Source organism: Melopsittacus undulatus, chromosome 1 (genome assembly GCF_012275295.1).
Source record: "Melopsittacus undulatus isolate bMelUnd1 chromosome 1, bMelUnd1.mat.Z, whole genome shotgun sequence".
Taxonomy (NCBI): Eukaryota; Metazoa; Chordata; class Aves; order Psittaciformes; family Psittaculidae; genus Melopsittacus; species Melopsittacus undulatus.
In genome coordinates this window covers 61,424,753-61,681,762 of record NC_047527.1, presented here as the reverse complement: position 1 = coordinate 61,681,762, position 257,010 = coordinate 61,424,753, and the positions used below count along the sequence as shown (strand labels likewise).

The 257,010-nt window shown below is 41.3% G+C and overlaps 2 protein-coding genes across 5 annotated transcripts; both read right to left on the bottom strand.

The window, feature by feature from the left end:
• Positions 1-31,371: 31,371 nt before the first annotated feature.
• Positions 31,372-54,393, bottom strand: SCGN (secretagogin, EF-hand calcium binding protein). The gene is made up of 11 exons (XM_034064896.1): positions 54,321-54,393; positions 53,864-53,934; positions 45,325-45,417; positions 44,644-44,733; positions 43,667-43,723; positions 42,696-42,773; positions 35,451-35,506; positions 33,965-34,010; positions 33,788-33,847; positions 32,856-32,924; positions 31,372-31,880 (listed from the first exon to the last, which is right to left on the bottom strand). Exons 1-11 carry the CDS (start codon positions 54,391-54,393, stop codon positions 31,752-31,754), a joined length of 822 nt encoding a protein of 273 aa, XP_033920787.1. The 3' UTR covers positions 31,372-31,751.
• An 8,101-nt stretch (positions 54,394-62,494) lies between these two features.
• CARMIL1 (capping protein regulator and myosin 1 linker 1) lies at positions 62,495-255,397 on the bottom strand. 4 transcript variants are annotated; one of them, XM_034074622.1, is made up of 38 exons: positions 255,006-255,397; positions 250,931-251,028; positions 178,063-178,113; positions 173,259-173,318; positions 170,949-171,070; positions 168,885-168,982; positions 168,466-168,536; positions 168,255-168,328; positions 163,095-163,170; positions 160,423-160,511; positions 155,955-156,049; positions 149,872-149,958; positions 146,780-146,883; positions 144,781-144,858; positions 144,589-144,665; positions 143,446-143,550; positions 139,014-139,083; positions 134,576-134,657; positions 133,139-133,238; positions 132,999-133,053; positions 127,322-127,494; positions 124,941-125,009; positions 118,708-118,801; positions 116,377-116,475; positions 113,816-113,944; positions 113,424-113,555; positions 108,558-108,733; positions 106,498-106,585; positions 103,795-103,944; positions 85,240-85,306; positions 84,737-84,933; positions 79,722-79,828; positions 77,700-78,132; positions 73,887-73,965; positions 70,999-71,232; positions 68,137-68,271; positions 65,905-66,051; positions 62,495-63,538 (listed from the first exon to the last, which is right to left on the bottom strand). In XM_034074622.1, the coding sequence occupies exons 1-38, from the start codon at positions 255,043-255,045 to the stop codon at positions 63,414-63,416; spliced, it is 4,266 nt and encodes a 1,421-aa protein (XP_033930513.1). In that variant the 5' UTR covers positions 255,046-255,397; the 3' UTR covers positions 62,495-63,413. The 4 variants fall into 4 exon arrangements, with proteins under 4 accessions (XP_033930513.1, XP_033930514.1, XP_033930519.1 ...); XM_034074623.1 differs by lacking the exon at positions 65,905-66,051 and having other exon boundaries at positions 255,006-255,395; XM_034074628.1 differs by lacking the exons at positions 250,931-251,028; positions 255,006-255,397 and adding an exon at positions 196,812-196,895.
• Positions 255,398-257,010: the final 1,613 nt, after the last annotated feature.

The window sequence follows — 257,010 nt, the reverse complement described above, 5'->3', positions numbered from 1 at the left end:
CTCAGTCAGACATGAAATCAGACTCAGCAGGCATTTCAGTGCCAGGTCCTCTTTTCTATTGACTCCAGTGGATTTAAGGAGATTTTTTTGACCAACATTGCTGTTAATTTAGAGTAGACATGTGGCCTATCTGGTAAATAACAGTTAAAAAAAAATTTAGCAGTGTCATTCCACTCCCTCTTCATTAAGATTTGTTTTCTGAGGTTAGAATCATAGAATCATAGAATAGTTAGGGTGAAAAGGACCTCAAGATCATCTAGTTCCACCCCCCTGCCATGAGCAGGGACATCTCACACTAAACCATATCACCCAAGGCTCTGTCCAGTCTGGCCTTGAATACCGCCAGGGATGGAGCATTCACAACTTCCCTGGGCAACCCATTCCAGTACCTCACCACCCTAACAGTAAAGAATTTCTTCCTTATATCCAATCTAAACTTCCCCTGTTTAAGCGTTAATGCCTTACCTCTTGTCCTATCACTACAGTCCCTAATGAAGAGTCCCTCCCCAGCATCCCCATAGCCCCCCTTCAGATACTGGAAGGCTGCTATGAGTTCTCCATGCAACCTTCTCTTCTCCAGGCTAATATTTGCCTTTGATTTTTCCAGGCTGATATTCCCCTTTCTTGCTTACTTCAGTACTTTCTATCCACATTCTCACAAGTCCTTAAGTCACGTCCATGAAGCAGTTGCTGCTCTTTTTTCAAGACTTTGGTAAAGGCTGGTGTTCTGCTCCATAAAGTATGGAAGCACCTAAACCATTTTTAGGATATCATCTCTCCTTGACTTTGTTGGGACTAACAGTCTCTGCTGAGGAGACCACTACTGCACACCTGAAGCACAAGCCCTAATGCTTTCCTTGCAGCTGGGCTCTAACTGATGTGTTTAAACATGGTACAAGTTTTCAAACCACGTTTTCTGGGGCAACTGCAAACCTGGTACCATGGTGTGGGAAGGAAGAATGGGCAGCACTGATCACCTTGCAAAGTGGAAAGCTGCTTACTCAGCAGGGGGTACTCTCACTGCAGACACTGCTTGTTCTCATGGGTAAGCATAAATCAGTTTTAGAGTTTCTGGCCCTGGTAAAACTTACTGAGTAGGCAGAGAGGCCAGCACAGAGGTGCAGGGAGGCACTGGGTATCCCTGGGTCCACTAAGCCCCAATGGAAGGTGTCCAAGGTGCCCGAAGCAACAAAACTTCTCTTCCATAAAGACCAGATGAAGACATAGTTCTTTTAAAATCACAAGATGTGTAATTCTTCCACATACACCAGCTGTTTCTTCTGTTGTACTCTTCTAGAAATAACAAAAGGAGATGTCAGAGTTTGTCTGGATTTAGGTGACAACCACCATGTGGTGGAGGCCCACATTTCTTAGTTGTAAAACGAGACAGACATTGTGCCAGCGAGACCACAAAATAAAGGAAAATAAGTAATCCTTTGTGGTAGCACCCTAAAGCCCCCACAATTTCACATCTCCCCTTTATTTATGTTATTGGTGGGTTGGTAGCGCTGCATGAATCTGAAGCAGCCAAAGGAAGCAGAACTAAACCCCAAAGTGCTTGTTTCTGAACCAGGGTAGGCCATGGCACCAGAGCAGTGCCTGCCCCGTGCTCAAGTTGGTGGGTACAGACCTGAGCAGCAGCAGGGATGCCTGGAGCCAAGACCTGGAGGGGAGAGCCATGGGCTCCGCTGTCAGCATCACCCTGGCCCTGTTGGGATCATGGGAAGCCTCCACATCCCCACTGCCTTATTCCTTTTATCACCCTCATGAAGGTGTTACTTGCCTCACACTTCCAAGGGCTGCTCTTTTAATCAGCTGTGGTTTCATCCAGTCAGTGGGCTGGAATGCTGGGTTTCACTGGTGTTTGTGTCGATACAGTGGGAGAATAGAGCCACCATAAATCAAGCAGCAAAACATGTAAGCAGTGAATGGTCTGGGGTATAGCCATCTCCTGCCAAGTGAAACATTGGCATTCTGCTCTCCATCCAACGTCCTCAATTGTTAGGGGAAGAGTAAAATATGAACTTAAAGCATTTGCACAACAGCCATCAGGCCATAATGAGATTTCTATCCTGTGGTCTTCTGGATATTTTAGACTGTCAGGCCCAGCCATTCACACCATATGGTTTAGATTTATGTTTTACGCATGTCAGACTTAGGACATGCATCTGGAAGAATGCATTTATAGTGGATAAAGGTGGGCTGCTGTGCAAAAAGCTTCAGTGCCTCAAACATGAGCTTCTATTCTGTTCAGTTCTATTCTATTCTTTTCCATTCTCTTCTTTTTCACCTTTGTATGTGCCACCTAAAAGCACACCTGTGTTATTATCATACCTCATTCCTGTCCCTGGAAAAGTTACAGTAGTTACTAAATTATGAGCCTTCTCTCCTTTGTGTTCCTAAACTAACCCAAAGGAAAAACACTGGAATTAATCATAAGAAAGACAGCCTAAATGCTGGGATTGCTACTTCAAACATATGTGTCAGAAAAATGTTTATTTGTGGATAAAAAGCCAACTACTCCTATTTTCCCCTCTGCACCTAGAATAATAATGTAACCATCACTTCCAGCAACTACACAGACTTGAAAAGCTGAGCTCTGTGATGAACTGTCTGACCATCTAACAAACTGTGAATAACAAAGGGAAAGCTGGAGTTGATGCATGGGGAATCCTTTTCCTGATTTAACTTAGGGCTTCTGCAGGAGCACAGGCCGGTGCTTCGCTGGAGCACAAATGTTGCAGTGCCATGACAGCACAACACTCACAGCTGTGCCGGTGGTAGTGTGTCGATATTGCTTCAAACCAAATGCACAGCTCTTCAAGACACATGTGAGATACACCAAATGGTCACTAGCAACTGCGGTGATAGATCCTGACATCCTCTTTGCACTTGCTTTCCTCCTTTTATGAGGTGCACTCACTTGGGAGAGATAAAAGCGAAAGAAGACATGCAGCTTGTGCTGCACAGAGGAGTCTCCCTGTGGTTATCCCTGGAGCTCCTTGTGAAGCTATGCTATGAGGAGGAGCACTGGCATTCATTTTAGTACAGCTAATAACTATAATTTTATTCTTTTAGGTTTTTAATTTAGAAGCAGCGGACACCCATAGTCCTCTCAGTGGCTCTGCCCATCACTAAAGGTCTTCAAGAGTCCTATCTGCATCCAGAAAAGGAGACTAGATCCTTAATTCAGTTATGAAAAGTCTTTGAAAATGCATGTGTTTGATGCTGTAGAGAAGTGGGAGCCATGGTAGGGATGCGAAGAAAGTAATATGAACTCGAAAGAAAGCTTTCAGCTGTCCAGGTGATTAGAGAAAGCTGAATATTTGGATAAGTGTAGGAGCTGAGTAAGAAGCTGTGCAGAAAGATAGCATGATTCAGACACTGAGTGTCTGAGGATGTGAAGGGAGAGTGTATCAGGTCAAAGATGATGGATAAGGTGTAGGTGTATGAAAGGAGCCTAATGGCAGTGGTGCCTGTGGCAAGCAATGGAGAAGGTACCAAGGGTGATTTTGGGAGAATCAATACCACACTTTGCTGAGGAACGTGTTTATTCAGAAACAATTAATTGAGAGTGCAGAGCAGCTGCCCCCTGTAGATTAGCTCACTATTTATAGACCTTTAAAACTGTCTCCTTCCAGCCTTGTCCTTGTCTTTAATGAGTATAATTGGCTTGGTCAGTATTTCTCAAGGCCACTAACCTCAAGATAGCATCACTGGGAGGGATAACTGTGAACCATGTGGAGGATGGCTGAGAAGGACCTCTGGGCTTTGTGTCCTCCTCTGCTGTGAGGGAGCATCCTGCAAACCACACCAGCACATGAGTGAAAGTGAGCCTTAGTCAAGTGGCAGTGGATGTATTTTAGAGGTTTTCAAAATGAGCGTCTCTGGCCCAGGGCTTCTTCCTTTGCTTATTCTTGATGTCCTGAAGTGTCAGCTAGTAGCTATCTCCTGACTAGATCGCTTTGTCTACTGCATGCCTTTGTAATATATTTTAGGAAATAGATTCTGAGCATTATTGTTGAGCATGAGGATCTGGAGACATTTATGCTTGTTTTTTCTGGGAACAACCTTTACTGGTACTGGTGAACCAGGCTTAAGGCAAACCCTAATGCAAAGCAACAAGCTCATTCCAGGAAACACTTTGCTTGACACGCTGTTAATAAACAACCTCTGAGGAGACAGCAACAGCTGTCCTCTTCGACTTGAATGCCTGGAATATTTAAAAACCTAAGTAAGTTGTTTTCTCTTGAGAGGTGCTGGACAGACAATGACCTGTGATTTGTCAAAAGGTGCTAAATATAGATCTCAGACCCTGCACTGAGCACTCCAAATCTGAAAGCACTAGTTAATTTCTTTCTGTCTTACGGAGTCACTTCCTAATGCCCACGACACAAACTGGGACATGAACCCTTTCTGCTGATCTCAATCCATGATGTGTCTGGTTTTGTAGGCACATGTAACTGAGAGCAGAACTTGGACCACTGGGTTGTGTGGGGAAGTGCAGGCCTAGAGATGTTGAGAGCTGATATTGGCTCTACTGATCCTTGGGCAACTGCAGTGTGAATGACAGTGAATCCATCCTTATGAATAAGACTAGTCTGTCCCCTTCTAAATACCTGTCACTGCCACTAAGGTTTGGTTACACACAGTTACTGAGATATCTCAGTATTTGTCATGCTGTACACTTTCAGGTAAAGCTTTATTGGAGCAGACTCCTGCTAGCTGTATCTGAGGTCTTTGTCTTTTATCAGACAAAATGCTCTTTTGCTTTAAAAGGTGCTGCCAGGCAAATGAGCCTTATTTATCCCTGAACATGACTTCCAAAGGAGTAACAGAAAGTCCAGCTCTTGTCTTAGGCAAGCTTGGGCTGGCTCCACAGCCAAGACTTTGGTAGGAGCTGTGTGAAGTCAGTTGTTAATCCATATGAATAGCACATTAATACTTCAGTAAAAAAAACCCCAAACCCCAGCATCAGGGAAGTTTAGCTTCTTCTGTTCTTCCTTTCTATCCCCACTGTAAAGTGGTATTGAATAGGGCACAATCAATATCTGCTTCTTAAAAGGAGGCACTTGCGTGGCCAGGCAGATTTATATTTAGAATGGGAGTGGTTTAAGACGGGGTCTGGGAATTGCCTCCAAACGTTGCCATTACTTCTTTAATGGAATATAAAGCTTGCCTTCCTCAAGCAGATCAGCCCTGTATAACCAACTACTAAAACTTGCAAACCTTCCTCAGGCCCATAGATGGCATATTCCAACTATTTGTGTTCTGTGAAACCAGTAGTGGGATGGAGAGCAGAACAACCTAAAAGACAAGATTAAAACTGAAGTGTTTCTTCACCGGCACAAGGGAAAGGGAGGGGTTTTTCCCTGAGATCCTAAGGCAGAGAAGTGAGGAGCTCAGGGAAGACTCGGTGAATGCTCACAATCGATTCTCCCCAGTTATCCCTTGTCTAACAATAGACAAGGAAAGCAATGTGATGGTACAAAGTATTTATGTTTTCTTGAGAACAAAAGCAGATTGGAAAATGAGGCACAAAATACAACACAGATGGGAATTACGAAGAAAGCACACCACTGATGAATGCTGGAAGAACCACAGATACTTTTCCATGATAGCTTTACAGTGGCCTCAGTGCTACAACAGATCCTTGTTACATTGGCTAAGCTGTTGAAGGCTGATCAAGTATTTCACTGGTGAGTGGCCTTCCCAGACAAGAAAGACAACATAAAGAAAAGAAAAAGGACCAAGTCTCAAGTGTGTTCCTTGAGAGAGCTAGCTGTTAAAAAGCCTGAAGATGATAAAAGATGGGCAAGATGAGGCAGGACCCAGCTGACCCTTCTGGCCCTTGTTTCTTGTGCTTCCAATGCCAAAGTCTAATCCAAGAGCTTGTGTAAAAACAAAATTTGTGTCTTCCTCTCCTGTCTCCTGTGTATAATTCATGCAAATTATACATGCACAATATGTATAAAGGGTAAAGGAGATGCAGACAAATAGTGAAGTTATTTGGGAATTAGTTATGGATGAGCAAGCTGGTTTATGTGAAGAAAAAAGGTCTTATGTTCTCAGAGCATTTTACAAGCAGACTTAATTTTTGGCCTGCTGTGACCATCAGTGCTGCATTCTGGTACCGAGAGGCTCATTCAGAAACACGGGGAACAAATCAACCCAGCACACTGTAGCCTTCAGCAGAGGTATCCTGTTAGGGAGGATATTCAGAGCTTTTCTGGTTACTTATGTGTTCACCACAGAAGCCAAATTCACTCCTAGCTCAGCAAAATTTGTGCTCAGGGCTGTGCATATAGGAAGGAATTCATTCACTGTGTATATGAAGGAATAATGCTGCCTGTTTTCAATTTCTGCAGACACATCTCTGCAGGAGCAAGAGCATCTATGGCAGGACACGATCCCCAGTGCCCAGGCCAAATGGCAGAGAGAAGGACTTATCAGTGCCACTCATGTTAGCCACCCCTAGTGCAGCATTGTGACACCTACCGTGAAACGTACATGTCCTGGCTCTATTGTGCCTGATGTGGCACCCCTAAAATATCTTTATTTTCAATTTCAGCTCATCTGAAATAGATATGTTACAGCCAGAGGGGGTATAATAGCAGGACGCTGAAGTTAATGCATTGCATATTCTAACATGTTACATGAGAAGCAGGATGAGAGTACAAAATGCTGTGGCAGTGAGTGGGACTGAAACCTAGTTCAGTTCCAGTGTTGTTCTTTAGAACATGGAACCTCTAGTCTGTTAGAAGCATAGCTCCAGATATTGTCCTAGGGGAAACTGGAAAGCTTGTTCTGAAGGGGACTCTTGGAGCTCAGGTTTCCCAGTGCAGTGCAGATGTTTGTAAGACTACAACTCTGCACAGAACAGGGAACAAATTTATATGGCATTTAAATGTACTCCATTTGGAGAAAGTACTCCGAAGATGTGCCGTATACTTCTATGAGGAACATACTATGCTAGCAGACAGCTCATCAGCACATCATTTTAGTAGACTACGCTGATGAGTCAACCTCTGTTGGGGTTTGTCACACTTTTTTGTGGATTTTGGCGCTTTCTGCACTGCAAGCAAAAGAGAAACTTTCATTTTACAGAGCAAAATTTGCTGTTGCAGGGTTAAAGGTACCTTGGTAATCTAAACTGCCATCCATCTGGAGATGTGCAGCAAAGCTCACCGAACCCTAATAAAATAAACATTGGATGGAGAATGTTTATATTGGAGATTAAATCAATAACAGCATTAACAAAGCAGGCCACATGCAAGGGTGCTGAGAATTCATCAGAAATTGTTCTGATGATCTTTAAATAACATATTCTTCTTTGTTTTTGTAACACATGGGATGGTGTATTTCCAGTGTCCTTGAAGCCTGCCAAGAACAGGGAAAAGTAAAGAGGAATTAAGGAAAGAGAGGGGAATGCATTGCAAATACAGGATAACAGAGGGCAGAGAAATGTGGAATGAGCTTTGATGTGGAGCAGATGTACCCCTGCATTCCACAGGCAAAACCAATGCTGCTCTGAAAATGAGAAGGAAAACATCTCCTGTCTCCCTTTAACACAGAACTATTTCAGAAAGTAGTATGGGTAGCAGGAATGTTTCTAATAAAACCTCCAAACATTTCCCACAGATGAAGGGGAGCAAAAAGCAGCCATTGGGAGAATTACACTCTCTGGTACACAACAGCCGTTCTCCAAATTACTTCTGGAATCAGGCACTTTGCAAAATGCCCTGTGTTACCCTCAATCTGGGAATATTTGCTCTGCCTCTTAGAGATAAAGCAGACTGTCATATTTAATGTGTTGTAGAAAAGTGTTCAATTGAAATAATATGCAAATAAAGGAATATATCTATTTTTTATGTAGTGCAGTAGCAGAAAATACAAGACAAAGGCATAAGCAATGGCAAGTTACATTATTATTTCAAATATTTTCTCTTTTTTCTAATAACATTAGAGATGATCCTTTCAAACTCCTCATAATACTCAGGAGGGGATGGGGTGCCCACAGATTGTCTGTTATCAGCTCTTAATCCAAACCCATGTGGAAAGCCTGTGATGTGATGTTAACATTTCTGTTAATGTGGTCTAGGCAGAGGCCGGGGTGCAGTTCTGGACTTGCAAGAAATTAATGGCAGAAGCTACACTGACTCCAACAGAATTGGTGTTTAAACCCTTGCATGGTTCTGCTTTATTAGAAACATCTGCCAAAGACACGAAGAGCTGACAAGGAGCTGAGAGAATTCTCCTTGTGGTTTTGCATCTTAGAAGTATATTGAGATGTATACAGTAATATGTGTGTTATAACATATGCACTTACTGGGTATACGAGTATGTGTGCATATGCATGTATGTGTGAAGATACAAAGCTTTACACATGCCTTTTTCCATAAATCAGACTGAGTACATTTTAAAGCTTTTGAAATATTTTAATAAGAGAAAAAAGCCCTATTGAATTAGATGAATAGAAGAACTAAATAAGAATCCCAAAGTATGCAGCATCCTATATCTTTTCAAACAGAAGTGACTTTTCAGAGGATGAGCTGTGTATCATTCATTATTCCTTTTCTGCCATTTGCATGGTTGAAAGTTAGAAGTGTTTGCAAACTCTTAAATGAAAATGCTCCTCTGTTTCTTTATCCCAGTCTGCTCAATAGGAAGAAATTACGTGCTTCAGCAATACAGCAATTTTATGTAAATTTCCTGCATAATTTAATAATTTCTGTTGGATGTCTTAAGTAACAGTTGAAATAAAAATCAAAGCATGAGAGAACGGTAAGAATGGCGGTAGCTACTGAGGACACACACAGGTATTAAAAATACTCCCTACAGCATCTGGGGCTCCAGCATAACATGCTGTCACCTTTCCATGCCAGCTGCTGGTGCTGGAGGAGTTACACAGGACCAGAGGTTTTGCAAACAGGATATGTAGGCTAGCACATTTGATGAATCAAGCAGCCAAGGACAAAGAGCCATGTGAGAAGGGCTTCAAGTGCCCTGTATCAGGATACAGCCCAAAGGGCTCAGCACCTTCAGGAACTTCCTCTCATAGGGTGCAGTGGCATGTCCTCCACTTTCATCTGAAACTCCTGATGGTGACTACAACCAGGAAAAGAAGCATGGGACCTTGCACTGGCTACACAGTTGTAGTACTCAGGAGCCCCGGACAAGTGGCTTGGAGTAACTGGTTCTGCAAGTGTAAAGGCAGTGGTGTTACATTTTCCCTTAGCTGTTATTAATACCAGCTCCCAGAAACCAAGAGAGAAGCTATGGGTAAATCTTGGAAATTGGAACTAAATGAACTTAAGGACCTTTCCAATCCTAACCCTTCTATGATTCTACACAGATGCAGCTGAAAAGACCCGCTTATTGTTTCAATGGGATATGTCACACTGAGACAGGGGGCTGTAATGGAGTTGCCTCCAGGGAAAAGGTCCCTGCAGAAGCTCCACAGCCCCCTTCTCAGCAGGAAGTCTGAAGAAAATGATGAATTAATACAACTATTGTTTGATAAGGACCCACGCATCTTGTAGGACAAGTGCATGGAGGCCCACCAGGATTTCACAGCCTGCCCTGGCCAATACTCCCCATACCGGAGCCCAGGGAGGAGGCAGGATTAGGCCTGAGAATATCTGTTAAGGTTTAAACTGAAATAAAACCTGCCCTACGGCAGCAAGCAAAGTCTGATGTTTTATTTCACACATTCTGGGGTATGCGCAGAAAGGGATTCCTCAGAGTCCCCAGTGCCGGAATGACATTGGTGGAAGTGCAGAAAGAGTCAGCTATAAAAACCCCTCAAAGCAAGATAATTGCTTCCAGATGTTTTAAAATTGCCTTCAGAAATGAATAATCAAATCCTACATGAGAAAGACACAATAGCAGGGGTGAGAAGAGTCAGGAATATTTATGAAGAATGCTGGGGAGGGCACCTCTTCTTTCATGAGGGGCATAAAAGACTTAACTGCCAACAGCATCTAAAAATCTGTTTTAGATGGTGGCTTGCTATACACTTTCAGACTGGCAGCTGGTTAAGCAGAAAGGATTGACATGCTAATTACAAATGAACACAGCCTTGACAAGTGTTGTTGGCAACAAGTGTTTCAGGCCTTAATTAAACGTGATAAGACACACAAAGCCTTGGTTTATTGACCTGACAGCACGGGGCTGCTGTCTGTCACTCATCTTCACATGTGGTCTTATGATAAACAGAAAGGTAAACTTACAGCCTTATTTCCCCTTTGTCTGCTTTAGCACATGGAATATTTGGGCTGATTTCACTCTATTTCAAAATTAGGATTTTTTTATTAGGTCTTTTTAACTCTAAAAGGAAAAAAAGAGTGCACTGCATTTTAAACTGTTCCAGACAGCAGAGACCTGAGTCTGATGCTTGCAAGCCCTTCTCCACGTCTCACCCTTCAGAGCAGATTCCAGGCTCAGGTACCACAGCGCTCCACTGTCTTGCACCACACAGTCAATGTAAAGAATTGAATTGCCACACAACATTTGTAAACTGCCCTGGAAGGAATCTCTCTAAATACTGTTTTTGAGGGACAATGCCTGTGCTCACAAGCCGATTACTGCAGAGTACTGCCCAAAAGCAATTTAACAGGACTGTTTTTCAAGCAAGCTGCACCCACTATGAATGAGCAGTTAAAACATAATCTGTATCAGCAGGTACGATATTGATTGATAGACTTACATGCAGTATGTAAATAATTGAATGGAGTATTGAAGGGAATAAGAGGAAAAAAGTTATGGCCACAGGAAAAACACCAAATATAGATTTTCAATAACATTTGCACAATCAGTTGTGTTGTTTTTAATGAACATCTGTATCTATGTATTCTTCAACTTAAAATGCAAGCAGAAAATGGAATGCATTACAGCTGAATGCGGTTTCTATACAGGGATCAATGTGGTTGGAGCACAGCTAGTTCTTCCAAGCCAAAGTGAGCCTGGAGAGGTAATCTGTCTCTCTCTGGGGTAGATGTTTGTAATTAAAACACCATTCCTCCTCAGCCCCTAGCAAGAATAAAAGGTGCTTTGTTCTCTGTGGTTCCAACAGGCATCTGAGGAAAGGATTAAAGAGATTAAAATGAGCTGAACTGCTGGACTAATTGTTACTGAGGATGGACCATGCACTTGCCACCTTGGAGCTCAGCAGCAGATCCCTCCTGGCAGCGAGGAGCTCCTGGAACACACGTGCACTAGTGAGGGGAAGGGGAGCATGGGCAACATGCAATGTCTCCAAGTCCATGCTATTCTTCTTCACCGACTCTTCCCCTTTAATGTAATTCCAAAATTGGTGAGTGGAGTTTCCTGGTATGTGGTTCAGACCACCTCTGGATGATGTGGATGTAGAGGGCTGTGCCAAAGACTTCTTCCTTACACTCACCAGTTCAGCTCTCCAACGTTTTGTCCACTTTAGGATCATTTCCACCAGTGCAGGTTAATACAAGATATTCCAGGTCTGGATCTGTAGCATGTTGCTCCTCCTATGACAGAAATGATCAGCTATTGCAAATGATCAAGTTAAAAACGTAGAGCTTAGCTCTTTGAAGCAATATTGCCCAAAAGCTCATGAAATAACTTGTTCCACCTGCCAATTCAGTCTATGCTCAGATAGCCCTGGCCCAGCCTGGAGAGCAGTCCAACACCCCCTTTTTGGCTGTTGGATGACACTGGCATTACATTCCCCTAGTGAGCAAGGGAACCAAAGCCAGACAACAATATTCCCTCCCCAGCTTTTAGCATTTCACCTCTTCCTGTCACCAGACACCTCTCTGCACCTTCCCCTGACCCTCACCAGGAGTTCACAGGTTTCTGGCTTGCAGCCCACACACTCTGGCTGCCAAACAAAGACAGGCTGCTCTCAGCTCCTCACTCAGCCCTTTAAGCCCACTCCCCATCCTGGCACATGCACTGCAAGAGCAAAGCACTGCGTGCACTCTCTTGACCTGGGCATTTGTGGTCACTTCACTTATGATGGAGAGAAAGGCAGCAATTCAACCCTCTGTCTCAAGAAAGAAGACTTCTGCTCCAGGGAGACTTAGGCTGGATGAGTAAGTAAAACCTCCAAGTGAGAGAAGGCCACTGTGCAACACTGACATAAAACAAAACAACAAGGGGTGCCCGAAGATTAACCAGCCTCTCCAGAGGGATTAAGGTTGACTGTAGGTTTATCCTTAGACTTCACCCTCCATCACTCTGTCAATATGCCTGAGACTAACCAAAGTAAAGTCAGCTCCATCGTGATCTGCTTTCAGACATGCACAGGCATATCCCGATGATCTACAGCCTCTGTGTCTATTTCCCCCAAGTTGTATGAACACAGAACTGACACTGTCGTATGTTTTCCTAGAACTAAGTTTCTATTATATCAAATAAATTGTGCCAGAAACAACCACCTCAGTGGCCTTCACCTCTCTGTTATGCTGCAGGCTGTGTGCCAGGGAGCCTTCCCTCTGGGAGCCAAAGGCTTTGACCTTCTTCCACCAGCAGCTGGCATGAAAGTGTTTGTGTCTCTGCAGCAGTTGTGTACCAGGAGGAAAGGAGGAATTGAAAAACTCCTGTAACTGAGCTTGCTCCTGCCTCTTTGATGAGTGATTTAATCTTTCTGACACAAATCCTCCTTCTTGCAAAGAAAACTTTTGCTTTTTTTAACAGCTCTGGCTACACCATTAAAAGCAGCATTTGAAAGCAGAGGCCATGGACGCACAGCTGGACTTTCCCTTAATTGTCCAGAGCTTATTCATGGCTCATCTATGCTTGGAAAGTCTCCTGCCTACACAGGCACTCTGGAGAGCCAGGACTAATAGCAAAAGCAAGGGTGAAAGTTCATATTGCTGCAGAGCCCATAAACACTTCATTTTCCCTGTCTGAACAACTCTCCTGACGTCAATGGGATGAGAAACCAGGAAAAAGTTAAATACAAGCTTACATGTTTGCAGGACTTAGGCCTTAAGCATGCCATAGGTTGTTCTGTCTGTAAGGAATTATTTGTGTAAGTCTTCCTGGGAAGGCAGGCAGAACTGAGAAATGGTTCGATACAAGATAAAGTTTTTGTGTAGTGAGACACAAGCCATTATCAGCACAGAATTAACTGGGAAAGTGATAAAGATCATAGTGATTTTCTAGGCTCAGAATTGACTGCATTTCTGCTCATCCTACACAGCAAGCCTTTTGACAGGTTACTGTGAAGACGTCTGCACAAACAAGAGAATATTGATAAAATAAAGACATTCTCCATCCAAGAAGTGGAAATCATTCTTTCTCTTTCAGATAATTTTCCTGTCTCTCAGATACAGAGGCCCTTGTACATGGCTCCTATTAGTCCTTGTATTGTAATCTAGGTTTATTTTTCTCTCCAGATTCTCCTCCTCTCTCCTAGTCTCTGCAAGGGGTACAGTATATAAGGGCAGAAAGAATTCCCACCAGAACTGGTTGATCAGAATGTTTTTCCAATATAAACAGCCTAAAACAAGGACCATGGGGAAACTCATATAAACAACCAACCAACAAACAAAAAAGAATCAAATAGGTTGAGTTCCCATAAGGATAGTCCTGCTGTCTGGATTTTGAAGAATAGCACAGGCTTTGGTGCCAACAAACTCCGCGTAAGCTGCCACAACCATTTGCAAACTGAATTTTTCAAGGAATTCTTCCACTCAGCTGTTGGCCTAATACTTCCATAACGTATCTTACTACACAGTGTAAAGGAAGTACAAAAGATGATAAAAGCAATATACTGTGTGATATAAACCTCCTTTCTTTCAAATACCTACTATTTACTGTGTTAGATGTCTCCACTTAGTTTTCTGGAAAAGGGATGAGTTAGCAAAGGAGATATATAGCCACAGATAGGGAAAAGGTCTGGGAAAAAACTATTTTCCTCAGCCCTGCAATGAACACATATAACTCTAAGGAGATGATACCAGATAGTAAAGAGTAACTGCAAAGAAACCAAAACAAACCAGAGACAGACAAGATGACTTCCAGCTACCAGTGCCTTCACCAAACCTTCAGAGAGTTATAAAGTCAGCAAAGTCTTTTTTACAAGGCAGTGGAAGAGGCTCACTTTTGCTTTAACCTAGGAAAATTGTTGCTCACCTGACAACAGTAAATCAGGGGTAGAAAAGAATAATCAGAAGGGGCATTCCTGCAGGCTTTGCCCACTCATCAAACCTTCAAGCAAAGACAGTTGATATCGCTGCCCAAATATTTCATGTGATATATCTGAGGATACCTGATGGCCTCCTGCTGCCTTGAGGTAATCAGCCTTTAATCACCAGCATCTAGACCTGTTCTGATGGCTGTCTCCAAACTCCTTGAGAGGCCCATGTTTTCCAGTGAACACATTTTGAACTTCGTCCATTGTAGACCAGTATAAGCCTTGTTTTTGTAGAAAAACTCTTATCTATAACCGTTCTCTCCTTCCATGAATCTTTCTCCTGTCACTCAAATGCAACTGTCCTGGCATGAATGCAAGTAGTCAGTCAAGCAAACCTAGATTGTTACTGTCCTACTACTCATATCTGGTTTACAACCTTTGTCTTTAAAAAGGATACTGGAAGTTTCTTCACCCAGCTATCACCTGTTAATCACACTTGAGTTAGTTAAACATTCACATCAGCATCATGTTAACAACGTTAGCATCTGCTTATATATCTATATGCCTCATTAAAAGTAAGCAAATAACTATTTCCAAGAGTGCACTGCAGTCATTTACACACAAGTTGTGTTAAGGTTACTAGAGAGATCTCATATAGAACAGAGACAGGAGGTGTCTAGAAACCACACTGAGCCTGAGTATCTAGGTTACACAGCAACCCTAGGCTTTGTCGGAGCAATCTCAGGCACAGCTACAGGTTGGGCAGAGAAGAGATTCAGAGCAGCCCTGTGGAGAAGAACTTGGGGGTGTTGGTCAATGAGAAAATGAACATGAGCTGGCTTCAGTGTGCACTTGCAGCCCAGAAAGAGAATTTTATGTTGGGCTGCATCAAAAGGAGCATGACCAGCAGGTCGAAGGAGGTGATCCTGCCCCTCTACTCTGCTCTCGTGAGACCTCACTTGGAGTACTGTGTGCAGTTCTGGTGTCCTCAACATAAAAAGGACATGGGACTGTTGAAACAAGTCCAGAGGAGGGCCACGAGGATGATCAGGGGACTGGAGCACCTCCCATATGAAGACAGGCTGAGAAAGTTGGGGCTGTTCAGCCTGAAGAAGAGAAGGCTGCATGGAGACCTCATAGCAGCCTTCCAGTATCTGAAGGGGGCCTATAGGGATGCTGGGGAGGATTCTTCATTAGGGACTGTAGTGATAGGACAAGGGGTAACAGGTTGAAAGTTAAACAGCAGAGGTTTAGACTGGATCTAAGGAAGAAATTCTTTACTGTGAGGGTGATGAGGCACTGGAATGGGTTGCCCAGGGAGGTAATGAATGCTCCATCCCTGGCAGTGTTCAAGGCCAGGTTGGACAGAGCCTTGGGTGACATGGTTTAGTGTGAGATGTCCCTGCCCATGGCAGGGGGGTTGGAACTAAATGATCTTAAGGTCCTTTCCAACCCTAACTATTCTATGATTCTATGATTCTAGCCTTATGAGCAGGGATGCATTTGCTTCTGCTCAGGTGGACAGGGCAAATGGCCCCAGACAAGTAAAGGCCCTACATACCTCAGTTGCTAAGCGAACCAGGAAAGTTCATTGCAACAAGTTCTGCCACATGGATGCTGCTTTTGATGGCTACCTGGCAGAGAAACATCTAAATAGTTCTGAAGGCAAACTGTATCCTTTAAATGCCACTCTCTTTGCTCTGCCTTGAGAGGACTCAGATAACTGAACTTTAAGTCTGTGATACTACACCCATGCAATCTGTGCCCTGAATAGCTGGAGTTCAGAGTCAGAAAAGCACTGCTTTGTTAGCCTTTCTTGTGAATTCATAGCTAAGTGAATGTACAGCACCTTGGTACAGGGAATTGGTACTCTGCCCTGCAGAAGTTCACATACAACTATGCACTCTAGGAATGAAGCTACAGACAAGTATGGAGACCTTTTGTTACGGATTTTCATCTTATCAGGATACCAACCTTTTGCTATGGGCACCACAGGTAGCGTTAGCCTAGTGGTTTGCGAGCAGGTGATCTGAAGAGCTTATCCCTACCTTGGCTTTAGTTGCCAGAGTTGGGACACTGAGGTGAGGCACTTCTTGCAGGAGGCCTGGATACAGCCCTCTGTGTGAAAGGCAATGGCCAAGGATTTTGAAGGAGCCTGACTTTCCCCATATGCTTTCATCCCTCCTTTTGTACACCTACATATCTTACTGATGGCAGGGAAGTTTTACAGTGTAGATTAACTCAGTGATGTGAGTAACTGAAGCCTGAGATGACCCTGTCTTCGCAGACACCACACAGCAGCAAGAGCACATCAGCTCGTCTAAGACAGTAGAAAGAGATGCATCCATGAATCCCCAATTAAATAAAAGTAATAGAATGGAAATAGTAGAAAATTATTTCACAGCACTACCACAACCTGGGATTTCAGATAGGGTACTATATCATCATGTATTATGAAAGACCACCTCACACTGTCTAAAAGTCTAGCTTAGGGCTAGTGAGGACTGTTAACTGGAGAAATGGTAACTGCCGTTAACATCTAACATACATTCCTCCTCCAGGCTTTCTGCTCGGTGCAGCTTCTTTTAAGAGATGAAACAAATTTTGTCAACTAAACTTCAGCCCTTCAGGGCTTCTTACTCCACTGCCACAGAGTTCCTTGGCCAGCAGAAATTATGCCTGCCTATGTTCTTGGTCCCTTCGCTTACCAATTCAGAAATAACAACCTTCCATAACAGTGTGAACAATGCACTAATGTGTTTGCTAGTGTGAAGGAGAGCATCATAAGAAAAGAAGAAAAAAAAGGCATTTGCTCAGAAGAGAAAAGGGCTTTGTGGTCAGTGGGACACAGGATACTTCCACTGGCCAAGTGTGTTTCCCCTGTCTAGTTGATGAAAAGCAGTTGCATCGTAACAGATTGAATTTCACGTGCTGTGGCTGATGCTGTCACAGCTTAAGCGCTTCACTTTGGGACTGTCTTCTCACCCCAGCAGACAGCTTTCTGTGGTGGTTTAGTTGCACCCTTGAAATACATTTACTTGACCTTCCTGGCTGTAGCTCTGGTTTGGCTGAGGTTGAATGTTTAAAGCAACGTGCAATGAGCCATACGTGGCTGCAAGGGAGTTCCTACCTCCTCACAGCTGTGTGCTATTTTCACCCCCCTGTGGTTATCCAGATGCTGGCAGTACCTACCACAGTCATCATCAGTCTTCAACAAGCATCTGAAGGTCTGGTAGGAAGAACTTAAGAGAAAAAAAGATCCTGAAATCCTCCCAGACAGGCAGCTTTCTCTGTGCACATACAGTGCCCAGCATGGCAGTGACCCTGATCTAATTCAGATCCCTGGGGCAATAACTTTTAAATGCCATTACTTCTACACTAATGATGTTGATGTTTAATGGAAAAATTATCCAGGCAAAACAGCATAGTAGATTTCACAAGCTAAGGCAGAGCTTTCAGGGAATAAGCTGGACAAGAGTGTTTCTTCAGAGCAGCAGGTAAATAGATTTTCTGACCTAGCAGACCTTCAAAACAACCTCAGAGCAACATCTTTCCAGGATCCATACTGAGACCCCATGTGTTTAGTTTGTTTCTGCTCAGGTGGGCTTCCACAACTGTCCAACAAACACAGACCTTAGGAGGATTTGCCTTTTTATGATCTTTGTTTGAAAAGCAGGACTCGGAAGAGAAGGAGATCCTGACCCCAAAAGGAAAGGGCCACCCGCTCTGCCAAGGGTCAGCAGTGCAGGAGCCTAAGTAGAGTGGGAACCACTCCAGGCCCTCCCAGAATGAATCCTAACTAGGGTTTACCCCTTCAGGGTGACTTTCTTACCTTACATGCACCATGCAAGGCGCTTTAGCTCCTATTAGCTTATCAATAGTCTTTAACGATAGCCCAAGAAAAAGCTGCTCTCTAGCCCGGTGGTGGTGGGATACTTTTCTTTATTGAAAAATTTTAGTGTTGATTTCTGTGATGAGAAAGTATACCCAGACAGAAACAGGCTGAAATCCTTATCTTGTTTTACGCAGTACACTGCAATGCTCACATGAAGATAACTTTGAACAAGTACTCCCCTAGGACCATGATGCTAAGTGACCCTGTCCTTAATCCACCCTGCGACTGCACAGAAACAACTCCAATCCAGCCAAATACAGAGAAAGGATGCTTTGAATCCTTTTAAAAGTGACTCTACCACTTCCATGGGAAGCTTACTGCAATGCTTGTAAATCCTTTTGGTCAAGAGATTTTTTCCTAATATTCAGCCTAAACCTCCCCTGGTGCATCATGAAACAGTTTCCTCTTGTCAAGTAGCTTGTTACTTGGGAGAAGAGAACAACACCCACCTCACTACGGTCTCACTGCAGTAGATGTAGAGAGCGATAAGGTCCCCCCTGAGCTTTCTCTTCTCCAGACTAAACAGCCCTAATTCCCTCAGTTGTTCCCCATCAGCCTTGCTCTCCAGGCCCTTCACCAGCTTTGTTGCCCTTCTTTGGACCTGCTCCAGCACCTCAATGTCTTTTTTGTAGTGAGGGGCCCAGAGCTGAGGATAGTATTTGATGTGCAGCTTTGCCAGTGTCAAGCACAGGGGAGCAATGTATTGTCAAGCATTGAAACAGGCTTACAAGGGGAGCGATGGAGTCACCAAGCCTGGAGGTATTTTAAAGACACGTAGATGTGGTGTTTGAGGACATGGTTTGGTGGTGGACTTGGCAGTGTTAAGTTAATGGTTGGACTTGATGATCTTACAGGTCTTTTCCAACCTAGGTGGTTCTACGATTCTATGCTGCAAGGTAGGATTCTCTCCCTAATTTTTTTGCAAGGCTTTTTGCAAACCACCACATTCCACCACCTCACCTTTGTGAGTCCCAGCACCCAACAGCTGAGAGGACATGGTATTTGCAAGTGTTGAGTTCGAATTTCCTCTGAACTACAAAGCTTGGTGCATGTTTCATGTTCTTTTCTGGCCGCACCTTGGGAGCTGTCACCAAACAAGGCTGTAAGAACTCAGGGCAGGGACATCTCTCCTCAGGTGTATTGATTCAGAAGCTGGCACAACAAGGTTTTCAAGCTTAATTTAATAATTACTTGCTACTAATAACTACCACTTGTGCACTAATTATTATGTAGGATAGCTTTAACAATTGTTTGGTCCAAAAGGCACTGTTAATGCCAGGCATCCTGTTTGTTCAGAGACTACCCAGCAGCGCTGCAGAGCTCCCTGGCCATGGGGCTCGTGGATGTCTGCTGCCTAATTCTGCAGCTGGGGAGAAAGGATATCAGAGCCTCCATCCCCTGCCAATAGCATAGATCAGCTGCTGGAGCGGGCTGGACCAGACTCAGTGGCAGCCAGCTATTCCCAGCTCTGCAATGGCTCCGTGGTTCCAAACCATGGAAATTAATTGTTGGTCTGACCAAGCTGCTTACACCAGAAATGCTAAATTACAGTGTAAAGCAAACCCCCAGAAGACTTGAATTGCTTAGAGGGTAATTTTGTTATGTTTCTGGCATCCTGTGCATGCTTCCATCATGGTTCTTCCAATAAGACATCCCTGTTGGGTTTTGTTTGATTGAAGGGTACATGCAACCTCAGACTAAAATAAATATGCACATGCTTGGATACCATACAGAAATTTGGGCATTTAATCTGTGCATGTGTGTTAGTATATTTGCATACACACAGCCACTGTATGTAGCAGTGTGTGACTGATGTAAGTTGCCCCCAGAAATTTGGGGTTTCTAATTCAACTGAATTTCGGCTTTCTGCTCATGAAGCCCTGCGACACATCCCAGTGTTACCAGCAGTAATGCCTCCTTGGTACACAGGACTGTGAAAGTCAGAGCAGGCACTCTCGGTCCAGACTGCACCCACTGGAAAGTGTTCCTGAGCCAGGAAAGTCTGGCAAACCTGCAGGTTGTGGCTCTGTCTTCATACAGATGTAAGCAGAAGTATTAATCTGCTTTAGCAAAACAGGCTAAATAAGAGAGATAGAAAACAGGAAAAATCCTGGGATGCATGATTCATTTTGACATCAGAATAAGAGTAAAGCCTATCTCTCATTACTGCTAACCATCAGCCTTTACGAACCTCTGTCCTGATTTTTCCACATATGATCCGAGACAAATTAGGAGCTTGCTTACAGTGATGCTCAAGTATCTTCTGTACAGTATTTACTCCCAGTTTGATCAGTTTTGAACAACCAGAAGGTATTAACATGCATTTGTAGCATTAACCAAACAGATACAAGACCAGAGCCCCAGACCAGAAAAGAGCTTACAGGCTGTGCCATGGAGATGCAACTTCTGGCAGTAAAGTAAAAAGGGTTTTTTTACTTCTGTTGTTCCAAACAGCAGCCAAGCAGCCTCCACACTGGGAATGCAGCACTAACACTGCTGCTGTGCCCAGCTGCTTCCCTGCCACCCACAACCCCTGCAAGCCCCTGTGGATATCCTTTCCCTGCTAGGCAAGGGTCATTTGGGAGCACTCTGCAGAAGAGCTTTGTGAAGAGAGGGGAAAGCAGGTAAAAGTAGTAAACCTTGCTAATTCTTCACAAGCTCTTCTATTGTTTTAACATCATCTCCCAGTGTTCATACAAGGTGGGATGAGAGCAGTGAAAGCCTCCTGATTAAGAGCCAGTTCTTCACCACCTGCAGTTACCTGAAGTAGCCTCCTGGCTTTCACTACTTGCTCATCTTCAGTTATGAAAAAACCAGCCTCTCTTTATATGACCTTCAGAGTGCCTCTGCTCAGTATAGGTGCCACAAATGCAGCTTTATTACCTGTCAGCATCATTTACAAATAGGAAAAAAGAGACCAAATTGCTCATTCTTAAAGGAGAAGAAGCACAGAATAAAAAGGAGAAGGATGTGAAGGGACCAGTTGAGTCCTGGGAAATTAAGATGAAGACAGTGTGGGGGAACTTCCACACCAGTGGAAGACTGGTATGTTAGACTGACATGACAGAAGAGCACAGTTTGATGCAGACTAGGACCAGTGAGATGCCACCTTGCACTACTGTTTGGTCTGGCTGCAAGACGCTCAGCCATATGCCAAGGGGTAGAGGTGCAATTGGCAGCTTGTGCTGTATTCAGACATCACCCCTTGCTCTGCCATGTTGGATAGAAATCCTCCTAGGTTCCTATTACTAAAAAAGTGCATACCTTGTGAAATAAGGGCCAAGATAGGCTTAAGCTGATACTTTAAAATCAGCCATATCCCCCTTGGAAAAAGCTGCACTCAATGAATATAGCTTTGGCTGACCCAATGCAGCATACTAATGTTGCTTTTCTGCATTCAAAGAGAAACCCAGAAAAAGTCCTTACGAAGCTGAGAAGAGCACTATGAGCCACACAGGCCAGTGAAGAGGCCTGAATAAAGCACATGGTGATTTAACTATATCGTGTTTAACTGCAATTGCAGATCATTAAGGAATGCTGTGCAGCCCACTGCAGCCACAGCAATATATTCTGGTCCAAGAGTCCACCCCCACCATACCAGGGTGCTGCAGGTGTATGTTCTGCAAGTGCAATTTCAGCACATCTCCTTCCATGTTGTTCCATGTGTTCACCTTTGCAAAACCTCTCATCTGTGCATGAAACAGCCATTTTCCTGAGTGCCGTGAGGCAATCACATCTAATGGTCTAATTTGCAGTTGCAAATGCTTGTTTGCATGAAGAGCCACATCTGTGGGCAAGGGAGCTCGACAGTGCAAGCAGAGACTGCCACATATCTGGACTGCAGGATTTAGAAAGCACCAGCAAAATAATAAACCTCATGACAAGGCTTCGAAAAGTAGCGTGACATTTAAGTGTCAACATAAATGGCAACACAATCAATGGCAAACATAAAGGGAAGGAAAAAGGGAGTAATTTGAGTTGATTTTCAAATATAATGTAGTTCATTTAATGTTAACTTCGTTTAATGTTAACCTTAATTAGCTCACATCTGTTGCAGAGATCCACAGGACCAATTTAACCTTTGAACTTTGGCTGCTTTTCCTGGTAGTCCTTCCTGCCCCACCATGCTGTAATGCTACACATCTAATTGCTCCCTTGGGGAAGCTGCTGGGAGAGGATGAGCTATGCAGGACAGACACCGGTTGCATTGCTTAATGTACAGCTATAAGACCTATAGATTCTGTGCTGACAAGAAGGAAACAGCTCTGACATGCACAAGACAGAGCCTACCCAAAGCTATGATTTCTCTTAGTATTGGCCTGTGCACAATTTTCTGTAGAAATGAAAATGTGAAAATACTTCCACGAGTATTGGCTGGAATTTTAAAGAGCTCTGGCCACTGGTCTCAGCTCTTTCTTTTCTTGTATGCTTATAACTGGCTGAAGTCTGCTTTTCACACTTGCTGGAGGTAAGTGAATATTAAGGCTGTGAAATAGTCCACACTGGAAAATTGCACTGGGGACTCAAATAAGCCAGATGAAGATGACTTTTCCAAGCCAGATTAGATTTTTCAAAGCTGATGTTCTGCATTGTGATGAATTTATATGGATGTAGTATTGAAGGATTGTAGGATTAGTAGAATTGAAATTTGAATGGTCTGACTACGCTTATGTCCTGGGTTCAGCAGTAGCAGTCAGTTTTTCTCCTTCTTAGTAGCTGGGGCAGTGCTGTGTTTTTGACTTTCAGCATGGGAACAGTGCTGATAACACCGATGGTTTTAGTTGTTGCTCAGTAATGTTTACTCTGACCGAGGACCTTCTGAGTCTCATGCTCTGCCAGGGAGGAGGGGAAGCTGGGAGGAAGCAGGGACAGGACACCTGACTCAAACTAGCCAAAGAGGTATTCCGTATCACAGCACATCAAGCCCACTATATAAACTGGGGCAGTTACCCAGAAGGGTTAGATCACTGCTCAGGTCAGGCTGGGTATCGGTGGGTGGGGAGCTGTTGTATTCTCTTCCCTTGTTTCCCTTATCACTATTATTATTGGTGGTAGCTGTAGTGGTTTGTGTTATACCTTAGTTACTGGGCTGTTCTTATCTCAACCTATGGGAGTTACATTCTTTCCATTCTCCTCCCCATCCCTCTGGGAGCTGGGGGGAGGAAGCTGGGGGAGTGAGAGAGAGACTGCATGGCTGGCTGAGTTTAAACCACGACACCTTAACACAGCTCTCAGACGAAATGTGCAGCAATTTAAGCTAACCACTCACCAATTTCCCTCTCTTTCAAAGAACTCAATTTTCTGTAATAAGACTTCATGAGAGTACATATACACATGCCTGCTTATTTAGCAGCTGGGCCTAAAAGTTTCAAATGGGACCATTAAACTAGACAAGAACAAATATATCCTGGAATAATAGAACCAACTAGGTTGGAAAAGACCTTTAAGATCATCAAGTCCAACCTTTGCCTCAGGCCTGCCAAGTCCACCACTAAACCATGTCACTGAGGGCCTCATCTACATGTCTTTTGAACACATCCAGGGATGATGACTCTACCATTTCCCTGGGCAGCCTGTTCCAATGCCTGAAAACTGTTGGTGAAGAAATTTTTCCTTATATTCAATGTAAACACCCCCTGGTGCAGCTTGAGGCTGTTACCACTTGTCCTAAAATATGCAGGATATATAATAGATATAGATAGATGGTGCAGTAGCACCCATGATGGGCTTTGTTATCTCTGTACCGGAGCACTATATTTTATAGTGCACTCATTTTAGGGAAAGCTTAGACATTAAAAAAAAAAAATCCATTTCTTCCTAGACTGAAATCTAAGCCTGACAGAGTCATGAGCTAAATTAATTCCTTAAGCCCTTTGCCCTGTGATAAAACTTATCTGAAGCAGAAAATGGAAATGTACAGTGTGCTTTATAAAGCTGATCAAAGATCCCCCAGAAAGTGCTGAAGCAATAAAAATGAAGGATCTGCTTGCATGGATGGGAAAAGTGGATATTTTAATTACACCAATTATTCATCACCAATTATTTGTGAGAAGTCTTTTATGTCTGGGAGATTGAGAAGCCTATCTATGTATGTTGAAATTAGCTGAGTTTCCTATTATTTTTCTGTGGACACCAAGTTAGCTGTGGTGATGTTTCAAATACAGAGATGGAGGAGCCTGATGAAGTCTATAGCTGACAGCTACTGTGTGGCCCCTTCCCTACTAAAACTCTAAAGAAATTAACAATGTGGTAGGAAACTGCTCCTTACTGAGCTGACCTTAAAAAAAAAAAAAGTGGAAAACAGACAATATATCCCAAAGATGACAAACACATACTATATTTTAATGTACTGATATATTGTTATCCAGCAGAAGATAACACACAGAGGATGCTAACACGAGCCATTTCTTTCTGTTATTCTTCCAGCAGGGTATAAAACATCTTTGTCACTGACTAATCCATCACTCTTTTCGTATCCATCTGTAAGCGTACATAGTGTGGTTTGAGGACTTCTCTCCAGATGTCTCTCCAAGCAGCATTAGAGTTTCTGTGCTTAAGGAAGAGGCATTTTGCAGCTTTCTTTCCAAATTCCCTCCAGCTGAGAGGCAATGTCCTCACAACTCTTGGGGCACTTTCCCTGGGTTGCTTTGAAATGCCAGAAGTACAAGACATTTCCTCAGCTCCTCTGCTGCAGCCCCATACACACAGCTTTTGGGGGTCTCACATGGTCTGGAGCAGTCTCAATAATGTGTTTTCCCCTGCTCAAGCCCAAGCAGTGTCTGCCCCTACCTCCAAAAACCCATCAGGACCACAAAGACTCTTGAAAACTAGGAGTGTGGTCAACAAAATCTGTATTTAAAGTTGCAGCAGAGGACACCCCCAGCACCAGGAACCTCAGAGGCAGTGAAAAGAAGGCATTGAGGGGGAAGTCTCAGGCATCCTTCAGGCCATGGTTGGTGCCATCCCTCACACCCCTCTCTGTGTGGACTGAAAAGCTGTACACCTCCCTGCTTCGTTTCACTTGAGCTCTGATGGGAGCCTGGTGAGACTTTCACCAGTAACCCAGCAGCTCTAAGTACTGACATTTCCCAAGCACAGGGGAAGGAAAGCTGAGCTGCCAGCGTTGACAGAGGAGCCTGAACACATGAATTTAGAGTGTTTGGTTATGGCATGGCATATATCGCTGTCTTGGACTGGCATGCTGTTACTCTTCCTTTCTTCTTTCCACCTATCAGTCTGTCTGTTCCAGAGCAGGGAGTCAAGAGCAAAGCTTGCAAGTGTGGAAGCCAAGAGGTTTCAGTCCCAGAAAGCATGGTAGAAAGAATCCCACAGGTTCCTTTAACACGGAGAAACCGGGCAAAAATTAAGGGAGGCAAGGAAAGAAGGAAAATTACAGAGATTACATGGGTTTTTAAACTGTCTGCTTGATCCTGTGTGGCCTGATTCATAACTGCTGCATGCCAGGTGCTGGCAGCAGCACTTCTGGATCCCACCAGCAGGAGACTGGAAGCGGTGGCCAGGGAAAGCATATGTTAAATTTCATGGTCAGCAAGCAGGGAGGAGGAAGAACATGTACCATAATTTACTGGAACCTAAAAATAACACCTACATGATACTTTTAAAATTAGGCAACTGCTAGCTCTTAAAAATCGAAACAAAGCTATTTAAATGTCATTGACCTTAATCCCTTAGGATCTTCCTTTCTTTAAATGTAAAAGGAAATCCTTGCTAAAAAAAACGCCATCTGTGTATTATAAGTAGATGGTTAAAGAAGTTCTAGAACAAGTTTCTAAATGACATCCTGTCATTGTATCAATCACTTAAGGTCCTTATAATAAAAATGGAGGGTTTGTTAATGACCTTCTCTATAGCCAAACCCAAGAAGATCACTCTCAGCTTAATGACCAGGAAACATCCCAGACTCATGCCCATGCTCCTGTGCACATTCAGGCATCAGGAAGGAAGAAACAGTTGCCTTTGATGTACTCATTAATGAGGTCTCAGGCAAACAATCAACTTATTGTGGTGCCTTGGCAAGCACCTTGTGTCGCCTGAGCATGTGCATGCTCTCTGCTTGCAGGAAGACCTGAACAAATGGATTGTCCTGAACTTCATGTGCATTCATGGGTTTCCCAATGATCCAGCTGGTATGCCTGGAGAAGTCTCTGCTCTTCCCCTGAGCCTCAGCATCTTGCTGCCCTCACTCCAGTTGCCAGCTCAATCAAGGCTCACCTAAACCGTAGGTGCTACATTGCTCCAGGCTCTACCACCTGGCTGCTGCCTGCATCCTCATCTTAACCCAAGATTTCTCCTGTGCTGGCACAGTAAACCTCAGCAGTCTGCTAGTTCCTGGGTTTTATGCACCGGAGAAATTAACCTATTTCCTAAGGATTAACAATTGTAGATAAAAACTGTATTTGGCCGCACCGTCAAAGTTAGAAACATGTTAGCCAAAGTGACAGATGACAGCAATCTGTTCAGCCAGCCGTGCAAATGGGATTTCTGAGTGCGTCTGTCTCCTCCATCCTTCTTTCCATGAGGCATTGGGAGTGATATCTTACATGAGATTTTGCAAAGGAATCAAAAACTACTAATATGTTCTCCTTAGCTCTACAAGCTGCAAGAAACCCCTTCACAATTGTGTTACAGCCCCTTAGTCACATAAAGCAGACACAGTCCTAACAAAAGCTTCCCTCAGAGTTAGAGGTATTTGGCTGTGGTATCAGTTTGGGCAAGCCTTGATGCTGACACTTTCTAGTAGTGGTACTACTTAATTTAGAAAAATCAGGTTTCAAAGCTTTAAAACATGTCTAGTAATGGAGCCATGGCCACATCTCCTGCCATTCTGAGCTGTCCTGGCTCCATGGGAGCCAAGGGGTCTCTGCTGGCTGGCAGCAGCTTGAGGGTAGAGGACTGAGCCTTGTGGCTGCCTCGTGCAGCTTCTGCCTGTATAGCCACTTCCAAAGCCAAGAGGAAAGGCATTGCCTGAAGCCAGTATAAAAGCTGAGCACATGGCAGGTGGTCAGCAGGGTGTGTTGCTGTGGTATGAACTTGTGAAAATCAGTAGTTACCAGCTAAGCAAGAGAGGGCAGGGAAGTGGTTTTACCTCTGGAACTCACTGAGAATTCCCTGTAGATGTGTCTTGGCATTAGGCAGATGGTTCCCTCATTTTCTCTCATGATGCTTGTAACTGGCACTCTTATCTGCCCTTTTCCCACGTGCAAATGTTCCCTAAAATGAGACATGATTCTCTGTAGAATTACTGAAAATACAGGTGCCAGAAAATGAGAGCTTTTTGTTAGCATTCAGTGTAGCCCTCAAACAAAAATTACTTTCCTAGTTATTTTACTCCATGTTAATTACATAGCAAAGCCCCATTTAACATCTCACTACATAACAGCAACTTTTTATTTCAAAACAGATTAATGTAAGAGTTACCCAGCCCTTTTAAGAGACAATAATTGTAATTAAGGTATTTCGTGTGATGGGTTCCTATTATGATGTGGCAGATGATTCTCTGATAGTTCTGTTGGCTGCATTAGTCACAATTGTTTTCATTAACATTGACACTATTCTCTTGCCACACAAGCAGAAAAGGAGATTAGTCAAAATACTGTGCTGGTCTCCTATGCTCCGAGCCTTCTTTTGGACTGATGCTCAATTCTTCGCTTTCAGTAGGAATAAAGAGCAGGTTTTGTAAGATGCACAGACAACTTCACCCATGTTATTTAAAGCAGGAGAAATATGTTTCATTTATATATAATGTAAATATATTATATATAAATTTCAGTTATATGAAAATAAAGCACTAATGAAATTTAATGTTATGGTTTCTAAACATCTCATCCCATTCCAGATTGGGTGTCAGTGATGTGAGATTACTTGAGTGTGTCCAGACTAAGGAATGAGGTGAACATATATATTTGGGTTCATTATTCCGAGGGAAAAATTGCATGTGCCAAGGGAAAACTGGCATGTGAGCAATTTGGGATTGTGAGGCTGGCTCAGGAAATTGGGGGTCTCCAGTCACAGATCTCCATGGTGATGGCTTGGGATGGCCAAGCAGCTTCTTGAGTTTCAAAATGATGGGACAAGCAAGTGTGTTTCTATACCATTATTTCCAGTGAAACCAATGATGTTAAAGTGGATTTGAGTTAAAAACCTCTGTAAATGTTTATTTTCAGTGGGTATCAGTTCTACACCACCAGCTGCAGCTGTCAGAGGCAGCTTCTCCTGAACAAAGTTGTCATGGCAAGTCATCCAAAAAAAATCTCTGTCAAGTGCCAAAAATGAGAAGGGCTGAGGCAAGCAGGGAGCATGATCTCATATAACTCACAGCAAAAAGGGGGGCAAAGGAACAGCTTTGCTCTGAGGAAATTCACACACTGATTTCCAGATCCAGCAGTTTGCCAATGAAACAAGCAAGGGAAGAAAACCAATCATAAAATGATACATCTGAGAGCACTGCACATGCTGACCACTATGCCTGTGGTAGCTAAATGTCTGTTGGAAATGTACCTGTTAAATAAGATAAGTCAGTTAAAATTTACTTCTGTAGATTTGCAAACTATGAAGAAATAGGAAACTGAATCCTTCAATCCCAGTTTTCTAGAGGAAAACCGAAAATACCAAGGGAAAATAATCTTAGCAAACATTTTCATTCACTTTCTGCATTCAAATTCTCGTTACTAAGATGCAGGCTCCTAAATAATGTGATATTCATAGAATTTTGTTGGCAGAAGATGCGCTGATCTAACGGCTCAAAACCTTCCTTGCATATCATCCGAATATTTACAGCACAGAAGGCATCACGGTGTGTAAATGTTTTTGGTTTTGTAGGCAAGATGTTTTCGTATAATTAAGACATATTTTTGTGTAACCATTCAAATGTGAAATAGTATCTTGTGTTTTGGTACATAAAGGAATACGTACTGCACATTAGAGTACTCTTAGAGTCTGTAAAATGGCAAATAGCTGCATTCTATCCAAATGTATTGCTAAGTTGTATATCTATAGCAGCTTAAAGGGATGAAATCACCAGAGCCTGAGACCAAAGGGCCTTATAAATCATTTGTTACTGCAGTGAAAATAATAATTAACTAAAATAATCTCGAAGTAAGAAACATGCCTTCCCCATGGCAGGTCCTCCTACCATTACATTGACTTGTAGAGGCTAGAGGGTCGTAAGACCATGGCTCACTATTGATTGCCTTGCTAACCTTTGTAACATGGGTTCAAATCTTGCTGCCCTTCCTGATATTTTGTTTCCAGGGGACCTGCAGGTCACTGAGACTTTAGGTTCCTATTGTACCTGCAAACAAGACGGTGTGCATGACTGTTTTCCTGCTATCTAGTCTTTGCTCTGGACACAAAGAATATCCTCATGGGAACGCAAAACTCAATAGATTTACATTACAAAAACAAACCAAAACTCTTCTAAATTCTGTATATAACTTTGTAATCCACAATCCCCAAATTACTTTTTGATAATGTTTTGTAAAATGCTCCCTTAAACTCCATTACTGGAGGCTATGCACTTGCATATGTAAGAATAATGAAACCGGTTGCATGAATTGCAGAGACGAAGACTTCAGCAAAATCAGTATTAAAAAAAACAAACCCAGATTTATACAAAAGCAGCAAAATAGATTGTAACAGTGATGTTCCAAATTCATTACTGCTCAGTGTCTGTTGAACAGAACTGTTGGCTGTAGAAGATGTGAAAAGCATAAGGTTTCAATAAAGAGGAAGCGTATAATTCTTAAAATGAGAGCTGTGGTTGTACGCAGTCTTTAGAAAATAATTGTCATTTTAGGTTAAAAGTTGCTGTATTTTTGGTGATTCAGGGCAGGATCTTCTTGAATTTCTACTTTAATGTATGAGAAAGTTCTACTGCTACCAACAGGATTAAACAGAGATAAATCAGAATGGACTTTCCATCGCTGAAAAACACAAATAATGTAAAGATCATACATCTCTGTGGAAATATATTGTAGGGGATGGTAGAGAAATTGTTCCTATGCCCAAAGTAATAGAAACAACAATAATGATATAAAGACTTAAGAGAAAGAAAGAGAAGAATACACCTACAGGCTAGTAAGTCACATTCTATTTGAGGTATGACGAAACAGTGGTTGGTGATGTGCCTCACTGAATTTGTTACACATTGCTCAGGACAGTGGTAAAGCATGTCTGATCAACAGCAGTGTGTGGGATTTGTCTGCTGGCTTCCTGTCTGTTGTTCTCACAGGGACATGAGCATCCCTGAGTAAAGCTGCATCCCTGATGCTGCTAAGGTCTGATTCTTTATTGTTTTTCTGAACCACTGCAAAGCTCTGTAATTGTGGTTGTGATTTATGTTGCTTTCAGGGTAATAAAAAGCAATTTGGGAGTTTAAAGCCCTGGTTCTGCGCTAGGGTTAAACACACACTTAGCACTTGTTCGGTCTGTGAGCTTATCATCAATGAAAATAGAAAATCAGCATATCCCTAAAGTTGTGTGTGTTCTTAAGCACTGAATCATCATCTCCATCTCTGTTCGTGTTGACTGAAGGTAATTTCTGACTAATTTTCATAAACCCAAATGTAAAGGGAGTGTTTCATTGTATTGCCTTGTGCAAAGAACATCACCAGAAAGATGCTTGTAGTGTCAAATCGGGGTCTGTCATCAGTAGGGGACAGAAATGCTGAAATGCGCAGGCTTTTTGCCAACAGCCCTTCCTCCCAGTTTTCTCTTTGGAAATGAAGAAAGGATTATTTGGGCACAACAGAGTAGGTGTGGCACTTTCTGAATACTCAGTCAAAGCCTTTGGAATATGGCAAAACATGGCATAAATGATGCTGCTGCCACTAGGGTCCAGGACTGCACTCACGGCCTGGAAGTGGTGGGAAGCTTTAAGTTCATTAAAGGTTACAAGTATTTATTAACTCTTACATATCTAAAACTAAGCTTTGCTCTCATCCAGCTTCTGTCCTTCCAGTTTTCCAGTTTATGGAAATCTTGTGCATTATTTTGAGTCAGAAGAAACATTTCCTCCAGAAGTGGTGTTACTCTGTGGCTTCATCCTGGAGGTGACATTATTTCCTGGGGTGTGTGGTTTCCCCACGGGAAGGATCTACCATGTTTCATTGCCTGACAGATAAAAACCTCACACCCAATAGGCATCACAAAACCTATATGTGGCCATATGATGTATTTTACATAAAGTGGCTACTGCATATGGTCTGCCAGCCTGTGGCAGATGGCTTTCTGTACGTGACACATGAACTCCAATCTTACAGAACTTCTACAGCTGCCATTTTTTATTTCTGCACAAATACGCTGACATCCACCCAATATTTAAGTGAACAAAGCACAGCATTCACCAAAGTAATGACTTCACACATATAAGGCAACCATCAGAAACACCTAGTACCCACACTCTGAGAGCACTGATGGGATGTTATTAAGGAGATACTTGTCCCTCATCTAGGGAATGGTAGGGCAGTGTTTCATAGGGACAGGAAAAGAACAGCACTCGCTTTTCTGAGCAGCTGCTGTGCTTATGGGCACAGACACTGCTAACAGGACCCACAGGAAGCGGCATCGAGTGAACACCACAAAGGGACTGGTGGAGCATGAAGGTCCTCCATGCAGATCCCACTCTCCAGCTCCTCTCACACAGCAGCACGGACACACTTCTAAGAGGAGCAGCAGGCAAATCTCACAAGGGAAACACAACCACGAGCACAGCCCTGGCTACGGGTTCATTTTCAGCCCGAGACACAAAGCCAGTTCGGATTTCTGAATTTTGCCATCCTTGTTCATGTCGCAGTGGTTGAGCAGGATCTGGCGGAACTTGTCCAGGTCCACGCCACTAATGCTGGGCTGCAGGCAAAAGATAAAGACAGTGCTGAGAGAGAAAACGGCTCTGCATTTCCCCAGCCCTGTAAAGCAGCAAGCTGTGCAGCAGCTGGAAAATCCACCCGAGGAAGGGTGACCAAATGGCCTGACCCCACTTCAGCTCATACACAGTGGGGAAACAAACAGAGAATGAGGAAAGGGCACCCTGCAAAAACAGAAGGGGCATGGGACTGTGAGTAACTGTATGGAGGTGCAACATGATTTTTGTGCCTATTAGTCGAGGCCATCAGTATCCGATCTATATCAAACAAAAGTCTGCAGAAAGGTGTGCAATACAAATCACTGTGCTTTTCTACCTGTGCTTTCATTTGGCTTCCTCTCTCAAACCTGCTACATGAGGAGTGATGTGGCATTTCCGTCAGCAGGCTACTGTTTTACAGGCTAGTCAGCAGCTTAAAAATACGTTTAGTGGATCATATGAATGCTAAAGACACATGTTATAGACTACACTGTCTCTGTATGTTGCTAATGCTGTACTGCTTTCTCTGCTTCTACACACTGGGTATGGTATTCTTGATTAGAGATAGACCTCAAGTAACTTCCAGGTGTAGTCCTATGATGAACTAATGAACCATGAGGTCATTCTGCTGAGGGCTACGTCCACAGTGAAGAAAGAACTTCTGATGACTGGTCCATGTCAACACAATTTGTGATGCTAACACATACCATCTCGCCTAATTCAGAATATGAGCTAGAATGGATCTTCCATAAATGGAGTTGCAGAGTGAAGTTGTATTAATTTGTCAGGCAGAATTTCTGTGATATGATTAAATGCTCTGTGGTGTATATGCTGAGATTGACATCCATTTCTGCTGATTACTAAAGTAAAATTTGACTCTATGGTCTTACTAGCCCCTCTATTTACATAACTTTTCCCAAACAAGCACCCTTCTCTCAGAAACATAGGATATTAACAAATAGAAAGAGCCATGAAGCTACCTGGACCAGTTCCATCATGTCTTTGACAAACCCATCCACTTCTGGGCCTTCTAGTGCTCCTGTTTTACTCTGAAAGATGAAATAAACTCAAAACGTTCCAATGAGTCAAAACCACTACAATGTTTACTGTTCAGTAGGTTCACATGGTCACTGAAAATTATAGCATAAAGATCATGGAATCGCAGAAAGGTTTGGGTTGGAAGGCACCTTAGAGATTATCTAGTTCCACAGGCAGCGACAACTTCCACTAGACCAGTTTGCTCAAAGCCCCATCCAACCTGGCCTTGAGCACTGCCAGGGCAGCCACAGCTTCTCTGGGCAACCTGTGCCAGTGTCTCACCACCTTCACAACAAAAAAATCTTCCTAATATTCGATATTCTTTCCTTTTTCCCAGACCATCTTCTCCCCTCAAATGGGAGCAACATCTCCCACCATTTTTTGTGGCTTGCTGTTCACCACATTGAGGGAGTTGTTAACTGTCAGAGTGGCACTGAATTACTGATTTCTGACAGGCAGTTTTCTGGTTATGTCTGTCCTTGGCCAGACTCCCTAAATAGCCCATGGGTCAATACTGGAAGGGGTTTTAATTTCAAGGTGTTGGTGATGCAGGTCCCAAACTGCCTGAGACTGCAAATGTTAAAGTTGTCACCTCCTCTATGTCTCTTGAGTCTTTTGAAGTGAAATGAAGTTAATGCAGCAACACTGGCTGTGGTGATGGAGAAAGTCAGAACGGGTCCTTTGTCACCAGATGTGGTGGCATCGCTTCCCTCTATCCCCACCTTAAATCCAGCGCTGGACCCCTCTGCCCCATAGCCTCAGGCACAACTGCACTTCCCGAACGATTCCCACAGCACCCAGCAGGAGGAGTAAGTCTGAGCGTGCTAAATCTGCGTGATTTAAAAACAGCAATGGAATTGCCCCTGGGACTCACAACATCGTAGTGTGCGAAGATCTTCTCAAAATCTCTCCTCCTCTCTTCCGTGCTGCAAGCCTGCATGAGAAGGGGACAAGCAGATGAAACGTACATTTTAAAGAGAATCAAGTTTGGGCCCAGGTTATCTCAGCTGAGAGAAATGGGGTTGATGCATCACTGGATAGCACTACTTACATCCATTTTAAATTGAAGAAGGAAATTTTCCTGGAGAGCCAGAATCCTGAATGGAGAGATTTAAATTATGATCTTTCCACTTTATCATCTGCACACAAACCTCTGGGTCATAAAGCAAAGGGGGTTTAGATTATGGGCTTTTAAAAAAGAAAATTGCCTGCAGGGTTATTTACAGAGGGCTGTTAGGGGAACACATGCCCCCCTCCCTGCCTGATGGGGAATGGTGGGTGCCCTTTGCCTCACTACAAATGAGTTTCTTAGCACCACTGCTTCTCCCAGAGCATTTCTGGTGGTCCTGCACAATGGAGGGTGACAGCTTTGGAAGCAAAAGCTACCAGACAATCATTCCTTGTAACCAGCCTGCTGTGTTGCATTAAAGGAGAGTAATTTATCACTCTCTTTCAGAGGGAGAATGGGTGGCTGTAACAAAGTACTACTGGCCTGCACACTGAGACTGGCCAAATTCCTCTCCTTTCCCATCCCAAAGACCCTCAGAGCACTGATAAAACCTTTTCTCTCTGGCTGCTTTGCTAATCCTGAGGTTTTTAGAGCCTATGACACGGGGCATGCTGAGCCGTGCCTGCACATGGGAGGATTGGGGCTGGGGTGTAAGAAATGTGCTCAGACCAGAGGGGAGCCTCAGCTGGCCTGGAGTAAGGCACCAGCAGGGAGCTGCAATGAAGAGGAAAATGCAACAGCAACCTCCTTTAGATATGCTCCATTCTGCTTCTCTCTCTTAATGTATTCGGTGGCCAAAGGGAACTGCTATATGCACTGCAGTTATTTGTGCTGGTAGGCATTGTGATCCCAAGCAGAAAGTAGCAGTGGCAAACCAGTACCTCTCATCCCCCAGCCTGGTGTTCTAAGACTGTACTTGCATGCTTGAAGTTTCCTGCAATCACTGCACATAAATTTACAGACAGAGGCATACTCTCTATCTGCATGCAGTGAAAATCATATAAAAACCTCTAAGGACAGAACAGAGACTGTGGTCAAAGACTGAGTCCCCACTCTCATTATCAAATGTCTTCACCTTGTCTTCTGAATCCTTTCTTATTGCCATTGGCAAAATACTTTGTGGTGGCACTTTTATTCCTCAAACAGGAAACAAAAGTCCTTTCAATCTCTGCTGTGCACAGTTCTGTGTAATATACACACATCTATGACCCTGCTGAAGGGACTGCCATCCTTTTTCGGAGAAGCAGTGACACTGGTTGCCTTGTCACCTCCTGAGGAAGCATTGGAGAGGTAGCACAGATCATGCCAGAGCATGTCGATAATGCACAAACAGGTCCTGGCACTGCTCACTGCCACAGGCTCTGGGTTCTCAGACTACTGTGATGGGGACTATATGCTAGAGATCAGAGTCCCTGGTTTAATTGGAAAGGAGGTAGGACTCTAATGCATGTGCCCAGAGGGAGGTCATCACCTTGCCTGGATCTGCCACTGGAAGCTGAAAAACCCTATCAATATTACTCAAGCACACCTTGCCAGGTCATTCAGATCCAGTCGTCCATCTTTGTTTTTGTCAAAGATTTTCATCTAAAAATCAAGAAAACAGAGATGAAATAGGGAGGCCATGAGGAGAACACACATAAAAAACCACCAGTACATATTTTACTCTGTCCTGTGCCCTCTCTCTGCTTGCTTGGGGTTCTTGCCCAAGCCCCAGGCAGGATGTCCTCTGCTAACATCAAGTGCAAGGGTGGCACAATTTTCTGAGCTGGTGGTTTTCAAATCTGCCCATTTCTGAACCCCTCACAGTATTCCAGCAGTGGCACAGACCCCATTAAAGCACACTCAGCTGCAGAGACAATACTTTCCTGATTGGAACCTTAATGAAAAGTAACATCCCCAAGAAACAAAATTTATTTCATTTGCACCCTATCTTTTACCTTAACATTAACATCAACACAGCAGCTGACCATGTCTATTTACAGCTAACCAGCTCCCCTCTGACCTCCTTCACTCAACTCTGCTGCTGCAATACCAAGACAGAATCTTTGTGATTTCAAATTGTTTGGCCTTTTTTCTGCAACAAGTAACCTGAATAACTTTTTCACACACATACCATATTTTGATTGTCCATGCCAGTCAACAGAGATAAAATAAATGTCTGTCTGCAAGAGGTAAACCAAGCTAGTTCTTGTCCCGTGACTTACACATGAAAGATGGAAAACATGTAGGGAAGATGGAATAGTGTTTACTGAATTAGTTCAGGTACCACAGCTAATAAGATAGATCTAATCCTATTATCTGGAAAACCCGAGCTCATGCATACCCACTGAAAGGCAATCTTGGGCTGCGTTACTTGGGAAAAGCCTTGGAAAATTTATTGGGAAATCTTGGGAAGTTTATTAATTAAACTTCCAATTTTCAAGCATGCGTTTGATCTGATCTGCCAATTGTGTACATACTACACAAAGAACAACAGAGGATACCCACCCAATGTCATGAAGCATATATCATGGGAGAAGCAGATATTTGAAATCATCATAAGATTGTTTATAGTTTACGTTTTTTACCTTTACACACCATCTTGATATGTTAAACTGGGTGGATTTTCAGTTTACACTCCTGAAAGGTGTATGTATGATGCCAGACTGATACGAAACATCTCAATGTGGTTAAGGATAAGGTCTGGCATGTTTAAACAGCACTCCATTTCAGTAAAAGCTTTGTTGCATCTAGTAGTATGCTTTATAAAATGATGCATTTGTTTTACTGTCAAGCTGCCCCATGTTTTAAAGCGTTTGCACAAGTTAATTCACTGACATTTTAATAGCAGTGCACCAGGGAAGTCTTAGCTCTATTTGCTTGAAGGTAGTCCATGCATTCAGAGGCAGAGCATAAGAGCTGGGTTTGCAAAACAAGAGTTGTTACACAATTGAAACTGCCATTGGCTTTGAATACAGCAAATGAAATATCTCTGCTTTCCCAGTCCAGTGTTATCAAGAAGGCCACTGAAACACCACAACATGACAGACACATGTGCTTTAAAGAGCAATATAAGATTATAAATGTGAAATATCTTCCATGACAGAGATAAGGAAAGAAGTAAACAACCAAAACAAATAGTTCTGTGATCAGTGGACTCACTAAAGCCTGCTTTTAAACCTTCTCTGGTTCTGGTTGTCTGTGTGCAATAAAGTGCTTTATCCCCCAGGTGGAACACAGGAAGAACTGGCTCTTGCCTGACCTCCTGTTCTCACAAATACATACACTGAGGGCATCTATACCCAAGAGCTGTAACTAAAACTGGCCAGTGAGTTCCAAAGTTATTGAAGGTGCATAAAGGCAGGAATGTATTCGAGCTGTAGGACTGTCTGTGTCTTCTTTCCTTAGGGAAGGAAGGGGAGGGGGAAACAAAGGCTTTTGCAGAGAGACAGGAGGGCCCTGTTGCCCTCAGATCAAAAAGCTCCGTTCTCTTCCTGACCAGATTGCCTGTGTAATCCAGAGAAGTCATTTAGTGCAGGATTTCTGAGTGTTTTGGTTCCTAAAGGACCCAGGCGTTATCTGCTGTGGTTTTCAAAAGCCTGCAGGCTCCTGAGTTCTGTTGGTTTTCATCTTCAGAAATGAAGTTTAAGCTTAAATGGGATTTTCTGCTTCCCCTGGCTTATGCCACAGCAAGTGTGGTGCAAAACTAGAGGTGACAGCACCACCATGATTAAGCATAGAAGGGAAAAGGGAGGCAGATTTCCCTCCATTGTGTTCATCAGCTGTGTGGGTCCTCTCTTTATCCCACATAGCAAAGCAACAAGAGGAAACACACCCATCCAGAGCCAGGAGGAAGCTCTTCGGAAATGGGGTGGTTCCTATAATAGTGGCTGGGGTTAGGAGATGTGATGGTTGCAGTGCAGTGCATCACTGCAGATGCAGTCTTTTGGAAGTCACAGCATCCTTACAGAGCCACCTGGGAGGGAGGCCAGCATGAACCATTGCCAGGAGAAGGGATGTACAAAGACTTCTCCTCCAGACAACCAGTCTTCTAGGCTATACTCCACTCCTACTATATTTCTAGAGCTTTGGGAGGTTTGCTCAGTGTGTTAATAAGCATAATAAACTCTTTAGGCTTTTGTCAGTACAATAAATATTTGCCTTTCCATTATTGCACTATTACTTTGGTAATAAGAGACTCCATTAACACAGATAAGCTGGCTTGGCCAATAAAGTGTTAAGGGGCTAAATGACCTGTGATTTCTGTGCTGTGACTTGTGTTCTACATAAATACACTGGCATTGGCACTGAGCACAGACAGACAGACAGGTTTTCACAGCTAAAGAAATGACCACACTGAGCCTCTACCATTGTCCTCACAGTGAGGACAGACAGCAGCCACAGAAGCACTAGAAATCCCTGCACTGCACAGTAAAGATAACTCACCATGCATACTCATGGGCACAGATCAGCTTCAGGGAGAAGTCAACCTGTTCCCCTCTGCACTGAGAAGATGAGGAGCCCTCAGCTGGTCAGCTGCAGGCTGGCATGCTTGGGATACATAGCTCAGTCTCCAGGAGAAACTTTGCAGAGGAGCACAGCAAAACCCTGGCGTCATTGCAGCTCGGAGGATTTCTATATTGCCTTCTCTGGGGCTCATATTTCATCCTCTGCCATCTCCTTCTGCAAGCTCTCAAATACTGCAGTTCATGACCCTTGCTTTTTGAGTTATTATCACTGCACTTACAGTATTGCCTCTCTAGAATTTATCTTGTGATGAGCAGAGATGGTGTGCTGGCCTGGGAGGAGGGTTTATCCTTTACGTTTTGCTCAAATATAAAAATGCTCAGACTAAAGGACTTTTTCATGCTCAGTCTGACATTATCAACATAAGGCAATGCAAAAAGTGAATGTCAGTGTTGCATGTGCGACTGCTTCAGCAGTATATATAACTTAACTTGATGAAGTTTGCCTCAGTAATGAGCTTGCCCTGAATGTGGCTTGTAGACACTAGGATTACTAACTAGAAGTAGCGTGCTGCTATCTGTGAAGCTATGGACTATCAGTGTTTCTATGAAAAAGATAGTAACATATGCCAAGATGCAAAAGCTGAGTGAGAATTTTGTTCTTAGAGAGGAAAAAGGAGTGAGAATTTTGTTCTTAGAGAGGAAAAAGGATGAATATTTCATTTCATCAGAAACTGTGTCTTAAAACAGCAGAAATTATGTCTTAAATCTTGTTTGTATTCCAGCCTTTACAATATCTGGTACATTTACAATATACAAGTACATAGCCGTATGCATGCACATGCATGGAAGCTGTCACTCATAACAAAATGTCAAATGCATGTGTGAGCTGGGTATTCATGGGCTGAAACTTCACCAGGACCCAGAAGCCTAATCACACCTTGATTCTGGGGGCTGAAGGGAGGTGGGAAGGGACTGGGAAAGGCTGGTAGTACTGCTGTTATCCTCCACAGCCTCCTCATCATGAAGCAATAAGGGGGTGCATTTTAATTTCTCCAGCTTGTTATTTCAGAAAGGCAGAATACTCTCTTAAACCCCTCCATTCTCAGCTATGCTCCTCTTGTCTCCTGGAACAGGACCCCCGGGGTCTCTTCTCATGGCCTGCAGAGTATTAGAGCAATAGGACGCTTTGCTTCAGCCTCAACGTACCTGCTCTGTGCTGACAACTATTGGTTTTTGCCCATGGGAAAGCAACAGACCTGCTATTTTCAAGGATGCAGAGCTATACATGACTATGTATCTTCTCATGCAAGTGGGTGCCGATAAATAAACATCAATACACACTTAATGGCTGTTAATACAAACATACATATACACAGGTATGATAACTAACAAGAACTATGCTTGCAAAGGGGCTTCCTCAGCACGGAGCTGCTACTTTAATTCCCCCATGGAGAGCCCGAGAATTGAAATGTTTTTCTTTTGTGGCTTTCCCCAGCGGCTTTAGTGCTCTTTAAGATTTGATTTAGCAGACTCCTGGGGCTTGTGCAATGCCAACACATTCACTACCTGTTTTCTTTCCAGGGGTTCATTACTTGTTCATCAGATCCCTGATTTCTATCAGTGCTTTCTGAAGAGAGGATTTCAAGGTCACAAGGAAAAAGAATAGCATTTTAAGAAATGGCTTCGAAGCAACCTGATAAAGTGATGTTTCTTTCTGGAGGGAACAAATATCTTCCAAAATAAATACTTTCTCCCTCTTTTCAGCTTTTTTTTTAATGTGGTTTAAGGTCATTCATAGAAACATAAGTGACAAGTATTTTAGCATAGCCTGGTTGATACGCTATCTGCTTACACCTCTCACAAGCTACAGCGGCAAATACTCAGCACAGAATCACAAACTGCCTTTTTTCTTTCTTTATCTTTTTTTGCCTTCATGCCTGGGTGAGCTTCCTTAAAATCACAGTTTCTGTCTTTTCCCCTTTATCCCAGTCTCCAGAAGGCTGTACGGTCCACTCAGTGTATCAGTAGCTTCTTAGGACGTGTGCAGCTGGCTGTGAATGTACAGAAAAGAGGGCAGAGATCTACAAATTTCCGTGGAGACAGATGGGCTTACAGCTCCTTGGAGCACAGCTTGTTTCAAGTAATGTTATTACAGTGGCACTTGAAAGCCCTCAGTTGGAGAGATAGGCCACCCTGAGAGAACCTGTAGCTGTGTACAGCAGAAACAGGTCCTTGTCCCAAAGACCTTTTGCTCTAAACAGATAAAAGTGTGAGAGCAAAGTGATAGGCGAGAGAAGTATTTCCATTCTGCAGTAAATTAATTGGTGCAGCTGGTTGCTAAAGATACATCAGGAAGTCTGTGAAAGCCTCAAGAGTGAAATGTAAAGGCCACTGTCCCCCTGTTTTCCCAGACAGCACTGATGGTGGCAGAGTTCCATCATGGTTCTGCAATTGGGCAGCTCCCAACTCCACATGGAAAGCAGAGAGAGAAAGCAAAGAGCTTTCATTGCCCTGGGCCTTGACATCATACCTTTGCTCTCGGCTCCTTGAGTCACTTCTGCCTTTTTAATCCAGCACTGCAAATGTAAGACTGAATCTTTCCTTCCTTCTTTGTAATTTTGCCCTCCTACTTCAGGTAAGTTCCCATGCAATCACTTTGTGCAGTGTATCTGCTACTACGCAGATTTTGTCCATGTGGATACTTTGCAGTGATGTACAGAATTCATATCCTCTCTTTTACTACAGGATATCACAGGGTAAGATTGCTCATGTTGTAATGTCATACCCTGTCTTAGCTCTTGGGATCAGGTGTGTTGGTAAATATCCTTGATCTTCAGTTTATAGAAAGGAATTGCAAGGGGAAAAAACATCTGCCATATCCTCATTTTCTAATAACTATTAACATCCCTGATTCTTTTGGCATTGAAGCTTTGTAAAGTTTTGTCCTCATGAGCCAGATTTGCATTTGGACCACAGATTTCCCTAGATATACAATGCATCCCTTTTCCCAGGTCAAAATTTATCCTGTAACACAGGGACCAAACTGACTCTCCAAAGATACGAAGCTAATGTATAAAACCCAGTGTGAATAGAAAGCAGGCCTCCTGGCCATCAGCCCAAGGCTGCACTGACATCTAGCTGCATTTAGGAGCAGAAATGGCAGATCTTTCTTGGGAAATTATGGAAAAGGGAAAAGAGCTGGAGGAAATGAACCTCCCAATGTCTACAGGCTTGAGTCTGACTATTCCCCATCACCTGATCACAAATAAGCCACTGGGGATGGAAACCTGACTGGAGCAGCATAAAAGCTATTTGCTACCTGCAAACAGTACCAGAAAGGTTTTTGTTCTAGCTGTAGTTTCTGGCATCTACTGTTTCCAAGCCCTGCCAGTTGGGAAGGAATTTCTGTAGCTTGAATTCCTCTCCATTATATTGCAAATATGAAAAAACCTCACAATCTTCAATAATGTTATGGACCCTTTGCTCTAAAGGTTCACAATTCAGACACAGATGCATCATGCACTCATAACTCAGTATCGCAAAATATGCTGGCAGCTCCTTTTTTGCTTGCATATCAAGCTGGTTTTCAGGCACAAGCACAGTTTCTGTGGCAGGAATCATGACAGTCCCATCTGAAACTCATTTAGAAAATTGCAATGGTAAATGTCTGCTAGTCGAACTCAAATGATGCCTTTGCGAGTGACATAAGAAATGAGATTTTTGCTTTCCTTTCCTTTTCCTGTTTTTAGATGGTTAGATGTGATAAGTTGCTCTGAAATCCAGGTGACTGATGCTGAACTTACACCAAATATTATGCTGCTGATTGCAGTATAAAAGCTATATTGTGATAAGGCAGGGGAAGACCTGAAGCTTTCAACGTCTCAGTATTTCAGGGAAGCAGCAGGGAGCCAGCAAGGCTTGTTGGGCTTCACAGAGCAGAAGAGACAGATACCTGCGTGTCTTGGGAGCAAAATGATTTGCTAGGAGGAAGGGAGGAAGGGAAGGAGCTCCAGATCTGGCTGAAGCTGAACACACCATGAAGAAGGATGCACCTCACCTCTCTTTTTGAAGGGGCATAGAGCCTGGTTTGCTTTAGTGTCAGAGCAAACAGTTCAACTCACAGCAAAAATACTTGAAATGCTGTTCACAGCTGACGTCTGGTGCAATGCAAAGAAACAGCAGTAGCACGTGCAAAGTTGCCAGAGAGATCTCTTGGAGGAGGTACACCTTTTAAGAGGGCACTTACAGCCCTGCACATAATGACCCTGAAGGAGATTTCTAGGCAGCACTGTAATCTAAGCAATATTAACACCATCTTCTCTTACCATGGTATCAGTATATTCTTCCAGCTTCACTTCAGTTACCACCTTGTCATGCTGCAAAAAGAGATCTCGCAGGAAATCCTGTAGGAAGGAAAGAATAAATTTGAATATAGAAAGAATAAATTGGAGTAACTTCAAGAAAACACAGTAAGAAATTAAATCCAAATTCAGCAGGGTTACATGAACCTGTTTCACATTCCTGACTAGCTCTGGTATCTTCAGTTTCACATAAAGTTCCATTTTTTTTAATTGAAACCTAAATAAATAGATTAGAAAATAACCAGATTTCCCCAGAGCAGGCACACTGGAATGAGTCATAATTATCTCACAAAAGAAAGAGAAGATAACGTAAGCCCTGCAATATTTGCTAACTGATCTCAAATCAAAATATCTGTCATTCAGCACAAACTTAAGCATCCTTTTATGTCCTTGTTAGGGCACAAGCTGGAACCACACTCTGAGATGTCAGCACAGGGTCTGCAGCCCAAGGATGGACCCCCATGCCCAGCTGGCTCAAAGCGTTTAACAGGCTTCAGCCTCGATAGTATGAGCTTTAAAACGAAATCAGTGCTCAGGAAATCTGCAGGCTCAGGAAGAGATTGAAGAAATCCCATTAACAAAACACAACAGCTTTGGCTCTGTTTAGCTGGGAGAGGCACATGTGCAAAGACAAGGTGAGTGCTGCCTCACCTTGAGTGCTTGGGGCTCTGTGAGATGAATGGGGTTATGTGATGAGGCAAGGAGAAAGCAGGACAGCAAGGGAAACAGCAGAGCCTACTCCATCCCAGCAGGGTCCCTGCAGCTGCACTAGAAGCCTGGATGGTCCCCAGTCCTTAAACTCGCCATGGACAACCTTGAAAAGCCATTTGTCAACTACACAAAAAGGCAGCAAATTGGTAAAGCCAGTGAAAAGGCTCCCACTGACATCAGTGAGCTGCAGATCAACCCCAAAGAGACTTATTAGAATAACTTACTTTAAGCTCGCCAGCTGAAATAAATCCACTGCTGTCAGCATCGTAACTGCGCCAAATCTGAATGGGGATAGATTGATATGACCACATAAATATTGCAGTTAATCATCTGCTTGGGTGATAGATTGTAAAGATTCAGATCAGGGCTTCCCTAACGAGCAAGCTGTGCATCATCCAATACTTGATTAATTGTAGATGACATAAAATAAACTTTTCACACAATAGCTTTTATTCTCACTTGGATGCTGCACATGTGACATGCTGTTATCACATACTTCATGCAGACACACTGTCTATAAAAGGAAAAAAAAACCTAAGAAACTCCCCTGCATTTCTTACCTAATTTGTACATGCTGCTTCTTTTATTGCTCTGAGTAAAAGTCAAGGCCACACAGAACTGGACATTGATCTGTGGAAGCCCCTGTTTTGATGTGAAATAAAAGTAACTGCAAGTCTTGGGAAAAATTTTGGTGCTGGGATACTTAAAGATATTGGGTAAGGTTAAAGAAAACTTAGGATTTTGCTCCTCAGTTGATCCACGTTATGGAGATTTCCACTCTACCACCCTACCAGGCTAATGCTTCAGGATAAAATGGCACTTAAGACATGCCTGGTCTGCCCTCTTGGTCTGTGCTGTGCTGCAGGAGAGGCAGCTTTGGCTGTAGCTCCCAGTAGGGCTGAAATCACCACTGGGTACGCACTACCATAAAGTTTTGTCTCTGGCAGCATTACAGATAGGTGGCTGAGACTGCCTGTAAAGTTTAATGAACTCTGGGTACCCTCTGTCCACCCTGAGCTCACACATCTCTATTTTGCTGGTATAAATAATTTACAACCTTCTCTACATGAACCGGTCAGAACACATTTTGCTTCCACAATACCCGTGTATTTCCCATGTTATGTACCACAGAGATTGTCAGCATACACATTGAGGAAGCTGTTGGTGTTGCAAGGGGAAGAGGCAATGTGGAGGTACAGACCCGCATGAATTCCACACTGTTGTCCAAGGGAGTTTCCCGTCGGAAAAGCAGCAGAAAGTTCTCATCATCCGGCAAGATTATCTTTGCAAGCTTGGAAAAAAAAAACACCAAAACAAAACCAAAACGTAACCAACAACAAAACATATAACCCCCCTAAACCAAACCCAAATCATGAAAGTAAAGAGAAAAATTGGGTTGCTGCTGACCCAGTATGAGAAATATATACTGGGCACATTGTTGCCTTGGAAATAAAACCCCATATCAAGAGATCTGGCTAATGTAGTATTTCACAACTCACGTCCTCCCCACTCAGGCTCTATCTTCCATATCTACTATAGGCCTATTTCATAGATTCATAGAATGGTCTGGGTCAGAAGGGACCTTTAAAGTTCATATATTCCAATCCCCCTTCAATAGTCAGGGACCTCTTCAACTAGATCAGGCTGCTCAAAGCCCCATCCAACCAGACCTTGAATGCATCTACCACATCTCTACCACCTCTCCAGGCAACATGCTTCAGTGCTTCACCACCCCCCTTGTAAAACATTTCTTCCTTTCATCTAGTCTGAATCTACTCTAATTTAAAATGACTGCTCCATGTCCTATCCTGACAGGCCCTTTCTGCCCTAACTCTCCAACCTTCTATAAAGGAAATCCTGGACTGGGGCTGAGGAGACATACCTCTTGGATTTGCAAGTGTCCATCTGCGGTGCCATCATAGGCAGACATAAATTGCTCCTTCATCCTTTGAACTTTTTCTTCTGTGATGGTGTTCTGCCGTGAGGAAACAATATGCACATGAGAATTGCTGGGGGCACGAGAAGAGTGTCTTGGAGGAAATTTCCCCTCACTGGTAACCATCAGGATCATCGCATCCTTACATCCTTTTAAAAGCCCACAAACACACCACCACAGATGAACTTTTGGAAACAAGACATGCATATCTGTGTACCAACTAAGCTTTCAGTTGGAAGACCAGTGTTTGGAGACCCCAAAATATTTCAGTGACACCTGCTTCCTTATCCAACTGTTCCCACTGTATCACTGGGGTTTGGTTTTGTTGGAGTGTGTGTTACAGTAGTTTCTATGCAACTCATTTTCAGCTCATGCTTTTCAGGAAGTTGTCCTTATCCTTGAGCTACATCCCTGTAGTTCATTAGATCATCAGCCCTGAAAGGTGTCAGTGGGGCTTATTATTGCCTGTCAACTAGTTCAAGACCTGGCATGAAACATTGTCAGTGTTTCTGGGTTAATAGCATGAAATTTCAAGCAATTCACATTCCCTTTGCATCAACCCCATAATCAGTTTATACATAGTGAGGAGTTTTCAGGACTTGTCAGGCTGTACGTTTTGACAGGCATCACTGTGACAGGTGAAATACAATGCTTCAGTTTATCAGGCATGATGTCTTTCTCTTAGCAGTAACCATTAGGGTATCTGGCCTGACTAAGCTACACAAAGCACAGTTTCCCTACTCTGGGGAAAGGTTTCTGGTCAGACAAGCTTTGTGGCTGGACTGGGCATCTCACCTACTCAATCTTGTCCAAGCAGCTAATGAAGTCCAACATTACCTTCCTCACCTGTATTGAGCAGGTCCTGGCACCTCTCTGGGACAGTAGAGATACACTAGGATGTCACAGATGGGGTAAGCAAAAAGCAAATGAGATATCTTAGGCTTAGGTTCATTTAAGCTGAGGTGTACATTTGCACCCACTTTGTCACTACCTTTCCACATGTGTTTAGATGTGACTGGTATTTCCCAAAAGCTGTAATTTGCTGTTAGTAATACCAGAAAAGAAAGATAGCTATAAGTAGAGGGGTAGGCATACAGCATGAGTGATCATCTATGATATAATTTAATTTGCCTTCACCTTGTCTCAGAGCAGACTCAGAGCACATGACCACTTATTTGCACAAAGTCACTACAGGTTTATACAAAACCTTTACTGTCAGTGGACAGGATCATACACTGAAATCAGGGGAGAAAGAGTTAATTGGCTTTGATTTGTCAATGTCAAGTCAAAACAACCAGAGGGAGTTCTGCATAGAATAAGTGAAGCTCTTCAATCTCTCCACTTCTGCGGTACCACAGGACTAGGATGTGTCAGATGATGGAAAGTTGGGGAATCTGGGAATGGGAATAGGAGGATAGAGATACATACATGGGTCTTTGTAGGGCAGTGGGATGCAGCTCCTGGAGTACATCCTTGGGGTACAATGCTAAGGCCTGACAGCCCCTAGTTACGGGATGAAACACCCAGCAGTGATCCCACAAGGATGTGCCCGAGATGGCAATCCCCTTCCTGAAGCCTGCCATTGGTCATGAGCAGGTCCCAGGGCACAGCTGCAGGATACTCCATCCCCTTGGTGGTGTCCAGCAAGCCCTGCAGGCCCTATGGCTGGGAGCCACTGCAGACACAGCACACCACTGAACATGCAAATACAGTTTTCTTTCCCCTTAGCATTATAACTGGCCATCAGGCTATTTAAATTGCCATCTGATGGCACCTTGATGCTTCGAGACAGCTCGCAGGAGTTAGGCAAGCCTATCAGTTGCTGACTTCAATAGGCTTGCAAAGTACTCTGAAATTATCCTCCTCCGTGCCCAGTAGGATAAGTTATTCCTGAAACCATAATCATAGTTAGTATTTGAAAAGTGTGCTGTGGAGCTCAGACTAGTCACTTGTTAAGAAAGCTTATTGCTCAGCTTCGTGTCAGCTGTTAACCACCACCTCATTGAGCACTCTGTGGCAGGAACATTGTTATCTACACAGAAATGGGACTGCCTCCTTTTTTATTGTTTATTTTTAACTCATTTAAACTATATGTTACATCAATTAAATACCGGAAATAGTGACAATATTTACATAGCTCAAGCAGCTTTCAGTCCAAGGGGTCACACTACAGTGGATTTTTCAAGTTGGACAATCTGTCTCTGTCCATAAGTATAAAAACTTATAAAACACAAACAGTAATAGATCTACTAAAATTCACCCTTTACTCTCAATGGATAAAAGATGTTTCACAAACTGGTTTTCTCAAGATGCTTGCTCAAGGTAAAAATATGTGTAGAGTACGAAGTTTTACACTGATAACGATACACCTTGGTTTATGACTATTAGGTTTCAAAGATGACCTTTATGTTTACCAGAAATCTCAATCCTAGAGGATAAATGAATAAATAAATGAATCAAGTAAGCCATGCCACTTCCACTGAGGGCTACAGGGGTGCCCTCACTGCCTTGGACACCTTGGGCTGAGGTTCATGTGGGGAGGCCAAGGTAGTAGCTTGGCAGCTTATTGGTCAAGAGGCCTGATTTTTTATTCTCTGTCTTTGGGCATCTACAAGTATTTCCTTGCCTTTCAGATCAGGGCAAGTCCTGTGATAAAGGGAGAAAGATCAGGGTGATGAGATCAAGAAGGGGAGACCTTGAGGCAGGCAAACGCGGGACATAATGGTATTTACACGGTCACACAGGTGCTGCACTGAGTGCTGTGGCCACCGGCTTCCCCAGGAAGTTTGTTTTTCCTTCCTTCTCTGTAATTATTAACTCACCATTCAACTACAGATTGCAATGAGCAGTAAAGCCTAGACACCAAACATGTTCTGCTTTCAAACATCTCATTTAATTCCTGCTGATCAGGACAGGTTTGCCATAAATTGATTTTTTTTTTCCTTCTTGACATGATTTTTGGAAGCAAGCCACTATATTGATAAGGGTATAAAAAGCAAGAAGAAATTAAATGTAAGTGACTATCATGGCCATTTCTTTAACTGAAAATGCTGGCTTGAGTACATGCTTCTCCTAAGGTTTCAGCCAAATTTGATAGAAGAGCAAAGCGCCCCAGAGATATCAAGTTCCTACAAGATCTATGAAAATAAATTACATCTGCCAAGAAACCTAGTTGGAAAACAAACTCAACAACTGTTACCATGCCAAAAGCCACACAGTAGAGAAAGGATGCCAGAAAATACCAGATGAGACACCATTAATGTACACTTTGACGTTAGAAGAACCACTTTTTTTTGGCCAAAGATTTCTTCCTTAAATCCTGTAGCTTAAAAGAAATGAATCACATGAATGACTTCACTTCACCCATGCAGTTGTACATTGGATTGCCTGTATTAGTGTGGGATTTCACCATGCAGCTCCTGAGATGTCTCATTTGGGCCAATCTTGCTTACTTAACTGCAATGCTATCTCTTGAGAATTTGGGCCTGTATTTTAGTTAGGATTTACTGTAATCCTGCATGCTACAATAGATGAGTGCTTATCCTGTCATCCCACGTTGCGTTTTTTGCTCTCATCAGCACATATGTGGGAAATACTTTTTCACATAGAAGACACCACCATACAACAAAGGCTGTTACACTCTTCCCTGTGCCAGCAGGGTTTTGTGGTTAGGCTTTGGACAGGTTCTTTGTTCTGTCCTTTCCGCTAGGCTGGAAGCTTTTTGACATGCCTTTGGGCACTGAAAGCGCATCATGTCTGTTTTTTCCCATGAGCATGTTGAGTTTGCAGTTAGAGATACTTTAGGCACTTGCAGTGCCCTACCTTAATGTGCAGGATCAGGAATAATAAGGCTATGGTAAGGCTAATCAATGCTGTCAAAAGCCACACCTAAAGAAATAACTACTGCATCAGAATCAAAGAATGCTTTAGGTTGGGAGGGACATTAAGGATCATCTAGTTACATGGCCAGGGATGCCTTCCAGTGGATCAAGCTGCTCAAAGCCCCATCCAACCTGGCCTTGAACACTGCCAGGGATGGGGGAGCCGCAGCTTCTCTGGGTAACCTGTGCCAGTGCCTCTGCACACTCACAGTAAAGAACTTCTTCCTAATGTCTAAATAATCAGGATCGATTCAGGGTTTAGATTTCTGAATTAGTCTGGAGAAGGATGAAAGATGAATGTTTCCTGTCTGAAGTCTTGTTGCGGTAACCTAATGGTCACCAGAGATCTGCTCTATCATCCTGGGTCTCTTGGATTGATAATATATAGGGGAAGTCTGCTTTGGATGGCTTTGAGGCTGGCTGATGTTTTAGCCATTGAACATTGAATGATTAGCTGCTGCATTCATGATCATATTAAGTTAAACACATAAATTAGACAGACAACACACTGTACAAGGCAAGGATGAAGTACAAGAGCAACTGGAGGCTGCTTATCTTCTTTGGAAGTAAAAAGCAAAGACAAATCCTTTATGACTGTTTCTTCCAGTCCTAACTATGTACATGGTTTGGGCAGGGGGACTGGAACCTGTCCTGCATGGTCAAATTTACACATCAAAAATATTTACACATGCTCTCTTACACACAGTTAGGTGAGGGCAACCAACTTTTATCTGAGACTCTTCTGTCTAATTGCAGTATCATTGAAGCAAAGTGAAATGCCTGTCTGTGAAAGCCCAGAGAGCATAATGGTAATGTGCCCTCTGTATCTGTATCACTGGTTTTATGGAGATTTTCAGTAACCCAAACCCTAAATTTGTAGCCATTCATCTATAAAACGCTTCTTGTCTAATCATTATGAGAATATACATAAAACTGCATTGAAACTATAGCAAAGAGCAAGCAAGGAAGATCTTAAATGGTCTCTATACAGAAAGAAAGATGTACAGCAATGTAAGAGAGAAAGGCAGGGGCTGTTCCAGCAAAATTACTCCTTCAGTGGTGAAAGAAACTCTCTTTTTTTCACTGAATTATCTCTTTAGTATAAAAACTTCTAGAAAATGCTTGGTAGCCAAAATGTGCAATGAGGAGTTTTATGAGTGAGCAGACAAGAGCACAGGCACTCACAGCAGCCATGAAGCAGCAGTTGGAAGCTGGAGGCTCAGATGCTTAGAGAGAAGTCATAGGAGTAATAACAACAGCAGATGGGTAATGCCAGCAGTTCAAAAAGCTCTGCTAGTGTGTGGCTGCATTATCCTCTATTCTGCCTCATATCCCCCAAACAAATCAAACTGCAGAAGCCCCTCCAGCTGATGGAGAATTTATATAAACTTCAGTGTCATATGAAACACTGAAGTCTTACAGATACGTAACACACACCTGGAAATCAAAGGCATTTCCTTAGGAACAAACCAGAACAGAACAGAACTGAACAGACTATTTCATTTGTAAGAGACCTACAACGATTATCTAGTCCAACTGCCTGACCACTTCAGGGCTGACCAGAAGTTAAAGCATGTGGTGAAGGGCATTTTCCAAATGCTAGAGGAGGAGAAACAGGAAGCAGCATCTGGGATTTGGGTCAGTTTAATGTAGACCTACCTTTGTGGCAAATTTTCCCTTCCCCCCCCAAAATCTTGATGGTTCAACAAAAGCTGATGAGTTAGCCTCCCTTGCTGGATGATATTTCAAGCTTTCTTCCTTGCTGGGAGCCGTCAGGAAGAGCTGTGCCTCTCAGCTTCCCAACAGGCTCCCTTTTGCATTGTTTTCCCAGCTGCTCCCATCCCCCTGGCATTTAGTGTCAGCTGGGGATGCTGCAGGGAAGAAAAACAGAGCTGAAGGACTACAGTGGTCATTAAGAAAAATAACAGCTTAGAGAGTGCAGGCTGAAAAAATATAATTATGAAGCCATTCGCTATTCAATTCAAGTGAGACAACTTTAAGTGCTGATAACATTATTTATCACTTGCATGGCACTTCAGGCACGGTCACTAATTAATCCCTGTGACACATCTGGAAGTTATGCCAGTGTGTTACTGTCTCCTCCTTTTACTGTGCAAGGAAACAGAGGCATTAAGAGCCAAAGGAAAAGGTCAAAAGGAGCAGTGAAGCACAGAGATGCTCAGTGCCACCTCACTGCTGGCTTCAAGGATGCTTCCTTTCTGTAGGATGGTGAACACCAGTGCAAAGGGGATCCCTTACCCCTCCCACTATAACCACAAGCCCGTACAACATAAATCATGTGAAAAAGGCAAAAATGGCTCAATGTTGCTAGATGACATTGTACAAAGGTAGCGGAGACCTTTTTTTCCTGTGGCACTACAGGCAACCTGTACATCTAGAGGAGTGGGGCAGAGGGCTGTCCTCAGCCTCTGGGACAAAGCTCCCCTTGGGTTTTCTGCCACTGAGGCAGACTGTTCTGCCTGCTGCTGACCATTTTGTCCCTACATAACCATGGGAACCAACACCAGGCTGCTGGCAAAAGAGAAGAAAACAACACCTCATCTTACCTTGAGTGGAGATGCTGCCAAAAAGTGGGCAAGAAAACCAGGGGAGAAAACCAAAACTACCTGTGAGCATGTTTGAGCCCCCTGGCAGTTAGTGGGCACTGTTGTCCAAAATGAGCCTCACCTTTAACAGGGAGAGAGGGAGGTGGTTCTTTCTTCAGTCAATTTGCGATAAGCTTTTTCTTTTAATGGCAAAGCCTAGGCAGCGGAAGCAAAGGAGATGCAAGTGACATGAGGGTGCTGGTTTAAGTTGGAGTCAGCTGAGCAGTGACTTTTAGCAATCAATGAAACTGTTTCTGGTTTCTTCAAGCAGAACAGTTCATCGCTAACACAACCTTACTTTGTGCTGAATATAATAGAGTTCATGTTGATATCAGCAAGACCACAAAAAGTGCTGTGGCACACTGGGTTTGCAACCCATCTGGTGTGATGCTGTCTCCAAAAGCTCACGTGAGGGATGTGCAAGGGCAGAGATGGGCTAGAGTGGGGCTGGAAGTTTCCTCTTGACCTCTCATCATTACCAACCTGCCTGCAGTGTGAGATCCCTGGTTAAACTTCACTTTAGCTAACACTGGAGAGCATCACTCAGAGGTCATTTCTTCAGTGACCCACTACAGTGTTGAGCTCTGTGGCTTCATTTTAAGCCTCTCCTTCAACATCTCACATTTGCTGTCACTGGGATCACTTAAACATGCCCTGTGCCGGTGTTTCAATGCCCCAAGAGTGGCAGCTCCCAATTTCATCTTTTGTTCCTGGGTAAACCATCATGAGCTTTTCAATTTCTCTTCAAATTGGTTTTTCTGCTTTTCAATTTCTCTTCAAAACTGTTTTTCTGTATCCTTAAGGATTCTTATCACTTATCGGTGAATCTTTTCTGATTTGCTTCAAAGTCTTTCCACGTGCCTATCTGTTCATCCAATCTTCCATTCGCTAGAAAACATTTCTACAGAAGCTGACAGTATTTCCATCCAAATTTACTTGCAAATTAAACAAAAACATGCCTGGAAAACTATTCACAGCTGCTATCTTTTTATTATAGCCCCAAAGATCCAAGAATCCTAATTGGCTTGTAAGTATAATTCTGATTTTACACTTGATACTCATGAATTTATGCCTTTTATCAGCTACCTTTTCCCTTCTTGTTAATTACTTTCTGCTTAAAGGAATAGTTTTATCTCTGGTTTTTTGTTCCGGCACATCATCCCCTTCCATTTGGAAGTTTCTTATTCCTTATTTGTTCTTATTCACTTCCTAGTTGGGCACACACTGTGTAGCGAGAATAGTAAACCTCTTATCAGAATATATTCTTTACATACTTATGAAAAGCTGGCTTGAATGCCAAGATTTCTACTTCACCAATGGTGACAAGTCAAAGGCAAAGTATGACCTAGAGCTGGGGAAACCAGCTCGTGTAAACTGTGGTGCAACTTCTGCTAGAACAGTGATTTTAAGAGTAAGGGAAGGGAAGAAAGAAAAGGAAACCAGGGGAGAAACCCAGAAACACTTGAGAGCCAGGTCTTGACATTACCAGCAGCAGAATTTACTCCTGTTTGGCTTCTAGCCATTTGCCGCATTACAGATGCACATCTTCTTCCTAAGTACCGTTAAAAATTAATGACAGCACAGTTGTTAAAGATTGACCTTGTAAAGAAACATATCATATTAACAAAACTAACCAGCACCTGCTTAAGTAAGTCAACACTGTTGCCCTCCCATTGCCCTGCCAGACAATTTGCCAGTGCTTTTCCACTTGTTTCTATTCAAGTGCAATAAATTACTTTCTCTCCATGCTCCCAACCATCCCCTTCAGCTGGTGCTGATGGCAGGCTTACCCTGACAGCAACCCTTGGACCGAGAACAATGGATCAGCTTCTCAGGTGATTGCACTCATGGTCACACCTTGTTGCCAAGAGAAAAGATCTTTACCTTTGGGGTTGCTGTGGAAGCTAGCAACCAGAGAACAACAGGTATGGATCATCTCTCAGACTAATGACCTTTTTGCTTGGGCTTGATGCACAGTTACCACGGCACAGTACTTACTTCTGGTCCCACTTTCTCCAGGAGATGATGGAAAAAGTTGTCAAGCTCCTTCCCTTCTATGTAACCATTGTCTAAATAAAAGTCAAATATATTAACGGTCAGGTGGCACTGGGATCATGTTGTGGGGCTGCCTGCAGAAAGGGGGGGAGGGGGGGGGTTTGATCAGTTCCTATCTGGACTTTGGGCACAGTGTTGCCAAGCTTCCCGACGAGTTTCCTTACAGAAAACTTCAGGAAAAGATAAAAATCACAGGCTGCGTGCACACGAGGGAACAGCTAACAAAACCGGGAGCTGATGAACAGGCAAAAACTTGGGAGTGGGACGGGAGATTTTCAGCCCTGATACTGGGCATGAGGAGGAGGAAGATGGGGACAGAGTTCACACGTCCCACCCCAGCTCCCGCATGCAGCCACCCCCCCGTGCCCCCACCCCCTCCTCTCCCCTCCGCCCCACTTGCCGTCGGGGTCGAAGCGCCGCCAGGCTCCGAGGAAGGCTGCGGCGTCGAGGCTCCCTGCCGCGCCGCTCTCCATGGTGCTGCTGCCGCCGGCTCTGCCCGTCGCCCGCCCCGGCTTTGAGTGCGGCGGCCCCGCCCCGAGGGGAGGGAAGGACCTCACGCCCCACAGCTCCCACCCCGGAGCCGCCCGGATCCCTCCCACCCGCTGCGGGGCCTGTGGTGGGCACGGAGCAAGGGCCCCCGGTGAACAGGGTGAGTACAGGTGTGGTAGGACGGGCCTCAGGGTGGGGAACACCTGCCCCGCAGCCACTGCTCCCGGGAGCTGTGCGCTGCTTGCAAGCAACCTGCACAGCTTCACAACTACCCGAAGGGACAGAAGTGCTTGAGGGAAATGTAGGACTTCAGAGGACATGGGGTGTTTAGGGAAAAAGGGGAAAAAACCCCAACTAAATCTTATGCCTCTTCCTCAGTTTATGAATCTCACTTTCTCATCCTTCCAGCCATCAGAAGGGTTTCCCTCAGAGGGAGGAAGAGCCATGGAATGAAGACAGAGGGAAATCCAAGCTCTCTTCCTCCTGCAATACTAAGCAAAAGAAGGAACATTGAGGTTAGAGGCCTCAGTGCTGACAGCAAACTGCTAGTATTTACATTCCTGAAGGTCCTGCTTGGGACTGCATGTGTTTTGGGTGTCATTCGTATATTCACATTTCAAGTGAAAGCAGTGATTTCAAGTACCTGGGACTGGGCTCTGTCTTTGCAGGTGCTCCCAAGAACCAGTTTTAACAGCTCATCACCTCCCTTGAAGTCCCTTACAGACTTTTTTCCCTAGTTGCTTTTGATTTGACATATATATATTTCAACTTTATGCAACTACGTATTCCTTTAGAGAGGCTTTCAGAGCAGAAAGGCTCTTAAAAGCTATTTGTTTGCCTTGAGCAGGCTCCTATTTGATCCGAGGGAGAAAAAACCCAAACCAAAACCTCAAACCCGAAGAACCAAAAGTTGTGTTTTACTCAGGAAACACCAGGTCTGCAAATTACATTATTTCAGGGACACCACAACACAACAGGGGGACATGTCCAGCTTTTCCAGCATGCAAAGGTAAAGGAGATGCCATGGAGCTGATGCCTTTAAGCAGCAGTGCATGAGTGTCTTGGTACAGGGTTTCCCTGGGCTTCCCTAGCTGACAGCCCAGGATATGAAGAGACAGGAACATCCTGGCCAGGGTTTTTTGGCAAAGAGCAGCACATCAGTTTCTGGCAAGGTTTGTAATCTGGCCTTGGAAAGCATCACCATGGCTGATACCTGTGAGGGTCCTTGGGAGTATGACTGTGAAAGCTGGTTTCTTACTCAGAATATCCTTAACTGAGAATAAGGAATAAGTAACAATTAAAGGCAGGCAGCATTTTAAAAAGTATGGAATGCTTTTGATTAAGGATTTCTGTGGTTCCGGCTTTGCACTGTGCAGTAACGCTCGAGGTGAAAGATCTTAATTCCATGTTTCGAAAAGCTGGAAATGAAAAAATCCAATGGAATTCTTTTGCTTCAGAGCATTACAAATATTTAAAGATGCATCTTTTGAAAACCACATCACTGTCCCAGTGTATTTTTCTTAAGTTCAGAAATGGCTTTAATGCAATAATACTTGACAGGATGATTTTCTCCATGGAGGCTTTGGGGTGGCAGATCATTAGTTCGGCTGTTTCTGTTATTGGTTTATTTCCAGATTATGGCAATTGGACATCAAGGAATAAAAAATGTTCCCCCTTTTTTTAAATATGAATCTGTGTGTGCAAGATAGCTTTGAAAATGTATAAAAATATCAATTTTTCTAGAAAACCTCTTTTCCCTGCGATCTTCAAGGCTCCTGAAAAACACAACCAGATTTGGGATTTGGGTAAGACTCACTAGGAAGCAGAAATGAACAGCTTATTCCCAGTGACTCTTCACTCCTTTCAGCTCAAGCAGTCTCATGTTGGTGGGCACCAATCCTCACTCTCCTGCTCAGGGAGGCCACAGCCTGACTCCTGTGCCCTCCTGGGCTCCCCAAGAGGTGCTTCTCTTCCACAGCACCCCTCACCCTTCCCAAACCCTTGCCCTACACCTGAAAAGAGGAGGAAATACCCCGAACACACCCTGACTTGGAGACATTTGGCTCTTAATGAATGTACTTCAGTAGGTGCCTCAATGCTGGAAGCATTTGCAAGGCCATTGTGCAGCTCTGCTGTGGGCTGGGGAGCCCTCCAGCTGGAAGACACCAGCAGTGCTGTATCATTTAGCTGATGCTGATGATGAATAAAAGAAAAGGCAGTTTTTCCAAAGTAAGGATCAAAATAAGGAACGTGTGGCCAAGCCCCAGTATGGGCCAGCTCTGGAGAAGGGTGTAATCAAGTGACTGTAAATGGAAAAACGTGCATAAAAGTGCACATTGCTGATGTGGAAACAATAAAAAGAGCAGCTGACAAATGCCTTGTTCTTTGGGTTGGACCCACAAACATGTGGGTTTCCAGGACCAGAATAGGGAACCAAAAATAATCATCTTCTGTATTTGTGGCACAGCTTTGTCCCTTACCTTGTCAGAAATAATTCCCAATAGATGCAAACACGGACTTATAAATGGAAACAATTTTCCTCATCAAGTGGCTTTTGCTATTGCACTTACTGGAGATGCTGAGGAAGCCTCCGCTGGCCCCCATCAGTGTTTCCTCCTGCACTAGCTGTGTGCTTTGCAGGTAGTTTGGGTTCTGCACGGGTCCTGCAGGAAACCCAAGCCTGGATCTCCAAGCCATGCTCCCCAGCGCCTGGTTTGCACTGGGGTAGTGGTGGGGAGTGTCAGATGAGCTCTGTGAGCAGCTGGGGCTGCAGAGGGAGGGGATGATGTGCTGCCACTCAGCAAGGGGTCTGTGAGAACCCCAGCAAGGGAAGACACTGGAGGAGCAGATGAAAGACAAACAGAAGGGGAAACAAAGGGGAAATAACAGAGTCAGTGAGATCCTCTGCCATCTGCCTGCAAACCGAGCCAGAGACAGAACTGCCTGGGCAGAAAAGGAATAGACTTCTCCGCTCCACCCTCTAATGGGTACAAGCTGCTTATTAGTGCAGACCTACCCCCACCTTCCAAGGCAGATGCCCTACTCCTTTCCTCTGCTCTCTTCCTCCTTCCGCCCAGCAAAACCCACATGCCTGTGCTGGGCTGGATGCTGGCTCCATGCTTTCTGGCTCAGCTAGTGAAGAGTGTGTGTGTGTAGGGGTGCATGGAGATGCACAGACAGTTCAGGTCATGTGTGGTACTGATGGATGCGATGTGATGCAAAGACAACCATCACACAGATGTGCCCATCTGCAGATTCCCACCAAGGCCAGGTTTCCTCATCCTTTTCCATGCAGCCCCCCCACAAACTGAGAGGTGTTAGTCCTCTGTCCTCTTTCTCTGGATGAGGATCCCTTGAGTATTACAGTGGAGTGGCCGACACCTTCGCACTAGGATGCTGCTGGAAAGGGACTCAGGCTATCAGATGGGGCACAAGAAGAGATTTCCCAAAAAGAAAAGCCCACATTTCCCCTAGCCACATGCTGCTCGATGCCCCTCAACCAGGGGCTGCAGTCTCAGTTACAGTTCATGACTTTTATTATTTCAGTCTTTGACTAGAAGTTAATATTGTCTGAATAAAGTGGGGGCTGTACACCCCCATGCTCCTCTCCTCTACCTACCTGCATCTGTGATGCTGAGCAGAGATCACAGAATTAACTTTACTCCTCCGTTCAGTGAAACCAAATTGGATTTGAAGCCCCTCTCCTGCCTTCTCTGCCCAGCACCAATGTAATTAAAATCTCATTCTCGTGCAGCTTTTCTTCTCCTCAATTCAACTGACTGAAAAAGCAGCAGTAAACATGTTCTGAAGGGCCAGGGCTGCAGTCAGCTGGCAGAGCTCATCATGAATTGCCAGAGCAGCGTCAGCACAGTGCTCCAGCATTAGCACTGTGCTCTAGCACAGGGGCATTGGAGCAAGGGCTGGACCATGGGGCTGAGAACAACTATGACAACATCTCTGCTTTACACACAGGCTTCTCAAACACAGGCTCTTGAAACCTGCATTTAATAAAGCCCCAGGACAGCTGGTGTAGGGGTGGTCAAAGGTGGAGTGGTTTCATGTTGGGAAGAGACTTCTCATATTGGCAGGAGCCTCTTCAGTTTGCTGCTGGATACAACACAAGAAATAAAGTTTTGCGAGAGCACAGCCCTTGTAAAGGTAACTCTAACAAATGCACTTCCCCCTCACCTGATGTGCAGACTCACACTTTGCACCCCTCTGTTTGAAAACACAGGGTCTCACTGTTCAGCTCCTCTGTGTTGATGAGCATCTTTGCTCTCACAGCGATTTCTCTGTGGTACTTGGCACCAAGGGCAATTTGAACCCCCAGGGCAGAGGCAGCCCTTGCAGCACCCCTCTGATGCAGGAGGAGTGACCATGGGTGGGATGTCTCAGGGAGGGGTGACCTTGCAGCCCAGATATGGTGACAGGGCTTGGCCCCTAGGCAGGGCAAGGATGGCAGTTCCAGTTCCAGCCCAGGCAAGTGCCTCACCCCAAGGACCAGCATGTCTCTGGCTGTGTGCTGGTGGAGAACCAACAGCTCTGTCCCAGACCCAGGGGAATAACACAGTTGCTTGCTCTGAAGAGATTTAATTTCAGCTGGCAGAGATAGAGAAGCCTCTTTTCTCCTCCATACCTCCCACAAGAGGCAGGAGCTCTGCCCTTGCTCTGCACCAGCATCTTTTGACCTCCCTTCACCATGTGAGACCCCCCTGGGATGTGTCACATCATCAAGGAATACTTGGACGTTGCCCCCTTAGGCTGCTTTCTACGGGCTTGCCATCAGCTTTTACACCACTTGCCTTGTTTCACTGCCCTGCAACTCACCAAGGGACCTCAACTTTGCATTTCCTCACCCCATTCAGATGCCTATTCCCAGGTCCCTGAACACACAAACCGTGCTGTGGAGCTCCCCATGGCACATCAAATATGGTTCCATGTCCTTTGCCAGGTATCTCTGAGTTTCAGCACAGGAGCCCGTGCTGAAGCTGGCAATGCTCACCTCCCCATCTCATAGCCATAGAAAGACAACCCAAGAGCTGGGAACAGGCATGAGGGACTGCAGGAGGATGAGGAGGAAAGCTGGGGGCATGCCTGATGAATCTTTCTATGCTTAAATTCAGGATAAGGAGATGGAGGCCAGCCCCACTCAGCACTTGTCCTGCTTTAGCAGGATACGAGTTAATGTTTATGCAATAGACTGGAGGCATTTTCAATATCCAGTGAGCAGGCTGTAACCTTTGAGAGACTCCTTGGCAATGCTATTGGGCATCCAAGGATGTTAGGAGGGTTTTGGCTGGGCACCAGCTCACTGGCTGCCTGCCTGGGGCTATGGATAGGGCTCACAGGGAGGAGGTGAGGGCTGACAGGGGGAATGATTCAGGCAACGGGGTTTTGTCATCTCCTGTACTTGAAGAAAGAGAAGGTCATCACCAGGTGTTTGTGTAGCAGTTTTCATCCTCCCCATTTACAGACTCCTAGGATTGGGAAAGACTGCTCTGCTTTCAGGCCTGGTCAGCAAGATGCCGGCATTAAATGATAATCCCTGGTACCCACCTGTGCTGTGTTTGTTAGAGATGCTCTGGACCACAGCTCCAGGAGAAGCAAAGGACAGTATCACTATCTGAAACCTCCAGCCAGCTTCAGCACAAGCAGAGGATAATCTCCAGAGGTGGGATTCAGGCACAGCCCACCCAGCATTAACACCCCCGGGCATGGGGAAAGCAGCACAGTGCTCTCATGACCACAGGAAAACCACATTCGGAACATGAGCAGAGTTTTCTTTCCTAGATAATGTATCTCAGTAGCTTTTTTCCTGTGCAACAGGAAAGAGAAGTCATCTCCACATTAATCCATTAACAAGCAGCAGCAGCGAGAGCTCGTGTCCATGGCAGCTCTCAGCTAAGCACAGTGGATCGTGCAGAGTTTTGACTAATGGGCCACATTAATTCCCAAATCGTCTCAGCCCGGCTGGATGGCTCTGGTGGAAGGGAAGGATTTAAGACAATTGCTGTCCCCATCCTTCAGAAGCAGCTATTTACTGTTGTTACTGCACACCAGGGAATACTTTAAAATGCTCAAAATCTATGAGCCCACTTCCTTCAGTAGGGAGTGGTGCTTGAATGCATGGAGGGATGGAAAGGACCTCGCTGTCACCTCTAAACCCAGTGAATACAACACGCAGCATCTGCCTTGCCTGAGACCAAACCATTGTGTCAGACATAACCCCAGGTGGACTCTGTGAGCCCTCTCTGAGCAGCCTCAGTGCTGAGGATGTGTCCTCAGCTGCAAGAGGAAGGCTGGCAGCGTGCTCTGCAGCAAACCTCCTCTTCTGTGCCAACCTCTGCTCCCATGGGCACCGGCACAGCTTGAGGTATTCAAAGCAGTGCCCAGTGTGGGGCTGGGAGCAAGGCAGAGCATTGGTAGTACTCAGAGATGTTATGGATGCCATGGGAGAAGGCCATGCAGCGCATGGCCTGGGAAAGGCAGGGAGCACAGGGTGCAGTGGTTGTTACTACCCTGAAACACACTGGCACTTACCTGAGGCCCCTATGGGCTCAAGATACTCACGTGAAAGACACTATTTCTTAACTGTGTAAGCAGTACAACGCTAGTGCTCCGGATGCAACCTCAATTCTTTGCAATGGGGCCAGCAGTGATGGGCTCAGCAGGCAGAAGATAGTAAAGAAATGAAAAGTATTGTTCCTCCCCACACCCAAACCCACACAGGCACACAAAAACCAACCCCAGGTCTCCAAGAGCTCACACCAGCACTCCCCTAAAGTCATTTCTCCACCACTCAGCCTGCCCACAACACTGATGGCTGGAATAAAGACTGGAAAGGCTTTCCATAAGTAATGTGGAAAAACACTGGTGTCTAATAAAATCTTTACACTCCAGCAGATTAACTATTACAGTACTGGAGCTTTTTGTCTTCTGAACAGCACAAACATATTTTCTGTACAGCGTTTCAGACGTCCCTGTCTGGTTTGCTGATGCCAGGCACACACTGTTGCCGTGATTGCTCACAGCAGGAGCAGTACAGTGTTTCAGGTGACTGGTAAGAGGGACATAGAATCATAGAATAGTTAGGATTGGAAAGGAGCTCAAGATCATCTAGTTCCAACCCCCCTGCCATGGGCAGGGACACCTCACATCAAGCACAAGTAAGAGAAATGTTCAGCAGTTGGAAGTTAAGAGTCTGCTCTTCTTTTGTTTATTTAATACCATGAAACTTGCTGCTAATTTTCTTAAGTTCACAAAGCCAACTAATCAGGCAACTGTGTTTGCATACTTACATTTCTCTGACAGTTGTCTTTTCCATATCCAGTGGTAATAAAACTGCAGTTTATTTATGACTGGATTATTTTTCCTTTTTAATGCAGGAGTTTAAAGCTTTCCTTTGCCATTTGTCTTGTGTTCTCACTGATGTCCCTTAAATCAAGAACGTTCTCTTAATGATTTTAGATGAGAGCAGAATTCCACAACAGTGCAATCCCCCTGGGTATGAACTCCCATCCTTCAGGACCTTTTTCCCCACAGCCTTATAGCCTATTTCTGAGATGTTAACCTCTACAAAGTGCCTCTAAGATGTTCTGGTATAAAAGGATACTGTTTTGACTTAGCAGCCCTTTATATTGCAGTAGGAGGAGTCGTAATAACATGTATGTACACAGGGATCAGACAGAATGTCATTTGACAGACAGGTAACTGAGCATTTCCACCCAGGCAAGAAGCCACAGCTGGGGCAGGTAAATTGCTCTCGGGAGGGAGTTACCAAAATGATTTTGTTCTGCCCTCCTATGGCACTGAAATAGAGAATTAGGATGGCAGGTATTTCTGGCTCACATGATGGCTGCTTTGAAGATGCCAAGGGATGAGATTAGCAAAGAGATCTCCTTTCACCAGTTTCACAGAGGTGACGTGGCATGTTTCCCTTTCAGCAGGAACAGGCATCTTACTAGAAGCAGAAAGAGATTATATGGGTTTTGTTTTAACTATGCTTTGTCTACCTGACACAACAGCATCATTCAGCGAGCAGAGACTATCAGACCACAAATAGTGCTGTAAAAACACAGAGGAGCATTTCAGTTGTAAAATCATTTTTTTATTGTTACAAATATACATATGAATAATATCCCTTCAACCTGTAACGTAAGTGGGTAGCTGTGAAATCTGCACCCCCTCCCTCAAAAGCTGAAATGTTTTTACAGATGTCAAACTATTTTTCTTGTAGAATTACACATTGAAAGGAAGCTAATATGCAGACAGAACTGAGGAAGGCCTCTAGAAAACACCAATATTAATAAAATTTCAATTGCCCTCATTCCAACCAACTATATACATTAATATACGAATGTGGAAGCATACCATGATTATACGTCATCCGAATCCTTCTCTGTTGTGCTTTTTGACGGTACACAAATGTAAGCGTTGTAGCTTTATGTACAGTACGAGAACAGGAAGAAAGAAGCTCCCTATGGGAGAATGTAAAAACCATACCCAAGCATTTAATATATATAATCTATACAAATTATTTTATTAGTGTGCTCTTTTAATATAATTACAATGTGCAATTGCATACCGCAAGAATATATTTATAGGTAAGTCACGTGCAGATTTGACACATTTACATTCAGCAGTACAACACATTACCTGCTGTACAGTGTATTAGTGTAAGACAACGTCCAGTTAATTTGCTTCGCTTTCTAAATGCCCTAATGCAGGGCACTCTTGGTAGCTGCTTCAGAGAAATTCAAGTAGAATACATGAAAGAGTCGCTGGCTTTAGCAAAGGCATGAAAAGGAATGTCTGCGTCTTACAGAACAGAAATTAAGGACCAAATCAATGCCAGGTGAGTGCACTGTAAATCACGACTGGAAGATCAGGTTTTCTGCATGGAAATGTACCTGTGGTGAAAGAGCAGCTGGATAGAAGGGCTGTTGATTGCTGTACCCTGATGGTTATAAAAAGCTCTTGCACTACGAAGCACTTGTACTGATTGCTAAACAAAAATAAAATCTTTATCTGCTTCTTCTCCAGAGTCACTGGACTTGCTTCCCTGATGGCCGTCTTTACTTAAGGATCTCTGGAACTCATGAGGCTGCTGCCCAGGGCTTCTTTTTGCAGCTGTATAAAGCAGAAATAGGTCTTACTAATGATTGCAGAAGAGAGAAGACAACAATCTCATTCTTTCTATTAAAATGAACTTTTAAACACACTTAAATGTGTTAAATGTGACTTCATTGCAAGTTGTCTCTCTTCACACCCACAAAAATAAATGTTAAAATTACAAGACCACCTTTGCTCCATCATTTCAGATAAGGATGTCTGGCTTTGGTTCACACTGATCCTTGTGCCTGTTCCCATTTGTGCACACCTTGCACACAAGGCACCACCAGCAGTCACAGTGGCCAAGAAACACCACCTCTCCTTCCCCTGTACTGCTTACCTATAGCATCACCACTGCAAGGGAAAGCCTGCCTGTCACCACTGTGCAGCTGGGGCAGGGAAGCAGAAGGCTGTCAGTGATGCATCTCCATGACCCATTCCAAATTGTACCAGGCTGTGTTAGGGTCTGCCAGGAATATGGAAGGTGCAAAGAGGAATCCCAAGGGAGCCAATGCTGTGGGGGCAGCCTCAGCAGGGATGCTCCCTGTAACTATAGGGGGCCAGCACAAGTGCCCAGGCAGAGCTGCTGCATGCCAACATGCTGTGAAACAGGAGACAAAAAACTATGGACCATTTTTTCTTGGCACAGGCATTGTCCGGTCCTGGATCTCAGACACATCCAGCACGTCTTGCGGAGACCCACCTCCGCACACATGGCACAATCGTTACCCAAATAGCTCTCTTGAGCCAAAAATACCTGTTTCCTTGTTTGCACTACCCAAAATATGGGAGGAAATGAGAGCCAACAGTTACGTAATTGCCCTGGCTTTGCAAGTTGGGACAGAGAGGAACGGATCTTTAAAAATAATATTTAAAGCTATTTAATAGAATTTGAGAGGATTAAGATACCTAAAAATTCCTTAAAAAACATCATTTAGGCATTTTCACCTTCCCAACCACCACTGCATTTCAAAGGTGCCTGGAAATTTTTGAGTCATTTTTGATAGTTGTACCTCCTAATAATTACACAGCCTTTGTTTGGCCTCCATTCACTCTTCAATCAAAACCCAGAACACAGTCTGCAGCAGCCATTTTAGGTTAGGACCTGATAAATTAAGACAGGTAGTTTGCCCCTGAATTACCTGAAAAATGTATCACCAAGCATTGAAGTTCACATACTGCAAAGCAGGCTTCTCCCACAAGAGCTTACCCGTGCCCCAATGAAACCATACACAGGTGACCTGCATAGATCTGTGGTAGCATCTCAGCTTTTGAAACTTACTTTATCAGAGGGAGATCTTAGAACAAACTAATATATAATAATTTGATTATGAGAGGTGAGAGAGTCCAAGTCTGGGTGGACTAAGTTTGATTCTACAGTATGAAAAGGAAACAAGCTCATACATTTTGGGCTGAGGATGTTATAAAAGGGATACGTGATGTCTTACAAATAGAAAAACTGAAGGATAAATGCAATTGCATATGATGTTCAAATCCCTCATTAAAATACTTCATAAAAAAGTAATTTTGAATCATTGTTTAGACAAACCAGCTAAGAGGAAAAAAAAAACCAAACATGTAAACACACACCATTTGAGAACAGGAGCTCCTACGTTTCAAAAACACACAGATCAACTATTTTTATAGCCTACTAAATGAATTAACTGTAAGTCAAAGCTGCTCTTCAGGAAATAATGGCTTAAGCCTGCAGCACAGGGCTGGGTTTGGGTTCTTTTGGTGTTTTTGTTTGTTTATGAAGCTGAAAATCAAAGTACTACGTCAAAATAACCTGATTTACCCTGTTCTCAAATGGTTTTGTGAGTGATGTACTGAAACTGGCACTAACAATATTCGGGCTGAAACGTATTTTGAAATACTTCAGTGCACACATCTTAAAAACGGAAAGTAGGGAAGCACACAAAGCAGTGGATAGTCTACCTGCAGCATGCTTACACGTCAGCATCACTGCAGGGAGCAAACACAGTTTGTAATAAGCCCTCTTCTGTAGAAGGGCTGACGGTCCTATGTGATACTGGTCATTGATGTTGTCATGAAAGACAAATAATAGAATCACAGAATGGTTTGGGCTGGAAGGTATCTTAAAGACCATCTAGATCCAACTCCTCTGCCACAGACAGGGAGACTTTCCACTAGATCAGGTTGCTCAAAACTCTGTCCAAACTGGACATTCATATGCATTTCTTCTCTGGAAATCTGCTCATGGCAGGTAGTCCCCATGCGAACAGAAAGATTATTATCATCCCGTGAGATTTCTGCCTTTCTCATAATCCAAAAACCCCACACCCTTCTGTGGCTTCTTTGCTATTACAATTGTTAGTGCCAGTTATCAAGCACTGTCTTGATGAAAAATGAAAACTTCTAACCAGAAGTTGGCTGTGCCTTCCTCTGCCCAAGCACATTGGCTTCCTCTTCTGCACTGGTAGAACACTGCCCCGAAGTGGTTTTCACGCTGCCAGATGGCTTGGCACAGTCAGGAACTGTATCTCTTTTTTGACAATCTCCTGTTTGCTCTAGCAGGGAAAAGGATTCATATCCCTAAACTGTTCCATAGGCCCACATACAGAAAGTAATGTAAATAATTTCATTTATCCATCTCATTTAATCAGTTGTTCAGAGTAGTAATCAATATGCTATATAATTGCTTAAATGTAGTCTAGATATTTATATATGTTAGCAACTGCAGCCCAATCTTACAGGTATGCTGTGTAAAGAGGTGTATTCCAAGACTGTCCCAAAACGATTTTATAATCAAGTATCATCTAATTTGCAGCTCTCTTTTGCAGGAGATACAATTTTGCTTACTTATTAGGCAGATTTGCAGTGATTTACCAGTTGCAGAAATAAACTGAGCATGCTAGCCTGAAAGATGGCAGAAAGCAAGGACAGAGGAATGACTGAGTGAGGAAGTACAACAACAATAAAGAAAAACCTGAAAAAGAATTACAAACCTAAAAGAATTTACTCTTTCCAGACTTGTAGTTGTGTAGCACTAAGTTTGCTCTTGCAGTCTGATGAAAAGCTGATGAGAAAACGAGGACTCTAGCAAATGCAGTTAGCAGCTTAGAGAGTTTGCTGTGACGAGAGCCTTTGACTGCAACAGCTCTCAACATGATGGCACTAGTGAAGCAAGTCTGATGCCTAAGCTGTAGCCCAGTTCACCTGTCTCAACACAGCACTGATGTGACTAAATGTAGGAGAATAAACTGGTTCTATTCTGCCTTGCAGGCCTCATAATGCCACAGGCACTGGAAGGCACTTCAGACACCCTTCTGTCTTTTTCCAGACCTTGAGCCACAGACTGCAGCAGCTTTTGGCATCACAGACCATCTAAACCCTCAGCCCTTTCCAGACACAGTAGAGGTCCTTGGGTGTGTTGTGTCCTGCTAGTTTTAGGCAATTCAGTGTGACTGTGGTGGCTCTACTGGGCTACTATTAGAGCACAAGAGCAGCCCCACAGAATCATATAGGTGGCTGAAGTGAGAGTCAAAACCTGCAAATACCCCACATGCGCTGACATGCAGATCACAGCCACACAGCAGCAATTTTTAAAGCAGAGCAATACCCAGATTGTGAGGTAAGCTGTTTCATAAAGGCCACGGTAGTTTCAGGACAGAAAGGGAGAAGCTTCTTAAAATATACCTCTGGACCATCTTGCTTTGGAGATGGCTTTGCCTCTCCTCTTGTCTAGAGAGTAACTGTGGCCTCCATGGGCAGCACAACTGCTTGGTCTCCACAACCTAGTGTTAGGTATCTGCTTTGACTCATCTGCCCTGATGCCATACCATGAAAAACTGCTGACAGAGTGTGAAAGGGCACCCCTTTGTCTCACAGTTTAAGTGATGGGAATTGCTTTGTATTCATAAGGAGAGTCCCAGGAAGAGATGTTACTCCCAGATTTCAAATGTCATTTTTTTTGTGCCAGCTAGCATCACACTGAGCAACATTTGCTGAAGAGGCAGACTTCTCCATGCATCCTATGCTATCAGAGGAAGCTTTAGCATTCTAAGAGGCCACTGTGAGCAAGGAAATGCACCAGCAAAAGCAGCAGTCCAGTGCACACATGAAAATCAGCAAAGACAAGCCAGCAGTCTACTGTTGTGTGTAAAAGGTACCAAGCCCTGCCCTGGCATATAGAGTATCATGGTCTGAGGAGGTGAATTCAGTCCCATGCCATGACCCTGCAGAAACAAAGAGTACAAACAAAGCAAGAGGCTGGCAGCAAGGAACAATGTCGTGACTGCTCCTCTGGAAATGTGCTGAACCACAGAGCTGCATTCCCCATTACTGTGGGTGACCAACACCAATCAGCATCTCAATTCAGACCAGACTAAACCATAATATAGACAAGAGTCCCTTAATTGCTCAGCTGCATTATTAATACCAAAGGATTCAGCTTTCATTTGGTTTGATCAAAGGATGAAAATACAGAGCACCAACCCATGGGTGGAGGTGAGGAACAGATAATTAGATACACTTTCCTTTCTCTTTCTTCCTCCAAATGAAAAAGCCTCTTCCAGTCCAAGTGAAAACAAATCTAGGGACAATAACACATTGCATTCTAGTAGCTGGAGCAACAGTTATAGCAACACACCTACCTTCTTGAGAAAACGATCTGACAGAGGGGCTGCTCTGACCATCCTTTTCTTTATCAGAAGGAACTTTCTTCAGCACTGGTGGAATCAGGGCAACTTTTGGGGAACTGGGGCCGGAGGGAGACTCTGGAGCATCCTCTGTGGAATACCATGAACAAAACGGTGAGCAGTTACATTCGTGCTGTAGCTTACAGAAATAGTGCTGTTATGAGGGGCCAAACCTCAATACAATACAAAACCAAGGAACAGCTAAAAGCTGTGTCAGAAAAACGAGGATTCTATATTAGGAGGAATCTAGGAGGAATTTACATTATGTCAAGAGAGCGCATAATGGCCCTCAGTCCATGATCTTAATAGCCAAAACCAAGATCTCAATTTCAGCATTTTTAATGTGTACTGCTGTTGCAGCACAAATAGAAATCCAGTGGGACCAACTGAATCTCCTGCAAGACCTAAGTATGCAATTTGTAAAGGACAGCTGAAAAATAGTTTGGATGAATTTTTGGAAATATTTATTCTAGTTATATTTTCATTGTACTGAAACATAATGAACTGATCAATTTAAAAGGACTGTTTCACAATTATAAGGCATAAAATTGAACCAGGGAAGCAAGTTTCATCAATAGCCTACAGAGCTCCACTTCCAGGCATAAATTGCCGGTACATAACATGGTCACATCACATCTGCAAAGACTTTCTAAATAGAAAAAAAAGTTTGCCTTCTAGACTGTGAGGAAAAGTTTGCCTTCTAGACTGTAAGTTCACATCCATAGCTTAAACCATCTGGATATCTTGTTTCTCTAAAAGGCTGGATATGCATTATGTATGGCAAGTTGACTACCATCTTTACAGTCCTTACAGTTAGACCTTTTCAGTCTTAGACACCCATCACTTGGACAGCAGGGAAGTGCAGTTACAATGGGTTACTTAAACTGCTTGCATGTTTGCCTCCCAAGAAGGAAACAGTGACATAGGTACACAACAGAGGGACTAAGAAGATACATTAGTGCTGACAGAATGAAAAAGGAACTCAGAGTATCACCTGTATTGCATGTTTGTACAATGAATTAAGTCAGTTGTATACTGGAAAATAATAGGAATTAATTTCCGTGGTGGAGCCACCACAAAGGAGACAATTGTTTTACTTTCAGCACAGGAAAGCGATGAACTTCCAAATGCAACTCAAGTAGAACAGATACACCAATTCTTGGACCTGCTCCATGCTTTTGATGTGTGCGTGAGGCCAGTTGCCTTGGGAAACTTGGTATCAACATATGGATGAGCTCAGTGCTTGGCAAACACAGACATGTTATTTCTGAACTAAAGCTGTAATGTACTTTATTAAGGAACCACTTTCAGTCTCTGATAATTTGTGGAGCTCTGCGCTCTGTTCCTTGGCCTTCAGATGACTTAGCAAGAATTTGCTATCATAGTTTGGCCACACCCCTGGGAACAACAGCAGAAACAAGAGCGTAAATAGAATTATTGCTTGGCTTCTTCATCACATCACCTGGGCATGCTTAACCAGCAGGTTGTTTCAGGTACAGGAATAGAAGTTATACTGCAACAGAGATGGTGCTGCTTTTTCTGCCACCTGAGGAGTTGGTCTATTACAAGTAAATGTTAATTACTCTGTGTTAAACCCACAGTATGCTCTCTCTGCAGGAAAACAGGAGCTGGCAGAAACAGATAGCTTAGGTCTTTCTGATATCTGAGATTTTGAGATAACACACTGCCTATTTTACAGATTAAGCATCACAATATAAGCCCTGCTTTGCTATTGTATTAATCTTTGTGAGCATCTTACCCAACACCTCTCACTTTTATGGCCATTTCTAAAATGATCAATAAAGCAAATATAAAGCCATCTAAAACCTGAAGGTGATTCTGTGTTTGAACAACATTCTACCCACTGAAATGCAGAGACTAAGTAATGCTCAGGTTACACATGAAGGGCAGGGAGGAGGCTGTAATATCCCTCTGTCTCCTCATCCTCACCAGAAATGACATCTTCCTAAGGTCAACAGTGAGTATGGGAAAAGTCTAGAAGTCTACAAGCTATGCTCAAATTTTTCACTCATTAGCAATTAATAAGCTGTATGCCACAGCTAATGTGAGAGTCAGTAACTACCGCTTAATTCCCCACAGCTGCAGTGGCTGTACTTCGGGACAAGGGGGTTGTGACACTGGCCTATTAAGCAGCAGACAGATAAATGTATGGAGGATGTGCTGAGGTATTTCCCACTATTGGAAACCTGGAGATAATAACCAGGCAGGAAGTTCGGGCAGAACAGAAGTTAACAGTCATTCAACTGGCAGACATGCAGAGTTATAAAAGCACAGTTACAATTATTTCCAGTCAGAAGCAATAAGGAAAGAAACAAAGGCAAAACAAGTTAAAAGAGTGAGAGACAGTTGTTTTGTTCAAGTTATTAAGAACAACAGGCATTTAGTTGAGGACCTAGAAGAAGCTTGCCAGAAAACCCCAAGGACTTCAATACTTAGAGCAAGGTGTTTAGGGAAAATAGTTACTTTTGTCAGTGCTTCTACATCAGGGCTTTGATGCTGAAGTAGCTTTCTGTGATTATCTCTTCCATGAAAGTGGGCTAACTCAAAACAGCTCTGCTGCTGCTGCTATTGCTTCTCCTCAGATTACAGATTGGACCACTTTAGTAAGTTTATCTGAATTAGGGCAAAGGGAGGTGGAAAGAAAGATGCAAATCAAGAACAAGTGATGGAAGAACCTGCCCCTCTACATTTAACTTCTGTTAAGCATGTGGCCATTGGTGTCTCCTCCACAGCCCACACAAACATGCCTTAGAAGTACCCAGCTGAGGATAGCAAATGCCCAGAAGAGCTCCTCACCAGTACGAGAGGCAGAGCGTGGTTTCTGTGGCACCGTGGGTCGTGCTGCCAGGCTGGGCTTCGTTGCCTGCAGTGGGGGTTTTGGGCTGGTCGGTGTATTGGAAGAACTTCTTGCCTTTGCACCAGCTTCTGCCTTTGGTTCAGCTTTTGAATTTTTTTCAGATGATGCTGAGATGGAGTCACCTTTATTCGAGGCAAACCGGCTCTCCGGAAGGGTCTGCTGGAGTTTAGGCACTAAAATAGACAGACACATAAAATAAAATCTCCTGCAACATAGAAGGCTCTGTAAAGAGATATGCTTGTGTGGAAAATACCATCATTACCTCACAAATCATTGCTGCACTGCTGGGTGAGTGAGAGGACCCCTAACAGTTCATTGAAAATCACTGCAAAAAAAGCTTCTAAAACTGCTAGTTCTCACATGTGCTAAGCTTCATAATGATGGCATTCCCCCCTTTTTAATGTTCCTGGGGCGATGGCTGGCTGGACCTTATTCTTCCTTCACCTTTCTGGGAGCAGATGGTACAGCCTACCTGCTGAGAAAGCATGATCAGTGGAAAAGGCAGTCTTTGGCTGTTTTGTGCCTCTACAGACAAAAGGCTGGGTATCCAAGATCAACAGAGAAATCCTGGCCCAGAAAATAAATCCCAAATGTGTGATCAGCAGGCTACATCTTTTTATTTGTTGCTTTTAGCAAAGTCTGGAGGAGGCTTTGAAACTTAGCTGAGATCAAAGTATTCACCGTATAACATTTTGATTTATCTAGTAACGCTGTATATGGATTATGGTTTCCACACATTAGCAAATTTATCAACTTATTATTTACCCCAACCAAAGGCCAAGGTATTTACAGATAAAGCTACACTGACTTGCAGGCAATAAATCAGTCTTATCTAGCTGTGCAACTTGGTAGAAAGCCTGCCAGACTCTAGGTTGCAAACAAGCAAAATGCCTGCCCTACTTTCCTATGCTGCAGCTCTTGGAGGTTGAAGGCTTGTACATATAGGGTATAATGATTATCTTGGCACTTGTATGTTAGCCTGGGACTTTCAATGATTGTGACATCTTTGTCCTCAAAAGAGAATTACAGACTGAAATGCAGACTGGTAGCCTTGGTACTTGGCAAAGATGATGACTTGACCTATCTACCTGCTATTGCCATTCAGAAATCCTACTTGTTACAAAAGTGCTGAGCACAGGCATTTTAAGGGCAGTGGGAGGGAAGGGAGTGTTGATACAGCTTGTTGCAAGCCAATCTCCAATACCTTCTTCCAGCTTATGTAGCTGTTTTGCACTCCAGCTGGAGTTAAACTCTGGCAAACTATATAGAGTTGGGCAGCACATACATATTTTTGTGGCTCTTCACACATGCAACAGACTTTCATGCTGCAAGCAAAACAGCAGGACACCTTCTCCACTTGTGTGTGTGTGTGCATAACAAAAAAGCAGGCAACATCCAGACATGAAGAAAGGAATAAACCCCCCCATATTCTTCTGCATCACCAGCTTCAGTTTTCCTGTAGCAACATCCAGCAATTCTCCATTAACTGTCTCTCTTGCCTTCCTAACCTCAGGCTTGCTAATATCATTAGAACCCAGTAAGTTAAAATACATTAACCTAAATCAAAGACAAACTGTAGTCACAACAGTGAAGAGCAGCTCTGGGAAGCTCTTAAGCAACAGTTTACTTTTTTAAGGTACAAAAGAATTAACAGCTGGAGGCCAAAAAGAAGGGACATGCACAGTGCAGTGAGGTGGGGGTGAAATGTGTCATATACAGAGACAAGGATCAGAGAAAAATTGGGGTCAGACACTCCCACCTACTTTAATGCCCCAAGCACAGATTATTCTGGCTCCTCTGGCTTCAATATGACAGTATTAGGGAGCACATACAAGGTCCTCCTCAAGAGATAATCAGGCTTTAAAAGTGCTGATGTATAGAGTTTAGCATGCTCTGAATATGCCCCATTTGGATTTTGGTTCCAGTCTTTTTTTTTCAGCCTTGATTCTGTATGTTTTGGCAGCCGTATGTGCTGTGCTTGCAGGATACCTACCACTAGGGAATGAGACCTGGATTTCCTAGTTCAGTCTCCTCCTTTCAGTCCAGCCAATGTCGTATGCACAAACCACCAGATCTGAATCCCTTCTGAACGCTTCACTGGCCAGCCAGTTTCAGAAGAATGCACAGAGACCAGAATTTGATCTTGTTCTGATATGGCTGCACTGTAGGCTCTGCCATGTCAGGATCCAGGACTACACGCATAGGGAACTGCTGCTTTAAGCACTGCAAGGCTAGACTCCACTTTGCACATAATAGAGTCATTTTGTGCATGTGTGCAATGTCCAGGGGCTTCCACAGGTTTGCATACAACCCTGGCTTTGGTCAAGCCAGGCAAATCCTTGGAAGAGCCAGCTGCCATTGCCTACAAGATGCCTAGTCTAGCAGCTGAAAGCTGGTACGTGCACAGACTACAATAAATCTTGCAAATTGGTCATATTTAAGTCATCAGATAGATTGAGTTTCACTTCTTCCTGCACAGACATTTTTGCTGACTCCTAGTTTCATCTTCAGCTTTGCTGATCCCATTACAAGTCGGCATCCTTTTGAAGGTACCTCAGGCATATGCACCAAGTACTTTCCCTTCTGTGCAATGCGGAACACAAGTAAAAGCTAAGCTGTCAACTCTGCCCTAGAGCTGCCTTGACAAGAAGTGTTGCCCAACACAGTACAAAAAAGTGGGCTTGTTTCTAATCCTTTTCACATAGTGTAAGCTTGTATTTCACTTAAGCAACTGTAGGCACACAATCTGGAGAGGGAAGTGAGATTTTTGAGGTTAGGCATTTTGCATTTTCAAAAAGAAGCTGATACCAGGACATTCAAACTGTACCTGTACCACTTCCATCCAGCCGTTCTGAGCTCATCACGGTGTCAAAAGATTCTCTGGGAGTTGTGTCATTCCCAAGTTTCTGAAAGAGTGAGAAAATCTTTCATATTAATAATGTATCTGAATTAACACAACTCAGTGGTTCTGTTAGGGGAAAAAAAAGCTCTAATTTGGAAGCCATAAGGCAGAGAAAGCAGTGATAGTAACAAATGGCAGATTCTCCTTGTTTCTATTGCAGGTCTTGGAGATCTAAGCAGGAAGAAAACTGCTACTACAGCAGTACACACATATTTACACAACAGACCTTACTTACTGAAAGGTGTTTAAAGCTACCCATAACAAGCACCGCTGGATGCTCGGCACCTCTACAGAAAGGGGTCTTCTTGTTCATGTGCTGGTATACTGGCTAAATCTTATATTCTCAAAATAGCTTTCCTAACATCCTGGCCTCAAAACAAAAGGTGAAAAGACTAGCTGTAGTCTAAGTGAGCTTGAAACCTGTGCGCTCACCAGAAGAAGCTTAGATAGGCAGCTGATGGGCTTGTAAAAAAAACAGCATTCTTTTAGTGTCTTTCCTGCAGGAACATTATGTTTTGTACCACTGAGTGAAAACTAGGGTTTTATTAAAATTCCTTGGCTGTCATTGATATTTTGGCTAAATTCTCACCTTTCCACCTCCATCTAAAGTAAAATGTTTCTTTGTAAGATGGTCTTGACTATGCAATTTTGAAATGAACAGCACTCTTTGCTTACTGGTTTTTCTTCCATACCTTGGTAAAAAAGCTTTTGAGAACTGAATTTGCAACAATTTTTTTCATGCCTGTAACCAATACATTTATTTTTCTATGTAAATATTGAAGATGCATGCATAACACTTAGCTACAGTAAATGACTTAATTTTCATATTGTATGACAATATGAAAACTAACTTCACTATAGCTCCTGCCTCCATCCCTAGTTATGGGACTAACAGGGAAATCACACCATGTACAGAGACAAGTACAATAGCCAGTGCTGGCATCTGTTACTGGAATACTTAAAAATGCAATTAAGATGTTACCACGTTTGGCTACCTACAATACACACATTACAAACTGCTTACAGTCCCAAGAGAACACTTAACACTAGCTACAAAACTTCAGTCTGAGAAGCTGTCAGTCATGTCAGATAAATGCAGGTGATTTTATTATGTAGATAAATAACGAGCAGGCCCTACTTTTAATAGGAATTCTTGCAAGGCTGGGAAATCCTGCAGAGTTGAGTACCATCGAGAGTGAATAAACAGGTTATGAACGACGGTCTGCTCCTAGGTCTTGCTCGAGGTACTTAAAAATTCAGTCTGCAAACACTAGATGGAGCTAAAAGATAGTTTTATGCATGCCCAGAGGCACTGCTAATTTGTAGACTCCTCTCTACCCTTAATGCCAATTCACACACTGTATTCTAAGCAAAAGAAAACAAGAAAGCATCTACCATCTTTCCATCTACTGTGCACCTGCTTGTATCTGTAACAAGACTGCGGTAGGGTACGAATGAAATAGCAAATTCCTTCTGGCTTTGTTTGCATGTAAAATAGCTCAGAATCTAAGCAGCCATCTGTACCTTAAAGCAAAATACCATTTTCCATCACACTGGAATTCTGATAAATTTGAAGATGGTAGGGAAGTTGATGTCATACCCATTCTAAACAATGTAAGAGAGCAGTGGGATGCTGTCTTCTGTAGCTCAACCATTCAGATACTGCATGATTTTCATCATCTTGAATATCATGAATAAAAGTACAAACCTAAATTATTCGATATTTTGATCCAGGATGAAGCATGTGAAAAATTCTTTAGAACAGCAGTTCAATTTTGTGTGGTCTTGGCAACATTAAGAATGGATAACTTGGTACCCTGCTGTGTACAGATTCCTGTTTCAGTTCTGTTTTCTTGTCACTCTTTAAATAGTAGTACAAAAACCCTTTATTTTTATATCCCATAAATATGATAAAACCAAAAATCTAACAAGAAAAATCACTAATACAGTTTCTTGAAAATTAAACCTGAAAGAAAAAGAGAGGCAACATTTCCAACCAGTAAAAAAGCAAAGGGTGGAAAAAACTGGGAAGAGGCAACTGTTCTTTTTGATAGATGAAACTCAAATTTTCAATCAATGCTACAAAGCAGCTCATCAATCACAGAGCACTTTTACACTCCCCACGTAAGAAAAGAAACTACATATGCTAATATTACACATCAGTCACATTATTCCAGATCTGACTAACTTTAGATGACAAGTGTTAAGAACTTGAAGAGCACCAAGCATATACTGTTTGCAGTTATAAAGATGTATATAATCTGGAGTAGCATGGTAAATTTAAAGTTACAGGCAGAGCATAACACTCTTACTTAAAATCATACAGTGTTTTCCTTAAAAATTTGGTGTTTTAGGAATCAATGGGATTATTCACAGGCAATACTCAGCACCAGTGAGAATGGTAGAAAAAAAATGGAAAAAAATATATCAGTTTTATGCTGAGGATCCCTTTAATGAGCCATAGACAACTGTGTTAATTTGACTCTGCTTATTACAAGACTCCAGTGTTTGCAGGAATGGTTCAGTCATCATGGCAAGTACTTTAAACTACAAAGAAAGACAGAATGAACTTTGAGTGTCTGTTCTGTAATGTATTAAAAGAAGGAAAACACAGCAAAGCTTGCAGATGACCTCTGTCATAAGGTAACAGCTTCCAAATGACAGGGGATAAATGGTGGGGAATGGAGAGCATCCAAGATCCCTGCATGCTGAAGAGAAAGAGAGGACTGAAAAAAGGCTGATCTTTTGGTAATTTAAGAATATGCCAACTGCAGCTGGGATGATAATGGGGAAGTTCAATGGCAAATGGACATGAAGCAAAATAGTTCAGCCTAAAATGCTTCAGAGTAACACTAGGATATTCCGCTCCACACATTTGCAAAGTGAAGCAAGGTTGCTGCCCAGCATCAGCACTTCACAGAGAAGAAAATTAGAGGGGAGGGAAGGGAATCCAGACAGATAATTGGGAATAGATTAATTTTTTTTAGAAAGCTTATTTTCTTTGAGTGTTAGCATTTGAAATACAGAAATTGAAGGCATAACAATAATTAGATGTGGGGCAAAAAGGACGTAAAAATGAAGTACATAAAGTATGATCTAAATAGTTGTAAACAGTGTCATGAAGCCAGATTTACTTCTCTGCATGGAAGATATAATTTAAAATACAGTACAGTTCTCCATCTTTCTACATCACCTTCTAAAAGAGAAGAGTACATACAGCTACCACTGTAGTTCACTCTGCTAAACACCTGAGATACTGGTGTGCAGTGGGCACACAGGAAGACATCCATCCTAGTTTTACTTTTTCTAAAGCATGTTTCCATTACACATGAACAAACCACACATCACATAGAGAGGAGACTTCCAAGCTATGCTTACTAGTTGCCCAAAAATTTTTGTGTAACACATGTAAACAATTATGTGCCCTCTTCTGTGCTTGTGATGGCCTGACATAAAGTGCAAGATCTGGTGTCACCTCCTCCACAAGAGGTGGAGGCTTAAGAACATATTTCCTGCTGTGCCTCCACATTTGCAGCCTAGCCCTTAGCCAGGGTATTTACGTTTAACCAAGATAGCAAAGAGCAAATCTCCTGCAGAACACCATAATCCCTGGTGGAAAGCAGGACTGATGTGCCAAACCCCAGGCATCAACCCTTGTAGACCCAGTCTACCTCCCCTGAAGACACCTGGCTCTTACCCATTTTTTCAACAACCCAAGAGAAATCAAATTGCCTTCACCTTCTGAGCAAATGCTGCTCTCTTCTCCTGCTTGGCTTTCATTTCTGCGAGAAGTCCACTGCCCATCACCTGCACGCCATACCTCCGGCCTCCTTGTGGGCTTCCTTTGCTGTCACCCCTCTCGGCTTTTGCTGCATCATCTGTCTGTGCCTCCTCCAGTGAGTCCGGTGTCTTTAACTCTTCAGATCGCTCTGTACCACCGTTCTGCTCTGCAGGCTTTACCTCCTTCTTGTTTGTGTCCACAGCTGGACTTTTTGTAGCAACCTTGGGCGAGGAGGGCTCCTCTGCCACCATCACAGTCTGGGGACGTTCAGATTTGGAGCCTCTTGATTTGATTAAGTTAAGGAAGCCACTCTTCCTTGAGTCCCTTTTCTTCTTCTCATCACCTGCTTCACTGGGTTCACTGCTCTCTGAACTTTTAGTTGACGGTCTCCTATTAAGACAGAGACATTTTAAACAATTCTCTACTCCCCTCCTCCCTCTCATTTAACAGTACCAAATTACTTCTTCTGGGCAAACCAATCTTTTATCTGATCCGTACATTGCTCTAGGCCCAGTCATTAGCTGGTGTGTCTAAATTAAAAACTGGACAATCAACACTGATCATACTGTCTTGAGGATTCTTGTCCTGGCCTTGTGCATGGTACATTGAAGAAAGGCAACTATGTCATCTGCGCTGGGAACTCAGCTGTTTCAACATCAATCAGCTCTACTCAACCTGCTTATGAACATCCGTACTGGGTTCACATGACAATATTTTGGTAGTGTGTGTGGGAGGGGATCTAGAGGAGTAACTTCTGTGAGAAAAAGCTGTTAGAAGCTTCCCTTGTGTCTGATAGAGCCAATGCCAGCATGTATGTTACAAGCAGAGTGCTGAGGGGAAAGCTGGGTGCACAACATGTCTACATAAGAATACCCTAACTGGACAGAGAACCACCAGTGCAGCAAACCGGCATGTCCAGGGATGGGCACACAAGGACAGTGCAAGTTTATGGCAATATCTGAAAACGAGGGGCTGGCAGGCATCCAAGGGAAGCACAGGAGGATGCAGTACTCTGTGAGCACCCTGAACCCAACCTGGCTAATCCATTTTTTAAAGCTGCCATCATTTAACCACTACACATAGTATATCACACATGGCTTCACATGTCACTATTGATACTTATAACTCACGCTGGCTTTAAAACATTTGCTTTTCCTGCCACAGCTAGTTACCCACTAACACCTATCATTTCTTAATGGATGTCACATACAGCACAGAAGGGGTCATTCCAAGTTGTCTGGAAATCAGCCTCGCTTCCTCATTTATTTATGCAAGTATTTGTGTGTGTTTGTCTCTGTATGTATACAGACAAACACACACTAATGCAAGAACATTTAGATATGTGGTTCTGTAAATACACAACCAGCTACAAAGCAACTGTATAAACTGTATAATCCTTCTACAAAGCTGAAGGAGACATATCTTTTAGGTAAATGAATTGCCTAAACCTGGGATACGAAACCTTGATCAAACATGTCTTTAGCGTGTTTCTGAATCAGCTTAAATCTACTAAATCATTTACTATTTCCATCATCCATCAAAACACTGTCAACTGCAGTCCTTACCAGACAGAGACAACCATGTGCACTACTAGCACTGGAGAGGAGATCCTCAACCAACACAAAGCCCTGCTCCAGCCCTAATGAGCTCCGCTGAAGAACAAAATGAAGGCAACTGAATTACAGAAATACACCTGAGTCAGTAACTCCCATTACACAGTATATTAAAGCAATTTATTACAAAGTAGCAGTTTTTAAGGGAGGGTAATTGAATTCACAATGTATTGACTATTAAGATAATTTCTGCCTTTGACAACAGCAACCCTGGATATTGGGAACAGAGGTCAAACACAACACGGAAGTGCTACGTGCTCATCTACCAGGATTGTTTTTGCTTGTTTGGTTGTGGGTTGTTTTGGTTTTTTTTTACTTATTTTTAAAAATTTAAATATAAACTTAAAAAAATAAATTTGAACTTACTTTGAATCCATTTTTGTCACTTTCTTAGTGAAAAATTCATCCACGCCTTCATCCACTCTCCCCATGAGGCCATTCTGATCACCTTCTGGAGGCACTCCAGCAGATACCTGAAGGAAGGGAACACTCTCTCTGGTATATAGTAATCTAAGCATACTTGTTTCAGTGATAATAACTGAGAGTTAAGACATTATAAAAGTTGTGTGATCCAACCAAACCTCAGTGTGGACAATGGAATCACCAATAGAATTCCCTTTCCCTTCAGTGAGGATAGGTGACGCATTACATCAAACTTTAAGCAACCCAGAACACCAGTGACAAATTGTATACTGCAATGTAGGAGACCAGGCATTGAATGCCTTGGGCTTATAAAGATCAGTAGTTCTGTTAGGAAATTAAAAAGGGAGTTAAGTCATCCTGATCATGTGGTGACCTGAGGAGAACATATTTTCAGCAGTTAGCTGTTCCCCAGTTCAGAGAAAAAAACATATGTTCTGGATTTTGGATTTAAAGATCCAGAAACAGAGTTCCAGCAGGCTAACAAAAAGCCTTTTATAGTCCATTCACTCCAGCACTACCAGAAGCAGAGACTCTAAATACAGAATTGGGTGTTTCACCTTAGGAACTGAACACAGATATTTGCTGAGTGTCTGAAAATGGCGCACCCACTCCCCCTTTTTGTTTTCAGTGCCCACATTTTGAATGTGGATGACAGAAGCATCTAAACCAGGCTGACTTAGTAATACCTGCTGATCACAAAGGCCCTGTGAAGATTAGCTTGTGACTCTATAGCCTCCTGAAGATGAAACATGCTGTCTCCTGGGAGGATTTCTCATGTGGTCTGGCTCCTCTGTGCAGCTTTGATGTGGAAAACTGCTAGTACCAGTAGAGAGAGTTCCTTCAACTTAAATGCTGTATAGAAACCTTTCAGGTGACTACAAAGGACTCCACAAGACCCAACCCAGTTGTCTTCTTGGTAGTACTAACAACTAGGTATCGGTCTGCCACAAAACAGCAGAGTTTGTAATTTAAAACAATTTAAATCAAGGAATCTCCTAGTTGCCACAATAACTCAGAATAATCCCAGCTTCCCTTTTCAGCTGGAATACTCACTTTTTTCTATACCTCTAATAAGAAAAATGAATACTCTTAAAAGCTGCAGTTAACGTCAAACCCAGACTCATTAAGCCAGGACAATGGATGTACTTTGACCCATGCATGAAACTTCCTACTTTTCACTGCTGAACCTCATTAGAAACCAAGTATTTACTTTGTTATCAAACAACAGTTAATATTTTATTAATACCTGCTGCAGCAATGTAATACTGATCTGAAAGAGCCCACCTGGAATGACTCCCTTGATGCCAGTTAAACTGTGTATTTTCTATTAAAAACCAGTTTATTCTAAGAAGCACAATGACTTCTCAGACTTCCAACTCTGCCACCTTTGGGGTTTTCTGCAGAGAACTTGTTTAGCTGGAACATCTGACACTAAGCAGCAATGCATATTCTAACATCTGGGTTGGTCACACCAGTGTTGCTTGTCTCAGTGTAAGTATTTACCCTCCTCAGTCAAAACCAGTTGACATTGATGTTTGAACCAAAACATGTCAACCAACAGTGGCTGACACAGTTCAGCAGAATGAGACACCATTTAATATTGATACTGGAGCCCTCCAGATAGTAGGAACAAACATGGGTATCAAAGGCAAATGAATCTCCTGAAGGAGAAGTAACAGAAGAATCCAATGATCTGCAGCAAATGAGAAGGTCTACCTCAAAACAGAAACTAGGTTGTAGATGAAAAGCAGCAAGTTTCTAAAAATGTCCTAAAGACGTACACAGATGTTGAGAGCCTAATAAGGTCCTCAAAGCATAGGATTTTCTTATAGATATAGAATCACAGAATCATAGAATAGTTAGGGTTGAAAAGGACCTTAAGATCATTTAGTTCCAACCCCCCTGCAATGGGCAGGGACACCTCACACTAAACCATGTCACCCAAGGCTTCATCCAACCTGGCCTTCAACACTGCCAGGGATGGAGCATTCACAACCTTCCTGGGCAACCCATTCCAGTACCTCACCACCCTCACAGTAAATAATTTCTTCCTTACACCCAGTCTAAACCTCTGCTGTTTAAGTTTCAACCCGTTACCCCTTGTCCTATCACTACAGTCCCTAATGAAGAGTCCCTCCCCAGCATCCCTATAGCCCCCTTCAGATACTGGAAGGCTGCTATGAGGTCTCCACGCAGCCTTCTCTTCTCCAGGCTGAACAGCCCCAACTTTCTCAGCCTGTCTTCATATGGGAGGTGCTCCAGTCCCCTGATCATCCTCGTGGCCCTCCTCTGGACTTGTTCCAACAGTTCCATGTCCTTCTTATGTTAAGGACACCAGAACTGCACACAATACTCCAAGTGAGGTCTCACAAGAGCAGAGTAGAGGGGCAGGATCACCTCCTTTGACCTGCTGGTCACGCTTCTTTTGATGCAGCCCAGAATACGGTTGGCTTCCTGGGCTGTAAGCGCACACTGAAGCTGGCTCATGTTCATTTTCTCATTGACCAACACCCCCAAGTCCTTCTCCGCAGGGCTGCTCTGAATCTCTTCTCTGCCCAACCTGTAGCTGTGCCTGGGATTGCTCCGACCCTGGTGTAGGACCTTGCACTTGTCATGGTTATTGTTATTTATGTAATGCTCTTTAGTGATCAACACTAATGTAAAGGACTGAGCTCTGGTTTATATTTTACATTTCTAATGCTAAAACAAATCACAAAAATTTAAGTTTTCATATGTCAATTCTATTATTTTTCTTAGCCTAAGTTTAAAAGTGAGCCTTGTCTGTTTCTTCCTTATGGAAAAAAACTGGCTTGGAAGCAGAACTAAATAAAATGAATCACAATCTCTTGCATACTTTACAGATTCATCTCTTTGCTGTGCTAAATCTTCACACCTGACAGAGGAACTCATGAGGTTAAGATCCCACAAAAATCTGAATGATAAACAACTGCTTCACCATATTGCTTCAAAACTACATGGGGGTGAGTGGTGCTAATGTTCCCCCTTTTTTTTAATTCCCTCTGAACACTCATTTCAGTAAAAATTGTGACAAAACTATAAATCTTTATTCTGTCCACCCACTCCATGTTAAGAGTTTTCACTTCTCCCTTTTTTCTCTGCTTTTCCCCTTTTGTTCTCGTTACATTTTTCAGCAAAACCAGAGAAGTACAGCTCTGATCATCAGAGACCCCTTAAATCACTAAATGGAAATAATGGGAACAGCAAACAACCCTACAGATCTGCTTTAAGCATTAGAAAAGGTCAAGATTTTGCCTTGCTCATTTCAAGTGCTTTTCCTAACCACTGCTTTCTGTAGTCTCAAAGTGACAAAACCAGAAGCAAATCAATTCTGCAAACAATGCCTCATGATATTTGGTGCATTTCCTGTGAAAGCTCAACTACCTCCAGAACAATGCCACAGTCCACTCATTACTCTGGCCTTCAAAATTCGGCTGTTTCATTTTTGGAAGCATCAAAGCAAACACCTTAAGTCTTTCAAAAAGTTGTTTAGACTTGTTATGGGGCCAGAAATAGTAAGGAATTAAATGGTCCATAAAAACAAGAGAGGGACAAGTAAGTTTAAGTGAAAAAAGTTTCTTTCCATTTCTGCAACTGAACAAACCCCTGATTTCCTAAGTAATTCAATGTGGATGAGCATTCCCACCAGATTGCACTATCATGGGAAGTAACACTTCTCCTCTAAGAGAAGTAAGGTTTTTGTTTCTGTTGAGCAAGATAATGTATGTCCTAGTTTCATGCCTGGTAGTGAAGCACTTGCCTTCTCCCATGCCCCCACTCCTTCCAAACTCCTTCCTGTGCAGATGGCATAGGATGCATCGAGTAGTTTGGAAGAGAAGCAAGTGTAGCAACTGGGAAAACATGTGTGTTCTGCAGAACTGGAATTGGAGAAAGTAAACACACGTGTGTTTTCACTACAATGTGGAGAACAGTCCATCCTTCTGCTACCTCTACCCTTCCCCACATAGCACAAGGGAATGGAAAGTTGGCTTGAATTGAAAGTTGGCTCAACCTCTGCTTGAAGGTTTCTGCATTTTCAAATGGTGCAAAAAACACTCTATCACCTGCTATGATCTTTCCAGCATTAGGGAAATTTTCAATGGTCTTCTCCATTGACAATCCTCAGGGAGCAGGAGAGGCCACAGGCATTCATTACTAGGCAGCATAACTCAGAGAAGCAATGGCTGCCCCTTGATAAGGGTTACTTATCATATCAGCTGTGCTCTGTTGCCATGAGATAGCTCTGTAACTATTCCAGATCTGTCCTTACATACCCTGAGGACATACCATCATAGAAGTAAATCTTTATTGATGTGGTATGCCAAGGAAATGGAACTGTGGGAACTCCTCACACATATTCCTGGGTTCACACCAATGCCTTTTGTAGACACAGTGCTCTTCTGTTTTGCTTTTCTAAGGCAGGCTCCAGCATGAAAAGCAGATCTGTGACTATGTAGATTTCCTGGCCCAAACAACACCTTTAGTTAAGGAGCTGTGGGAAGCTGCGTGTCACAGAGTAGCTCCTGTGAGAGCTGATAGAAATAAGAATTCATGCCAAGTTATCATGTCTTAATGCAGGCAGAAAAAAAGGATTAAGACTTAACAAAACCTTGCAGTATAACTGAAAAATCTCATGATATTTTGTGCATTTCCTGTGAAAGCTCCAACTACCTCCAGAAACTGCTTCCATGTAAAAACAAAAACAGAGAAAGGATAAAGCATATCCTGGTTTTAGGCTGTGCCAAAGAAGACAAAAAGCTTGTAATAGGGATTGCTCACTGAAAGACATGAATACCAGAAGAAAAAAATAAGCAGTTGCTTATGGCTTTTAAAACTTTAACAGGGGACTTTAAAAACTTTAACTCATTACACTGCAAGACATGACGCATGGCAAAAAATCAACAGATGAGATCGTCAGCAATATTTTAATGTGGACTCACTGCTGCTTGGCTTGGCTGTTGCTTTTTATTCCTTTTGGGCCTCAATTTTGTAAAGTGTTCCAGTTTTCTCCCTTCTTCTGAGGGTAACTCTGAAATGAATCCAGAAGTCCGTTTGTCTGGCCTGCTGGAAGGAAATGGTGGGTCTTCTATATGGATAGGTACTTCTTCCAGTGCTTTATCTAGATCAAACTCCATTTCTAAGAGAAATCAAAACTTTCTAATTAGATTTAGCATGATATTTAAAAGAACAATACAATGACATTCCTCTCTTTTGTGGTAAATAGTTATAAACACATTTAAAGAACTCACGTTTGTGAGCAGACAGAGCGCTATCAGCAAATATTTACTACCAAGTACACTAGCAGAGTCACAAACCAAAGTAACCAGTGTGGGCCTCAAATGCAGTACAGAAAGAGGGTCACCTGTGCTTTTCAATCAAGAACTACCTAGAAGAATCTCAGGAAAGCAAGGAAGAGAAAAGATTTTAATTAATTCTCACTTACCAAAAGCTCTGGACACTGGACGGAGCATTCTACTGTGGATGCTTTTCCTTTTTGATTTAGGAGTCATCTATCAACATAAAGCAAAACAAAAATTACTCCAGCAGACAGAAGAAGTGACAAAACACCTTTCTTTTTTATCCAACAAATCAGTTCTTCAAGCATGCATGTAATTTCAAGATATGGTTAGGTTTAACACCAGGGGGGAATGGTTTTTTTCGCCTCCCCTTCTCCAACATGCAGAACTTTTTTCTAAACTACAGTTTTGTTCAACTCATTTTGAACAAAATCAGGGAGATAAGTTTATTCTTCCCATTAAAACCACAGGCTGTACACAGGATGTTATTTGATGCCACCCAAGCATTAACTCACTGATTCCCAACTGTAAAACAAGGGAACTATTAAAACCTCACCTCTGCATTTGAGATCATGAGGCACAGAAAACTGGATTACTTTGTCCAGTACTGCTCAGTTAATGACAGTAGATGGACAGTTTCCTCCTTGTTCTGGATTTTAATTTTTGATACAAAATACACGTCCTCAGTTCATTTGTTAGTGAAAAGTGATTAAAATTCGGCTGTGGACACCACCACACAGCTCACTAAACTTTCCTAGCAAAATGCAGTCTTGGAGCACACACACCTTCTTCAAAAAGCAAAAATACCGTGTCAGTGTTAGCAATATCTCCAGTGAACACATGACTTCCCTGGACTTTAGATATGCTGAGAATAGGTGGAAAGTTACCTCGGCACAGAGTCAATATAGTTCCTGAAATTTATGTGCTATTGTTCTTCTCATGTTCACATTCCCAACAGAAAAGAAGTATTTTGCCTTAAGAGCATAAATACCCAAGACTTAAGACCTGAGTTTGATATTTTTGGGAAAAAAATAGCCCTTCTTTTCTTGCCTGCACTCTTCTGAAGGTTTGCATGGCAAGAAAGACAGGTTTGCTACATGTGTCACCAATTCCAAACCTCCTAACCTCAGCACTGTAAGACTTTCAACCAAAAAGTTGATTTCAGGGTTTCTAAGAGTTATTTTAAAATTACTCAGCTCTGCAAAGATGGGCTCCTTTTGCGGTACATGCTGGCTTTAGTGACAATCCATATACCTGCTAGACTTAAAGCCTCATGGCTTCAAACCTGGACTGTCCATCAGGAAGCTGTTATAGCTCAAAACTCATTAACAGAATTGTTAATTAAGTTTAGCAGTATCAATTGTATACGAGACAGAAAAGCTATAGTTGGCATTGACATTTCAGACAAATCATGAACTGTTCAGACAAACATTTGTTAGTTTTCATGTATGGAAAGTTCAGTGCACAGACTTACATGTACTGAATTCATATTCCCATCCAAAGTAGTCAGGAGGATTATTATGCCACTATTCACATGCTCAGGATTATGACAGATTTTCATAGCAGGAAAGTTATTACCCATCTTCTGAAGACCAGAAAAGGACTTGAAGACTAGAGAGTGAATAGTGATAGCATTGTCTGCATAACAGAGCTCTGTTTTTATTGCCATGCATACCGCTGGGGTAAAAAGAGACAGGTTTCCACTTCCACATTTGACAAGCATCAGCAAACGATATAATTTCAAGACCAATCAGGAAATAGCTTGCCACCTGAGCTGACTTACCCTGAAACTAATGAGTAAGGAAAGTGTTATTGCATCAAAAGATCAGACATTACTTTCAGGGTTACCAATAAATTAAATGCAGTGGATCTGATGCCAAGTGGCTGGAGAGGTGCTGAACTTTTTCAGCCAAAATTGCAGTGGGTTGTGCAACCAACAGGCACCTGGACAACATCTGAGCTGCACACCTCAACAGCTGCCAATCTATCACCCAAACCTGAAACAACCACAGGCATGTGCACCTCATGTAAGGAAATGTTGAAGCTGTTCAGCATTTGGGAAACAGCAATTAGGAGTTACCATCTGTAGCCCCTGGTTTTATTCCAGCCATAGCCCATTTCTCTTGGTAATGTTTACTTGCATGCATTTTGGTCTGCTGGCCACTTTTTTGGGTAGTGCAACTGAAGATTACATCTAGTAGGATAATGAAGCAACTCATGCACTAGAGAAGGTCAGAAAGTAGGGCAGAAAACAAGGCTGATAGGAGACCTCAAATCACGCAGTAACTTCACAGCCAGTATTCAGAGTGCTCCTGGATGAAGACAGACAAGCTGAGAGCTGCATTGGCCCAGGGCAGTAATGCAAAACAACAAAGGGCAAATTCTGAGGTTCCTGTGTAGGGATTTAAGTGCTCCAAAACATCCCTAAACAGCCAGGAACACAATGATTTCATCTTCCTTCCCAAACAAGAAAATGCCCCCAGATGACCCTGCAGAGCTTGTGCTGATGCCCATAATTCGGTTGCTGGACCACTGCTGTAACTTACTATCAGCTTGGCATGATCCATCAGTAGCTTGGCTGCTGGGGATAAAGGCAGAGGGATAGAGATGCCTCCCATTTGCTTTAACAGGATGATTAACAGCTATATGTACACTTTTATTTGAAAAACTTCTGTTTTCTAGGCTGTTTAGAAAGGGCACAGATGAAAGGCTTCTTGCCAAGTGAACTGTCTAGATCATAGAGCAAAATGGGTCAAAGCATTAATTTAAATAGGCCAGTGTGCTCTTTTTACAAAATATCAGACTTAATCTCAGCTTAATATTTCCACACAGTATGCTACAGCAGCACAGCACATGTCATTACTAGAGGAGATAGCTGAACTCTTAGGAAGAGATCGCTACCTCTCCCTAGCCTTAGACCCATTTCCCATAGTTCATGGAAGCAGTTTGGGTTTGGAAGATGCACACCTTCTGCCCTCCCACCACCTCTGGCCACACAAGTACAATGTGTTTCTCCTGCCTTATATTTCACTCATGGCCTTTACTGTTAGTATCAACCTCCCCTCCTTCACTTCTTCCACATCTTTCATTTTAGCGTAACACCTTCTGAACTTCTTCCTTGCACTTCTGTAATCATGCTGTAGGCTGCCTGGCAGAACAGGTAAAGAGATTAACTGCATCTCTGAGTCTTGGGAGATGCTCTTTGAAGTCTGTGTCACTGAGATCTCTGGAGGTGGCTCCACAAAGGAATCCTTCTGCAGGAGATGGGAGCCAGAAGATCTCCATCATGCTCCCAAATAAGGGCTTATTTAGAGTTAGACACTCTCACATACCCGACCCAACTTTAAACCCCCAGGATCTCTCACCATGATGACTGTCTCAGGTTCCTCTCTGCTGACTCCCTTACTCACAAAACTATCTGGGCTCTCCTGAGGTTTTTCTTTTAAATTATATTATCAACTGTGGAAGAACACTAGTATCTTGGGAATTAAAAACAACAAATAAAACCACTCTGAGTGCTAGAAAGCAATGTGCTTATAGCAGCAGGTTCTGCGATACTCCACATTCTCTTATTATACTGATGATTGAAATTACTCTCAGTGCTAAGGGATATGATCATTTCCACATTTTTCTCCTCCTCATCCAAAGTAATTTATATTCAATTCTATTAGATACAGGGATGCTCTGGGACCCTTCTGTCACTTGCCTTTCAAAAGATTTCAAGCAAACTAATGTACAATTTCCTCCTCCATCTTGAAATTCATCTCCCTTCAACTCCCCTTCCTGTAGAAACACTAAGGGCTAAGAGTGACAGCACAAAAAAGTGAGAACAGGAGTCAAAAGCTCAAGGTGATTCAACTAGACAAAGAAAACACAATTGACCCAACTGAGATAACCCCTGACATCTCTTCCAACCTAATGGCAAAACAGCCATAGTTTATGCCCATTTTTAAGCCATTCTTTCATTAAGCTGGATGATGCTTATCAATAGATTTCTTTCTGAGCAGCAATATTTGTGCTAATGTATCCAACATCAGCACTCTGCTTTGGTCTTAAAGCCAAGGGATGCTTTAAATTCAGATGGTAAGCTAAGCTGAACCTTTTTGTAAAATCCAGTTTCATCTCTGAACTGCTGCCTATTTCATTTGTAGGTGCAGATGGATGGCACTACAGTCTCCCAGGAGATTTACAAGGCAATACAGAGGCAAATGGAGCACAAAAACGTAAACCAGTAGGCCAGAAACAGCAGAGCTAAAAAAATACTTACACTTGTACAGCAGAGAGTCTCCATGCAGCAAAAAAGAAAGGAAAAAGAATATGAATGGGGAAGACAAAGCAATAGCAGTTCTCAGGAAAGGAGGCAAAACCAGAGTCACCAAAATAAAGAAAATTAAAGCCAAAACACTTAGAAGTCTTAGCAGGAAAGGTGACATGCAAGAATGGGGCAAAAATCTTTTGCAATTGGAGGGCTATACACTTCATTTTTCCATGTTTTATCTATACTGGGACAAATTCAGGTTTTCAGATGCTTGTTTCCAATACAAGGCACTCACCAATGGTGCCAACCTGCCATCTACTGTCCCAGTGTACTGTGTTTTTTATTTTCCTGGCATCAGGAGTGAGAAAACCCCTGTAATTCTGTTATTTCCAACTCTAAAGGAAGCTTTTGAATTAGAATTCTGCAGTTTTTTTATGGAAAGCAGGAAAGTGAGGAAAACAAAACAAAGTTTCTCTTGAAAGAATAAAAGGGGATGCTAGTGTGTTCTCTTGAGGTTTATATAAACTTAATCCAAAGCAACAGTATTTCTCTTTCTTCTAGTGTGGCTTAGAGGAGCAGGCTTTCAGGCACTTTTAGCAAATTATAAGAAAGTTAGTCCATTAACAGAGCACAACCTTTCCTCTTCCCTTTAAAAAATTAAAAGAAATGAAGCAGCACAGCCATCATATGAAAGCAAGCAATGCCATATCCCATCTCTTGTGTGGCACATAACCAGTCATGCCCTTCCTTAACTTAGAGTAATAAAAATCAATTATTTTAAATGTGATTTTGTCTTCCAAGTTGAATGGGCACTACTGCTGTAACAACACTGCTGGTATTAGCAGTGTGTTTGTGGCAGAAGTCAACAGGCACGGTGGGGATTAAACTTCAAGGCAAGGAAGTGCTGCATTTTCAAATGGATATTGCACCGGCATTTAATTAGCAGAGAAAACAGACTGTGCATAACATGAAATTCAGAATGTAATTGTTGAGGGGATATCAGTTTTTCAATGCTTTTACATTTTCAACAATAATAATCCATTTGTCACAGTTTATACACCTAAGGTTAACGGTAGTTAAAATTTTTAAGATATGATGGGCTACCTTTGAATAGCAAGAACAGTGTTCTTGCACACAGCTCCACTTCTTCTATTTTCCTACTGTCCTCAGGGGGTTGGTTGGATTGTTTTTTGTTTGTTTGGGGTATTTTTTGCCTTTTTTTTTAATTTTAATTTCTTTTATCTTCAGAAACTTTGGTTTTATGCAGTTGTTCTCAGCTAACAGCTGTTCAGGCAAACCTCCTCATTACTAGCATTTTTGTATGCTGTCCACACACACATACACTCTTACTCCGCTTCCCTGCCAGAACCCATGTTCTCTCTTCTCTTGCTGATCTTCTGTAATATCATTCACTAGGGCTGCCCTGAGGTTGCTGGAGAGACTGCAGAATTCACTGAGAAACATCTTAAAAATAAATTTCCAGCACATTTCAAAAACAATCTGCACCAGACAGCATCCAGGTGTTCTGTGTATTTAATTCAGGGGCAGGACAGTTACTTACATTATACAAGAAGCTGGAAAGGTGATTAGGACCAAAGTGCAAAGTGATATATATATAACAGGAAGCAGTCCCAGGGTCTGGGGGAGTTTACAGTCTGTGGTCCTTATGAGGGCTTATGGATACTCCTACTTTCTACACTTTAGTGATCTCACCTAAGGGAGTGTGACTACTGAGTTGATTAAACCTTAAAAGGTGCTAAACAGCTTGTTGGTTGGTTGGGGTAAGGTGGGAGAAGGAGGAGAGGGAGGCACACAGCAGGCAACAGGTTAGACAAGGGAGCACCACCAAGCAAAGCAAAGCCTAACGGACTTGCCTGAAGTCACCAAGGAATCTGACTGCTCTGCAGATGCCAGTCTTCAGACCCTTGAGGTACCACAGACAACGAGGCCACCCAACCCTTCCCTTCACTTGCACTAAGCATAACTGCAAAATAAAGTGGTCTGCCTCCCAGTGTACACAGGCCATTGCTAAAGACAAAACACCAATCCACAACCAGAAATCACAGTCAAATTCACTCTAGCAGAACCAAATCAGGGAATCGTAACAATGTGCCGATGTGCAAAATGGGAATGAGCTGTCAGAAAAAAATATTTGAAAGGATTCTTCCAGGACATTTTAAACTAGTGCTAAATTGTTTCAGCTGTATGTGTTTTTTGGGGTAAGAAAGAGGAATAAGAAAATATAGCATTTTATCACAAGTGCTGCTATTTTGTTTTGCTGTAAGGAGTCCTGACCAGTAAAACTGCCATGACACCATTTCTGTCAGTTGAACTTCTTCTAGTCTCCTACCTCTGACAGATGTGTTACACATCTGTTGTCTTATTAAAATAAATAACAATAAAATCATTAATAATAAATCAACTTCAGGTATTCTTTATAAATCAGAACAGTAAATTGACCAATTTTGCCTTTTTTTGCATATTAATCTTTGGACACACAGCTGTCTGTCTCATCATCTGTATAGAAAGCCTCAGAAATGAGATAGCTGCTATTGCTTACTCCAGCTACTGAAGATTTTATAATGTGATTTCCAGGGTAAAACCCTCAGCATGGCTCGCAGGAATTTAGCTATGTACTTCCCACTAGCAGCAGTGGTAACTTGAATCACTGTCCTTAGAGTTCCCCTCAAGTGCCACTGTCCTTGGAAAGTTAAATGCAATGCTAAAATCCATGACAGCTAATGGAGTATTTTACAGGGGACAGGAGAGCAAAGCCATTGACACATCCTTTAGAAGTGAAGGGCAAGCTGCAACAGGCTGCTATGTTGATGCAGCTGTCCTGAATGTAGCAGCTACACATTTTCACAGCAGTGGAGGATCTAGTCCTGATCCCTTCTATTTCAGAGTTCTGTCCCCTGTATGGAAATACTACATATAAATATAGATATTGTGAATAAATATGGCACACCAATAATCCATACTTGAATTTAAGGGGTATGCTTGTTTATTTCTTTCCCTTCCTCAAGAGAATGAGCTGTGGTTCAGAATTAATTCAATTAGTCTCATCTAAAGCAGTCTGACCTTTAGAATACTTTGTACAGCAACATTTTCTGATAGAAAAGGAGTAGCACTGCAGTAAGATAAGCTCAACAGATTTGCCCTTAAGCTTGTTTCATTTTACTAGCCAAGAAACCTTTGCTTTTCTGCTTGCTGAGATGTGGCTCATGTAATCTGCAATATTTCACCAAGTATTACAATATATTATTTTAATAAATAATTCTGCTGTTGCATCTTTCAAGTAATGTAAAATTCCTGCTAATAAATATCCCTGCATATAAATATCCAAAGCTTTTATTATGAAGAGTAACAAATTAGATGCATGAATTATACTGAGCAGTTCCTAAAACTACTACACTGAATAATTTATTTCATGTTCTGAATTAGTATCCTGCATGAAACTCTGCCAGCAACTACCACCTGCAAGAAAAAAAAGCAATTCTCCATATCATCAGTTCTGTATCATCAGTTCTGTTCTCTACTTGCTCATGAAGAGGTAGCAGCATCTTCTACAGCAGCTGGGCTTTAAGATGAGCAAAAAGGATGCTTCCAATTAATTTATTCTAGTTAAAAACTAAGTGTAAAACAAATTGCTGCTGCAGGTTAGGTGGCACAAACTATCTCTTTAAGACACCACAACCTTCTTGCTTGTGGTTGTTCATTACCTTCAGCTGGCAAACGCTGGTGCAAAAATTACTTTGTTCATGAGCCAGACTTCCATATAGTAAGAAGAAAATGTTCTCAAACTCAGAAAATACAGAGGGGTGCACAACTGTCTCAGGTATTCTTTGGCAATTCTTTAAAGATGGCCACCATATGGATCTGGTACCCCAGGACAATAACATCATTAAAGCAAGCTTGAGGCAAGGCAGTCATGAATGTAAGTGTTCAAAGTCACATGGGACAGGGCTTTAAGCAATCTGACTTAATGGAAGATGTCCCTGCCCAAAGCAGGGGGTAAACTAGATGATCTTTAAAGGTCCCTTTCAACTTAAACCCTCCTATGATTTCATGAATGAGGACTGTGGTATCTTCCTGTCATAGAGCTTCCCAGGACAGAGAACCAACTGCATGTCTGCTTCCTTCCAAAAACCTGGAATGAACAGCTACCAAAAGGATAAGTAGAAATCCAGGGAAAAAAAAATCAGTTATTTTCCCACCATCATTAGACCTTTTTGGGGCAGACGATGCATCACTTGCACTGAAGCAGTGACATTTCAAAGGAGAAATGCTACAGGGAGATGCATCACAGTCAGTCAGATACAGTTTACAGTGGATGGGGAAAACCCAGTACTTGAGCTGCTGCTCTTCTGTTCTTTTCTCATTGAAGTTTATTTCAGACATCTTTCCAGCATGCACAGCAAATCTTTATACCCCTCAGACTTTATCAACATAAAAAAAAAAAAACCCAAACTGCAACCTTCGGAACTTTAAGTCCTGTCAGGAACTACCATGCTAAGATATTTCCCTATTAAAACCAGGAAATATCTTGATAGGCAACAAGTAAATATTTTAAGACCCTACATGGGAAACAGAAATACTTGAGTAGAGTATTTAAGTTTTGTCTCTAAACCTAACAGAAGAGGTCAATCATAATTACCCAAGACAGGATAGCAAAACTCAAAGGTTGGTCTATGGAGTGCCAGTACCTAAGTGTGATACATGATTTAAATAATGCTGCTTGGTCAGACAGGCATGAGGCAGCACATAAGCCTAGGAAGGACAGCAACATCATGAAAGAAAAGATACCTACTCTGCAAAGCAGGACTGCTTGCCCACAAGTGTGTAATCAAGTGCTGGGTGGTAACAAGGCACTGGATGCTGCCATTTCTTAGAGAGTATGGACACAAACTTTCCCTAGGGCATCTAAATACTATGGTATTGGTATCAAATCTCACCCCTGGTATGAGATTTGGTATTGGAAACGACCCATGGCTAAAACATATAAGATGGAAAAGAGGTTCTGATCAGCCTTGACTGAAACCACCCTGACGCTTCAATCACTTTGTCTTATTCCTTTAAGTTTTCTTTAACATGTGCTCATTGAAGATTTTTTTCACCAGTTCAAGTGATTTTAGTTTCAGATCAGTACTCCAATCCTGTCACTACTGACCTCAAAAATTCACAGTAATTTGATCTTTACTCACATGAAGTCAGATCTTACTGCAGAGATACGCCCACCACTTTGCAATGAGGCTTTAGCTGACCTGAATAACATAGAAGAATCTGTTTACTTCTAAGTTTTCCTCTAATCTGAGGGAGATGTTTTGAGAGGAAGCTTGATAGATCTGCAAATAGGATTGCATGATGCAGTTGTCAGTGATAGCAGGGATAAGATTTGATGACTCAGAAGCTGTCTTCTACATTTTTGGCACTACGTATTCTTGATTTTATGTATTTACTTGAAATTCCTATTCAAGTAGCCCTGCTCGTCCTAACCTCCTTTTCCTTGACAAAACATAGCATAATCTAATGGTAATCTACATCCACTTGCCCTAACACAGACTTCCATTCTCCTCTTCCTATAAGCACTATGCTTTATCCCTGAAATATGAGGTATTGATTTTGCAGAGCAAAAAATTACAAGCCTCCTATTCTGGGTGAACTGAGAACCATAAAGTGCACTTAGTGCATGAGACAGACTCGTGCATATGCTATTTTCAGCAGGCTCTCCACGTTTCAGAGTAAATAAGACTCCCCCATACAGTACAGATAAATAACTTGTGCCGTTATTCGAGACACTGCAAGAACCAAAAAGCAGTAGAAAGGGCCATGCAACCTATATAGAAAACTCCTCAAGCACTTGAGATAGTCAACTTGCCAGATATTAATTGAATCAAGAAGCATTATAGCTGCAGATAGATGCGTGTTACAGAAACAGCACTATTTCAGGTTATTCTCCTGCTGTTTGTGGTTGTCCTTCTGCCAAAGATTACAGAATCTAGATTTTGTAACAACTCCAAAGGAGCTCTTGCTAATCTGCCGTGGGAATTTGTGAGTAGGTTCTTATAAACAGAGGCTGTTGAAAGATGAATTCTGTATCCATTTGTGCTGAACATCAACTGACTCCACAGCTCTACTGGCAAAGGGGATGACAAAATGCACCTGATTCAAACTGTGTAAAGGGTCTTTGTCCTCAAAACCTGTTAGCTTTACCTGAAGTAGGTAAGTGATCCTTGCTGCTGGCTTTGTGGATGAGTGCTGGCTGACAGTGAACCAGGTAGGGATAGTCACCTCTCTCATCTGGGTGTCCAGCTACAGCCTGCAACTGTTTGCTGGTGTCTGATGGGGTGACTCTACCTACAGCCTAGATATTCAAATGTTTGCTAGCACTGGTGAACAGTGGGACTGAGCAGTCAGGGCTAGCACTAACTGTACACTGCATAGCTACATGTTCAAGACCTTTGTGTTTGCCACAGACTAACATGATAGTAGTCAACTCTCTCTTACAACCACTGCAGGGAAGTTGAACTCGCAAGATCAGTGTTTCAGTGAGTGCTTTGTAACTGAGCTCTCCTTTCAACGTGGCTTTTTCACAACGTAAAATAATAAGAGAAAATCAGTAAGGCAACTACCACACAGAACATAACTACTTTAGTCTAGCTATAGATATTGCTGACCAAGAAAACTGGATGGTGCTCTATCTATACTGACTCATGGATGGTGGCAAATGCCCTGCGGGGGTGGTTGCAGCAACGGATGCAGAGCATCTGGCCTACTGCATTGTGGCAAGAATGCAGAACGTGGTGCTTAAGGTATGCCATGTAAATGCTCACGTACATTTTAGAGGGATGGCCCATTGACTAAGATATCTGTCTGTAGATATCAAGACAGGAAACATGGTGGTGATTAATTGGGAGGTATTTGAAAGTGTACAACCTGTGCATGATGTTGATGGTAGAGAATAAGGGGTGGATACTGTCCTGGTTTTGGCTGGGATAGAGTTAATTTTCTTCTTAGCTGGTACAGTGCTTTGCTACAGTGTTCTGGATTTAGGATGAGAATAATGTTAATAACACACTGACATTTCAGTTGTTGCTGAGCAGTGCTTACACCAAGTCAAGGGCTTTTCTGCTCTTCATACCACCTCACCAGTGAGTGGGCTGGGGAGCACAAGAAACTGGGAGGGGATACAGCCAGGACAGCTGACTCCAACTGACCAAAGGAATATTCCACACCATATGGTGTTGTGCTGAACAATAAAACTGGGGGTAGCTGGCTGGGGAATGGCAAACCACTTCTCAGGGATTGCCTGGGTATTGGTCAGTGGGTAGTGAGCAACTGCATTGTGCATCCCTTGTCTTATGCATTCTTTTATCATTATTTCCCCTTCCTTTTCTATCCTATTAAACTGTCTTCCTCTCAACCAAGAGTTCTACCTTTTTTCTGATTCTCTCCCCCATCCCACTGTGTGGGAGCAAGAGAATGGCAGTGTGCTCCTGATACAGAAGTGCCACCATGCAAACAGAATACTCAGAAGCTGCACTTCACAATTCTCATTCTAACCTAAGCAGAAAACAGAATTCTATTTTACACTACTTTTTTTTTTCTTAAGATAGCATGTAGTCCTCAAGATAGCATGTAGTGCTTTAACTAGAAGCAGTCTGTTACAGTCTTTACTTCATATTGTGCAAATAATGTATCCTAGATTTTCAGAGTCAGCTTTGAACTCTAAGAAATCTCAGTTGGTTTAAAGAAAACATACTATATATCAATTATCCATCACCTCCTTACACTCAGAGACCAAGATAAAGACATTGAAAGCCAGGTTTCTCTTAGTGTTTCAGCTGGGAATATGTAACCCTCATAAGCCTGAAAGCGACTGCACTTTGTAGTCTATACATGTAACAGACATTGAACACACACAGATAAGGATCTCCAAGGGCAGCGAGGATGCTGCAAAACTGTATATAGGAATCCAGGAATAGATAGGTAACATATATTCACAATTAAAATTGATAAAATACTGATGGTGAGACTAACATATAAACACACAACTTACAAATAAACAAGGTATTCACAGGCTCTGCAAAACTGTCACACTGGCTCTCTTTATCTCAGCCGTAGCACTGCATGCGCAGGGAAGGGCTTAGGGAGCACACTGGCACTGTACTGTGCCCCTCCTGGTGATACTTTCATGAACTGTCCTGGTTTGGGGTGAGTCAGAAATATTACTGGACTCCCACTGAAGTAGATTTGTTCACATGCCTATGATGGAGCCTTTTCAGAAGCCAAGAATACTCTCGCATACCATAATGCCAATTCCTAGCTTCCCACAGGGTGCTGTATTTACTACACATCAAAGGCCCATTTCTGCTAATGCATACAAGAGAGAAACTCATGTGTCACAATCAATTTAATCCAGCATTCATCCAGGCTGCTGCCTTTGCCTTCATCCCTGCCTGCTTGTTCTTGCCGCTCAGGATTTGTTTTGTAACTCAACCAGGGGACTAGTCTGGCTGTAAACTAACCTGGGAAAGAAATCCTCTGTAAAAAGCTTAATTTTCAGCTGAACCAATTCCCACACTCAGTTTATAGTGAGGCTGTGAGAACATCAGTGCAGGTGTGAGGGGGTGGGCAGAAAAGAGTGAACTGTGTACAGGGGAAAGTGGAAATGCTCTTTTCAGCAAGAACAATGATTTTTCCTGGATTAAGCCAGGCACACAGCTAGAGCTTTATTTATAGCACAAGAGAACGTAGGGAATTCAACAGGAACCAGGATTTTACTGCAGTAGGTGTTCAGTCTTTCATCCAACAAGCTGACTGTATCTGAGACAATTCTGCTGCAGCTAAATAGCAACAAGAATCAGATGTGGAAGTGCTTCAGGGCATACTAGAGAATATCTGGTTTATTTCATTTCCTAGAGTATCAGTGCACATGTAAATGAGTCTGTAACACCATGATTTTCTCCTTCCTCCAGCGAAAGCACCTGAAGGGGTTTTTGTTGTTTTAATTCTATTTTGTTTTCGATGAGGGAGTGGGGAGAGAAAGCTTTCAGGGGGTACTTTACGCGTTTTATTTAAAATACAAAATAAATTCAGTGCTGGTGTGGTGAGGGAAATTTCTCCCTTTTCTCTGAAAACAATGAGGTTCACATACTCCTTGTCTTTCAGAACCCATGGGTTCGTAAGTCCTCACCTCAATACTGAACTAATTTGCTAAGTCTTTGACAAAGGCTTGTTAGAACATTCCCAGGGAAAAAACATACACTACCAATCTACAAGTGTTCGGCTATTTCTGCAAATTTTCTTCTCCACTGTACAAGTGAAATCTGTTGTTCAATAAAGGCTAAAACATTAATATACTGCTCATAACCTATTAAAAAAACCCAACAAAACACCACCAAACAAACCCAACAACTTTCCTCCATCGAAGTGAACCATTTCTACGGCTAAAATTAGAAATAGATGAGAAATGGCCAAGCTTCAGCATTCATCACAGGCAGTCATTTTCTATTAGCTACAAGCATTTTTGCAAACACATAATTTACCGTCCAAGCATTTCAATCTGACACTGAAAGGCTTTAAAGGAGATTTATAAGCAGACTGGTGTATTACAACCTACAAATCCTTTATGTGTTTCAAACAATTTCCTACCATACCTCTTCATAGTGCAAATAACTTCTGCTTTGCTCTAAAAATGATACTTACGGCAGCTGTATGCTTGTTACTATCTACAGCAATGAAATTATACTGCTGAAATGGATATTTGAAAGATGATGAGTACATGGATTTCTAGTAAAAACCTATTACTCTTATAACTTTTATTTAAATAGCTATTCTACTCTTGTGATCTCCTGTTAGCACTCTGAAAGCCAAACATTCCAACAGCTAATTAAAAAAAAAGAAAAGCCTTAGAAAATAATTGTTAAACACAATTTCACAAAGATGCTCCATTACCTTTTGGTGGGAAATTGAACAGTATTTAGTATCTCTTGCTTCTGCAAAAAACTAAAGGCTGTGACAGGATAAAGTACAACTTTAATCAATGAGTATCTACCTAATCAATTACACATATCAAGATACATGATATTCAATCTCAGTAAAAAATGGATGCTTTATTTAAAGTTAGCTTTAAAATGTATGTATTAATTCAAAATGTGTCACACTTGTCATAAAAAATTTAGAGAAACCATCCTATTTGATGAAGTTAATTCATGACTGAGCCTAAGCTCTGAAAATCAGGACATGATTCTTCCTTTAATCTGAGAACAGTAAGTAATCTCATGCATAAAGATTTTTCTTTCAATCTTACTTGCACACAACTTTTATCTAATGACTTATTACCATCAACGCAGCTCTAATTAAATGTAGACAACTAAACTTCCCTAAACTGTAGATTAGGGAAGCATCAATTTATTGTACTGCAGCTTAGGAAGGTGTCAACTCTTGGGTTCATAATGTTCCAGCTATTGCGTCCTACACTGGACCTCTCAATCGCTCCCAACATTCTTCCGAGCTCATTTAACAGGATAGCAAATTCTGGTATGACTGACAAACCTTTCATATTATGGGCTCTTAGGCCACCATTAAAGCCTGGATGAGAACCATAGCTGTAGTTAAAGCTAATAAGCTTTCACAGCACACTTGGTGTGTAGTTAAGTTCTAATTCCCACAACAAAAAAAATACTAGAAATAGCATTTTAAAGTCTCTTTTATTTCACTGCTGCATTTAATGGGCCCATTTATAGAATCATAGAATCATAGAATAGTTAGGGCTGGAAAGGACCTTAAGATCATCTAGTTCCGACCCCCCTGCCATGGGCAGGGACACCTCACACTAAATCATATTACCCAAGGCTTCATCCAACCTGGCCTTCAACACTGCCAGGGATGGAGCATTCACAATTTCCCTGGGCAACCCATTCCAGTACCTCACCACCCTTACAGTAAAGAATTTCTTCCTTAGATCCAATCTAAACCTCTGCTGTTTAAGTTTCAACCTGTTACCCCTTGTCCTATCACTACAGTCCCTAATGAAGAGTCTCTCCCCAGCACCCCTATAGGCTCCCTTCAGATACTGGAAGGCTGCTATGAGGTCTCCACGCAGCCTTCTCTTCTCCAGGCTGAACAGCCCCAACTTTCTCAGCCTGTCTTCATATGGGAGGTGCTCCAGTCCCCTGATCATCCTCGTGGCCTCCTCTGGACTTGTTCTCACAGTTCCATATCCTTTTTACGTTGAGGACACCAGAACTGCACACAGTACTCCAAGTGAGGTCTCACAAGAGCAGAGTAGAGGGGCAGGATCACCTGATAGTTCATAGTGTGATATGTATAAACAACACAGATGGGACAGAATTAAGTAGATGGATGGCAACTCTACTCTGACTCAGAAATCCTCCAAGCCACAGCTAGTCTGCACCCAGCTTCAGAATAGGTGGGTAAGCTGTGGAATGCATACATGCCTGTTTGTTTGCTCTGCCACCAGCACCAGATTCAGATCTCCATGCTGCCAGTCAAAGTTTCATAAACAAACCTTCCTGCCTTCCCCTTTCAAACTGCATATAAGACCAAATGGCTCATAAGCATTTTATTACAAATACATCTACCTCATTCATAGTCATTCACCTAGCTACAGTGCTGTATAATCCGCCTGTAATCACAGAATCAAAACAGAACTAGGATCCATTTTTCCCCACATTGTTCAAATACACCTTCAAGGGAGGCTGGTAAATAACAGCATGCTGTTGTATACCTTGCTTCAGCTAGAATACTAGTCCTTGATTGGCTTGCTGAAGAAAACAAGAACAAAGAGAATCAGCTTGTGGAAGATAATGGGCTTGAAAAATGAATCCCAATTTTGCAAATGGAAAAAAAAAGCTACCCCAAAATGATGGTCCAAGCTCAGTGCCTCTCCTATAAGCCCAAAATCTCTTCTTCCCCAGACAACTTGACAACTAGCTGGAGCAAACTGATACACAAGGCTTAGAATAGGCATTTTTTTCCTGGCATCCCAGCAACCTGATCAGCCCCATCCCACATTCCATATTTTTTTGGCAGTTAAGAGATTAGATTCCCAAACTTGCACAACCACCGAGCTGAAATTCAAGGTTTCAGGTTTGAAGTTTGAAGAATACTCAGCCAGGTGCATCATCTACTCACAAGACTAAGATTTGTTCCATCATCACACTTTGTAATGCTTAGGAATTTCCAATGGCCAAACAAGGCAGTGTTCTGGACTAAAGCCATTTTGGAAGTGGGATCTACATAGCTGTATCTCATCTAAGATTAAAAATAATTATAGTTCATAAAACCATATGCTTCTCTTTCTAGTAAAATCTTTCAGCAACATATCTGTTTCCTGCACTACGCAGCTCACAAAGCATTCAGTGATGCCCCTTTCAGAAGCATCCTTATTTCCATGCAAGTATCTGTATGGCACTTACATCTGCCACAAATCCTCTTATTTTTTCCACGACAATATCTGAAATCCATAGGATTTTCCCATAGCAAAAATTCATCACTTGGAAAATGCTATCTTTGAATTTCTAACTCCACCCCAAAGATGCATGAAATCCATTCTTCAGATGCTTTTAGTTGCACAAAACTCAGAGAGAACACTAGCTCAATAAAAAACGCCGTATTACTCTGCCTCTTAGGGCTACCCATATATTTTTTTGCAACAGCAACCAAAATCACTTTCAGCCAGGATGCAAAAAGTAGATCTTAAGTAGATCACAGTTTTTAATGAATGGATTCTTTAGCACTAAGATTACTGCCTCGTATTTATTTTATGCTTCGTTCTCTTCAGAAATTATATATTGATGAGAATCTGTGTCACAAAGGTATTTGAATCTCTGTGCAAGATGAGGGTGAAAGAACTGAATGAAGAGAGATATAAACCTTTCCGAAGATAAGTACCATTAACATCTAATGCATCTTTTACAGACTGTAAGCATCACCACATTTCCATTATTTTAATATAACCAAAGTGAAAGATAACAGCACAGCGATAGGGATCCTTTCATATATTCATGGTAATAAAAGTTAAAGACATTCTCAAAGAATTATTATTCTTAACAGACAGCAAAAATAAATTTCAAGGGGGAGAGTGGGGTGTCAAAGTGAGCACTTAGCTCATTTGTCTACAAATGAAACCAGCATGTAAACATGAACTTAGAGGTACAGGGTTCAGATGCCACACATTTTACTGAGAAGTCTCTCTCCCATAGGACTTATGGCTAAAAATGACTACTTGAATGTTGGTTACAGAACACTTCTGGAACTTGACAGTACCAGTGATGAGCTAGATGATGCCATCAGCAATACACACCTCAAAGTGATCTGTGATGTTCAAATACTTCACCAAATCAAATCCTGGTGAAGAAGGAGATTTGGAAGGGAGAGAGAATGTTTTTTAATCTGGTATTAGGCGAGAACAAACGATAGCTGCTGCAGAAAGGAGCAACCCTGCTGTTCCTTCTCTCAAGCTATACTTGTCTGACTTTACAGTAAGTCTACTCAGGGAACTGAATCAATAAAGCTTCTACAAAAAGAGACAACCAATTTTTATGCCAGTTTAGCTTCCTGGGAAAGGCAAGAAGGCAGAAGAGAAAGCCCATCCATTGCAGCAGACACCACCTATTACATTGACTAGTTGGCAATAGAGATGTGCCCCCTAAAGCTCCTGTCCACAGAAGAGTTCCTCAACAGAGTGGGCTGGGTGGAGGGGGATTTGAGGTTGGAAACAGTTAGAAAACCATTAATTTGTAATTCTGTGGATTTACATCTCAAAAATGGCATGGAGTAATCTTTATAATAAAAGTTTTTTTAATTTTTAAGAATGTTATAAGGTACTTCAATGATTTATGTTCAGCGTTTTTACTGAATCTCACACTCTTAAATCAATTACTTTTGAAAAACTTGCCCTCCAGGATCACTTGCAGCCCAGTCTCAAGGTTTTAAGACTTCTTTCATGCATTCAAAAGCTACTATTAAAGAAGCCAACTTCTGTTCAAGGTCGATAATATAACTTCCAGGCAGAAGCATTTCTTGTCACAGCTCAGAGGAATCCATGTCAAGCAGAATGAAGACATGGATTCGTGTTGTCAAAGGACAGCATGGTCCAATTTATTCCTGCAACCGAAATCTCTGTGAAACTGTGGCCAGTGGGAGAGGTTTTAGTGTATTAAGCTTGACTGCAGCAATGTAGACAAGGGAAAGGCCCTTGAATAGGCACCAGGAAAGGAGAAATGAAGGGAAAAGCTTTTCCTTTGCTGAACAGCAACATGCAACCCAATGATCACAAGCTAACATTATTTTTTTCTACAAGCCAATTCCTAACTTCAGTTTCCTGATATCATGAAATTGCCAAATGACATTTTGAGAAGTATTTTCTTCCAGTTGTTTGCATGCTTAACTGAATGGGCAGAGGAATGTGTCTTACCATACAGGTGTCCAGGTCCTCCAAACGTTCTATCTCTGTTAATTCCTCAACTGTGATGACAGAGCGTTTAGTTGGTTTTTCTTCAGCTAACTCAATTTCCAGTGATTCCTGCTGTGGAAGTGGTTTGCCACGTCTGGTCAAATGGTCAGCCTTGAGGCAAGGATAAAGACAGGAGCACATCAATCAAACTATTAAAAAAGGCACAAGAAACCCAACCAGAAAGCTTACAGAACTTAAGTATTCACAGATCCTAAAACGCTAATTACAAAAGCAAAGCTTGGTTGTGTGTGTGAATCTTCACACAGGGTTTGTTTTGGTTTTCTGGTTTTTTTTTGATGGAACCCCTTCCATCACACATTCTATGAGGGAAGAGAGAACATTCTAATAGGAAAAAAGAAGAAGATCAGATAAAAAGACATCCTACTTTTGACATATAATAGTATTATGGGACTTCCTCAGCATTTATTCTGTCTTTAGTACAAAGAAAACAAAAGTGTGGAAGCAAAGCTTTGTACAGGGCAATTCTGTCTGTTTGTTGAGGGGGTTTTTTATTTGTGGTTTGTTTTGTTGTGGGTTTTTTTTTAATTAATTAACACAAAGACCAGTACAATTTCAGTGAATACAATTTTCATAATTATTAGATGGCCAAACTGTTATCATCTGCTATTCAAAACACAGGAGAGCTTTGTTAAATACCTCCCTTCTGTTTCCCTGAAGAGTTAGATGAGAGCTACCATAAAAAAGGCAAAAAATAAATAAATATACTGACAGATCTGAGGGATAAGATTTTTTTTTGAAGTATGAGAGGAAATACAATAACAATAATAAAATCCACTCTTAGACCTGCATAGCAAGAACTGTTACTAAGAGCACAGAGAATGCTATATAAACCACATGTCAGGAAAATGATGAACTATTTCCTAGTTCTGTTGCTAACAAAAGAAAATATTAAATAACATCAGTTAAAAGCAAGTATTTGAAGATCAGCTGGCCCAAATCAGTTAATCACAGAAACCTTCAGAGGCAGCTATGGAGAGCTACAGTCCACTGCTTAACACTAGCACAACTCTGGACAACCAGTGGATTGCAGTTTGTTAGCCAGCAAAATGAGTAAACAGATGAGCTGAGACAATTATAGCTCACTTACACTAGTATCTACTCAGGAAAAACAACTGGAGAGCTCTTACAGATTTCTCTTCAATCACACTAAAATGGCTCAAATAATAATTAATGCTAATCATCATCATTAGCAAACTCAGGTCTTGCTGAATATGCTTTACTTTTCAAATTCACATCAAACACTGCTGTGCCAATGCAATGTACAAAGATATTTGTATGTGACTGAAGTATTAGAGGTACCACTGAAAACACTGACAAAAGGAAGGCACTCTTACCTCCTTGGCTATGTAAATACGAAGAGTAAAGAGTATCAGGAGAAAAAACGTTTCATTCCTTTATATAGTATTGGTTAAAATACTGGCATACTCTGTCTGGTTCTGGGACCATAGTTTTAAAAGAGGCTTTTAAAACAGCTGGAGAAAGTGCAGTGAATTCTTACTGAAGTGACTCAAAGACTGGAGAAAATGACTTACTGTGCAAGAGTCAGGGCATGACTATGTTGCGCAGTAACACTGGACAGAGACAGCCCACTGCTCATGCCAGCTGAGCCTGCTCCAGGTCTAACTGCAGCTCATCAACGTGGCCACTGCTGCATAGCTCCTGAGACCAGAGGTGGTATCTTTACACAATGCTGCTCTGTATCATGAAGACACACCCTCAAATAACCCAGTCCTCTAATTTTTTTTTCTTTTTATTTTTTAAAAGGGGGGAGGGGAGAAAGAGTGATTTGTTTTCTGTGTATGAGGATTTCCACAGAGAAGAAATAATGAGAAATATATATTGTTCCCTTATGTTGTGGTGAAAAGCATCTGAAAAAATCCATGACTGCAAGCTGAAGCCAGACAAGTTTCAATTAGAAATGAAGAGCAATTTCAACCAGGAGGATGACCACCATGATCAACCAATGGCTACTTTAAAAAAAAGCACTGGATATTCCATACAAAGGCCCTTTAATGTAATTTACTTACATTAGAAGTAAAAATGTTTTTCTGTAGGTACACAGTTGTTCATTTCTTCTACTTTTGGTGAAGCAACAACCTTTATAATAAACAACTGTGCCTTCTGACAGCTAAGTACCTTCAAATAAAACAAAATAACAAAACGTAGCCTTTGCTACGTTTCTACTCCTTTCTCTTCCAACTTTATACCTATTTTTCTGAGGTAGCCTCAAGATGTACTTGTTCAGAGAACAAGATCTCAGCAGTCCCTTCTCTAAAGAATGAAATTTTACCTCTCATTTCATGAGCAACCAACTCTTATAATCTCACCAGGACAAGTACAGGGCACTGTTTGTAACTAATGACTCAATGATGCAACCTGACAGCATTTCTAGTTTTACATCTGACAGTAGTGCACAAGATAATAGGACAAATATATAATGCAGCCTCTCCAAAGCCTGTATCTTCCTTAAGCCAAGGAGGCAAGAGCCCCACAATCATATTTCAAATTATGTTAGTGATGCCAATGAAAATAAGACCAATTTCAAAATAGAGCTGTGCTAGGGGGAAACTGAACAAGTTATGAATGTCAACGGCATTGTTAAAATACCCAGCATATTCAGCTATCAACCATGCAAATACTCACCAGTTTGTGATGGCAATGGGAAAGTGCATCCAGGATTTCATCTACCACTCGGTCAGACAGGAAAGAAGCCACTGTTAGCTTTACTTCACTGTGTGAGGATTAAAATGAGACAGAGAAAATTTTAATTCACGCAGGAGAATTTTGTCTCTATTACATGTTCAACAGTGCGATGATTATCCACAGGGCTGTCACTTTATTTGAGGTAAAACATTACAGGGTGTCAGGATACATGACTGCAGGTTTCAGAAATAAACTCATGAATCACATAATAAACAGAAGAGCCTCTGTACCATATTTAACCTGCTTCTCACATTTTTCTAAAAGCTGAAATGAAAACATCTGGGTAAGAGAAATGAATTAAAACCACATGTGAAATACATTACGGAACACTCCACCTCCAGAGTCAGAGAAACATGAACCTCAGGTGAATGGGATTAGAACAGTGCTGCCTATTTAACACTACTACAATCCAGCCATTTTCTCCATTTCTTTTTGTGTTTGTCTGCCAGTTGAAAAACAACTGTACAATGCTGCTTCTCCAGTCTTCACCATCATAACTCGGCTTCCTCTTTTCGCTCTAGGTAACCACTTTGTCTCAAAGATCTTAATGTCTGCCATTCCCATTACATGTATGTGGAACACAAACATACACCCCCCATACCTGAGTCAAGGTTTCCCTGGTAACCTCTTATCAAGGAAATGTGTACCTTGAATTGTTCCCTTCAAGTCCCATCTTCGGCCACAGTACAAAAGGCTCAGGCTGTGGAGGGCAGCTGACATGCAGCTGACAAGCATGTATGACTGCCTCTACAGTGTCAAGGGCAACTATTTCAACTGACACTCACCAGTAAGTAATATCATTGTGCTTTAAAGTTTTTATGTGTAGACTGAGTTCCATTGGATTAACAAAGCTATTTCTATCTGGAACTAGCACTACTGCTGCACAAAGCCTGGGGAAAAAGATAATAAACTCCTTGGAAAAGCAATGCAATTCATAGGGAGGTAGAATGGTGGCTAAGTCATGACAGAAAGAGAATGAGAGTGAAGGGATTTCCCTTCAGTTACTTACATAATAATTTCAAATAATATAAGGCAGGAAGGGTGACAGTGTGGCACCCACTGACAGTTGCAGCTTTTATAGGTGGAATGGGAACTATTACTATCTCAGGGTCAAGATTTCTTTGATAGGACTGAAGTGAAGACAACTCACTCCCTGAAGCATTTTAAACACTCTGAAGGCATAGCTAAAGTTCTTAACACCTTTTCCTGCCAATTTTGCTGCACTCTGCAAAACTAATTTCTAAGTCTTACTGTTTTCCTTCTTCTGCAAAGACACTAGCATCACAATGCAAAATGACAGGCTTTTTCATCAAGCAAAAACAATTCCTAAGACAAATGATGGTACCTGCAAAGGTTTAAGTACAGGTCAATCATCTTATATTGCATTAAACTGGTTTTTGCTTAATATGAAGAAAAGATGCAGCAGAAGGTTAGGTAAAAGACTTCTTTTTCCTTTTCAAAGAGCAAACTAAGAGTTGTTTGGGGTAACTGTTTCTGCTCCAGGTGTGTGGTTTGAATATCCAAGTTTCCATTTTTTAAGTATGTCTGACTGCTGTGCACAACTCCCACACAAAGTTTTAAAGTGATTGCTACAGGACAAGGGTAAGTGCAGCAACATTCAAAGCACTGTTAACATAAAAAGCAAGTGCAATTTTCATCTATTCCAGTAGTTCAGTATTACCTGAGAACATAAATAGATTTAAAAAAATATATCAGTCATGAATATGTTATTTGTGTACCATAAGCCCAAACTCTAACTAAATAAAACAGAAGCACATGCATTAATGATCAAGTCAACATCCCTGGAGATTTCAAATATTTGTATGTCTTGAACTAAGTTCACCAGACATGTTGACAATTTCCTGCTCTTCGAATGCCTTAATGTAGTTTCTTGTGAGTCACCAAAGCATTCAAAAAATCTACTACACACACACACATACACACACACCCCAAGATCCAAATTCTATAACTAACTTTATTCAGTTATTCTTTTAAAGTACCTAATTTTATTGAGGATATCAATTCCAGACTGCTCCAAGAGGACATTTTTCACAAAAGTGCGTGGGATGGAAATCTTCTCAGTGCTAGCCTCAATCAAGTCTTCACGGATGCGAGCTTTCTTCATTACATTTGGGCAAAGGTTTTCTGCTGCATCCACCATAGACTCAAGGAGTGTCTACAACACAGCAAGCAAAAGCTAACATCAGCTATTGAGGTTTTCATCAGCTAGAAGATCACAGCATTATTCTGATGCATAGGACTATGACACTTTTAGAGCTGCAATTTTTACAAATTCTCTTTCTAATTTCTAATCCATTTTACAAAATAAAGATAAGAAAGAACAACATACTTGTTTTGAAAAAGACCCACAACTGTACTTGTTTGCTTTTTTAAATATGAAACATTTACATATCTGTGTGTTTGCCAGAATCTCCTTTGTACACCCACCACACTGCTGCCTGTACATGCTGTAGAAGGAGTAGATAAATGCTGCAGCTGCCTTTGCTCTAAGTTGTGCCCTGAATCAGCAATTTTCATTGACCCATCAATTTGTAAGAGGCATAAGTATATGAAGGAGACTCGTAAGAACTTGACATGCTGTACAGAGCTGGAATATACTAGCCAAGTATTAAGAAGTAGCTACAAGTATGATTTGAGCAGGCATACAAACCTTTTATATACGGATTTCATTTATACACCTGGAAGCCCACAGTGAACCTTAGATGCAGTCAACAGCTTTTATTCTTTTTAATGATTGATCAAAATCACAAACCAGGATAGAAGAAAACTATACACACGCTAGAAACAGGCCTGGGTAACTCCCAACCTCTTCAGCTTTCTTTATCTTAAAATAAGGTCTCCCCTGACAATGGTATAAAGCTAGCTTCTTCCTTCTTAGACTTCAGCTTAGAAAAATCTTTCATATATACTTCAATGCTATGATGTTATGCTATGAAGACCCTTTCAATTGCATCAGATTTATCTCCTATCTGTGTCTGTGAGAAAAGGTAATTCTAGTTTAAATCCTGTTTTATCTGGTTTCTTTTCCAAATCCCAGCTCTGACTAGAAGGCTATAGAACCCTCACTATAGACACAAGTCAGGGCTCAGTTCCTCACTATCACCCACGTATGAATCTGTGTCACAAAAAGCGCAGGAAAGCTCTAATGTACACACATGGGGATCAGGATGAGACACAGAAACACTACTAGTTCCCTGTGTCACTGAAACGTCTTTCCTTTAATTGCTTTCAGTTTTTGGATCTAAAAAGCTTAGGCAGGGCCACAGAAGGAATGATACAAACATCTGGCCATATGGAATACTAAATTTTAAATTCATACTGATTTACCTACGTGCTGACGTATACCTGTGTACAGTAAAACAGATTCACACTTAGCAGTATTTTCTGGTAAGACTGGCAATTGTTCAAATTCTCTCCTACATTCACCTCACTTCATCTCCAGTCCCAGAAACCCAGGAAATCTATTTTTGGTATATTTGGAGGTTGTTTGACCATCAATTAATTTTCCATCAAATAACTTTTTTCAGAGATTGCAAGAGGTCAAGGCTCATCAGCACAGGATTTGAAAACAAACTCGCCACGCCCATTCCCAGCATGAAGTGCTACTTAGTAAACAGATGGTTCTCCCTGGTAGCTTGTCCCTTTGAAGGCTGAAGCTGTCACCCTGCTGCACTCCAGTGACCGTGGGGTCTCCTCAGGCTACAGTGCTTCCAAAGTGGCAGGGGGAATAAAGACAACAGCTTTGGTTCATGCAAGACCCACTTCCCCCATCTCTGAATCCTCTACATAAGTGGGACAAGCAGCATCTATTAGAAGACATTAGATTTTTCAACATATGCCATGTTGCATGCAGCTTTTGAGCCATTTTTTTAAATTCAAAGGAAGATGGAAAGAAGAGAGGAACAGGACGGAGCCCACTTTCCTGAAATGGGCCAAGTCATGTCCAGGAAGACTGAAGGTTGATAGCCAAACAGAAAAGGTATTTACAAACAAAAAAAGGAACAAAAGCATCGTTTCCTTGAAATGGTATCCTAGGTAAGCCTAGCTCTAACTTGGGCTCTTTTAAACCATGCAAAAATAACAAACTGTACCCCAGGAAAACTCTACAGATTTCATGTTTCTTCTCAATCTCAGTAAGTGACCTCAGGCTGAACTCCATCTTACCAGAACATTTTTCTACTTGCATAGCCCTAACTGGCAACTTTCATATGCAGATACTGAGGTAAGAAATAAAACTACCATTACTGCACGATAATTTTAATGATTTGAAGCAGCGGTCTGTAGCTTTTAATCAACTAAGTGTAGATCTACAAGGACAACACAGCAGCATGAACTAGCCACAGAGTACAGGGAAGTCTGATCTTTACAACATTTAATTTACAAGTGTAAGGGACAACTGCCATTATAGCTAATATGGAGCTTGTTTCTGGGTTCCCAAATTCTCTGCACTTTAAGGACTTGCCTTGCACTCCCTCCTTCAATCCCCAAGCAGATTCTGGTGTCATAACACCAATAAAAGAGCCTTTCAAATCCCTGCAGCATTATCCATATGGAAGATGAAGAACTTCAATGGCAGACAAAACTGAGCCAAGCAAACTACTAATGAGAACTTCTGACACACCCATGTTTTCCCATACACACATGTATTCACTGGTGCAACTGTGCATTCTACCTCAAAAAACCACACTCTGCCTCTCAACAGTTACCAATGGATCACAATTATAAAAGTTACAAAGACAAAATGCTGCATGAAGGTGTCAGTGGGAAGTAGGAGGAAAGGCTAAAGACCTTACTTGAAAATTTCAACAGGAACATGATCTTCTCTTGCTTAAACACCATTTGTCTTGCATACGATTTCCCCTTGGGCCTTTTTAACAGAATAAAACACCTCCAGGTTCTGTGTGTCCACAGTGACACCAGCAGGAGAAAAGAAATGCAATGGCCTTGATACAATTTCTTCTCTGACCAACTCAACCCACTTTAAGATGTCACTTTTCCTTATTCTAACTTCTTCCTCCCCCCGTCCTTTCTTTGAGGTAAAAAGGAAAAGAATGAAAGAAAAAAAAATCTCTTACTTGCCTGAAAAGCATTCACTGACTTTACCCAATTTCCAAACAAACACTTCTATCTAAAATCAGGCTCTAGTTGCTATGGAAGCTACAAATCAAAACTCCACTTACAGCATCTAGGATATTTTCCCCCGACAATTACAAAAAGAACTGTACTTATGTGAGCTCTCTATCTACCTTCACAAGTAATAAACTGCACATAATGTTTTTAAATTGACCTAAAAGACTGGGAACAAAAATCCTAATCCATGTTCAACATTTTCTCTCCCATGCCAAGAACGGCACCATAGAACCTAAAGGAAAACCTTTCAGCCTTGAGTGTAACATTAATGAGTGTTACAATATACAAAGAACATTCTGACTTCATAGTTTCTTGTGAGGCACTTTAATGCTACACAAATCAGAAGTAAATGTAAAAGTTAGAACGGTTGAGCTAAAGTGCTTTTTGCTGTAAATGTGTGAAAGTGTAAATGGAAGACCCATTAACTCAATCTTATGCCAGGAACTATAAATAACATTCCAAATGCTGAAGAAGCTTTCCTCCCTGCCTCCCCCTTCTCTAAGACTCTCCAAAATGCACAGGACTTATTTAAGTGTATGAGCCCTGCACAAAGGGCTGACGTGACTATTCCCATTCCAGTGATATCCTAGAAGCTCTACTGAGAACAATCTGGTGGAGAAATCGCTTTCATGTCTGCAGAAATTAAAAAAAAGTGATAAGGAAACTGCACCTCATTTCATATAATGGGGAAAGGCAAAATATTAGAAATTCAGCATGAGGTTCCTCCTCATTAACTTTTTCATTTCCAACAAGTAATTAGTAATATGGTATTATTATTGCTCTTCATTATATTCCCACCAACTGAAACATTTTCATGTTGCTTCCACTGAAAGTTCAACCTTCACTTTCTGATCCTTTGATAAGTTTAAATACAGAGAAACACAAGAAAGGCAGCTTAATCATAAATTTAAGTTGATCTGAATTGCCTCAAAACCATATTCTTAAATTCATCAGCTTCCATACAGATCCCAACAGTTGCTAAAGTTTCCCCACTTTGACTTCTTCCTGGACTAATACTTGCACATGCTGTATGGATATCTATTTCATGTTTATGATACAGTAAGATCTAACATAATTGAAGATAGAGTTTTCTGAGCAAGAGCTGGCTGAACTCAGGTGAGAATATTTACAGATCAATGATGTCTGTTTCCAGAACTGTTGTCTGACAGGCAACCTATGAAAAGATTTCCTGTAAAGCTGCCTCTAGCAATTCTTGGGGCACTCTCAATACACAGAAGTTATCAAAACCAAAGAGTTAGAGTGGAAATTCTGCACCTGGTTCAAAATAGTCACTGGGAAAAAAATCTGCAATGGCATCTACAGAAAAGCAGCTTTCACTCCAGTGGGATACCTTAACTAGTGAGTACTTTTATGCAGGGCATAAGACTTTTTAGGGTGTTTGAGAGATGCCTTTATTAAGGGTCTAAGGAGCAACTGGTAACTCCCCTCTACAAGACAAAATAAGATGATAGTAAACAGTTTTTTCTCCTACTGCCCTTTGCAAACACTAAAGCAATTTTTTTCATTCTTAACAGGCAAATATCCAGATAAGGCCCAAAGTTATAAGGAGTTAATAATGAAAAGATAGCTTATGTATAAATACACTGAGAAAATTAAACAAGCAAACAAGTGTGGCACATTTACATTTAGCAACAGAAATCCTCAGATTAAGTTATTCCTGCATGTGAGAAATGGTAACACATCTATCCACAGACCTTAAGTTGTTCATCCACAACCCTTGTGACTTCTCCAGCCATGGATTCAAGTGTCTCTTGGATTGGATTGGAGAGTGAACCATTTGCTCCTGCCCAAGAAGCTCCACCGAGGTGATACAGATTTGGTAGGAGCTGTAAGACAGAAAGAATATCTTTGGAAAGTAAACACATCAATACCTGTCTTCAAGCCTGGACAAACAGGAAATCTCTCTGCTAAATCAAAGCCTTTATCAATTAGAATTATTTTGTCACTTTCAATACTACCTGTAAGTGATCATCTTAAGAAAACATACTTTTGTGACAGATTGTTATTTCAACTCTCCAAAAAGAGAAAAGCTGCAGCCACACACCGAACTGCTCTCAGTATTATCACTATGCTAGGAAAGGCTTACTGTTTTGGAGTTCTTAGCATCCCGCATAAGCCGTTCTGCAGATTTGACATCTTCCTGTACAGCATCCACACCACAGTTTCTTAAAGAGTTGAGATGATCTTGCACTTTAACACATATTCTGTCAATCATCTTGGACACAAAAAAGATAAAACATCAGAATATTGGTCAAATGCAAACTGAATTCAGTCCAGGTAGAAAATCAATAGTAACATGATGAGATTTGTAAAGACAATATAACAATCTGTAAACACATGATCAGAGCTTAGAGGTGTATCTATGCCACTGAAGAAAAGCATTGTATCCCACAAAGACACACCTAAGCACTGGAAAAATAAATAAAACTTTAATATTAAAGAAAACCCATAGAAACATTTTCTTGTTTCTCCCCCTACCCCCAGTTACCTCGAGGATAACAAAAAATAACCACCAAGTTACCCATTTCAAGTGTTGTTGTTTTTTTGAGCAAGTTTAATACTCAAAATGTTGCCAATTCTAACACTTAGCTCAGAAGGTCCCTGAATTGTTAAGAATTTCAGACAGTAAAAGAAAGCTCTGTCGAAAAAGCCAAGAGATTTTTCCTGTCTAAAGCAAAACACAACTGCACAGGCTTATGGATCATTCTTTCAAATGTAAATATTCCTTGTTTTAAGGAAATTACAGCTACCAAAGTAGAAGTTTCCATCAGACCTTTTGCAGTAGGATAAATTGAACTTAAATCTGTATTTGCAATAGGATTCATCCAACATGCTGAAAATACAGGGCAGTGTATTTGTATCCTTACATGACAAACCAATACGAATGCCTGACATACAGTCAGTTTTGATTAAGATATATAAGGCAAGGAGACATAACAGTTAAAAGTCTTTATCAGCCCATGGAGCGTTCATTAGAACCAGCTATTTGACACTCTGAAGCAATATCTGAGCACACGTGTCATCATCATGAAAAGCTGGGAGTTCTAGCACATGATATCATTAGCAACAAGAACTGAAATAATCTCACAGCATGTTCCTTTTCTGCTCCACACGACTCTCCCTCTTCAAAGGGTTTTGGATGGGGTTTATTTGTTAAAGTACAAAAAGCTAATTAATTATTAGACAGTGGAAAGTCCCAGTGGGACATCTGGACTAAAAAAAAAAGAAAACACAAAAAAACCCCCAACACTCTGGGAATAATCATGCAATTCCACCATCCTAACGAAAAAATCTTTTCCAGCTCTCTATTAAAACTGCTTTTGAAATCCATCCTCACTGTACACAATTTAATTTAGAAATGAGTAATTTTACTTCTAAAATAACAATAAACTACAATTACTGAAGCTTGACACATGTGTGGTTGTTGGAGAAAAGCACAACTAAAACTACCAAACTATGAGAAGATCTAAACTTAATTCAGACAAACTTGGAGGAAAAAAGGTGGCTTTGGAACAGATAAATTACTAAACAAAATAAAGTGATACTGCTCTTCCAGTTTTTAGTACCAGCACGCCTCCATATACCATTTTCTCTGTCAAGAGGTTAAAGTATAATTTCAGCTTCTAGTAATAAAATTCTGCCCCATTAAATTTTAGTAACACAGGTAGAATCAGGCCACTTTGAATTAAGATTTACAAAAAAACCCCATAAATGCAGAGAACAAAGAAATTTCATTGACTCAGTTGAAAAGCAAAACAGATATTCTTCTCTTGTTTGCTGGAGTGTCCCATTTGCATGGCAACACAACTGGTGCAAACAAACATGGAAGTAAATTTAAAACAAAGGCAGTGGCAAGTTTTATTCTGCTTAAACCACCTTCCTTCAGTGGTGTACTGGAGCTGAAAACAGCCCTGACAGGTGCTGACAAGAAATGCACTAGAACAGAGAGAATGGTAAGCTCCCAGAGAAAACACTTGTAGATCTCTCAAGAGAAAGGACAAAGAAACAAAACAATATGTGGCATTTAGGAAACCTGGTAGTGGTTGACAGAACACAGAAGCTTCTCAGATTCAAGCAGTATTTTTGGCTGTTAGACAAGAAGGCTTTTCAGCTGTCCAGAGTATAATGAGCACAGAAAACTTCCACCTTTCCTTTGCTCCCTTTCTCTGAGTACAGCTTCCCATGATACCACAGTTGTGAATGTGTAAGGTAGACAATGACTTACTCTCTAAGGCTATTTAGTCTGGTGGCACTTAAAGGCATGTTTACATGGTTAGTGCTAGGCAGAGACACTAGAACTGACTCAGACTCCAAAACTGGCACAGCATTATGATGATGCTTGTCACACTGATGAATGCCTGCTGTAAAGTCAAGACTCCCCAGCACGAATGAACTAACTGTTCCTGCTTCCAACAGTAACTCATCCAGAAATAGCTTGGGCCTTTCTCAACACACTGCTACTACACCCAATGCCTTCCTCTAACAAAAGCTTTCTTTTTCCTTCACAAAATATTATCATTCATAATTATTATTACTTTCACCCTCAAGCCATATCAAGCTTTAAGCTACTCTGACAGAATGAGAGAGAACTTTGCCTCCAGGCTGATTTTAGACAATGAGAAGTACCAGTAAGGAACAAGTTCTCACCTGCTGAGTGGTACTAGTGACAATGCCTTGCTGCAGCCGGTATGCTTGCTCTTGCAGGTACTTTCTGGTCTCATGATTACGAAGCAAGTAGTTTTCTATCTAAAAAACAAAGCCAGATTAGGAAACTGATTCAACTCTCTACGTTGCAATTTACTTTCATTTTTGCTGTTATATCAAATATGGGGACTGACAGGAAAAGCTGCCTGAGTATGTTTTGTTATCTGCAAAATTTGTGTCTCAGTGCTTAGTAATTACATTGGCAAATATTCATTCACTCATGGACTAGCAAAACATCATTAAAGTGCTTTTGCCAATTTTTTCTGAATTAGTCTTCTATTTTTAACAATTTACTAAATTATGCTGACAAAGGAGTAGATCCAGGTTTGAGAAATATTACAAGGGACACCATCCACAAAGTATTGCTGTAGAGACCATGACGATACAGGATAGTAGATTCATTTCTTTTAGATGCATTTGCCCCACTGCAAAGACACAGATTTAAATAGCAGTATTGTCTGGAGAAAAGATAAAATATCTGAAAGTGCCTAACTGCTACAGGAGCTCAGTTCAAATATTCCTTAAGGCAAAGCAGTACTTATGTGCTCTTAAAGGACAAGTGGTTTCTACTCATAGCTACTGCTTACAGCCTACCACAATTGTCACCAGTAGTAAACTTACCTTCAGCCAGCTTAATGGCACATAGAGTAACCCCCTAACCTGGCTCCATCAAACTTAGTCAAGTAAAAAAAAACCCTACCAGCAAACATTTAAGGTTCATCAAAGGTGATGGATCTGGTCTGAAAAGAAGAGAGGGGAAAATGATGGGTGGAGTGGCCACAGGTTGTGAGGCAGAGACTAATAGGGGTGGTCACCTCTAAATCTGCACCAGCAGCAAGAAGTGGAAGAGTCTGACCATGCCCGGCAGTAATGCAGAGTTTACCCAGTTTGGCCACACTAAGTGTGCTGCAGAGATACTGGAGCTCGAGGGGTTTGCTACCATGCCCATCTGGTGCTGGACCAGGGTCAGGAGCACTCTCATTGTACTTAAGCTGTGGTGTGCTGAAGCTTACAGGCCCTCCTGAGATGTTAGTCAGTTGAGGTACCCCCACACTGGGCATGACAGCTCGGTTTGTGCAGGCAGGCATTTCTTCGTGCATGGAACTAGCTCTGCTCACAGCACTGCTCCTTAGACCTTTTCTTTGGAAAGACCTTCCTTGTGTTGTGTAAAGAAAGCCTGCACCACACAGGTTAAAACAAACCTAGGGCCTAACAGTTTAAGCAACTTTGACATGAATAAAACAAAATGCTCTTTATACGTAATGCCTAATTAACGTGAATTTAAATCCCCATGGCCAGAAGCTTCAGATTTTTGTCAGAGATGCATCTATCATTCTAGATATGAACCTATCTACAATTATATTAAATGAGATGTAAGAAATACATCCATCCCCCATGACTTGTTTTTTTTAAAGCAGAATTTAATCATTTTATGCATCAAAGAAAAAGGCACTAACTACCAGCACTTTTCCCTGTGAGAATCACTTCACTGAAAATTTCTTTACTAATAAGGATCATAGACACTTGCTTTTTAATCACAGTTATCTGTAACAACTATTTATCAGGTTTTTATGACCTTATCCTGGCTGAAGGAAAACTGCTCATTAAAGAGATGTGAACTGTATGCTTTCTGAGTGAGCAGGAGGCTCATTTGGAGCTTGCAAGATTTACTATATAAAACTCCCAGCTGTGTTTTAATAACTCATGCAAGTGGAACAGCTACACATACTGTCAACACCTCTTCATCCAAAGGAACATGTTGGTGCAATTGTTTATTTAGGACAACATACTGCATAGATTTTATATGTACAATATAAAACACAGGCAATAAACATTTACATTCTCCCCCAAAATTAAAGCACATCCTTTGTCTTATACAGCACTGACTGCACTTTTTATGACAAAATGAAAACCACATACCAGTAAGTCTATGCACATGGAATGATACAAAAGCACACATGTAACAAACATGTGAGTTTCTAATTCTCCCTTTCATAGTCAGGCATACAGCAATACAAGGTCTAGCTTGCACATAGGACTTTTTGATACTACACCATCACATTCCATCAGCCTTCACTCCAACCATTCTTTAGAATAAAAAGTCTTACACACTCTTGCAGCACTTGACTACCACATGTATGTCCGCACAAATCAAACAATCAATGAACCTAGCCTAGAAGTTTTACTCATGCAAGCCTGAAATCACAGTCACTTAACATTATTACTGTATTTTTAGTGGGTTTATTTCTGTAAAGTTGGATGTATATGCAATACCTTTTGCAGTGCCTCTTCTGTTTTCTCAGGGTTTGTTTTGAGCGCTTGGGAAGCATCATTCATTGGTATAGGCATGAATCTCAAAGTATAATTCCTAAAGAAAAATAAAAGATTTTTTAAATAGTAAAAGTTAACCTAATTACTGTGCCTCTTCTTGGAGAATGAACTAGATGGGAGAAATAAGATGCATCTAGCTTGTCCATGGAAGGTACTAAGAATGTATTTTTCACATTTGTAAATGGACTAACTGGAGGCATGTACACTCCTGTTTGCTTTTACTTCTTCTTTGCCACTAGATAGAGGTGGAGATTTTGAAAAGCAAAAAATGCAGTCAAGTGACCAGTGCCCAGTGGCTGTCAATTAAAAGGCCAAGCTGCCCTCTATACCTTTGTGCACAAGGTTGAATTACTTTTCCCTACTTCAAAACAGAACAGGCAGTGTCAGTGGCTGCTGGGTATTCTATCAGATCTAAGCCTAAATGGAAATACTCGGTAACAGACAGGCAGTGACTAAGAAACTGAGTTTTGAAAATTTACTATTTAATAACTTCTTATGTTTACAAGGATTTGAAGACACTTGCTGAATTTTTAATAAAAGCTGACAAAACATGCATAGCATCTCTACACTGCTTTATGCAAACAATTGCTCCCTGCATTTTACTTATTGCTTGCAAAATATTTCCATAGCTTTGTCCATCTGCTGCGATATGAGAATAAAGACAGGGTTTTGGTCTTGAGTGAAAACTGCATTTAAACTGAGAACATAAATTGGCTAGCATGACACAGTTAAACCTAAAATGTTACATGCAGTGTTGTGCCCACACACCTTCAGATTTGAATAAATGAAAACAAAACAGCAGGAAATCCTTAAAACCTGGAAAGGAATTTTTAATTCCTATTTTCAATAGCCTTAATTTCCTGCAAACATCTTTTCCTCCTCCGGTCATCTGTGAATGCCCCTGTCTGCTCCCATTCCGTAAAGAAATACACAAATATGGATGGAAACCTGTATTTTTGAGCACTTTAAAGCTGACAATTTCAACTGAGTCAACTCCATTGACTTCAATGGACCAATCTTCAGTAAACACACAAAATCAACAGCAGACACCTTAATTACTGTGAAACTCCAAGGTTCCTTCACTTCCTCTCCCACTACATGAGAGGCTACATGAAACACCACTCTCTGAAGGGCAGCAGTGTTTTGAAGTGCCAAAGACACCAATGTCTCATATACATTACCCAACATTTTACCTTAAATTATAATGAAAAACTTCTATGTTTCTTCCCTAATGTCAGTGTGAGGGTGGTGAGGCACTGGCACATGTTGGCCAGAGAAGTTGTAGATGGCTCCATCCCTGGAAGGCTGGACAAGGCTTTGAGCAACCTGGTCTAGCAGAAAGTGTCCCTGCCTGTGGCAGGGGGGTTGGAACTGTATGGTCTTTAAGGTCCCATCCAACCCAAACCATCCTGTGATTACAGAATGTATATATAGCTGTCAGTGCCAGGCAGTTGCTCACATGGAGTCAGCAAGGTCCCTGTCCTTCTGCACTGTTCAACTGCCTACTACATCACAGCCAGAAAAAATAACTTTTCTTTCTTGTTGTCTTGTCCTTAGAGAGAATTGTGCTAACAGTGCAGACCCTGTTATGTGTCCTCATGTAATACTAAACAACTGGCTGCCCACCAGCATGGGGAAAAATTTTAAATGCCAAAGATACCAAGCTCAAAGTCAGACAGTAATTACAGAATGTGCTGATTGCCTGCTACCTGCCAGGTGGTGTATTTATTTAGCTAAAAAGAGAGGTAGAATTCCAAGGAATTCTGCAGCTGTTTGACATTTAATATAACTCATTCATTGAAATCTGTAATTGTCAGCTCTCATGCTAGTAATTATATGCTAAATTCAATTTAGTCAAAGGCTTAGTGCACCGTCCCTCAAACAAACACACACACAGAAGAAGGGTGGGGAAATGAAAAGCAAAGAGATTTCATGGACACACAGTCACAGGGGCCGAACTTCAGAAGACCACTATCTAAGTAAGGCTCTGTACTTGCTTTCCTTCCAGACAGATAGCATTGTATTGGAATGTTACTTTATTTTCATCTAAGAATTAACAGCTCTAAGGGGAAAAAAAAAATCAAGAATTTAAAGCTTGCTTTTCAACTTTGATCATCAGAGCAGTATTTATCTTCACACTTCATTTTTCTCTGTTTCCTTTGAAGTCTAAAATACTCCTCCATTCGTCTAAATGACTCCTCTATTCTTTTTATTAGCACTCTACTTGTAACAGAGTGTATTTCTCTACTAACTGGAAAATACAGTGATTTCATAATGCATTAATACTCTCATCAGTAGGGTAAAACTAACCTGTCTCACGACGGTCTAAACCCAGCTCATGTTCCCTATTAGTGGGTAAATAATCCAATGCTTGGTGAATTCTGCTTCACAATGATAGGAAGAGCCAACATCGAAGGATCAAAAAGTGACATCACTATGAACGCTTGGTCATCACAAGCCAGTTATCCCTGTGGTAACTTTTCTGACACCTGCTTACAACCCCAAAAGCCAGAAGGATTGTGAGGCCCTGCTTTCATGGTCTGTATTCATACTGAAAATCAAGATCAAGTGAGCTTTTGCCCTTCTGCTCCATGGGAGGTTTCCATCCTTCCTGGACTTGCCTTAGGACACCTGCATTATGCTTGGACAGGTGGTACCGCCCCAGTCAAACTCCCCACCTGCTGCTGTCCCCAGAGTGGGTCGTGCCCAGTGCACGGTAGGCGCTTAGCACCAGAAGTGAGAGTCCCCCTTAGGGTTCACCGGGCAAGTGACAAAACGATCAGAGCAATGGTATTTCACTGATGGCTGGGACACTAGTGGGCAGGTCGCACCTCACTGCCAAACATGTATCCGGCCTCCCACTTATTCTACACCTCTCATGTCTCTTCACAGCACCAGACTACAGTCAAACTCAACAAGGCCTTCTTTCCCGCCTGATACCACTGAGCCCATTCTCTTGGCAGTGGTTTCACTGGATAGTAGGTAGGAACAGTGGGAATATCATTCATCCATTCATGCACGTCACTAATTAGATGACGAGGCATTTGGCTACCTTAAGAGTGTTGTTGCAATAGCAATCCTGCTCAGTATGAGAGGAACCGCAGATTCAGACCCCTGGTGTGTGTGCTTGGCTGAGGAGCCACTGGCACAAGGCTACCATCTGTGGGCTTATGACTGAACACCTCTAAGTCAGAATCCCACCTAGACACTTGAGATTGACTCAGGAAATGACAGTCTTGCACAGAATGTGTGGGTTAAAGCCCTTCCTGAATCTTTGTTAGTGAAGACAGACCTTCCTCATAGGAGAAGGAAAACTCCTATCTTCAAACCCAGGCAGATGCAGCTTGTCTAACCTTGTATGGTCTGCCATCTAAGAGAAGGACACTCTTACAAAACCTATGACCTGCAGACTTTGCTGTCACCGTCCTAGCTCACTAGACCTGGCAGTTAAACCTCAGGTGTAAAGGGTGGTGCCAGTTCTGCGCACGCTGCCCTCACCTAAAAACTCCCCTGCACAGGCTGGCAGGGCTTGCTCTCACTTGTCGGTATGGATGGGAGAGGGTCGAATCAGTAGGTGACAGGGTGCATGGGAAGCTGCAGATCCAACCTTGCATGTGGGCGGATCAGTGCAGGGGTAGCTCGAGATTACTCAGGAGATGACAGTCCTGGTCGGACACTTCCTGATTGCCTAAGCACCCTTTTCAAACCAGATTTGCAGGTCCCACTCGCCCTTGGTCATCATGCTTGTAGTAAGTGCAGTTAAAGCCGTTTCCAAATCTTCGCTCGTGAAGCCAAGCCATCAATACTCTCATCAACATAACTATATTTAAAGGATGTCAAATTTCACAGGGTGCTAAGAGACTGGAAAGGATGTCTCAAACCCATCCCATCTCTCCCTCTACATACAGCATGTGTGACAACAGTCCCACATTTGGTCACGTTATTTCCTTTGTAGTAGCTTCTGCCCCATTCATGACATACACTCTTTGCTGCACTGATGATGATTTTACTACCTATTTGTTTTTCTTTTTAATGGGAATAAGATCATCTGTTTTGCAGGCTTGTGCATGTGAATTTCATGTTACTGCTAAGGGAAAAATCTGTAGCCGTCTAACAAACTCCAGCATTTACCATGATATTTTAGAACCTGAGCTATTTATTCAATCAGTCCATGCAGAGAAAGTATCACTTAGAAATTAATGTGGGCAATACTGGACATTTCTATGACAAAGTGGACTCTAGGCTGCAAAGCACAAAAGCACATTCTTATTTTCATATTAAAATTACAGAGATACAAGGCTCTGTTTAATGACCCTAATCCCCTGAACAGGATGCCCACTATTCTCACATGCTCTCATGAACTTCCAGCTGTACTGAACCCTGAACTCTACAGAAGATCCTCTCAGCATCTCACATCAGCTGGCTGGGTCACCCTTGGGGCAACTCTGCCAACAGTCATGCTCCTGGAATTCTCTTGCAGGAATACAACTATAAACAGATGAAAAAAACCTGGAAGGAGGGGAAAAAAACAATCTTTAGATTACTTCAGCCTGTTTTAAAGTCTCTTACAATCCCTCTCAATTCTCCTCAGCCTCTGCATAATACTACGAAAGCCTAGCTTGCTTTTTTTAGTGGTTTAGTATATGATTATCTTTCTAAAGAACAAAATGAAAACACCACACACAACACGTATACCCCTAAGTATTTTCAGTGTATTTTGACCCATTTTGAGCAACAGTTCTTTCCTACGGAGTACTGATGGTTTCATGTTTTTTTTAGGCAACATATAGTGGAGGATGGTCTCAACATGTTTTCGAGATGGATTGTTTAAAAGCTAATAGTTTTCAAGTCAGTATTGACAGCTCCTCTCCTGCAGGTTTAAACCTTTGTTGCTTGTGGCTTAGTTTGTAATATTACCAATGGTTTTAATAATTTTAAAGTGCTACAGGAGACATAAAATGACCTCAGCTTCTAAGGTAAATAAATTAGATGTCAAGTCAGCAAAGCAGAGTGAAACACAATTATCTGTAGTATTTCTTTTCTATTTTTCTTAGATGATTTGCTTTTGCCTTAGAATTTCCCCTTCCTTTCTATTTACTTACCCAGGCACTTCAAAACAGAAAACTTGATGCTCCCCAGAAAATAGGTATATTTTCCTTTCTACCTCGTCTCATAAATACACATTCTATTGCCCTCTAAAAGAAAAATGTCTGCAAGCTGAAAGTAACCTTTGCAAATTATTATTCAATACTATCAATGGAATCACTCCAAGATGATTTGCTTAATTATACATCATTTATATAATTTTCCCCATCAGTGCAACTGAATTCATTTTGAAAACAAGTATATAAACTACAACAGTTTCATAAAACAAGTAACTTTATAAGCTCCAGCCTCATGACCCCTCCAAGGGTTAAAATATTCCCCTAAATAGTTACACTGTTTTGAAAGACATTTTATCTAGTAACTAGCTATTGTACCTTACCTTCACCTTCTGCAGACACCCTTTGTTCCTGAGGGATTTAACAATGTGACACAACTGTAACTGCTGCTTAATTTAAATCTGTAATTTTTCCCTCTTAAAAAAAGTAGTAGCAATGTATAAAGAAATGTGATGGAGATGGAGATAGATGGAAGTCGTTTAGCATCTATCACTGGTAATGGCTGCAACTATAAGTAAGCTCAGGGAAGCAAAATGACCTAGACTACAGTGATTACAATGAAAAATAGCAGTTCCTGAGATCACAATTAGTTTCAACTTGCTGGGGGAAAGGAAAAAATAAAAGCCAGCCCAAAAGGCATGCTTCAGTAATTTTCTGTTATTACATACAGCTTCATTCACTGACTACAATAGAATTTCTGCATGCTAGCCACACAAAAGAATAAAGAAAATGGAAAATATTCTCAAATTCAGAATTTTAACGCTAACAGTAGAACTCAATGGCCTTAATGGTGATAGCAGAGTATGGATGAAAGAGCCTTAGAGCCTTTTCCCATCCTTTTGAAGGATGTGAAGTCATACATTTTCCTTTAGATTAAGCATCCTGATTCTTAAAATCGAGAGCGCTCAGCATCTTCAGATCATATTGACTGCAGAGAGAACTGCAGCTGCTCAGATAATTCAGGATCTAAGTCTTTGGCTTCTTCATCAGTCATTCAGTTGCTTGAGAACTTACTTTTCCAGTGCCACAGCTATATCCTGGAAGCCCTGTGCAGTGATGTTATTCTTGTCCCATATTACAGTTCTGAGAGGTGGGGGTGAAGAAAAAAGGGAAAAGAAAGGGTTAAACAAAAAGCACTGAATAAATCTATACTGAAACATTGCGTATTGAAATAAACCAGCACTGTATGTTAAAAGTTGTATAGTGGAAGACAACATTTAAAAAACCTGTCTTTAGTTATATCTAAAACCTCGAAATGTCAGAAGTCAGGGACAAAGATACTACAAAATTCAGCCTCTCTTTTTTTAAAGGAGACTCTGTACTGTATTTTCTACCACCAGCATAAAATTGTAACTTTCCTAAAATACAGTTAATAGAAGGATTTGGGAATAAAATGACAGCTTTTTCCAGGAACAGAATCAAAAATAAAGTTCAAATGTTTGCTTTGCAAGACCACACTGAAAACTAAGAAAATTGCAGCAAGTGATCAGTTCCTGTTCTATATAGGTTATATGGCTACAGTTATAGAAAAATGTATTTAAAGAATTCATACTGAGTGGCAGTCAAAATTTGCAGGCTATTGTATACTCAGGCCTGTATTAGCTCATCATACAGTTCCTCTGATTCCACATGCAACATAACTAACTGCCAGTATAAGCCGTTAGGTTAGGTGCATAACTTGTAGCTCTTTTGGATACACAACAGTGATATGAGTGATCAAGCCACCCTCCTCCTCCCTCAATTTAGGTCACTCAAGCAGACTGCCTGGCAATTTGTGAACACATGCTCAAAGTTCTCATTAGTAGTCAGAAGAGACAGTCAAGCAAATAAATCTTGCCTGTGCAAGAGCACTAGTTGTAGCTGTGATTAAAAAACAGAGGCAAACCCTCCCCCTCCCTCCCCAAGATTTGTGGCAAAAAAGAGAAAAGATAGATGGCAGGGTTTCACAGGTACTGACGCCCTTCTGCTGTTGCAGAATTATCCTTTTGGTTTTTAAATGGGAAGACAGAGATAAGAAAGAGAGGAACACCCACTCTGCAAAGACCAGATATACTTAAGGTCAAATCCTGAATATTTTGGTCACTGGAAAGCGTGTTTATATTTCTACCCGGATGTGATGTTATAACATTTTAAGCAGAGCCAGTTACGATCGCATTATTCAGTTTGCAATCACACCACAGACTGTGGTGACATTATGTCAACTGTAACATTCAGTGTGCTGTGAAACATTTCAGTCTGCCATCTTGAAAGCTTTCAAGGCTTTATTTCATCAGGCACAGTGGTCATTTCAGGTTAATACATTCAATAAGCCTAAGTCACCTCTCCAGTGTTTTCATGACATTTCAATATTCAGTTTGGGCACAGCAACACAAAGACCAGAATCCCTGCTTCTGAACAAAATAGTCAGGACTGTTTTAGGGAATTTCTTATCCTACACGGAACAAATGCTTGGAGACCGAACATAAAGTGGTCTCTTCACACAGACAATACACTAAGGAAGGTTCATCTGCACAGTCTGACAAGAGGAGGAGTGAGGATTAGCTTTACAGATAATGGTGACATATTTAGAGGTCCCCATCCAGATTCATACTGATTGAAGGCTTTACATGCTGGATAGGAAAAAAGTGATACTCTCAAGCCATCAGTGCCAGACATGTGCTAAAAAGCAGCGAAGTTGTCAGGTGGATGAAGTTGCAGAGAAGAGATGCCAAGGTCCATCAGCACTGTAGTAAGGAAGGGAAAGGAGGGATGGATGGTCCATGCTGCTACCCACTCTGAATTCCATATGCTTCTAGCTCTCCTAAGAAACTGATAATCCGGAAGACAAAGAATGATTTAACTTAGTTTCCCATCAAATATTATTTTTTTTCTGCTGGGAAGGCATCCAGTAGAAAAGACGGAGCAGAATAGAAGAGAATGGCTAAGCACTGGAACAGGGTTTCCAGAAACACCATGGAATACCTGTACTTGGAGATCCTCAAAACCTACCTGGACAAGGCCCTGAGCAATCCCGTATAGTTTTAGAGTCAGCCCTCCTTTGAGAGGGACATTGGATTACCTGACATTTAGAGCTCTATTAACACAGATGCTTGGATTTTTTTCTATGATCGTAGGAAATTTAGAGTTCTATTGTTCCAACAAGAGGTCTTTCATTTAAATTTAGAAAATGTAATTTTCTCCAGTTTCAGTTATGGAAATGCTTTTGCAAAGACAATCTGCTTCTCCTGGCTTTTGTTATTTTGTTGAAGAAAAAAGGATGAGAATCTTTCCAAATGGAGACACTACAAACGTGACTACACACAGAAGGGTTCTGAGGAGAAACAGCTTAAGAATAAGTCATCACCTTCAGTATTATTAAGCTATTCTATCTTTTACTGCAAATACATTTCCCTTACCTGAGTTTGGTGTTTATCTGTAAGGCTTTTGCCAGCATCTTTGCTCCCATGTCTCCCATGGCATTTCCACTAATATCCACTTTTGTAAGAGAAGTGTTGCTGCCCAAGGCATTAATAATGATGGTGACCTCAGTCTTCAGCTTGGAATCTGCGAGGGACAATGACTGCAGAGGCTGTGGAGCACAGAAAGGGCACTGAGAACAGCAACTGATAACGCACTCATTTCTCAAACACCAACCAAAAGTTACAAGCTCCCCAAACTCTTGGAGACAGCAATAACCATCAAAGAGTTATTTCTGTGTTTGCTGCAGATCCTACAACATGTGATAAATTGGGAGTCAACAACTTACAGCACAGGTGTCACACACACAGAGTGAGTTGCAACACCCTGTGCTGACAATGCCTTCAATTTCCTGTGTTCTATTAAGTACAGAATACAGCATGAACCCAAAAAAAAGGCAACAATCAGCTTTGCAAGACAATCTCTATTGTCCAGTAGGTTTTACTTAATCAGCATGCTTCCTTGTCAGTGACAAATAAAAATGTCTAGCACTTCCCTCCTCTCCCTCAGACTGAGAGATTTATCCAAGGGCAAATTAGGAGCTGAGACATTGCTGAAACAAAACCAACTCCTTTAAGCTGTTTTATTATCATTCAACTTGAGAAGTGATTGCGCTTATCTGTTCCTTCAACTAAGGGCACAGGCATTTGGGAAGAAAGAGAAAACTGTAGCAGGTCTGAAATTAAAAATAGTAAGAAAGCATCTATTTAAATGTGTAAGTCAATGAGTATTATTTGCAGTGGTGTTCTGACACCTCTGACTACAGTATCTTTAGGTAACTTTATACATGCATACGTACATACAGATAGATAGATAGATAAACACACACACACACACTGTGTTATGCTGAAACTACTTTATTGGGCTCTAGCAAGGCAAACTCTAAGCCTTAAGAAAACCTCTTTTAAAAATGTCTGTATTCTCTCAGTGTCCCAACACTCAACAGCAGGAGCTCAAGAACTACAGTTTATCCATCAGCATGCCTTGCAGATGTATTACAACTGCTAAAACTAAAACTGTAATTTGTCTTAGCTGATGTACGAGAATTTCACAAAACATGTCCCTTGCTCAAGTGTGAGTTCATGCAGAGGAGTTTGTCATTATACACTTAGGCATGTACTGGAGAACGAATTTTAGAAGTTAAAATGTCCAAATTACATGTCCAAATGTCCAAACTAAAATGTCCAAACTGCCAGAATGGGAAAATCAGTATCTTGTAAGAATAAACCCACATTAGGTGCCTAAATCTTAGATTAATATAAATAAGTAACTGAATTGTGCACACCTTCTGGAGTCCAAGATGCTTGCATGGTACCTGTTATACAACGGGACTCCAGCCTCCAGACATGACTGGATTAGAGTGATAACTAAAAAGCTTGCAACAATAGGAAATACACTTATAAATGAGGAAATGCATAAGAATTTGGAGGCACAGCAGGTTTATAATTAAAAAGGCTAACAGTAACACAAGCCACATGCTGGTTTTATTTTAAATGGAAGTTATTAAATTACTATGTTAATGACCTTAATCTGTCTATGCTTCCCCATTTTATTACATTATGTACCCTAAAGAATATTAGCATCATGTTAGAATGGCACTTAGAGCTCCTGGCACAAGTTTGAGGAGACCTCCAGTGACAGATTTCACAGAAAAGCAGCATCACTCCAAAAGGAATCGCCAATAAGCTCATGAAGTCGAGGGTTTTCTGCTTCTTATCTGCCACTTCAGAAAGGTGCATTCGAGTAACTTAGCTGGAGGTGTTCCCTCCCACATGCCAAGTTTTCTAAACCTCATATAACCTCGCAGGAGAGGATTTTTCACCTCTCACATTCAAATACTCTGAAAAAACAATACATTATTGAAAACACTTCTGTACTGTGCTCTGCAAGGGTTTACACCTATATATCATTACTACCACACAGAAAACATGTATATAGCCCAGTAAAGTACCTGATATATTAGCAGTGTCTTTGAAGTGGATGAACTGCTATTTTTCTCGCACAGCTACCTTTATCATTTACTCAGTGAACAAGGAGCAAAAAGCTCTGGACTCACTTGGTGCCCTGAATGCAAACTACAATCAGAACTTAACTTGATATAATTAAACATACAGGTTAAATAGCCATTACATCCATTATCTGACCATTACATTAAAAAACCCAACAACAAAAAAGCCATGAAACCCAAATCCCCCAAAATAAGGGCAATACTCTATATAGCCTACAAACACTAATTCCTTGTAACAACTTGGCAGCTCGAGATGGATATTTAGAAAAAGAGAAAAAAGAAATAGAAAAGGAAAAAGAAATCTGACAAGCACTTCAGTGTCCCTGCTGCAGAAAGCAGATACTTTGCCAATACAGTGAAGATGCCTTAACACCATCTTTTCACAGAAGAGGAATTCGTACAGAATAGAATTAGAAATTGTATGATTGTATCCCATTGATTTTGTCATATTCCTGCTGGAAAACATTTAAGAATTAAATCAAGCTAAATTTGTTCTCCTAAGAAAAAAAATGCTATAAAAGCTCTCAAAAGGCCAATTCTGCAACAAACATTAACTAAAAACTAAAAATACTCAGCACTGTAGTAATTCTTTGCACCTATGCAGGTGTAACTGCCACTCTGAGTAATGACACTTGGCATTGTAACATCAATTTTTGCAACAGGAAATGGTATAGTAAGAATACATTATTGCCTGCACATTATAACATCTACATAAATAGAAAGGAACTGAAAAGAACCCCCCCAAATAAATCTAAGCATTACATTCTTGTTTATGTATAACATCTGGTAAATTTTGCTGTGTCGGTTAGTACTATTGCTTTCAAATTGTGTAGAATTGTATTTGTGTCTAGCTCTATTTTTAGAGTCATATAACTGAGCTACTGATTGTTTAAATCATTTTACTCATGACTCACATTAACACAGCAACAGATCTATTTAAAGCTTGTATAAATACATGAAGAAGCATTTGGCAGATGCCTGTTTCAGATTAAAGCCTCATGCTTCAGCTCTCCATGAAGACAATGCACAATCCCTGAACTGTACTAGCTTGCAGGCAGTATTGATATAGCAGTATGCTCTGGGCATCATCATACCCTGCTCTTTCCAGTTCCATCCTCATTTTAATGTCCTGTGGCAGTAAATACAGTAACGGTATAGCAACATGCAATGGTAATACACAGACCACCCCATTTAACACTCCAATCCAAGTCAAAATAGCTAGAAATTTAAAATAATATTCTAAGCATCAAGGTACAGTGAGGACAATCCTACACAGCTATCTGCAACACATGGTTTTCCCACAGCACTACAGCTCATCCTCAGCTCTGCAGCTGCTAGGAAATGCTTCAGACTGATTTTAGCACCTGATGAGACAGACAGAAACAAGATTCCTTCACCGAAGAGGATTAACAGGAGAAAAGAACACAGGGAGAGAAGAGACAGGGTGATACCAACAGGTTCATACACTGCATCCCAAAGGTTAGTGCATAACATATAGGAGAGACAGTTATTAAGTACCTAAATAAAGTAACTTTTTTTGCGGATTATTTCATGGTAACACTGTTTGAAAGCAGAATGAAACTCCAGAGCGCCTGAGCTGCTAGCTCAGGAAAGACAGAGTGAGTAAGAATTACAGGAGCGCATCTGACCACCAGAGTGTGGAAAAGGCAGAAAGTGGAGCAATGGGTGATATCACCCATGAGCTGAAAAGAAGCGCAAGAAGTTGAAGCTGATGATGCAAGGGATGGAGAGCTGTGACAATGATACATCCAAAAATTTAGCAGCTACTTTTTCTTCGACCTGGAAGCTTCCAAAGCAGAAGCCAAGAAAGATACTGAAGGTTGTAACACTTAATAGAGACAATAGGGTGAAATTAGGAATTTTTATCCTTACGAATGCATAATATGGACAGGATAGTCATACAAAAAGGGGAAAAAAACCCAAAACAACAGAAGGTTTGTATACTGAACAGACATGGAGTGTGTTAAAGAGATGTTTTAGGCTATGGCCTGAGTGAGAAGAAATGTTCAGGGGCAACAGAGCAAAGGGATGAAGGAATCTGAGAAAAAATATACTAAATTATGTTTGCTTATGAGTAATCTGTTTTGACATAACAGTCTTCAGGATAGCTGTGAAAGATTAAACATGAGATATAGGGCAGGAGACAGATGTTCAAAGAGAAGAAGCAGGTGCTTCAGCATGCTATCAACAGGAAAAGGAGAGAAGGGGAAATCAGTCTTGCAGCATTCCCTTTATAGACAAAGTAGAACGTGGTCACATCACAAAATGAAAAGGTTAGTTTGGTACAAGAATTAATACAGAGATCTACTGATACTTCTTAACACAATCCATCTGACTTGAGTAAACAAGGACTTACAGCTTTCATTACAAGTGCTAACTCCATTAGAATCAGCTCTGCTATTCTCACACAGCACTTCACTTTATTACACTGACAACCAACGATTTAAAGTCATGAGGCAGGCAAAGAATCAAGAAGAAACAGTACCACTATTCCCAACTAAGAGGACACAGAGAGGAGAGATAGAGTTTAACAAATCACTTCAAATACTACCAAGCATTAAAAAAGGATGAACACAGAACATGGAATCCAATACCTCTTCCTTGCATGGAAGGAGATATTGGAAACCCTGGTAAAAAATGCTCCTCTGAGTTGCAGGATGCAAATATAGATGAGAAAATAAGAAAGCAGTTAGCATAGAGACCATGAACTTGTGAGACAATAAAGACAACAGGAATAGCAGGTGTTCATAGACAACTGAATTTTACAGTCAGCCATATCTGGAGAATGAAGAAAACAGGGCTTGCTTGCTATTGGCACAGGAAATGAAGGAGAAAGAAAGGATTATGAATAGATGAACAAAGATTGACAAGCATGACAGCAACAGAGCATCTTAAGATTCTCTTCTAACCAAAACTAGGATGCCAAGTAAGGCAAGAACACAAACCCAACCACAAAAGTCTTTCAGAATCAGGAAAGAGGGTGGGAATGAAGCAAGTGGGCAAGGACCCAGCAATGCACTCTGACAGGGTTTTATGAAATTGTTCCTGCAACTAATGTACTAGAAGAAGTAAAGAACAACACAGTGAACAGTTTTTCTGCATTTTTTGAAGGAGAATGGAGTTCTGGGAGATCACTGCAGTAACTCTGCATTTTGTCAAGCAAAAAAATGCTGACACCCAAGAACAGCTATTAGGAAATAGTGCACACTATTAATTAAAAGTATGGCCACCCAGAGAATGCTACCACTGAAATCTATCAGGGCACAAAAGTTTTGAAAACTTGTGCCTGCAGGGCTGTATAACTTAAACCTCAAACAACCACGTTACATACACCCAACTGTTTAGAATGACTACTTCTCAACAAACGTAGATACTAAGACTATCCTAAGAAACATTCACCTACATGCTACACACGATCCAACTTCCTATTTGAAACAAAAAAAAAAAAAGCCCAAACAACTAAAATGTTGGACATGTTTGTGCAGAGTCATGATCAAGTCTTATGCAGGAAGTTAACACAGTGAAAAAAATTAACAGCTTGTGAGGGTACAAATACACATCATGATAGTAGGTAGAAAGATACTCACTGAGTCCTCGTCTTGAATCATCTGAACTAAATTATCAAGCACTGGAGTGAGGTTTCTGAGGAAATAAAAGTTAGGGTGACAATGAAAGCAGCAGCTTCTCCTCATCTTCTCTTGTTATTTAAAAGAAAGAAAAGCCTTACTTGGATTTCATGTTGTTAAAATTTTTGCCTAATGCCAAGTGCCTTATCGATCGGTTTTTACTAAGCCAGACTACAAGGGTTGAGAGGTCAGATTCTAGGCCTGTAAAGAATCAGATAAGATTAAGAATTACAACACATCTTCTAAAGAAAGACCCAGGCAGGGTCTTTACTAATGCTATATTAATTCAAGTAACTATATCAATGTACTAATTTCTAAAAGCTCTAGAAAAAAAAAATCCATTCTTGCGTTTGTAAGTCTTTTTTTCTTTTTTTTTTCCCCCTCTGCTTTTCTATGAGAATAAATGCTTTCTCTAAAACTATCCCTTTAAATCTCCATCCTAACCAGCCATTGATGGGACCTCTCAGAAACTCAGAAGAGAAACATAGTCCCTTGTTCGTAGTCAACCACCCAAGGGCAGTTCCTTGCATTGTCAGGCAGAGTTTAAAAGTTCCTTTGAGAATTCTGAGACCACACTAATCGCTATTTAATCTCAGCAGAGCTGTGTACCAACAAGGTCTCAAAGCTCTCAAGAGCAAAAATGCCAACAATAACAGGCTATGAACAAAATGACCTGAAAAACAAGCCAAATTTTATTCTACTCCTGAGTTAGAAAAATAACATGCTGTAGTACTGTATTCCCAAACTAGTGGTGCATTTGAAGAGTCCACTAACTAGGTTACAGTGACCTAGGATCCAGATCCACAGGATAATTTAGGTATTAAATATCCCTATTTATAATAATAAACCTGTTTACATAATTGGGCTGAGTCAGCAGCACCCAAAACTTTCTACTTGCCAGGCCTTCCCACCTTTTTTGGGCATTCATCTGTATTAGAAATCTGTTTCTGAAATACTTCAGCATTTGGCTGTTAGAGGGACAAACATAGCAAGTGAATTCTTCCAGTTCATTTACACCTTAGATCTGCAAGATGGGAAGCCAGCTGCTATTCCCAGATAGGAAACACAGAGCCCAAAACGTAGGAATAGTCCATGACTCCAAAGACTCCCATAGGTCTTCTCTGACCTTAAGCTGCTTGACTGTTTGCTCCAAACTTTCCTCCCTCATTTCAATGTCATGGCTTCATTCTCTACCTGGGCTTCCCCAGCCTTTAACTATGCTTTCACTTCTCGTTTAGCTTCTCATCCACTTGTAATTAAATCCACTTTCTTCTAGATCTAATAACATGCTTGCTGCCTTCAATTTCTTTTCCTGTGTTACATTATCTCAAACAACAAACTTCCAAGTACAGTTAGTCTATTAAGATTTCTTATACACTTTATAGCAATGGGAGTTCTTGGTCTGAGATGTTTCCATAATCAATATGGTCAATAATCATAAAGCAAGAATGACCATCCTTGATTACACTGGGAGCTGAAAAAAAAAGTTTCTCAGATTCTTGACTTGCATGATCCTCCATTCCTTTCAGTGTACTTACCATTGTCTGAAATATCTAGGCTCGTGATATTGTGTATTTCTGCTATGCATCCTTCCAAGACTTGTGCACCTCCAGATCTTAACTAGAGACAAAACATCATCCATTTTTGCAAACTAGTTATGGTTTCAAGATCACACAGAAAACAGCAGTAGAAGCTTTGTGGATACAGAAAGCACTACCAGCAGCAAAAACAACAGCAACACAAGAAGTTATAGACATGAAAATGACAGCCTATGCACACATTCCTACTATATTCACCCTTTAAACTCAGTATCCGCATATAAATGAGAAAAAGGACTCTCATTTCTCTTAAAACTACTGTTCAACAGTTAACATTGATAAAAGATTTAAATGTTGGAAACACAATGAATCCTTTAGCATATGTGCTAGGCAGTGACTGCAAGATTCTGGTGCTGGTTCTTTACATGAAAAGGCCAAGACATTTCCAGTATCCAGTGAGAAAAAAAAACGGAGCCCAGCCTACAAGCATGTAGCACTGTCATCCTTGAATCCTACTACAGTCAAGTCTTACAGCGAGCACCCTCTTTCAGCTCTCAGGACAACGCTAGGGTGCCCCAATCAAAGATGAGTAGGAAGTGAAAAAAACAAAAAGAAATTAAACAAAAAACCCCAAACAACAATAAAAAACTACAGGCAATGAAATAATTACGTTTCCCAAAGAAAATTGCTTTTTTCTCACTGAAAAGAAAATTTAAATAATCCAATTGTAAAATGGCCACAAAAGACCATGAACAAGAAAATCAGTAATTTTCATCATTCTTAATTTAAAAACATAAAAAAGAAAACCAGCAATGATAACAAAAATGCCTAGCTGGAAAGTATTGATTATGATATAATTAATCTGAAATATTATGTGAATAGAAAAGAAATATCAGGATTTAATGAAAAAACCCAATTAAATGACCCAGAGGAAAACATCAAGACTCACAGTTGTGAAAACTTACACACTTGTTTACTAATGGTACTGAATTCATGCAATGTGGTGGGGTTTTTCCCCTCAAAGAAGCAAAAGCATTTTCTTATTTCCTGCAGCTACACAAACTACTTAAAGAGAACTTCATTTTACGAACACCCCCCAGAAAAAAACTTAATCAAAAGAGGGGAAAAATTCTACTAAAACCTGTTTTCATATTTTCTGTTTTCTCTTTCCTTGCTTAAAAAAAGAAAAAAACCTGAAAGCTTTATCAAACATCAAACAGCCTTTTCACCTCCTGTGCATAAAAAATTAGTCATATTTTACTTAGATGACTTACTGGGCTAAGTATCCTGAATTAACCTGCTGATATTTCTGCAAATAGACTCTTTTATCCATGCTATAACTAAGGAAGCATATATGCCTTCTAGAAGTATTTTTCAGTAAAGACACAATTCGGCACTTCCTATAAAGCCTGAGGTATGTGACTGGTTAACAAGCAGCTCAATAACTTGGCCTGAGCATTTAAAGAACAATGGTGTCAGAGACAACACCTATATAATAAGTCACATCTGGAAGTGTAAGAGATATAGAATGTAAGGTACCCTTCCTCTTCAGCATAAAACAAAGCCTACCTATCCCTCACCCTATCCTCTCAAGAAGTGGTCAGATTAAAAGTCTGTATTCAGGGCAGAAGTGGTGCAATTTTAACTCAACTTATTTTTCTGAGAGCATTTGTACCATTTGCTGTATGCCAAAACCATTCAGCTTTGCTCTGTACTGCTCTCTTAGTGCAGTGCACCAGAAAACAACTATTTTACAACACAGAAAGTCAAAGCTATTATTGCAGGATCTATGGAACTGGTAAATTATATATATATTTTATATATATATGACAGTTTGTGTTGGTTGTTGTTACTATGCTTAGGGCCATGCACTTAAATTATACTCACAATAGAATCCAAAATGATTATGCTACATATATTTTGAGGCTTGAAGTGGGCAATTTTTCAGGAGCAGCTTTCAATCTTGTACTGATAACTATATTCAAAAACTTAAACACACAAGTATTTCATAGGTGCATATGGTGGTATCTGTCTAATCTGAGTGTGATAATAATTTGAGTTTTAGGATCAAAATTTACTGCAACTGTATTAAAGTGTGTATATGTATATATTTATATATATACACACATACACACAGAGATAAATTGAATGGCTATTTATCAATGCGGACTGTGATACTGAAAAAAACCCCAACCCTCTGCAACATCTCCTATATGACATTCTTCTGAGACTACAAATACAAGCTCTTATTCAGAGAAAATGAAGAACCACCCTTCCACAATTCTAAATGCCAAGTGTGTTCAAAGCTTTGAGGTACCAGTACAGGAAGGGCAAACAAAGCTGCTTACTGATTTAACAATTAAGGTAAAGCATGGAAGGTACTTACACAGTGACCAAGCTAAGGGAAGCAGAAGGGAAGAGAGTGCAATACATCAGTGCTGAGCAGGTAGAAATAAAAATGTAATTTTCATAGTAAAAATAATTAAACCCAAATAAATAAGCAATATAAAATGATTAAGCTTTGAGTTAATATATCAGAAAATTATGGGAGCAAATGAAAAGTGGTGTGAGAGGGAAGGAACAGAGATTTATCCTTCCATAATTAAATACAAGCTTGCCCGATGTAGGAAAGAGAGTAAAGCTGAAGCATCAGCTCTCTAGCCTCTTAACAGTGTGTTTGCAGGAACCAGGTGTAGGGCAGCTTTGTTTCTGGGTTCAGGTTAGCCTGCCCAGCTCACAGAGAGCCAGGGAGAGTTGGAAGAGCACCCTGCAGTGCTGGGCCCACTGAGAGTACTCCCAGCTCCTGGCACATCAAAACTCCTGATGGTGGAAGCATAACTTCTTTCCAAAGCACATGAGAATGGATAAAGCTCAAGGATGCGAAAAAAATGTTAAGGGAAGGATCTAAGGAAGTGCTGCCAGTTTGGGCAGACCAGCTATGGGAACACAACACCATGAGCTGGGCACAATTCCTTCCTTTCTGTCATCAGAGACAGACATGATCATATGTGCTTTGGTGTCCAATAAAGCTAATTGCCACTCCACAGACTCTTCCACATCCCACCCTGGAGGTTATATAATGAAAGAATAATGTTTTTACTTCTGTCAGCCCTCGATAATTTACATGCTAATTTATACCCTCATTATTTACATTTGTGTTTTATTGATTCAGTCTTTTAAGGTTATGATTACAGGATTTTATTTTTGTTACTTAATTACTCCTCCCTTTTCCTTCCTCTCTCTGAAAGAAAAATTATCATCCGTCTGATCTCTCCACTCAGAAGTCAGAAGCATGTGTACTTGACCTGAAAGCTTTTCTATTTGGAATTTACATGTAGTGCTCTTCAAAGTAATGCAATTGTTAAAAAAGTATAAAGTATCAAAACAAGCTAGGAAATGCATTCACAATGACTTGTTTTTTAATTCGTGAGGAACTCTGTGCACATTCCAAAAGCAATCCACTACAAACCTAAGGCAAGGATTACTGCACCACAACATGTTCATCGAATTACATGTTTTCTACTTAAAGGGAAAACACTGCATTTGAAAGGCACTTCCAGAACAGTTAATACTCAGGTGATGGACTTGGAAAGATCTGCCTAGCAAATGAGAGGCTTTCTTTGCAGCTTAAAAAGGAAAAGTTGGCTGCTCAGCCAGGGGGCCTGAGCCTAAGCTGGTTCATGTTGGTTTTGGCAAAAGTCTCCACAGTTCTCTATGTAACTTTGCCTCACTGACTCCCCAGAGTCATAGCTGATCTTTTGTCTTAAGCTGCAGCCACACAGGCATCGTCCTGCAAAAGTATGGACAATCCTGAGAAATAAAGTGCACAGTAAAGCACGAGGAAACAAGATAAAGCAAATCAAGTTGCGAAAACTGTTTTTCTTTATTCTTCAATTTTTTAAAGCCATTTGCACAGTGCCTCTTGTGTTAATGGAATATTTCAATCTACTTTTAGAAAAGCTCCCTATTCACCTGAATTGATTAATTGATTAGGAAAGCAGAGGTTCTCCCAGGGTTAGAAACCAAACATGCAAAAGATGAAGCATGTCTCTGGTTTTAAAGGAAAACAAGCGTACCACAGACATGGCTTCAGGGCTTTCTGTGAGCCACTCAAATTTGGACACATTTGAAAGTCCTGCAGCAGGGTCCTGTGTAATCACAGCACCAACAGCAGAAGCCGCCAAGTAGCAAACAGCATGCTGGCTCAGTATCTAGAACAGCTACACTGCAAGGAGGGTTTTGCCAATCTGGTGCTGCAGGTGCTTTGAACCTCTGGGCTCATTATTTAGGATGCTGTAACACAGAGAGCTGATTTTTACCATAACTGCTTCTCTTTGAGTTCTAACTTTCCCACAACTTTTGACTGCAGAGGATTTCACGAGAACTCTAATTCCACATTATTGCATCTTTTGAACACATTCCAATAAATATTCCTTACCTCACAGCTACTGAGATCTAAAGACACCTCCTTCAGATTGTGATTGCAAGCCAGGCCTAACAAAAGCGCTCTGAAAAAGATCAATTTTAGAACCATTTAAAAGAAAAAAAGAAAAGCAGCTTTACATCATCATCCAAGAGGTCACAGGTTAATGTAACTATAATGCAAAGAACCGTTTCAAGACAAAATCACAATAGTTGACCAATTAAATAATAATGGCAGCACAAACCTGCCACACTTTGAATATTCCAGCAGCTTTAAAAACTGTGGGGATGCAAGGCTAATAAAGAAACTGTATAGCTAACGCTACATCAACATTTAATAACATTCATCAGAGATGAGTTTGCTTCAACACTTGCTTTCAAAGAGCATCAAGTGATTACAAAAGGAGTGCTCCACTTTGCAACCACACTAGCCCCTCTGATTTTACAAAAATTCAGGGGAAGATGGCATTTTTAATATACGCAAGATGCTGTGCAGACTGCCATTTCATCCAGGCACAGTGCCTGTAACACTCAAACACTGGATCGTAACCAAGTATCACACAATTCTCTCAGTTCTGCAACCCAGTAAGTATTTACAGATTTCAGAATGATACACCCAGACAATGATATCCTTTGTCTTTAGGCATAATGGCAGACAAGTGTAGCAATGACTGATCATGATTTTCATAAATCCACCCTTAGAGCCTTACAGAAGCTTGTTTCCACATATAAAAGTTAGTGTTAATATCACATATGTATTAATGCTGTCAAATCAGAAAGAACAACAGTATGTGTCTTAGAAGGAACAAATACAATCTGTGTACACCTTCTAGTATCTTTAGAATAGATGCTGCTTTGAATTAATAGTCGAACAAAGAAACAGAAGGACTTCTTTCCCCAACTTCATTTCAGCCAAAACCAATCTAACAGAATCCAAACTACCGATGCATGGAATAAAAACCAGTCCCCTTCCCTGAGCCATTTGTCTACATGCTTGCTATGCAAGTAGTGTGTAAAAGCCACATTTGAAATGTGTGTGCCCCAGGAAGATTTTTCACTTAAGCCTGTTTATATCTGCCCTGCAGGTATGAATATTAATCAGACCTTCACTGTTAACAAAGGCAAGTATCTTGTGTTTATTTACTTCTTAAGCTACCAATGTACAGACTTTGAAACAGACGTGAAAGCTCTGCAACAGCTTTTACAAAGTTTTAGCTGATCCTGGCTTGTATTTCCTTCCCAAACATGTTTTTATTCAAAGTTAGTCTGGCTGATGATAACTTTGCAAAGAACTTCCTAAACATTTTGAGGTAACATAAAAAATACAGTCCAACCATAAAAAAAGGCAGATTAAAAGAGAGACCCAGTGCTGCTTCAAATGTACTCGCTTCACAGGAAGAGGGTTATTTTAAATTCCTAAACTCCTCTTTCCTACAAACTCATCCTAAGAAAATCTCATGATTTCTCAACTCTTTGTCATGAAAAATCACCAGCATCCAAAGGCACTGAAGGCAGACATTGCTGTACTTAGCCACTATGTTTAAATCACACAAGGCAATAAATACATGGAAAGGTCTTGTCAACTGTGCTAGATGCAGAATCCAAGAACTGGCCTTGTAATTAGCATTTGCATGAGAAGCATATCAAAAACTTGCCTTGCCTAGCACTGACAGATCAAAATATAACTTTTGGCAATGTCTGTAAATTAACTAAAACATCAAAATACACTTGAACAAGGAAAAAAGTTTAAATTGCTTCACTCAGTTGAAAAAAGGGGGAAAAAAAAAAAGACTAAGCTGTGATGAAACATTAACTGCATTAACTATGTGCAAGAACCAGAAGCACCCTTTGCCCACCCACTACATGGCATCCTCACAGTACAGCTTTATTAGCAAATCTCTTCCCTGAAAGGCTTGACTTATATTAACAGCACCATCACTATACAAGTGTCTATTCTATTCGTCTGCCTTGCTGACTGCACTGATTAATCAGTATTTTTAAACTCATAATAGCATATGCAATTAAACAGGCCAGAACCGTTGATCTAAAGGAAGTTGATAAGAAAGGAATCAACTAACAATCAAGGGAATTTGGAAATCAGGGTCAGATATCCGCATTTTATCTGTTTCTTTTCTGCAGGCAGGTTTGATCTTGAATCATGCATGTAACTCAGTGACCTCTGGTTCATGGACGTAAAACCAGAAACTTCTTTGTGACAAGACAGTTCCAAAGGCCAATGTTGTCTAAAGGATTTTGACATACACTGATGAAAGATGCCAGAGAAGAACTGTTATCATACACTATATCATTTTTATTTTAACTTCTAGGAGATCATCCCTCATGTGCTATTACAATCTTGGCAATGACAGATAAGTATGTCTGAAAAAAGGTGTTTCCATTTTCTTGTCTTCAACAAATCCTACAATCTTGATTGTTCATAGAAGTTTTGTAATTTTTTACAGTTAAGACCAAAAGGCTAAACAGCTACCCCAGGATATAGCACATCATCAGTCATTTTAACATCAAATTAACTTCCACAGGATGCTTCTGAAATGTATTAGTCAAGCCACACAGGGTGTGAGAAGGAAAGCAAGATATACTGCTGATCACAGTTCTCTCTGCTGTTGTGAAATACACTCAGCTCAGACTGAAAAAAAAAATCAGGTCAGAGAAAGCACATCAAGGAAACTAGCAGACAACATTAAGAGCAGAGGGGAACATTGCCATCATAACAAAACAAAAGCAGCCCATGACAGATTGCCAGCCAACTGAGAGTGGCATGGACACTCTGCAACCCTCCATGTCCAGCTGGACTTTGGACTCTCCTCACAGCCCAGGAGTTACTCAACATGCCAAGAGGAGCTAAATATAAACCATGGCATTTGGGGCTTCTCACCTTTCCTAATCTGCGTAGATATAGTCAGTGTCTCACAGCAATATTTTTCTCCTGTAGCACTGATAAGATTGTCTTGTGTATATTGTGTATGTTCTCCATTCTTCTGCTTCATTAAACATAGCTCTCTGCTGCCCTTCACCACAGAATCAATAGCCCTAAAATAATCAGATTTGACCAATGTGTTTCTCAATAACCACCTTCTGTTTGAAAAGACTTCTTTCTGAAGTACCACACCTTCCTAATCCTTGCAAAGCAACACAGCAACCAAGAGCATCAAACAGATCAGTGAAAGATCAGAGGTAAAGTGACAGACTCCTGCAGCTGAATATTGATTTCAATCCAGTACTTAATCATCATATTGTACTATCCTCTCCAATGTCAAACTGCACTACGAAAAAATATTCCAAAACAATGTACACTACTCTTTTCTGTGTGGCACTTGCCACTTTTCTCTCCCTTAGCTTCCTCTAATCAATAAGATTGTATCAACAACTTTTCATCCGGTGCTTCCTTACTATTCTTTATATCCTGACTCTCTAATTTTGCCATCAACGACCTTGCTGAGCTACTGCCTACTTCCCTTCCCTGTTCTCCCTTAGGAGGCAAGGTCCCAACTACACAAATATACATACACACACATATATATCTGTATCTGTGCCCAGATTAGGATTTTGGAGTTGTGTTCCCTGAAATGGTTAATGAACATATCTATATGTCTACTACGGATAGAATTATGTACGTTTTAATGCCTATTAGTTAGCAAGCTGACACAGTGGAAAGAACCCTTTCTTTAATTTAGCCCAATAAACACAAAGGTTCTGTCAGACTCACTGAATGACATACCTAGATTAGACCTATCTATCTAGACCTACCTTGACTTTAAAACGTACCTTTACATTTCATGTCTGGAAAGTTCAACACAGTTCAAAACTGCACATGTCCCAGGAAGGGTGACACAGTGCTTCACAATTTCACTTCGCCTGCATGAGGCTGTAAGAAGACTTTCTCTCAAGTACCCAATCCACATCACCAGAAACTTTTAGCTACAGGATGCATGACATACAGCAAAGAGATGCATTGCACTTAGCACTCCTAGAAGCCGCTGCCATTGTCTCTCCCTGCAAAAGGAGAGCAGAGCTCTGTGCAATAGGCTTCTCCTCCCAAGCACTGCAACAGGTTCAGTTTCATAATGGCTGTTGCAATACTGCAGCCTCAAAGGAATGGCAGTTGCACAAGTACATAATCCCATTTTCCGTGAAGCAAACAGTTCTGTTTGTAAGCCACAAAGTAAGAAATACATCACAAAAAAAAATGATGGAAGCTAAATTGCTGTGACATTCCCACAGAATGAAATACGATTAATACTCTCAACTGTGAGATGGAAACAACATTTTCTGAATGCATCATCATTATGAAACTCAGGCAATGTATCAATAATGTACAATGGAACAAAAAAAGGCAAAATCCTTTCCTTTTCATTTTTAATATAAGGCACTCACATAAGAACAATCAAAACTAGGCTTTAAGCAACAGGAGAAAATGAAACTCTTACTTTAGAGGTTCAGGAGGGAGTTTAGTTCCCGAAAGATTAATCTGCATCAAAGCAAGTGAGCTGCTGAAAAATTGTTTGAAGGAGGGAGGGACTTCTTTTCCTTTTCTGTAAGTAAACAAATTCATTAAGACATAGCATCTAGACACTCCTCATTCCAATAAACAGTGAATGTAAACCGTCAGAATTATAATGATCTTTTAGGTGTTTAATTTGCTCTACCTTAAACAGCTCTGTAATCAGGGGATCTCAATTAGCTGAGAATTATAATATCATCAAAATGTTGATTCAACAAACCTCAGCACTGCATTGATGCACAGAAGACATTACTATCTAGCTTCTGTTCTATGAACTACAAAATAAAAAATGGTCATTTAGGTCTGGTTAACAGTGGAAACACTTGTTATGAGCGGAAGATCGATAGTAGCATGACAAAGACCCTGAAATTGCCTGTTCACCACAAGAAATAATTACTCAGTGCTGGTGTAGCTTACCCCCAGTTAGGTATCATCGCTGATATAGACCTAAGACACTGATTTGAAGAAAATGGAAGCTAATGTTATTTCCTACAGTGCAAGTATTCTAAAGTCAGTGCAAAGTCTCAAAGACTTTCAAAGGGACTTCCTCCCAGAAGAGGACAAAAAAAGGAAAAATGCATTTGTAACCTTCATCAAATCCTGAAAAACACAAACTTAATAAAACACCCAACCCAAATTTAAAGAGGAATCAATTCAGTCAGGCTTCAAAGCCTGATGTTAATGCCTCTTAGAGACAAAAGATACATACAGCCAGGTTCAATGAAGCCTTGGGTGATATGGTTTAGTGTGAGGTGTCCCTGCCCATGGCAGGGAGGTTGGAACTAGATGATCTTAAGGTCCTTTCCAACCCTAACTATTCTATGATTTTATGACACTGCATCATTACCACAAAAAATATATTAGGCAAGGTAATGCTGATGAAGAGAAGGAATTGAAAGAAAGTATTTTGCTTGGAAAAAATAATACCTATTTCATGAGCACTAGGACTTTAAACTTTTATAAAGTCTTTTTTAAGTCTTAGGTTTCTTCTTAGAAAGAAAAGTGTAATATGAGAGCAAGAAATGATAAAATATTGCAGGAGTTGAGAGTAATGATATTTAAACTGTACCTGTGAGAAAACAGAGTTCTAGAGAGGCTAAGGACAGCTAGATGCTGAAGACATCCCCGAAGGAGGGCTCCACACACCTTGTTTAAAACAAAGAAGGCTCATTTTACTTCATGTTAACTGAAAAAGTGCCTGGGGATAGAAGGTGGGGAGTGTTTCCTTGGTATTTGAATCTCCAAGAAAAAATGTCTTTACCATATCTAGCGCACACTCCGTGTTGGATAAATCCAGATGAACAAGGGCATTTGGCTGGGCCAAAAAATTGTACAGGCTCTGTAATTAATAGAGGAAAAAGAAAATCCATGTTAATTTTGATATGATGACACCAATTACTGGATCCCTACTTCTCATTAGGTTTTAGGCTTTTATTATAAAAGCGGGCTACAAGAATTGTCTCTGAAACGTCTTTTCACCTAATCAGCAAAACACATTTTACTTTTGAAGGCTATTATTTTTTAAAATAACAGGGGAAATATTGGTACTCAGACTACACTTATCAAACATTACTCCAAACGCACAAATCTTGAGTTGCCTTGCAATTCACTTTCGCAGCAAATGATGATTAATTCAGTTAGAAATACCTTGCAATGTCACTCAGATTGCTATTATACCTCAGAAAGGCTAATTGGTTTGTAAGTTTAAACCAGCCCCTTGAAGCATAAGGGAAGCAACTAATTTGCATCTGAAGCCCATGGTTATTTCTTAGTATCAGCAGTGCATTAAAGGTTTAAGAGAGAATACAGTACAGGTAATAAGATTTAATATGATGGTTTCAGTACTGCATAAGGTATGTCAAGTAAATGTTAGTGTGTTTAAAACTTCTCACTGTAGCTTTATTTTGGGCTTTTTTTTGCCTTAGAGAACAACACAGAAAGATAAAAGTATGACCCAATTCACAGAAGCGAGGAATGCTCAACTCCACATGAAAACCAGCCAAACAGAGCATGTTCAACATTTCTAAAATAGATCCATCTTTCTAAAAACTAGGTCATTTAGCCCCTATACCTACAGTGCAACAAAGGTCCCTGCTTTAAAAATCCCTGTGCTTTGCTAGGGTTTATTTTAACTGCTAAATAACAGGATTTCCTTACTCCAGCTGGAAAACTGTTCCACAGATTATGAAATCTCAGAATTAATAACCCTTTTCTTTGAACCATATCTCTCTCTCAGACAGGCTATGAAAAGCTCCACTTTTTGTATTTATGGTCCTTAAAACACTGTAGGTAGATATCAGGTTTCTTTAAGCATTGCCTACCAAAATTGTACATTTCACTTTACTTTTTGGTTTTACATTATTTTCTATGTTAGTGTCTCAAAGAGTATTCACTGTGCGTCTTTGTGTACATTTAACTATTTGTTTGCTACCTTTTAAATCCTCTTGTCCCACTGAAGTTCTCCTGTCTTAAAAGACTAATTCTTTGAATATATTCATGAATCTGAAACCTGTCAGATTTGTGAAAAAGTCAGTCATGTCTGAATACACTTTAAATGGTAAGATTGGGTCACTAGTTCTGTGCATTTTAGATGCTCAATTCAAAGCCTGACACATACACACAACTTCTGATGTGAGAGAGAAATATGGATGTAACAGTCAAAAAGTGAATACATACAAATTGAGAACTAAGTGGATGCTGTTATGGAGAAAATAGAGCTGCACCTCTATGGCAACTGACAAACTGAACAAAGGAATTAAGAAAATAGTTACATTCTTCAAAGAATCATAAGCTTCAACAGCATGTGTCAACCGGGTGCACAGATTTATTTATACAAACAGAAACATTGAAAACAGGAAATTCTTTTCGAGTCCAAAGAAATAATTTATTTCTAACCTTCCAATGAAAAATTTTTAATTCACTTTTTATCACTAAAAAGATGTTCTCTGCTCGCTTTCAAACAGAAACTGAGGAGCATGGTAAGTCCACTGAAACAAGTGATACATTTGCAGCTTCCTCATTTATCAGAGAAGCTAAGGATTAAAAGCATGAACTACAATTAGGTGGATGTGTTTAGATGCGTGGGACAATTGAATTCTCTGACTCTATAGTGAGGAGTAGAGATCAAAATGTTATATTTTATCCCTACTAGAAATGTACTGAAATAAAGGCAAAAAAGGAGCTAAACTAAATGGCTTTGCCTTTCTCTTAACAATTAAAACATCCATTCATTAACTCCCAAATGCGAAGAACGTGCTTACTGAGAGATCATCACCACGGAGCGCGTTCCCTGAGAGATCAAGATAGACAAGGGTGCTTGCAATCAGCGAGTTGGCACTCAGTGACTGGGAAAGGCTGTTCACCCCTGCCAAAAGAGAAAAGCCTGTCAGTACTCAACTTAGTTGCCCAGACCCTGCAAGTGCAGTTTCCGTGAACACAGGCATACATAAATGTTTAATGAGCTCCTGTTACCATCATTATACTGCAGCAGGGGAATACAGATCACCAGAGACTCTTCCTTGCTACAACATGCGCAGCTTTGAATGGACCATGGTCCACCAGCTACCCTAACGAAGCCACAGTGTGTTACAGGTCCCATATCCAGAGAAGAAATCTTTTTGCCTAACTTAGAGTGGCTTTAATAGTGTGATCCCATTTTGAAACAGATTTTTAAAACAGAGTTTACTCCCTAACGGTCAGTCAGTGTCTTCCTGCAAACAATACTATTGAGATAAAAGTAGCTGTTGCAGTAGATGAAAGTATCTGTGAAAGACATTAACAATTATAATTGCGAAAAACTTCAAAAGCAACTGATGAGACCTAGAAATTGAAATATTTCAGCTAATGTATTTGCCTGTAATTTCAGAAAAACAGTTGATTAAAATATCAAGAGATGCATAAAGACTCTCAGCTCCTGATCAAAACAAATACATATTTCTTATATTAAAATTAAAAGCTCACATTGAGAACAAACTTGTCAGAGCATTCTTTCTCTGAAATTCCTCAGCTTTTCCAAATACAAGTTAGGATGCGGCTATTTCTAACTCCTTCAAATCTAGCTTAACGTAATGTCCTGTTAACAATTCAGAATGTGCTATCAAGAATCAGTTATGGGAATTCAGGGACAGTGTCTGAGTTTGGGGAGAAGAAGAGCTATCAAACAATCCATAACTTTGCTGCTTGTTTCATGTTTAAAAAGGGCCAACTGCTCAAAATCAGGCACATCAGTGAAGGTAAACAAGGTGAATGAAGGATTTTTTTAATTAGCCTTTGGCTTGGGCGCAGAGAAGCAAGCCCTATCTTTAAATGTGTATACTAGAATTTTCCATTTAACCACAATCTTCAAATCAATACATTTCTGTTTGAACTTCACCTACCTCATGCTATACTCTAACAGTAATCTCACTTTCATTTGCAGACAATCTTTTATGCTCTTTTACTGCTCTCAGGAGGCTCAAAGTGTTAATAGCTCTCAGGAACTTTGAGATACAATATTTGAAGAAAGATCAGGTGGGAAGTTACCACCTGAACTTCACTTCTCAACCTCAGAAACTTATCTCAAAGAGAAAGTTCTCTTAACTTCCCAAAAGTCAAAAAGTAGGGAGGGATTGTACAGAATTTCTGAAACTGAAAAGCTCAAAATAAAAAACAATAAAATATATTAAAAGAGAAAAAGAAAGTCTGAGGAAAAAGATTAATCCATGCACCTTGGAATCTGCTGAATCCAATATCCAAGGTCTCCTTCAGACTTCCCCCATTGGAAGTATCACAAATTCAAAAAAAGCCTCACAAGTTAAAACCAATTCAGTGTTGTCTTCTGAAGTTAAAGGAAAACTGGCTAAGATAAGACAGTTTTGCAGACAAACAAAGAAGTGAAGCTGAGTTTTTTCAGGTGAAGAGGGTTACGGAGAACACGGAATAAGAATTCCAATTGTAAGACGTTGCATATACTTTTCTAAGGAATACTGAGAAGCCGCCATGGGACAATATTCAAGGTGATATGTTATTCTCTGGAGAATAAGCAGTTATTGCAATGTAGTCTGGTCTAGGATTCACATGAGGAATTAGACATACTGCGAAATACTTTCAGCTTTTGTTTCAAGATTGTCTTTAAAAAGTCTGTTAAAAGCCTTCCAAATTCTTTTCAAAATCTCAGAATTCATTTTTACTGACAGGAGTTTTGTGCATAAACTTCACCAAGCTGGCAATCTATTCTTTACAAAGACAGAAGTGTAGCTAGAGTGTTCTCTGACTCAACAGTCTCAAAGCACTTGCTGAAATCATTCAGATCACATGAAGAAAAGAACAGGATGAATGAACACAGCAGAACTGCATGACTTTATGTCAAATTCATGAACATCTAACATCAAGAGTACATGTAAGGTTAGCCAAGACTTTAAATCAACTGCTTGTCACTAAAAATGAAGTTAACAGTAGAAAAAACCAACCCCAGAGTTTAATAGTCTTTTTAATGACAATCATGACTGAACAGTTTCTGTTTATAGTTTACTTCAGCATAACCAGAGCTACAGACACGCACTTAAAAAAACCACCAAAAAAACCTTTCTCCCCCAGATCAGCCCTAAAGCATAGGTGAACAGGGAATGTGCACTTCAAAAAACAGTAATTGAAAGCATAAGAGAGCGTGGCTACTATCTGTTATTAACTAATGTCCTTCATAGACCTTAATTCATGTTTTCCAGGTCATCAACATCTGCAAAAAAGCTGCAATAATGTCAGTGCATTTTTTCTATCTTTAACATTCAGGCCCTATACAGGATACCCTGGGTTTATGCAGCCTGCTTGAGAGGTGGCTGCATCCATTATTTGTAAAACAGCAATGCAAAAAATTGTGAAAGCTTCTGACTTGTGTTTCAGGACTGTTACTGCTTTTAAAATATACATTGCAATTACGGTATCAAGTCAGAAATTTGCAAGTTACAAAACAAAGAGATCTTTAGTCAGAACAAACCACTTAGCAGCCACTGTCACAACACATGCTTTCATCAAATAATTGCATGCAAAACATTTGGAAAACTCCCTACACATTTCTGCTTCAGACATCTTTCTGAAGCATATATGAAACATATCATTTACGCCAAGTCTAAATTCAGTCGTTCTTGAACAATACAGGTTCAAGCCCAAAGCTTATAGAAGTAAGAAGGGGACATAGAACCCACCCCACAGTTCAGCAATCCAGGGCTGCAAAAAAGCATAAGTGCTGTTGGGAATACATTAGGGTAAATCATTTACGGATTCAATCACTTTATAATCTGGTAACATGAGGTACTATTACATTGGAAGCCTGAAACCTTTAGAACAGAAAAAAAAGAAGCATAGCTATAAAACATACCTTTAGGTGACAAGGAGGTTTTAGATAAATTTAAATGCTTCAGTCCCTTTGGAAGTTTGGCAAACTGGATGCTCAAAGATGACACACCTGTTGGGGGAGCAAGGAGAAATGGACATTTTTAGGTCAACTGTGTAATTTCAGGTTTTCACAGTAATCACACCCGTGCAAATGACACTTGTGGAACTACATAATTGCACTCACTGGGGGTGGAAAGAAGCAAAATGACCTTATCATTTATGACCATAAATCTTTGAAATGATTGATGTAGTCAAGATAAGTTCTTTGCTAAACACTGAACAAACAGGAAATCTTCTTGTTAATGATCAGTGAGTCACCTTGATTAATTTAACGACTATATAACACACATACTTTGGAAAAGCAGTCAAAGGGCAGATACTACATATGTCAAGTAGTCAGCACTTAGGAAATCTGGAAGCTTTTTATGATTGAGCAAAAAAAACCCAACACACCCAACATAAAAAACCCAACAACAAAATAAAACCCAACAACAGTACTTCACATGAAACTTCAAACTATTTTTATTATCTTTCAAAAGGAAGGGCTGTTGAGGCAAGAGAGACATCCACATTAGTGAACACTGCCCTCTTTTTCAAAGGTAAACCCTGAGAACCTGAAATGTCCACTGAATCATAATGGCCACTTAATTCCCTACAGTAGCCTGCCAGTTACCAGCCAGGACACAGGGTTGAAAACTGATGCAGACACAGACTGGACTACCTCAGTACAAATCCAACGAGAGAAAAAAAAAAACAACCCATAACCCAACACTTTTCATCAAAGCCATTTCTCACAGTATCCAAGTTCCACACTCCATAAATTTAATTGTTCCATTTAAGCAAAAGATTGAAATTTGATTAAGAGGGCACCTCCTAAATAACAATGGAACTAATCTTGAAATATTTATTAGAGGAATAAATCAACAGAGAAACTCCAGGCTTAACCTGAGGTGTGAAATGCAGTTCTGTACAGAAAATAGGAGAGAAAAGAGAAGCGAGAAAGAAGGTAAAGATTCAAAACACAGTAAATGCAAAAGCTGGTACCCTTTTGCACACATGCAGACATAAAACAGTCCACTAGTATACCACAACATATGTTTACTCTACTTATACAATTTTTAAACTATCACTGCTAATGAAAGAGTAGCTACCTTGCAATTATTTTTGAGGGGGATGGTAGTGTTTAATGCTCTCTGTAAAAACATAGAATCATAGAATAGTTAGGATTGGAAAGGACCTTAAGATCATCTGCCATGGGCAGGGACACCTCACACTAAACCATATCATCCAAGGCTTCATCCAACCTGGTCTCGAACACTGCCAGGGATGGAGCATTCACTACCTCCCTGGACCACCCATTCCAGCACCTCACCACCCTCACAGTAAAGAATTTCTTCCTTATAACCAGTCTAAACCTCTGCTGTTTAACTTTCAACCCGTTACCCCTTGTCCTATCCCTACAGTCCCTAATGAAGAGTCCCTCCTCAGCATCCCTGTAGGCCCCCTTCAGATACTGGAAGGCTGCTATGAGGTCTCCACGCAGCCTTCTCTTCTCCAGGCTCAACAGCCCCAACTTTCTCAGCCTGTCTTCATACAGGAGATGCTCCAGTCCCCTGATCATCCTCGTGGCCCTCCTCTGGACTTGTTCTAACAGTTCCATGTCCTTTTTATGTTGAAGGCACCAGAACTGAACACAATACTGCAAGTGAGGTCTCACGAGAGCAGAGTAGAGGGGCAGGATCACCTCCTTTGACCTGCTGGTCACGCTTCTCTTGATGCAGCCCAGGATATGGTTGGTTTTCTGGGCTGTGAGTGCACACTGCTGGCTCATATTCATTTTCTCATTGACCAACACCCCAAGTCCTTCTCTGCAGGATTACCATTAATTTCCTTTTTGCCCAAACTGTAGCTGTGCCTGGGATTGCTCCCACCCAGGTGTAGGACTTTGCACTCGGCATGGTTAAACTTCATGAGGTTGGCATCAGCCCACCTCACAAGTGTGTCAAGGTCCCTCTGGATGGCATTCCTTCCCTCCAGCGTATCAACTGAACCACACAGCTTGGTGTCATTGGCAAACTTGCTGAGGGCACACTCAATCCCACTGTCCACGTCACCGACAAAGATGTTGAACAAGACCAGTTCCAACACCGATCGCTGAGGGACACCACTTGTTACTGGTCTCCAGCCGGACATTGAACCGTTGATCACAACTCTTTGCATGTGCCCATCCAGCCAGTTCTTTATCCACTGAGTGGTACACCTATCAAATTGATGTCTCTCCAATTTAGAGACAAGGATGTCGTGTGGGACAGTGTCAAACGCTTTGCACAAGTCCAGGTAGATGACATCAACTCCTCTACCCCTGTCCATCACTTTTGTAGCCCCATCATAGAAGGCCACCAAATTGGTCAGGCAGGATTTCCCCCTAGTGAAGCCATGTTGGCTGTCACCAAGCGCCTTGCTGTTTTTCATGTGCCCTAGCATGGCTTCCAGGAGAATCTGCTCCAAGATTTTGTCAGTCACAGAGGTGAGACTGACTGGTCTGTAATTCCCTGGGTCATCCATTTTCCCCTTCTTGAAAATGGGGGTTATATTTCCCTTTTTCCAGTTGTTGGGAACTTCACCTGACTGCCATGATTTTTCAAATATGATGGCCAGTGGCTTTGCTACTTCATTTGCCAGCTCCTTCAGGACCTGCAGATGGATTTCATCAGGGCCCATGGACTTGTGTACGTTCAGGTTCTTAAGATGGTTTCAAACCAGATCTTGTCCTACAGTGGTCCCAAGGTCTTCATTCTCACAGTCCCTGCATCCACCTTCCAGGACTTGGGTGGTGTGGTCAGAGCCTTTGCCAGTGAAGACCGAAGCAAAGAAGCCATTCAGAACCTCAGCCTTCTCCAAGTCCTGTGTAGCCAGTTCTCCTGAAAGTTTCCGAAGGAGACCTACATTGCCCTCAGTCTGTTTTTTAGCCGCTACATACCTATAAAATCCCTTCCTATTATCTTTAACATCCCTTGCCAAGCTTAGCATGCTGTGTATGATGGTGATAGGTACAACATCCACGCAGCTCAAGATAACATACTGTATGTTATTGATATTGCCAAAATATGAGACCCATGAATGTGTTGGCATCATTTACTGAAAAGCACAATGGTAACCAGATGTCTTCAGCAACTTAAAGCAAGAACAAATCAAGTCATATTAACAGAATTTCTTTCATAGCTCTGCTATTAAAATAAAACCTGTTTAGTTTCTCACAAAATAGAAGGCTCAATCTATGTTAAAGTGGCCCTCAGAGTTTATAATCTATTGCAGACTGTCCACATTTCTTAAGCTGGGTTAGTCACAATGTATGCTTTCAAAATCAATGTAGTTATGCTGGCAAAAGAGGAGAAAAAGGAGTACAATCAGGATCACTAACAATATTTTTTGTTGTGAAGGCTTCTGAGTAAGACATGCAGCAGATAATTTTACCTCTTGTTTATTCTTGTATTCTTGTTTAGCTAACAATCTGCATACCGCTTACTGCTCTAGCCAAACAGAATAATTTTAACATCTTACCAGCACTGGGGTTTAAGGATCCACCCAGTTCTAAGATGCAGGAATCAGGTGCATAAAAGAAAAAGTACTTCTGGTCACTCAGGCCCTTAAACACTCTTTAAACCAGCCATTTTTGCTAACCTCATAGTACAAATGAGACCTCTAATGCCAGAAGAGTTAACTGCATCACGGGGCACACAGTTCTGAATTTGAATATTTCTAGGCTTCAGAATGCTTGTTTTGCATTAGTTTTAACAAAATACAAGCTTAAATCCTGATCCTAATTGGGCCAAAAGCAAAACTCCCATTGCTTTAACACGGCTAGATTTTAAAGCCAAGACTGATAAACTTACCAGGTGTCAGTCTCACAAACATTGACAGTACCATAAAGGGAAGCCAAACACACATTAAGAGACTGGTCTCAGTGTAAATCACTTCATATAAACACTGCTTTGTATCTGAACTGAAGCCAGATCTTATGCCTTATGCATTTCCCATGTTACTGGAATACTGTCAGTTGCATTAATGCAATAATATAAAGTCTTTACTTATTTGCACTCAATTATATACAATAGCTTAGTCTGGTTTTTTTGTTCAAACAAGGCACAAAGATATATTCTTCTCCATAAATCACACAACTGTGTTATTTCCCTTATAACTGAAAACAATACAGTAGAACTTCCAGTTCCTGCAGGTGATTTTTCACGAGAGATTTTAGGAAATACATGAATCTCCATTATGCCAGCTTTTACTTGTGAAATGCTTGCTCTCCTTCAAATCTAATAAAGTCGAATCTACCTTGCACTCAGTGAATATCAGATCACAGGACAGGTAAATCTTTCTTAAACTGAAAAGCTAAAATATTTGCACATTGCAATTATAGTTAATTTCTTTTTAAGTACTCATATAATTTACATAATTCCCTAAAGAAAAGGTCAAATCTTAATTGCGTATGTGATGAGAGACTGAGATAATGAAAAAAACCTCACACTACTAATTTCTCCAAGTTGTAGCTGCTGCCATTTCATTGTACGCATACTGCATATGGATACTACAGAACAGTTAGAATCTATTGAATCTGTAAGTCTGCTGCAAAGTAAGGACCCACACCGATATGTTTAAAAAACAATCCTCTGCACTATACGTGTCTGTTAAATGTTTGGTTATTTGTTTTGCTTTCAAGGTAAAGATGAGTTCCTTTTAGAAAAACCTCTCCTGTAACACAATCTAAATTCTGCTTTTGAAGTAGTGCACCAACAACATAACAGCCTTCTTCCAGCTTACAACAGAAATTCTTGTACAATGCATTCAGGCCTACGGCACACTGTAATAATGATGTTCATCAGAAAACCATTTGCTTTCATGGGATACAGATTCTTAAGGAGGACAAGAGGTAATCAGCAGGCAAGCTGTTATCAGAAGAGTTACAGCAAATCATGTGAACAACTGTAAATAAAAGAATACTCTGAATAGGTAAAAAGAAAACAACCAAAAATATTTTCATACTTGTTTCTAGTCAAGAAGAAAATAGATACAAAAGAGGAAAGGAAAAAATCCCTTTCCATCTTTTCTTCCTGGTTCAGTGAGGAAAAAGGGAGAGACACTTACACAACCCTGTGTTGACAATATTCTGAGTCACTCGGGTTGCAATCAAAATGAGCAGTTTTTCTATTTTGAATCATGACAGCAAAAAGACTGGAAAATTTCCTCAAACCAAATAAATGAAGAAAAGGTTCACTGTACAAAATTTTTGTTTGTCTTCTGGCCCAAAGGAGCACAAGAAAGTCTGATCTCAGAACACTGTGTCCCTGGAATGCATTAAGTGAAGCAAAGGGGAATCTCACATGGGCAGGGCTGAAGGGTCAACTCCAGACTTGAAAGAATGTAACCTTGTGCCTCTTGGGTGAAAAGAGAGTAGACAAGGGGGGGGGAATGATTTGATTTCAGTACATATCATGCCTAGTTGTGCCCTAAGAAGACCTGTGCTGTTCAGCTTGATTTTGTATCTTGTTGCATGGGCACTTTGCTCCATGAGCACACCAACTATACCAGTATTACCGAGCACTGCAAACTGGCAACACACTGTGCTAGTCAAAGCTGAAAAAAGGAATAGCTTTAATATTGAAAATAAATATGGAATTATGGCTGAAATAAAAACACAAAACCATTACGAAAATATAATTCAAGCAACAAAGTTGCCTCATGCTTAATCTTTCAGCTGATTACACTGCCTTTTAAAATGCACACCACTTTAGTCCTAAACAGTTACTGAGTTTTATCTTCCTTTAAAAGAAAACTCTCTGAAAATGGTTGGCTTAAGGCATTTAAATATTTCTCAACAAGCTAACGGATATGTATAAACCAAAGAAGAAAGGCGATTCTTAGTCATTTGTGAACAACAGATATTTACAATAGCATTACACACAGAACAATAACCTATTATCCAAGCAAAGCTGAATAGAGCAGCAGTAATCCTCCTACTATATTTGTAGAAAGAAGAAAAAAGAAAGGTTACAGTTACAATACCTCTATCTTCAAGCGGATTGCTAGCAAGGTTGATCGTATGGAGTCCTGAGTTGGGATTATGGGCTAGGGCACTGGCTAGTTTCTGTGCAAAATCTCTGCAAGAAAAGAAAACAGAGGGAGAAAGAATCTTGTTATCTCCTCTATCAACAGCACATTCAGATGCATAAAAGCATCAAGAGATTACTAGCCAGAAGTGGCCTGTCCTACTGCAGAGCAGTAACTGATTCTTTGCAGTTCTAAACAATGCTTATCTGGCTAATTTGCTATCTTTCAAAGTGGGTTGTTGTATTATTTATTTATTCAGTGACCTAAGAGACTGAGGGCACTCAATCAAAGCTCAATCTGCTTTTGATAGAGATCTGAAGATATGAAATAGGAATTACACAGAAAAACTGAAAACTCCTGCACATCTTTCACCTCCTTCATGGAGTGACTCACGCATGAGTGAGATACATACATCAACTTGCATACCACTACCTTCACCATCACTAGCAGCAGCTCTCTACCAGGTCACTCAGGCAGGCTTTGCAACATATCCAGAAGGTCAACAATCGAGGAGTATTTACAACCTTGCAAAACAGCAGGAATAGCTCACTCAAAGAACAGCAGCACACAGATGAATTGGTATTTGCTTGCTTCTTTTTACAGTGAGAAGCATCCAACTATATAACTGGCCAACCACAGCCCTAGTAACGGGTCCCAGGAGACGACGGTATGTCAGTTCTATATGTTCACAACAGCCAGGCCAGGCAGCACAAATAGATTTGAATTAACTTTAACTATGGTAGGCAGCTGTAGTAGCATGACCTATATCTGTTCAAAATCCATTTGAGAAGCAAGGAAACACTGCCCTGTCTGAGAGTGTTTTGCTGCAGCTGGACTACCCCTATCCACAGCACTAAGTTCATGGCTAGTTTGTGTTTCCTTGCACAACCACACTGTCAGACTCCGGTGGAAACATGTTCCTTGCATTTAGTCAGAAGGCTGTTGGCTGTTAGGAGCTCCAAGACAAATACCTGGCCTTGTTATCTATAGAGAAGCTTTCATGTATTAAAGGACTAGCTTTACTGTGGTTTTTCATTAAAATGAGACTATAATTTCAATGTTCTTGCTTCACCTGCCTTGAAGTTCTTCTCTCTGCCTTGAAGTGCATTATCTTATCTCCTGTAGCCTAGTAGTGGAGAGCTACCAGCTACATTGCTAGGAGAGTAATAATTCAACACTACCCCTCTTTCCTCAGGACAAATCCTGCCTACCATAAAATCAGTAGATTAGTCTGTGTGCTGAGAACTGCAGTGGAGGTAGCATTCTCTTACAGTATCTGGAAAAGAGCAGAGACTGGACAGCAATAGTCTCAATAACTTTTGGTTATCTGTTGTTGCAAGATGTACTTGCGTACAGAGATGTTCCAGGCAAGTTTAATTTCCCTTTGAAACCCCCTGTCCTTAAACAGACTCCTGGGGCTAGAACAGGTTCCAGCACTGCAAATGCATGATGGGCTGCCTTTAGGAAAAGTGTATTCTTTTCCTAAAATACAAGCAGCATGTGAATACAAACACTCGACAAAAAGAAATTCTGGCGTTGAATCTCTGCTACCTCACAGGCCTCAGGGTGTCCTGCTTTGCTACCAGCTGTTGCCACAGAAGACTGCCTATCTCCTGCAGATTCTCAGATACATGTGCCAACACTCTGTGGATACCCTCCAGCGTTTCAAATGGCACTAGATGCCTGTGCTTAGGCAACTGAACTAAGCTCCATATGTCCAGCCAAGAAAAATGAGGTTTTGAGTTTAAAAAAAAAAAACCAAACAAAACCCTGCTCTTCATGAGGAGTTTCCACCTCTTCCTTTGTCCCTAACAGATTCTTGTCATTACAGTATCCTGCCTACACCTCCAGACTTGTTTACAAACTGTTCCAAATTCTGCCAACAATATAAGCAGGATAATCAGAACTTTTTGGACAACTGGAGTGGAATTCACTTTGTATGTGTTGCACAGCCATGCTTGCCTAGAGTAAGGTCATTCAGGCTTGGAAATAAAGTTCAAAAAAGACTCAAACTGTACCTATGGCAGGTAAGGATATATCACCAGGCATAAGAACACCACAGACCTATAGATCTCAGAAAAATAAAAAGAGTTCTTAAATCTGTCTAGATAATATCCCTGTAACACAAAAAAAGAGGGCATGTGTAGAAGGAACTGTTAGGTCTAAGGACATTCAGAGCCCATCCAGCAGGGGGGAAGATGAGATACAATATCACTGTCAAGGGCTTTCTGGGTACCAGCACCAGGCACCTCTGCTTTTTTCCTCTCTGTTGGAGCTGGCTACTCTCTTTAGAACAGGCCTGCAGAGAACAGTGCAGAAGGTGGTAGGGACATCCTGCCTACCTGTTTTCAGAGAGCATATAAGCACAGCAAACAGATCCATTTTCATCAGCTTCTGCAAACAGGCCTTTGCAGATTGAAGAGTCTGTCTTGCAGTTTCATGGAAATGAATACTGGTTATCACATATTGTCCCATTCCTATAAAACACCTCAGGGATGTAACTCTTCAAGCTCATCTGTTCAGGTCATCCTAAATGATTTTCCTTTCCTTGACATATGGTTATCATCTACCTCAGTTAACATACTTAACCAAAACATTAGTGTTTGCTACACATATTAAAGCCAACCAACATAATCTAGACTGCACCCTTTACATCTGATAAAGAAACAGCAATGGTGACAGAATTTTAAAGAACATCTAAACTGTCACAAATCTCATCAGACAGGAGGGTTCACTTGACACCATTTTCCCCTACAGCAAATCTGCACTTCCCTAGTCCTGCGTCCTTAAAACTGCTACCGCACAATAGTTTTCTGTCTCATCAGCTGGGAGGATGACAAGTGTTTATGGGGCCATGGCCCAAACCAAATCACAGAAATGAGAGGCTGGAGGTAGGAAAGAAGGGAATCATCTGAAACCGACTACTGCAGGAAGAAATATGCTCTTGCATCTGCTCAGGTTATTTCTCAAAACATTACTCTGGGTAGTTCTTTCTTAACCCTGGTCTGGCATTCTGTCACAGCTCATTAAAAATGACTGGTCTGTAAACTATGCACAGGAAGATGCCGAGCAACAACACTATTTCCTCTTAGCAAGCAGATATGATAAATGCCAAAACTGACAAACACATCCTTGACAAAAACAGGCAGACAATGCTGATCAGAGCAGATACACAACGAGGCAAAATGGTAAACACTGTGCATGTAGACAGAGACATGAAAACCAAAGTCACAGGTTGATTATCTGTCAAGTCCTGTTAAAACTGAAACCAGTTAATCCAACTCTGCCAATTAAGGTAGGCAATGTGTAAAGGTAGTCAATATATGTTTTAATATTAACGATTATCACTCGATTTCATGGCACACACTGCAAGAAAAACAGGATTAAAATCAGGTTTGTTTGAATGACAGCTATTGAAGGCAGTGCTCTAGTGATCAGAAAGCTTGGGTGTAATTCCAAACTTGACCTAAAGTTTCTTGTGTTACCTAGGCAATTTTCTGTTACAGGTATTTTAATGCAAAAACCCATCTTAAAAAGGAAAAGAAGACCGAAACAGTAGAAGAGGAGACAGTGTAAAGCATACCAAATATTTTCCCTGCACTTGTTTTCCTTCCTCACTTTTAACTCAGTAAAGCCTTCTGCTTTGCCCATCTTTCCTCTGCTTTTTTAACATAAAAATCAATTAGTGCTACAGTTTTTCTTGTGTACATGGTCTTGGAGGATACTCTTAACACTAAACCAGGATATAAATTCTTCCATTTGGGCTAGTCTGTAACTTGAACTTTCCTTCTATTTCATGTGAAGGTTAAAAAAAGCAACCCCCTAGTACCTACAACTTACTGTATTTAAAACACATGCAAGGTTTAAATTCTATGGCTTACTTATATGTATCTTTCTTTTAAGGCTCTGGCAAAACATTAAAACTTATTTATATACTTTCTTGCTTCTCTAAAAAACTTGCTCATACAGAAGTCCTGTTACATTTGAGCAGACTGCAATCCAGAGTAAGATAAGAACAGCTCTCTTGGTAATTAAACAATTTGTTGCAAGATGCAATAATGCACTTTCTTAATGCTGTTTTAAATGGTAAGTGATAAAAAGGTGTTCCTACTTCTCCTGGCAATCTTATTTGGAGAGGAACAGTGTGAGTTGATTGAGGGTTTTATGCTCTTATCCAATCCACTTTGCTCCGCTTAACCCAACTCTCCAGGCAGAATCTTAAAAAACATCAGTTTAAGGGGATTTCTTAGACATAGGAACCTCTGGAAAACCTGATAAAAAGCTTTGTGACTACAGGCTTCTCAGAACAAGGTAGACATCAAGCACAAGCTTTTTTAATGCTTATTCTAGCTAACACACATCACACATCCCTTTTACTGGGAGTAAGCAGTAACTAATGCAACATTTCAAAGGAATTACTTACGTTCTAAGCCCGGCATTCTCTAATACCAGTTCTTCCAATCGATTGGACCTACTCACCACTCGCAGTATCTGCTCACAGACATCAGTGGACTGCCACAGAAAAGACAGAACAGCGTTAAAGAACACAAACATGGAACAGGCGGTTATTGAGTTATAAGCTGTACATCATAGTGGGATCCAGGACACAGCCATCGTCTTACACTACATAAATAGTAAGCAAATATACCAGAAACATCCAAAAGAGAGTCAGGTAGCAACAGAGGACTTCTGCAAAAGACTCAGAGAAGCAAGAGGCAGACTGAAAGCAAGGCATTTATGAATCAGGCCACCTAAACATAGGGGCAAGACTTTTTTAATGATAGAAAAAAAAACAAGCCCTGTGATTCAGAAAAAAAACACTCAATTCTTAAAGAATCTTGTTCATATACATGATAATTCTTCAGAAAAAAAGTAGTGACTAGTGCAAAGGATAATAAAGCCTCACCAGGAATGATAACTAAACATGACGCCTTCCCAAAAAAACTTCAAAAGCAAAAGCAGTGTAGCTGCAGGTCCTCCAAAGACTGCTATGGACTAGTGCTTAAGGGCCAGGGTATTTCAGTTTGAATTCTCCCAGCCTACAGAGGAGTAAATTCTCATAATCTTACTGTTGTTGGATTCTAAAATTTGCATGGACATTTGCAAGTACAATTAACCAAACACAATAACAAAACTGTTTGTTAGCTGTGCTCATTCAAACAGATAAAACTTTAATGATCCAAAAGCCATACAGTGAACTCTATACCTCAGTATCTTTAATTATAATGTTTTATTTCACTTCTGGATTTGACTATTCTTTCCCACAGCACACATTAAGCCAACATTTATGTGATGTCCAAAACTGAATTTCAGTCATGATCATGAAGTGCTGAAACTATTGTTATCTGCCTTTAAAAACAACAATGTGAAAATCATACCAGGGACATCTATGTCTCTAATGAGCTGAATTTTCTAGTTCGGTGGGGGGGGTGTTAATTGTTGTTGGTTGGTTGGTTTTGTTTGTTTGGGCTTTTTTTAATACTTTTAAGCTAACTGAATCTCCTAAAAAGAAAAAAAAAACAAAACCCCGCTCTCCCACACACACAAAATCTTATTTGTCTTTTACACAGTAAAGGTGACAATTTTTTCCTGAAGACTGTCAACTTACTCATCTTCCCAATTCTATCTTTGACTTCCATAGTTTAATAATTCTGCATATTATCACAATGCTTCTAGAGCAGCGTGATTGCTAGTGGGAAGTTTCATGCATGTACTATAAAAACACTATACTATAAAAAGATGGGTACCATCTATCAAACACAATGTCAGAGCAGGACTCATGAAACACAATGCACTAAATAGCCTCTAGATATGTCTGACCTCATATTGACTCTCAGCACTGTTCTGATAGCCCAGATTTACTGTCCAACAATTCATGTTTTCCTGTTGGTTTTGACTGAAAATGGAATGTGTGGAAGATTTTTTTTTAAAGGAACTGATGCATTTTCAAGATTGACAAAGTTATTTGTTTTCCACAGAAAAGTTGCTAACAACGCAAAAAGACTTTCACTCAAAAATACCTCAGACAGATAACGTGGCCAGTTTTTGTTCTAAGCAAACTACGCTAGCCATTCTTCTAACTAAGCAAACTGCCTCATTTTGTTGAAGCAGAAACTGATTAATCACATTGTATTTATTAACAATGCTGATTTTAACAGTGAGCTACAAGATTAAAAATAACCCATTTCATTCTGTGCATAACTTTGAGTAAGATCTCCCAGCAAGAAAGTTTATTGCCTTCTTCTGCCAAGAATCACATAAGCTAGTTTCTACTGAATTTCGATGGAAAATGATAGCTTAGGAATGCAATAAGAGCACTTTCAGATCAATAAAACTGCACCAATTTAAACAAGATGAGACTTAACCTCCATTATTAAGGAGAAAAGTTTCTGGATGCAAGTGTGAAAGCAACTTCTCAAACCACTGAGCTCACCTGTGACTATAAACTTGCAAGTTTAGAAGAAACAGTGTATTTTGAAATATTTAAAATGTCAAATAATTACTGAATTTCTTGGCCTTTTCTTCAGTTGTCCAACTTGTTTAGATTTTCTTTCAGAAAGAAAACAGATGTGGAAGAATATCAATGTCACACATTACTACATACTTGTTACTACACAGTGTTAGCTTCAGACAATGGAGAGGAAAAAAAATCATCAGATTGCAATGAAAATTATGAGGAAAACCCTGCTTTATATGTAAAGAAAAAAAAATCCAGAATCCTGACACTTTATTTCCACCTCCAAAAAGTAGCAGATGTTTTGTTGCTTTAAAGTCAGTTTCCTGTTTAGTCACCCAATACTGTTTGGGGGAGGTAGCAACACCTAATGAAGTAGTTTTATGGGCAACTGTTATTGCCCAAGGAAGTTTTCAAACTTCATTCACTTGCACTTTTGACAAGACCTGCCTCTCAACAGTGTTTCTATACTATGAATTAACTATCCAACCATCTATATTTTCCTGGTATGATTAAGGGGGAAAACAAAAATTCAACAGATTACCCAGTTTACTTGCCTAAAAAAGCTCAATGTAACAGCATCCTCTAAAACACAGCACAGCCTGGTAAGAGCAAGCATACTGTTTCAATTTGTTACTTACTAATTTCAGATCCTTGGAGGACAGCTTTGTAAACCACTGATTATACTCCAGAGCAGCAACTATAGGTATTAAGTCTCTAGAAAAAGAAAAACACTTTTATACACATTTCATATAACTGTATTTGCTCATTTGAAACAACCTCATAAGTGTTCTTCCATATCTAATTTCCCATGCTTTTGCAATACAAAGTACCATCCCCATTACAGAAAGCTCAGCATTCTAAAAATCGAGCATCACCAGCAGCCGTGTGTCTTTTTGGTATTTTAATACAAATTTTTGACTGTCCAACTGACATCCATTCTAGCATGAATTTTTAAATCGGGAATTTGTCTGGGCTGCCATTCCTACTCATAGCATTACTTTTTCTTCAGCCTGTGACATATTTTAGCTTCTTAATCACCTCTAATTATAATTTAGCATGACGCTAAAAAGCTTTTTGGCAATCTGATGATTTAACATAATTCCATGACTGAATGCTTCTAGAGAACACCTCCTTGTCTCATTGCTATAGTTAAATTCCCCCAGGAAGCAGGAGACCTGCAAAAGGATAATGCGACTTTCAGCCCTCCTTAATTGTAAAAGGGATTTCACAAATGAAATTCTAAATTATTCCTGTTTTCTTCATTCCAAGCCTCTTAATGCGATCTGCTCTCCCTCTGTTAAGTTTCTGCAATAACAGACGTTGACAAATGTCATGTCTGTACACTACCCCATCAGGCACTAGCACACCATTTAACAGCACAGCACTTGGATCATTTTGATGCGATATTAAATACATATATACACCTACACTGGGACATAACAGCTACTTAGAAAGCCCTTGTCTTTATAATGAAACAAAGAGCTGTAATATACACGAACTTATTAGACCAGCAAAACAGTGTCAATCCAAGCCTCAGTTTTTACATGGAGAAATTTAAAAGTATTGGCTTTTATAAGCCAGTTCCTACTCCCCCCCCCCCCAGCTTCTCATTCAGGATATAGGCAGGCAGGCAGGCACAGATCTACAGTAAACATGTAGCATCCTTCTTCCATCTTCTTTTCCTTCTTCCTCTCCTTCAATTTTTCTCTACAAACCCTCTGACACTTCAGGGTGGCTGTTAAATGTGTAGGAAAGCCAGGAGACAAGGCAACATCATATGGACAAGCCTTCAGTAGGCTATATTGGGAAATGCGGTTGCTAGATTTGGAAGTGCAAGCCCATCACTAAGGTAACGGTACGAAGGTGCAGCATTTTGCAGCAAGACTGTAGCCCACCGACTGTGAAGCTCATGCAAATAGACTGTTTTCACACTCCTGCAGAGGAACCAGTGTGTGGTGCCCTTCAAGGATTAAGACTGTTTCCCATCTTGTTCACAGCACACATCAAAGTGTCAATGGTGAATTCATTTCCACTGGCACAGTAGAGTCTTAGCAGCTTCATGAAGTGTATAGATTTATTTCTGTCCACCACATTGGTTTTGTTCCTACACACAAAGACTTCATATCCATGTAAAGCAGTAACTGACTAGTCAAATGTCAGGAGGGAAAAATAACAACCACAGAAGCATTTTCCCAGCATTTTCCTTGGGCAAACAGGAACCCTGCTATGGAGTACAGAATGTCCACACACAAAGGTTTGTCTTCCTTTGCCTTCCCCTGGCATTATCAGTAGGAAGATAATGAATTTGCACCTTTAATGTCACTCTTGCCAGTGTCCTTGGTTTGAAAGTGGAATGAACATAAGGTGTAAGGCTTTCAGGTGTAATTTTGGTTTATCCACACAGTGGTAATCAGCCAGCCACAGCTAGCGATAAATGCTGCAGGGCAAACACTGGACAGGCTGATGGTACCACTTTCAAACTGGTGGAGCAGAACTGTTAATGCTGTGGATCACCAACCCCAAAAGAGGCAGAAGGCACCATCAGCTGTATTTCAGCCATCAGCAGCAGTCTAGCTCCCCCAAAGGAACAAAAGGACATGGATAGGGGAACACTGGCTCCAAATGTTTACACTATCCGGGAGCTGATAAGCCAGCTAGGAGGGCTGTCAAGAGCTCAGTAACTTCTAGGCAGGAGAGTGGCTGCAGGCAGAACTTGCCTGAGGTGTTCCTTTCTCCCGTCTTCTCCCCAGGCCTGGGAGGAAATGCTAAAGGGCAGGGGGTTCTCAGGCTTAGTTGGAAAACCATCATACTTTCAAGAAGTTAAAGAAACATTGCTGCCGCAGGACAGGAATATTTTAAAACAAATCAATGCAGCTGATTTGCAAATTCTCTTTTTTAAATAGTTCAGTCTTCTGCAGTATTCAAGGCTTGTCTGTTCAAACATTAGACAAGCACAGATACTGGCACCCTTCAGTAACACCAACTGCTAGCTTCCCCCCCCCGTCCCCTCCTTCCCCACATGGCTGAAAACAGAGAAACCCCTGCCCATTTCTGCAAAAGCCTTACTGTCTAGAAACTCTGCTTTATCAGATGCTACCATCTGATATATAGTTTAGTTTTTTCCCATTTTGTTCAAATTTCTGAAGGTGCTTCTGACCAGTGAGTGTTCATTAGGAATTTACCTCTACTTCTCTTTGAGCTTACCTAACCTCAATGCACTTCTTATTGAGTTTTCCTTTTCAAAATTATACTCTGTTTTATTCACTTAAATAAATTCTAGATGCAGTGTTAATAATGATCTGAATTTTTTGCAACACAGTATGAAAGAACACTAACGACCATTTCCAAAAGCAGGGCCTTCTCATAACCTTCACTCACTGAGTTGCTTATACTCATTAGTTTGTTTACTAAATTACCATTCAGAATAAAGAAAAATTTACAAAATGTAAATCTGTGCCTTTTTAAACTGAGAACAGATTCTCTTCTTCTGGAATGCAGAAAACCTCTCCAAGCTTCCACAACATTTTAGCTTATCTAATGTCTTCATGTTTTTTTCAGCATCTCCACACCCCCCATGTATTTAAAATGGCAAGAAAGTTAAAACACCGCAAAGAAGTCTAACCAATCACACTTTTCTGACAATCTTTTTGAATGTCCAAGTATGCTAAAACATATGCTACACAGATGAAAACCATGCCAGTGAGTTAAGTAAGCCCCATTCACTTTGAGCCTTTTTTTCCTGTTTGTTAAAGTTATATGGTTCGCAGCACGACAGAAATTCAGATAAAACCTCAGAAGTCATGTTCCCATGTGGCAAGCCATGCTATGCACTCAGTCAGATGCTCTGGGAACTTAAATTCATCTATAATCCACGACATCTTATGCTGACCTCTAACAGAAATGGCTTACTAGGAAAACCACAAATTGTTTATTTTTGCAATGCATAGCCCCTGTGTTTAGAGGACTGGTGCACCCATCCTATTTCGCTTCAGAGCTACTCCACAACATGAAATATATAGTTCCAGCAATCCCCAAAATTATGTGGACAACAGTCTCTCAAAATGCAAATTATGATGGTGCATTGTTAATTTATAGCATTCTTACTTTCTAAATATATCACAAAACACTTGCATACATTCTTGAATTGACTGGGATCTCATGTCCTAATTTGTGTGTGAATAACATAAGACTTTGACTTCCTGAAATACCTATTTTTCTTGAAGTTTCAATCCAAAACATTTTCCTCAGTTCAGTCCTCAACATGTAGAAACTCTCATCACAGGATAGATTCCACGGCATGTAAACAGCTCCAAAATTGTTATGAATCTTTGGACTTAACACTATCATGACACATTTATTAAAGATTTTTATTAACCACACCAATATATTTCCTCAGAGATGCCAATTATGTAAAGTATACTTGAATTAAAAGCTTTTGTGAAGCAACAAGTCCGTTATTCTGCTTTGCAAAAGCCAGCTCATTTGAACCAGCTGAGATATTCTAAATATTAAAACAGTTATATCTACTCTTTCATAGTAAGTAGCATTTTTCACTCCCCATAAATTGTTCAATCATTTTAATTTCTATTAAAGCTGCATATCTGTAAGCCACTTTCTGAAGAATTCCCCATGGTGCTCTCAGCACTTCCACTTTGCAGTATGCTTAAAGCATTCTCATGTTGTCTCATATTTGCTTGTGCTGAATAGTACTCCTTTCCTTATCTTCTCTCAGCAAGGCTTAACCAACCAGTCTTTGTCTGTATCTGTCATGCACTAGTTGCAGCCCTTGTCCTGTCTGAGTTACCACTGAAGTAGTCAACATGGGAACTGCTTAATAACTTTGGCATGGGATTTGGTGCAGACTGTGAAAACCCATCACAGAAGCTTAGCGGGGGTTTTTTGTGAGTTTACAGACCAGACAACTTAATGTTGCAAAGAGCACTGTGGCAAAGCACTCTTACTTACCTTCCTCCAAGTTCAGCCTTCCTGTTACAACATTTTAACATTGTACTTTTGACGGATTCTTAATTCCTCCACTGGACTTTCCCAAAGAAACAAGAGCTTTCTCTGTCTTATTTACAGTTTCTTAAATTTGTCACTTTCCTTGTATAATGACAGATTTTAGTTAAGACTCCCTCCCATTTCCTCCTACTTAAACATCTTCAGATTCAACTTTCTTAGAATCCAGTTTCCTCAGCCAGCTAAATTCAGTAAATTAAATACAACACTTAGCTATATCTCTACATTTCACAGTAAAATTACCCTCAATTAGTCCCTTTCTGGAAACACACATTTTTGATAGCATCTATTGTAAGTGAAGAAACTACTGGCTGGGATTCAGTTGAGCAACTCAAACCTTCCGCTGACTTCCTGGCAAAAATAATTCTCTTTACTGTGTACACCATGAGAAAAAGATTCTGCCTAAGTAAAGACTGCATAATTTTCTTGTTTGCTTTGCCCACCAGATGTAGCTGCATGTTTTCTCTGCTGAATTTGAGCTCTTGCATCCGCCATCACAGGAAAAATATCTATCTGCTAACTTCTTGGAGTGCTTCCAATAGCAAAATATATTTCTCTTCTCAGGATCCTCAATGAAATGTGGTCTCCATGGGCTTTTGTGCAAAAACAGCAGCTTTGCGCTGAAAAGTAAAAATGCTACAGACGGTCACTTTACAGGTCTACAAATTCAAGTAACAGCTATGAGACCACCCCACTTCAGCAAGGGCAGGCAAACACTACTGGGAGAGAGAACAAGGAAAGTTTGCAAAATATTACCATGATTACTGCATATTGCTTACCTGTGGTCAAGGTGGCTGAAGTCTTGTAAATTCAGCTCTCTGGTATCTTGTGTCAGATAAATTGTATCAACATCCTGTTAAAAATATATCACCGAATACATCTTTACAGAACTGTTGGTTTGGGGTTTTTCTCCAAGTTCTATGATTTACCTGTTCTTTCATCATCTGGACAGTTAGCTGAAAACAGCTCCAGAACAAGACATGTACTTACCCACTGTACTTCTTCTCTATAGGGAAACCCAAGCCAGTCACAAACGCAGGCATACATCTGGGAAAAGCCCCCTAAAAGGAACCCAGGAGAGTAGTTAACATAATAGTAACAGCAGCAAACAAACAAACATCTAAAAGGATACTTTAATGCTTAAAAACCCAGTCTTTCAAAACTCACTCTTTTTTTCTCTCAGAACAGTGTCCACTGTGCTGCTGAAAGAAACTGAGACTATCCTATCTTTGCCCGGTAGGTCTCAAGAAAGCTTAATATAGTGCCTTCACCTACCAATCAGAAGCCCGCTCCATACTAATTACACCTTAAAACTAATTACACCTTTACAAGCTTCTGCCAGAAATAGAATTAAACTTTCTGACTTTTCAATTCCAGCCTTTTTTATATTTGAGCCTTTAAATTCATACCACAGGGTCCAAGTTCTGCCACTGTCTGACTGTCCCACAGGGCCTGGAGATTAGCCAGTCTTTCTGAAGGCTCCATAGTTACTTTCTTGAGAATCCTCCTACATACGAAGGGAGGGGGGAGAAAAAAAAAACATTCACGATTTTGAAAGTATTTTTAAACTCATAAATCTTCTTTACTTCAAGTATGATTTTAAATTAGTGCATGGGAAGAATTACCCACTTTAATACAATTCAATTCTCTACCTAAAAGCCACACACAGTGTGATGCAGTCCAACAGGAGTAACGTTTATTTGTCTCTTCTTTCTTTCCAGTGATTAACCCTGTGAATACTGGAGCAACTAAGTACCTTTTCATGACAGGATCACTGAAGCTAAGGAAATTTATGGCCCTCATCTAACACAAGGATGCCCAAAACAGGAAATAAACATGGTATTGTTGGTCACCCTGAAACCAATGTTTATACATTGCATTTATCCAGTAAAAGCACTACAGGGCAAATAGACACAGAGTATGCTCAGTAGCTGCATGTGGCCTACAGGCTGCACTCTAGATACTCAGCTCTGATCTTTCTAATTGGGTAATGTTCTTCCTCCCCAAGCCAGAAAGATAACCCCTCCTGCCTTATAAAAATTGAATTATCTGTTATTCTGTATGACAAGACTGCCTCATAAACTGCAGAATTCCATAAAACGGGGTGAGGGGAAGAATTAATAAGAGATATTAATGGGTAAACCTCCATCCCCCTTCTTGCCTGTTCTGATCTCACATCATCTGCACAACTCTCAGTGTCTTCACTTTGGAAAGCTGTGCCATCTGACAGGAAAGCAAGAAATTTGATTTCTTTTCTGGGAAGCAAGCACTCCATAGAGCTACCCCAAAATACTCTTCCCGTGTTCTCAGGAAAGGTCAGAGAAAACATGCATATTGCTCAAACATGCACAGTCTTGCAGCCCTCTTAGCTCTACTCTTCTTGCCTGTGTTTCTCACATCATTACGGAGGTTTTATGGCAAACCTGCTCACAAATATTTACTTGTATGCATGCTTTTTGAAGGAAGAGCTCAATCTCCATTAGGGCAGTTAGTAATACTGCCACAGAAGAACACTGGAAGTCAAAAACAGAAACTGCCAGCTCAGAGTTTATGAACTTTATTTCCTACTCCACCTACAGGAAAGGTGAATAATAAAGACATGCACCCAAAATAAAACATTTAAATTTAGCTTGACCATTCACATCTAATGTCTGTTACAAAAGTTCACTTATAAAAATCAGCATGTCCTGGAAAACTCTGCTGCACAGTCCATTTTCTCTCATACTGTTGAAAACTAGAAGCTGAAGAGAGTAATAGTAGAACTGCATGATCTGGTAGACAGTGATGAAGATAAGGCAAGGACAGACAGCAGAAAGAAAATGAAACAAATAAAAACCATTGAAAACTGCTGCAAGATACAAAATTCAGAGGCACAGATACAAAAGAAAATCAGAGGCAAGAGCACTGCAGAAAGAAGTGGAACAAAGAAATGATAGGAGACATACGTTCCAAGGAGCCAGCTGAACCATGGAAAGTATATAACAAGACTGCCCAGGGCTCAGTTCTGAAGAACAAGGCTCCCAATCATGTGCATCATTCCACAAAGACTGAAAGTAAACAGAACTTTTCTCTCCTCTCCCAAATCACATTTTACTTCCAGGAAAAAAAAACAACAAACAAACAAAAACACCAAAACCTGCACTAAACCCAAAAGAATTACAACAAAACCCCAGAACCTAAGCTATACCTGAGGCTGGAAAGGCAACAAGGTAAAATGAAAACTCAAGACACCAAATACCTGCATTCCCTCTTCAAACCAAAGGCTCTTGTGACACATAGCCTCCCAGTGTTCTGCACTGCCTCCTGGTTTTGTCATATACCTGGACAAAAGCTCAGCACTTGTCTCCAGGTTTTTCCCATATCCTCAGTGCATTTCTGAGGTCAGGGTGGGGACACCAGTGGACAATAAGTGGTGGCTTGTCACTGATGCTGCACAATCCGTTCGCACTAGAGGTTCCCTAAAAGACACTTACACTGGTGAGAGTCCAGGGAATATCTTCCTGAGGCAGGTCCCAATGTGTGCCAGCACCTCATTCACGTCTTCTGAGGACGCCATCTTCATGGAGATGCTGCATTTCTCAGTTTCCATAATCAACTACAAATAAGAGGGCATGAAGGCAAGAATGGGGTATCATGTAATTCATGTCCATTTAAAACAGAGAGCATTTTGAATGCCAGCTAAATGCTCTGTGCACTGATAGGAACTTGTTACTCTTTAAGACATGACACAGCAATGGTCCAGGTAAAGCTTCCTGAAAGTTCTTCTTGAATGTACAAGACCCCTGTACTCAAACTTTGTTTTTCCTAACAGTATCCTGCTTCCCACAGGAAGTAAATTTTCAAAGGACCTTGACCTCAGCTGGCACTTGGAAAACCAAGAACTTTTCACATCATTGTCCTCTTTTGAAACACATCCCAGAACACCAGGAGAAGCAAGTGCAGCCTGACAGGAAACTATTGAACAAGCAGGGCTTGCTTCCTCCAGCAAAAAGTAAAAGTCTTTAATGGCTGTGATCCTCTGGAAAAGCACAAATGCTTTGATCTAAGCAGTTTAAGAAAATGTTATGGTAACCTATTGTCTTGGTTTGGATGAAGCAGTAACTCAGCCAACATAACTGTCCCACTGTCTGGGGAATAGCTGCTTCACTGAAGGGGAAAAATAAAGCCTTTTGCAACTCATCATCTGGAGTATTCAGAATTAAATCAGATTACAGTATGACTGACACATCTGGTCTGCTGCACCACAGGAAGCAATGTAATGTTTGTCTTCTCCAATGTGACTATTTAGCACATATTTAGTCTTTTAGATATGGAGCTGTGAACTCACAGTAAGAAGCTAACATTAGGAATAAACAAGAAATACAGATAGACAGTACAAGAGGACACAGTATGCTACAGAAGATGGGGGTTTATTGAAGCTGGTTCCCAGGATCATCAGGAGGATAATCATTGAAAAGGCTGCATTATCCCAAAAAACCCCAAGAACCTTCACACCTTTTCCCATCAATTCAAATATTTTCTGAACTTGTTGCTATCGCTGCTTGAAGATGAGTGGGCAAGTTACAACTGGTTTTCATTGTCACCAGTATTAATACATTTCCCTGTATCGCTCTTTCCATTTGTTCCCTATTCTTACAGAGGGAAGTGTTTCATGGCTTTCTGCAAAATGCCTAGCACAAGACTACATTCTTCAGGTATCATGGATACATCACACTGCTTGCAGGAAAACTGCAGCAGTATGATTTACCCCGCAAGCAACAGTCTAGGATTCAGCCTGCCTTCAGCTATAAGCTTACACATTTAAAACACATATGAATGTAAACATACAAAACCTTAAAAAATAATTTAGGAAAATGGTATGTAAGTGAGGCTGCTGAAAATCTCTTGTAAAACCTGCTACAACAGTGACTGTCTGTGCCTCCAGGAATAATTAGCATTAGCTACCATGGCATTTTAGTACCTTAAATAAAGCAAGCTACAGAAACATACATAGAATTTACTAAATGTCTTCCATTATAATAATAAACACCCAGACCTTTTTTTTCTTCTGTAAGGAAAGCTCCAAAAGCCAGGCTAGAAAGATGACATGCTAAACACAATAAGAGCTTTTCAGAGTTCAAATAAAGTGTCAGATGCTCCTATTTTTAAAAAGCTTTTTAAAAGCCAAACACACATGAAACACATGCAGACTTTTAATACAATTGAACTGTCAAATATTGTCAACATGTTCGTCTTATGAATTAAAAATGTGTTGAAGTCATTCTTCTTTTCAGCACCTTCTCTCTGCATTCACTTATTTTGGCACACAACTTGCTGTCAAATATGTTTTGTGTTGTATACAGTAATGGCACCATGAGTAGTTGGAAGGAAACTATTTCTGCCTGCAATGTAAGTAGTAGCTTAAGTAGCTTTTGGCTTCACTGTAAAGGTATACACCACAGAAGCCATTCAAGTTTGGGTGGTGATGACTGTGTACCAGCTGCCATTGTTTCATCATCTCCGAGAAACATACTCATTTATGAGACAAATGAAAACTGGCACCATATTGAACTAGAGAAAATAAGATATTTCTTATCATCATCCCATCTGCACAACACATTCCTAAAACTGACTTTTAAAATTCTTATCATTACCGTTAAAGACTTTAAAGCAGTATGTATTTAAGAATGCAAAAACATACAGTTACTCACTGGATATGGAGACCTGCACATCAGAGCATTATCTCCTTCAGTGGAACAGATTTAGCAGTGAGTGAGCAAGTATCTTATCTAGAATAAACTCACCTGACCTGGTTTACTGGAAGTTACTCCTTGGATTTCCAAGTAGCTGAAAGTTAGTTCTAACTGTAGTTGAAAAAGAAAATGCCACATTAATGCAAACATCATACTATTTTAAAGGGCACTTACACTTTTCAGTAAAATTAAAACTCCTTAAGCAAGGCTAGTGCTACTTAATATCAATTTCTAGAACTGACACTATTTGTTTATATCTCATTTCATTTTTCTCTAAAAGAACACATTTGTTTGTTACAAGTTCAAATGGTTATTTGAGGTTATAGGCATACAACCTTTCGCTGCGTTAAGCACATGAGCTTCTAATGAAATTTGTGACAAAAATTTATTATAAAAAAACAGTTTATAAAATACCCTGCTGATGTGTATGTACCCTTGTGACTAAATAATCACTAATTACAATACTTACAGCATCACAATTACTCTTTCACTAGTTATACTGATCACAGATGTGAAAAAAATAGAATCACAGAATAGTTCGGGTTGGAAAGGAACTTCAAAGCCCATCTAGTCCAACCCCCCTGCAATAAGCAGGGACATCTTAAACTAGATCAGGCTGCCCAGAACCACATCCAGCCTGGCTCTGAATGTCTCCAATGGATGGTGCATCCACCACCACTACAGGCAACCTGTGCCAGTAGTTTACCACCCTCGTTGTAAAAAATTTTTCCCTCTAATCCAGCCTGAATCTTCCCTGTTTAAAACCATTATCCCTTGTCCTGTCACAACTCGCCTTGCTGAAAAGTCTATCCCCAAAAAGAAGACAGCTTCAGCAAAAGAAGCTGAAGGGACATGGATGCACAATTTTTAATAAGTACATATAGAAATAAAAATACCATACATAAATAGATACAGACAGATAGATGCTCGAGACTGCTTCAGTAGAGGAATTAATACGTTAGCTTTGCCTGAGTGGCTAATCTGGATGACAGTCAGGATAGGCAGGGAAGAAGGGTGAACAAATTGAGTCCAAATGGAAACTCCAAAGAAGGAAGGGAAGTCCTCTTCTCCAAGGACAAATCTAGGGCTACAGGGAGCGCGCTAAGATATGAATTCACCACTACGTAGACAAACAACTTGATAGCTCAGATATGCAGAAAGAAACAAACCTCTTGGACTGAATCATAACTACAGGGCAAGACATTATTATGGACATTTCCTTTAATTTATTATTAAAACCAATGTAACTGAGCAGTCTGAGCTGCACCAAGTCTTCTGTCCTTTATCTTATCCTAGGTTCACAGTCAGGGTGCTTCCATGCTAACACCGTATTATTCTATTTCTGTGTATGTGGCAATCTGTAAAAGATGACTCCAAATGACTCCTGGTGTGCTCAGAACCCAGGCACAGCTCAAGAATCCCCATTCACAAAGGCTGCAACAGCATATCTGAAAGTTGGGAACAAAAGTACCAGCTTCCATCTATAAGGACCAGCTAGAAGTTTTCCAGAAAGCAGCAGAATAGTAGGGAGAGCTCCTAAATGCCAAAGTCTAACTGGCAAATGTATACGCAGTCACAGAGTTACCACAGGATGAAGCTGCCCCAAAAAATCCAATTAAAATGGTTATGATATAGAATGCTCTGAAATGTTGGGGGGTGTGGTGGGGAGAGGGGAGGTTAATGAATCAGAACTTTAGGCACTTAGCTACATTATACACCCACAGCTGTGCAGAGACTGAAGATGTTGTTGCTGTCTATTTGTTTTCGGTTGACTACTTTCTGAATCCTTGTCCCTTCAGTTGCCTTCATGACAGCACCAGAAGATATAAGCACCCTTCAGGCACTTCTGTGCTAGGATCACCTTCCACCAAAGACCTAATTTAGTGACCAAACTCTACCCTGAATTTCTGGAGGCCTTCACGTGCTTCATTTCCCTTATTCTGCCACAGAGGCAGCATCCACATCAAAAAGGCAGTTTCAGACCACAGGGGTGTCACTGCAGTTGCTTACGGAGCTAGCGTGCACAGGGAACAGAGGCAGGGGAGGCAGAGCCATTACAAGCATCTTCCCAGTGCCCAAACCAAAGTCTTGCATTTTTCCAAGGGTAAGACATTCACTCCTCTTCAGTGCCTTATTTCTAAGCTAAGACTGGCAATCTTTCCAATCTTTTGTGATGAGAGAACATGGCCCCGTGCAGTTTGTTCAGGCCAGAAAGAAAAGGAAAAAATACATAACAGCTTCTGTCGTTGGCTACTGAAGCTAGATAACACATACAGAAGCGGAAGGCTCTTCTTCTCCAGTGCTAGTCAGATTAAACAAACATGAGACTGTCTAACATTTGCTTACCCAAATCTCAATGAAATTCTAAGGGAAGAGTTTCTGTGATTGAAATCCTTCCTATTTTGCAAATTATTTACCTACCAGATTGAAAGATCTGCTTTTGTTAATGTAATGTGCATGTGCAAACATATACATATGTACACGCAATCAGAATACTTTTCTATGCCTAACAAAAGCATACACAGATTCAAACTCAAGAATTCAATCTGCAAAAAATCTTCTTGACTAGAATTAACAAATAGCAGGAAACATGGCAACATTTCTATAGTTCACCTTTGCTTCATTTTTCTACTTAAAAACATGGATTTATGGTCCTTGTGTTGCAGAAAAACTACAGAACACATTTTAAATATCATCTACCTCAAACTATGAACTTATTTTTACAAGGTTATAAAAAGCATAAAGTCATTTAATACCTAAAATCATACAATTTTTTTTTTAATCCTCTTAAAGGCTATGAGTGCCTCTCTTCTAGGGACCCTTCAGTTACCATGATAGCTAACTTCACAGTTTCCAACTTTTTTTCAAGCAAAACTTCACGAAAGCTGGCACTAGAAATATGTTCACAAACCTGAAATACACTCCTACAAATATTTCACACACTTATCTGTTGGCTTGGTGACACCCAGCATACACTACTGTGGCAACTATGTTTAAAATAGGCTGTAGCAAGAATTAGCAAGCTTTAAATACTGTACTTCCTTTCCTAGCAACCCATCTAAATCAGTGGAAATGACTGATTGGACCCAAGTGTAAAGTTAGGAAGTGGTCATTTTAATATCCTTGCTTCAAGGAAAATCATGTGAGTTGATATTATAGTTAATCAACTTTATACCTTTTAACTTTGATCCTTGTTTAGTAGATGTATCTCAATAGTATTGTTTAAAGAAAAGTGAAGCCTGGAATTAGATGTAGCATTAATAGCCACTCAGAACTGGCCATCCCTTAGCATACTCGATTTTGTGAGAAGTCCTTGGAGGAATGAATTATCTTTGCTGCATGTTCTGAACTGACTTGCTAGTAGTTACTGCCTGTATTGAAAGTTCTTGGGCTCAGAAAACTTCTGAGCAGTGTTTGAAAAATCCTACAGACATTAGAAAACTCAGTAAGTTTCACTAACCCTGCTAGGAAAGAAATTAATTTTCAAACATTCTAATAATTGTTTAGATATACAAAGTTTAATTTTGAACATACATTATGAGCAGGCACTTTCTTCTGATTGCCTTTCTTCTATCTGTTAGCACTAAAGTCACTTTCGTTTGTACAGGGTACACATTCTTGATTTCCATGAAAACAGAAATGAGTTTTTCAACTATGTAAATCCATTTAATGAAAGGAGTTTTGAGAGGAGTCTGTAATGCTAAACTAGAAGCACAGCTATTCCTTAGTACTCCAAGTCCTGGCCTTCAAAAGTTTTTTGATTAATTATAATAGCTTTGCTATTATTTAACAGGATCACCATCACCACCTGTCCATCATCCCGCCACTGCATTTGTGTTCAAGCTGTTCACCAACTGGCTCTTTGGTTCCATGCAGCCAGTCAACAAACACTGTCTTAAAACAACCTGGCTGAAAACAGAAGTGATCCAAAAGCCAACTGACAGCCAACTGGAGACATCTGTGCTACAGGGTCAGAGTGATCAAGTGAGGGAAATAAATCTCAGCAGAAATGCAAGCTGGAGTCATCCTACCTATCTGTTTATATCCTCAAATTATAGGTAAGGATAGTCACATTTATCAGTGACCATAACTGAAAATCTGGTATCAGTCATTCCATTTATCAATTCTGGTTTGGGTGTTTTTTTCCTATAAGGCATATACTTTTGTATTTCTATAAAGTATATACACACACACCCCCCATGTGCACACATGTAAAACACAACAAAATAGAACATGTACCAAATTCCCATTCACTGATTCAAAGCTGGACAGGAGATGTTCTTCCATATCAGTCATTTTCATTCATGTGGAAATTACCTTCCTCTGCTACAACAATCATTACAAATTGTCACAGGAATAGAAAAAGTAATTCACTGGCAGTGGCAAGGCAGGTTGGCAAGATGCTTTTCAAAATGAACAGAAATAATCAGAAAACAGCAGAATCTAATAAAAATCAACACCATTTCTGTCTCCAAATCAAATATATTCCTTTTTGATACTACAGGCTCTGGAGGGAATAACACCATCGGTCTGTTTGCACATAAACCGTTCCACTAGAAAGACCATCAGTCTCACCTCACAATTCTTCAAGTTGGTGTTTCCAACATAATTCTTCACTTACCTGCATTTCTAGAAGTTAAACTTCCTCTGGAACAGTGTGTGCATATGTATATGTTGACAAACCCATTTAAGATGACACTAACAGAAGCACCGTTCTAACACAACACCATGCAATGTATATTTCTCTTTCTTTTTTTAAATAGGTGAACAAGTATAACTAAAATATTCAAAGTTTATGTAAGTTACATTTGTATCTAAAAAAATTAGAATATTTATAGAAACACGGTAACTTTACCTTGGTGGGAATCCGAGATGTTAAAAGAAACGCCCGGCATGATGCCAACACCTGTTGACAAAAAAAAACAAACAAAAGAACAGAATTAGTAAGAAGTATTTCCAGGAAAATTCTGAAACCAAAAAGAAAAGGCCTCTAGCAGAGTGAGTGTTGACTCCCTTTGTTGTCATACACTGAGGGGAAGAAAACTGGGCTCAGATCCAGTAGAGCATAGTGAAGAGACTGCTGCAATCTGATCAGCTAACAGCTAGTTAGGACAGCAATGAACTGCAAAAATTTGTTTAATCAAGCTCTCAAGAACATCTTATAGAAATCGTAATGACATTTAAAAATGAAGGAAGGATAAAAAGTCCTACCAGGAAAACATGAGGTACTGAAATATAACAAAAATATGCAAGATAAACATGATATTGTTAGTAATACAGAGCCCATAAACAAACGTTTTCTATTGGACATACTTGGTGCATTTCTAGAGTAACAATACACAGATTTCTCACTAACACCATCTGAATTTCTTCTCCAGGAAAACGACAAAGAAACACAATGGAATCAGTGAGACCAGTGACTTTGGGAGAAAACACAAAAAAACAAATATTCTGGAAGTTACTGTTAATCAAAATATAATGACACACAAAAGTACCACTCCACACTCCCGTGGCACATCCCACTCACAGGTTTACAAAGGGATGACTCGTTCTGCAAAACTCCAACATTACTTTTGATTGACCTGCCTACAGAACTAGCTACTATTGGCTACACCTTTTTCCACACAGAAAAAAATAAGCAGAATTAATTTGAACATCCGGGTCAAAGCGCCAGAGCATGTACGGAGCTGGGACCTCCTGAAACAAGTTCTGCTTGCTAAGTATCCAAGGTAAATATCTGGTTCTGGTCAGCACATCTCAGGTGCAGAAGTGAGATAGCTTTTGAAGAGCTGCTTGCCATATTCACCTTCTATGTAGTGACCTACAATATTAGAAAGATCAGTGTTTGTGTGTGTCACCACACTGGGACAGCTGGTTACAGGAATATCATGTCACAGTCCTGTTATAAGACATTTGCCTGCATATATGGGTTCAAGTCACTTTATAAGCACTGACAGGGTCCCTTTAACATGATTACAGTACACATGAGCAGTCCAAACAACAAATTTAAACACAAACCAGGTAACCAGAAGGCTTTAACACAATTAGGTTGGGAAAGGATGTTCCAACAGAGCACATGTCAGTGTATATTCTCCTGGGAGATGTACCAGTGCTCCTAAAGTGATCTTGCTGAAACCAACACAGCTGAACTACCCATGTACCTTAAGAAAACACATTTACATACAAAGTACTGCTGTAAGATGATACTCCCCACTTAGCCACTAAAGAAATTACTCTTGAGCAATAAGATGGTACAAAATGCCTGAGCCCTGTAACCCAGTAACACTGAGGTTTCTACCATTTTCACAGTTGAGACTGTCACAAACAAGCAAGAGTCTGATTTTCACCTAAGTTCAACTAAAGGCCAACTATTACTGCAAAATTAATGTCCCATTTTAACAGCAGCAAGACTATATTATTTATTTGTTTTCTTATTTTACACTGGCAGAACTGGCCAAGAGAAGGGCTGGCAATCACAATTTTAGCCGCAAAAACCCATGAGCGTGCATTGCACCCTTTGACAGGACCAGCTTTAATTTACTGCTCTCTCATTATTTCTTTTCAATCTTTTTAATTTTTTTAAGTGACATCTGCATTTTAACATCCCTGCATTTGTTCACATTCAAGAACACAGTAGCCTCTACCTCAAATTAACTTGAGACTTGTTGGATAAGCTGGGAAACACGAACAATTTCCAGTGACCTCCTCTTTCCCGATAAGGCTGCGGTGCATAAACAAATAATGGCTATCAAGATACCAGCTCACCCACGTCTCTGTCAATAGGTTGTTAGTACTTGCAAGGACAATGGAATATATATTATAGCCGACTTAAACAGATCACTCTATTCCTTCCCGTGTGAAATACGATGCTGGCGCCAAAGGCACACAGCACAGGAGGTGTTTTCACACTCAGAATTCAAGTCCCCTCTTTAAACACTGAGCTATTTTTGTGAAGGAAACTTTAGGTCTCTGTGCATTCCTCTGACATGAATAACAAGTATGTGCTTAATTGCATAATTGTCTAGGGCTTTCAGAAGTATCCTGGAGGGCTGGGTTTTATGAATAGGCAGATACTAGATTTCCTGGAGATTTTAATCTCTTCATACAGAGACACTAAAAAGCAAAAGTAGCCACCAGTTACTCTCCAGCAGTTGTCAGGCTAGAAGAGAAGATTCTGCTACCATTATATTTGCTCTGCTCTTGGGGAACCTGGAGTATACAGTAGGAGCACCATGGTCAAAGTCCCTTTGAAAACCAGAGACACAGAGGTGCAGATCCCTATTCCAGGACAACTCTGAACAAAGCACTCCCTTGCTCACAACCATCAGGAATGAGCTCAGCACAGTTTATAACCCACCTTGTCTTCCGATAAGAAAATGATCATTTGATCAGCTCAACAAGTTGCAGCCCCATTCCACAACCATCTTGTTTGGTCACAAGTAGTAGTCCATCATTAATAAAGTGAAAAGATCCCATAAAAAGATAAGGGCAGGGTAAAGAAAGAGACTCGGGGGTGGGTTCACTCTTTAACACACCTGTAAGCCAAAAGGTTTGCAAGTGACTGATGTGAAGGCAACAAGCACATCCGAGCCAGTTTTATACACAACCCAACTGCTGCTCCATGGAAGGCACAATGAAAGAGAATGATATTTAGTTTACAGGAGCTTTACTGTCTCTTCCTACTCTGCCTTTTTTCAAGCACAAAACAGGATTATCATCTGAATGTTAAATGACTCCTACTCACACACAGATACCCAAGTTGATGATTTCTTTACATTTTTATCAATTCAAATCCCGTAATGCTCCCTACACTGCTCATAGTGCACATGGAACAAGTTAATATTTGGAAAGTAATTTGGAAACATTCACCAGAAACATACCCTGCAAATTATTTCTCCAGAGACTCGTGGCCTACAAGGTCATCCTCTATTTCTTCTATTTACCAGAATAAGTAATTTGTTTCAGAAAATAAAATTAATTTGAACACAGATCCTCAGTGAGTATAGCAACAAAACATAAACATAGATGCTTTTCGTGATTTATTCTCAAATCCTAGCCTTAGTACCCATTAACTGTAAGTTAAATTGACAGGGTTAATGCAGCCACCCTACCTGGCAGTCATTCTGGGGAAGATCATTAGAGCAACACAGCTCTGCGCTAATTGCATCTGTTTTGCCAGACAGACCACAGCAACTCAAGACACCTCATCTATATTTAAAGTGGTTTCAAATTCACAAGCAAATTAAAAACATACTTTAAAAGTTACTACTACCTTTTTTTGCCCAGGAACAGAGACCTCTGGAAAACACAGTGACCGTACATGGCTTCATGATCAAACATAAAACAAAATGAGACCACCTCAGCACTTCATGGGCCTTGGAAAACTGTGTGATGCTTGCTCCACTCACAAACACAGATATTTTGAAACTTCCTTCTACTGGTTTTTGTTGCTGGAACTGATTGACACAGATATTAAAAAATACCCTAGTATTTCTTTGATCAACTATTGCAGTTTTACTCCTTAAAGTACACTCTCTTATCTCTTCCTTCCACCACAGCTTCTTTTCCCCACAGCATTTACAATTTTGTCAGTCTCAAAACTGCTTTGGTCTTTTCCATTACAATTTACTTAAGGAAAGAAGCATTTGTGATGTGTTTTCTTATTTAGATATCCATCATATTGAGAAATCCTTGAAGCCCAGAATACAGTTGCTTTTCTTTATATACCACTTAAGTTATACCATCCCTATTTTTATCATTGTTCATTACCATTATTATCCCAAATATAAGATTTTTTTTTAAGTTTCACCACTTACTAGATGCCTTTCCATTACTACTACTGATTCAATATCTTAATGTACACATAATAACGTGAGGTAAAGCAGCAGCACTAATAGTTTTTGTTTTGTTAAAATAGGGATGAATCAATACCTGTTAGAGCATCTAGTCTCCCTCAGTTCCTATAGGATCGACCGTTCATCTACCACATCACGTCTGATGTTGTAAATGCTCCATCCTGAAGCAACTGGAGTTCGATTAGATAAAAGGCCCCTTTCAGCAACATGTTAGAGGTATTAGAGCTGGTTTCAAGTGAGGCGGTCTCTGTTAAAAGCACTGAGCTCCCTACACAAAGAGGACAGATGACATCCTGGAGGTCTTTTTAGAGGGCTAATTAGCTTAGGCACAACATGAACACGTATGCTGCTTCTGAAATGGTGGTATCACTTGGAATATGGAGAGTTTCTCTGCAAAGCGCTAACACCAGCAAAGGAGCCCAGTTCAGCCCTAACCAAAGACCCTGCAGCACCACCTCCTTCATGCACAGCCCTCTCAGTCATCAGAGGTGGAATCTGACTTTGAACATTTGCTCTTGGCTACTTTTAAGATGCCACCTATGATAAAATCATTGACAAAGCTTACTCACTCCTGTTCAAATGATTACTTATTTACCTACCAATACTACAGCAGTCTTGTGCAGCTGGGGAAGATGCTCTGTGAAAGGGTTAATGCAATTCAGCTCCTGGCTTTCACACACAAAAACCAGAATTTCTCTGTCCCTGAACTGACAGCCAAGTTGAACACATTCCCAGGCTTGCCCAAGTCGCTGGTGCCTGTGTGGCCAGCCAAAGACCTATGCAAAATACACCCCAGAGCAAATCCTCAGCAGCAAGTGAAGCCATTGTTCTCCCTCTACATCAACTCTTGAGATCGTTACTTGCAGTGCAAGTAACAACCTCAGCCATTCCCATGAAGAACTGCTCTGTTGCATGTTTCTCTCTGATCATTCCTGAAGTCAATCACAGCTTCCACAACAAGGTCTCCTTGCTGGAGCCATGGACAGAGTGCCTGCTCTCCACCTTCCCATGGGCACACTCTGCAGAGCACAGGTTTTCATTCCACTGGTCCTTACCACTGTTGTATTCCATTAAAAACTCAAGACTAACCTGTTATGGGCCACCAATTTCCATATTTTCTGGATGGCAAAGGATGGTATGGGGAACAGCTTTTAGTTGCAATGGGATTTTACAACAAAGTGTGGCCAGATATCAGAACTGCTGGCAACAAATCTGCTGTGTTTAAAGAGAAGAGTTTACCGAACAAGACAGGGGACACCACAAGATGGCACAACGGAGGTGCTTAGTTCAGATTTCCCTTTCAGTCTAAGTTAGAAAGCGTCCTTTTAAAAGAAGCTTATTTAGCTATTGAAGACTTGCTCCAATATGCAGAGCAGTTTCTACTTCAGAGTCCTCCCTGGAAGATAAGTTAAGGAAAAAAACATCCTCAGTTTAAAACTGACAAAAAACAAGGCATGGACAAGCCAAGAAATCTGTCTAAAGCAAAAGGGCAAAATGAAGTAGCCAAGCCTGAAGAGAAGCTTGGAGTAAACAGCTCTTAATTTTGGAGTACAGGGGAAAACAACATAGTTTGGAGGTTTATCAGCAAATTAAACCAAAATCTCCTGATTAAGCTAAGTTTGTTTGTCAGCTCCTCCAACAGGTACAACAACACTACCACTACCACCTTCAGGAAGGATCCTAGCCCTGCAAACAGTTTGTAATGGATGCATGACTCAAATTGTGCTGCTTTAACACCTGGAGCACAAATTAATATAAATACTTGTTATAGCCCTATCTACAATGTGCAAAATGACCCAGCTATTCCAGTAAAGGTGGGATTTCAGAAGATGCAGAGACAGGGGTTCACCTTTGGCCGGACACCATCAATGGCAGCAACAGGAGCCATGGACAGCTCAACTGCCAGCCCATCACCTGAAGTAGACTGTGATGTGGTCACCAGTGGTGCATACTGGGACTCCCCTGATTCACAGACTTTACACTCAAGAATTGCATATCATATCCTATCCTTTCTATTAACCGCAGAGCTACTTGCAGAGGGGCAGCCAGATGTGCATGGGGCTTCCTTGTTCTTCCAACCAGTCTGTCACAGAACAGATTTTCACGGCATTGTGCAAGATGTCCAACACAGAACACTTAAGCCAAGACAACACCCTGCAGACTGCAAAACTTCCTTGCTGATCTTCTTCCCACCACACAATTCCCAACAACAAAACACCGCAGTGGTAAAACACTAAATACCAGAAGACCTAACTACCATATTAGTTAAGCCTGCTCTTAGTCATGAAAATAGGAAACAGAGCAGATGCATTTCACAGATACAAAGTGTTCTGTGTGGCAATGGACGCAGCACACTGACTCCAGCTGGGGTGAAGAAAGGGAGCAGAAGGGATGCTGGCTCAACTGCATACATTCATTTGTAACTCATCAATGAGTATATAACCCCAAAGGAGTTGTTCCTTCTCTGTACCTATATTAAACATAAATAGGTCACTAGCACATTAGTGCTAATACACCTTTATTTCAGATTTTTTCCCATTTTCATTCTCCTCTGTATACAACCATTACAGATTCACTGTCTCAATTCAGGTTACGATGGGCCACAGCAGGATACCTTCCCCACATACCAGCCTTTTATGATGCTCTAGCCCCCCAATACTGAGTTAAATAAGAGTTTTAAAGCCTTCTCTTGACTTGTAATTCAAAAGGCCCCGGGCTCTAGCTTTTTCTGTGCAATATTTTTTTTATGCTCTTGCATTACTTCTCTCCATCATAAAAACAGAACATACAGGCACCCTTTAGAAAAGCTCTCCCACAGTCTATCCCTGGTGTGAGCAATAAGAAACATCTGCATATCTTTCCTCTTTCTACACAGAGCCTCTTTCCTTAGGTTTACGGACAGTAGGTAAAACTGAAAGCATTTTGGTGTGCTGCGTATGACGCTGTTTCTATGCAGAAGCAGCTGGAAATAGATTTTGCTATTGCAGTGCTTTTATTCTTATCGTCTTTAATTTCATCACTTAGAAATGCCAGATTAAACATTTCACACTGTTCCTTGGTGACGGAGTTGCTCTCTTTGTATGTATGTCACACACAACCATCATGCAGAATTTTAAAGATCAGGAAACAAAACAAAACCTTCAGGGACAGAAGAAAGGCCATTTGTCCATCATGGAAGTGTTTTATACAAAACTCTCCTACAACCATTTGTATTTGCTTTTAGTTATCAACAATTAAATGGAGATTTAATTAGTAAAGTGCAATGCACTCAGCTCCACTTAATACTAAAATAAAATACATAAACATAGTAAAACAGTTCTGCTCTGTACACAATGCCACAAACCACAGTTTCAATAACATTGACCTTGGACAGCCCCAAGAGCTCTAAGGGCCAGAGAAAGACGCTGGCCTAAGAAATCTGTAGAATTAAGTCCTTTTTGTCCTCTCCGTGGCACAAACACATTCAAACACAAAACCAAATTGATGACTATAGAGTTATGAAAACCTTCAGACTAAGGCAACTCCTTCCCAAAGAAACCGCTGCTACAGGTGCATGACAAAACCCTCTTCCCCATTAGGTCTGGAGGGGATTACTTAAGATCTGCTCCTCTACATCACTCCAGAAGCCTCACTGCAGTCCTCAGGTGCACTCTTATTTCCTCTTACTTTTTTTGCTTCCCAACAGAACCCTTTTTCTATCTCTATCATCTTCAAAATACATAGTACCTGCTAGAATTAACATAACTGTGACAGCCACTCCATTTTTAATCACCTGAGATATGCTGCAGGTCTTCATCTTTTTGTATTTTGACATCTTAAGACTATCAGTCTTTCAAGACAGGAATGGTGCTTAAGTGCTGCAACCAGCCACTGCTATACTCCCAGCCCCCAGATTTGGAATTCTTTGTTATACTGTTTCACATTTTGTAAGACTATCTCTTCTGCAGCTATTTTATTATTATTGTACCACGTTTCTCCTCTGCTAAAGAAATCCTTTCTTTCAGAGCTCTGAAACACCTTTCAGAAATAGGAAGGAGAACAAACTGATCACCCCTCTCCCTGCACAAGAAGGCAGGACTGGAAGAGATCTCTCTTTCACTGCTCACTGCCATCTCTGCATGCAATGGGCAGTGAAAGGGAGGTCACTTTCTTTACGGAGCTTTCCCATAGCTCCCATACTTTACCATTTAAGTGGTGGGAGCTGAAGATGACTGAGATGTCCTCTGTTGGCTTACTCAGTGCTGACACCCAGGGAAACACACAAAGCTTCTTTGTCGGCACTTTTACAGCCAGGGTGGCTAAATAACCAAGGCATGAACAATGTCCTCACCCCCAACACATAGGTACATAATGCTGGACAGATTTCTTTCTTATGAAATTCTGCACCACATGCTAAATCCTAAGTCCCTGCTCCCACTCTGTATCTAGCAAGCAGAAAACCCAGAGGCCAAGCCAGCTTTGGGCATTGACACAGCTGATTGCATCTGACTTCCCCTCAGACAGAAATTCAGGAATTGCCACATTCCAGGAAAGCAATTTTGCTTCCAACATCCTGCAAAAAAAAAAAAAAAACACCAACCAAACACTTGCAGTTTCACCCCACTCCCAACACACACACAGTATTGTCTGCCTAAGGAGGACAAACTGCATGCACTCAGCAAAAACCACAAAGTAACCCCGATGGAGGGTTATTACTGTTTGTGCTGGGTTTTAAAAGTCATATGATGTCAATTACATAATGCTGTTCATTATTTTAATACTTTCTGGTTTTGTAGATTCTTATTTAAACATATCACACTAACATTGCCTGTGCTTTACTTGTACAACTTTCTTCAATAGTATACTAAAATGACAAAATATGTGATAATGAAATATCCCTATTTACCTGAGAACATCAATTTCTAACAGCCAAGTGGAAACTAAACTTTCCAAAATGCCAGAAACCACACTAAAAAAACAAACAAACAAACAAACAAACCAGAAACTACAATGCACTTAATGCAAAATAACAAATAATTCTGCTCTTCAAACTTAGGAGCTAAGTATAACTGTTAACACTTGTTACACAGCAGTCAGTGAAGAGTCAGCTCCCAGCTGTAAAGGAGACTCCAGTGGTTTGTAAACTACCTTTGCCTCTGAAAAACTGGGAAGAAAACAGCTAGATTCTCCAAAAAGCCTTCATGAGATACTGATGCAAAGGTCTTCCAAGTCAAACTGTTTCTCAGAACAATTCTGTGGGTGAATTTTGGTTTCATAAGAACTGAGCTACATGCTTGATGTTGCTTAATCATTGATCATTTCAGAACGCAGACGTCTCAGAGAAGAGAGCTTCTAAAAGGTTACTCACTACTGCAAACCTGAGCAAATGACCCAGCTTGCTAGTGCAAGCTACAAAAGTAAACTAGATCTTCTGGGCTTTATCATTTTACCTAGAGCTACAACCTATGAAGTCTTCAATTTGTCTTAATTTTTGCTATGGCAGTACAGTCAGCCAGAAAAGAAAGCAACCCTGAGAACATCCTTTGCTCTCTTCAGATGGTAGATTTGCGGGCAGCTCTCTGCCTTGTTCTTCAGCCAGCCAAGCCATTGGTTCCTCTCAGCCTTACCCTGCTTATTCTGGAACTGCTTAAGCTCTTCTGCTGACCACACCAACCTGCTCTCCAGAGTTTTTTGCTGGGAGCTCATGGAGCAGCAGTGCTGGCCAGCCTGAAAAGCTGGAGTAGCCTCTGGGAGCTGGCAGCACAATGCCCCAACCTCAGGAGCTGACAGACCTGCCTTCTGCAAGCCAGGCTTCAATCTCCAGCAACCACCTTAAAAATCATTCTGGGTAGACAGAACACAGATTCAAAAACTGTAATTGAGTGTTTTATTTTTAAAAGTATTTCTAACAGAGGAAAAGCTGGTAAAGGACCACAGATAAGAAGGAAAGGTGAGCACCCACCTAGCTCAGAAGCAGTTTGCACTGTGGTGAGACTACCTTCCCTATAGGCCTAAGCCCCACATGCCACTAGCACTGAACGACCAGACGAGCCCAGGACAGTCAAAGGCAGCCTCTTCTATCTCAACAAACCTAGCTCAGCTTAGCAGCAATGTAACCCAGCTACCAGCAGCAGCAGAGGCACAGGAACACGGTGCTCCAGGTGAGCTAAGTGCATAACAACTTCTCCATCCCATGGGCAGGTCTTTCAGGATGAACTGAGCTCCATGCTACTGTAAGTTAACCCTGTTTTCACGGAAATTTAAGGCTTCCTTGAATACTCTAAGTCAGAAGGTATCCTGACTTTAGCACAGACACATTTTATAGCACTCCCATTCCCCCAGGCTCCTGTTTTTCCAGGCACCACCATGCTCTTGCCAACAACACAGCTCCACTAATGATGAAAACAGAGAGAAAAATTAATATAGACAAAAGTTTAAGCAGCAGAGTGCCTTTAAGCACAGTACCCCCACGGCCTATTATCTCTTCCTATTCAACAGCATGGCTGAAAACCCGCTTGCTTTCCTACCACTGGAGAAACACTGCTTTTAATAAAGCTGAGTAACCTTCTGCTGAAATTCAACATACCATAAACAAAATTTTTCATGTTCTATCTTTGCAAAGCTTTACCTTTTCGGCTCTGACACATGGTGTTTACAAACACAATTTTTGTCTCTATTATGGTCATAAGGTAGGCAATTCCTAAGAAAAACAAAACTCTAAAGGCCTTCATCCTACTACAGAGTGACCCTTAAACACAACTTTAAACTCACCATGTTATCATCGCAGCTTCAAAACCAATGTGAGACAAAACCCATGCTAAAATTGTCCTGAACAATCTCAAAGAAGTATTGCTGTTTTGCTGTTATTTCTTTTTTAAGCTGTGGTTTCTTTGATTCATAATGTTGGTGAATGGGGTTTTTTTACTACAAAACCAAACCCAAATGTTGGTAACTATGTTTCACAATAATGTACAAGTGCTTATCCTTTAAAAAACTACTACAAATATTGAGTTTCCAGGGTGGACCTCACACAGTTGCTACTATTGCCTTTCCTTGTCACCTATTAGCTTCAGGTGGAACTGTAATACTTAGTTTAGGTAGTGCAAGTCCTCACAAGTGAAGTTTTAGTTTGGTTAAAGGACAATCAAGCCGAAAGTTTAGTTTGTAAGAGACAGGCTTACAATTGCAATTATAAGTTTATACCAGTTTTAAAGTATGGTATTAAAGGACACACACCAGTTCAGCTAAATTTGTTTCTAATGTGGTTATCATCCTTAGCCTAATTAAGTTCACAATAACATTAACTATTGCTGGAGTTATACATCACCCATCAACTACTTAAATGCACCTGGATTCAGCCAATTTTGCTGGTCTTCTCTGACCAGTCAGAAAGGAAAATAACCTTTCAATTGTATTGCCTAAATGGCTGATCAATGTGCATCATCACAACTTTTCAGCACACTTCTTGTTTACCATCTCTTGTCAAGATCTTTTGTTGCTTAAAGTTCTAAATATGTTTTCTTTTGTTGAGTGTTGATACTTCCATCAACGCAGAAGTTTTGTACAAGTAAAATTAGAACTTTGGAGAGCGAAGGGGAAATCACAGTAAAGTTTCTGAATTTCACGGATAAGCTCCCCAAAACACCATAAATGAATGATCACGGTCTTCTTAGCAGGTTTGGAGAAAACTGCACCCGACAGAACGTCAGATACATTGAAGATATGAACTCTGCCCACACACAGACATTCATATTATTGGATTATTAACTTTATTATTCAGATGAGAGCATTAATGTCAGTAAAGCACAGCCATCAAAACCTCCCACCTCAACTGACACACTAAAACAACACCCCCCCCAGCCTTATTTTATCTTCCATTTCTTCTTTGTCAGTGTCCTGTGATCACTCAATCTGCCTACGCTACCAGCATTTCTCACACAGCAAGTGCACCAAGAAATGAGGACAAGGAGACTAAAGCATCCACATCAACATGCCTGTAGTGGAATTATGACTTTTTGAATTCAGGCACATTGTAGAACTCTCACCAATTCTGAAAGGGACACTTCCCCCTTGGTCATAAATTAGATCAGAAATTAAGATATTCTCTGTCCTCAGGTACAGATTTCTCCTAAAGTAGCAGTCAAGGGAGACGGAAACAATGAGATGCTCTCTTGATATCTTCTCCATGCTAAGTAAAAGCTCCAGGAGACACGATTTTTCTGCTCAAGCTTAAAAAAGCAAGGGTGCTCACTACCCAATGCATTTAACTGGCTTTTCACTTCAAATGATCACATAATCATGATCATACAGTACATTTTAATGAGGCTGCTCCCAGCCTAGAAGCTATTACCATACCAACATGTGATTAAGGCCCTAATTTAAAAATGCATGTGACAGAAGCAAGTAGGTATAACTCTTTCAGGAAAAGATGCCAAGTACCAGTGTTTTAAATCCACAGTATCAGCACAGGACCTGTAACTTCAGCTCCTCAGTCTGATCCCTCAAAGCAGTTTCAGTAGCTGAGTGTCTGTTGTGGTTCCTAATAAAAAGCCTGAAGAATTTTGCTTTAAAACATCCAACAGTGGAGAAGGGCAGTTTCACTTTCCCTGGAGCCACATGGAAATCTGCAAGAACTTTCAAAGTACATCATTGACCCACTCATGGCGCAAACCAACCAATTCTATGGAGTTTCTGAATCCCAGTAAATTAGCTAGGAAAACACAAGCTTCTCCTCCTCTTCAAGATTTACAGTTTATGATCTGACCCTGGTTGTAATGATCATGTCACTGCAAACACACGCTGAATGAATCACAGCTGTCTGGAAACACTGGTACTCAGTAATGCTCCCTTCAAAGGGGTCAAAGCCTGCAGACCACAGGCTTCTAGTTCCATTTTCATTCTTTGCCACATTTTTGCTTCCAGAAGGCTGCATGACCAGTTCAAAGACTGCAACATCCTACACAAACCTTCACTGGTAAGGACAGTGATTTTTATTTATAGTATCTGAAGCTGCTACTTATTGACAATATGCAGATACTGAAGAAGAATATGGAAGAAGAAAATTAGGTTAAAGCTGACCAACCTCTTCAATTGTGGCTCTAGAAGATTAAGATTGCACTTATACACTGCAAGTCAAATGCATCTGGCTTCTCTGCTGCCTACAAATGATAGCTTCTCTGCTCATACTTGGCAAGCCAACATGCTTGACACACTCTATGCGTCCTGACATGCAACTGATGCAAGCTGTGTCTGGCTACTGAATTCATATATACCTAGAGTAGCTGTGGCCATGATTCTCAGGTGTTCAGCATGTTCTTCAGAGCCACGGTTTATTCTGGGACACCACAAGCCTGGAAATCCAGAAGAAACACACCATACCTTCAACATTTTACCCAGTTTTGGTTTCCCTCAAGTGGAAACAGGTAACATGATCAGAGAAACCCAAATGTATATGAGTTGCAAGACCAAGAATGGGGTTCACAAAAGGGTTAATCTGTGCAAGTCAAGCTGTCCTGATTTAAAAGCTGTGAACACCTGACACTTACTAGGGACTGAGTTCTTTCCCAAAGACAAGTTTACCCTGGGCTAAATTTGTCACCTTTCATATGCCTACATTTCAAACTCAGTGCACTCAAGTCTAATGTTGCCAAATGCGCAGCCTGCCCTTTTGTCTGCAGCTGCTTCAGTGTTGCACCGTGTTTCTGCCTGGAGGTTCACCCCTCTGCTCTTGTGCCCACAGCTTGAGCAGCTCATAATTGGCAGATCTGGGACACTAAATAATTCTAAGAGAAAAGCCAGGAAGCTTCTGAAACCAACAAGACAAAAGAATGTCTCAGCCATGCGTGTAATGCATGAAAAACAGTGACAACATAAAACTGTATGAAAATGTTTCTTTCCAGGTCACTTTTACACCATGAGATGTGTTTTGCTTCTCCAATTCCAATCTGATGTTATAAACATACCCTTTTCAGCAGCAAATGTATAGGTGGATGCAGAACCACATTTTAAACAAAACGGTGCTTTTTTATTCCAGATTATTAGTTCAGAATACCATCCCTTGCAATGCACACTCAAATTCAGCACTGCTTTTGTAATGGAGCACTGATTCAAGTATTACTTTTTGTTTCACTGTAACAAATAAATACAGAGAGACTACAAATACAAGGTAACCAACAATTTTAAAGAAACAACAAAACCATATTGTTTCCTTTTGTATTTAATTTGATAATTACTAAAGAAGAGAGAAATCTTTTGGAAGAACAAATGAGGCTCTCCAAAAACTACGAAGGAAAGAAGAAGGCTTAAAAGTTAATGTCTCTAAAAAAAAAAAAACAAACAAAAAAGACAGTTAGTGATATCTCACCCAGAGATAGCATCCTCTATCTTACCCAGAACTGGTACGTTTCTGGTACAGCTTCAGAAGTCAATTCTGTTATCAAAATATAGTCAGCAAATCTGTAACACACATAAAAATGAAAAGTCTGGAGTTGAGCAGTCATCTGCGTCTTACCCTAGTTATTAAGTAAAGATGATGGAAGGTGTCAGGGGAAGAGGCAACAGTTGCACACAATTGGGGATACTGAGGAAGAAGACATGAAGCTTTACAACAGTCACACAAGTACATGGTGCCTTTTTTTCTAACCACACAGTCATGCAGGCACATTTGAAGATGATCCACCAGCACCAGAACCCACCTCCTCTTTCTTCCTTGCTTATGTGTATGAACTGCTCTCTTCCAAGATCTGCTGCATCCACTAAAATATTGATAAGCAACAGGAAATCTAGATCACTCAAATCAAGGTGAAAAATCCCCCAGTTGAAAAGGGATTCATACCCTGTAATAATACATAAAACTGCTTGCAGTGACAGGAGCACTGCATCAGTTGCACTCCATGTTCTAGGTCACACTTGGAGAAAACAGGAAAGAGAGTGAGGGAAATCAATTAGAAGTGCAAAGCCTCCGCGCACGTGCCAAAATGTGGTCTTAGGATGCAGCTGCATACTACAACTAATCCAGTATAACCACAGGGCTATTCCCAAGTGGCTGAGCCTGATCTTCCCCCAGTTCCATCACTGTGCATGACAACTGCAACACCACACAGCTGCTCAGGTCGCTCATCCAGGAACAGAGCTAACATGTCCATGCACACCAAATCAGTTCTCTAGCACCCCACGCAGTCATGCACAGCCATAGCCATGCCACCAACCCAGTCAGGGGTGTTATTATTGTAGGAAAGAGCAGCAGCAGAAGGGCAATGTAATTAAACATCTAAACAAGCTGGTGATGCACCACAGCTGGATGACTTTGAGTCATTCTGTGATTTAGGTATACAGACTGAGCCCTGGCAGACCTCCACTCTAGTAATTACCACTTGGCAGTTCCCCCCCAAGCATCCTACCCAGACACAGATGCCTCATTTGGAGATGCTTCTGCTGATAAACCCAGGAAAGCTGCTCCAGGTTCCAGGGGCACAAGTATGGTGGAGGTCCCTGAAGGCAAAACAGATGCTGGAAGCTGGAAGGGCAGATCACTGAGGCACCAAGTAGCACAGTAACAAGCCCACACACGAGGGTTCATTTTCTTGTTTAACCACCACACTAGAACAATCAGTGCCATTTGGATAGATCAACCTCAAATAAATAAATTAAAACCCCTCACCGCTTTCTACAGTAGATGAAAGATGGCAATGCTGCAGTGCAATGCTGCTGAAAGATGGAAATGCTGCATGAATTTACGCTCAACATTTCAGAAGCACCAGACTGAAATCCATGTCTCCAGAAACTGTGCTAGTATGTGGCATCCCTTCTTTAATAGCTAGCACCCCCTCATTCTCATTTATCAGGGATCTATTCAGAGTACTCACAGCCTGAGCTTTGAATTTCAGTTCAAGAGTTAACTTTCACACAGGAGTGAGCACTTACCCAGCCAGTTCTTGCCCACTCTTGGGAAAAAGGAAGCGACTCAGACATGTTGCCTAACTGCTCATGGGCGCACTCAAAGAGCTTGATCAGTACTTGGAAACTAGTATCACTGCTCCAAATAGGTGCAAAAATACACAGTGAAAAACCCATTAGCAGGATAGATGAGACATTCAACTCCTCTCACTGCAAGGGCTTCTACACAGTTCAGAATAATTCACTGCAGGGTCCAAAGAAAATGCCCTCCCATGCGTATTGAGATGTTAACTCACAGAATTAGAAAGCAAACTCAGGAAAACTGAAGCAAAGAAATGAGTCTACTGTAAAATCAGGCTCCAGCCTGGGCAAGTTAACTTGGTAGCATGCTTTGCTCATATGCTCTAACATACATACAGCATGTAATTTTGGTCAAGTTGGCTGTAATCCTGACACTCCTGCTCTCCACAGACACACAAGTGGGTTTCCAAAGAGCCCTTCAGTTTCCATTTAGCTATCACATCAGCCAAGATAAGCACATTCATACTAAAGGTGGTTTTCTAAAAGGTTCATGCTATTTAAAAAAAGAAAATAAACCATAATAGGAAAAAAACCTAAAACAAACCCCTTATGCTTGACTATGCCCACAAAGAGTTCGTTTTGCTTGCACATTAAAAAGCAGAAGTCATCTACATAGTAGCCTCCACAGCACCATGGAAAACATTGTGTCTGCCTAGAGGAAAAGAGGAAAAAACCTCTACTAATACAAGAAGTATAGATTAGCTCTACAGCTGGTGAAACAAAAGGGGAAAAACATGACAACGCAAGACCTGACACAGTATTCTTTCTTCTAAAGTAATCAGCAATTAGAAGAGAACTAAATGATGGGAGGGGGGAGCGGAAGAGGGTGTACTCATAGAAATACATAAATACATGCATACAGTGGACTGATAAGACACACAGAAAGGATACATGGTCATTTTTTTCCACAGGACTTCTTCGATACTAAAGGAACAGAAAACATTATCACGGTTTTCTTCCAAAATTCTTCACAATACTGAAGGTAGAAATCCATTTGTCAAATATGCTTAGCAACCCCTTGCAGAGTACTAAAATAAATTTGTAGCAAATGTTCTTTTCAGTGGAAGATAACATGCTTGGCAGCATAAAATCTTAAACAGTATGTTACAGAGCATCTTAGGTTAGTCACAGCATTTAACACTGCTGTAGCTATATTTACGTTTGCTTTCCAATGAGAGCATGACAACATACAGCATCTGTCCCAGAACTGTAAGCAGGAATAAAGTTTCATTTTATAAGAGTTTTCCCTTTCAAGGTCCCAAATAAAGCAGAGACAGCCAAACAAATAACTGACTCCCATCTTCACAAAAATACCCAATAAATAATAACTTAAACCCAGACATTTTAACACATGCCATTCTCCAAGGTCTCTTTTTTATACGTTCACAAAGCACCACTTACAATTTTAATAAGAGCAGCAAAGGTGGCTGCAGTGCCACTGTTTGGAGTCTGCACATTTGGGCTGCACTCCAGTCCTTGCCAGCGCTCCCCTTTGAGCTCCCAAGTTCATTGCTGGGTCCTTGCCTGCTTCCGCTCAGACCTGCTCCTAGCCCGTGGTGCCCACAGACTCCCATCCCCTGTCCCAGGACCCCATGGCCCAAGCCTTCTCCCTCCCGGAAGGCTGTGGCTATACTAAGTCGAGTGGCTAAGCAGCTTTCTCCAAACAATACTGAATCAGTAGAAAAACAAAAAGCACTGGAGGAATGTGGGTTTGAAACAACAAATACATACCTCAAAGTCTGCTTTTACCTGACTATCCAACTCCTGCCTTGGACACCCAGGAGAAATCCTACCTCCTTCACCCCCTCTTAACAGCTTTTCTAAACAAGGACGTGAACCCTGTCAGAACGGATTTTTTTAACTGTTCATAACCCTTTGGCTCACTGTTCCATACTATCGCCAGACAAAACATGTTTTGTAATCTGGCTGGAGCTCAGAGTAGACATTCTACAGCTAAAAGCTCAGGAATTATCTATTAACCACCCGGGAGACACCTCCAGAAAGTATTTTATTTCAGGCTGTTGTTTTGCTACCTGCTTTTCCAGCAGCCTGTTGTTATTACAGCACATTCACAGGGTAACACCTCAATAGGTAATTGAATGGCACAATACAAGGTAAGCAAACCTCCCTGCCGAATGAATAGGGCATTTTCTTACTTAATTACACAGCAGCTGTCCATCAACACATGCATTAAGACCCAACTCCAGCCTGCAATCATGAGAAAGCAGCCTTGTATAAATACACCAGAAATACAAATACCCTACAAATACCCCTGTGCCCTGAACAAACTGTAGATACATAATACAAATGGTAATATACTCGATGAAGAGCAAAGATGGAAAACTGCACAGTTTTTATGACTGGTTAATGAAATAAGCCATAGCTCAAGGCAACAGCCTCTACCAAATGGTGTAAGACTGCATTATCAGCTTATTTTAACAAGCTAGGTTTTTCCCCAGGAGAGATAAATAACAATATACTAGCTGTGTTACTTAGGATGCTAAGCATACATGAAAGGAACGAGATACAATTATATTACTACTCATTCCCGTAAAGGAATTAGAAATTCAGTAGTGAACATCCACCCAGGTAAATTAAATAGTTAAAGAAGAGCTTCAGGAATTAATCCTATTCTGCTCTCTAGGCAGTTGTCAGACTGCAATGATGAGCAATTTATCTTCCATCTACAACACCATCAGCAGACAAGCAGAGTCACTGGGGAAGTCAGCTGCAGTCCACACTCTCCACAGTATCAAATCCATGCCTGTGAGGAAGAACACACCAGGGAACTTACTCATCTGCCCAGCTGCCCTACGAACCGTGAAATACTTGCACTCCAGAGGCCAGGCAGCTTCAGTCCTTCTGCTTGTTGGATGCCTGCTGCCCTCAGAAAGAAGAGCTACCTGCCCTCTATCCCCTGCAAGGGAGAATTTACAGAGACATGACAGCTATCACCTACGCTTTTCCACCCCTGACTTGGCATCAGCTGTGCAAATCTCCATACCTTTGCATCTAGATGCTACCAAACTCAGAGAAACCCCATTCACAGCTGACATGCCCTACTCACCTCTGGTCCTGAGTGTAGCAGAGCGGCAGTCACATGTGTGCAGCCAGAATACCTATCCCAGAACATAAAACTTCCTCCAGTACAGGAAGAAACAACTTCAGACCTGCAGACGGGCAAAGTAGCTTGAAAGAATCTGCTGCTAACCACACACAGGCAGAAGTGTTCTCACCTGGAACAGCAGGCAAGAACAATGCTTCCCTCCCATATCCACAGCTACTGCACTAGACAAAGTGCTGACACCCTCTTCCTAACTGCCAAGCTAATAGCTTTTTCTATTTTAAAAACATCTGTAATTTCATGACACTGTTCTCAGGTTAGCTCACAGTAAAGGCAATGCACTTCAGTTTTACCTTAAATGCAACAAGAAGACCTCAAGGACACCAACTGATGGCACAGAGGCTGAGCTAGTCTGACCGAGAGGGGAACACACCACAAGGCTGCACAGCAGAGCACTGTCGATGCAGCTAAGGAGTCAACTGGAAGCAACAGCAGCCTGCATGTTTTGTAAATCCTGATACGTGCACAACAGGAGAGCACGGTGAATCAGTCCAGGAATTACCACCGCATTGCACAATCCCATACCTCATCTCTAATGAAACTGGAAGCATCAACATTCTTATCTGTCTATAACCAGTACCAAACCGTGGAAACTCACAGTTGTCACCAGTGACTCCAGAGGAGGTCAGACACACCAGCAGAATAAACCTTATGAACCACTTGGTCGTATTTTCTGAGCACAGCCGCAACACCAAACCGAAGTCCCACACCACAAGTAACTAATGGTGCATGAATTTCAGATACTGTCCACATTACCGTTTCCAATTTACCTTTAGAAGTACCACCGACATGTTTTTCAGCCATGACTCACTGCTCAAAACATAAAAGAAATTGCTTTGTACCCTGAGGAACAACAAAACACTTGTATTTGGTGGCCATGAGTCACAGCTATTTGAAGTTTTGTCTGAATGGAGGCATCTGCTCAGACGGAAAACTTCAGGAATGGGCTTGTTTTGCAGCTGTTTGCCTTGGGTCATGTAATATTAACTTCTCAATTTTCATCAGCAACAATTACATTTGCTAAGCAAGACATTAAAGCACATTTATGAACTATAAAGTGTAATCAACAATGGTTTGCCTCGTAACTTTCCGCCACTGCGCATTACAGAACACAAAACCTATCTCAAAAAACTTGAGAAGTTCTAGAAAAACTCACTCCTCAATGGGACAGCAATAAAATCTCCTTTCTATAAAGACAGCACCATTACTCCAGGCAACACCAGCTCTCCATTTGGATGTGCTTCCAATGGTCTTGCATTAAATACACATTTCAACTTTTCATGCATTCATTTTTGGTGAACTGTCAGGATTTGTCTCTTACTTCTACAGGAAAACTTTAAAACAGCATCAGAGATTTGCTATAACAAACAGGATCAGGGGTGTCACCGAAAAACAACAAAAGCAAACCCCAAAAATAAAAAACAAAGCAGTAATTTACTTCTGGATGCAGTATTTGCCTTTGTATAGACTCTTAGACAATATCAGAAGTACTGCTGCTCATCATTATTGCCTCTATAGAAAAATCCCACAGCGCTGAAAATCCATTGATTGTGGGTGTTTCCATTTAAAGTAATCCCTACAGTCATTTCTCTCCACAAATCTAATTTGTCATAAAGGTGGAACCATTAACAAACAGGTATTGACTGCTAAGAACTTGCCTGTGATTTTACACAGCCCCTTTTTCTTCTGAACCTGACTCTGACAGTGCTTTTCCCCACTCTGGGAAACCCCTTTTAACAATGGAAATGTCACACTGATACAGCATGGGAGCTTGCTGACTTCTGAGCTTACAGACAGTATTATAGATACTGTCATTTCTCTTTCCTGCTCTGCCCTGAAGAGGCAGCTTCAGTTACTGACACAGCATATAGGTGGAGGAGCTGAATCCATTTCCTTATGGACTTAAGCAGCAAGCAGGAGAACAAGGAGAAAGATGAGAGAAAACAGAAAGACTGAAGATAAATAACTGTACCGCATGCTGCAGGAGGGAAGGAAGACAGGAAAAAAAGAAGAGCACAAATTATCCCGAGCAACATTAAAAAAGAGCCACCTACATAACAAAATGCAAATATTAACTGAAGTTTGCTCTGTAACTCATAGAGCGTGACTGCAGATTGTAAGCCAAACCCATCTTTCAGAGATGTGTCACTAGCTGGTTTATGGTGCTCAGACTGCTCACAAAGCAGTTCTAGCTCTGTGTAGCCAAGTACCAGCATTTCCCATTTCCAGATTTACACACTGCAGCCTTCCAATCCTTATCTTCAGTCAGTGAGCCCCACTGGCCACCCTCCAGCAATCCCATAGCCACCAGGAACATGGCTCACTGAGGAGTTTATGTAATTATGGACATATTTCACTTAAGAGGAAAAACAAGTTAGTTCCAGCATGTAGCAGCTGCAGGTACAAAGCTGAACAAAACCAGCCTGCAATGCACTGCACAACAACTCTCTGCCTTCTGCTAAAACAAGCATAACCAATTCTGTGAAAGAAACTGATTGTTTCTGTGAACAATCCACCTGCAATAGCTCAATCAGATTGAGCTGTTTAGCCAGGCAAAAGTCTGGCCATGCCATGCCTTTCACAGAGACAATTACACGTGAACATGCGTGGTTTTGTGCAATGCTCATACATACACCATTATTTGTGAACATGGTCTCTTGAGAGTAGGGCACAGAACCTCCTTATTCATACCCTCCACACAAGCCACAGTGTCTACACAATGCTTCCTTTCTGGCTCCCATCAATGACTTCAACAGAACCTATTTTGTTTACCAACATGCCAGCTCAATTGTGTAACATACCAGGGCACTGAGCTTCATAAACTGCTCAGGAGACCTGGGGAATCACTGCACAAAGGTCTCATGTAATAGCAACAGCCTGTTCTGTCTCAGAGCACTTGGAGAACAAAGCAGCAACTAACTTCAAGTACACTCCAAAGACAGCTCTCCAACATACACTCCTTTTTTGTCGTTTTGATTTGGATTAAAATGCACTTTCATGTCTTTTGAATACAGTACTTTGAATTCTAAGAAGCAGGATCAAAATGATACCCTGTAAGATGTCCTTTATACTACCTTACAAATGTGAAACAGCAAAACATAATCTTCATATTTTCATAACCAGGTAAAAACAAGCACTGAGCTCATACTGCAGACCAACCATGAAGTCAGCACTTGTACAAGCCTCACTGTTTATCATTTGTAGTCTAGTCTCATCTTCCCAGGCTGAGCGTTTGTCATAGGAAAAGTAAAAGAAAAATCACTGTGGATTTTCTCACTCACAACAAGGAAACCTCTGATGACTGTGTGTGCTTTTAGCACAGCTCTTGCCTTCTAGAAAATAAGGTACACTAAGGAAGCTGAATGAAGCCTTCCCAGATGCTTTCATGTGAGGAGACATCTTTTTCCACAGAACAGAACACCACCTCTCAGCAGGAAAGATTGCCCAAGCAGCTGAGTGCTTCTTTCTGTACTACACATGCAGGGCCTGACAATGAGCTGCTGCTGCTGTACAAAAGCACCCACGAGCCAAACTCTTCTCACAAATGCCTGAAAACCAGCTGTGCCAAGGAGAATTACAAACAAGAAAACTAGACAACTGGCTCCACAAAAGTTTGGATACTGTAATCACAGAAAGCAGGACCTACTGTAAATATGCTAATGATGCTAGCCAGTTCATAATGAACAGGGCAGCATGGTACAAAACGTCTTAGGCATCCTGACAATGAAGCAGTAGTTGGGGTGTACCATCACAAAAAGTAGCACCTACTACAAATATTAACAACCCTAACTGTTTTGCAATGAATACAGCATTGCTTTGTAGGGGATCTTAGCCATCCTTGGTGTGGAATGCTGTCCAGGTATGCCAGTGTTCAGAAGGAGGTGAAATCCAGTAGCATTCACTTAATCTGAGTCCTACCAGAATAACCTAGGAATCACATGCATCACACTTGCTGCCAGTTCCAACCGTTAGCAGGTTCGAAAGGGATAGCAGTGAACAGCTGAGGGAGAAAGAGAGGGAAGACTGAGCCATAGAAAGAACTTCTTGGCTGGGGTTTGCAGACAAAACTACATCCTGGACTATAGCCCCATGTAGAACATGGGTGGCATCTGCTCTGGAGCACTTCAGGCTGGTCACACAAGTATGCAGGCTTCTGTCTCTGCACAAAAATTCCTACAGCAGGAACATACCATGAAGAGACATAGTTTGTCATTCTGCAGCGCTTGCGCAGACATGTTTTTAATTAAGGTATCCATCCCCCTATAAAAGAATGTGGAAATAGCAACATCTGAAAATGAGGTGTGAAAAAAACCCAACACACACAACTATAATGAAAAGATACTAATTCTACAGCTAGGCTGTAAGCCTTAGAAAAAGAAAATACAAACCATATTTTGCTTTTATACAATAAAAACACTTGGATAACAACAGTTCAGGTATGCAAGTTTCCCCTATAAATCTAAGGCAGAAAGTAGGTTACACTTGAGGCACAGAATGTCATGGCCTCTCTTCTATGTATTCTTTTTGCACTCTCCCTTTTCCATTTAACATCGTCTCTACTTTGTACAGCTGGGGGAAAGAGAGGGATTAAAAACAACCCACAACACAAATCTGCTGTTCCTCATCTTTGAGAATACTTTATACTTTTATGTAAATAAAAATTACTATATCAAACTTTATTAGAGTATTAAGCACACCGAATTAAACACCCAGAATCAACCATAACTTTCTCAAAGGTGTATTTTAAGCTTGTTGAGATCAGAACACACCACTGACAGCTATCTCTGCAATGTATACTTCAAATGACACAGAAAGATTGTCTTTATGTGTCACAGGGTACACAGATCTGCCACTTGTGATTTTCACTGGGATGAAGGGCAAGGCGGTTGCTGATGCCCAGGCACCATCCTTTCAACTTGACATGCTTGGTCACACATCAGTCTCTTCAGGTGCCTCCAGCCTGAAAAGCTGGGAAGACCCCAGATACACATCCTTACTTCTAACCACTTTAAATTTAGCATCTCAGTGAAGTTGCTATTCTCTCCTTCTCCAAGATAAAGGCAGCACTGAAAAGGAAGACACAAAAATCAACCAATCTGGCCCATAAAACATGAGCTACATTCACAAGACAAAAATAGAAAGCTTTCATCTTTCGTTATCAGACACTGTAGTGTACAGCACAGGAAGTTAAAGCTTGAGGCAACAGTGGATTTCAAATACTCCTTAAAGTGTGAGCAAGGCTTTCCTTTTCTGCTCTGTGAAAGGCTAAAGAACTTGGCTTGGCAATGACAAAAACCATGAAAGAGTCTAACAAGCCTCTCCAACAGCAATCCAAACAGAAGGGTGTATGGTCAAGCAGTTGCTTAAGCAACAGCATCATCCCCAACTGCATGAATCCTCCTGTCCAGGAGGACAACCCTTCTGAACCCTCACTTCTGCCGATTCTAAAACTCTGCATTTTATTTTTTTTAATTTTAAATTCTAAAATTGTAGAGTTTTTAAGATTCAGTCCTTACTCCCAAAAGAATTCAGGAGAAAAAGGGAAGAGGAAAACACCACTACTAGAGAGTTGATGCTTCATGAGCTTCAGAAATGGTACTTACTCAAAGCCCTCCAATACCCTTCTGTAAACAGCAGTCTGAATGCAACGCAGTTTGCATCTGCTCTCTAGGGTTTGGAGAAGGCAGCTGGACAGGAAGGAGGGACTGGACAACAGGAGACGTGCACTGACTGTACCTCCCCTCTGTCAGGGTGTGTCAAGTTCTTCCAGAAGTCCCCTCAGCCTCCATTTTTACAGTCTCAACCACAGACGATATGGCCATCTGCTGAGCTTCAACTGTTTAAAATGTTCTTATTGTAAGAGAAGTCATCAGTGAAAGAACCATCACCCAAAGTCATAACGCTTGTCCAATGTCCAAATACATTTCTTTTGTGGTGGCTTTATCATTTTACCTGTTCTTGCCCACTCCGTAGTTCCCCAGTGAAACCAGAGACAAGCTGGGTTCACTTACCTCACTAGCTGAGGCAACGCTGTTTTACGAATCTCAATGGACTTTAATACTCCATGAACTAGAAATTACACAAACCATTTAAACTCACCAAGGTGAGTCAGTCCGGCTCTTTCCACCATTCACATCTAACCCACTCCTAGCTTTACTACACACATTGAGAAAGCATTTTTTGGGGTCTGTTATCTTTTGGGAAATACCATATTCCATGACTCAGAAGTGTGGTTTTATCTCTTTCTGTCCTTGCAAAACCCCAAGAGGTAGTGGAGAAATTGCTTCTTTTTTAGCAACAGAGTTCAGCACAACAGCTGCACAAGCACAACCCTCCTCCTGGGCAAAGGATGAGGTGCCTGGAAAGGTTGTCCGTTGGGTGGTACCTCACTGAATGATGGGTGAGCACTGGGGTGAGGAATTACTGCTGCTCCTACTCAGTGTGAACAAGCACATAGGGAAGCGTAGATGAAGAGCAGGAGAGACACTCCACTGGGGTGAAAAAACAAATCAAGACATAGCTGTAGATTTTCCATGGCACTGCTATCCTTACTTTCAAACGATAAAATGAAAATTTCACTTAGGCATCCCACAGCATTTGTGCAGAGCATCCACCATCAACATGCCCTACAGGCAACTTTCAACAGTCTTGAAATGGAATTAACTTTGTTTTACAGGCTAGGAAATTCAAGATGCCTATGAGGCAAAGAGCATGAAAACAGCAGCAAAACTCAAAGAGCTTAATCCACTCCAAACTAGAAAAACCTCAGTAATTGCTATTTGCGAATTCTTAAAGAACTGACAAATGCAATTGTAGGACTACGTGCAAGGACTTCCATAAAACTATTAAGTAGAGGGTGTTATATGACGTGAAATCACTAAAAAAATGCAGTAACTAGATTTAAAAACAAGTTAAAAAAAAGGCAGAGGAAGTGGCAAACAAAAACAAGTCATCCAGGCAACTACTGCTCATAAAAATCACCTCGGCAGAAACATATGGCATTGGAACACATTGTAAAGGGAAGCATAATTAAAGAAACAGGCTGAAGGAAAACAGAATAAAACACAACACCAGTTTGCCAGCACCAAAAAGAAAAACCATATCAGACCAGTGTGACATTCTTATTCCTCACTGACTAGCCTTTCCAACTGTTAGCTGCCTCTACAAACAGCCAGAGGACATCCAGCGGAATTTAGGTGGTTGAATTCTTGTGCAATCCTACTAGACACCTGGGACTCTGCAGGTCTGGAGGTGCAGCTAGCCCCAGCTTGACACAGGAAGGTCCAGCAGTGCATTCGGTTCTCACAGACCACATTCAGAATCTACAGAATTCATGTCAGATACATATATAAAGCAAACTTCTATATCCCAATTCAGTTATATAAGTGTTCCCACTAATGCACCTCGTTGGGAAGATGGAGAAAGGTAGATGTAACAATGGGAAAAAGCTGTAATACAAGCCACGAAAAAACGGTTGGCAAAAAAACACCCACCCACAAGCGACGGATCCAGAACAGCATGGTATAGAAGGGACACAGAATTAGCTGCCAAGTATGATGTGAGCAGTAACAGAAGATAACCAACAACAAAAAAAAGCTCACAACAGTTGCTCAACTTAGAAAAAAAAGAATCAAAATATTCTTAAAATGAGTCAATCAATCTGATTTTATTTCTTCCTGTAAGCTGCAGTAACATGAACAATAATATTCCCAAACTGGAAGTTTTTGTTTCCTTTCTATAAACATCAAACCCAGAACTCCATATTGAAACAATGTGTACTTCAAAACAAATTAACTTAATTAATAAACATTTCTAGATTCCTCTGCTGAAGACAAAACTGCTGCCAGGAAACTGTAACATTTCCAAATTAATACCTATAAATCCAAAATAGTTCACATTCACTAACTGAGGAAGTAAAAAGACAGGGTGGTATAGAAAGGGAAAATCATGCTCATCCAGGAAGTGCAAGTAGATTTCTTTTTATTAGTCCTGCTAAAGAAATATTACTGTGCATTCTCAAACAACACAAAATTGTCAGATATAAATGCTTCTGTATACATAGAAATACTACAAAATTAACCATAAAACTAGGTACATCCTGCACTTCCCTCCATCCTGCTGCAGTAATTGTAGTCTAGGCTTCAAACCACTTTTGGCTGCATTTGGGATCTCACAGAGAAAGCTCTTTTCCATAATATATGATTTGCAGCACACCCCAAAAACAAAATAGGACAAAGGAAACTTCATTGCCATTCTTCAAACTACACACCATAAGAGGCTTATGGTCTTCTTCATTACTTTATTTACCCCAATATCCTTCATCTACCGAATAACAGGGAACAAGCTACTAAAGGACTGTAGTGTCTAACAGATTGGAGCCTGATGGAGGCAAAAGAGATGGCAGTCTGTGTAGGACTTCACCAGTAAATTCAAGCAAGTCCCATTACTTCAGAGTAACTTCTCGTAATCTTTCCTTAGTCTATTTTAAAGCTTTTAAAAGGGACAGTGCTTTGGGCAACATATAGTTATGTCTAAATGGCAAGAACAGCAGCATATCAAATAGCCTCAGGAAGCAGCCCAGTTACAGCACTATGAAGACACTATTCACTGCTATAATCTCTTACTTTCTGTACCTTTCTGTACTATACAACTTCTAGTATCCAAGCTAGCATGATCTAGGCTTGCCCAAGAATCCCTAGCCATTACACGGAATACCGTGGATAATTGCTTTTTGATTTCTAGACCCCATTACAATTAAAAAACAACAAAAGAACAGATTATACGGAAAAAAATCTTTGTTTACTCAGACCAGGGCAGAAAAGAGCTCATCAAATGTTCTGCTTACTTTTCTTTACCTAGGAAATAACCAGGCAGTGTATGTGTGCTCTTATGGTTCCACTCGGCAGCTTCTGCTTAAGTTAATGACTTTTGCTCACCTGCTTGCAGGGACCCATAGCAGCAACCACAAGTCCTCCTCGACACCAAGACACAGAACAGGCTAAACACAAGGGGCAGTCTCCATTAAACCAGATACCTCCTGCAGACACAGCACCCTCAGTGTGCCAGTGTTAACACATGTTAGAGATCATACAGGAGGGAGGAACTGCTTTATTGGTATCGAAGAGAGATTAAAAAGCTGGTTGGATATGTTTATTTAACTTTTCCTTTCCTTATTTCAACCTTAGATTGTAAGTACATTACAAACGTACTGTCTTGAAGTCCTTATTCAGGGGACACACAGCTCATAGCAGGACATGAAAATACACCATGTATATAAAATCTGATTAAAAAACAAACCCACTTATTTCATATTGCTCAATATCCTATGGTTTCGGCTGACACCTTGTTCAGCTGAAATATCAGGACATTTTTGAGAAATGTTGTTTCTGCTGAAGGTTCAAAGCACTTCCTATGGTTATAAAGGGTCCATTTTACAAATGGCATCATGTTCCTTAACATTTTTATCCTGAAGAACATTCAAGTCCCGCTAAGAATCAGAGCCACACTGTGATAAAACTGCGAAAAAGTATATTTAGATATCATCTATCCCTGGTGATCTTGCAAGAAGACATGCAACATATGGCAGATGAAAGAAACAAAAAAGAGGGAAGGGGCATGAGGGAGAAAGAGACAGGCTGTTACATATACTTCAAATGAATACCCAAAAGAAAAAAGGAATTAAAAAGAAAAAACAAACAAAAAAAACCCAAGCCCACACACCAAAGCACTTTCTGATGAGCTCAGCATTTCATGGAAACATGTAGAGGCATACAGGCATTTTAAACTAAAATGACATTGACATTTCTATGTCAGTTGTTTTGCCCTCTACTTCTTCATTCACAAGAGCAGACATGTGCCTTCGTTCTATTTAGTACCTGAAGCTAACAATTCGTTTTTTTAAAAAATAATGAAGTTTCACACCATTATTGAAATACAACATTTCATATATGCTCCTCCTAATAGTATTTCAGAATTCTCATGTTCAGAATACTTCCCAAAATACTGGGGTGTGTGTTTCAGCTTCAGATAAGAAAACATTAATTTCCTGTTGCAATGCTAGAATTTCCAGAAGAACAAAGTATGAATAAACCACAATACTATCATAAGCCAATGGTTCCTACTGCAACTCAGTGACCTTTTAGAGGTAACTGAGAATTTCCATGAGCTCACTGCAGGCAGAATTGTGAAGGGATATTAAACTACCTTACATCATTTTACTGTCAAGTCTCATAATACCTTTTTTTTCTTGTAAATCCCACATCCCATTGTCAATACCAGGGTAATATCAGAGCCCATTTTATTCTCCAAAATCTCCTGAACATGGACCTTAGGCTTCCAAACAAAATCTTGGATATGCTACCAAAGTCCACTCTAAAAACTACAAAATGAGAACACAAATAAAACCAAGCCACCGCTTTAAGAACAATCAGAAACTTTTCAGCTTAAAACCTAGAAAAAGGTCAAGAGGAAACACAGGCTTCAGAAGGTCCTGCTGCACAGGTTTGAGATATTTACTTTTACTTGGCGAGCAAAAGCAGGCTGCTCACACAGCTCCATCTGCTCTGACAAGGGACATGCTCAAAAAAGAAGTCAAAATGTGTCACTTTGCTAACATACTCTATCCTCACTTCATTGTAACAGTCTCTGGGAAGCTATTTCAGAGTGTGGTATAGTATAGAAACGCCCAAACACTACTGAACAACCCTAGCAGTATACAACAGGATTTAGTGCAGGTCGTGGAAGTTGCCTCCTGGCATGCTGCAGAACCCATGCCAACTGACTTAAGCTAGCTTCTCAAGGAGCAATTTGATCCACATATGAGTCTTCCCTGTCATGGTTCAGGCTGGAAACAACTTGGCTGAGTCTTGAGACAACCCAGAGCTCACTGCATCATCCTGCAGCCTTGGTGTATGCAAAGCAGGGAAGGAGAAGGTGAATGAGGAGTCCAGTCAGTGGGGAAGTGGCAGGGAGGCTCCATGAAGGGAAAGCAAGGGCAGATAAGTAAGCATGGCCATGGAGAGCCTTCACACCTACCTGAGGCAGTGACTGGGATCAACACCTGGTCTGATCTGTATTACTACCAGAATGATCCTGTCTACCAATGCTGACAGGTCACAAGCTGTCTGTGGGGCTAGGAACCAAAACCAGCGCCTTCTGATCTAGTGTTTACCTGTCACCTGGTATCTGCGGGAGAAGGAAGCTGTTAAAATGAACACAGCAGTGGCCTCCAACAAATTACCCCATGTAAACTGTAAACCACGTGCAGGTACCCAAGGAAGTGAAGCACACAGGCAACGAGGCCATAGCAGCGGGGCTGCTGTGTAAGTGCAGGCCATGGAAGAAGCAAGGCCTACTGAGGCTCCTGCCCTTCACTCAGCTGAGCAACCACAAAACGAGCAAGAAGCCCCCACCACGTCCTGATAGCAGAGTACCCTTGGGGCACCCCTGCCTCCTACTCTGCCCCAGTGCAGCAGGCAGGGCTTTATGTACGTGTTTCTTGACTGAAGCCATCTTAGATTTCCAGAGAGCTCATGATAAAACACCTCTCAGCAAATCAGCCTCCAGCCGTTCTGGTGGCAGGCTGGCGGCCAGGTCCTGCTTGCAGAGTAACACCGTCATCCCTGGCTGACCCCACACCAAAAACAATGGGGCACAAACTCCAGTAACAGATGTCCTCCTTCCACCCCTCTGTGCATCCCAAGGAACTGCTGCCAGGAAGCGCTGTGCCCACAAGGGAAGGCTGGCAACCAAGTGCACACCTGGGCATCGCAGGACCGTCCTCAAGCAACACATGTCATTCACCCAGAGGGAAATTACCTCCCAGGGGGGAAAACTGAAGACGCAGGTGTCAACACAGCAAGCAGCAGCAGTCATTTCCAAACATTCTATCACTTTTTCTGCCTTCCCACTGCCTCTTTGATAGGCCTTTTCAGATCTCTGCAATGACCACTGAGGACCGGTGTGCCTGGGTGCCCACCCTCCCTTTGTTTGTCTACATCTCACCCCAGCGCTCATTCAGCAAGCTGTTACACTAAGCCTAAAAACAAGCAAATTATACAGCAGATATAACGCCAAGCTTCTCTTGCACTGCCAGCTCCAGTTGAAAAAAAAAGATTGATGAAGTCTGCATGCATATAATCACAATAATTAGACACTTGTAACCAGCTGAATATCAGGAATTAAAATAGCACACTTTGGAAAACGTAAGAGGGCAGGATCTTTGCAGTCCTACCCCGCACAAGAGGGAGGGAATGTTTTTTGCCTGATTCAGCTCTATCTCAAAGAAAGCCCTATAGTGTTGACTTTACCATCTATCACTCACTGAAGAGCTGTTGTACATCAGCACTCTTTGTCATAAACACTTTATTAACTCAAGGAATTTAAACCTTGGCTGTGGGCAGGCAGGCCTGCATTTGGTAATTTAATAATGCTGCGTAGTTTGGGTTTGTTTGTTTAAATTTGACTCTTCTGTTGGTATTAACAATTCCTCCTTTCTCAGCACACTTTTTTTTCCATTCCATATTGTGTAGCAGCTCACTGAGAAAAGCCACTTCCCAAAGTCTTTGTGAGTTTAAATAAGGATTAAAAACCTTTTAGTTGGTTAGTGGTTTTGTTTAAAAGTTGTCATAATTAATACATCAACAAATGCATAAATCTAGCACTGAATCAATCTTCAATATTAGCTCCTGTCACGTAAATTAATCCCTTCAAAACCAGCCAGCTCATCCTGAAGACACTATTACTAATTTCAACATCACAGCAGTCCCCAGTCAAAGGATTCAACAAAGTTCAAAACTGTTGACTTACACTCCTCCCCTCTCACAATCTCCATGTTTTATTGTACTTTAAAACTGTATGCCTCTCTGAACCTTCCCTTTTCCCTGTTAGAACAATGAATTTACAACTTCAAAAATACTGCTTACACTCCAGAAAGAAAAATAGTAGGGAAAAATTTCTTATATTTAGGACAAAGCAGCCACTAATTTTCTCTGGACACATCAGCCAACGTTTCCTGCAATAAGAATTAGGAATAAAGTTAAGAGTATTCTTTACGAATGGGTTTTTTTAATACAAAACAATTGCTTTTTCACTTTTTGGTTTTGTACATTATTTTTTCCATCTCACACTGAACTTACAACTTGCTAAATCCACAGACTAGAGATTTGATTAATTTTACACAACCTATAGAGAGCCCACTTCTCCATTCACTGAGATTCTGAAAGATGACTGTTTGAAATGATTTATTTCCTACTGAATTCCGTAACAGTGAATCAGTAAACAGGCACAGAACAACCAGAATGAGACTGAGGAGGGGAGGTAATTTTATTTTGGAACCGTATATTTCAAGATTTCATACTTCACTGGGTAACCATATTACAAATTGTTATGTGAATTAAATTTTCAGGGAGCAGACTGAATAAATGCAGGATTTCTGTCATGTGAGTACTACTGGGTTTAAAAGTAATAAGATATGATGAGAACTGCTGTCGTTCTTGCTCTACTGTAATCAACTCTGCTACATACTTATTGTTACAAGAAACAAAAAACTACCATGAGAATAAGCGAATCATGACCTTTTTTTAGAACTTATCTAATTAGTGCCTTGTTTGATGAAGCAAATGGAAATTATTACTCATGGCAGATATTATTCATTTTATCCTCTCATGCCTTTTCTCCATACTTCTACAAACTTCAGCATTGCTAGGACAGAGATAGAACTTAAAAGCTCTTCACCTTTTATTAGATCACTTTGTGGTATGTTTGGGGTGTGACAGAATGGCTCCCTGCAAGCATTTACCATTTAAATTTCTTAACAGAAGTTTTATCCTAAGTTCTTTAAAAAAAAAACACCTTTTCCCAAAGACAAAGTTAACATCCAAAATTTTATCTTGGAAAGCTCCTGATACAGACTTCATTTAGATAGTCTTTTCCATTCTTCTCGTAACAGTCTTTCACTTAATCTTTTATTACACTGATTGCTGCAATCAAGAAATACTGAAGAAGCAGGTTGTAAGACTCTCTCCTGTCATGTAGAAAGAGTACTTTCACACACAGGGTTGAGAATTCAATCTGAAATACTCAAAATACCATAGCAGACATTAATCTTTGTTAAAGATTATTTAATAAAGCCTGCAGGCTTTTTCCTTGCTGAAAAGCTAGCAGAACAGAAAAGAATTCCCCAGTTAAGAAACTGGACAATACTGAAATCATATCCAGTACCTTACACACTTGCAAGCAGAAAGGCCTACAACTTTTTCTTGTGAGAATTCATGTAACACTCCAGAAGGCTTGGCCACCTGAAAAGACAGGTGCAGAAGACACATCTATGCAAGAGATCTTAGCCAGCTCACTGAGAGATAAAAACAACTGGTCTTGAATGTGAAGAGGTTAATAAAACAGCTGTTAACAGCTTTCATCCTTGGCCACCTAAAATTTAGGTATACATGGCCATGTACCTCACGAATGGTTGCTCTTCTGAAGGATGCAAGACCCAGTCCTGCTCAGCACATGTCACAGCCAGGATAAAGCTATTACCTACCTTTCCAGCCCTTCATCACTTTCCCAGCAAGCTGTCATTCCTCCTGGGTGCATCTAAGACTGCACTGCCCATCAAGGTTTCTGACAGCAGAGCACAACTCTCCTTCTTCATGCAGCTTGTTTACACAATGCGATATTAACACATTAGGGGGAAAAAGTGCAAAGCCAACAGCTACACACATGCAGCAGACAAGAAGAACTTCACGCTATTGAAGCAGCTATGTGACACACAGTCATTCAGGGCCCAATAAAGTTCCACCAGGCCTAACGTTGCAGACATCCAGCAAATGGGATAAGGATGAATGCCACAGATGCTGTAAGTCTGTGAACAGCTTCAGTGCCCCTGTGTTAACTATTCCAGAGAGAAACATTCAAAAGAAAGTATCTGTGTACAAACATCCATCACTATACCCCAGGCTAGGACAGCTCTTTCCTTTGTGAGAGTTTATTTCCCAGGCTTGCAAGAAGGCATCTAGAGCTGTCTGCCCCCTGCTAGACTGTAATGCTAACAGGCAAAGTCCTCTGGAGTTCATCGCTTTAGAAGTTATCAGGGGAAAACCACAGGATGCCCACTTTTCTCTGAGTTTATGTTGTGCCTCAGAATAAGTTTCTCTGAGACAGAGTAACTTTGTGCAAATTGTCAACTCTGAAAACCACCCATTTCCTCCCACACAGAGCCAGACAGAAAACCTCTGGTTATACACTGTTTTTCATCATCATCAAAAGCCCAGAGTAGAGGAAAACATACTTTAGCAGACTTAAGGCAGTATTTGATGTTTCCTAGTGTCAAGCAATCCATTAAGAACTCCACTGCAGTATCACCTGACACACCTTTTCTGTCCATGCAGAAGTAATTAAACAGAGAAGTCCAAATGGCTTGCAACACTTCAGAGAACAAATGGCTTCTTTCTAACCTTCTGTCTCACCCAGGATAAAGTTTGCTCAATGACAAAACATCAGTTATTAACTAAGACTCAAGACTGGTAATGTTCAGATAATAATAACTGCACAGAAACCAAACATGACTTACAAAGAAATCAAGAATAAACCTAAAACAATTGATAGAGCACAACTACGTCTCTCGTCACACAGACTCTTTGAATTATAGTTAAAAAAAAAATAATAACACAAAAAAAAACCAACACAAAATTCTTTAACTTCTGATTGAGAAGTCCCTTAACACATAACCCTGTGCTGAAGTACAGATACTAGTGAATAGCTGGATTTTGGCATGTGCTTACTTACTCTGCTGAAATACTGCCCAGATAACTTCTAAAATTTTTATACTGTATTACAGAAACAAATGTCTGGCATAAAAATCATGTACTTCATTATTAGACATCCAGGCTTCCTATGTTTTGGCCTAAAAAAGATATCTGTGTCTATTTAAGAAACATTAGTGTACATTTAACTTGCTACTGATTTACAAGGTCTGCAAGTTATTTGCACCCCATGAGGTCGCATACTTTTAGTCAAAGGTTTGAAGAAAAGAAACAAGAAGGGATATGTAGCACAGTGTAAATCATGTAAACTTGTTCAGGAAGTTTCTCTTATACTGGTACAGAAAACAGTCAAAAACAACCTTCAAAGAAATGGAAGAGGTCAACTAAAGACCATTTAACCATTGCAGGCAATAGCAGGCACCAGGCATGAAAACCAAAGAAATACCTTAAAGGTCCAGTCTAATCTTCTATTCAGCTAGTTCACCTTGTTTTCAAGCTTTCCTAAATCATTCTTCAATACTACCGCTCATTTAAAAACTAAATGAAAAGATAACCTAAACCATATGGGAAATCATACCATCAGTCAATGAAATAACACTTCAATCCAATGTCACCATTCTCAAGAAAAGGCCACAAATCCTTGGCAGAAATGCAGTGGTTTAGCTTTGAATGCAGAGCATGAAAAAGCAGGACCCCTACCTCAAAAAGGCACTTCATGAGCAGCAAAACAAGTTTAATGAATTGCTGATTTCATGAATGGTTTCTATTTAAATAACTCCCATTTCAATAAACTCCCAGTGTATTTAGTAACATAATTTTCTGATTATTTTTAACCTGCCAGCCAGCACGGTTAATTCATAAGCTCTAACAGCTTGCCACTTAGTGTACAAAATTATAACATGAGAAAAAAAAGAAGGTGGTTTCCATTCCAGAACTGTCCAGGCAGGGAGTTTATGCACTTCTTGCTACTCACCACTTTCTTTCCAAAGAAGCTTCTTTCTCAATCATCCTCTCTTTCACTGCATCCCCAAGGGTTTCCTCCTGGTTTTACTCCTTCTAAGACCTCTGTAATAAACCTCCAAATTAGACGACTATGTTCTCTCAAAAAAATATGTCCATACAAAGTCAAGCAGTTCACCCCAGGTGAACTGAGTGGCAGGAAAAAAGATACACCACTCAAACTTGAACAAATAAAAACCAATCATAGTTTACTCTGCGGGATTTCAACATGCAGCCTTACTAGAGGTACAGCCATCCCTGCTGTTTAGATGCATTTAAAAGGGCTGAGTTTACCCTCAGGATTCAAACGTGAGTCATTTGCTCTTATTCTTACAGTGACCAATCCGCTAGGAACTGGAAGTTTGGAAAAAATTTACAGTGAAATGAACTTAATTTAAAGCCTATTTGGTATGTTTTTTGCAGCACTCTTGACACTTAGTTTTGAAAATCGAAGACCTAAATAATATGGCACATGTAACAGTTAAGAAAACCTTTAAGAGTCTGTGATGGCTGTACAGGAACACTCAAAGCATTTTTGTTCCAAAACAAACTGTTGTAATTGTGCATCACAGCACTTCACAGCTGCTCCCCATTTTCCTTAGCTTTATACTATGTATTCTGTACAAACGTGTATACATATATATATATATATATATATACATACACACACCCCCCAAACAGCTCTTCAGGCACACAGTAGGATTTAGTCTTTGTTATCCTATGTCTGCACCACTTTCTCTCTTCTGAAAACAACATGAAAATGGGGTCACACAGCAGAAGGCCCATGTCCATATCCAGCCTCCCCATTGCAACACTCATGAGCTGTAGCAACAAGAAACCTGCTGTTCCAACATCCAGTGCTTTCCCACCACCCCTCCATCTCTCCCCTGCCAGGCTGAAAACACCCTACTTGTTTCACTCTTCTCTTGTGCTGCTTTCAAAAAGCAGACACTGGATGCTACCGTAAAGAGTATAAAAAACAATAACAGGAAGAGGGAGAGAAAAAAAACGGATTTTTTCTTAGTATTGAAGTTTTTCCAACTGAATTAAAACTTGTAAATACAGCTCTACTAAAACAAACACCAAAACCCTCTCTCTAAAACAAATACTACTAGAGAAAGGGAAAAGAGCAGGAAACAACAAATAATTCAGAAAATACTCATAATTACACAACACTTACCCAAAGAAGTCCCTGTTCTTGAAAGAAGCAGAAATTTATAGAAGCTGCTGGACAACCATCGTATCACCTTCCCTCCTCCACAGAGACCACTAATTATTAATTCATTAATTCAACTAAGCTTATGAACCCACCAGCAGAACCCCAAATTAATTCAAAAATCAAGCATACCACTGCTGACACATCTGCTTTAGGCAAGAGTCTGCTGGAGGGCAGCACAAGCCTGGGATCTGCTGCAGACTGACACCTATCAACTGTGTGGCTTGGACAACTTTGCACAGAAACCTCTATTGCAGATTAAAGATGTTTAGCCTAGCTACATCATAACAATCGTATTTTAAAAGAAGAGAGAAGAAGGAAGAACTCCCAGAATTATTGTGGATTCTATTCCCTTTTTTAAATTACTAAGCATTATAATCACCAAATCATTTACGTTGGAAAAGACCTACAAGATCATCAAGCCCAGCCATTATCCTAACACTGCTAAGTCCACCACTAAACCACATCCCCAAGTGCCACATCTACATGTCTTTTAAATACCTCCACCACTTCCCTGGACAGCCTGTTCCTATCCTTGACAGCTCTTTGGGTCAAGACATTTTTCCTAATACCCAGTCTAAACCTCCCCTGGTGCAGCTTGAGGCAACTTCTTGTCCAATTGCTTGTTACATGGGAGAAGAGACCAACCCTACCTCACCACAAACTCCCTTCAGTCAGTTGTAGAGAGCCATAAGGTCTCCCCTGAGCCTTCTCTTCTCCAGACTAAACACCCCCAGCTCCCTCAGCCATTCCTCATCAGCCTTGTACTCCAGGCCCTTCACCAGATCCATTGCCCTTCCTTGGACCCATTCCATCTCCTCAATGTCTCTCTTGTAGTGAGTGGCCCAGAGCTGAACACAATACTCGAGGTGCAGCCTCACCAGTGCCGAATACAGAGGGACGATAAAGACTGTTCACCAAGGAAGGCTGGATGATGACCAGCTCACTGGGTTTAAGAGGACCCTTGCTCTTTGCTGCAGAAGTGACTTGCGTATTTGCAAAATATTCTTTCTTTGCAGTGAAGTCAAAAGGAGCACATAATGTTTATGAGGAGTTTCCCACACAACGAAAATTAATAGGAATGTTATACCTCAATCCCAAAGAGCAGAAGAAAAAAATACCTAGTATAGTCAACTACAAAAGGAAGAAAGGGCTCCAGGGCAGCCATAGAACAAGAATGAATGCTATTTCAAAACCAAACGATAGGATTTATTTAACAGAGATGAACCTCAACCATGGCACAAGCCTGATACCTCCTAGAAAACTACCCTGTTAAGAAAAGCTTTGGAAAGATTTAGAAAACAACAAAAATCACTTTATTTTTTTCAGCAAAATGGCATTTACTCAGTTCATTTCACGGGAAGAAACCCAACAAAACCACCAAAACACAAACAACAACAAGAAACACCCCAGCCACAAACCCATAACTAAAAACCCTTAGTATTTAATGTAGCATTACTTGCTGACCCCCAAATATATAAATCAACATTTTATAGGACAGTTTTCAAACTCACTGAGTAGTTGACGAACTTGGAATAATGTCTTCTTTTTTATCTGACATATCATTTCATTGCAGTGGTTTTTACTGCCAACATGGCTGGTTTATTTGAGTTTTATCAAATTAATGTGAATCCTAATTTGAATTCTCGGAAATTATTTAACTGTGGTTTACAGAAACTACTTCTTTACTGCAATTAAACTTAAAATCTTTTACACTACACTAATGCTCTATGAAGTTTGCTAATCTCATTCCATGTCCTCTGTAAGGCATAAAATCACTGAAACTCCTTGGGAAAAGCTTCCTATTGTGAAAAAGATATTAAAGTGATATTTAAAATGCTTTCTAGTACTGGCTAATTATGTAGCAGCAACTATGAAAAGGTCAGTAAAGCACGTAAGTCCAAACACAAGATTTAAGATAATTTTTTAATGATGAGTTGCATAGCTGTCTTTCCCATACAGCTTAAATTATTTCAATGAAGTATTTCTAAGCTTGGCTTTCTAAGCAATGCAGAGTACCACTGGATGTATTATACACAAACTAGAGGAGGCTGGTTCTCAAAAGTAGCAACTTGATGTCAGATTTATGAATGAACTGTTCAAGAAAAGAAAAAGCAGATGATGAATGGCAGTAACTGTGACTAGTAAACCTCATGAAAAGGAACATTCACAGCAAACCAGCAAAAGCTCATTTCTCTGCTATTCCCAGGCTTCAGCATGTACCATCAAGTATTACAGACACCAGAGAATTCACTGGAGAGATAATGGGTAATAAGGGTTTAGGGTTTATTATACTGTCCATCCTTACAAGGTTTATTTTACACTTCTTGAAAACACGAACGGAAGAGGCACCAAGTGAACTTCAGATCCCTTTATTACAGGAATGCTTATCTTGGATTTGCTCAGAGAGGTATTCAAAGACTTTGCTGAAGCCAGTAAAATGTCTAATTGCCACCTCAGAGGCCAGACTTTCCTCACTGAGCTGCATGACGGTATTTGGATGATGCACGAGAGCTCAGCTAAACAGAAAGGGAAATGCATTTAAGGTATGTGAAAATCTCTAGCTCCTGAGCAGCAGGGAAGGAAGGGCAATGGATAAAGTAGCATCAAGTCCAGCAGGCCTGCATGTTGCCTCCAATCCAGAGTGACAGCAAAAGCCAGTCCTGCACCCTGCTGCTCCTAGTCATTTCCAATGCACTTCTGCAATGGAGTGGACTTTCAGCCACCCAAGTTTGCTGAAATGCTGCTGCCATGTACACAAGACTTGAGCTCAAACAGCAAGCACGGTATAAACTCATGAGCCAATTTCTCCATGTCAACTGGAGCATATGGGCTCAGTTTTTTTTCTCCTTTGTCCTTCTTAGCCCAGGCTCCTGGAGCTAGCCTCCCAGGCTGAGCTCATTTCTTCCAGCCAACCTTGAGACTTTCAGCGGATAGAGGAAGCAAGATTGAGGCACTGGGCTCCTTACTGTAAGAATAGAACTGGGAAGACATCACCAGACTATGTTTTAGCTTGTATTAAGCACGTGTAGCTATTATGTCCTATAACCATTCTTCCTGACTTTTGGGATGCTCCCTCTCAGATCCTTGCCTTCTGTAGCGCAATACTTCACTTCCCTTCGCATTGTCTGAGGCATTACTGCTGCAAAAGCAACTCCATTATTTTAAGAAGTATGTTTTGTTTTGTCGCACAAGTCAAATATCAATGCAAGGAACAAGAAACATTGCTGCTGCAGCTCAGCACAGCGCAAATTCTTCCCCAAATTTGTGACATTAAAGCTGTCTCATTTGTAGAACAAGCACTGTTTAATATTGGTGTACATACTATTCCGTTCAAAAACACCCACACTGTAGTGCTGCATATAAGTTTGCACAGCACCCTCTCAGTGCCCAAAAAAAGAGAATTAAAAATAAGTCACTGGTATAAGCTTTCTGTTCCATTGCTTTATTCCAGCTTCAAAACAGGAGCTTAATGTTTCAGTCAGCAACGCCACCAGTCACATAAATCCATCAAAGCCCCGGATCGCTTGACACTGCCCCTACTCCTATAGTACAGTCTCGTGTGCCCTGGAGCAAATCTTCAAATGCTTTAGTGAATGGACATGCAAAGACTGCGCCTATCTAATCCAGAAGGTGTTATGTTCTCAGAAAGGAGGGAAGGGGACAGATTTCCAGACCCTCCAGAGAAGCAGCAGCACCCTATGCAGGCTGAAGCACTTCAGAGCAGGAGGTGCTTTGTAAAATTCTCATGTGTCCTGTTCCTGGACAGCACTTGGCTGCCCTACAGTAAGTTGCACACACTTTTAATTTTGGCTACGCATTCATGGCATTTATTTTCTTTACAGATGCCTCTGTGTTTTGCACAGCTAAGGAAAATACTTATGCACATTAGCTTTCCTCTCTTGGAAAAACTCTAGATTAGTTAAACAGTCACTGGGGTATTGTGGTTACCAGTACAGTACTAGCCATGTCAGGAAATATGATCTAACTGCTCAGTTATGCTTTCCAGACACTAAAGCACAGTATACCAGTATCTAAAAATCAAAACATTTGTGAACATTTGTGTACAACATTGTTACACAGCTATTTTTGTTGAATGTTGGGGGGGAGGGTGGAAGGGGAATAAGTCACTGCATTTTCCCCAAATACCTCAGAACCATTTGAAACATGTCCATAAAAGTAATTTCTCTTCTGTACAGATGTAAAACTGTCCAGTGTTGTAGCTTCTCAAACCATCTCACAGACCTATGAACAGTTTTCTAAGCTCTCCACCCCTATCAGTTACAAAGCACTCAGGCAGGATGTTAACCAACCACCTTGGTTTTCAAAGAATGACCTTGTCATCACCCTGTCTCACAGTACAGTCACATCAGAGTTCTGCAAAACCACAATGCTTTGTACAGTTACCAAGTGCTTTCCCAGCTAATTAACTACCTATGGCCCAAACTGTAGACAATGTTTAAGTGAAGGCTTTATTTTGCATACAGGACATACACAAACACCACGTGCACACATAGTTCCACTGACCTCAATATATTATTAGGCAGACATGGGCGCACACGTTTGGGTCCCAAATACATAAAATTGTGCTTTTTTCATGGACATACAGTCTCCTCTGAAAACACACTTCTCACAACAGCTCACCACCACAGCTGAAGATGAAAACTACCAGCAAACCTGAGAAGTCAGGATGGCAGCAAACAGCCAGAGCGTGACAGCTCCACATGTATCGGGAGCAAGCACCCACACTCATTTTGTTCAAATGAATCGTGTTTGCTGTGTTCATCTTTACCTGTCTCCCTGTAAGGCTGAACAAGCCTGCCCTGCCATAGGACACGACTAAGTCCCCATTCTCTTTCAAGAGCTTTGACAATTCAAGCATGCTCTAAATGCTTTATGCCACAGACAGTTATTGCCCACAAGCAATCGGTTCTTCCTATAGCTTTTGAGTCAACACCATTTCTGCTCAAGTCTTCTAAGCATTTATTACTATTCAGCCTCTCAGCTGAATAAATACAAGTTGATTATGTTAATGATGAGAAAGTGCTGTGCTCCTTGGGAAGCCTTTCCATAAAGAGTTCATGCAGGGTTATGAGGTAAGTTTTGGCTGAGCATAGAGCACTGGAGAATGCCAGGAGGCCCACAGTGAGCAGCCCAACCCAGGCACAGATTGGCCAGTACTGCCCCTTGAGGCAATCACAGAGCAGCAACCCAGATCCTGACAACAGAGGATGGTTGAGCAATCTCCTCAGCACTGGTGCAGTGGTGTTGAGGGGACTCTTCACCAACACCCCGCTTGCAAAGTTGACAGAGGTAACACTGGCTGTCAGGACCCCAGAGTGCCTTGGTCTGGCAGGCCACACTCATCAGATCCATGGAATCAGGAGAGCCTTCAGTCAGCCCATCTCAGACACCAGGTGCTACTATACACACCTTCTTTCCTGATACCTACCAGTACTACCCTCATTCTGCAACAACAGCCAGTGCTGACAAGCTGTTATGATACTGGTTTCTGTGCCTGCAATACTTGCCAGTAAACAATATTCTGCCAGAGGAAAACAGAGGGGAAATATCCTTACAAAAAATCAGGTAAAATACTCTTCATTTTATGGACCCAGGTCAGGAACTCCAGATATGAGAGATTAAGACATTAGTCCAAAATATGGCATTGTCTCAGATTTCCCCCTCTGTAACTCCAAACAAGTCACTTAAGTCTACTCCACAAGTCTCATCTCAGTGATGGACGCTCATACTTCCTCATCTCACAGTGGTTTATCCTGTCCCAGGACACAATCCATGTTTTCCTGTCCTACCTTCTACTGCTGAGCAAGCCTTGATGCCTGAATTCTCCCTTGCCAGCACCTTCCTGGACAAGTCACTCAACCTTGCAGTCTTTGTTTACCTCCCAACAATACAGTGCACTGATTTGATAAAGTAGCAGCAGCCGTATTATTGCCTGGGTGAGATTTCCCCACAAAATGGGGCAGAAAAATCACCTATCACGCAAAGCCAGGAAGGGGTAGGTCACACTAGATAACGCCATTAAAACCGACTTAGAGATGAAACTGTGAAGTTCATAAACACATGGCCTTTACTTTACAAATTTATTGCCCAATAACTATAGAATCTTGGAACTAGTGTAATCCTATCACTTTAGTAATGCTGTATTAATGTTACACAAAAAATGGTTTGTTCTGTTACTGACAAAATGAAGTATAAATTAACTGCTCAGTGTGACCCACATCTTAAATGCAAAGCCAGAAGTAATTATAAAATAAATACAAGTTTATTTTCACCAATTTTTACATGCATTCCACAGAAACATTTAGCAGTGAGGCACCTGCAAAGACAAAAACTGAAAAGCCATACAAATATGCATTCTTTTTTTGGAGGAAAAGAGTGTCTACTGACGAACAGGAGTAACACATAACTGATATTCACTTTGAAGTTAATTAAGAATGGTGGAATCCTTCCCTGAAATAAGCTTTTTCTAAGAGCACTATGAACATATGTATTCCAAAGAGATGGGAAACAGGGAGTTAACTGCCAAGCAACGAGTATACTAACTTGGCTTAACAACCTAATGAGTGAAAGGAAAACGAGAAAAAAATAGAAAAAACGAGAGCAAATCCAGCAACATGATAAAGCATAAACAGAAATATGCTTTCAGCTCAGTCACCTGACAGTGAATATATTATTGCTGTCCACCTTACTGACACCAACCAGGGGGCAAAATTTGTCACCTTAACAAATATGTTTTGATTCCTCAGAATTATGAAACTATTATTTGTTTCTTTGTTGTGAAGTTACAACCACAGATTGACGTTCCTCTGGAATAGTGACACCAGCTAAGAAAGCAACAGGTCAGTTTTAAACAATAGCAGATCAAAAAAAATCCAAAACAAAACAGAAAATTGGAAAGTTCATGTTCCTTCGCGATCCGAACGTCCTGTTCTGGCTGCCCGGTGTTAATCACCGGCGTGTGTCACTTCCTAGTCACTCCCCTGCTGCTGCAATGTGGGCAGCATTTCTGCACCCAGCTGCAGGGACAGCTGGAACAAAACGGGAGCAGACAGCATTAGGGGATTATTCCATCTTACTCTTACGTATTTGCATACATGTAACCATTTGGTACCTGAGGCCAGCTGGTCTCTGATACCCAAACTTTCAGGTATTCACACAGCCCATTCAAACTTCGGAACAAACATCTTTATTCAGAAGTTTTATAGCAGCAGTACAGTGCCAAAAACACCCACATACCCCAAATACAGTGCAGTAACCCCACAAAATGCAAGGCACAATCTTACAAGTGAAGAGTCACATGAAACATTCCCATTTTGTGGTACAGCAATTACGTGCAAGCCTCCAATATCCAGCATCTGTGTTGGCCTTGAAATGAAATGAAAACCCACATGATTCCTGAATAGTATAGCTTAGCCTTATAAATAATCAAGACGTGAAGCTGCCCTTGTAACATAACACTTCTTTTGCAAGCCTGTGGTAAACAAAGCCTTAAAATCTTTATTATTTCACTGCAATAAACTGAGAAATGTGCTACTTTAGAAAGTGCTTACTTTAGTAAGCAAGAAATACACAATTAAAGGTCTGTTAGGAAGCTGGCTAGTTAACAGATACTCATATGAATTAGAAAAGGGAAAGCCTTAGGAACCAGTGGCAACTGCACCATACTCCTGTTGGAGAGTGTCATCCAACCTTTCTCCAGTTGTATAAACATGTATCTCAATGGCTAAAAAAGAAAAAGAAAAATTAAACTGTGTTTCTTCTCCCTGTACAGATAAAACAGCTGTGGGCATAGACTGCAAAACTCTGTTTTGCCTGTTCCTATACAGGACATATGACCGCCTTCCTAGAACACTGATGCCCCTTACTGGGGCCAGTGAGAAGATTCCTGAGTGTTTGCCAACACCCTGTCCTTTGGATAACTGCAATCCTCCTTACTATTTTCAATGGTGCCTATAAAGTAGTAACTCACTGCTACGACTCCGCTATCACTGAGAACCTCTTCCACCTTCTAAAAGCATTTTTTCCTTGTTGTTACCTTCTATTACGTTTTTTCCCCACCTTTATTAAGTTTTCTACTCGAGAAGCATGCACTGTTTCAAAACCTACCTGTAAGTAATTAAATGTGGAAAGAAAAACTAACTAGAAATATCACTCTCAACAAGCTGCAAGCCCTTCAGTTCCAGACAGCCTTTATCAGATGTACATGATAGCTACCACACCTGAAGAAAAACAAGCATCTCAGCTGCAAAACAAGATAACATTTCTCCATCGCATCCACTGTTGCAATTCAGCATGATGCTTGCCTGGGTAAAGCCTGGGAAAAGAGTGGAACCCTGCAGTGCCCTTCATGAGTCACCCATAATCCAGCTACAAAGGTCAGATTTTGGGATACAGCGCACCCTATCATTACACTGCTTGATGGGTCATCATTAGGTCAGTCTCCTCGGCTTACCCAGGGCAGAAAGCATCACCAGCTTTCTACAGCCAGAGGGAATCTGCCTCTGCTGATTTCATCAGCCATGAAATAATAACTTATGTTTCATGTGATGCAGTTTGAGGCTGGAGATGCATGATATGCTTAGCAGTAAGGATAAAAATACGTAATTACATGTAAGCACAAGTCCCAAGGAGAAAAAAGTTCCTCTTGGTATGCTTTAACATCTTAATCTCATTTCCTAGAAAACATGATACTGTGAATACTAAGCAAGGGCCTATCTGGCTATTATTTTTACCATTATATATCCACTGAGCCACTCAATGCAATTTACTTTTTTTATTGTTAAAAATAGAACAACAAAAAAAGAACAACAGGAGGAGAGGGGATAAACAATATTTAATATGTTGGGAAGATATTTTATATATTCTACAGTGTTCAGGGACTAGTATTTCAATTCTTAAGACAATAAACATGGAAAGGGGACACTGGACTAGCCTATTTCTCTTCAGTTCTGAAATTCCCACACTTCTGCCATTGGTGGTTAGTGAACATCCTTCCCCCACCCCTGCAGTGGCATTCCTCTCCAGTGTGGTCATCCAGCAATATACCAACAAGTGACTGTTTTGTCAACTCTGAGTGCAATGAGTGCCAAAACCAAACACCTATGATCCCTCACAACCTCTTCTACAAAGGACGTATACTGTAGAATGAATTTGGAAAAGTAGAAACCTCCTGGAAGCAACACAGAGTGATATGACAAGACACACTTCTAGGAGGATTTAACATAGATTCACCAGGCACTTTCAGAAATGGAGAACAGTGCTTACCAGCACAGCCCATTTAAGGTATACTGATAGCTTTTCAGTCAAACAGTTACAAATGGAGTCTTCGTTATCCATGCAAACATAATACTGCCATGTCTGGGTTCCTGCCAAAACTGAAGCAATAAAACTAATGAACTGTCAAGGCAAAACATTCCAAGGGAAGTTTAAAGCCCCTGCACTTGACACCGTAAGATTTTTTTTTTTACACCTATTCCTCACACTTACTGCATACTGAAATTCCAAAACTCGTGTAGTCACACAGAGCTCCCTTTTTTATTCCCTCCCAAACAAGCTCACCCCTTCCAAATCACGTTCTTCAGATTCATAGCAGCAGAGGATATTCATATTGCTTAGGTGCAGCCAGGTAACTAAATATCTGAATTCAGAGGTAAATGGTAATCACAGAGAGATACAGCAGTCTCCACAAAGAAGTTCAGAAGAGCAGCTTAATCTCGATTCTCCCAAACACTGTCTGCAGAAGCCCCTATATCTATATACCGATAACAGAGGGAGCCTCACCAGATCAAAGCTGAGTGCCTTTATCTATCCCTCCTGCTCTAATCTTCTATTACAAGCACATTTCTTTTCTTTCCTGATGTTTTTATATCACAATCAAGTAGGTATTTTTACAAAGATGAACAAGATTTCTAAAATACCTCAGAAGTCAATGACACAGTAAACAAGGAACTGGTTTGCAAAGAAAGTGATGGTTTTCAAGATTTGATTCCATTGTATTGGCTACAAAACCACCGCTACAACCATCCTTTCATGAGACTTCCCTGCAAAATTCCATAGCAAAATAATTCAGAAAATGCTATTTCCCAAAAGTAAAAAAAAATACTCTTTTCATTTCATTGATCTTCAAAAAGAATACAAATTAATTTAATTTCCTCTCTATTTTTCTGGTAGTTATCAGCTATCAAGCAGGTTTTCAAAAGGTATTTATATTCAGCGCCTTATAAACACAGACATAGCTAGATTTTTACAAAATGTCCTTTACTTTGAAAGTCTCAAAATTCTACCTGTATATTCAAAAATCATTGAGGCAGCAAGAAACACGTAGAATTGCTATCAAAATCCTATCCACATATGTTGCCACACCTAGATAATATCTCTGCTTAGCTAGTAGCCCTTTGTTTCCTACAGGAAACATTTCTACAGAAAAGAAAATTATCCTCTTTGTTTGCTCCACTAGGGTATCCAATAAATTTAATAACTCTATTTCTTGAAAATAATATGTCAATAAATTAGAGAAGCAGGGTTTAAACAGCACTCAGAGAGATAAGGTGACAAACAAGAAAACACTTTAAGGTCTTCCCATGGGGTGAATATTGGCAATTAATGGAAGATGGGGCATTAAACAATGTCTATTATTCATTCCAATCTGTGTCTTTTTAAAACACAGATGCATTCTCTTCCTGACAGTTTTCTTCCTTTGAGATATTCCATATTTAAAACAAAATGGGAGATGTGCACTACATTTTAACTCAGGTTTAAAAACAGCACCTTTCTATACAACTTTGAAAGGTAAAAGTTACCATCACAAATAGAAGGTGGCTACTAATTTTAGTGGGACTATACAGAGCCAAACACTAGAACAAATCTTCCTTTCCACTCGTGGAATAAGATGTTAAAATAAAACCCACTGTCTCCCACCCACCTGTCCTGTTAGGAATACATTAACATAACAGGAACACAAAGACCAGACTAGAAACTGTTTCCTGACATACAGAGGCAGATACACTTGTAGTCACACTGAAGGGACATACCTCAGGCCTCATTCCTATGGAGTGAATTACCTCAGGTGTGTTTACACTTCATATTTGGAGGATGAAGGAAGTTTATCATTATTTCAGTTTGGAACTGGCCACAATTTCTACTGAACTGCATCAAGCACCACTCACAGCTCATATCTGTTCTAAAAAATACCAGACAGGCAAGAAATACTGAGAAAGAAGAAAAATGCTTCCTTTTCTCACAGTATGGATGGCATCTAAAGACCAAATAACCCCAGACAGCTTGAAGAGTGGGAGTATAGAGCCCATTACAAACCTGCCCTTGGGAAGTCATTCTTCAAATGAAAGGCAGGCAAACAATCAACAGCTTCTCCAATGGACTACAGTCCTCTTAGGGCAGAGGCCAGGCAGAAGCAGGCAAGAATCTTTCACACAAACTGCTGCGTGCTCTTTTTTCTGCAAGGATTTAGGGGGTTTTGATACCTGCCAATTCTAATCCAAATCCTCTGGAAAGTGAGATGAAGTAGAGGAACATCATTTGCTGAGATGTCGTATATAAGACATAAGTAAAATGGCTGAGAAAGAAAAAGACATCTGCCACTAGGATGTAAAATAAAACCAAATAAAAAGTCATACAACTTATTAATACAGTGATGATTTTTTTCTGTGACAGGGTTGTATATACAAGAAAACTTTTGCAAGATGCTTATTATTACTTCCATAGGAAAAGACACCTATTTGAAGCACTCAAAAGAGAATCAATAGGTTACGTATGTAGCACCCTTGCAGATCAAATTCATCCAACAGAAAGAAGCATATTTGTTCATATGCCTCCCACACTTTGTATGCAGAACCCTAGATTCCATGTCCCCTCCATTTCCTCCCTATCACCCTGATCACTCCAAGCACTCTGGCACCGTGAACATTCACAACAGCCTGGCTCACTTATGTCGCCTTGGGCAGCATATTCTAGCATGAGGTATCCCTGCCCATGGCAGTGGGGTTGGAATTGGATAATTTTAAGGTCCTTTCCAACCCTAACCATTTTATGATTCTTTGATTCCACTTGTTACAATTGTATCTGCAAACCACCATGGACAACAGCAAAGCTCAAGGCCCATTTTCTGTGCTGATGAAACATAAGGCAGAATTGTTGCATACAAGAAAACGCTCTGCATTCCAGACATAATGAGTTTTTGAAGAAAACTACTACTACTACTACTTTTTAGTAGCTAGTCATTAAACTGCCCTCTTTTTTATACCTCAAGCTAAACACCACAAACATGTACCGTATATCACCAAAACCACATCACATTTCATTATTATATCCACTCAAGCAGCACCTACAAACCCTTTTAGAACTGAGAGTTTACCATCTTACCTGAACACAGACATCAATCCCCCCAAGGCTTGCAACAGTTAAGACCAGACATTATAGTACAACAAACAGCAGGAGAAGGGGGGGGGAAGGGAGAAATAAATACATGTTTACATAGCATAACTGCATGGATAGCCTAGAAAAATAATTAAGAGTTCTTGGGGGAAGGGAGAAAGACGAGGAGCTCCATGAAATAAGGCATTCAGTGGCTATATTATATTTACAATGGATTATTACCCTTCCCAGGATATTGTGCTTAAGCAAGCGTTCTGTGAATACAAAATAGGATCCCATGGTTAATAAAATAAAGTAGTTTCACAGCTGGACTTTCAGAAACTGCCAAGATAATATTAAATCAGTGATGCAAGTCACCAGTTCAGAGGCTGCATTTTTAGAGTCTTGTTACAGTGCTGGTAACAGGCAACTCCTGCGTGAGGAGAAGACGACTCCTGAACTGACTTCACTGCTCCTGTAGACAGTCCCTTCACAACTGTTGCTGGCTAGTTCAACTGGCTTTTGGTGATGGATTAGACAACACTTTATTCTGTTCGTCTCTGATTTAAGAGCATGTGCCTCAGCTCTTCTAAATTATTTAGCTTTATTTAAAGTAATTCTGATCTTGGGATCCTTGGAAAAAATTGTTCTCAGAAAAAAGGGAAAAAAAAACGATTACAGCAAAGGCATTGGAAGATACTTGATGAGAGGCACTGGTCTCAAAGAGAAAGGCACATCTCCTTCCTCCAGCACCTGGCAGGAAACCAGCTGTGCCTGAACCACAGAAGGGATGCCCACCCTGGCCACAGGAAAGGGACTGCCAAAGCACTGGCCACATTTCAAGCACATAGCAGGGCAGGATGGTATCAAAGGCCTCCATCAAGATGGTGAAGGAAAGCCTCCTCAGCTGCAACCCAGGCAAATGGTTTTTTATCAAATTCCACAGTTACTCAGTGTTGCTCTACAACATCCCCTGTTTAAGTTTGAACCCATTACCCCTGTCATTACAGTTCCTAATGAAGAGTCCCTCACCAGCACCCCTATAGCCCCCCTTCAGATACTGGAAGGCTGCTATGAGGTGTCCACACAGCTTTCTCTTCTCCAGGCTCAACAGCCCCAACTTTCTCAGCCTGTCTTCATATGGGAGGTGCTCCAGTCCCCTGATCATCCTCGTGGCCCTCCTCTGGAAACAGTTCCATGTCCTTTTTATGTTGGGGACACCAGAACATATTCCAGTCTTGTTCACCCCTAAGCGATAGAGAGAGGAAAGCAGTGCTGGACACTTAGAAGATCACAAGGAGGTGGAGTGTCTAGCAGACTCCACAAAACATCTGCTAAATGCTTTGCCACATCCCACAGACAATGTCCCCATATACCATTACACGCTTCAGCAGAAGACCAGAAGCCACAATATTACAGCATGCCACAGCAAGACAAATGGACAGATCAACACCATGACCAAGTGCCACACATTTGTGGAAACCCATCACAGTAAAAAAACCCTGCACAACAGTGGGATACACCTGTCAGGCAAAGGGACGGTCATTCTGCAAGGCAGCGCCCAGCCACTCTTCCATTTCTCAAACATGAAAGCAAAGTGCAGAGAAGCAAAGTGAAAAATCATTCCTGAGCTACCCAAAAGACAGGCATTTAACCCAAGTTGAAATCTAGGTGCCCCCTTTGGTCCCTTCTCTACTCAAAGAGGGTGATTCACCCCACCTGCTTCAGAGTTGTTCTCTGATGATCTAACTAGATCAAATAAACCCTTTGGTTTTTGCCAGCTAAACATGCAGCAGGTTCTATCTTGCCTCATGACTAGCAAAGTATTGAGCTGTGGCCACTTAAGTAAGAAGGAGACATAAGGTTAAAACACTGTCACAAGAAGCTGGATACAGAACATGGTCCTTCTTCAGCAGCACATCTTGGCAGCAGGGCAGTAGACATGGCAAGCAAAGAACAGGAGGTTACGCAGGACTTCTCACAGAGCAAGAGCATGCACACACACAAATGCCAGCTGTAGCAAATATGCCAGACATCTGCATTCCAGCAATCAGGCAATTGTTTGTGTAACCCACAGCTGACATTTTTAACCTGTGTAGTTATGCCCTCTTCCATATTCCAAATACTTCTAAAAGGTACATTTTTAAAGCAGCCCATTCAGGAAACAGTTGTTCAAGACCCCTATACAAAAGGAAGAAGATAAACATAGGTCCATCTTTAAAACTTCGTTTACAGTTGGAATTCTAGCCAGCACCAAGCTGTTACTGGAACTGCTGATGGGATGCAATTAACTCAGGCAACAGCCCTCCTCCCTTTCCATCCCAAATAAAATTTATATCAGACCAAACCACTCCTGCTTAAAGCTAACCTAATCACTGCAGAAATCTGAGTTCAGCATAAACTTCAGCACACCTACTCTTATGGCTAACTGCTGATGTCTGTGAATCAAAACAACTCTGCAGCTGCGGCTAAGCTCTAGATTTATGTATTTGTATCCTTTCAAACACTCCTTGGAAGTACACACTTCCTGAGTTGCTAGTTTCAATCATTTTAATCACAGTAATCCTGACCAGTATCATTGCACATGTTTTGCAGTATTTTACCACACTGCGGAGGCAGGAATGACACCAAGAAACAACCAGCCAAACCAAATTAAATCTCTGGCCTTTCCAGGCTACTTCCACATCCCTTTGCCATGGCCTGGTCCTGATAAGCACTGCAGGACTCCCCCCAGCATGGACTCACATTTCCATTCTCTTCAGTAGACAATGCAAACACAGGCGTCTTGTTGAGACAGGGGTCTATGAAGCGATACTGAGCAACTGTTTTACTTGGCTCTGCAGTCTCTGATCTCCTAGTTTAAAAATGTCCCGTCCCCTACAACCTCATTCTTAATTGCAAATTGCACAACGGTTTATTTGTTCATTCTTCATACACACAGAAAAGTCTCTGCCAAAACAAGTTCTCCTAAAAAAAGCAGCTGGGTTAACTGAGGCAGACTGCAAGATCTTTGAGAAATGAGGCTCATTAAGTACTTAACACTCACACAGTGTAAGCTGTTCATTCAAAACTCAGAGCACAGATTTCCATTACTGACTGAAATAAAAGATCCAAGAGACAGGAAAGGGGAGGAGGAAATACATTTGAGCATTTCCATCTGCTTTTTCCTCCTTGGCGCCATGAAGCCCACTAACTACTGTTCACAAGAGCTATTCCACTGCACTTTGATTTGACACCTGCCTGGTTTCTATCTACACTAACATGTAAAGCTGCCCTGCAGCAGCCTGAGCCTGCTTAGCTTACTCACTGTCTGTCATTCTGCTCATCAAAGCAGCTCAGGAAAACTCAGCAGACCACAGTAATGGGCAGCTGCTCTCTAGCTGGAACGCCTTTCCCCCTGCTCTTCTCCAGCCTTCAAGGAAATATGAAAACCCATCATGAACAGCTTGGTGTCTCACCTATGGCTAGCACAACAAATAATGAAGGAAAATCCAGGGTAGAGAGCTCAAAGTTATTGTTATGGCTTTTATTCTTTCAAAACATCCATAGGTTGCTGCTGCTCTCTCTCTCTCACCAGGCGCAGGCAGATTACAAAGAAATCAACACTGTGTTTTTTTAAACATGGGTAAGAGTAAAGCCACAAAAGCCAAGCATCAACAGCTTCAACATGAGGTCTCTCCTTCATAAAGATGCTCATTTCCCTGGACATCTTTACCTCCATAAAGCATCCTCTGAATTATTAACTGAAGTGCAATACCTTGCTTGAAGAGACAGGGCATTCAGACAATGAAAAGCAGAAAAACAATAGTTCTTCACAGAAAAAAAAACCCATAACTGTTGTATCAAGTTTTTAAGGGATTAATGCACTTCTCTACAGAAGAAAAACAAACCGAGGGAAGTGGCTTCTTCACTGAAAAGATAAAACTGCCACAAAGCCCAGGGAAGTTTGTTTAATCACTCATGTAGCTCAGCAGAAAAAATCCTGACAATATATGACTTCTCAAAGTTCGCAGAAATCAACTTTCCAAATGCATTTTTAAACACTAATGACCTTTTAAATGGAAACTAGCTAACTTCTAGAGCACGGATTACACTACATGTTCCTCTGTATACGGGAAGAGTTTCCAAAGTGAGTCAAACTTTAATCCTTTCCAGCATTTGACAAGTCCTAATTAAACAATCTTTTCTTATAAGATCATGAAGATTCAAGGTCAATCAGTTTATTCAGTACACACAGAGACATCCAAGAAGTACAAAGAAACTAAACATTTGAAGATGATTCATCACGGCCCTCCTAAAGGCCATCTTGGCCATGTAAATATTGTCTTTCTTTCTACTGAATTACACAGATCAAGTTGGCAGTTTCTACCCTAGACCTCCTGCATTTTAGGAATCAATCCCAAAACCAAACTGGGCCTAAATTAGAAAACCTCCAGTTTCTCCAGCAATTTAAGTAGCTCATGTCCACTACTTAACTACAAATGAGCAATTCTTTAAAAGCTGCAGCATTGCTTTCAAGATTGCTTCTTGGCAAAGATATCCCTCTTCCAGCCTGATCAGTCAAAATTAGATAAATACTGAAGGACAGTACTCAAATCCTAACACAGCCTCCTAAAGTCTGCTTCATATCCGCAGACCTTTCCAACTCAGTCAAACTAGACATTAATGTCACCAGTCCCCGTCTTCAAGATTTTTACATGTAAGGATGTGACACAGACCCCACCAGACTCATGTCCCACTTTACCCACTCAGCAGCATCCTTCCACACTAACAACAGCTGCACTTGCATATATTCAAGGTCATTTGAAAAATTAGCAGACTTGTAATACTATAAATATTTTTGCCTGTCCTTGCATATTGTGTATTTATTAAAATCTGTTAAATGCTTGTGTTGCCTCACAATGTATTTTCTCCCCTACTTACTAATAATAAATATGTCTGCATGGTGTTTCACTTCAGGGAAGAGCTTTACATCTCAGTTACAGGTGGTACTCCCTAGAGTCAGACTCAGAGACAATTCCCTTCTGCTTTGTTTTCCTTTTAATAATAAATATATTGCAACATCCTTAGTTTGCTATAACATGCAAGAAAGTTATACAGACCTTATGAAAAATTATAGTATTTTAAAAACAGAGGAATGGCCTGCATTATAGTTTAAAAAAAGAATATCTCCTACACTAGATTGTTATTTATTTGTCCAAGTCAGTGGCCATGTCTGCCTCAGACTTCTCAGGAAATAACAGCTCATCATACGGTTCAAGGACAGTAAGTTGCCCTGTAAAGACAACACTTGTCCAGGAGACCTTATCGCATGGAATTTACTGGGGAAGCACAGACTGGGAAGCACCCAAACTCCCTGCAATCGCACCATCAGAGCACAGAGATTATATTGGAAGAAAACTATTTAAAACTAAAAAAAGTTAGTTTGTCAAGCCCAACAGCATTTTTGCTTGATACATGTTTCCCCAGCTGCAAAGTGGAGCCATTCCAAAGGAGTCTGCCTTCTCATGAAAACAGACAGCTGCTGAAAGCTCCCAGTATCATTTATGACTCCAAGATTCAGATCTTATCCTTCTGTCATTAAACCATCCCTCTCACTGCAGGCAAATAATCACCTCTTGAGTCTGGTGGGGTTTAAAAAAAAAACCAACAAAACCAACAAAATATTCATTCGATTTGTCTTGGTTTGGGGGCATGGGGGAAGATCCATTCACCTTCAGCGTGAATGGGTGCAAGGTGATTTATGTGATGGCTACGGTGAGTTGACACTCGCTTAATTATTGGATGCTGCTGGCTAGAGCTAAAGTTTTATACATCTGATCCTAAGTATTTAATGCTATTAAATATTCATACTTAGCATTTCACCCAGTTATCAATATACTGCTCAGAGCTTATGCTCAGGAATTCTTATTACCAGTAAATCCAAAGAAATGAGAGTGTGACAGCAGATATGACTGTCAATATGACCTGAGGTAGCAGACTTTCCTTCTGCCTTTCTGTTGCTAGAAACTGCCATTATAAATGCTTGTGTGGCAGGTCCCACTTTCTAATTCTTCACCCATAAACACAACAGCTAAAACGTAGTGCAGTTCAGAGTTAACACCGTTCTTGTGTACTCTGATACAGTGTTATGTGGTCAGCCATCAGAAGCACAAAACTAAAAGTTTTATTTTCAAGTTTAGATTTGTTCACAATCATTTCACCCCAGAAAAAGGCAGAAAGAAACCTCAGTAAAGAGAGCAAGGCTAAGCAAACAACCACACACTGCTCTCAACAAGCACCAAAAGCCATAGGCTAGCATTCTCACACAAGGACTCACCAAATGCTTCAATAAGCATTTGAGAAACACAGCTGACTGAAAAAGCACCCACAGAAATGATAGCAGGGCTTGACCCCATGAGTCTTCACAGGAGATAGAAATTAATATTCACACCAGAAATGCTTCCAACTTCCATAAGTTTGGGTGTGGAAAAATCATTTGAACAAATATCCAATAATATCTCAAGCCTCTGAACAGCGAGCTCCTCACAGCCATCTGAGATTTCCAAGGAATGGTGTTAACTCCACCTCAAAACCAAACACCATGGCATTTTTGTAAATGCATAACCAGACAGAGGAGGTAAAGGTACACATTTATACAATTATTAATTCATTGCAGATGACACACTTGGTTCCAATTAGTGCTCCCACAACTTCCATGCATTCTGCAGCACTAAAACAAGCAGGGAAGCTCTATTCTAAGCCTTGGAAATGAAGTATTTCAGCAGTCACAGTGTTATTGAAGAGCTTGTACCTGATAATTACAGCTATGGTATGGAACAGCATTCCTTAGTAGAAAGGAGTAGTGGAACACTTGGGGCTAAACCAGTACTGACTGCATGTAGACGCATTGTCTAGCAAGGGTCAGGGTCCTCAGCTGCACACTTGCCCTGGAATCCAGTACTTCTCCTCTGAGGAGATACTATGACCCAGAAGGAATTACTCTGCCATTTCAACTGGGGAGGGGGGACAGCAACAGCCTACCAGTCCAAAGAAACTGGTTTCTGGTGCCCAGCTTGGCTTACAGCATCTTGAGGTGGCACACCGCCTGCCATGCTCATGGCCTACCTATGGCTATTTTACCAGCTACAGGCTTTGGGAACAGATGTACAACTGCCCCTTGGCCAGGTAAGAGTGAAGCTATGGAACAGCTAAGATAATCACAGCTGAGACCAGATAAAACCCACAAGTCTGAGGCATGGAAAGCCTCAACTCCTTGGATTGCTTTACTAATAATGGCCATAAAAACATTCAGTACGCAGACTGATGAAGTTTCCCAAAGGCACTTGAGCTCTATCGCTTTTTTTTCAGCTTCTGTTTGCCCAATTAGAGAAACACCAGATGACCCCTACTGTGAGGAAAAAAATACGTCTTTCCTTCCAGGCCTTCTGCTGCGTGGAGGAGGACAAGGTTCACAGCTGCAGTCTGTCAAGTACAGAAAGCAAGGAGGAAGGTCACCCAGTCTGAGTAATTCCTCTGGCCCTGATCTCACCCTTCCTGACCCTTCTTTGAAATATTCTTCAGAGAGCCTCCCCTCTTCTTCTTTGTGCTTTTCTAGTGAAGAGTCAGCTCTTCCACTGTTAGCTATCTTGACAGCAAAACTGCTGTGCCATGTCACTGGTGGTGTTACATCCAACAGCATGAGAAGTCCTAAGGCTACCTCTCTTGACCCAAGAGATGAAATCTTACAGAAAAAGAACCTTACAGTTCCAAACTGGTTATTTTTCAAAGCAAACAAACACACACAGGTGAAGACTGAGCTAAAATCTACCATGACTGTATTTTCTGAATCAGAACCAAAAGCCTGTATTTGGAAAGATAACTTCTTCTCAAACCAAAGTCTAGGGGTTAACTTTGTTCTTCTCCCTTTACTGGAAAAGTTGATGTTCTGGATTAGTATCAGGTATGTTTGTAACTCCCAAATACTGGAATGCTCATTTAAGAAATGATAAGTAAAATATAATGTAATAAAAACTAGTCAGAACATGCTTAATAATGGTTGAAAGACAAGCCAGTGCATACACAGGACAGAGCTTAGGAAGAAAACCCAAAGCATTTATTTGTTGCTCTCAAAACATCTTAAACATGAAGTAAATAAAAAAACCTTTAGCACTGGATGTGTAAACTAAGTTACTTTAAAATTAAAACTTCAGAAAGCTTGAACCCTTATACCTCATGTCAGAAAAGCATACCTTTCAGTTTTATGCTCTGCGCATGTTATTCATGGGGACTGCATACCAGCTTCATTAATACAGAAGTACAGAACGTTCATACATATGGTATGAACATCCATTTTTAGGTAGACCTAATATATTACTAGACCTCTATAGGAGTTTTCAAATACATGAGATATTTTTGTTTCTGTTTTCAGTAGAAATCTAGCACTTTAATTTTACACAACTACACAGCTTAGAGACCAGGATGGAGAGGATCCACCATCCTGTTAAGCAGTCTAGCCTGAAGAGCACTTCAGTAGAAAATAGAAATGCATAGTATTTGCTTTTAAAAAAAAATTAATAACCCTTCTAGACTCTCAGTGGAGGTTCTTGGGTTCAGCCACAGTGAAAGGGATTTTATAGCACTTGTCAAGCAGAAAGTATGCATTTAATAATGAATAAACAAAGCAGATACAAGAACTCAGCAGCACAGAAGGTGAACCAGGCTATGGCATTTCACAGCAAGTGTCGACAAAGGAGTGTGCCCAGGCTGAAACAAATGGGCACTGCAGAATCTGCAGATGCACTCGCTGTCTGGGGAAAAAACACACATTTAGCAACTGAAGATCATCTTGATGCAAGAGGCAGCATGCTGGGCTCAGAAGATTTGATTTTACTGCTTCTTCTTTCAGCTACTCTACTGACCTTAGAATAAGAGTATAACATAATAATTTCTGAAATGTATATAATCTACATGAAGTATATTGGGCAATATATAACAAACTGGCTCCTTCAGTTACAGATCCATCTCAAGCATCAGTGTGTGCAACATTATATGCACTGGTATAGATTTGTGGGAGGGGTGATGATTAAACACACGTAAAAGCTCAACGTTCATTTTACGCATGAACTCTGCCTACAGAAACGGAAGAACATCAATATCCCCATTACAGATGCTTGAAAGGAACCCTGCCATACAGTTGTACAGTGATAACTGCAAACCACTACGAATTTTTACCTCCATGTAATGCCAAAATCAGCTCAGGACAGATTTTCCATTACAGGGGAATTAAAAAAAAAAAAAAAAAGAGAGAGAGGGAGAAAAGGAGTATTTTTCTTACAGTAGCAGCTTAATGCTACTGCCAGAGGCTACTGTAACCCAGATACTAAATTTCCTCATGTCAATGGAGTCACAATGCCCTGAGCATTAACCTAATGCTTAGTCTGACTGGCCTGGCTCCACCATGCACCAACAGATCCACTAACCCTCAGGCTGTGCAAGAAACTCTGAACAAGGCAATCCAATCCTTTCTTCACCCTGCAAATGTGGGGTCCAAAAGCCACCTGGGAGTGCTCTATACTTAGACCACAAGGGATTACAGCTAGGAAACCAAAATCTGGTTGTGGTCACATTTTAAGAAGGTACCATTCAACATAACTGAACAAATGGGTTATTCAGAAATCCTAAAAATATAACAGATCTCTGTTTAATGGATTTCTACCACCCAAGTTTAACATGGCAAGAAAAATTCCACCTGACCACATGTGGTTTTTGTTTGTCCTCTTAGACAATGCCATCAGATTACCCTAAGGTCAATTAACAAAACCTCTCTGCCCCCGAGGGAGAGTCATCTGATATCCATGCACATAAAGTCGATTACCCAACTTTGTGTCCTTCAAAACACTAGGTGGTAAGAACCAAACAACTCTGATGGCTTCCCCAAAGATGCATCTGAACCCTACATATTTACAGATTCTCTCAACATATTTTATTACATTAAATCTTAATTCACTGGACCCCAAGCCTAACATAGAGCTTGAAACAGTACTGTGGGAAAGCAGAGCAACATCCATGCAGTGCAGCAGGTGTCTCATGTATTTTAGAACACTTCTGCAGTCCTCTTGTCAATTTGCTTCAATTACCATGAGCATATTCCTACAGAAATAAAACCTATGTGATTTGTGATACTGCAGCAACTCTTTCAAGGGGGTAACTGCAACAGCATAAATAAATGGATGAAAATAACACCTTTTGCCAAAGGATCTCAAATTGAAGCCCAGTGAGATTGGTGCAGTATTTATAACAAATCCCTCTGCCTGGACCATAGAAAATACACTTCAAGAGAACACAAAAACACAAGAACAACTAAGGCAGCTTGCTTAATTCCTGCCAGGCTTCCAACTGAGAGTCTCATGTCACTGCCAGCTCTTCCTCTTTATGTTCCAGGAAAAGCTGCTATTACCACTTTAGAAACAGTGACACAGGGAGGTGGAGAAAGTTCTGCCAGGCTTTACATCCCCTTTTGCATAAGCTGAGGTTTTTTATAAGTATTATGAATCAAACCAAAAAAATTAGCAGGTGAAGATGACTTGGGAAAACACTTCTGAGGCTAGGACCTCACAGAACGAGTACAGTGAAATGAGCGCAGTAGGAGCATGCAGTCCCTGCAATATAACTCCTCTACTCTTGTTCATTGGTGCAACAAAAGCAGCAGTAGAGTGAGCGAAACCCTCCCTCATATCATTTTCGGATGTCAAGCAGCACCATGCAAATTCACGCATCTGGCAAGAGAGAAGTCTAACATCCCAGAAGAAACTCTGCAAGCAGAGACATCTCCCCTTCCAGTGCAGTGCAGCCTCTTCCAGTTCCCTGGAGCTCTGGCACACAAACAAGGTTGCACAAGGAATGGCCACAATGCCACACTGTGAACTTGAAGTGCACAGGCTGCTCCACAGCACAGCTTTCTTTGCAGCACATTTCGAGGTACAAGCACAATAGCATCCCTCCTCTCATTAGGATCTAAGCTACCCTGACACTACACTACATTTATTCAGAGGAGAGCATTACCATCAGGCAGCTCTGGCTCCTGAGAAGGCAGCACCTCAGAAGGCAGAGGACAGGAGGTCCATAGTACTCTGTGTCACTAACTCCTTCCATGAAAACTTTATGCTGCTCCTGGCTGAAAGGAGAGGCACCATCAGCACCATACGAACTGCACTCTAGACAGCAGTGGAGGGCTGGAGTAGTTAAAGAGGTTAAAAGGGACGCTGAGAAGCTGACTTGCCAGTGTTCCCTCAACTACACATATGTCCTTAAGACCAGCCTTGGTACCAAACAATTGTCTACAATATTTTCTTTATAATGAGAGTCAGACACTCCAAAAAGGAAAAAAAAAAACCCAAACATTAGGAATACTCTAAAATAGAAGAATAATGTCTTTTGGGTGGAGTTAACCACTAAGGCTGAACAAAGACCTACTAAAATTGCATTAAGGCTACATTGTGATAAATTAATACCATACAAAAACCTGCAGGATTTTAATTTCACACAATTTCACGCACATACAAACAACAGCAGATCCATCTAATAGTGTTACAGGAAATACTTTAAAAGGATAGCATTACACTGGAAACATCGCATGAAACTAACCCTTCTTTAGGTTTTGCATATTCTGCTGAATGTTTTCAAAATATTTAACAGGGGAAAAATATATTTCCAAGGCTTACAATATGTATTTATTAAGTTTAAGAAATCTCTGCCAGTTGACAAAGGTCATCGTTTGATGAGAATGAGAGGGCAAAAAGACATTGTGCCTTCAGTGTTGGCATCAATCCTGCAACTACCTAAAATCTTTCAAATCTGAATATGCAAGTCTTAGGAGCTGAGACCTGCACACTTTACCATTTTCAGCAGTATTCAGTGCAAGAAAGAAAATAAAACCAGTATACAACTGAAACAAAGCATACGTCCCTCCTGCATTAAGCCACTCTTGAAGACTTCTCTCAGCATTTGGCTAAAGATTGAACATACACTCTTCTCTAGATAACCAGCTTTTCCAAGCTTTCATTGACATACCTACACAGAAGCCTAAGAAAGTCAGCCTTCAGCTTCTCCTGCAGCTTGCCTACATTGTATAGCTAAGCAAGAAAACAGCAGAAAAGTGGATTTAAAATAATTTGTGAAGGAAGTAGTAGAGATTACATAAGATAAAGTTAAATTTATTGAAATTTGACAAAACTGTGAAATCTCTTAGAAGATGTCTTCCCAAAGCGAAAACTATCAAAATAGGGGAACACAGCATTGTATTCACAGGCAAAACCTTTTAAAGCTATTTTACAGTCTTTTAGACTGCTCTGGCACATCAGGTAATTGCATTTAAATTGCCATGTTATACTACAGTTTACTTGATCCATTTTCACTTTTTCCTCTTTCTTCATCCCAACATCTCACCTACCTAGAGACCAGTACAGCTGAGTTGTGTCCATCCTAATGGCTTGCTTCCCCTCAGTACAAGCATCATTTGCACAGCATTCTATTGAGATGCTAGAAGTTGTTTTGGGCTTTGTTTGGTTCTAACAAAACAAAGCAGCTTTGAGAAAGGTAGGAAGAACCTAAAGCCAGATTATACTAACAGCTCTGCAATACCCAGCATGAACCAAACTATTACAAAAATAACAGCTCTAGCACAGATTTTTATGAAAGCTGAGAACAATGCAGCAGAGAACTTGGCTAGCAGGATCAAAATCACATAACAGAATAAGTTTATAGCAGCCATCAACATATTTTAGCATAGCAGCATTATGCTCTGTCCATCATCCCCATATTTGTATGGATACTGAGGTCTTTAGAGATATTTGTATTATCTCTTTAAAGAGAACAAACAAGTCAGTCAATACACGAGTGGGAAAATGAGGACACCAGTGTGAGAAGGGGTAGACTAAAAAGCAAACACAAATCCTGATGCTTATCTACACATGAAATTTCCCGGGACTTGCTGAAGCAGGGAAGATGGAAGGACAGCAAAGAGGGAGACGGAAAGGTAGGAAAAGGGGCATAAAGATACCCATAGCGTATGCCACAGCTGCACACAGCATACAACAATATTCTTCACAAAAAACATACACATTTCTGTGTCTTCTTGACATGAGAGAACAGAAAGCCCAAAGCCCACTGTGCTCTTCTGACACTTGCAAGGTACAAATGTGAACAGTAATATAGTTAAGAAAACTGCTTGTTATATTTAGAATACATTTTTCATTATACACTATTATTAATAATTTAAAAGTTACCTATTTTGGATTTGAGATAAGAATAAACTTGTCAAGATAGCAGAAATTATTACTCATGAGTACCTAAGAAAGCTAGTGCTTCTTCAAATGTTTACTGGCAACATGGTAAACACCAGAAGAGAACATCTTCAGCTAAAGTGGGCTGCACTAAAAATCCAGACATCTGTACTGACCTACTTTCACCGCTCCCCACCTGAGGCTCCCGGAGACCTACACTGGAGTAGAAGCTCACATGCAGGGCTGTAAGACAGAATCATCCTTAAGCATCAGGCCCAAGTGTTTTCAGAGGCTCCTCTCTTAACAAGGCTTTCCCTTTATCCATAGTTTTGTGTGAAAAGTTTCAGTCTGGCTAACGGCCTTGAGGGCAGAGAGGGAGAAGCCTTTTCATTCTAAGGCTGACCCTGAACAAACACAGAAATCCCCTGTCTCCCAACTCAGATCAGGGTCAACAGCCATTCACTTCCCCAATCAGATCTGAGTAAAAACTGTTCTGCAGCAGCTCTTTCACTTTCTTGTTTTCCTGCCATGCCCCAATAACAAGTAGGTATCTGTAACTTAGCTCCTCAAAACCCTCAAAATTTCATGAAGTTCTACAAAGGCAGTGGTTTATCAAAGTTTTAGGTGGAGGATTGTTCCACCTAAGATTTAAGGTTTAATCAGAGATCTGAGGATGCAACATGTACCTGAAGTGCTTAGTCCATAAAGACATGCCTCTGGCAAGCATCTTCCAAGCACTCAGGAGCACGAAATGTAAACGGCTTGCTCCGAGTGACCTCAGCCTCCTAAGCACCAACTATTAGAGTTCTCCTAGACACAACCACATCGCTGCCCACTTCACAGCCAGCACACTGCTAACTGCTATTTAAACTGTGGAAAGGGCAAAAAATTTAAATTCAGTTATCAACCTACCTAAAAGGCACAGAAAAAAACACCACCTGAAAAAGGAATGCAGGACAGAAATCCTAACAGGAAAACTGATCCACTCTCCCACTTTCCATCCCCACATGCACACTTGCTCAAGCTCATCCTGCTGTCACACAGGCCCTCCACTGTGCACGGAGATACAAACACCATTTGTCAGCTAAGGGAATAAGCTGCAACATGTCCAGCACCCAGAAGTCCAGCCACAAGTTTAGGGGTTTTTTTCTTGTTTTTTGTTTTTAAATAAAGGTCACTTTGCAAAGAAGATCCAGAAACACGACCTGTCCAATGGAGAGCTGCTCCTCACTTGCTCACAGTTTCTATCCTGTGGTCACCTTTGCAATAGCCTCAGAGGACATGTGGACCTTTCAATTTGTGTTTCTCAGGGAGCTGAGCACTGTCAGGATTCATCTGCAGCCCCCTGAAGAGTGACAGTAATATAGCAAAGAGCAAATATTGTTTGCCTGAGAACGGGAGAAGCCTTCCCCTTTGCTAAAACTCCACCTACTCATTGCTCCCCCAAAGCTGCTTCTCTGGTCCTCATGGGGCCAGGCAACCACTTCTCCCTCACTCCCTACCAGCAGTGTGATTTCTTGTTCAAACTTTGTACCAACCAGCAGAAACTTGTTTTGCTTTGCTAACATTAACATGGCATCCTGCAGCTGTTTGGACCTTATTCTGCAATCTCTACTCATCAAGCCAGGGTAGCTCTTCCCTCACCCAGCAGGACACGTAATTTGGTTAGGTCTGTTTCAGAAGCACTGGGTTATCAGACTCTGGCTCTCATAATTAAATTTTCATCATAATAGTTTATTATCTTAAATAATGAAATTAGGGAAGCCATCATTAACAAAAAGCTGTCACTCATGAATTGCCACAGAGTGCATGTTCTGGAAACAGGGAGAGATGAGGCAAGAACAAGGACAGAAATTGGCTTGGGGACCATCATTCTAACCCAGGTTAGGGACTCTGGTAGCAGTATGAAGCACAGCTAGCAGCAGTTATAGTTAAAGAGCAATTTTATATCCTGGGCCTGTAATTATTTTCCACAGAATTAAATTACCACCATCTTGAGAAAAAAATGAAGCAGAATTGTAAGTGATCCAAAGTAACCATTTTAATAATCAGACAAATCAGTGATGTTCACCAATTTTCCATCACAACAATGGTTGGAGACGAGGGGCTCTGAGCAACAGGAAGCATTTTTCACAGTATGCGGCACTAACTTTTGAATTAACAGCTTTTGTGGCCTCTTAAGCTTACAGTGTGCTCCTCCACACCACTTACATGAAGTGAAACACATTCCCTGTGCAAAAAAAGTCTTTTTTTAGAACAAGTATCTTCAGGCAGACAAAAGAAGCCATACAAGGAAAACAAATTTTAAAAAAGGAAAAGAAGAAAGCCACAAGTAAATAGGGACAATGTTTTTGTGTTTATATTGGTCTACTAAAGAACACATATTCTGTTCCTGGGTAAAAGAAAAACAAAAAGCCATCAGTAGAGAAGAGTGTCTGAGGCAAGAAGTTGACCTTAGTGCTCATCTTCTTTATTTCAAGCTTTTGGGAAATTAGATATAATAGTCTTCTGCCACTTTTATGAACAGTTTTCAATGTAAATCCTTGCTTAGGAAAGCTCCATTTCACAAATAACAGTGGCAAGAGGCAGGCCATCTACAAACAGAAGTACATTAGCAAACCACTTTGGTACCATTATACCATTTCTACATTCAGCCAAAGAAGTAGAAAAAGTGTGACATTTTAAAAATAAAAATTAAAAAAGAAAAAAAAAAAACATAACGCCCACACACACACAACTGGTTTTTAAACTGATCCCATGAACAATTCAGAGCCACAGTGGATTCCTGCCTTCCACCATTCCTTTTCCCCTGTGAGCTGTGAACGAAAAACCAGAAGTGGCTAACAGCAAGATCATATTTACACTTCCTCCTTCCAGAGCACCACTAAGGACAGAGGCACCCACAGGTAGGTGTGCGCATGCAAAGTACAGAAGACAGAACAAGGGCAGGCACCAAAAGAGAAGTTACATTTACTTGCCTTTCCCTGCATATACGAGTTGTCCAAAATTAAAGAAAAGGAGAGCAAGCAGCTGCCCTTATACTATAATGGTTATACTACCCTTCCAAAGTGTGCAAAGAATACACTATGTTCTTTGCCGTGCAAGAAATCTTCTATGCTCCCAGCAAGTGTAAAAGCAAATATACAACTCCAGTCAGAGCTGCACTTAAAAGGACACAAAAGTGTCAGGATTGCAGAAAAATGTACATTTTGCCTGGGTAGCCAGAGAAAGAGGACTGTTTCTGTTTGGTCAAAGACCAATTTCATTAAGCAAGTAGATTAGGTCTTACCCTTAATGCAGACAAACCTGAGGGAAAGAAGCCTCAGAGTTTATCTTGCAGAAAGTGTATCAACACCAATTTAAACACAAAACAAGTTTCTATCTGCAACTGATGCTTTGATTGTGAGAAATAAGGGAAAAGAAAAACTGGAAGTAAGAACTGGACAGAGAAATTGAGGGGGAGGAAAAAATTATTCCCAACCCCACCAACCCAAAGAGGAGGGAAACATTTCTCAAAACCTGGTTAATTCCATTGAATGCCAGTTTCTCCTCACAGGAGTGGAAACATGTCAACCAAAAGGAATTCAACATCTGCATGCATTATCACAGCACCAGAATGTTAGGTCTGTAAATCTTCCAACCAGTAAAAAGTAACCTTACAGATTGATGTACAATGTAAACACAGATTTCAGTCAAACTTGCACATCAATGAGTATTTTTTTAAACAAGGCCTATTTTGGGACCATATACAACTGCATGGTTGGATTAATAAATTCTCTTTCCAGCAGCACTCATGATTTCAGTTTTCTGTAGTAACCTTATTGGCTACAGTTCAATTGTTTTCTAAGAGGCACCTTGTAAAAGTATTAAAATACATTTTCACATATAAGTACTTTTTGATTACTCTACCTCACTTCATTTAGATTTCCTGACATGAGGGATGTACCAACACCTACTTCCTTTCATCTTCATAAACACACACTTAAGATACATGCCATAACAGTCAACTTTCTGGGCAGGGAAGAGGAAACACCATTATTTTAAAAGAATGTCCATATTTAACACATTATCACACACCAGCTGTCATGATATAATGTGCAAGATTGCACACATTTTATGTAAAACTAACCCTGGATAACCCTGTGAGCTTCATGCTTTTAGTGGTTTAATATACAAGTACATATTTTTTAAGGCAAGACGTGTGCACCTAGAGAAATTCATCTGTTTGAAAAGAATATCATGGATGGATCATGACAGAAGATGAGCAACGGGAAACCAGCACCAAAGCTTTCAATCCCAAAATAGTTTTGGCAACACAAAATATTATTTCTGCTTCCACCTGGAGACTGCCACCCTTATAGCTGAACAGGCACTGCAGCTCACACCGGCTTTTCTCAGCTGCTTCAGTGCAGTCAGCCAGGTTGCTCAGACAGCATTCAGAAGCCACATGGACAGTGCAAAATTGCTCCTTTAAAAATGAATGCAGATAGATCTTTTTAAATAGAATTTCAGTCTTTGTAAGCGAGTCTTTAGAAGCAGAACATGAAATCTCACACCATGTGCATAGAACAAATATAAACCTGTTTGACAGGAGTTGACTAAAAATTTTGTTTTAAAAGCCCATGGAAACATATGTCCCAAAGAAAGTGACAGGGACATAGAGATTACTCCCAGGGAAGCCACCTGCCAAAGCAACTGTCCTGGTTCCAGAAGCACCATTGTGTTATTTTAACAAAGAGAAGAAAGTAAAAGACCTGGGGCAGCAACTTAACAAAGAATCCTCAAGGGGATTTCCTAATAGAGTGCTGTTGGTCACTACATCACATCACACTACTTCATGCCCTTAAGGTTAGGGATACATTACAAAAAAAACCAACCACAACAAAAACACACACAAACAACCCAAGAACATAGCAAAAAAACAGACCAGCCATACAGAGAGCATGGTCTCCTGCAACATTTCCTTGTCCTTAATGTCTAAAATAAAATTATTTTGGAAAGGAAAACTAACCTCAAAGGCAGTTAGTCTAGGGGTATTCTCTTTCATTAACAGGAAAGAAACAAAAAGTAAGAGAAATCCTGAATTCTGGTCATGAGCCACTCCTGAAAACATAAGTATCTCATAAGGAGTTGGCCAAATGTATTTAACATCTTGCTTTTGTCTTACAATTTTACCTCTCATTGCTACTAATTACAATAAATCTGATAGAAAGAAACCGCAATGGGAAATACTCAGCAAAATGAGTATAAATGTACAAAATGCTGAGTATTTGTACAGATTGTACGAAACAGTGAGTATTGTACAGATACCTTGGCTATTTTGAGGGTGAAAAAGCAGCACCACAAACACTGAAATCAAGAAACTTAGTTTCCCAGTGGTGTTTGTCTGAAGGCGAGGCCTGAGGCCTCTTGCTTAAAAAAAGAACCAAGACAAAACACCAAAATCTTTCTAATTGACAGGACATTCTGACTGATTTGTTATTGTGCCAAAAGCTGGGGCCCTTATGAGAGGGAGTAGGTGTTAAGTTTCTCTTCTTTTTCTGCCTGCCTTTCCCCAGCGCCCCAAAAAGTGACTCTTATCATTACGACTGAGGCCTCTACATACCCATCAGCTTAAGCTGAAACTAGAGAGAAGGTCAGAGTTGTCAGTGTGAGAAAGGAACACAGCAGCCACTCTGCATGATGCCTTAAGCCTTGACCTCGTAAGAAAACAGCTTTAAACAAAACAATACCAGGAAACCAAAGCAATCCTTGACTGATTACAAAATAGTGATATCTTTATCTATTTTAACCCAATAAGACTATTGTTGTGAGAACCACATTGAAGCCCAACACCGTAGTACTCTGCCTCTGGCTTAAGGGTCACATGGAGCCAGCTAGGGCAGCCTGTCCCAGGGCCCTGCCTCAGTCTGGCTGTCTGCACCCAACATGGCACAGGTATGTGACCAAAAAGCTCAGAGAAGCCTTTACCAGGACTCCCCATATTGGTCTGGAGTTCCAGCACTCAGCCCCGGCCTGAGCCTGCCTCATAAACCCAACTGTCTGGCTTGACCTTGGCTCTGCCCCAGCTCTAAAGCTTCCCCCAGCCACCACCCCTCGTCCTGCTGCCTGCCTTGCTGGTGCATGGTGGTACTGCCAGCAATTCCTCATCAGCATGTAGCCTGAAAGGTTCCTCACCTTGCCTAACAGCAGCTTTGCTCTGCTAAAGTATCAAGATGACTTGGATAGAGCTGGAGTTTGACCCTAATCATGCGAGGACTGACCTGTCCACTTAAGCTGGTTATTGCCTTTTCAGGGTCGGGTACCAGCTTGCTGCATGACCACCCAGGACCTGGTACCAGTAGACCAGAGGCAGCTGAGCAGCTCACTGTGTTTAGTGACATAACAGTTTGCATCGTTATGACTAACAGAATAATTAAGCAACTACAGATTGAATACTAAGGCAGCAAACTCATTGTGCAGACTGAGAAAGTCTGGTTTCCATCAAAACTCCTAGTCATCATTTCCAAACTTTGGCACTGAAAGCTGAGATCCTGAAGCACCTTAAGGCAAGCATGGACTTTATCCACCAGTTCAACATTAGGACCTTATTTCAAGCATCAGCAGGGGTTTTCCACTATTTCATCTTCACTCTCAGATTTCAATTTCTATCTTAACTATCAGAGGAATTTCCTATAGCAGAATGACTAGAGAGATGGTTATATCCATATTCTAGTACTCTGCACCTTGAATATACTATGAACAACAGGACAAGGGGTCAAGTGATTTCCTAGGCACCTGCCAAGTGCAGTCATTTTTAAATAATGTTCTTTTCTCAAATTGGTACTGATTTTGCTCAAATTTCCTAGAAATGAAGAATGAGAGATCATTTAATTAAAGCACAGATCTGGGTACTAGGGCTCAGTGCCAGCCTCTGCGATCAACCTCCTCTAAAACCTTGAGCAATAACACCACGGCTCTGGGGTTAGCTAGCCTGACAGCAACTGGTATTTTCTCCTTATTAAGTGCTGGACCCAATGAATGCTACCTAATCTGCTTGTAAACTCCCAACTACTGATAAAATTTAAACCAAAATCTCAAAACAATTCATTGCTACACATGCACTCAAGAGACCATGCTCAAAAGATTAACATCTCAAAACTAGGCTCTCAGGAGTCAAGGAGTGCTGGCATGAACGCTGCCCATGCAATCACATTTGATCCCTCTGGTGCATACACTTAAGGATATAGTCTTTAATTACTGAATTGCTTTTGCTGCCAACACTTCATTCAGCATTTCATTTGACATGCTTACCCAAGGCACAGCAATTCAAGTATGCAGTTTACCTGCCCTGGTCAGAATGCAACCATATGCATTATTTACTGAATATTGTGAAGTCTCAGCTTGGAGTACAAAAATTCTTAATTTTGTCAGTAGCTTTCCTGTGGCATTTAGTATTAAGCATCTGCATATCTCTGAAGCAATGTTATTTGTTTTCAGCATCAATCTGGAGGAGAGGAGGGTACATCTCCCCTACTTCACAGGTCAAAAATGAGTGTGTAGACTGAGCAAGGCCAAAAAGTCTTCACTAATTTATGGCAACTTAAGGTGTCGCTGGTGTCATTTTTTCAGAGCACTCTGCATTTCAGAGAACTCTGAATCCAGAGAAGGAACCACAGCCTCCACTGGCCCTGCCACAGCAGACAGCACTCAGCACTTCTGCAACAACAACAAAAAAACAACAACAACAACCAAAAAAAACCAAACCCAAAACCACATAAAGATACACATGCAACTAGAGAAACACTGTAAAAAAGATGCCATAGTGGTTTGTGCAGCTTCACACAGGGCAGTTTTCTTCCGCGGTAGAAGAAAACACAAAATCCAACCTAAGCAGTCAGCCATCAATTTCTCTGACCATGAAATCTTTCCCCCCACACACCTCCCCAGTATAAATCCCCTGCATTTTTGTATCATGGAACCATTTGTTCTTCCAAACAACATCCCCTCCAACAATTCATCCCGTTGAAAGACTTATCCTCTGCACTGAAGACAGTGTGCACGCACACACACAGTAAGTGCTCGCTAACTTGTGAACACCCTAAAAACGTGTTTCCCTTGCAGTACCTCTTCAGTCATGAAAGGTTAAAGTCTCCCACATGAGAGCTTCAGAGATTAGAGAGAGAAAAAAAATCTGAGTTATCACATCTAGGCCAAGTAGTTCACCCCTCAGAAACTTCACTGACTATTTGAATCTCAACATTCTTTATGTCATAGAATCATAGAATACTTAGGGTTGGAAAGGACCTTATGATCATCTAGTTCCAATCCCCCTGCCATGGGCAGGGACACCTCACACTAAACCATATCAGCCAAGGCTTCATCCAACCTGGCCTTCAACACTGCCAGGGATGGAGCATTCACAACTTCCCTGGGCAACCCATTCCAGTACCTCACCACCCTCACAGTAAAGAATTTCTTTCTTATAGCCAATCTAAACCTCCTCAGTTTAAGTTTCAACCCATTACCCCTTGTCCTGTCACTACAGTCCCTAATGAAGAGTCCCTCACCAGCATCCCTGTAGGCCCCCTTCAGATACTGGAAGGCTGCTATGAGGTCTCCATGCAGCCTTCTCTTCTCCAGGCTGAACAGCCCCAACTTTCTCAGCCTATCTTCATATGGGAGGTGCTCCAGTCCCCTGATCATCCTCGTGGCCCTCCTCTGGACTTGTTCCAACAGTCCCATGTCCTTTTTACATTGAGGACACCAGAACTGCACACAGTACTCCAGATGAGGTCTCACAAGAGCAGAGTAAGAGGGGCAGAACCACCTCCTTCAACCTACTGGTCACACTCCTTTTGATACAGCCCAGGATACAGTTGGCTTTCTGGGCTGCAAGCACACACTGCAACTGGCTCATGCTCTGTTTCTCATCGACCAACAGATCCCATTAGATCAGAACAGTATTGCAGTATTTTCACAATAAATTTCACTATTGATAAGAATAACAATTCTGTATAAAACAAAAAGTCAAACAAGTGCTACCACTTCAGTGAAACTGTCAGCCTTTCCTATAAACATGGCTTTTAAATAAATTGAAACAATCCATCAGCATTTACATAGTCAACCTATTTCCACCACAAGAACTGTAAATCCAGGAGCCACACATAACATGGGTAGGTATTATGCAGAAAATACTTCAAATTCCTTAGTAGCGGCTCTTGATGAAAAGCAGACTATTATCTACAGTCTTACTGCCCAAGAATAAGCAACCGTACTTTATGAAAACAATTCAGAACTGATTTAGTAAGTTACAGATTTTAAAGGCAGAGTACCTGCATAGGGCATGTACCCAAAATTTGTAACAACAGTTTTGGCAACGAAACTTTCAAATCTGCAATACATTTTTACAGACACAAAGCACCAAATCTCAAATATCTTGCAAAATATTATAGTAGCACTGTACTTATTTGTGTTTGTCACTCTAGTTCTCCTGAGAAAGATGTGGCAAAAGAACACAGAAATAAAGTTCCATCTCTTTTTGCTCACCCAAGTATTCAAGATAGTATGTAAGCATACCATCGCATTACCACAGCTTGCTTCCTATCAAGAGAGGCCAGAAAAACTATTCCTGAGGAAACAGGAAACCATACTTAAGAGAGACCAATTTGACACTTTCCCCCACTAGTTTCAGGAATGACAACAGAGGATCCCACACATTAAGCATTTCTTTTAACGTGCAGATGTGTGACTTAACAGAGAATACTAAAAAGTACAATAGTCATTTGAGTTCAAAAAGCACCACATAACAGCTTCAGAAGACTCTCAAAAGATAAATAGTTCCACATGCCTCATTTCACATTTCCCATCCACTCAAAATTCCTACAGACGTAAACAAGAAACCTAACTGACAATGGCAGCAAATTATTTTAGAAGAGGTTCTAATAATAGTTTGCTTTAGCATCATCCATAGCCCAATACCCTAAACTCTGAAGAATAACTCAATGATAAACATGTGCGTTCATGTGCATGCCTTCACATCAACTTGCTGTGCAGGCTAGTGAGAAAGTATGGCACACACAAAGCTCAAAGAAGCCGTTCAGAGGAGAATTAATGCCTTCTGAAAAGATACTGGCTTTTCCTTCACATATATAATCAAAGTCATTCTGTCATACTTACCAATACCTTGTTGTCCACCTTGTCTCCCTTGGTTTCCAGCTTTACTTTTTTCTTGACCGAAATTTTGATTTTCCTCCCAATAACATCCCTGACACTTTCTGAAATGAAAGAAAATACTTTAATTAAACACTTTCAGTGTCAACATGAGAAGGAAAAAAAAAAAAGACACCTCTTTTGAGTTTTCAGGAAGACACAGAGCTACGTTGCTCAGCACAGCTCCAACAACAGGTCGTTCTTGATTGCTTGCAACCATGGAAGTCTCATGCACAATTCACCAGGACTGAACTTAACACAAGTACAACTACAATCTACACAATAATTTACGTCTAATATGATAGGATTATCAATGTCATATGCCAGGATTCTAAACATAGTTTGATACTTCTTTCCAGCACTATTTAGACATCAAAAGCATTCCCAAGACAAACCCCAGCACTGCTTAAGCTCTACTCCGGGAAAAGACAACAGATTCCTCACTTGCTATTATCTGTACCTGAAAAGCTTGCTAAAGCAAATTAATTTCTTGCATTGCAAAAATTTTAGCCTGTTGCTGGTATCAGGAAAGCTAAATGGGTCAGGCAAAGGAGAAGCAAGTGTTCACACATTTTTCATTCTGTGCATTTAAGTTGCAAAGCAAACCAAGCAGACTTCCAGATAGTAACACCTGACAGCTCTGCAGAGAATGCTATGGAGGGCAACACTGGTCTCAGATCAAGTCCTAATGACAGTGTAGCCACCTTATGGTGCCAACAAAGTTACATTACTTGCCATAATGCTTCAATATGTATATGCATACACATGTATACACCATTCTGCCAAGTACTAAATGAACCAGCCTTTCCCCTAAACGTTTGCACCCTGGCCTGAAGGGAGCTTCTAACACAGGGAACAGTGTCAGAAAGCTTATACAACTACTAACACTGATGTAATTGGGAGATAAACAGAGAAGTTCATCTAGAAGAGCCAATTTGGCACCTTCCTTAAGTTTCCCTCCCCAGTCCCCACAGAAAAGGAATGAGAAAGAAACCTTTTAAACACATTAACCTATTTCCAGCTCTACAACTGGCATCTGCCAAAGGCAAGTCTCCACCCTCCTCAGACACACACACTTTGCCCTTGTGCATGCTAAAGTTTAAAGGCTAAAATTGAAGATAATGGGCTATTCCTAAGGCTTTTAATTATAGTGCTCTGTATAGCACTTCTCTGCACAATTTTAATCTGGTAGTCAGAATACATTACAGCAAACAATACACCATTTATTAAGTCTGGACATTTAGCTCAGGCCACAGCATTCTGCCTGCAGGGCACAAGGGTGTGCAAGTCAGACATGGACTTGGTCAGAGCACCACTCCACCAGAGAGCTCCTTCTGCAGAATCGGCATGATTTCCCCTGGAATTTTAATTTTCCCATCAGGAAAACAAAAGCTCCTCGGTAGCAGCAGTTTGCCCAGAGAGAAGCCTGCCCCAAGCCATGGCAGCCCCGTGGCAGACAGCCAGCTCCCCGGGCAACTGCTTGGTCATAAGCCAGGCAGTCAGCTCCCTGAGCAGCCAGGTAACAAAAGCCCAGGGAAAAGTCCAGCCTGATGGGAGCTATTTTCCTGAGTCTTCCTCTCCCATGAGTAATGCCCAGTTCCGGATTCTCTGTTCCTGCTGAGGAACCCAGAAGCAAGCTGACCACTCAGTTTTTTTCAAGTCCTACCTCCTCGCAGAAGGAAAGGTAATGGTGCTGGCTCTGCTACTTTATCTCTGCCTTTCAGTTTCTCCTCTCCCACAAACAGCTCCAAATGTATGCATCTAGCAAAGGACTTCCTCCTGAAGAGCCAATGTGGGGAGACCCTCTTCTTCCCTTTGTTGTCCCACACAGGAGCAGTGGGGAGCGACTGCAAGCCCTCAGCTCCAGGCCTCTTATTTCAAGCCACAGAAGGGAGAGAAAGGGCCTGGGACCCAAAATTCCAGAAAGCATCAGGATGTCAGCTCCCTCTAAATCTCTATATGCCAGAAAGGGCTCAAAAAACTTCTTCAAAGAGTTATGATACAGATTTCATAGATAGTGTGAGGTGTCCCTGCCCATGGCAGGGGGGTTGGAACTAGATGATCTTGAGGTCCTTTCCAATCCTAACTATTCTATGATTCTATGATTCTCCTTGTGACTGAGGCCACTTCCTTACACACTGGGTGGCAAGTGGACTTGCAAAGTTGTTTTTCAGATTTGCAGATGGAAATATTTTAAAGCACTGATCTATTTCTGATACTGGAAACTTCATATATCCACACCTCAGAGGAGTGGATCCAGGTAAGCCAACAGTGAGACAGAGCTTTTTTTGAAGACTATGACCTATGAGACCTGACAAAGGTCACATGGGAAGAAACACAATGAAAACCACAGCTCAAACACTTCCACCCCCAGTTTAATCTACTCCTACTCCCAGTTTAATCTCCATGCTCCAATCACTAAGTGAAGGCACATCCTTTCATCCTGTTCTCAAAACAAGGTTACTACAAAATGACTATTTAAAAGGCTCGATTTTAACATGCAGACACTAAAATACTGCTAGAAATTAAACTAATCTATATTAGCAGACCCACACATCACAAAAGAGCCCTTGAAAAAGCAAGCTGGGTGCAGGACACCAGGACTGGGGGCAATTCTTAAACAAAGCCAATAGAGGAGGGGATGTGTGAAGATGCTCACTTTGCTCTACACCTCACCTACAACACCAGGGTACAGCACTGATCCACAGCGAGTAACAAGTACCTTGTATTAGCACCTCAAACATGCCTGGCCATTAAAAAAAAACAAGACAAAACAAAACAGGTTATTTGATCATTGTTACTCCCAGCAGCCTTCCCAGCTCATCACTTCTTAGTAGTAAGCTATAGACTAAAGCAAACTGCATGGATTGCACACTAAAGACACTGCAAAATAGAGCTATTTTGCCTGTACAGAAAAAAATCCTATGACAGCTGCAACCATCCATCAGATTTTTAGCAATATTTTCTAAATGCTAAAATCAGTTGCCACCTATAGCCCTGACTGATGAAACTGAAGGAAATGCAACACTGTAAGTGAACCAGCTAAGGTTCAAAGGTTTGTATTCAATACAATATGTACCTTACTGTCTGACAAATTTCTGTTCTCATCTATCATTAAGGCAACACTTCAAATTATTCTAACGTATTCTATCCTTAGATCTCTCCTTCATCAGGAAAAACTGCAAACCAACGGAAGTCCAGCCTCAGTGAGGTGGCTGAGCACCAGGCCTAGAGCATCAGACTTGTTCCCTCATTATGACACCGGTTGCCAACATACAGCATTAATGATCCACTTGTCAGAAGCTCCGCAACAGCGATGACAGCATTTCCAAGGTTCTTACCATCACCAATGATGAGCTCACCGAGCAACACGGGGGGTTGCGTACATGTGGCCATAAAACTTTAATTACAAATACCCTCACTCCTTCGTACATACATTGGAAAAAGAGTCTTAACACGAAGCCCCGATAGGAAATAAGGGGCAGCGGCCAGACCTACAGCTCGCAGCCTCAGCCCGTGTCCTCAGGCCGAGGCGCTCAGAGGACTGGCCCTGACGGGGCTGCTGTCCCGGCGCGGGAGGCTCGAGGGGCCGGAGCAGCTTCCCCGCACTCCGCCAGCCACTGCAGAGCCCGCAGCGCCGCTGGCAGAGCCCTCCGGGGAGCGGCGGCCGGGCCGGGACAGCCTGTCACCCACCGCTCACGGCGAGGGAGCCCCGCGCCGCCAGAAGCGGGCTCCAAGGGCACGGCCCCTGCCCGCTCCCCACCGCCTCGCAGCCCCCCGCCTGCCCGCTCCCCACACGCAGCGGCAGCAGAGGGGCCAAGCGCCTGCGGCGCGGCCCCGCCGCCCCCCACCGGCTCCTCGGAGTACCCCCCGGCTCCCCAGCCATACCCCGCGGAGCTCCCCCCGAGCTCCACGGCCACCGGGTCCCCCACCGGCAGCGCTGCAGCAGGGGGTCGCGGACGGTAGCCCCCAAACTTGCCCTCCATCCCCCTTCTCCCGAGCCCCTGCATCCCCATCCCCGCCGCCATGCCCCGTCTCTTACCGATCAACTCTTTGGGGACGTCGGAGCTCTCCTCGGCCATGGCGGCGCTGCCCGGCGCCCGGGGGTGCCCGGTGGCGGGGCTGCTTCAGCGGCGCGCCGCCCCTCCGCCAGGCTAGGCGGGCATCAACCAGCGGGCGGGGGAGGGGGTGTCCGTGCGGTGCTTCTGTGGTGCGGGGGGTGCGCGGAGCGCGGCCAAGGGAGGGAAAGAGAGAAGGAGGGAAGGGGCTTCTCCCGCCCCGCGGAGCCGGCTCCCTCCGCGCTACATGACGCCCCCGGCTGCCGGCGAGGCCAGGAGGGGCATTTCCAGCGGAGGACCAGGCAGCCCGCAGCCCGCACCGCCCGCTCCCTCTCTCCCCCTCACACAGCCAACACCTCCTCGCTGTCCGGCTCCCCCCGCCCGGCACCGGCGGCTGAGGCGCGGGCGGGAGGAGGCGGTGGCTGCCCCCGCCCCGGGAGGGCTGGCGCCCGAGCCCCGGCCCGGCCTCCTCACCTCGCGAGAGCCGCCGGGAGCCACCCACCCGCCTGCGCCCACCGAGCACCCGGGGGCAGAGGAGGAGGAGGAGCGGGAGGCGGCAGCCCGAAGCATCGCCCTCAGGAAGCCATCGCGCCCGCCCCGGCGCGGAGAGGGAGGAACAGGAGGAGGAGGGCAGCGGGCTGGGAAATCGAGCGCGGCGGAGCCGGCCCCTCCTTCGCCTGATCAGCCCCCGGCGCTGCGGCGGGACCAGAGGGTGGCGGCGGGGGCCACCTGCCGGCGGCTGCGAGCGGCGCGGCTCGAGCGGCCCGGCCCCTCAGCCGCAGGCTAGGGCAGTGAGCGCGGTGTGTGGTGGTGGCACCGGCCCTCTTGAGCTGCCGCTCTGCCTCTCGCGGGTGCACCTGCAGGGCTTTGCACGGAGGGAATTAGCTGCATTCATGCCATTAAAGGGTGCGTGGGACGAAGGAGGAGGTTGTCGTCGTTAGTCAGTCCTCACGGCCTGAGGAGGCGATTGCCCAGGCTGGAATACTTCAAGCCCTGAACAGGGTAACCTTTGATACAGAACGCATCTGTTTCTCCCTCCTCCCCCGCGCCTTATCTCCATAGGGACAGCAGCTACCTGTTCTAACACCCTCGCTGGAGATTGCTTAGGAAACTCCTTGTGCAGGGAGAGTCAAGTCTCCGAGCTTGAGCTGGGGCGAAGGGAACCGAACATGCCTTCTTTCCCAGGACCAGAGACTAATCCACAGATTTGCAGTGTTCTGCTTGTTGCATTTTGCTGCCGAGAATATTGTTGTGCCTTAAAACCACGTTAGAGAAACGCTGCATGCGAGGTGCCTAATTGCACCTCTGAAAACGAGGATAGAAAGAAGCTGATTGGATGAGAGCGAGGGAAGAGGCTCAGCAGCTCTGGAAATCCTTTGCCTTCTGGCAGCTATGCTTGGTTCCGATGGAAGGATCATTTTCACTGCAGCAGGACTGTGATTGGCCGCCCTCCATCCTAAAGGGGTGGATTCCTGTATAAACCTCATATTTCCAGCACACTGCAAGCGAGTGACGGATCTGAGAGAACCAAGTCATTTATGCCTGATTAAGGAATCTGAAATGCATTCTGTGAGAGCAAGTAAATAAACCCAAGAAGAGTTATTTTGCTGTTATGATACCACACAGCAGCAGTCTGCATCTGAGGGACTACTGCATATGCTGGTCTTAGGAAGAAACATGACTAGCAGTTTGAAATCAATATGAGTTGTCAAACAATTTCATGATGATTCCCTGTGGCACCAACCAGATCTCTAAATAATGTCAAGAGATGATTTTACCAACGCAGATACAATCACGACAGAAATGGCTACAATTTGCTCTCCAGTTTGTTGGTTACATGCAGCGAATAAGGATATCCTTTAAAGAAAATAAACAAGAAGTGAACATACTAGTAAAAGAATATAGTAAAGAAGCTGCGTGTTTTTAATAAAGAACAATGTCAATCAAATCTTGCCTGGATATGTGTAGAGAGAGAGAGAGAAAGCACTG

Excerpts from the sequence above, each read along its gene's own strand:
- SCGN (XM_034064896.1), bottom strand. The coding sequence starts at position 54,393 with ATGGAGAGCGGCGCGGCAGGGAGCCTCGACGCCGCAGCCTTCCTCGGA. Across the intron at positions 42,774-43,666 it reads TTTCAGCTGGCGAGCTTAAA|GATTTCCTGCGAGATCTCTT; the intron begins GTAAGTTATTCT and ends TCCTTCCTACAG. Across the intron at positions 33,848-33,964 it reads TTCTTCAATTTAAAATGGAT|GCTTGCAGCACGGAAGAGAG; the intron begins GTAAGTAGTGCT and ends CTTCTCATGCAG.
- CARMIL1 (XM_034074622.1), bottom strand. The coding sequence starts at position 255,045 with ATGGCCGAGGAGAGCTCCGACGTCCCCAAAGAGTTGATCG. Across the intron at positions 134,658-139,013 it reads TAGATCTCAGTAGCTGTGAG|TTAAGATCTGGAGGTGCACA; the intron begins GTAAGGAATATT and ends TTTTGTCTCTAG. Across the intron at positions 118,802-124,940 it reads ATAGCTGTGGCACTGGAAAA|GAATTATACTTTGAGATTCA; the intron begins GTAAGTTCTCAA and ends ATTTTTCTTTAG.